Consider the following 250,543-nt stretch of genomic DNA (forward strand, 5'->3'; position numbering starts at 1 on the left):
TTAAGAACTACTTGGTGCAACGGAAACATACCTTTTAATTAACATTTAATATTTCACAGAAAACTTTTAAAAGTTCTTGTTATTATAGAAAAAGTAATAAAACATTGTAACACTGCTTTATAAACAACTCTTTTCACTCAATTTATTTTCCCTATTTACAATTACTTAATTCCACTTAGTTTCAAGAAACTTATTTTCACTTCTGCACGGAAAGTGGCTGAATTGTTGCTGTCGAAGAGCTAGACTGATAACTGCTTAGTATTTTGAAGCTTGGGGTTCACAATATCACAGAATGTCAGGGCTGGAAGACAGCTTGGAGATCATAGTATTCTTTTTTCTTTTTCCAGATGTCCAGAGAATCTGGGTGCTTTAATACCAGAAAATTAGGCACAGCAAAAACCAAGCAAGTAAACACATAAATAAATCAGCCTAGTCAAGAGTTAGCCAAAGACTGTCAAAACATACTCCTTAAGAAAATAGCCTCTGTGCTTCCTGTTTTGGAAGTTATTTGCTAATGGAAACAGTTGTGTCAACTGTTAGTCTTGAAGCAACCATGGCTGTAAGGGGTAATTTACAAGAAAGTGTATGTTCAAAGAGCAGGCACACCAAGGGTTCATGGGTTATCTCAGGACGGTTATGAGCAGGTCTGGAACCCAAGGTCAGCACCATGCTGGTTCCTAATCTTGTATTAGATTCTTACTGCTGCTGTAACAAATTACCACAAATGTACCAGCTTAAAACAAAGAGATATATTCTCCTACACTTCTGGAGGTCAGAAGTCTGAACTAGGACTCACTGGGCTGTGTTCTTCTCGAGCTTCTAGGGGAGAATCCATTCATTTGTAGACGGGAATCTCCAGTCCACAGATTAGGCGACTTCATTCATCAATTCAATCAAGCATCATTTAATATCTATCTACTTGGGTCACTGGCCTAGACCTCAGGAGTATAGAGATGAATGGGACTCCCAGAGCTGCAGGAACTCACTCGGTCAAGACGGAGTCAGACACGTGAACACCAAAACGCTCTAATGTGACAACGTTATAACGGACAGCAACACAAAGGGGGCAGAGCTAGAGCCGGGACAGAGGCCCCACCTAAGTCAGGTTAAGGTCTAGAGAGTAGCTGAGAGGAGAAAGCCAATGGCAAGACGGACTTACGGGCTGTAGCTTCACGAAGCTTCACGCCCCCTTACACTCTCCTCTTCCTCCAGCTTCCCATGTACTCAGCCAAGCAGAGCAATTGTGAGCAGAGCCTCAAGTCTCAGGGCCCTAAGACAAAATTCAAAACAGGAGTCCTTCTTCAACATCTTATATGGATTACAAGCTTTGTGTCTCTAGAGTGGGATATATACAAGGTCTGTTTCCTAATAACAAAGATGTAATTATGCTAACAGAAGCGTTAAATACAGTTTTGGAGAAAGCCATTCATGTTCCAAGAGCAGATACTGCGAGAGTGGTTTCCCTCCTTAGATCAGAAACCCAGAAATGCTGTACCACACGGAACATTCTCACCAGTGTGCCCAGAGCAGCAACCCAGGCTACAAAATCTCAGCCTTGGGTCTGGATCCAGACAGGAATCCAAGGTTTCTACCATCTGACAAAGACTATCTCTTTGACCAAACTCTGGTCAGGCTCCTCTGAGCCTCCTTCCTTGACTAGACCTCTTGCCCTATAAACACTGCACATTCTTGGCAAAAAAGATATCATCCACCTCCCCACATCTGAACAAACACTACCGTAGCTCCTAACCGCTCTAGGTTGCATCCCTCAGGGGACCCCAGCCCGCTTTAAAGTGCTTGCCTAAGAAAACTCAATTTACTTTTTGTGCCAGCCAAAACCTGATGGTAGGCAAATCAGCCCCTGAATCCCACCTAGGGCAGTTATTTTTAAAATCTTACAATTATAAATCCTTTGTCTCCCCCTTTGAGGTGTAAATCTCTTACCACCCAGAACTGTCTTGTCTCTTTGAAGTGCCAACATTCAAGGAGTAACTCTCCCCAACCTGTGGGCACGTTGCTCTAACACGCACCACTGCGGACAGTCATAAAAGATAGAACTTTGTTTCTCCTCCAGATAAGCGTCTGTTAACAAACCCAGGTCAGTTTGACCAACCCCCTCCGCTTTTTGTAAATTTCCACTTCCCTGCCTCTGCTCACGTGCCTGCCGCCCCAATCCCTCCTTCCCCTTTTAAAATACCCAGTTACCTCTGCACAAGACAAAGCTGAGTTTCGTTCATGCCGGACTCTCTCCCCTATCGCAATAGTTGCTTAATAAAGTCTATCCTTAACACTTGAACTGGTGTCCAGCTTTGTTTACCTTTGACACAAGGAAACAAATGAAGAGGGAAAAAACCTAGGTTTTCCTAATTAAGTATGTTTTATTATCATCACTAAAGTATATGGGGCCAACATAGATGGTTATCAGTATCAACTTTACTTTTGGGGAATGGGAGAAATGCCCATTGTTTACGAGCATTCTGGGTATACAGTTGCTGCCACCTACCCCCGTTTGTCACTTCAGCATCAATTTCCACCAAACCCAGGCTTGCCACTTTCAACCTGGCAACTGAAAATTCCAGTTCAAACAACTTGCTAGTTTTCTTTTCCACCCCGTTTGCTTTTAGAGTTCCTTCTGCTTGGTCTACTGGCTCCAAATGACCTGAGCCCCATTTACTTCTTACAGCATACATCAGAAGCGATTTGAAAAGGAACCTATGGTAGTGGCTGCCCTGAGAGAGTCTAGCTCCAGATTACCCAGAGTCAGACACCAGCTCTGGCGCTTGCTGGTTTTAAAACCCTGGACAATTTACTTTAATCAGTTCGTGTCTCCATTTCCTCATCTGTGAAGTGGTTATAGTCATATTATGTCCTTTATAGGCTTGTTAGGAGACTTCAATTAGAAAATTGCCGCAAAGTGCTTAGAACAAAGCTATCTTTGTTACTTTCTCCAGGAAAACTTCACTTGTTGACAGAACTAACCCCCCTCTTCCCCAATCCTCCAGTTTGTCCTTTCCTCTGCACTCCCTAACATTTCGTCCTTCACCACCACCAAGATGACCCAATGGGATTCGGAGTTAGACTGCCTGGGTTCAAATCCAGATCTTGCCACTCCAATTCACAAGTTGTCTTGCGCCGGCCACATCATCTTCCCTTGCCTCAGTTTCCTCAACCAAAAAACGGCGAGCCAAGCACGTAGTAAGAAGTCTGTGAACCTCCCTCTCGTTATCCTTGAATTGGGGCGGGGAGGGTGTCCAGCTCGCGCCCTCCCGTGCGGCAGGGACTGTGTGGACTCCAACTCCGCTCCGGTTTTCTAAGCGCTTGTTGAATGAAGGAATCTGGGAACCTAGTACCGGGCACCCTACTGCTATCCGAAGCGAAAACACATGCATTTTTGGCAGAGAACGTGAACGCTAAATTTGGAAACTTCTGGGGAGCCACGTTCCCTCAGTCGCACACAGCGAGGAGCGTCCAGGGATTCGAGACGGCTGAGCGGGAGGGGACCCCGCGACGCCCGCCCTCCGACCGCCGTCTTCCAGCTCAGGTAAGTTCAGAACGAGAACCTGCCCGGGAACAGGCCGATTCCGCCCCGTGACTCACGTCACGCCCCACGAAGGCCGTCCGGCCCAAAACGCATGCGCGAAGAGCGGCGCACCCACGCAGGCGGCCCGGGCCTACTGCGCCGGCGCGAGCAGCGGCGCACCCTTCAAGGCGGCCGGAGCCCACTGCGCCGGCGCGCGGAGCGGTGCATTTTGGGACATGTAGTTTCCCCGCGGCATTGTGGGAGTCGTGGTTCGTGTGCCGGCGGCGAGCTGGATCTTCCACGGCCTGGAGTTGTAAGTGGATGGCGTCTGTGTCTGCCGAATCCTGACCCGAGGCCCGGCATCTCTTTGGAGGCGCTCTGGAGTTCGGCGGCCCGCCCCGCTTTTGCACTTTCTCTGCAGGACGCTCTCCAGAAGGCCCCCGGGGACCGCGGGGTTGACAGCGGTCACGTCCCCCCTCCCCGCAGAGCGTCCTGCTTGGCTGGGTTGTCCAGGCGCCGCGAAATCTGCGGATACGGCGCCGGGGGCGGCGTGTTGAGGCTGGCACGCAGGCCGAGGGGGGTATCCAGAGGTGGTTCCCGCCAGAGAGATTTGGGGGCGAGCGAATGCCCTGGAATGTTCTGTAGAATGGGGTGGGGGGGAAGCAGTGGTCGCCCTTGGTCCTCATCCTCGGGTCTGAGCGGGGCAGGCGTTGCTCCCAGGTATGGCGGCTGTAGCGGACCCTGGCCCGGCCCTCCGGCTACGGAGGAGCCGAGGCTCAGCCCGTCGCCCGGGAAACCCGGCCGACCCGGGCGTGGGGCTCAGAGGTCGACCAAGTGATACCCAAGGTTCATCTGGAACCCTCTCCTCCCCGCACCTACCTCTACTTCAGATGACTGGGTGAAGGGTTGGGGTGGAAATGGTAGAGACGGGGAATGAGAACAGCTTCGGACAGTTCAAACTAAGGACACAGCGTAATGAGTGGCTGGAATGAGCCACCCAGAGACAGACCGACCCTTGGGTGTGTTAGGTGTGCCAAGAAGAAAAGTGTGGACTACACATTGTCCATATTGCTGTAATTGGCCTAATCAAAATAAGCCACTGGCTCTTCTGTTTTTTAGGAGCAATCTGGCAAAGGAGAAATCAGGATATTTTTGCAGTGAAGGAAAGAGAACTATTTCTTCCTAAGCCATTGTTATTTTGGGGTTTTAAGCTAAGACGGTGGATAGTTCCAGGGGAAGCTTAAAACTTCCTGCACTTCACAGATTTTATGCCTCTCAAAATTGTCCCGGTCTTGTTGGCTTTTGCAGTTCAGCTCTCAGATGCCAGCTGCCTCCTGGTTCGAATATTGCATCAGGTGTACATATGGCAGCAGAGCAAATAGGCTGATGATATTTTTAGCTTTGTCAGTTGTTCTCATTTGCTGAAGTCCTGCAGGGTGCTACAAAAATGGCTCAGTTGGAGCCTGTAATTTAAGGGAGATGGAGAAAAGTTATCATTTGGAGGCAGTGGGTACGGATGAGTTTGATTGATTTGCTCTCTCATCTCCCACCCTCAATGCACTCCTTCCACTGCTTTGCAGATGGACTTTAAATATGTTTCTTTCCTAAAGAGATTGAATTTTATCACTCTAGATGATGTTGAGGCAGCTGCCAGTATATTTTAGTCAGATTTTGTGATATCAGAGAGTGGTGACTTCGGCATTTCAGTGTTGCAGCGTTGTTCTTTGGATTCTGGTTTTTAAAATGATAACACTTTGGTTTAGAGAGGCTAATAGCTTGCCCCAGGTCACATGCCTTGCCATTGGTGCCACCAAGAATAGAGTCCAGATCTCCAGTTATACTGGTTGCCCAGTGGTGGTTCTTTATACCATACCCTGCTGTCTCACTTTGCCCTGGATGCCACTTGCCTATGTTCTGCAGCTTGATATGTCCATTAGTACAAAGAGGTATTTATCGTAACAGTTATGGTTGATAATTTGTTCAGTGCTTTTCATGTGCTGAACATGGTGCATAGTGTTTATGATCCAATCTTTGAAGAAGAATTTACAGACAAGGGAGCTGAGGCTTAGAGAGGCCCAGTGACTCGTCCAAGGTCACACCGCTAGTAAACATAGTACATGTTTACCTGAGGGCCAGACCACTGGGCGTTCTTTTTATTTCCCCCATAACCTTTTTGGACCTATTCGTGGTCCTTGACCTTGGGAATTAATATTACCTACTTCAATTCACTGAGTGTGTAATTTGGGCTCAGAAAATGTGTGGGGAACGGCCAAACCTGTCTACTTATATCTGCAGACAACTCATTAAAAGCAGGAGTTGTAAAGATAAAATTTGCACAACCTTAAACATTTTAATTTACAACATGGCTGATTCCTGAGATTATTAGAGATTATTCAAAGTGAAAATTCCAGCAACGGGTTATAACCTGGTAGAAACATATTTTTCCAGTGCAGGGTAGAACCTGCTGCTACTGAAAGACAAATAGGCCATTTATACGTGAAGGTCATGAGCACCTTCAGTCATGGTCATCACATTTAAACAGATTTAGGGTGTAGATTCCTGTTGTTAGCTTATCTGACTTTGAAAAAGTCACGGGGAAAACTTGGCTGTCTTGTGCCCACTGCCAGCTTGTTTTCAAGATACTATGACCTTGAGTAAATGAGGTCTGAACTTTTTCTATTTAGATGTTTTTGTAAGTGAAAGTTTTAAACACCATCTTCCCTGAAGTTTATCTCATTAGCCCCGTTCTAAAGGCCTGTGAAATTTTCTGCTTTCTTGATTCTAATTGTAAGTAGATTTAAAGAGAGGCATCCCCATGATTTTTGACTGCAAAGCTCTCTGCATTAGGATAAGACCCTGGAGCCGCACTGGATGAGTTCGAATCCCAGTCCCCACTGTGACTCTGGACGGGTCACAGAAACTTTGTCTCCTCATCTCCAAAGTGTAGACAGTAAACTGCACCTCATGGGGCTGGTGTGAAGATTCGCTGAGTTAACACACGTAGTGCACTTCAGCACAGCCGGGCGCGATAAAGCGAAGCCGTGACTATTACGCTGAAAGTCGTCGAACTGCAAAAGAAGTCAGGGCCCCAGAGCCCATCTAGTTGACAGCCCCATCTTCATTTGCAGATGGGACGGAGGCCCCCCGAGGGAAGTCACTTACCAGGCTGTGTAGGCTCTTCATCCAGAGCTCAAGTCTTCTGACTCTTGGGGTATGTGTCGTATTCTAAAAATAGTGACGTAGGAGGCCTCAGAGCAAATCCTGTGCTCCAGCCATGTCCCTGCCTGGTCACCTCCTGCCTCACCTTCCCCTAGGTCTCCCTCACGTTTTAGAGGGAATTCTAGATTTGAATGGCTTTCTCAGGATATTTTATTCCCCTATCACTTATTCCCTTCCCTCCAGATATTTTAAAAAAAAACCAAGATTACCTGAATTAACACTCAGAGGACCCGAGAAAGAAAATGACACTCATCCAGGGACCCGCTCTCGTTCAAGGCAGGGGGTGGGTGGGGCAACAGATTCTGGACCTGGGCTCTTACGTCTACAGTTGAATGGAGTGGGAACATACGTCCCCTCAGGAGCAGTGCCGCCACCTCTGCTTGGCTGCGCTCCCTTCCCCACTGAAGAGCAGCCAAGGAGACCTTTCTGTTGAGCAAGAGCCAAGGCTGTCTCGACCCTCACCCAGGCCGTCTGCTTTCCACCAGGCTCTGGTCACCTTGCCGGGGACGCTTACCCTCCTCTCCGCAGAGCTTGCGGTCTTTGTTCATGGGCCTTCTCTCCATCAAAGAGAAGTCTTCCTAAGGTGGTCTGCTCTAGAAAACCCACACTGACCTGTTTCTTCTCTTCCCCGCCAGGACAGTGAGACCTGCCGCTCCGGTCCCCTCTCCTCCTTGTCTGAGTGGCGTGGCCGTGCTGAGCAGGAGGGAACTCCCAGTTGGCCCAGCATGAACTGGAAGGTAAGAATACCGTTAAACATTTATGGCGGCTTGGGGTTTTTCTTTCTCCTGATCGTAAAAATTCAGAATAATAGTTCTGTAGGGACGGGTTGATTAAGAAGAAAGAAAAGAAGAAAAAAAAGTAGATTAAAGCAGGAATCATAACAATACGTAATATTTTAAATGAAAACAGATAAATGTACATTTATTCGCCAGACTTTTGGAGGAAGGCTAAGCCTTTTCTTTGAGAGGACATCGGCTGCCCTCAGATCTGCCTCACTTTTCTTGCAAAAACCATGCCTTTGAAGTTTCACCTGTAATTTCACACTTTGGTTTCTTTGAAGTGGATGAGTAAGATCTGATGGAGCAAATCTGCATACACAATCTTCCCCGATTTTTGTGCTCTTCTTCCCTAATCTTTTACGTCTGTGCGCCAACAGCATCCTTTTTTTCCAGTTCAAATTGAGTCTTTCAAAGCATGCAACTTCGATTTCATGGAAACAGCCTTTTCTTTACAGAGTCATGGTTCATGAGTCTCGTGTTTAAATGAATTATCTATTATACCCTCAAGTGCTACTTAAGTAAACTGGCTGCAGGATAAACACAACTGACCCCTGTAAAACCTTAGATGGAGTTGGTGGGAGCAGAAATTCAAGGGCAAGCAAAGAGTTTCCTGTTAGCCGCCAGCATTCAGAGGGCTGTGGGCGGTAGTCAGCAGGTCTTAGAGAGGGAAGGGGAGTGTCATGTTACCTCCGGGAAGGAGGTGGAGTCGGGTAGGTTGGAGGTTGGCTAAGAGAGCAGTCACGAAAATAGATGCTTTGAAAAGTATCAAATCAAAATCATGTATCGTCTCACTATCCAGAGATGGCTACTATTGACAGTTTCGGTGTATTTTCTTCCCGTGCTTGTTCCACATATATGTGTAATGTGTGTATTTTCAAACTTAGGATCTCACTGTATGTATTTTTTCAATGATCATAAGCATTTCCTTGTTCAGAATAGCCACTGGCTTTCATCGCAAGAGGTGGAAAGGTCTGGAAGCAGGATCAGGGAGGTGGGAGAGTGCAGACCCCCCCTCCTTCCCCAGCTCCATGGGGCTTGGGGGGCCCTGCGGGAGGGCTCTGGAGACCGTTCTTCAGGAAGAGCCTGGTTGAGATTCAGTAGGCAGAGCGAGCGTTCTGTGCAGGGCGTGGAGATGCGGCAGCGTTCGTTTCGCCTGTGTTGGGGTTCCAGAGCTGCCAGTAGAAAGGCTGGGAAGGAAAGACAAGGCAGTCAGAGGGTGTGGGGTAGGGGAAGCAGAGAGCAGTGTGGGATGAGATGTAGGGAAGGCTTTTTAGCCTCCGCAGAGCCTGACGACAGGCGGTAGCTGGTACCAGAGGCCACGTCAGCCAGCGAGGGTCGGACCGTGTGCCTGGAGGTGCGAGGCCGCGGCGTGTAGCGCGAGCAACTTGAGGATAGTTAAAATATGGATTGTGACCCCATGCCCAGAGTTTCTGATCGCGTAGGCCTGGGGTTGGCGAGGTCCCAGGCGATTCTGATGTGTACCGGTGAGGCACTAGGCAGAGAAAGTTTTCTTTTTCGTTGTGGGGTGACGTCGACCCACTTGACCACCCAGCCCAATCCTGCTTGTGACAAAAGGAGTCCTTTCCTGTGTCAGGAACAAAATCTGCCCGTACCTTCCCGACTTCGGGCAGACACACAGCTCCAGGGCTACCAGGGAGCAGCCTCATGTTTAAAGGGGGGCGCCCTTCCGCGTAGTGTCAGAAAGGAATGGCCTCTCCTGCCCTGATTGCGGTGACCCCCCCGGAGGTTGAGGGATTGTGGAGCCCCCGGTGAAGCCTGTGCTTCCCTTTCTAGCTTGGTCGGCCTGTGGCCATCAGCAGCCGTCAGCCCTACCTGTGTATTAGTACCTTAGCAACAGAGTGTGTTTAAAAAGTCAGTCATTCTCATGACACAGGCATTGGGATTTTGTTTAAAAAATTGTTAATAGATCTAATCCACCCAACTATATTTTACTCATTTACTTCCTTGAAGATTTGTAGGTTTGGGGAGTTAACGTGAGGGGTTTGTTTGAAGGAAATCAGAGGAGGAGATTTAACACGACCGAAGATTTAGCAAAACTCTCCAAGAGCGTTGCAGGAACAGAGGCCCTGAAACCTTTTGCTTTAGCCCTTGTGGTGTCCTTGACCTCCGCTGCCACCGCCCTGCCCCTTCTCAGTCCGGAAACTTCTGCCTCTTGTTACCTTCTCTCCACAGCCTTTAAAAAGAAAGTAAATACTGCAACCACTTACCTGGGTCCATTTGTTGATGTGTTTCCATTTCAGGGGGTTTCTAACTTCTGGCTGCAGTGATGTACATTTCTATAACCGCCACAGCCAAGTTTTGGGTTTAGGTCACGGGAACCATGGGCTGTGATGGGGGCTCGGTTATAACAGGACTCCAGAGGCTCATCCACAGAGATTGAGAGAATTGGAAGAGGGTAACTTTTGCCAGAGTAAGCCAGGGTTCTGTTAGCCTGGAAAGTCCTAGTGGACGTAAAAAGAAGTTTATGTCTCCAAACTGGTGATCTTTGCCTCCAGGGAGGTACAATTTAGCAATCTTTTCTTTCTTAGCTGGCTTATAAACATAGAGCCAGTCCTCATGCCTAAAATGTGAACCTTCAAGAAAGTAGATGAGTTAGAGGGTTCCTGGGGGGAGGTCGGGGAGATTAGCCATAGGTCTGAGGCAGGAAGGACCTGGACACCAAATCAGTATTCTAAGCTGCTTCTACTTGTCAGGATAAAAGGTTTCACTTTTGTAACATTTTTAGTCTTTTATACTGTTGCCAGAGTGAGCGTTCTGAAGTGCATATGTTGTGCTTATTCTTTACCTTAAAATGATTTTGTGGTTGAAAACCATTATCTAGTTACTCAGAGTGTTCTTGGGGCATAATTTGTTGATTTCATTAATTCCACTACATTACAATCAAGAATCAGTGGAAAGACAACTGGCGTAGAGGTTGGAATGTTCTGTTCCAACTCTGGCCTCCTCATGAATTAGCTGTGTAACGTGGATGGGCCTCTCAACTGCCCTGAGCTTTACTTTCCTCGTTCGTGTAACAAGGTGTGGACCAAATCATCTTTAAAATCCTTTCTAGCCCTCCACGTCTGCAAGCATACTGTCCTCAGCTAAAGGTTTCACCGACTAGTTTCAGATGAGCTTTAGTTAAACCATTGGAGGGAGAGACTAGTGTACTGTCCATCGCAGAGTCTCATGATACTGGTGCTGTGTACAATAAGTGCTGTTTGGCGTTAAACCTGATGGTTTCATTGGACTAAATCCTACCTAGTCCTCTAGAATAATGATCTCTCAACGAAGGCATACCTTTTCACTTTATTTGGGAAGGAATTTTTAATCACACAGAAAGCTCATAATTATCGCTCAGGTCATACTAATCATGTTTACAAAACTAGTGTAGCAGTTGCCTGGAGATACTTGTGATATACAGACTTTCATAGTAAAGCCTGCTGGTGCAGAAAGTGAGTAATTCCAATCCCTAGTTATTCCCCAGACTTCCTTCTAGCCAATGGGTTAAAACTTCCCTCCGACAGGAGATTATAGGAACAATCAACAAGTAGCTAAGTTTTAATGTTTTAAGTTTTATCGTATTTTATTTATATATTTATTTTATTTTCAAACACCAGTGCCAATGAGTAGCGGGAACCGAGAGAAAATCATAGCATCCCACGAGGGCGGAGAATTCGGAAGGAAGTTTTGGTCCAAGCTCCCTTTGCAGGTGAAGAGGCAGAAGCTCAGGAAAGTCAGGTGACTGACCCAGGTCACACGGTCTGTCAGTGGGTCAGTCAGTGGCAGAGCTGGGCTGGGACCAACCCCCTGGCTCCGGCTCCCCGCACTGGACCGAGCTGCTGCCTCAGACGCAGGGGGCCAGGTGATCGGCAGGGGGCAGTGCAAGGTCAGGTGGTGAGGGAGCAGAGTCGTGACATGTGCAGGCCGCTGGCGGTCCTCTCTGTGAAGCCAGCAACGAGGGAGTGATGAGGGGCGCCTAAAACTAGACTGTCAGTGACATGGGGACAGGGACCTGGTCTGTCCTACATCAGTGAAGCTCTAGCATCTAGTGTAGTGCCTGGTGCATAATAGGTGCGCTGGAAATGTGTGTTGAATGAAGGAACCTGAAAGAAACCTTCCTTATCAATGATAGATCATCTAGGATAGTTTCTTTCCTCTTTAAGGTTCTTGAACACGTGCCCCTGCTGCTGTATATCTTGGCAGCGAAAACGTTAATTCTCTGCCTGGCATTTGCCGGAGCCAAAGTATACCAAAGGAAAAAACTGGAAGCAAAACAGCAAAAACTGGAAGCTGAAAAGAAGAAGCAGTCAGAGAGGAAGGATAACTAACGGGAAATCAAAGGTACTGGGACTTTGCAAATGCAGACTGCACGGTGGGTTAGGGCGGGCCTGTCCTTGGGTGCGAGCGCTCAGAGGATTCCGGATCCCTCGGTCTGAAGGCTGTGGGTGAGCGTGGAGCCCCACCTGTCGCAGCACAGCTGTGCGTAAGGTGTGTGGGGTGCCGGTCCTGACCCTCGGGCCCCGTCTGCTCGTGAGCCGCAGGGCACGTGCGGTTAGTCCACGCCTCTGCTCGCCGCCTGCACTGGCTCCCCCGCGTTGGGAGCCGTGGTGCTTAACAGGATTTGGGTCAGAGGACTCTTGAGAATTTCGTGACGGTTGTGGACCTTCTCCCTGCAGAAGCTCACAAACTAGAAGCACCTAGATCGTACATAAAATTGCAGACAGGGCTGGGGAGGAAGCGGGGTCCCGGGGGTGAGCCCTGCCTGCACCGCAGATTAAGGAGCTCCGCTAACCTCAGGATAATGCCTCCTAGGTGTGGCACATAAATCCCTTCCCGGTGTATCTCAGCCCAGGCCCATTTGACAACCGCGTCACTGGCACACAGTGTTCCTCACTGCCGAAGCCCGGTGCCTGTCCCAGAGCACGGGGGCTGCCCGGGATGCGTTTGTTGAGTTAAGGCGCCAGGAGGTTTTCAGACACCCCCGTACAGGTCGGGCTTAGGACGGTCAGCGGTTCCCTTAATGCTGTTCTGGTCATCCAGTTTCATCGCTTCTCGGGTTGAGTTCTGTGCTTTCCTCTAACAATTAGAGGATTCAAATATGGTAGCAGGGAATTCTGGGTCAGTGGTTTCCAGACTTGGCTAATGACCAGGATTTGCCTGGGGTGCTTGTTAAAGTGCAGATTCCCAGGGTCCAGCCTCAGAGAGATTCCGCGCTGCCTGTGGTTGGGCCTGGCATCTGTTCTTTTGAAAACGTTTTAGGTGCTTCTTACGCTGTCTTCTCAACGACAGGTCACTGTAGGCACCCCTGGCTTGGTGACCTCCAAAACCTCCGTCCACTCTGAGACAGGCTCCTGTAGACGTGAATCCCCTTACGATACTCGTAGCCTTGTCGGGGCTAAAAAGCATACTTAGGAGTGATAATCGTAATAACGTATTGAATGACGGTTCTGGGCTAGCGTGTTGCTGAGCGTTTCACATGCAGCGACGTGACTGCACTCCTGACGGCCCCGTGGGGCCCGTTCAGGTTGAGAAACGGCCCCCACCACACGTGGTGAAGAGCAGAACCAGCACTGAAGCCAGGTCCAAAGTTCAACCCCCGTGTGTCCCTTCCGGCTGCGCTGTGTCCTGGCCCTGAATGCCGAACTCAGGGAGGGACCTGCGGGAAAAGCTCTGGAGGAGACCTCCTCTCGCTGGTCCTTAGTGAGCTGTATGCGGTGCCAGGCAAAAGAAGTTATTGTTATGAAATCTTGCCCTTTTTTTTTTGAAAAAAAGAGATGTTTTATTGACTGAAGTTCATGAGTAGGCACTAGAGTGGGGAAAGAGAGCACCTGAGAATTGAAAAAGGCGAGGGAAGGCGGTTTCCAGTGAAATGCTGATTGGCTTTCTAATCCAGAGAGCCGTCATTTTGTGTGTTCACCGCAAAGATGAGGTGTGAGGTCATCAACGCGTCTTCCTTCCCACAGACTTCAGTAGAGGCCCCTCAGTGAGGTAGGGATGGATGGCTTGTCCAGCTTGAGCCTAGAACTGACCAGGGGAGTCTGTTTCCCCGTCCTAGGCTGGCAGCCTATCAAAGCTTGGCCTGGAGCCGTGTTTTTAAAAAAAAGGGATTTCTAGATGAAAGGAAGTTGTGATGCTAAAAATTCATTCCTTAATAGATAAGCTTCAGTGGTTTCTGTTTAAGTGTAAATGGCTGAACATAAAGGTTAATGCTGAGCAAGTAAAGCACTCTTACTCTGTGAGACATTTCATACTTCTCCCTTTGGTCTTCCTTTCTAGATTTTGTAATTTAAATGTCAGCTTGAGTGGACTCCGGCTGAGATGAAAGATTTAATTATTGAATGGTATGTCAGAAGATAAACTCCCAGCCTATAGTCTAACTTAAAATGATGTGAATTTTTCTGTGCTTTTAAAAGAACCAGTATTTTGTTTACTAAAATAAAATACCTTTGTAAAAAGGGTGTCTCTGGTCTTTGGGATAAGCCAAAGCATGTGTATGTCTCTCTCTGCTTCTCCCTCCCTCTCTCTCTCTCTCTCTCTCTCTCTCTCTCTCTCTCTCTCACACACACACACACACACACACTCACACACACCCCTCTGTGTAGTGAGAGGAGGGAATTTTGCATTTCCAGCATCTCCTAGCCGTGGGTACCAGATCACAGGTGCACCTCCACAGACGACCGGGCCGTTGCTGTCGCATCAGCCTGCTCTCCCTCACCCACCCCTCCAGCCCTCTAACCTGCTGCCCTCGTGCCTAAGCTCCCTTCCTCCTCTTTCTCTCCTCGGAGCACTGCGGCTCTTTCTTGTGTTTTCATTGTCGGGGGGGAGGGGCTGTTCGCTGCTCCGGGAGCATGTGTGCCTCTGCTGACCCGTGAGGTCCTTGCAGGGAGGAGTACAGGATGAGACCCTCCTGCCCCGGTGGGTACCAAGTCTAGGAGGAATTGCCTCTGTCTGTGAGGAGGGAAGAGGAGCCCAGGTGTGCTTTGTTCTCTCCGCACCAGTTTGCTCCTTCCGATTTGCCGATATGAGACGAAGGGCGGGACATGCCCAGGAGACTTTAAGATTTGAGAGGAGTGGGGTCCATAAGTCTTTTAACTCGGCCCCTAACCGATTGAGGTCTCTATCAAAAGGTTCCTGTTTTTTCACTTCTCTCAAGATACCACAGAGGATGGGGAATGAGGCAACAGTAACCAAAGCCACAAATATGGTGGGACGTTTGGTCTCCTTGCAGGCAGCCACGTGGAAAATCTGCGCGAGGGCATGTTAGTAGATACTCGCCCTACCTCACCCCCACCCCACGCCATCCTGGCCCAGCTTGGCAGAACTTGGAAGTTTAAGCATGAGGAATAAAGGGAATTGTAGTTTTCTTAAGTTTTACTGTGATTGCTGGCTGCTCCGAATCACAATTTAGAAAACAGAATTTACACAGGATCAAAGTTTTAAATACAGGAGACTTTGACTCTACAAGCTACAAATCCCAAAATAGAAGGGGATTTTCCCTCACGCTGGCACCTCAGCCTCCCTGCAGGATGCTGCTCTGGCCTTTGCCTGGGAGCCTCGCTGTGGCCTGGGTCTCATGCAGCAGGAACAGATGACCAGAGCAGAGGTGAGATGCCCTGGGATCTCTGCAGCCTGGCACCCTCGCTTCCCTGACCTGCTCAGGTAGGGTCCAGAACTGACCCTGGGCCATGGCCTAGCCTCCTGCCTTTGTCAGGGCAGACTCTGCAGCCTGGCGGGTGACCCACCCACCCTGCTCTAGGCTCCTGTGCTAGGGCCTCGGCCTCTGCTTCCTCACCTCTCAGCAGGATGAGGGCATCATGGGCTCCCAGCACACCTGGCATCACACCTACTACCTCTGGGCACCCTTTCCTCATATGTACTTACACCTATGTGCTTCATAAATCCAAGGGCAGGGGATGAAGAGTGGCCTTGACTTTTCACGGAGACTCTATGCCCACCTAGTAGATGTTCAGGCTTATTTTAAACACAGGTGTGTTTCTAGGCTTTGGGATTTAGAGCTCAGTTTTGGAATTGGTGGAACATCTGGCCGTCTTCTTGGAAAATTCGGTAGCAGATCATCTAAGGATAGGAATTAAACCACTGACCACGCCCACAGGGATTTAAGTTAACCTTTCTGATACTCTCTTCTTCCACTAGGGGGAGATAATCACTATAGTAAGTCCCCTACATACGAACGAGTTCTGTTCTGAGAGTGCGTTCGTAAGTTCAATTTTGTGTGTACACAAAACAACATCGGCTCCATAGTACTGTACTGTAATAGGTTTACAATACTTTTCGCTCAAATAATAAAAAACAAACACAAAAACATTTTAAATCGTACAGTACAGTACCTTGAAAAGTACAGCAGTACAGTGCAACATCTGGCATCCAGGGGCTGGCATCGAGTGCACAGGCAAGAAGAGTTACTGATTGATGAGGAGGGAGGGAAGTGGGAGATGGTAGAGCTGAAGGGTCGTCAGCAATAGGAGACGGAGGGCAGGCTGCGATGTCACTCACGCCTGACGTTGATGGCTCAGGTCCTGGTTCCTTGCTGGAACTAGATGCATGTTTGCATCTTTGAAAGTTTGAAACTTGAAGGTTTGTATGTAGGGGACTTACTGTAGTTGGAGTTATTGATACTGTTCCAACCCTGTGTACATGAAGTCAGTAGATTTGTAGCTTGACTTTAAATAAGTGGTTGGATGCATGAACACGTCGGTGGATGGAGTGATTGGTAAAGCCCACACCCAGCACCCCATATCTGACTGCACCTACCCAGCCTCTCTCTGGACCATAACTGAAAACGATTCCATAAGACCACCATCCCCGGGCAGCTGAAAGATGTTTCGAAGAATGTAAACTGGAATCTACGTCCTCCACGCACAAGAGAGCCCCAGGATCCCTCACACAGATCATATTTTATCTTATTAGACGGGTTCTTAACACGTTTTTGGTTTTCGAGCTTACAACATACTAGAATCAGATATGAAGAAAGGCTGTTGGCGGCAGAAATACCTCAGAGCAAGAGAGACGGTCTTTGAGCAGCAGACCAAGGCCTGAGAACTCGTCTGTACGATCGCCAAGCCCGCGCCAGGAACGCCACCCATTATGACTTGTTCGTGATGATGATTCTAGTCATTAAGGTGAAACTGTCTTTATATACTTTGCTTAACGAGGCAGAGACGTACATAATATATTTCAGGAACTGAATATTTCAAACAAAAGATCTGGGTTGTTTGAAAAAAGGTCACCTCTTGCCCGTCTGTCTCCAAATTCTCGTCTCAGGGAAGCACACCTGCCTGGATGCAGCCTTCCCAGCCTCCTGCAGGGGCCGGCCTGCGCATGCGCAGTACTGCGACTCTGCCGACTTGACCCCGGCTGTGCTGAGATGCCACAGGTCTCGTCCTTGTCGGAGGGAAGCCATGGGTGATGGAGAGTCTGGAGGGAAAAGAGGATTGAGGCTGGGTTCTTCTTTTTTCTTTTTTTTTTTTTTTTTTTTTTGCGGTAGGCGGGCCTCTCACCGTTGTGGTCTCTCGCGATGGGGAGCACAGGCTCCGGACGCGCAGGCGCAGCGGCCATGGCTCATGGGCCGCCCCTCCGCGCCGGGGCACGAACCCTTATCCCCTGCACCGGCAGGCATATTCTCAACCACTGTTCCACCAGGGAAGCCCAAGGCTGGGTTCTTAAATGTGAGCGCACACGAGAGGCTGTTTAAAGTGCAGATTCCTGCGCTGGGCTCCAGACCCACCCCCCCACCCCCCCCCACCCCCCCGGCATCAAAAGCCAGGCGGGAGAGACCAGGAATCTGTGAACAAATTTGAAAACCCCAAGGGGATGCCTGTGAGGTGGTCCTTGAATTTCCTTTGGAGATTTAAACAATGGGCGGAGGGAGATGAGCCAGAAGCCGGGCGGGCGGGGAGGGGACATCCGGAGTAGTAGGGTGAGGGGCAGGAGAGAGAACTAGCTGCGAATCCTTGTTTAGCCCTGAACTCTTCCTCCTGCTTTGCGTCTGTTACCCCCAACATTCATCGTCATCCCCGTCTCACAATAAGGAAGCCGAGGCACAGAGAGGTTCACCTCTCTAAGGTTCCCCAGCTGGCAAGAGGCAGAGACAGGATGTGGACCTCGTAGTTCAGCTCTGGGCCTATACTTTTCACTCCCGTGCAAGGACAGGGCAGGTGGGCAGGAGTTCTTGTTCGTCCAAGTCGTAGGTCATCAAGTCTTCAAGAGGACACGATGAGGACAGAGGCCAGGCTGTGGGAAGTGGGGACGGTATGAGGAAATAGAAACAGTGCCGTTTGCATCCTAATTTCAAGTGTGTGTGTGTGTGTGTGTGTGTGTGTGTGTGCGTGTGCGTGTGTGTGTTCTGCAAAGTCAGGAAACAAATTTTCGTCTGAGCAATATGTTAATTACAAATAACTGGTTAGTTTTCAAATAATTGGCTCAATATTTCCCTTGAGTTTCCAGATGTTTTGGACACTCTTTAATGTACTGATTTTACTTTTCAAAGATTCACAATTAGCCCCATTGAATTAAATTTGGAGGGACTTGACGGCGAGCTGATTATTTAAAAATTGTGAAAGAAGTTCTCCCAACTTTGCCGCCTGCTGTGCACCTCAAAGATGAGGACAGAGACATTGGCAGCCTTAGGGGAAGGCAGTGTTGAGGGAAAGGTTCCAGGAGTTAGCTTGAGCACGATCACAGGCTGAAGGAGAGGCGAGAGGAAAAGGGAAGGGAACCTGGCTGGGCTGGAGGTGGGTGGCATCTGGGGGCCGGGCACTGAAGGCCCCGGTAAATGCAGGACGAGGGGATACCCAGGGAAGCTGTGCTGGGTAAAGGCCTCGGTTTCCCCTTTAGCTTGAGGCAAGAACTTCTGCTCTGAGCTTAGCGGGGTGGCTGGGTGCAGTGGGCAGAGCCCAAGGACCTGGGCTCGGCAGTCCCCTCTCCCCTCTCCCTCCAGGTCAGGGGCCTGAGTCGTGGACTGCAGCTCCCTTCAGAGACTGCAGGGCCCTGGCTGTCACCAAGTCTGCTGTCGGGAGGGTGGCTTTTGCCCCCATGAGCCCTGCTGGGTGACACCTTTGTAACTGCCTGCGGTCGGGCCTGGAAAACCACACATGGGTTTCTAACCAGGAGCTGGACTCCTTGGTGGGAAAAGTTAGGCTTCCCCACCCTAACCTGAAAACCCTAACCCATCGTCCTGCTCAACACCCTTCGGTATCTTTCCTCTCCTTCTAGAATAGCCCAAACTCCTTCTCATACAACACGTTTTCTTTTTCCATCCTGTCCCTTACACACTTGCATTCCTCCTTTCATTCCACTCACACTGCTGCCTGCTCGCCACACGCACACTTGCACGCACGCGTGCGCACTCACATACCCCGTGCCCTGGGAAGTGGGTAGGCTGGGCACACTTGACCTTCTTCCTGGGCTGGCCGTCCCCTTCCCCCTCTACCTACTGTGATGAAGTCCCTGCTCTTCCTCTGGCCTCGGCTCCAGTTTCACCTCTTCCTGCCCCTGACTCCCCAACCAGGCCCTGGACTCTGAGCCCTCACTCCCCACACCTCCAGAATCTCACTGACCGAGAGGTACTCCACACCACCAACCTGACTGCCTCCAGGGCCCAAGCTTACTTTCTTTGGGCCCCTGTCTGGGCCACATGTTACAGGCACATAGAAGTTGCTCGAATATTTGGTGAGTGGATGAGTGGTAACACCCAAAGGAAGGGGAGCAGGGATTTTCAGCTGGCCACATCACCACCCAGAATAAAGACTACTTTTCCCAGCTTCCCTTGCAACTAAAGTCTGACCAGTGAGATTTAAGTGGAAGATTTAAGTGCGAGACTTCCTGGAAAGCCCCTTAAAAGAAAAGGGATGAGCCCTTCTTCTTCCTTTTCTCCTTCTCTGCTACCTGGAATGCTAATGCAATGGCTTTTTCAGCAGCCACTTTGGGCCATGAGGTGACTTTGAGGATGGATCCAAGTCTAGGAGAGTAGAGGAAAAAGATAAGACTCTGAGATCTCTATGATCGTGGATCCATCATATTAGCCCTGAACTGCCACCTTAGCATTTCTTGTTTTGGTGGGGGATGGGAGGGTACCTTCTATTTTGTGTAAATCTCTGTGATTAGGTCTGCACTACTCATAGCCTGACCTAATCCTAACTGACCCATAGAGCCAGCTAGAGAGGGGTGTGAGGACTTCCTGATAGGAAGATGTGGACTCTACTCCTGACCCTCCTGTCACTACAGGTGGACATCCTTCCAGGTGAGTCAGTTACCACCCGGCTTTGTCTTCGTTTGTAAAATGAGCTTAACGATCACTGCCCTGCCTATGTACAGGTGGTTGTCTAAACTGAATGAGGTCAAGTATATAAAACTGTTCTGTACATGTAAAACGATCACAAATGGAAGGAGTGTGTACCACCTGCGGGGATGGGGGGTGGCAACTCGGTCCCCTGATTGGCCAGGTGCAGCTCAGTCAACTCAGTTGAGCCTGGACCTTTCTTGAGTGATCAAGGCCAGAGCCAGTGGGTGTTCAGCTCCATTTGCCTATTTCCCTCTGGGCTCTTTCCAGGGCAGCACAGTTTCCAACGGTCCACCTCCTCAGGGGGAGCCTGGCCCACAGGCAGGGAGTAGGCACGTGCTTGTTGGTCCTGATGAGGACCTAAGCGGATGAGATGTTCCCTCAGCCAACCTCTCCGAAGGAGTCAGCGCCACCGACATCACGAAGGGTCTTCCAGAGCATGTGTCCACACCCGCGGGCTGCTGGGCCTTGTCACCCACTGCTTATTTCATACAAGTACTGCTCCCCAAAAGGTTCCAGGCCGTACTCACCATCCTCACTGTCCACACCACCAGAAGAGACCTCTTATCCTTAATTCCCTAACCTATCGCAGATGGTCTTAAAAGAAATGCCAGAGAAAAAAATTTCCTTTGATCAAAAGACACATCTTAAGATGTGTCTACTCTGATTACAGCCCAGTGATAAAAAGCAGCAAGAATTTGCCACAAAGAGTGAAAAGGAAATGAGGTCAGCTACAGTAGATCAAACTGTGGACACGCTTGCTGGAAGCCCAGGCTGCACTGCAATAAACAGGAGCTCCAGTTTATTGAGCGCTGAGTCGGAGCTGGTCATGATGTAGTGGCTTGGTGTGTGCTAAGCATTTAAAGCCCTCAACTCTAGTTTACGAATGAGTTCATTGAGCCTCAGGGAAGTAACTTGTCCAAAGTCTCGTAGCTATCAAGCTGGAAACTTCCGATTCTAACGAGATCCATCCGATTCCCAAAACCCCGTGCACTTTCCATTATTTTCTCCTGGAAGTTTCCATGCTTGGCATAAAACAGCATTTCTTAATTACGAGTACAATATTATGTAACTCAATTGCACATTACCCGTGGCCCTTTGATCTCTAGTTATACCGATGTTCTCTTTTCCCCTACTTGCTTTCTAATGATTGAACAAGGCCTCGAAGGAATACAATCCTAAACTCGTTTTATTAGATCGTCTCGGTTTTCTGAGACGATCTAATAAAATAGCTCCTGTTGGTCTATCTTGTTCATCTGATAACCCAAAAACCTCCCATTTTTTTTCTCATTGCAAAATAGTGTGTCTTTATAAAGTACCTGCCTCTAGCTCAGTATTGTGCTGAAGTATATTTTGTTGTGTCCACTTGGAGGCAGCCACTTCAGCTGCTTGTCTGATGTCAGAGGTGAGCCTTACCCCGTGTTTCAATAACCAAGCCAAGCATGGCGGCTGGGCACACGGGCTTAGGATCTGACTGGCCTGAGTGTCTCAGTCTCCTCAACTGTAAAATGGGAAAGTGATAGAACCTACCTGAGGGGTTGTTTTGAGGGTGAACTGAGCTGCTTGTTAGTAGGGAGGCTGTGTGAAGGACAGCTCTACCTGGGAACTCTGGATTTGAACCTCAGCTCTTCCGCACTGGAGCAAGTTATGTATCTCTCTGTGCCTCAGTTTACCCTTCTGAGAAATGGAGAAAATGGTAGTTCCTACATCCCAGACTGTTGTGAGGATTAAGTGAGTTAAGCGTGTATAGCTGTTAGCGCTTGTCACTATGGAACTCTGGACAGGTGTGAGATAAATGCTACGTAGGGGCAAAACACACATCTCCAACCCAGGCTACCGACACTGAAGTCACCAAGGAGGTCTGAGTCCTATCACTTGCTCTCAAGGAACATAAATTCTAAAACATACATGAAACAGGTAGTGAAAAAAAAAACCACACAAAAGTACCACACAGTGGACTTCCCTGGCGGTCCAGTGGTTAAGACTCCCCGCTTTCATGGCAGGGGGTGCGGGTTCGATCCCTGGTTGGGGAACTAAGGTCCCGGATGCATGACACGAAGCATGGCCAAAAAATAAAAAAAAAATTTTAATAAAATAAATAAAAGGTTTAAAAATAAAAGTACCACACAGTGAGAGCCATTTCATCGGGGTAACTGCCAGTGGGAAATGCAGTATTTCAGCTGGCAGAAGAAAACCTTCTTTAGAACCTGTGCTCAGCTGAATAATGGTCCTTAAATGTATCCAGGTCTGAGTCCCTAGATGGAAAAAGAATCTTTGCATGTGTGATTAAATTAAGGATTTTGAGATGGTGAGATGATTCTGGGCTATCTGGATGGGACCTAAACGCAGTCACATGTGTCCTTCTAAGAGGGATGCAGAGGGAGATTTGACACAGAAGAGGAGAAAGGAATGTGGCCACAGAAGCAGAAATTGGAGTGATGTGGCCATAAGCCAGGGAAGTCGGGCAGCCACCCAGAAGCCACAGGAGGCCAGGAATGGATTCTCCCTTAGAGCCTGTGGAGGGAGCGTGGACCTGCTGACACCTTGATTTTGGCTCAGCGGAACTGATTTCAGACTTCAGGCCTCCGGGACTGGGAGAGGATACGTTTTTGTTGGTTTAATGCACCACACCAAGTGTGTGGTAGTCGTCACAGCAGCCACAAGAAACTCATACCGCACGGTCGGCTGTGAAGTGGGAGGTGCATCTGAGAGTGTCTGGTTCCCAGTGGCTGGAGGTGGTAAGTGTGATTCATCCGCAGATAAAATGCATAATAACGATGCTGCAGAAGTCCACCGCTTAGTTGCTGAAAAGCACCGAACATCTGTTTTCTGACAAAGTGTTTCTAAATAATCCAGGGAGTTTCAGGAAGGAATTAGGGCAGAAGACAAGCAAAGGATCTTATTTTTCTGTGCTTGGCTAGCGGGAACCTGGCCTCACCATCTGATACACAGGCAAGTCTGTTGGGAGTTGGTAGCGATTTTCAGACGTTGTTTTTGACATACCCCAGAATAATTCCTTCTATTATAAAATTACTGCCTGAACATACATAAACAAGAGTGAATTGGGGGATATGTTTAATAGGAGGCAGGGCTTTTTTTTTTTTTTTTTTAATAAAAGTGAAAAATACCACCACAAATCCTACAGCCACCATTAGCAGCAGCCCCAGACTTTAGGATGCTGTTGTACCAGCCACAGGTGGCTCAGGAACCAGGGCCCCGAAATGCAACCGCATGACAGGCTAATGACCTCCCGTTGGGATTCCTGGAGTTGGAATGGGAGACGGATTGGATAAGTGGGTTCGGTAGACCCTCCTGTTTACATCATCTGTTCACCCACCAAGTCCAACTTGAACCAATCCCTGTCATAGCTTTCCAGGTTCCTTATGGGGACCACCAACTTGCCTGCAGGATCTGGATGGGGTTTCACTTCCTTGGATGTCTCTTGCTTACCCTCTGCGTCCTTGCTTTCAAGCAACGGAAGGGAAAGAGCCTGTTCAGCCATCATCTGGACCACATCTGTTGATGGCAAGCCGGCTTCCTGTGGATTATTTTGGTGGACCAGTCAATGTCAATTTTTTGTGAGCACACCCTTGGTTCTCTTTTTTCTCCTCACACAACCTTTAGCTCTGTTCATCTCTGCTCACTTCCAAGCTCCTTTGGGCTCAGTTAACTCTCATCCTCTCACTGACATGATAGCCCCCAGAGTGGCCCTAACCAGATGAAAGTCAAGATCACTAATTTACCAACAAGATTTAATGAAACCTTCAGCAAACCATAAGCACTTTGCCAGGGCCCTTAGGAAGCAGTCCTCACAGCATCCCTGTGAGGTCCTTGTTGGAGTATCTTTGGCTGCAATGGTCCAGAATCAAACCCAACAGAATTGGTAAAGACCACGCCCACAGCACAGCCCTGCTGTTTGTTAGAGGAATCGCACTTCAGGAAATTTACCAAGATAGTAGTTTTCCCATCTTCGTACTTTGTTTGTTAGTGTTCTCCATTTGCTTGGGTTTATCCTTTCAATCCCTTGGCTAATTAAATCACTGAAGAGTATATACTGGTAAGAACAGACACCATCCACGGACTGCAAACAAAACTCCTTTCTGTTATTGATGATAAACCACTTCAGAGAAGACCAGGCTGAGTCTAGAGGGTTCAGATAGCTGTAAGGGGAAGGCAGAGAGAGTAGTTCATGGCCATAGGACTTGGCCACCTCGGGACAACACGTGACGTTCGTTAAGTTCATGACCGATGGGACGTGGGCCTGGGCCTCGGATTCCTTGTCTTCCTCTGGCTCCGTCTCATCCTGCCGCCTTGTCTCTTTGACCACAATCGTGCACTTCCCGTAGGTCTTCTTTGCCACGTCACAGAACTCCGAGAAGAGGCTGTCTTCTTGTTTGATGCATAACTCATCCCTTAGGAAAATCCGATATTTCCAAGGCATCCATCCTTGACTGCCACCGGCATGCGTGATACACCAAGTTGGACGTGGCATGAAATAGCCATCACTAAAATCTTCCCCTGTTACCAGACTCTCAGGGATATCAGTCTCCCCAAAATATACACTCGTAAACCCATCACACTGCAGTGTTCTCAGCGTTTTCAAATACTGGAGACATTGCTTCCTCTTCATGTTATTGAATAGATTTCTGATAATAATATTTCTTAAAAGAGGTTTTGCAAAGTGAGGCATGGTCGCCCTTCAAGTGTTTTTCAAAGCTTGAGCGTCTCCATCTGCAGAGATCTGGCACGAGTAGGATGGTGACCTCATAAAGAGCTTTGTTACAGCTGAGCTGGTCCCATGGATACACTTTAGCATCATGAAACACACACTCAGGGCAATTCCTTTCTGGCTTATATGACGTGGGAATGGGAATGGCAAGCCATCCAAGATGTTACTTTGACATTGTATCTGTAGTAGGTCTGGAGAGAGATTGGTAATTGTATTAGTTTGCTAAGGCTGCCGTAACAAAACAGCAGGAATTTATTTTTTTCACAGTTCTGGAGGCTAGAAGCCCAAGATCAAGGTGTCAGCAGGTCTGGTTTCACCTGAGACCTTTCTCCTTGGCTTGCAGATGGCCACATCCCCCCCTATGTCCTTATTTGGCCTCTCCTCTGTGTGCCCACGTGTCTCTGTCCTAATCACTCCTTATAAGGACACCAGTCCTGTGGGATTAAGGCCCACCCATGTGACCTCATTTTACCTTAATCACCTCTTTAGAGACCCCCTCTCCAAATATAGTCACATTTTGAGGTCCTGGGGGGTCAGGGCTTCAACATGTGATTTGGGGGAGACACAATTCAGCCCCTAAAGCCACCTTTTAACAGTGATGAGCCGAGTTCCTGACTCATTTCCATTTAGGTCATGCGGATGGAGTGTAATCCATTTGTTCATTCATCCATTCTGAGCACCTACTATACACCAGGCACTGTGCCAGGCCCCAGGGGTACAGGCATGATGTGTCCGGTGAGGCCTGGACACATATATGGTTTATGTCTGAGTGCACATGGACCCTGTGCCTGCTGCCTATCCACTTTCACAATCGAGAGGGGTCTTTCCAGATGGCAGAAAGGGTGCGGCAAACGGCGAAAGAAAGTCAGCCTGTATACCTGTCTTTCACTGGGGCTGCCAGTTCTTGAGCTAATTCAATACCCCATCTACAAAGGACTTTAATTTTATATACTCAAGGCAAAATGACAGTTTACTTCCAACTCTAGCAGCCTCTTTAATGTCCTTTGTATTTTCTTGTCTCCTTAAAGATCTTTCATAAATGTGAATAATGGGTTCCATCAAATGAAGATGTGGACAAACTGGTTTATTGGGTCCTTTTCTCTACTGTTGAATGGATGAATATTTTCTTCCCACAAAGTTTTCTTGGGACTCAAGTTTAGGCAATGCCAGACAGTAAGACTAACCTAGCATAGTAAAGTTAACATGAAGCCTGTGCTCTCCAAGCAACTTTCTCAGAGGCTAGAATCAGTGGGTTTGGGTTGATAATTGTGGCCATTTTCTCTTGGAATTTTTCTTCTGGTGGCAGGAACCATTTTCAGACCAAATTTGATATGGATGCTACATACGTAGAAGTGTGGCTGCTTGGTTGAAGTGGTAATGGTGGTCCTAGAGCCCCCCCCTAGCCCCCCCCCCCCGTTCAGACACTCCTTTCTGCCTCCTGTCCCACAGGACCCTGTGGCCTGGAGCGATGTGAAAACATGATATAATACAATGAAGTCAATTCCAAGACAATTCTTTGCTTCTCTCTCATCCAATCTTCAGTTATGTATGGATATGAGAAACATGCTCAGATGTGTACAAGAAAATGTATAATGTCACCTTTGTGTAAACATATGTGTGTGTATAAATGGTAAGGAATAAGCATACTTGCTTGCATTTTCAAATATAAGCAACAGAAGAATAAACCTAACGCTAATTAAAAATGCTTACCTATGGGGGAGGGATAGAACAGGAGGCAGGAAAAAACGTGAGAAATCTTTTCTGAATGTATCTTGCTTTATCATTTTGACTGGAAAATTTAAACATTTCACATTTTTTTAAAAAAAACAAGAGTTAAGAAAAAGAAAACTAAAACACAACGATCTCTAAATTATGCAAGAAAACTGAAACTAATGAACCTCACTGCTTATCATGTCAGAAACCAAAACAAACCAACAAACTCAGTAGCAATGTATACTCCTACCCTCCAGATTATGGTCTCTCAATATTATTTCCTACGGAAGGAATCAGGGGTCCTTTGATTGTAGGTGTGGGGAAGGAAATGTGCAAGATGAGCTTGGGACATCTTGTCCAGCCTGACAGAAAGGAAGCCAACAAAGACCACAAGCATCCACCCTCACTGGCCCAGGGAGAGGCCAAAGCCTGCATCCGGGCAGGACCAAGAAGTAGCCTGCCAGGCAGCAGAGTGGGGTCTGGACTCAGGCAAGGCATTGCACCGTGGGCGGCCAGAGAAACCCACTCCTTCCCCTGATGCTATGCCTTGTGGCTTTCCCCTTCTTGACTTCATGTTCTGTTGGGAGATACTAAGGGCTTGGGAGAAAGAACCAAGCCTCACCCGGGTCACGTCCCACTTTGGAGAATTTGCATGGTGGCAGAGGACCCTCAGGAGGCACATCTGTCTCCTTGATGACTTATAAGGCAACACCTTTTAAGTACCTCCCAGGACTCAAGATAGAACCTTGCTCTCCCAGAAGCCTCACACCCCACACCCCTTCCCAGCCAGAACCTTCTCCCTTGGCCCTAAGAGTCACCACTATCTGCTTTTCTAGAAAGCACTTCTGTACTTCTTTCTTCTCCACTGCCTGGGTAACGGATATTCTGAGGTAGAATGCTGTCACATGTTTAATTCATTGAAATTAATTTTGTATAATTGGGAGATCAAGTGTGTTCGGTTCGAAGACGGAAAGTAACAGAAATCTTAACTCAGTGTGTAAGTATTAGTGTGGTTCTGGTGGCACACCTGCCACAAATTGTGCTTGTCACCAAAAAGGGGGAACATTTGGAAACTGGTTTCACCAACCGTAACCTGCCCCCACCAAATCCCATAAACTAAAAGAGTTGCCACACATACACACAGATGTGTGTTTACACGTGCTACTTTGAGTCTTATTCCACAAACTTGGTTGTGCAGGAAACATTATTCTGCTTATTTTATTTTTGAATTGAATTGAATTTTTTTAATATACAGCAGGTTCTTATTAGTTATCTATTTTATACATATTAGTGTATACATGTCAATCCCAATCTCCCAATTCATCCCACTACCACCCCCTGCCACTTTCCCCCCTCGGTGTCCGTACGTGTGTGCTCTACATCTGTGTCTCTATTTCTGCCCTGCAAACTGGTTCATCTGTAGCATTTTTTTCTAGGTTCCACATATATGCGTTAATATACGATATCTGGTTTTTCTTTCTGACTTTCTTCACTCTGTAAGACGGTCTCCTATTGATATAAATCAGTCACACTGGACCCGGGCGTTGTAGAGGCTCCTTACCCCGCCCGCGAGGCCAGAGCGTTGGCGGGATGCTGAGGCCGCCCCTCCCCGCTGCTCACTGTGGGCACATGCGAATGTGCCCGCATCCAGCCCCGTGGTCCCGGCACCTATAGGCGCTGCAGTCCTGCTGGGGCCAACGGCCTCAAGGCTGGGATCCAGCCCACTGAAGCGCGTGCCCAAGGCCGCTGCCCCAGGAGACCCAGCCGACTCCAGGAGGACCAAGAGTGAATAGGCTGAGGACCCCCCAGTTCCCCCAACCCAAGAGGCTCTGTCTGGCCCCAGGCTTGGGTACAGCTCTGCCCCCATTCTCCCCTCTAGGCAGCCCTGTCCTCCCCTACCTTCTGCAGGACAAGTAGCACAATCTCAGCTGCAGGGGGAGAGGACCTGCCCTCAGGCTTTCGGCCTGGCGTCCTGAATCTCCTCCAGGGCAATGGAGCACAGAGCCCGGCAGCCCCTACAAAGGGCAGGGCCGGAAGGAAAAACTGGTGGGAAGAAACCCCAATTCACTGCTCAGCTCAGCAGATGATCCACCACTGAGTGTGTGCGTGTGCGTGTGCGTGTGTGTGTGTGTGTGTGCGCGCACGTGCGTATCGGACTTTTCATCGTCCCACAACCCGCTGCTGGAGTGTCACCCCCAATGAGACATGTCTGTCAAGTGAGGTCACGAAGCCCCTGCTCTGTCGGTGACTGGGGGTGATGATATTGTTCTAGAGCACTTAGTGTCGGAAACAGCCCTGGTGCCTCAACATGAAGCATCTTGGTTCACCCTCATGGCGACCCGTGGAGCTGGAATGATTATCACCCCACTTAGGAGAGAAGTCGCTTGGGAAGAGAGGACAAAAGTGCCCCCTCTCCTCTCTTTGCCAACCAGGAGAAGGACCCCCAGTCACCTCTTTTCCACATGCACACACAAAAATTTTTTAAATCCTTCTCATGTACTTCCTAGAGCTAAGGAGAGTTGACCAGAACCAAGGGGAGGCTTCTCACATGCCTTGACCCTCCTTACAGCTGCTTTTCGTCACACGTAGGATGAGAGAATTGGACCAGGCAAGGGAGGAGTTTCATTCACCCCAAAATGTGCTCTTTCTCTTTCCTGTGGAACAAAAAAGATGCATGTGAGTATGGATGTAAGAGTGTGTGTGTGTGTCGAGTGTGTATACGTGTGTGGAAGTATGTGTGTATGTGAGGTGTATATGTGGGGTAGATTTACACATGTGAGTGTGTATGTGTGTGTGCACATTCGTGAGTGTATGTATGTATGTGTGGGATGCTGTGCGTGTGTGTCGTGTGCAGATGTGCGTGTGAAAGTGTGAGTGTGTGTGGACGGTGTCGTGTGTGTGAATTGTGAACACCTGGACCTGTGGGAGGACATGCAGCTCTGGACGCACTTCCTGTGTTCTCAGCAGCGGAGCAGCAGTGCTCAGAGAGGCCGCCTTCCTCAGGCCCCGCCCAGCGTGACAGCACCCCCACTGGGCACTCCTCCCACGGCCCGTGGGGCACATCATGCCCAGCTCCCCGCCGCTGGGAAGGAGCTGGAACCGTCAGGGTAATCACCAAATTCTCTTCAACCTTCCTCAGCTCTCTTCTTGCCTCGTTTAACGGAGGCAAGACTCCCACCCCCAGCTTCTCCTCCCACCTGCACCTGGAAGGCAAGAACCAGCCCTCGGGGCTTCAGATGCTTCCCGATACTGCTTGGAACAGCACTGAGGAACCGTCAGAGGAGCTTTGCTTATGCCTGGGCCCCGAGCTCAGAGGTTCTGATGGCATTGGTCTGGGGCGAGGCCCAGGCACCATCATGCTTTTTACAGACTTCTGTGTGATTCTAAGGTGAGGCCAAGCTGAAACCCCCTTTTGAGAGCAAGGCCTGATCAGAGCCTGGTGGGGACCCCAGAGTTAGTTTTGAAGGGAACAGAACAATTTTTTTTCCTCTCATAAAATTTATAGACTTCTTTTTAATGTAGAAAGGTTTGAGTTTTAGGTGAATGAGAAGGATAGAATGTAGGGAATGGGACTGGCCTTTCCTCACCCCTGTGGAGACCCGAGGAACCTCCATGAAACAAGGAGTCTTAGTCCCTTTGTGCTGCTGTAACAAGTTACCACAGATGGGGCTTAACAATAACAAGACATTTATCTCTCACAGCTCTGGGGGCTGGGAAGTCCAAGAGCAAGGTGCCTATAGACCCAGTAGATACAGTGTCTGGAGAGGGCCCACTCCCTGGGCCCTTAGACAGTCATTTACTCAGGGTTTCCTCACATGAAGAGGGCAGAAATTGGAGGAGGCAAGCTCTCAGGTCACTTCTCCTAAGGGCACTAACCCCATCATGGGGGCCCCACCCTTTTGATCCCATTACCTCCCGAAGGCCTCACCTCCTAATACATCACATTGGAGGTTAGGATTTCAACATATGAACTTTGCGGGGGACACAAACATTCAGTCCTTAGCACGTGGTTTGAGAACCTGGGATCTAGTTCAATTCTGTAGTAGCCATTGGTACTCTTCCTGGATTGTTTGGCTCTGGCCTTCCAGACACAGGGTGGGATGGCACTTCCCCACGCCCTTGTGGTTGGGAGGACCATGGACTACTTTAGCCCATGAGTGGTAGGCAGGTGTGATGTGCGTCTCTTCCAGGCTGGAGCATTTAACCATCCAGGTGAGACTCTCTGGAGCTCTTCCCTTTCACACTAAGACCAGAGATGTTTCAGACAGTGGCTGCTCCAGAAACCTGGCTCTCAGAGCAAGGACAGTAATGACCCAGAGCAGAGCCCCAGCCAACCCACCGTGTGCAGGGGGCATGAGAGAGAAATGAACCTAGCCCAAGCCAGTAGCCTTCTCATTCCTCACCTTGGATGAAAATAAAGGTATATTTTGGACAAATAATGCACAGAAATATCACATGGACCTAGCTTTGAACTTCTTGCCCGCTGTTTGACAATATACAGGTTTCTTAGCCTCCTTGCACATCAGTTCCCAGATAGCACACACCTCGTGGTGTTTATAAAGGGATCACCCAGCTAGTGTACATCAAGGCACCCAGTGTTTGGTAGTGTTCATTAAATGTTAGTTTTCTTCTCTTCCTACGGCACCTTTAATGGACACATGGTTGCCTCCTTGCTTCCATTTTCCCGACCACCCCCCCCCACCCCGCTCCCCAACAGTGCCCTGAGTTCGGTTCCAGTGTTCACCTGTCTCCCATGAAGCTCAGGTTCTTTTGGAGGAAGCCATGTCAACTCCTGCTCCAAACTTAAGACAATCCGCACATCCTACTCCCCCAGCCACTGCATGTTTCAGGGAGTGCTCATGACATCAGCAGCCCCCAGTAAATCTCGGGGATCTTGCCAGGACTTCTGGGCCCTCAGGACCTGAGAGGGGCCCAACCTTACTTCTCTCATCTCTCTTTCCCCAGAAGGAGATCTGTCCTCTGTCCTTCGTGCAAAGAGCCTTGCTGACACTTGTTCAGACACATCTGACCCCAGCAGGGGACCTGATGTCCCCTGGGCTCCAGCTGGGACCCCCCCCCACTTGTTTGTTTTCTGCTAATTAAACTTCCTAATATAACTTGTGCTAAGTGGGTTTACAAGGCAGGGGGTGTGGGGTAAAGGGCCCTGCCTGGCCTAGAGAGGCTCCCCACTGCACTTCCTGCTGATAAAGAGACACATGCATGAAAGTGCTTGTCTGGGATTGGTGGCAGCTTAGGACAGAAGGCATGAGGCAATCAGGCTTTCAAACAACCCAGGAGGAATACGACTCGGGGGCAGACAGCTCAGCATCTCCCCAGCAAATAATAATTACAATAATAATACTCTCCAAATAACTTCAGGATTTGTGCACACATGAGAGCAACACAGAAATCCATGCCATGGAAATGATGTGGCTTAATTTGACATTTACGACTTTTATTGGAGGCTCATCAACTGGTTGGTTTCACTTCATTAAATTTTCCATTGTGTCGAATTATATTGCTAATGCTGATGGTGGATGACATAAATTTCTTTTTCTGCTCTGACCTGAGGTTTATTGATCAATTTTGCAGTTCTGTTGTAACACACTGTCCCGAATCTCCCAGACTTTATACATGCTTCTGTTACCAAAAGTGCATGGCCTGTGTCTTTCTTCCTATAAGGACGCTAATCCCATGGTAGGGGCCCCACCCTCATGACTTCATCTCAACCTAATCATCTCCTGGAGGCCCTATTTCCTAATACCATCACATTGGGGATTAGGGCTGCAACATATGAATTTGGGGGTGGGAGCACAAACTTTCAGTCCATAGCACACCACCAATGGCCTAACTCCCCCACTGGCTGTCCACTAGCCTGTGCTGGCCTCTGTCCCGGGCAGTTGTTTTCTGCAGCCTTCCCATCGTGATTTAGTGCACAAAAGACTATGTGGTACCCTGCCCGTGCGTGGGCTCCCTATACCCCAATTCTCTGTATGCACCCATTCATCAGCCTTGGCTCTGCTGGGCCAGGGAAATTGTTAACTGCTGCCCAGAAACTGTGGCCCAGGCAACCCTGTGCACGTCTCCACCACCCAGTGGCTGCAGCCGTACCTTCTCCAATGAGGTCTGCACCTCAGCCTTAGGGAGGGACCCCCTTCCAAGTTTGTCCTTCCCTGGGCACTCTCCCTCAGACCTTGGATATGCTTTAGAGTTCTCTTTACATCTTCATAGTTTCTTCCCTATTGTCATTTAATAATTCTTTACATGAAACTTCCTCTGTTCAAATGACTGTGTGGTTTATCTCTAGCTTCGTTGGCAGGTGTTAGCATAAAGGCAGCATAGGACCTGGGGATGCAGAGAATGGGTAACAGGCACACGCGATAATACATGTAGAACATTTAGCACCTGGTACACACCCAGTCTTTTTATTTTAGCTGTTATTATTTTTAAATGAGTATTGCTATTTTGGGGGGCACATCTGTAGGAGACTGGGCAAGGGGAGAAGGCTTTCTGGAGGAGAGGATATCTGAGCTGGCTTGAAGACAGACTAGTGAGTCAGGCCTCTGGGTGGAAAGGGAGCCATGAGGGCCAAAACCAGGAACTGGCCCACCTCCCATGGTTGTTATAAGGACTGAAATGAGAGAGGAAGATAAGTGTACTTTGTAAACATAGAGAGAGATTATAAACAGTAATAATCCAACTCCTTTCGCTTGCTGGAAGCAGACCTTAAGGACAACCGGTCCTCTGTGCAAATTCCATGCTCATTATATTTTGTCTGAGGACTGGACATTTCCACCAGGAGAAAGTGCCTAGAGAAAATTGTTAGTACCTACTGTCCCAAATGGAATAGCACCCATTGTAAATAACTAAGTTGACACACTTGCAGCATTCACTCCTTCAGCAAATACTTATTGTGTGTTTGCAAGGAGTGAGTGATGTCCAAATTAATAAGATGTTGTCCTTATTCTTAAAATCATATTCTCATGCGTCAGTGGGGGACACAAACTGCAGATCAGTATTTGTAGTCTTATGTGATAAGTGCTCTAATAGATGGACCAAGTTTTCAGGTGCCCCCATCAAGCAGTCACCCCACCCTCCCTCTTCCCCATACCCACTCTACTGGGATTTGGTTAAATTTGGTACCAGCTTCCCCATGACTTTTGTTACTTCTTGATAGTTTAGCTAAAACTAAACTGGAACTAAAGCGTTCCTGTCCCCAGCATCCCATGTCCGCCTGCTGCTTCAACTCTACCTGCCACAGACTTGAGACATCACCCAGTCCCTTCATGGTCTCCCAGACCACTCACTTCAAGCGTTTGTTTCATGAGTTTCCTAACGTTGTAGATCAGAGCTGGTGGGACTGGTGGTGGGCGAGTCATTGGAGACATTTCTCAGTGTGTTCTGCCATCAAGCTAGATCCCTTAATCGCCCCTCTGTCTTTTCCTCCCTCCACCTCTCTCGAGAAGCAAATTCTTCTCCTGGTCTCCTGTAGAACAGTTTCACCCATATTCAGGAGCCTCTGGGGTCTCACATCCTACCAAATACTTGGTAAACAAATACAGTTCTCATCCTTGGAGAAATTCTGTTAAATAAAATTTTCTCTTTGACCCATCCAAGTGTTTACCAGGTGCTATGGCAGCCCTGGAGGAGCAAACAAGTCTGCTTTAGGGGTCAAGAAAGTTCCACAGAGGGTGATATCTGAGCAACGGTTCTTTTTATTGGCATCTTCTTCCTAGACTTAGTGCCCTCAGGTCACATAAGGGAACACATGACCCAGCCTCAGCCAGTCAGAGCTCTCCACTCCCTGGGTCCACCCTCAGCGATTGGTCCAAGGGGTGGGCACCTGCTATACCTGATCCAATGCAATGCTCTCCTCTGACATCTGAAACGTGAGCAGAGGCACAGAGAGACAGCATGGGAGCCGAGCCATCTTCTGGGGGGACCCTAGAGAGGAGGTTCTCCAGCTGAGTGAGGAGCTTGAGCAAACTGACCTCTCTCCTTCCTGAGGCCTGGATAAGCTGCTGCCCTTTATATTCTGTGAGCTAGCTCAGTTGCCTTCTCCCAGATCCTCTCCCCGCCGCCCCCATTTTTTTTCATGAGTTAGCTAGAGTTGGTTTCAATTTTGCCTGGAGAAGAAAGTCTAACTTTAATTGAAGGGTGAGTGGACATTCTTCTGCTCTGGTGGAAGTCTAGACAATCAGGATCAGTTCTGAGAATCAGAGCCACCTGCCACTCTACGAAAAGCTGGGTAAATACTAACAAATGTTTACCCTCTGAATTCTTTTTTAAAATCCTCTTTTAAAATCTTGTGGTAATTATATCACACCGGACAAATTATAATGCAGCAGAGCTGATTAGACTTTTATTTAGAAGAGCTGTATTCTGATCACCCAGGAAAGCTGTGGTGAACTTGATTTGATTTGGTACAAACCCTGGTACCATCAGCCACAAATCCCAGAGGAAGCCATTCTCGGAGACAGTGAACCAAATCCATTCTACATTGATTTTCATTTTAATTTTTTAAATTTTGGGCTGGGTTGGGTCTTTGTTGCTGCACACGGGCTTTCTCTAGTTGCGGCGAGCGGGAGCTACTCTTCGTCGCGGTGCATGGGCTTCTCGTTGCGGAGCATGGGCTCTAGCCATGCAGTCTTCAGTAGTTGTGGCACGCAGGCTCAATAGTTGTGGCTCGCGGGCTCTAGAGCACAGGCTCAGTAGTTGTGGCGCACAGGCTTAGTTGCTCCGCGGCATGTGGGATCTTCCAGGACCAGGGATCGAACCTGTGTCCCTGCATTGGCAGGTGGATTCTTAACGACTGCACCACCAGGGAATTCCTTCTACGTTGATTTTAAATAATTCCCATTTCAGAGGAAGGCCTTCATCTGACCTGATCTGCTACTCTTGGAGAAAACTTCCTATAGGACAAAGTAAGAAAAAGTGTCTGAATCTGGGACTCAGTTTGCTCTGTTCCTGTCTCCACCAGGGTTGGTGAAACATGCAAATCTCTTCTGCAGTCACTGACTTGAACACACACTGTGGTTCTGGAACCTCTCCCTCCTAGTCCAGCTACATAGGTTTTGCCCAGACAGTGATTAATTGCTGTGAGCCTAAACATGTTAGATTTAAGCGATTTTGCACAAAATAGTCTTAATACCTGAAGTTCTTTCCCACCAGTCTAGCTTATAGTGGAGCCTACACGGATCTAATTTCCACCCAAGAACACATCTCCCTGGCAAACTCTCAGCCCAGCTCCCCAAAAAGTGGGTAAAGTTGGATCAAGCAGGGAAAATGTCCTTGGATCCCATGTAACTAACTGTGTCTGGGTGTCAGTGGGAAGGCAGTGGCTTTTGCTCCTTAGGAAATACCTTTGGAGCCAGTCCTGACCTCATATCTAACATGGCAAGCCCTCTAAGGAGTTTCCACAACAAGAGTCAGGGGTTAGGGATTAAATGGAACAAAATCTCACTGAATGCTCTTTGAGAGGTCAAGTTATGAGAAATCTTACAAGTGACTATTGAGCTGACATAAGCATACCAAATCTGTGTTTTTCCTATAAACACAAAATCCTATAAATATGAAAATCTTTGTGAAAGAAATGATCCCACCTTACCACATCTCATTGCTTTTTTATCAAATTCCACTCCAAGGTCCACTTCCTTCAGGAAATTATTTCTCCAGTGGTATCATTGAGGATATTTTTGGTTGAGGGGGACAGAAAGCCTACCTCCGAAGGACTTAATAAAGGGAATTTATTGGCCCATAAACTAAAACATTCCAGTGGGAAATTAAGGCTTTGGCCACAGTCTGATCAGGACTCTAGCCTCTGTAATTTTCTCAGTTCTCCTCTTTATGTTGGCTTTTGCCCTCGAATTGGCTTTTCTCACGGTGAAAAAATGGCTCCAGCAATTCCAGACTCAGATCTGTGTTTAACAGCATGCAGCACAAGAGAGGGCATCTGTGTTCCAGAATTCTCCATGGAAGTCCTTCCTGTCACTCTAAGGCTTACTTAGGTCATGGGTCCAGCTTGGCCCCAGTCAGTGAAGCTGGAGATAGGATGCACTGATTAGATTGACCTAGGTCTCTTATTTCAGCCTTGCACTGGGAGTAGTTTCAGCTTTCTTAGAGCCATATGGCTTCCCAAATGCAAATTAGGGGGTGTTGGATTAAGGAAGAGAAAAATGCATAATGAGGAGGCAACCAACAAGAGAGTATGTATTTTATCTTCAAATTCACTTAAGTTCTGACGTTTTGCTCCCATTTTAGTGCATTCTGCATTCTATTCACTGTGGATTACATTTTTATCTATCTTTGTGTCTACTGTTTTATCCTGCCCTGTAAGCATCTCAAATATATGAATGAAGCCCAGCCCTAACTGTGTAAACAAACCAACACTTTTGCTGGAGAGCCTGTGAGATGATGATGTGGAAATATGAAAAAAAGAAAAATAGTTGGAAGTCTATTTCATCCTCTCAAAAAAAAAAAAAAGCTTGGCATTTAATTCTAACCTTTATTAAATCATTGGGGCTGGTTGCTGACCACTGTCTGAAGACAGGGAAATACATTTTATTTGTAGTCCAGGGGACCCTTCCAAAAGCGAAACTAGATAAACTTCACAGAAGTTGGTATAAAATATATTTTTCTCTTTGCCTACTGAAAGCCACTTGTAGAAATTCAGCTAATCACAATCTCTCTAAATTAATCAATCTGGTAGGCAAGATCCTATTTCTTTCTTTTTTTCTTTTTTACACACACACAAACACACACCACATCCCCCCCCCCTTTTTTTTTGGCTGCGTTGGGTCTTCATTGCTGCACACAGGCTTTCTCTAGTTGGGGCAAGCCGGCGCTACTCTTAGTTGTGATGCGCAGGCTTCTCATTGCAGTGTCTTCTCTTGTTGCGGAGCACGGGCTCTAGGTGTACGGGCTTCAGTAGTTGTGGCACGTGGGCTCAGTAGTTGTGGCTCACGGGCTCTAGAGCGCAGGCTCAGTAGTTGTGGCGCACGGTCTTAGTCGCTCCGCGGCATGTGGGATCTTCCCAGACCAGGGCTCGAACCCATGTCCCCTGAATTGGCAGGCGGATTCTTAACCACTGCACCACCAGGGAAGCACAAGATCTTATTTCTTTTTGAAGCAGAGACAGAATATAAGTAACAGATATTTGGAAAACATTTGAATGAATCATTTGATGTCTAAGGTAACAAAAACTAGAAGTGACTGTTTTGTCTACATATACAACTTGAATTACATGGACTTGATTCAGAGCACAGGCCATCAACTGTTATGCAGATGGGTTCCCTGTAGAATAAGATAATACAGCCATTACTTATAGCTATTACCAGTAGACTAGTCATTTCCTGACCCATAGTAGTATCACCACCACCACCGTCAGCATCAACCGCCACCACCAACATCAACATCAAGCACCACCACCAACATCAACATCAACCACCACCACCACCATCAGCATCAACCACCACCACCATCAACATCAACCAACACCACCACCATCAGCATCAACCAACACCACCACCATCAACATCAACCAACACCAACACCACCATCAACATCAACCACCACCACCACCATCAGCATCAACCACCACCACCACCATCAACATCAACCACCACTACCAACATCAACATCAACCACCACCACCAGCATCAGCATCAACCACCACCACCATCAACATCAACCACCACCAACAACATCAACATCAACCAACACCACCACCATCAACATCAACCACCACCATCAACATCAACCACCACCACCACCATCAGCACCAACCACCACCACCACCATCAACATCAACCACCACCACCACCATCAACATCAACCACCACTACCAACATCAACATCAACCACCACCACCACCAATACTACCATCGCCACCATCAACATCAATCACCACCACAACCACCACCACCATCAACCATTATCACCACCACCACAACAGGATTTATATTTACATATTTATTTTACTTTCCAAAATACATTCGTTTGCATGATCTCATTAGCTCTTATCTACTTTGTAAGATTGGCGGAAAACTGGCATCACTATCCTCACTTTCCCTGTAAGGAAACTAAGGTCCAGAGGGGTGAAGTGATGAGTGCGAGGACAACAAAGTGGTCAATAGTCAAACTCGGACTAGAGTCTGGTTCTTCTGACTCCAAAACCAATGCTCTTTTTCAATGGTCCCCACCCTCTCAATGAAAATGAAGAACTTCTGAAAATGAAGATGTTGATATTGACAACTTTGGTTCGATATTCCAGTCAGAGTTTTTAGAATGAATGGTCCTCTGGGACCATATATCCCAACGCTCACATGTGCCAGATGAGCCACTAGCCACTCAAAGTTCATGTGACCCTCTAGAAGTTGAATTTTCATCCAAGGGATTTGACTCCAAATTCAGCCTTCTTTCCATGACAAGAGGCCACCTTCACATATACACCAAGAGTTTCCCAGATTACTCCAAGAACACTGCATGTCCCACGCCCTTTCCTGGAGCACAAGCTTTTCCAGTGAAGGTTGAGTTGGGCTGGAAGCCACTAGCCCTGCTCATCTCAAAGCACCAGAGAGCCTGAGAAGGAAACAGGATGCTGGCTTTTGGCCACACCCCCATCCACCAGTGGATGGTCTTCCAGCCCCACTCAAGGGCTTGACTCCTCTCTCAAGGTTCCAGTTAAATCCAAAGCTGCTCCCCAAAGCAAGAAGTTTGGGCCTTTTCTACAGAGGCCTGCTTGCCTAGCCTTTCAAGGAATTCCTTGGATTTCGGTGTGGGGCTCCTGCTTCCACACATTATCCCCAGGCTGGCCTGGTTGGGCTGCAGGACAGCTCTGTTGCTAACGGGCAGTGAAGAGCATTTGGCCGCCTTGCTCTGGAGCCCTTTCTTCTTAAGTTCAGAGGTCAAATTTGAGTAATAAATATCTTCCAAGGATTTATCGTTCTTTCTGAGGATGTTGCTGGCCAGTCGGAAGAGGAAAATCACTCCGTAGATGCCAATGATGGTGAGGATATGCCAGGCGGCACTGGTCCCCTCTGGAAGCTTCAGGGCCCTGGTGGAGCTGGTGCTGTTCCTTCCCTCCAAGTGGTCCCTCAGCAGATGCCCCAGGACAGGGCTGGCCTGGGTCTGGTTGGGGGCTCCCTGATCCCCTGAGAAACAGAGAGGTCCAGATGAGACCCAGCATTCTGGGCTAAAGTTTGCCTGGCCAAGCCAAGAGCAGTGTCTTTATATCAGTGGGAAAATGGGACTGCTGAAAGAGGCTTTCTCTGTTCAATGGGCAGAAGCCTAACAACAAGCGTGTCAATACATTCCTTTTAGACAAGAGAAAATCACACAAACGTTTAATAACATGTATACATGGGGGAGACCCAGGAATACTGAGTAACTCCCATGTCAATATATTTTTAACAGTCAAGAGAGTTCAAAACACCAAATTCTTGAATAGGAAATGCAACATCATAAAGATGTCAATTGTCCCTAAGATCATCTATAAAACTAACATAATTGCAATTAAAAGATCAGTAGGATTTCTTTGTGAAATAGACAAACTCTGCATACTGAAAAAGTTTTCCTAATTAGGAAAACTCTGAAAGAGTGATGAGTGGAAATTAGTTTAGCCAGAAATTTAAACCTAGCCAGCCAGAAAAATGTTTACTATTTTTTGAATGAATGAGTGCTTTATTTGCCCACAGCCCAGATGGGGCTTACTGGGCTTTGCAAAGGGCGTGAGGGGCTCTTCAGCACCAAGTACAGCTTTCCCTTGAAAGTCTCCCTATAAAACTACAATAGCTAAAACAGTGTGACATAATACATAGACAGGAAGACCAATGGAACAGAGTAACAACATCAGTAGAGTTGGAATTGGAATTTGGTAGATAATAAAGGGGTATTTCTGATCAGGAAGGAAAAGATGGATTATTCAGTAAGTAGCATTAAAACAAGATAGCAGTGAGTTCACATCTCTCACCTCATGCCCCAAAACAGTCCAGATAAATCAAAGATTTTAACATTAAAAAAAGAAATAATTTAAAATACTAGAAAATAGCATGGTAGATTTTTTTTTCCCCCTTATCATCTCAGTGTGGGATATCCCTTTCTAAGCAAAACACAAAAATTCAGAGGTGGAAAAAAAAGAAGAAAGAAAGAAAATGCTAAATTCAACTACATAGAAAATTTTAAAGTGATTGCATACTATAAAACCAGAAGACAAATGACAAACCAGAGAAAAATGGCAATTTATTCCACTAAACTTCTTAATAAGCTTCAGTTCTATAAGAAAAAGTCCAAAACCCCAGTAGAAAATATGCAAAGGATATGGGCACTTAGGTCGGAAAAAGAAATGGACCTTGAACATAAGAAAAGCTTCTCAGTATCCCTCATAATAGGAGAAATGCAAATTAAAACTGCAGCAAGATAACATTTTGTTATCTATCAGGTTTGCAAACTCATGATGTCTCAGAATACACTGGATATGTCTGCAGGGTTGTCAGGACCTTGCTTAATTGCTGGTGAGAATGTAAATTTATACAACCAATATGGAAGGCAGATTGACAAGGTCTATTGACATTACAAATGCATTTACCTTTGACATAGCAATTCTACCTGTAGGAATTTATCCTAAAACTATGCTGGAACATGTCCAAAGCAATGCATGTTCAAGAGTAGTCATTGCAGCATTGCTTGTGACGACTAATGCTTAAGAACAGCCTGAATACCATCAACTGGGAGATGGTTTAATCCATTTTGGAACATCCATACAGTGGAATACTATGCAGCCATAAAAAGTAACAAAGAATTTTCTTGGTACGAAATCTTAACAAATAAAAAAGTGTATAGTGATATAGCTGATACGATCCTATGTATAAAGGAGGGTTTGTTATTTGCTTGAAGCTTATATATGTGTAAAATATCTCTGGGAGAATATACAGAAATTGGTACCTGAGGTTGCCCATGGGGAAGAGAACCGGGGGCAGGGGACGTACTTTTCACAGATGCCCTTTTGTACATTTTGTACCATGTGCATTTATTTTCAAAAAGAAATTAATTTAAAAGTGGAAGAGTACAAGTGGGCACTTTCCTGGTCTCCTTGGTGAAGTGCCCCTGGGTAAAGACACCGTGTGCCCTTCCAAGACCAGAAGATTAAGATCTTAATTGCTGTTTAACTCAAAACTGTTTTCTCTACTAGGAGAGCCAGTGAAAATGAAATGATAAAAGTCAGAGAAGTAGTACTGTGAGACATTTTCCAGCTGTTTTATAGGTTCAAATTCTCATCTCTTGCTCTATGTAAACACGGATGTATCCAGACATGTCATAGGATAAATCCCATCACCTGCTGGGTAGACCAAAGGTGCTCCGCAAGTGCTTTCTATTTGACAGTCCCTTGTTATTTATTCATTCTGCTAATGCAAAGCTCAGAGAGACCAGTAGTTTTATTATAGTTAATTGTCGAAGGAATGAATAATCTATTACTTTGAGATTAAGGGAGAAACCATTTAAAAATAACTGTACCAACCACACGTGACACAGCCCAGATTGACAGATTTCATTATATAAAATTTGTCACTCATAAGAAACAGTGCAGTGACCAGGAATTTTTTACCGCTGTTGATAGAATGGTTCGAGAACTTAAATAAGGAAAGGGGAAAATGTTCCCATAATTATTGAGAAACAAATCAACCCAACAAGAACATCACGAACTTTCATTAGGGCAAGAGAACTTGTTTAAACCTGGAACGCATGTATAAACTTAGAGACCTTTCTGTGGACTGTTATAGAATGATGTGATATGTTCAAATACATATAAAATATACCCAACTAAGAACTACAGAACATTAAATTATTTGAAAGCCAGTCCATTTACCACATGAAAGAAACTCAGTATTTTAACTATTGCAGTACATTGTTCTTTCCCTTTCTTTTTAAATGTATAAGTTAGATGGTATCTTCTATATCCTGTAGAAGAGACAAAGCTTTTCATCTGTGCTGTTTTGCACTTATAAATTAATAATGTGACCTATATAAGAAATTCTAGAACCGCTCATCCTTGTGTCAGAGCAGAATACTCACGTTCCACCTCATGGACTTTCCTTGACTTTTCAAGAGGCAAGTATAAGCAGCTGCCATTGAAAGAGAATAACTTCTTTTTGCAAATGATCACAGTCCTACTGAAGTCAGGCTGCACTGAGGTTCAAGAGCAGATAGCAACGAGACACCCAAAGAATCTTAGGGCAGCACCAAATAGAAACTTAGCAGAGAGAAATTGGACTCATTTCCTCTCCTTCAGTTAATCAGAGCATCGAAGTCGATCTGTCATCTGTTGGCTCAGAATAGAAAACACATCCTGGCTTTGGCTTGCCGAGAAGATCCAAAGCACAAGAGTTGTTAAAAACATGATGGTACCTAAGGAAGATGTGGCACATATATACAATGGAATATTACTCAGCCATAAAAAGAAATGAAACTGAGTTATTTGTAATGAGGTGGATAGACCTGGAATCTGTCATACAGAGTGAAGTAAGTCAGAAGGATAAAAACAAATACCGTATGCTAACACATATATATGGAATCTAAAAAAAAAAAAAAAATGTCATGAAGAGATTAGTGGTAGGATGGGAATAAAACACAGACCTACTAGAGCATGGACTTGAGGATATGGGGAGGGGGAAGGGTAAGCTGTGACGATGTGAGAGAGTGGCAGAGACATATATACACACTACCAAATGTAAATTAGATAGCTAGTGGGAAGCTGCAGCATAGCACAGGGAGTTCACCTCTGTACTTAGTGACCACCTAGAGGGGTGGGATAGGGAGGGTGGGAGGGAGGGTGACAAAAGAGGGAAGAGTTATGGGAACATATGTATATGTATAACTGATTCACTTTGTTGTAAAAGAGAAACTAACACACTATTGTAAAACAGTTATACTCAAATAAAGATGTTTAAAAAAAAAAAAAATCTAAAAATAGGAAAAAAAAAAAAAAAAAAACATGATGGTACCAAGGAGCCTCCAGCTCTTGCAGGCCCCATCCAGGACAGTGGTGGCAGGAAGCTCTCCAAGGCTGGCTTACAGCCTGGAGGGGTCCTGAAATTCCCTGTTCTGCACCTGTTGCAGGTGTGGCTGATTGTCAGGTGTGGCAGAGACCCGTTGTCATAGGGCCAGGAAACTCCATGGCCAAGAGTCACCAGCTTCCTCTAGGACTGTCCCGGATGAGGAAACCCAGACAGGAAGGAGCCTGGGCAGGAGGACACAGGTGAGGGAGTTGGGTCCCCCTCAGGGATAAGTGGGCGATGGGCTCATGGGTCAGGCTGTGAGGAACAGGGCTTCTCTTTCCCGCACCTCTGAATCACAGGCCACATTGGAATCAAAGCAGATTTTACTAGACCGGGTGAGGAGAAGAGTCCGGGAGAAAAGGGAATGTGGGGAGAAAATGTCAGAAGACTTGGGCCGGTTCTGTGATGCAGCCGTTGTTCTCTGAATCCTCACTCATGTGGCCCTGACCTGCCTAACTCATGAAGCTCGCAGGCTTTTCAGATGTAATTTGATCAAATTTCCATCAATGAGGGACTAGATAAGTAAATTTTAAAATAGGCCATATGATTCAGGAATTCCACTCCTAGATATATACCCAGGAGAAATGCAATCGAATATCCAGACAAAGACTCGTATATGAATGTTCATAGCAACATGATTCATAATAGCAAAAAAGTGGAAACTATCCAAATGTCCATCAACTGACGAACAGATAAGTAAAATGTGGTCTATCCATATAATGGAATATTATTGGGGGATAAAAAGAAATAAAGTACTGATACATGCTACAACATAGATGAACCTTGGAAGCATTATGCTAAGTGAAAGAAGCCAGTTACAAATGACAACATGGTGTGTGATTCCATTTATATGAAAGGTCAAGAACAGACAAGTCTATAAAGGCAGAAAGTAGATTAGTGGTTGCCTAAGGTTGGGGTGGGGGTCTGAGGGGTGATAACTAAGGGATACAGGGCTTATTTGGGGAATGATTAAAGTATTCTGCAGTTGATTTGATGATATTTGTGAACATACTAAAACCCATTGAATCATAGACTTGTAGCGGGTGAAGTCTTTGGAAGAAATCTGATTATTCAAATTTATTACCGTCAAGAATTATGCAATGATGCTGTAGTTTTCTTAACAAATAGAAAACAGACTGTGTACAACAGTGAACTCTATAGCACTAGCATCCACGAGGTAAAAATGAATGTCTCATTCATGGGATGTGGATTGTATTTCAATAATATAATAGAGGTACACAATGGAATACTACACAGCTATGAAACAACGAGGAAGCTATCTGTGTACTGACGTGCAAAGATCTCCAAGATGTTTTGTTAAATGGAAACAGCAAAGAAGAGAGTATGTTACCATCTATGTAAGAAAGTAGGGGAAAAAAATCACCCAGATCTGATTTTGCTCGTATAGGCATTGAAGAGCCCCTTAAAGGATGCCCGAGAAAGTAAGTTCAAGAGGAACGTGGGGAGGCGAGAACTGGGTAGATGGAGGGCAGGTGTGGGAGGGAGAATGCTCACTGTGTATTCTTTATGAATAGAAAGAAGATTAACAGTGTTAATAACACCCATTCATTAAATGTAAATCTTTGTCGAAGCTCTATCCGGGCTCCTGCTGTCTCTTGCTGTGGGATGGCTGGACCCTGGTACCTCTGGCTCTGCCACAGAGACAGGGACTCCCAACACCCACCGTGAGAGGTGAGAAGGGGCAGATTGGAGATCCTTCATTGCTAAAGGGCAAATGGGAACTTCCCTGGTGGCGCAGTGGTGAAGAATCCACCTGCCAATGCAGGGGACACGGGTTCGAACCCTGGTCCGGGAAGATGCCACATGCCGCGGAGCAACTAAACCCGTGCGCCACAACTACTGAGCCTGCGCGTCGGGAGCCCGTGCTCCGCAACGAGAGAGGCCGCGACAGTGAGAGGCCCGCGCACCGCAACGAAGACCCAGCGCAGCCAATAAATGAAAAAAAATTTTTAAAGGGGGGCAAATGGCAATGAGGAGGGCTGGGGGTCAGAGCTCTAGTTGCCAGTTTGTCCTTGTTGTGTAACCCTGGGCAAGTCCCCGCCCCTCCTGCAGTTTCCTCCCCTGCACGGGGGAGGAGCAAGCAGCAGGGTCAATGTCCTCCGGTGCCAGGGAGACAGGGCGGAAGCCTGGGGTGTAGCGAAGAGCTGCTCCTTGTGAGGGTGTCTGAACAGGAAGGCTGCCCGCGCTGGCCGCCTCGGGAGAGGGAGAAGGCTCCTGAGCAGCCGGCGCCCAAGAGGTGCGGCTTTGGAGCGTATGTCATCTGTGAAGTCAGAAGTTTGGGGCATTCAGTTCCACAGGATGTCAGAGCGGGACTTTGGGAGGGATAAGCTCCAGAAAAGTAGGGGAGCTGTAAGGAAAGGTGGCCTTTGGTCTCATCCATACCACCAAGGGAGCACTGATATTAGGAAATAGCTCTGTGCCAGGCGTTTTCCTCCTGGATTCCGCCTCTTGGAATCCCTGCAAGGCGGGAGCATCATTACCAGTTAAAGAGGGGAACGCTCTTTCAGGCTCAGAGAAGAGACTTACCCAGTGTCATACAGCTTGTAGGTGCCAAAGGCCTTCTCCTTCCACACCGCGAACGTCACCTTCAAGCTGGACCCAGAGTCCCATGAATTCTCCGGACTGCTTGTCCTACAGGTTGACTTGTAGACTGTCATTGCTGAGACATACCCATGACCTTGAAAACCCTCCCTGTTGGCCGAAATTAAACAGTTATGTTAAAAGTCAAGGTAATAGGTACCTTCCAGTTGAGGGTGACTAGATGGGGCAGGAGGGGGGCTCTAGGGTGCTGGTCATGTCCCGTTTCAGGGGTTTGTTCAACTTGGGGCACGTCCTAGAATTGTGTTCACTTTTCTGCATGTATGTTCTACTTTATTGCAAACCTCACCTTGCTGTTTAACATGGAAAGCCCTGAGAGGCGATGGGAAAATAGAGTTGAAGGCTTATCTAGAAAAACACAAATGCTGTTTTTAAAAAGGGTTCTATATTCTGTCATGGCTGTGGCTGCATGATACCATCTAAGGAAAAGTGCCCTGTGCCTGGGGTGGGGATTGTCAAGATCATGGTCACAGGGGCTGGGAAGCTGCCTGCCTTCTTATGCAGTGTGGGTGAGGCCAGCTATTTGTCATTCCCGAATGCTTACATAACAGCGAAATGCACCACCACGTGGGCCAAGAATTTCCTTCCCACTTATGTATGTCTCGTCTGGCCTTCTGGTTCAGTCTAGACAAATACCAACCCCAAGGCAGTCAAGGAAAGCCACTCTCCCAGCAAATAGTTGACTGAGCTGGGACAAATATCCTCCTTCCTCTGGGAGGAGGGACCCCAATACCCTCCGGCTCTTTTGACTTTAGAACCTGAACTCTCCCAGGGGGCCATGGCTTGTTTTGTTACCGAAGAGCCAGTCAGCTTAGAGAATGGCTAAATTGGGAACCAAGGTGGCAGTGATATGGATTTGACATTCCAAAACAGAAAAAAAAAGAAAAGAAAGAAGTGCTTTTGCAATTCATGGGGCCAGAAATGGTATTTTTAAAATGTCAATAAACAATTGCCTATATCCACACTTGACCTTCTGTCTAAGAAGTATTTTCTGGGTGTGGGAGGAAGACTCCACCAACCAAGTCTGACACCCTGCGCTGTGAAAGGACATTAAAGCTGATGTCCAAGAGTCGTACGGCCAAGAACACAGATTCCAGGTGTTTCTGCCTTTGCAGGGGGTACGACCTCCCAGAGGACTTTTAAAAGATGTTTTGCATATTTTAAAAAGTCTCTAACTTATATGTCACTCCTGCCCTTCATTTCACCTTCATGTCGTCTTCTAGCACTTAGGGACATTACTCTTCTCTGCTGTCTCCAGGGAGTTACAGAGGAAAGCTCAGAGCCTTTGGAATTGGAGGACCCAGGTCCTAGTTGGGGTTTTCTCACTTATTAATTGAGGGACTGTGGTCAAGTCACTTCCCCGACCTGAACTTCTGCTGTAAACAAAGGATAATAAATTATGATGACATGAAGGACTCCAAGGGGCAAATACAGTCACACCTCATTTCTTCTCCCAATTAATTACTTGAGCCCTTGGTTGTCTGATTCATAGGAAATCTTATATTTATTTCCCTCTTAAGGCCTCCCAGGTTGACCAGGACTCCCAGGACCTTTGTCCAGAGTAGGGAAGGAGGGCAGCCTGGCCTCCTCAGCCAAGCCCAGAGGACTAGAGTCTGAATCATCCTCTGCTGCTGTTGCCTCCAGCTGCCACATGGGGCCGCTGTTGAACACTGACCTTGGCACAGTCCGTCAGATGAAGATGACCAAGTCCTCAAAGACTGAAAAAATGAACCCACAAGAGAAGGCATTAGCTCTAAACACCTGCCTGTTGCTAGTTCACACCACAGAACTGACAAATAAGACTGTTCTGCTCCCTCTCTGGTTCCCTTGCTTCAGCCCTCGGGAGGTCAGACACCACAATAACAAGGCGGGAACAGAAGCAGAAGAGCAGTGCTGGGAGGAAGAAGGCTGCCCCCACTGTCCGCCTGCAGTTCTCCTGCCCCTGCAGCCTGAGCTGGAGACGGGGGAGCTTCAACCTGACATCGAGCTCAGAATTTTCATTATGACATGAGACTGCATGATCTTAATTACCTAATTAAGATTCCCCAACCTGACTATAGGGCAGGGGAGGTCAAACCCCACACTGTGTAGAGCCCACAGAGCAGAATTAAAGAAGTGGGAGCGCAAAGGTGTGTTACTACTATGTCCCATGAGTCTAGTCTGGAATGATGGATCCCATGCTCTGGGATGCAGAGGCAAACTTAAACAAGAGTTAGAAGAATGGGAGATTTTATGGGTTCAAGCAAGCAAGAGAGGGGGCGGGATAGAGCTGGCTTACGGGGCTAATGCAGGGAGGAAGGTCCATTTCTATCTTCCTTCTCAGCCTCTCTCCATGTATTGTGGAATGTGGTGCTCAGACTTACACCCAAATAGTTTCACCACCAAATGGGAAAGGGGGTACTTTTCTCTCCCTGTTTAACCAGGGGATATCCCAGGGAATGGCTCTGATTGGCCAGACTGAGTCAGGCATCTACTGTGGGCAGTCAGAATTGGGATGGGGTCCAGTAATTAAAGGAGTCTGTAGCACATGCTCAGAAAAAGACAAAAGTCATCTGTCCTAGATCACACAGACTACACTGTAGAGCACGGGTTGAAGAGGGACAGGACTGGAGGCAGAGAAACCAGTCAGGCAGCTGTGGGCTTAATCCAGGCAAGAGGGTAGCGGGAGTAATGCTGGAGAGAAGTCATGGATTCAAGAGACATTCAAAAGAACAGAGCTTGATTAGCTCATGCAGTAGGTTGAATGATGTCTGCTATGAACTGAATTGTGTCTGCTCAAAATTCATTTGTTGAAGCCCTTAACCCCCAGTGTGATAGTTTTTGGAGGTGGGGCTTTGGGAGGTAATTTGGTCTAGATGAGGTCATGAGGGTGGGGCCCTCATGATGGGATGAGTGCCCTTATAAGAAAAGACACCAGAGAGCTTGCTTCCTCCTTTTCTCTCCACCATGTGAGGACACATCAGGAAGGCAGACACCTGCAAGCCAGGAAGAGAGCTCTTACCAGACACTGAATCTGCTGGCACCTTGATCTTAGACTTACCAGTCCCCAACTTCGACAAATACGTTTCTGTTGTTTAAACCACCCAGACTATGGTATTTTGTTATGGCAGCCCAAACAGACTAAGACAGTGTTCCCTCAAAAGATAGGTTCACCTGGAATTTCAGAATGTGACCTTATTTGGAATAAGGGCCTTTGTGGATGAAATTTAGGTAAGGATCTCAATCATCCTGGATTAAAGTAGATTGCAAATCCAATGGTGAGTATCCTGATAAGAGACAGGAAAGGAGAAGACACACAAAGACACAGGGAAGAAGGCTGTGTGAGGGCAGAGCAGAGATTGGAGTGGTGCTGCCACAAGCCAAGGAAGGCTTGTAGCCACTAGAAGCTGGAAGCAAGGAGAAAGAATTCCTCTCTTGAGCCTCCAAAGCGTGTGTGGCCCTGCTGATACCTTGATTTTGGATTTCTGGCCCCCAGAATTGTGAGAGATTAATTTCTGCCACAAAGTAAGTGGCAATTTATTGACACGGTGCTTGGACACTAATATAGTTGGATAAAAATATAAGTACTTATATCTGTCATTATCATGATTATCATATAGGGAGTCATTGTTTATAAAATTGGACTAGTTTTGTTCCATTCATTCAAACATACATTCAAAAAATATTTATTAAGGACCTACTATATGCCAGTCAGACACTGTACTAGGTAAATGCTGGAGGTACAATGATGACAAGACAGATTCCTGGCCCTCAAGGAGTTTATATCTAGTGGGAAGAGAGAAAAAAACAAATAAGCAAAGAATAAACTAATAAAAACTAGACTTCAAGCCATAAAGGAAAGAAATAAGATGCTGAAATAGGGAACTAAGAGGCAGAGGAGGAGAAACTTCTTTAGAAAAAATCATCAGAAAAGGTGGTCAGGATAGGCAGGACAATTAGTAGTATTCTAATTTTATTTTCATCCATATTGGATAATTAATAGATATTGTTCAAGAAACAGGATTAACCACATCATAAAAAGTATGTTTAAAAATAACCAGTGGAGGTCTTCCCTGGTGGCGCAGTGGTTGAAAGTCTGCCTGCCGATGCAGGGGACATGGGTTCGTACCCCGGTCCGGGAAGATTCCACATGCCGCGGAGCGGCTGGGCCCATGAGCCATGGCTGCTGAGCCTGCACGTCCAGAGCCTGTGCTCCGCAACAGGAGAGGCCACAACAGTGAGAGGCCCGCATACCACACACACGCACACACACAAAAATAACCAGTGGAACAGATGGCCAACAGGCACATGAAAAGATGCTCAACAGCATTAGTAATTAAAGAAATGCAAATCGAGGCCACAATGAGATATAACTTCACCAGAAAAAAAAAAGGAAATGATCATGTGTTGGTGAGAATATGGAGAAATTGGAACCCTTAAACACTGCTAGTAAGAATGTAAAATGCTGCATCCACATCCACTGTAGAAAAGAGTGTGTTGGTTCCTCAAAAAGTTAATCATAAAATTACCATGCTATCCACCAACTCCACTCCTGTGTATATAACAAACACTCATACATGAATGTGTACAGCAGCACTACTCAAATAACCAAAAGGTGAAAACAACTCATATGTCCGCCAATGGATGAATGGATAAACAAAATGTGGTCTCTATAGACAATGTAATATTATTAAGCCTTAAAGAGGAATAAAGCACTGATAGACTATATTACAAAGCTACAGTAATCAAGACAGTATCGTACTGGCACAAAAACAGACATGGATTAATGGGACAGGATAGAAAGCCCAGAGATAAACCCACACACATATGGTCACCTTATCTTTGATAAAGGCGGCAAGAGTATACAATGGAGAAAAGACAGCCTCTTCAATAACTGGTGCTGGGAAAACTGGACAGCGACATGTAAAATAATGAAATTAGAACACTTTGTAACACCATACACAAAAATAAACTCAAAATGAATTAAAGACCTAAATGTAAGGCCAGACACTATAAAACTCTTAGAGGAAAACATAAGCAGAACACCCTATAACAAAAATCACAGCAAGATCCTTTTTGACCCACCTCCTAGAGAAAAGGAAATAAAAACAAAAATAAACAAATGGGACCTAATGAAACTTAAAAGCTTTTGCACAGCAAAGGAAACCATAAAGAAAATGAAAAGACAACCCTCAGAATGGGAGAAAATATTTGCAAGCGAAGCAACTGACAAATGACTAATCTCCAAAGTATACAAACAGCTCATGCAGCTCGATATCAAAAATATCAAAAAAACAAACAAAGAGGGGTGGGATAGGGAGGGTGGGAGGGAGATGCAAGAGGGAGGACATATGAGGATATATGTATATATATAGCGATTCACTTTGTTATAAAGCAGAAACTAACACAACTTTGTAAAGCAATTATACTCCAATAAAGATGTTAAAGAAAAACACCAATCCAAAAATGGGCAGAAGAACTAAAAAGACATTTCTCCAAAGAAGATATACAGATGGCCAACAAACACATGAAAAGATGCTCAGCATCACTAATCATTAGAGAAATGCAAATCAAAACTACAATGAGGTTATCACCTCACACCAGTCAGAATGGCCATCATCAAAAAATCTACAAACAAGAAATGCCGGAGAGGGTGTGGAGAAAAAGGAACCCATTTGCACTGTTTGTGGGAATGTAAATTGATACAGCCACTATGGAGAACAGTATGGAGGTTCCTTAAAAAAACTAAAAATAGAACTACCATACGACCCAGCAATCCCACTACTGGGCATATACCCTGACAAAACCGTAATTCGAAAAGAGTCATGTACCACAATGTTCATTGCAGCACTATTTACAATAGCCAGGACATGGAAGCAACCTAAGTGTCGGTCGACAGATGAATGGATAAAGAAGGTGTGGCACATATACACAATGGAATATTACTCAGCCATAGAAAGAAATGAAGCTCAGTTATTTGTAGTGAGGTGGATGGACCTAGAGTCTGTCATACAGAGTGAAGTAAGTCAGAAAGAGAAAGACAAATACTGTATGCTAACACATATATATGGAATCTAAAAAAAAATGGTTCTGATGAACCTAGGGGCAGGACAGGAATAAAGACACACAGGTAGAGAATGGACTTGAGGACACGGGGAGGGGGAAGGGTAAGCTGGGACGAAGTGAGAGAGTAACATTGACATATATACACTACCAAATGTAAAGTAGATAGCTAGTGAGAAGCAGCCGCTTAGCACAGGGAGATCACCTGGGTCCTTTACAACCACCTAGAGGGGTGGGATGGAAACGGTGGGAGGGAGACGCAAGAGGGAGGAGATATGGGGATATACGTATGCATGTTGCTGATTCACTTTGTTATACAGCAGAAACTAACACAACATTGTAAAACAATTATACTCCAATAAAGACGTTAAAAATAAAAGTACTGGTACATGCTATGACACGGAAAAAATTCGAAAACATTATGTTAAGGGAAATAAGTCAGACATATAAAAGGTCACATATTGTATGATTCCATGTCCAGAAAAGGTAAATTCATTAAGAGAGAAAGCAGATTAGTGGTTGCTAGGGGCTAGGAGAAGGAAGAATGGGTAATAATGTTTAACGGGTATGAAATTTTCTTTGGGATGATGAAAATGCCTTGAAACTAGATAGAGGTGATGGTTGCACAATATTGTGAATGTACTAGATGCCACTGAATTGTACACTTTAAAAGGTTAATTTTATGTTATGTGAATTTCACATTAATTTTAAAAAGCCAGCTGGAAGAAGCAGATTATAAAGATTTCAAATTGTCAGAAGGTGCACACATGCAAAGCAAAGAAAATATAACAAATAAGAAAAATGAAAAATAAAAAAGCACTGAAAACAAAAAAGTGGGCTTCCCTGGTGGCACAGTGGTTAAGAATCCACCTGCCAATGCAGGGGACATGGGTTCGAGCCCTGGTCCGGGAAGAGCCTGCATGCCATGGAGCAACTAAGCCCATGTGCCACAGCTACTGAGGCTGTGCTCTAGAGCCTGCAAGCCAGAACTACTGAGCCTGCATGCCACGGAGCAACTAAGCCCATGTGCCACAGCTACTGAGGCTGTGCTCTAGAGCCTGCAAGCCAGAACTACTGAGCCTACATGCCACAACTACTGAAGCCCGCATGCCTAGAGCCTGTGCTCTGCAACAAGAGAAGCCACTGTGATGAGAAGCCCACACAACACAACAAAGAGTAGCCCCTGCTCGCTGCAACTAGAGAAAGCCCGCATGCAGCAACGAAGACCCAGTGCAGCAAAAAATAAATAAATAAAATTTATAAAAAAGAAAAAACAAAAAGCATGATGTAAAACCAAATAATAAACCAAGACTAAATAAATTTGTCCTATCTATATATTGCAGATGAAAAAAATCAACACAAACAATAGCCAATTATACTTTGCATTCAGGAAATGCAAAGGGGCTTTGTTTTTATTTTCAGCAAACTCTTAATTAGCACTTACTATGTGCCAGGCATGTTCTAAGTCAGCTTACAATTATCAATTAATCTAAATCACTTAATTATATCAAAAGAAAAAGAATGAGCACAGACACACAAATACAAACATAAAGAAAGCAGAAATATCCATGTTAATATCATGTACATTGAACTCAATACATAAAGTATTAAATAAAGTAAAAAGGAGGCACTTAATAATCTACTCTGATCATCTAACATCATGAGTATCTATGCACCAGATAATACAGCATCAAAATTCATAAAGCAAACCTTACTGAAAATAAAAGATGCCAGAAAAAATATAGAAGCAGGCAACTTAAATTTACCTCTTGGTCCATAATAGAAAAAATAAACAAGATATTTTAAGTAAAATTATAGAAATCAAAATACATAATTGATATATTTAATAAGGCAGAAATAATTTGATATATATATATATATAAAACTCTATGTCCTGAAAATACAGAATACAGTTGTTTTTCCAAGAACCATTAAATTTTCACATACACAAAAATCATATATTTGGCTGTAAAAGACACTTAAGGACATTTTTTTAAAGTAGAAATATTCTCTACTAACAAGTATTAAGAACAGAAATTAATTCTAAAAATTGAAAAATATAAGTCTTGCTACTGGAAATTAAGGCTCAGAAAATTCTTAGCTAAAATGAAAAGCAAGACTAAAAGTAAAATGATATCTAGAAAATTAATTAAAAACAGTGCATATCTGAATCTATACAGTATGGCTAACAATAGTAAAGAAGAAAAAATAAAAATAAATTTACCAAAAAATGGGGAAAGTCCAGTCTTTTCAACAAATGGCAGTGGAATGATCAGATATTCATATTTTAAAAGTGAACTAAGACCCTTACCTTACACTATACACAACATTAACTCAGGATGGATCATTTAGCTTAACCTTAATGTAAGAGCTAAAACTATAAAACTTCTAGACAAATACATAGAAGAAAATCATTGTGATGTTGAATTAAGCAGATTTCTTAGATATAACTTTAAAAGCACTATTCATGAAAGAAAAAAACTGATAAAATGGACTTCATCAAAATGCAAAACTTTTGGTCTTCAAAAAACACTATTAAGAAAATGAAAAGACAACAGACTGGTAGGCGATATTTGCAAGTCAAGTGTCTGATAAAGGACTTGCATCCAGAATATATGAAAAAGTCTTACAATTTAATAATAAGAGGACAAACAACTCAATAAAAAGTCAGAAAGAGATTTGAACAGACATTTTACCAAAGAAGTTACACAAATGGATGATAAACACATGACAAGATGCTCAACGCCATTAGTCGTTAGGGAAATGAAAATCAAAACCACAATGATGTATCACTATACACCCACTAAAATGGCTATAATTTAAAAAGTGGACCATCCTGAATGTTGGCAAGGATGTGGAGAAACAGAAACCCTCATACATTGCTGGTGAGAATGATAATGGTACAACTACTCTGGAAAACAGTTTGACAGTTTCTTAAAAAACTAAATATATACCTACTACATGACTTTGCAGTTTCACTCCTAGGTATCTACACAAGGCAAACAAAGATATATGTCCACACAAAGACTAAATATTCATAAATATTTATACATAAACATAATATACATAAATATTCATATCAGTACCTTTTCATAATAGCTCTAAATTGGAAATAGTCCAAACGTCCATCGTCAGGTGAATGGAAAACCAAAATGTGGTATATCCTTATGAAGGAACACTGTTCAGCAATAAACATGCATGAACCTCAAAAGTATTATCCTGAGTGAAAGAAACAAGACCCATAGGACCACACATTGTAATGTTCCATCTATATGAAATTTCTAGAAAAGGCAAAATTACAGAGACAGAAAGCAGATCAGTGGTTACCTGGGGCCAGCGGTGGGAATAGGAATTGATTCAAACAGGAACAAGGGAATTTTTAGGCTGATGGAAATGTTCTGAAACTGGATTGTGGTTCACAATTGTATAAATTTACTAAACATCATCAAACTGTACCCTTACATGGGTAGATTTTATGGTATGTAAATTATATCTCAATAAGGCTGCTTTAAAATTGTAAATTAAACACCTAATTCCAGATGTTAGAAAAAGGAAAACAAAATAATCCTAAAGAAATCAGGGGTGGGGAGTGGTTTATTAAAAAGGATAAGAGCAGAATTTAGAAGCCCGAAAATCGATAATGCTAATAATACATCTAAGACCTGCTTCCAAAAGAAAAAAAGAAAGAAAGAAAGAGAGAGAGAGAGAGAGAGAGAGAGAAAGAAAGAAAAATAGGGAGAGAGGGAGGAGGGAGGGAAGGGAGGAAGGAAATGGATAAACCATTAGCTACCCTAATAAAGAAATAAATGACAAAGAACAAATATACAAAATAAGAATTGTGACTGGAATAGCAATAGATATAGAGAAAATCAAAGAAATGATTCCTCAATTCAGCTGCTCAATTCTGTGCAAATAAATTTGAAAAATTTGACCAAACTAATGATTTTCTAGGAAAATACAGATGACCAAAACTGATCCCAAAAGAGATTTTAAAAATCAGAAAATATCTGTTACCATAGAAGATGCTGAAAAACTTGTGAAAGAGTCATCCACCCAGAGAAGAATCTGGTTCTGCTGATTTCACAGGTGAATCCTACTAAACCTTTACTGATAAAGAAGGCTGCTTTTAATCAGCTCTAGGGCATGGAGAAAAGAAAAATCTCCCGAATTTTTCTGATGAAGCCACTACATCGGTGATAACCTAGCCCTATAAAACCACCATGATAAAAGGTAACCACAGACCACCTTCACTTCTGGATAAAGATGTAAGTATTCTAAATACAATATTAGTCAATAGACCCCAATAGTACACTAAAAGAATAATACACCACAAACAATTGCACACATGCCAATTATGAAAGAATTGTTTAATATTAGGAATCCATTAACGTGATTTACCACAAGAATAATCAAATAAAATGTGTTCATCTTTATAGATGATAGGTATTTGTTCAATTTCAATTCCATCCTGATTTTAAAAATCTTGATAAATAAGCAGATAGATATTTCTCTAATATGCTAAATTAAATATATCTGAAGTCAGAAACTGGACTTATGCTTAATGGTGAGACACTAGAAGGACATCAATACAGTCAGGAATAAGACATAATCACCCCACACCTGTCAGAATGTCTGTTAACAAAAAGACAACAGATAATTGTTGGCAAAGGCGTGGAGAAAAGGAAACCCTTGTACACTGCTGATGGGAAGGAAATTGGTGCAGCCACTGTGGAAAACAGTATGGAGGTTCCTCAAAAACTTAAAAATAGAACTACCATACAATCCAGCAATTCCACTCCTGGATATTTATCCAGAGAAAACAAAAACATTAATTTGAAAAGATATATGCACTTCTGTGTTCATTGTAGCATTGTTTACAATAGCCAAGATATGGAAGCAACCTAAGTGCCCACTAATAGATGAATGGATAAAGAAGATGTGATACACACACACACACACACACACACACACACACACACACAAACACAGAGGAATATTACTGTACCATAAAAAAGGATGGAATCTTTCTATTTGTGACAACATGGATGGACCTAGAGGATATTATGCTAAGTAAAATAAGTCAGAGAAAGTAAAATACTGTATGATTTATGTAGAAAATAAATCAAATATTAAATCAAATATTAATATTAAAATATTAATGTATGATATATGTGGAATCTAAAAAACAAAACAAATGAACAAACATAACAAAACAGAATCAGAGTCATAGATACAGAGAATAAACAAGTGGTTGCCAGAGGGGAGGAAGGTGAGGGGATGAGAGAAATAGGTGAGGGAGATTAAGAGGTCCAAATTTACTGTTAAAAAATAAATGAATCATGGGTATGAAATACACAGTGTGGAGAATACAGTCAATAATAATATCTTTGTATGTTGATAGATTGTAACTAGACTTATCCTGGCTATCATTTTGAAATATATAGAGATATTGAATCACAATGTTGTAGACGAAGAACTAACATAGTTATAGGCCAATTATACTTCAACAGCAAACAGACTCATAGAAAAGGAGATCAGATTTGTGATTACCAGAGGTGGGGGCCAGGCAAATTGGATGAAGGCAGTCAAAAGGTACAAAATTCCAGTTATAAGATAAGTACTAGGAAGGTAATGTACAACATGATAAATGTAATTAACACTGATACATGTTACATATAAAAGTTAAGAGAGTAAATCCTAAGAGTTCTCATCAGGAGGAAAAAATATTTTTTTATTTTATTTTGTATCTATATAAGATGATGGATGTTCCATAACCTGTGGTAATCATTTCATGATGTAAGTAAGGCAAATCATTAATTATTCTGTACACCTTAAACTTGTGTGATGCTGTATGTCAATTATAGCTAAATAAAACTGGAAGGAAAATAAAGAAAGAAAAGACACAATCACCCATTATCACCACTGTCATTTAATATTATACTGGAGGAATTATTCGATTCAATTAGACAAGAGGTACTAAAACTGGAAAAGAGAAGGCAAAAATTATCATTGACTGTATGATTAGAAAAATAAAGAGAATAAACTGCAAAGCTATTAGCAAACTATTAGTAGGATAATTCAGTAAGCTGAGTGGGTACAACATAAATACTAAAGAAAATCAATATCCAAGAATCTATATTAACAGCAATAACTTTGTAAATATAATTGAAGACAAGATTCTACTTACAATTGGAACCAAAAAAGATAAGATACCTATGAGTACAATAAATGCATAAGATTCAAACAGAGAAAATCTTTAAAAAGAGGGACAAAAAGGAAGATTTGACTAAATGCAAATATTTCATATTCTTAGAAAGACTCACTTGTGTAAAGATGATAATTCTTTCCAAATTCATCTATAGATTTAGTACAATCCCAACAAAAGATCAACAGAGGTTTTTGGGTTTTTGTTGTTCTCGTTTTGTTTTGTTTTCCAAACTACACTGAATGCCAAGTTTTCAGAGCCCTTACTCCATTTGTTAATGATCTTATTCTTGTCTTTTCCTTTCCAATGATATATTTCGTGTTTTCAGGCCCATATTTCTTTCAGTTTCAACGAACAGAATTCCAACTTTTAGGCTTGAAAAATCACAGCAAAATCAAAAGGAGAAAATGGTCCTTCTTTCCTTGCAGCTGCAGAGAGCAGCAGACAGCATCCTTCATCATAAACACCCATCCTTGCAGGTATTATTCCAACAAACGAATAGGCAAATCCCCAGGATTTTCAAGGTTGCCTCTGAGAAAAGTAAACTTGACTTCCCCCAAAACTATCATTCAGACTGGTCGTTTTACTTAATTATGTTGACTCTGACAGAGATATAAATTGATAACTGTTTCCTCAAAGGAAATATCTTTGTTAACTTTCTTTGTTTGGCTTCCCTCCTCTTTTACCAGAAGCATGAGGTAAATAAATTTGATAAATTTCTTATTTAGACAAAGACTTTGAGAGCCTCCATTCAAATTCACACAGACAATTTGAGTCTAAAATTTATATGTAAAATTGAACATGCAAGAATAGCCAAGCAAATTATAGGAAAAAAAAGTAATGAAATAACCCTGCAAGATGGTAAAACATATTGTAAAGCTATAGAAATTAAAAGGGCTTGATTCCAGCATATAAAAAGGCAGACAGACCAGTAGAACAGAATAAATTCCAGAAATAGATTCAAAACCATTCAGGAAAATAGTATAAAATAAAGAGAATGTTTCAAATCAGTGTAGAAAAGATTGGTTATCTAATAAATGCATAGGACAACTGGGTAAACATCTGGGAAAGAGTAAAATTGGATCTCTACTTTGCTATACCAAAATAAATTCCAGATGGAGCTAAATTATAATTTTTAAAAATAAAGCTATAAAAGAACTAGTACAAACATGGGAGAGTTATTTTTATAATCTCAGATTGTGGCAGTCTTTCCAAGCATGACCCAAAAGTCAGAAGTCACAAAAGACAAGACTGATAAATCCAACTACATAAGAATAAAAAATGCCTTCGTTGGGGCTTCCCTGGTGGCGCAGTGGTTAAGACTCTGCCTGCCAATGCAGCGGACATGGGTTCGAGCCCTGGACCGGGAAGGTCCCACATTCCAAGGAGCAACTAAGGCCGTGTACCACAACTACTGAGCCTGCGCTCTAGAGCCCGCGTGCCACAAGTACTGAGCCCACGTGCCTAGAGCCCATGTTCCGCAACAAAGAGAAGCCACCACAATGAGAGAAGCCCGTGCACCACAACGAAGAGTAGACCCTGCTCGCCGCAACTAGAGAAAGAGCGTGCACAGCAACAAAGAACCAATGCAGCCAATAAATAAATAAATTTATTTTTAAAAAGCCTTCATGGCAAAAGCAAAATACTATCAATCGAGACAAGAGATAAAGAAATGATAAACTCGGGGGAAACATTAGCAACACATATGGTAAAGTGTCAAATTTGTTACTATTTAAAAGTTTTTAAACATTAAATAAAACAGCTCAGCTATTCAACAGAAACATGGTCAAAGCACATGGACAGCTAGTCACAGAAAAAGAAGTCCAAGAAAAAAGATTTAAAAAAAGAAAAAGAAGTAACAGTGCTTTTAAACAGAAAAAGTATACTCATTCTCACCCACAACAATATAGATGCAAATCAGAATTATAAAGAGATCTCATTTACTACTGGTAGACAAGTAAAGATCATTTGCAAAGTGGGTCTATCCATCCACAGTGCGTTCGCCACGGTATACAAAACAATCTGAACAGTGTCTGACACACAGTGACAGCTCATGGAAGTCAGTTATTATTATTATTATTGAGGATAATTGAGATTATTAAAATTTTATAGCACAAATGCACCTTCTGACCACTCAGTCATCTTCTGGGAATTTGGGGGACTTAGGTGTGATGTGAGCATATTTCCAGGACATATGTACAGGTCTGGTCATTGCAAGCAAGAGATTGGAAACCATCTAAATGTCCATCAGAAGAGGACTGGTAAGGACAGTATGGAAATCCACGCGATGGGATCCTAGTCAAGCATTAAAAGGAATGAGGCAGATGTCTGTGTACTGAAGAGGAACAGTCTTCAAAATCTTGATAAGTAGGAAAAAAATAAGCATGATGTAGATTGGTGTGTTGTCCACCATTTGTATATAAAAGCTGTATGTTCTTGTATATGCAAAGAATATTTCTAAAAAGAGACCTAAGAATCCTTTTATTGTCCTCTGGGCAGTTTCCTTTTAAATGACTTGTTCGTTTGTTTGTTTTTCACTATGTGTCTGTTACCTATTGAGAAGGCAAATCTATTTTTTTAAGAGTGAGGAGTTTGCAATGAACACATCAACTCTTTACATGGAATCAGCTGTTTCTCTGCTAGTATGTTTGAAAGTCTTGCTTCCAAACATTTTAAATCCAATCCCCCTAGACGTCCATCTCTGTCCCTGATTTGCATCTTCTTGTAGAAATATTCCCTTGTGTAAGAGAAGTAGCCTGCCTCACAAGAGAGAATCACAAGACGTGTGAAAACTATGTATGTGCAGCTTGCCCTGACTTTATTGCAAAAGCCCTTTGAAATTCAGTAATCCATTCTCCCTCTGATTCTGGGCCCCCGGTAATTATTGATTCAGTAGTTCAGTGTAGGCTGTCCTGATGTTACCACCACTGAACGTTCTCTCTCCGGGATTCTTGCGGGGCAGGGCTCCGAGGTACCCACAGATGCTCTGCCACCCTGTGGCGAGAGGCTGCTATAACCAGCAGGCCATCCCCAGGGAGCTGCCCCAGACGGATTCCCTGGGTGACCAGCTCAAGAGTTTTCAATAGAGGGCGCTGATGAGACAGCCACGCGGGAGCTGCTCGTGTTTTCTAGAACAATGGTTAGATACGTGGATTTCACACATAATGCACACAAAAGCATTAAAAAAATTGTAAAGTACATAACTCAATAGTCATGGATTTTTTTTTAAAAAAATCCAATTCTGGTATTCCATGCTTAACAGACAAAACTTGGAAGAACCGGACCTGCCTCCGTTTGACCCCAGAGGGTGCCTACCTGCCTCTCACCTGTGGCTCCAGAATGTGCATCCCCGGAGCCCTATGGTGCCAACGTTACCAAGTATGGCCAAGTCATCAAAAAATTCAGGATCGTTCTAGAACAGGGGTCAGCCTCCTTTTTTCCCGTAAAGGGCTAAATAGTCAATATTTTTGGATTTGTGCTTCAATATGATCTCTGTCACAAGAACACAACTCTGCCTCTGTAGCAGGAATGCAGCCTTACACAATAAGTAAATAAGTGTGTGGTGGTGTTACAATAAAACTTTATTTACAAAAACAGGGGCATTCCCTGACAGTCCAGCGGTTAGGACTCAGCACTTTCACTGCCGTGGCCCGGCTTCAATCCCTGGTTGAGGAACTAAGATCCAGCAAGCCCTGCGGCGTGGCCAAACAAACAAACCCCAAACCAAAACCAAACCAAACCAAAAAACAATAGGTAATTGGCCAGGTTTGGTCTGTGGGCCATAGTTGGCCAAACCCTAGTCTAGAACGTTCCTCCTGTCTCCCAAACCCAATGATTCTGTACCTTACTGGTGAGGTGAGTTTTGTGGTCTGCTGTCCGACGGAGCTGAGCGCTGTCCAGCAGTGGGACATGCACAGGGTCAATGGCTGTGGTTTGCTCCGTTAGTACATCCGCTTTGAGTCTTTCCCAAGTTCAGTGTGTCCTGACATCCTGTGACCTTTATGAGCTGGGGGGAGTGACACCCTGAATGCCTCAGTGCTCTATAAGCCCCCAAAGTCTTTGATCCAAGAAATCAGCTGGAAAAATGCAGCCATCAAATGTTCTCCTCCTCCTCTGGCTGCATCAAAAAAACAAAATTTCCACACCTGTTTCAATTTCTCCCAAAGGTCCTGTGAACACGTGGGCACAGGGAAAATGCACCTTCTCCCTCGTGTCCTCCTGGACACTGCGTGGGCCTCCCTCCCTCCCTTTGACTTGACTATGTGGTGATGTTTTTCTTTCTCTCTTTCTCTTCCTCCTTTGATGCAGCATTAGCCCGCATGTGCGTGCCCTCCGCTGCTCCCTGAATTCACACAGCCCTGACCAGGAGGGGTTCAGTCTTGCCAGCTCTTGAGGACTTGCTTAATAGCTGAAACTTTGGAGTTTCTCTTTTCTTTTCTTTTTGCCACAAATATCAGAAAGGCCACCCTTTAAAAGTAAAACAGGCAAGAAGCTTTGACCTAGCATGTGTCCAGCATGGAAGCTTGGAAGGCAGCTTCTGACATCCAAGGAGTAGCCCCCGTGGGTTAGTTTACATTTTAGCCCCCAATAAACAATCTTCCCGCCAGTTCCCTGCTTCGGGCAGCCTGTGGGAGGATTTGCAGGGCAATCGGCTTCAAAGAAGAGACAGGGTGACAAGACCCTCAACCTTTTTCCTGCCTTTCTGTTTGCTGGCTGCTGTCTGCCGATAGGACCTCCTAGTTTTCTCTGCCTGTTTTCCCATTCTCGCCTTTTCAGTTCTTTAACACCTGCTTAAGCAATTCTTCCTATTAATTTCTCCGCCAGAACAGTGAGGTTTCTCTTTTCCTGACTGGACCCTGACTGATCAGCCACAAAATAAGTGATAAAGCCCGTGGTTGAAGGATGAGAATATGCAGTGAAAACATCACTTGAGAAAAATCACAACTGGGTTTACAGTAGCAACTGGGGTGGTGTCCTAAATCTGATGGCTGATGGCCTTATAAGAAGAGGAGAAGACACACACACAGAGCAGAAGACCAAGTGAGACAGAGACAGCGGTTGGAGTGACATGACCACAGGCCAAGGAGCCACCAGAAGCTGCAAGAGGTGGGAAGTGTCCTCCCCCAGAGCCCCAGAGGGAGCAAGGCCCTGCTGACACCCAGACTTTGGACTCTGGCCTCTAGAACCATGAGAGGATGTCTTTCTGTTGTTTCAAGCCACCAGTTTTGTGGCCATCGTTTATGGCAGCCACAGGAAATTAATATGATCGCCCACTGAATTCGCACAGAAAAGCTACGTTTAAAAAGCAGTTAGGAAACCTGGGTTCTTTTCTATGGCTCTCCCGGGTTTTCTGCAAAGAAGCCACATTCTCCATTCCTCATTCTACCTTAAGGCCACTCATTGCCAGGTTAGCCCAGAGCCCCATCCTTGTCCTGGAGGAAGAATTCTCGCCCCCGGGGCTGAGTCCAGCCCGAATCTTCCCTCCTTACACTCCCTCCCACTGCACTGGGTCATTGTAGTCTGAGAGGAGCCTGCTTCTGGGGACTGTCTGGTGTGCGAGCGACAACACCCAGTGGGGGGGGGGGGGCTTCCCTGGTGGCGCAGTGGTTAAGAATCCGCCTGCCAGTGCAGGGGACACGGGTTCGAGCCCCGGTCCGGGAAGATCCCACATGCCGCGGAGCAGCTAAGCCCGTGCGCCACAACTACTGAGCCTGCGCTCTAGAGCCCGCGAGCCACAACTACTGAGCCCACGTGCCACAACTACTGAAGCCCACGCGCCTAGAGCCCGTGCTCCGAAACAAGAAAAGCCACCACGGTGAGAAGCCCACGCAACCGTAAGGAAGAGTGGCCCCCGCTCGCCGCAACTAGAGAAAGCCTGCACGCAGCAACGAAGACCCAACGCAACCAAAAATAAATAAACGAAATAAATAAATTTTTTTTAAAAAAAAACACCCGTGGGGGTGCCCTAGACAAGCAACCACTTTCCCCATTCCTCCTCCCTGTGACAATATCTGAACGCCGTCACTTAGATAACCATCACCCCAAATTCGCTGAACCTCTTCCGTGAGAGCATGAGTGGTGACAGGCCTGGGATGGAAAGGGGCTGAGGTCTAGGTGAGAGATGGCTTCCCAATGGCTGGAAAGGATGATGAAGAGATTCCTAGAAAGGGGGTGGGCAGGTTCCAGCACAGAGGAAGGGAGAAGGGGGTCCTAGCAACTTCCTGAGAGCTCTGAGCCCCCAGGGCCCCTGCTCGGAGGAGGTGCCTCCCAAGGCCCCTCCAGAGGGCTGCTTTCCTCTCTCCCTCCTGTTTCATAATAATGACCATGGTGGGCTCTGTTCTGCTGAACCTGATGAGCGAGTAGAAGTTTTGCTTCCAGAGAATGTCTGAAGCCCACCCGGAGAACCTCGCCGGCCCCAAGCAGGCACCCACCACCTGGCTTCAGGTGCTCAGGGCTCCATGGGCACTGGAAATTCTCAACCTGACCACCAGGGGGCAGCCACACCCAGGGCGCCTTCCTCTGCCCATGGAGACTGGCAGGCAGAACCCCGCATTTCTGGAAATATCTAAGACACCCGGTTTTATTGACCTTAAGTAGACACACCGAGGAAACTGAGGGGCCAATTGCTCTAAGTCCCTGACTCCGTTTTGTATTTGTATTTCGATTTGTTTGTGTATCCAATGAATCAGTTAAAGAATTTACCACCCCTTCTCAATCCATCCTTAGCTTTCTGTACATTGCTTTTGTCCTCAAGCTCTCATAGCCTTTGGCTGTCTCCCTTAATCTGATTTAGTATTTACTTCTCTTTTTTTTTTTTAGTATTTATGTGCCCATAGAGAAGCCATCTACTGATGTGGATTTAAGATCTGGCATCCTCTGGAGATAGTCACACGCATAAACACATAAGTCACACACTGGCTTGTCTGGAGATTCAGAGATTGTGGAATCCATAACAGTTTTCTCTGCCTGTCAGCTTATTTCGAATTCTTGTTATGGCTACTATCGAATTACCATAGTATCCTGAGGGGAAACTGAAGTTCAGAGCCAGGGCAAAGGCAATATTTCAAGCCAGATTATCAGAATTTGCAATTGGCTTCTTTTTGGCTCAGTTTGCCTTTTGTTTTAAATGGCGCAGCTCGCATGCCGGACTACCTTCTGTCTCTCTAAGCAGACCTCTAGGTATACAGTGCAGACGGTATTAGGATCATTGTTTTTTCGGGCAAGGCTTTACGGGGCCCCTGCTGCAGCAAGAGGAGCAAGAACAAACAATAGGTTCCGTTGCTTGCTTGCGGCTGAGGTGAGGCGAGCTTGTTCCATATATGGGGTGAGAATAAGGGTGTGTCCACGGGATCGGGCGGAGTGGTGGCTTAGGTGCTTTGGCCACCCCTGAGATGGTGTTGCAGGCAGGAGGCTCGCACAGTGCCCTGGACGCCCTGCTTGTGGGCTCTTCAAAATTGACAGTTGAGTTTTTTGGTCTCTTTGTATCTTTTGTCCAGAGTTTGCCCTAACGGTGCATGCATGCAGTTATACTTAGCTCATAGGGTTTCTTTGTATTTTGTTGCCTGAGGAGAGGTGTGTCCAGGTGCACGTGCTGCATGCAACACTGCAGCAAAGGGTCCCAGGTCCCAGCCTGTCTCATTCCCCCCTGAGAGACCCTACACCCTTATTCTTAAGGGGTAAGGGGCAGAAGGTCTCTTCTTCTGAAAGTTCGTCCTGCTGGATGGGGGCCACAGACCCTAGCCTATCCTAGAGGTATAGAAGCCCCTCACTGACTGTTCCAAGGACCTGTAGGGACTTGGGCCACTCTCTGGAATCAGCTAAATTCCTGGAGCCGTCATGAGCCTGACTTCAAACTGTTGGAGCCTAAAACACACAAACTAAACCAAAAGGTTAAAGAAACAAGGGCTCAAAAGGAGAACAACAATAGCCGTTAAAGGGCCTAGAAAGGGAGGGAAACAGGAGGATCCTTTTGGAGAGTAAATTGTCTGATGTTACTAAATGATATCCCGTAAAGAATGATCAAGGCGAGTTAGTGTGCATAAAAGAATAAAATCAGAGCCCCGTCATTCCTTCCCCACCTCACAGACCCCCAGGAACCCCTGGCTTGTCAGCGAGGGCAGAAGTTAGGGAAGCACACCTCCTGCTGGCTTCCTCCTTCAGGCAAGCGATGACCTTGGGTGTGTCCTTGGACCTCGCTGAGCCTCAGTTTCCTCAGCAGTTAAGTGACAGCCATGGTCTAGTTAAACCTCAGGGAGCTTGCTCTCCAAGGCCAACTGTCTGGTGGGTTGCACGTGGGGCATATCTAATCTGGAGCCATTCGCCTAGCCAGGCTGCGTGCCTCCAGGAGAGGCGAGGCGCCGTGCCAATTCTTCGTATTGGCTAGTGTACCCCAGTCCACGGTCAGCCCTCAGTCTTGTAGACAAGCCTGGTTTGTCCGCTCACAGAGTGGATCCACCTCTCCAGGGCGGACTCCACGACTGGTTCCAAGAACCTGCAGAGCAAAATTGGAGCTGTAATGCCCTCTTCTATACTGACAGAGGGTGAGGGGCGTGGCATCTGAATGGGAGGTGCCAGGTCAAGACAGCCCGATGCAGCATCCTGTGAGAGGGCTGGGGTCTGAGGGTCCACTGGCCAGGCCCACACCTCGGGGGTTGTCGCCACTGATTTCACCTGCCTCTGCCACCGTGGCGGGCAGTCCTTCAGTTGCAGGCTCCCCTCCCCGACTCTGGTTTCTATCAAGTGTGGCCTGGGGCTGGCCCGGAACTATTCTTTCTCCGTAAAGCAGAGGTTGTAAATCAGTGGTCTTTGAGCAGAATTCAGCTCAAGGTCGTAGCTTGTTTGGCCCACACATTTAAAACAATAAAATTGAATTAGTTGCCCACATCCAAAAATCAGGAGATTTCAAATAAACATCCAGACTTCCCCGGTGGTCCAGTGGTTAAGACTTTGCCATCCAATGCAGGAGGCATGGGTTCGAACCCTGGTTGGGGAACTAAGATCCCACATGCCGTGGGGGTGCGGCCAAACACTTAAAAAAAATAAAAAATAAAAAAAATAAATATTCAGATTTCCAACTTCTGGTAAAATCTCTCGTAAAAGTCTGCCCAAGCTGCTGGCTGGCTGAGGACATCTGGGATTCAGCAGCAGTGGCAGCCTCCCACCCCCTTAGCAGGAGGCTTGGGTGATAGGGGAGGGGGCGCTCGGCAGTCTGCCTGCAGCTCCACCTGGGGCTTTGCTCCCTTGCTTTCTCCTTGTAGGATCGGGGGTGCCTACGGCAGAGTTTATCCACGGGCAATCATACCCCCTTATTTCGGAGGCCCCCAAGAACCCACATCCACTTTCCAAGAGGATCACCGTGATATTAACAAAACCCACACTACACATCATGATAAAAGACTCTAATTTTTTAAAAAGATCTTTTTAATACCTCCAAAGGCATGTTGTCCTATTCAATGAACACATAAAATATTGCACACAAAGCACTGAGATCCTAGTTTGAAAGGGCTTAGAACAGTGCCTGGCTCCGAGCAAGCGTTCGACGAATGCTCACCCCAAATATTAACTATGGTAACAAGCGTTGGAACATGTGTGGCTTATAAGCGGTTTGAGGGGTGTGGGGGAGTGAGCTGAATGCCTGGGGCTTCAAGGACGGGGAGGACTAAAGCTCATGAGATCTCCCTCTGCCTTAAAAGGGGCAAGAACCGCAGGGGGGGACGTGAAGTGGTGATAAAGAACTAGTCTGTGTGCCTGGAATACCCAAGTCTGCCTGCCGCTGTGAGTCACGCCGTGGGCCACGTGCGCTCTGGGTCCTAGGGCCAACTGTGTCGTCACGGCAGGGAAGTCACACGCGGCCAGGAGATGCCTGCAGTCCTAGGTGGGCTTCCAGGGGCCCAAGAACCCCCGAGATTGTGGGTAAAATGTGTCTGTGTGCCATCTGGGGGGATCACAGCTTTCATTAGATTTTCAAAGGACTCTGACGCAAACAGCCACTGGTCTCGAGGACTGTAGTAACTCTGCCAGGCTTCTGAAGCCCCAGAGATGATGTCCCATGGGGAGCCCTGCCCCCAAGCCCACCAAGGAATCACTGTCTATTACATGAAGCAAGGACTGGGCCCCATTCGTCTATTGGAGGATGGCCAGCGATGCTTACGGGTTGCTTCTAATTTATATTATGTGCAGGTTTCTAACAAGTATGTTTCATTTAAGTATTCCACCCTCTTAAGGGATGCCTAGGCAGGCGAGCGTTCAGGATGGTGCAGGGGACCGAGGGCAGCCGGGGAAGAAGGCTGAGACCCAGGTCACACGTCCTCTGAGTCCCTCAGGCCAGGCCATGCTCACGAGGCCCCTTCCACTGCCGTGAGCAAGTCCCTGGTACCGTCTGCCTCCACCCTTGAATCCCTTTCCCAGTTCTCAGTTGGGAGGGAAGTTTCCAGGGGAATCTCGGAAGAAGGGCCAGGAGGAAAGCGCTGTCCCTGGAGGGGTGGTCAGGGCAGAGACACTGCGTGAGCTTCCCACGGGGGCTGGAACAAACTAGCCCAGCCTGAGTGGCTTTGAGCAAGAGAAACCCCTTGCCTTCCCATTCTGGAGGCCAGAAGTCTGAAATCACAGGGTCTTGGGGCCCTGCTTCCTCTGAAAGCTGTCCGGGAGAATCCTGCCTTTCTTCTCCCAGCCTCCAGGGGTGGCCCTCCGTCCTTGCTGGTCCTTGGCTTGCGGCTGCATCACTCCTATCTCTGCCCAAATTTCCCTCTTCTTATAAGGATGTCGGTCACATTGGCTTAGGGCCCACCCCAATGACCTTACCTTCCTTGATCACATCTGAAAAGACCTTATTTCCAGATAAGGTCGCATTCACAGGTTAGGACTTGAAGGGCTAAGAGGATCTTTGGGGGTGGGGGAGCGGTCACAATTCAACCACGATGGGCACGTTACCTCAAAAGGCCCTGCCACCTCAGTCCCGTGTGTTGCCCCTGGCCCACACCCACGCCTTCCCCTGAGCTCTTGAGATAGTGGATGCAGCCCTCCCTCCTGCCATGCAAACTGAGTACCTTGCCCTTGGTACACCTTCTGAAGCAGGATTTTTTTTCCTTCTGCATCTCAACTGCGCTATGTGAGTAGGTAGTGTGTGTGTGTGTGTCTGTGTGTGTTTCTCTGTGTGTTTCTGTGTGCATGTGTGTGTCTGTGGGTATGAGCGTGTGTTTGGGGCGTGTGTGTGTGAAGGGTGGCCATGTGGGGGTGGAGAGGAGGCAGGAGAGGAAGGGGACGATAGAGCCACCATGGTGAGGGTACGGGTGAAAAGGGCAGAGTAAGTCTTGTCCCGTAGCAAGTGGGGAAGTGTGCTTGCAACAGATATGGAAACATTATGCCTTTGGTCTCAGTCCCATAAGGAAGGCGTATTCGTTAGGATATTGATTCTGTTAGTTTAACAAAAACCAAAATCACACTGGCCCAAGGAAGATGGGAGTTACTTTCCCTTTCCTCTAAAGTCTGAGCTGGTGATTGACCAGACCCTGCCCCATGCCATCGGCCCAGGGACCCAGACTCTAATTGCTCTGCCATCTGTGAATGCACTGTCCTTTTCCAGAGTCAAAGCTGCCTCACCACCTGATCCATGTCCCAGCCCCGGGGAAGGGGGAGAGGGGAACGGAGGACACATCCTTTCCTTTTCAAGGCTCACTGGGAAATCGCCCTCATCATTCCCGCTTCTACTGGCCATAACTTCAGACACAGGACCTTGCTAGCTGCAAGGAAGTCAGGGAAAGACAGCTCTTATTCTCAGAGGCCATGATCTCAGGGATTTTGCTGACATTAACAAGGCGGGCACACATACTGGGGAACGGCTCACAGCCTATTGTAGAAGGAAAGTGATTTTAGAAATGTAGTGTTACCAATCCACCTTTCACCCCTCATGATAGAAAAAAAAAAAAAAAAACACCGAACCATACTCATGCAGTAAAGGATATAAGGAACACGTAATTGGAAACATCAGCTCATCGGGGAGGCTTTGTCCAATTCGGACCAGTCTCGGGGTCAGGACGACAGCTTCATCTCAGGGAGGTAGGCATTGGGTCGTTCTACAGACAGCTGGTTTTCAATGACATAACACGCCCTGCAGCTCTCCAGAATCCGGGCCTGGAAGTACGCCTTATCCTGCTCTTGCCAGGCGTCAGACTCGATGTACACATTGTACGGGTCATGGGAGTGCTCCAGTTTCTTGGAGCGGATGTAACTGAGCATGATGCCCAGGGTGAAGAAGCCGAAAAAGCCAAGCACCATGAGGATGTACAGCGCCGCCAGCTTGCCGTCGTCATGGCTCAGGGACCTGCGGGCCGGGTGGGATGTGTTGCTGCCCGGTTGAACTGTCCCCTGCCACAGCTCGGTCAGCAAGGGTGTCACAGCCGTGGCGTTAGACAGGATCATCCTGAGAGTCAAGGTTTTACTGTGGGAGAGTGAACTTCCCGGGAAAACTTTCTAGAAGAAAAGTGCAACCTGAAGTCAAAAAATATGTATTGGCCCAGACCCGCCCCCCCCCCCCACCAACACACACACCCCACACGGTTTTAAAAGATCTCAGTTAAGAGGGGTGCCCTACCAGAGTAGGACGGAGGCGTACTCCGTCATGGTGTGTGCCAGCTGGGATCTGCGTAATGCCCTCTCTTGACTGATCAAACGATAAACGGATGCGTTTTTATTTCTATTCACCACTCCCAGCACCGACCTCCACAGGTGATCACCAGAACGCATTCCCTTAATACACACACGGTGCCGTACGTGTGCCTTTTAATTTATGTGCTATGGGCCCAACTGTGCTCTCCACCAAGTCATAGGTTCAAGCCCTAACCCCTAACGCAGTTGAACCTGGAGGTAGGGTCTTCCAGAGGTAATTAAGGTAGATGACGTCATAAAGGTAAGGTCCAAATCTGATAGCACCTTATGGTGGCCTTATAAGAAGAGAAAGTCAGACCTTGGTCTGGGTTCCTGGCTGGCATTGGGACTTTCAAAGCTTCTCAGGTGACCCTACTTTGCAGTCGAGATCGAGAACCACTGAGCTATGATGTGGGCCCTTAGGAAATCAACCAATCAGTCTTTTGTGCTGCACAGTACCCGGAAGAATTATACAAGAAGAGAAATAATCACTTCATAGCATAACTTTCCCATCGTGTTTGTTTTTCGGATTTTCTTTTCCGGTCTTGCATGTCCCTGAGAAAATCTGAACAGGAGTTGTGGAAAGAAATTCTCATCACCATGACCTCAGCTGTCCCTGTCCTAGCTCACGTTGGCACCTCCAATTATAAGCCTGTCGTAACTTCATGCTGGACCAGGAAAAGCCAAGTTACTCAACTGCCTTTCAAATAACAGCTCTGCATTTGTAACGAAAAATCTTTCGCTGACTTTACACTTGATTTATTGTATCGCTTTTGCTAAACGCCTTCCGTGCCCCCAAGGCCTGCATGCCGGGTCACGTGGTGTTTTTGCGTACTGAGTCACAAAATGAGTTTGGTAACGTCCTCTAATAATCGGCATGGTGTAAACGACACAGAGCCCGATCCGCACAACAGCTGTGGGTTTATGTCCCATTCTCCAAGTTCACATCCATGATAAATGCCAAAGCACTGCCTAGTGGCCACTGTTAGGACCGTTGGACTCAAATGGACTTGGAGACCAGCTGATCCAACTGTCTTAACTTCACAGAAAACTGGTTTCCACAGAGGTGAGCTGACTTGCCCAAGGTCACGTCTCCGATCAAAAATACATCTAAACTTTAATCTTTTAGCCATGGACTGATATTTTATTAGCATAGAAAAAGGAGTTCTCAGGACCCTGCAGAGACAAGGCAGATCTGTATTTAAGCTCAAAGGAACCAAGGAGCCGGCTGCTTGTATCAGGTGAAACTGAGTCTACCTAATCGGGAACTGGCTTCTGACCTACATATGCCATCAGAAGACCCCTCTGCCCCACCGGCGAGAACCACGGCTTTTTGTAGCTCGCACAGGGAATAGGGGGCTGGAGGAGGAAGATGCAGCAGGAAGCAGGGAGGTCCAGCTCCAAACACAACCAGTGTGATGTTCAGCCCGTGCTAAACTTTCTCAAACGGGCCTTATTGGGCCCCGGAAGAAGGAAGTGGGCTGGGGAATCTAGAAGTTTCTGCTTCTGCCCGGGTTTGAGACTCTTCAGGAGGCATAAACACTGCCCCCAATGAGGGTTAGTGCAATTTTTTTCTGTCAAAGCTGAGTTCCAGAGCTGCTGGTCGACTGAGAATCACTCAGGATTCGGGGCTGTGGGCAGCCGAGCTGAGCCGCAAATGGACAGCAAGCGGGCCCCCAGCGCCCCGGGGTCCTGCAGATGCTCCAGCTGCACCCAGGGGAGGGGGCGAGGTAGGTGATGTCGCGCTGTTCCTGGCACACACCGTCCCTTCTGCCTTTCTCCCAGGAGTTCCAGATCCGTCTCACATCAGCACCGATAACAGGCTTTTAGAACAGATTTCCTAGTACCGCACCTCTCATTCTTTCTTACGCATTTACTGAAAGGGCAAGGCTTTCATGGCTGACTCCAAGCTCTCTACTGAGAGGGACAGATTCTGGGGGCAAGTCAGGGCAAGAGGAACACCAGGGATCTGAGTACCAGCCCTGGCTCAGCCCCAGCTACTCCCCGACGGACGGTACCGTAGCTTGCTTATCTAGGTGGGCTGGGGAGGACACTCCTGCCATTCTCGTCAGCATTTCCTCGAAAGAGCATCCAGTTTTGAAATCATCAGTTTTTGTTTCAGGAAGCAGAATTAGGGTAGAAACGATTATGGATACGCTTAATTTGGGGGCAATGTGATCTTACTGAGTCAAGAATTCTGTGAGCCAATTTTCCTTGGAAATAACTGTCAACTGTCCTCATCTTTATCGAAACACGATGTCCAAATTCTGGAGCTATATTTACCTCCTCGCAACAAAGAAGCCACGAGGGGCCCAGACTCTTGCGGGCAGTCAGCTGGCGTCGTCTTGGGCTTCTCACCTTCCTCTCTCCTGGGAGAGGAATCACTAAGGTGGCCAAGGGCTCACAAAGTCCGGATGAAACCTATACAGAGGCACCACATTTGACTGTCCTCAAAGATCAGAAAGGGGCTTTCTGCCACCTCCCTGCTGGATGTGCGGTGTGTGGTTCTTGAGTCTGGTCACAGGACCGAGAGCGCCCCAGACCTCTCTGTGGGTGTCAGAGAGGAGCTCTGGGGTGTGAAGGGTGGACACGTGAACCAGGGAGCTGATGAGAGGGACCCGGTCAAACTCAACATGGGACAAAGGATGAGCATTTGGGCACGGAGAATGGATGGCAGCAGGATTCCCAGACTCTGGGAAGGGAGCTGAAGTCACATCGAAGGAAGAATCTCACCCTCAGCAAATTAAATGAATTTGGGGAGCCCCAGTTTCCTCATCTGAAAACTGGGGATGATGGGAGGACTGGGGAGGCACGAAACAAGCCCACGACTTTCCAATCTCTTGCTTTGGCTGCTCTCTCTGCGAGAGAGTCATGACCACCATGTCTGCCTGCCAAAGTTCTACTGGTTCTCCAACAGCGCACTCCTATGCCAACCTCTGAAGCCCCTTCCAGATGTCCCGTCCCCTGCTTTGAGCCCTCCTAGTGTCGCTATGTACCGCTCAGATTCTAAGTTGTGTTTTCATCCTTGGTAGGCTTGTCTATGCATTTCCAGGAGCTCAGGAGGGTCAGAGACTCTATCGTTCACCTTGTCCTCACTCCAGCCCCCAGAATGAGTCCACATGGGTTTGCTGAATTAAATGGGCATGCAATGTATTAAATTTAATACAACTACAATGTGAATGGAGAGCAAATAATCAACAAAGTAGAATACACTCTGGAAAGAGCTTGGTGTAACCAAATGAAAACCTCCTTCAATGTAGCCTGTTTTGATATAATAAAATTTAAATTATTTTAATGTATATTTATTTTATTCGCATTATTTATTTTGTATATTAAAATTTATATATGTATATGTATATATGTCTGCAACCCACCTTATTCCTAAAAAGGTTTAAAGCCATCAATAATACAGCATCATTTTCACCCATCCTCCCCAATTCCCGTAACTCTTATCTTGCTCTCCTTTTTATCCATAGTACTCGATCACCTGCACCTAGTGTAGTTTTTCTTATTTATTCTGTTCATTGCCTATTGTTTGTATTCCCTAGCAAAATGTAAGCTTTTGAGGGCAGGGATCTTTGCCTGTGTTGTTCCCATGTATCCCGAAGACTAGAACAGTGTCTGGCACATGGCAGGAGTAAATATTCACAGATGCAGGCATGCATGCATGGATGCATGAGTGAGTAAATGTCCCACTCAACTACTGGAAAGCCCGAACCACACAGAAACTGTCTCACCAGCTCTGCCTTCAGAGACTCAAGATGACAGGAGTGAACCCCTCTGATGTCTTCACGGGGTACTTTATGTTCAAAACCATCCACTTTTGAATAACCTGTCGAAAGCAAGATATACCTGAATATTCTGGAAACTGAGAATGCCTTCCTCAGACCCATCCAGCAGCATGAAACACAGCAGAGCAAGCAGAAGCGTTTTGCCCCCTGGTTAGAAACCCATAGATCAGAGTCCACAGTGCCTTCTGGCAATTCACTCATCACATGAATTAAAGCGACGGTGTGATCACAGCAAAGTTCCCCACCATGGTGACCATAAGTGACAACTGTGGTTATTGACAAGGCCCTTCCTCAATGGAGCTGGAAGCCCCTTCTTCACCTAAAAGTGGACTCAAACAGTTCACATAGAGCAGTCTGGAAAAATCGAGGGTCGGGGGTGGGGCAGGCGGCGGGGATGGGGCAGGGTGGAGTAACATGTGATATACCCAGCACATAACACGTGACTGCTACTGGGTCAACTTTCTTCTAAAAGCTCCACATTTTCCCCAGTTACTACAATCAAGATCAGACACCAGTCACGTTCTGTGTGTCCCATGCCTTTTCCCTGGGGAGATGCCAAGGCCCAAGAAACTTTTCTGGTCCAAAAAAAAGCCACAAAAGATTCCCTTTGAGGCCGGGTGTGTTTGCAAATATTGCCCCATCTGGAGGTCTTTGAAACCAGGCGGGGGGGCTGGGATCAAGGGCGGTTTTAGTTTTCTTTGGATGCTTTTAAGTATTTTCCCAATTTTCTCCAGGAACGACTGTAATTTAATAACAATGGGAAAATGCTGTCGTTGTTTGGTGGTGAGATGATTTTCTAGGCATGCGCTCTAGAAGTGTAGAAGGCAGAGGGAAAAGGAGGCGTGAGGCCGAGCCACCTATTCTGTCTCCCACTAAGGGGGTCGCGGCGTCTCCTGCGTGGGGACGCCCGCTGTGGCCCGGGGGCTGAGACTGGGTGCCTGGAGCCCGCTCAGGGTCGCCGGCCTGGGGCGTCGCGCGCCGGGCGAGGAGCCGGGAGGCAGGAGCCCTTGACTTACCAGGTCTGGGGCGCGGAGAGAGCCGGGAGCGCAGCGGGGTCCAGGGCAGCCAAGCGCAGGGCACCGACAGCCGCGCCCCAGGAGGCGCGCTCCGCGTGCAAGTGCCCGGCGGGGCGGGCGGGGCCTCCGGAGCCAGAGGGCGCCCCGCCCCGTCCCCGCGCGTCCCCGCGCGTCCCCGCAGAGCCCGCGGCCCCCGGGCCACCCCAGGCCATCCCGGGGGCCCCCTGATCCTCCGCACCCTGCGTCTCCAGCAAGCGCTGTGTCACGCGGCGTAAGCGCAGAGCCGGCAGAGAGTCTGTATAAGAACAGCCAGCCAGCCAGCCAGCCAGCCAGATATACCTTCCTGAGGAGTTCAGGACCGGCAGGCAAGAAGCCGCACTGGCCAAAAGAAGTCCGTCCCGGAGAACCCCACTGTCGGCCAAGCACTCGCCAAATACTCCTTCATACATCTCCAAACAAGAACTTCAAATAAGCTCAAAACCCCCGCAGACTCCTTTTAGCTGCGTCCTGAATCCCAGCAGTGGCCATGCATCTACCCGGCAAGCATTTATTGAGCACCTACTGACAGGTGTCCCGTCCTGAGCTGGGGGTGCAGCTGTGGACCAGACAGACAGGGGTCCCAGTGCGCAGGTGTCGGTGGTTGGAGCCAGCCATGCGTTGGCACCCCAGCTCCGAAGTTCCTGGGGCAAGTGGGAACAGCCTTTCAGGCCGCCAGGAGCGAACTGAGCCTTGGTCCCAGGAACCTCCAGGCAAATTTCACAGCAGCTGCCTACCAGCTTGGGGCGGGGTGGGGGGGGCGGGTAGGGGGGTGGCGAGCGTGAGACGGGCAATTCCCAAACGACAGCCCTGTGAAAGCGCTGGGGAATAAGGTCCAGGCTTGCGGTCTGCAGGCAGGGAACAGAGAAATTAGATTCCTGACCTAGAGATAGAAGACATTTTCTCGGACACCCCTAGGCTTCCTGGGCCAGTCACTTACGCTTGAGCCTCCGCCTGGGGCTTCTCTTGGGGAGGAGGCCACCGAAGGCTCTGGGAAGGGGTCCACTGGATGTGGCACTTTAGGACGCAACCCAGCTAGCACAGGCAGAGCTGGCGCTCCGCTGCACCACGGGTGCTAGTCTAAACCCACACAGCCACTCTGGAAAGTTCTAAAATGCCCATAGCCTTGATGTGTACTTATACTGTGTGAAATCTATTCTATGGAGGGGATCTGAACTGTAGAAAAGCTTTATGCATAGAAAAGTTCTTTGCAGCTTTACTTAAAATAACTAGAATCTAAATGTCTCAAAATAGAAAAGTGGTTACATTATGTTACGTATGATAGAATATTATTCTACATACTGGAATGTTTTATGTGGTCATTAAGATAATGTTTACAAAAAGTTTGTAATGTTAAGTGAAAAATACAAAGCCCTAAATTGTACATACAAGATGCCATGCATTATTTCAAAAGACTGTAAGAAAACACATCGTGATGTTAATACTGTGTGCTAGTGATGGGCTTACATGGTATTTATTTTCTTATTTATACATTGTATGTTTTCCTTTCCTTTTTGTTTTTGCAATAACTATATCCTCTAATATTTAGGAAAAAATACATAAACTTTATCTGAAAATTCTCTGGATTCTACCCCCTCAAGGTCATGCTGTACGTATTTAGTATCTTTTTGCTCACCTTTCCACAAAAGGACTCCACCAGGAAGGAAAAAATGGATCATTGAAGCAAAAATGTTTGTCCTGTAGAATTTATGTGTTACCCTTTCGGTGATAATCCATGGGCCAGGTAAACATACATGGACAGAGTGCTCCAGACCAACTGCAGAGACCTCCCCCCCCCCCGTCAGGAGATGGGGCGATCGATGTCTGCCCACCTGTCACCCAGTTACTGTGCAGACTGTGTGTTTGGAAGTGTCTTCAAAAAGGTAAAGTAGGGACTTCCCTGGTGGTGCAGTGGTTAAGAATCTGCCTGACAATGCAGGGGACACAGGTTCGAGCCCTGGTCCGGGAAGATCCCACGTGCCGCGGAGCAACTAAGCCCGTGCGCCACAATCACTGAGCCTGCGCTCTAGAGCCCACGAGCCACAACTACTGAGCCTGCGTGCCACAGCTACTGAAGCCCACGCACCTAGAGCCTGTGCTCCGCAACAAGAGAAGCCCCCGCTCCCCGCAACTAGAGAAAGCCCACGCACAGCAACGAAGACCCAACGCAGCCAAAAACAAAAAAAAGAGTAAAGTATTCTGTGAGTGGTGATTTTTTTTTTTGAGGCAAGCGGGATCTTAGTTCCCCCACCGGGGATCAAACCCATGCCCCCTGCAGTGGAAGCAAGCACAGAGTCCTAATGAGTGGCGATATTCTTATTTCTCTCCCTGGTTCTCTCCATCCCAGGTGGGATGAATTATTTTATTGTAGTGATACTGTTGTTGTCATTCCCTATTCGTAATGATAAAACACAATTACGGATAAGAGAGTGTATTTTGTTGCCTTTGGCAAACTTGAAATGGCTTCCTTTCTCTTTTTCTTCCTTCTCCTTTTACTCTTTCATTCTCGCCTCTTCCGTCTTGGTCCCCTCACTGGGCACTGTCCCTTGGGAGAGGGGTTGGCAAATGTGGGCTCTGCTCTTCTTGGTGAGTTGATCGTCATCTTCCATGAGCTCCCACCTCAACGCAGGTGACATCCAAAGCCAGAGCTCCAGCCGCTTCTTGTTCTTTCTTAGGAAGATCTCAAATCTCAACTCGCAGCTTGGAGTTCCTGCTTATGTTCCTAACCCTTTCCACACGCTGCCAGAGAAGTAGAGTCCCTGTCACCAGAGAGGGCTGTCTTCATCGTAACCCACCCAGCATGCACATACGGAGCCCAGGATCACGCAGAGAGCTCTTTGCCTTTTTCTCTGGCTGCTGTTCCATTGGCATCCAGATACCCCTGTGTTAGCCTGGGGGACATTCCTTTCCCTTAGGACCCCTTCCTTCTTTTTTTTTTTTTTTTTTTTGACCCTTACTGCACAGCTTCTGGTATCCTCGAGGGCAGCTCTCACCTGTCAGTGAGAAACACCTGGAAAGCCGGCAACTTTTCTTGAGCAGCCACAGAGCATAACCTGGGTGCCGTAGTACGTGAAAATTGCAACACGTCCTCCTCACGAGAAAGACAAGGAGGAGGAAGGTCACTGAAGTCCCCATCCTGCCCCCCGGTGACGGGTGAGGAGGTACAGAATGATGGAAGAGAGCCCGGCCCTGCTGCCTCGGGTGTGGTCCGCCCAGGGCCGCCCCAGCTCCATCACCGTCCCACGCAGATGCCTGGACGTGTTTGCGTCTTCTCTGCTGGCCAGTCAATGCTCGCATCTTTTCTGTCCCCCTTCCTTAGGCAACAGCTCCCACCTGATTCACTTGGTCACAGGAGGCCAGCTTCGGTTTCCTCCCAGGACTCCTCTTTAGGTGGGAGTCCTGCACGCAAGCTGCATCCTTCCCAAACGCGGCATTCTCCTGGCATTCTCCTAAAACCCTCTCGAGGGCCGATCCTGTTCCAACAAGAAACCACTCTCAGCCTACTTGGGGCCCTACAGGCCATTCCAGCTCCCTGACCTCATTTGCCAGTGCTCTGCTCCCCTGAGCCCCCGGACCAGCAAACGAGGCGCCTCCATCCTCTGTGCACTGGCCCATCTTTTCCCCCTGCTCCAGGCCCTTGTTCATGGGGTCGGCCCTCTGCTTCCAGCTTAACAAACCAGAGGTTGACGGTCGTCCCCCAGCTGGAGCTCAGGACTTTGTCAAATCCCAGATCTCCAGCAAAGGTCTAAGACTAGGGAATGCTAGTCTTAGACTAGCTGCACCGCACGGCATGTGGGATCTTAGTTCCCTGACCAGAGATCAAACCCGTGGCCCCTGCAGTGGAAGTGCAGAGTCTTAACGACTGGATCGCCAGAGAAGTCCCTGTTGGCTTTAATTTTGAATTGGTTTTTAGATTTTAAAAATTGAGAGCTCTGGGCTTCCCTGGTGGCGCAGTGGTTGAGAGTCCGCCTGCCGATGCAGGGGACACGGGTTCGTGCCCCGGTCCGGGAAGATCCCACGTGCCGCGGAGCGGCTGGGCCCGTGAGCCATGGCCGCTGAGCCTGCGCGTCTGGAGCCTGTGCTTCGCAACGGGAGAGGCCACAACAGTGAGAGGCCCGCATATCACACACACACACACAAAAAAAAAAAAAAAAAAAAAAAAAAAAAAAAATTGAGAGCTCTTATACTAAATACCTAGACTTTGGCTTCTCTCACAAAACCCAGTGGATTTAGAAACTTACGCCCGTATTTGTCAGGACAAGTGGCAGGAGCTGAGGGCACCAGCCCCTGTCCAGAAAAATGCAAACTCCACCTTCTCCCTGACAAGGACACTCAGCAGGCCCCGCTTACGGAATGCCCTGCCTGGTTCTGCGGGTACTGAGTTTGTCACTTTTATTCTAGGCCCTTCCCTTCCAGGAAAAAGTTCCTGCAATGCCCTTTCTGTGGCTGTTCCTTCACTTTGCACACCTGGGAACTCACTTCCTCATTGACTTGCTTTGGCCTTGCTCAGATATCGTGTTGCACGTGCTTTTTGGCTGTTTCAGATGTGTATGTTCTGTTTGTCCTTTTAGAGCAATGGTTCTGGATTTTTCAGGATTCCTTGGGGAAATCTGTGAAAAGCTATGGCTCTCCCCAACCCTTACCCCAGATGCACACGTGTGCAGAATTTTGGCTACAATTCCGCAGACTTATGGACCCCTGATGTGCTAGATGATTCTTGGCTGCTGTGTTAGGAACTGCTGGTTTAGGACAAGGACCGTCTTTCCCATAAAACCAATTCAACTCTATGGCATCAGTTCTATGGGGCTCTACAGTGCACGGTGCCACTGAGTATTGCCTGGTGGGTGGATGGCAAGATTGTCCATTAAAATAGTCATTTAAGCTGCCTCTGCCCAGGTCTTGGGGGCACTTGCACTAATTTTTGTCACCCTCGAGTCATTCGAAGAAGACGACGCAGCTGGCTACAGACCCATGGATTCAGGCATCCCAGCTGCCCTTGCATTTGACAAATAACCACAGCCTTCACCTTGTTACGAAAAGAGCACAAATCCAATTAAGAAAGATTTTCCAAAAGAAATCACAGTGTTGATTTCTGCCCTGCTCCCCGCCTCCCTCCACCCCTTTATGTCCTGGAATAATGCTGTGCTGATAGGAACATGGATAAATTAATTACAGCCTGGAATGTTATTTTTGGCTAAGAAAGAACACTAAATCTACACAGAGTGTTTGACATTTGAATACAAGCATAGTCCTTATGTTTAAAAAATATTCCTCAATCCGTCCAGTTTACACTGACATATATCTAATCCTTTTAAATGCTGTGGATTTAAAAATCACAAAGGTAACAATATGCTGGCTGTTCTACTCGGCCAAAGAACAAGGAGACGCAGGAGTGAGATTAGCATCTCTTCAGTTCTTTGCATGTCTGAGATTATTTCAGTGTACCTCCAATTCCTGATAACACAGAAGCACTCTTGTGGCCAAAGTGCCTGAAATGGAAATGCATTGGCAAGCCTGAATTTAAAACCAGTGCAGGCAGCCTTTCTGGGAATGTGTGTGAAGGTCACTTTTTTTTTTTAGAAACGGACTGTCCACAGCCATTGTCATGGTTTCTGTGTTATTTCAACCAGGACCTCAGCCTGGAAGTCTGGATTCATGTGGGTTTCTGCAGTTCCTCCACAAGGATTGAAGGAAAAAGTGAAGAAATCAGGGATGATTTCCGGCATGACTCAAAAGAGAATGAGAGGAAAAATATTCAAAGGAAATCTTGAGAAAAGCAAATTCCAAAATATTGGGTTGGCCAAAGAGTTCATTTTTAAGTGCAAAATTTGTAAACAGTGAAAAGATTTTGATAACAGTTTTTGTTTATTAATTTTTTAAATTGTCGTTTATTTTATTTAAAAAATTTTTTGAAGTAAAGTTGATTTATAATATCGTGTTAGTTTCAGGTGTACAGCACACTGATTCAGTTATATTTATATATTCTTTTTCAGATTCTTTTCCCTTACAGGTTATTACAAAATACTGAGTATAGTCCCCCGTGCTAGATAGTAGGTCCTTGTTGGTTGATAACAATCTTGATTTTTCAAACTGAATCCTTATTCTAAGTAGTGTTCTAGTTTAAACTCAGATCCCTTTCCTTACAATTTTTCCCAATAAATAAATCTTTTCCGTGGATGACTAGTCAGTTCAATTCAGTATTTGTTGAGTTCCTCTATGGGTAGGTTGTAGAGCACCCAATCAAATGTATGTTCAAATTCACCCATCTGGGGCTTCCCTGGTGGCGCAGTGGTTGAGAGTCCGCCTGCCGATGCAGGGGACACGGGTTCGCGCCCCGGTCCGGGAGGATCCCACATGCCGCGGAGCGGCTGGGCCCGTGAGCCGTGGCCGCTGAGCCTGCGCGTCCGGAGCCTGTGCTCTGCAACGGGAGAGGCCACAATAGCGAGAGGCTCGCGTACAGAAAAAAAAAAAAAAAAAAAAAAAAAAAAAAAAATTCACCCATCTTGCAGATTCAAGCTAAAATACCCTTTCTCTTGCTAACCTCCCCCATGTCCCCACCAACACACACAAAGACTTTCTGGCAGAAATGATCTTCTCTGTCTGCTGGGGACCGCTGTGCAGGTTCCAACAGCACCAGGGGGTCACCTATGACTACGCCCTCCACCCCCAACAGTGATCTCAGGACTTCTTTTCATTTCTGAAGCCCCTGCCAAAGGCCAGTCTGTATCGACTTTTACCAGGAATCTGACAAGAGTTTCTGGGCTGATGTCATGGCCCAGTCCAACCCTCTTCATCCATCCTTGCGCGGTCCACTCCACCACTCTTCATTTTCTGCCTCACGTGTCAGTAATCAATGACCATGTTGGCTGTCCTCCAGCAGTAAGCTCTACCAAGGGACAGGCTCTACCAAGGGACTTGCCTTTCAGTCATCTACTATGATCAGCAAGGAGCTTGGCACGTGCAAAGAGATTCCTAGATATTTCTTGAGTGGAAAACAAGTTGCTCATCTATGCGTGATTTGGGGGATGCCCCTTTCTGGACCAGTCATGGACCGGACCATACCACCTGGTGGTGTCTGAGCACGACAGCGCCTCAGTGAACATTTGCTGAATTGAACTGAATTGAATTGAATTTTGGAGCATGGAAATTTGTACTAGAAAGGTAAATGGGAGGAATAAGTGGGAATGACACTATTTAATTAAAATCCAGTGCCGTGACAGCAGATCAGACATTTTCTCCTCTGATACTATTCTTGAAATTACAAAATGCTCAAGGTATAAAAAGCGCTGAAAAATTGGTCAAGGGAATTGTCTTTAATGAATGCCACGATCGTTCAGTGTTCTATTTCTCTTGGCTGCAAGAATGAGTAAAAAGTAAAATCGGGTTGGGCTCTGGGGGAACAGGCTCTGCAGGTAACCAGCTATTCCCTAAACCTGAACTAAAACACTTGAACTCTCTGTTTCTTGTTTTGCTCATTTGTCACTTGGGGTGATAGGAATACCTGCTCTATCTGACTCATTGTATTGGCATCATGAAGTAAAATAGTTTCTTTAAATCCCTGTGAGACAAGGCAGTAAATGGAAAATAAGAAAGATAGCGAAGAGTGTTTTGAACAAGCCAGCCCAATGAGTTCTTGCTTTGATCCATCTTTTAGCCTGAACACAAAGCCATGACAGATAAGGTATAAAAATAGAAAGCTAAAAAGAGATATCTGGCTCGACAGAGGCAGAAGAAAACTCCTGGAAGCCTCTGACCCAGGGGGCTCTTTGTCTAAAATCAGCAGGGAGTTTGGCTCCTATGGGATAAACCCAAGACACAAACACCCAAGATGGCAGACAGGAACTAAGTACATTGCTTGAGTCAAGAACTGGGGTGGGAGCCCTATGGCTTTCCATTGCCTGGAGACCAATATTTTAGAAGAATGAGAGTCTAGGAATGTGAGGCTGGAGACCCAAATCCCAGCCAAAAACTGAGCCTAGTCACATGCTGGCCTCATGATGGCATGGATGTCCCCACAACCACGATGGGACAGAAACCCCAAACTGCCTTTATAAAATCTGGTCCAGGATGAAGTCACAGAGTCCAGGTGAAAGCGATCACAAAATGATCATCAGGGAAAAGCTCATTGGGTGGGGTGGAGGCAGGTGAGCGGAAAAATGAAAAGAATAAAAACGAAAACCCACTCAAAATGAGCCTAAAAATCAAAACTCTAAAACATGTGACGAAATATAATATGAAGGACAGTCACAAATCCTTGACTCATTTTATGAAGCTAGAACACTCATACCAAACCAGATAAAAAAGGACAAAAAAGGAAAATCACAAGCCAATATCACTTCTGAAAATAGATGCAGAAATGCTAGATACAGTATTAGCAAACTGAATCCAGCAATTCTAAAATAAGCACTATATCACAATAGACATAGGTTTATCCGGGAATGCCAGGTTGGCTTAACACAGGATAATATGAGAAAAACAGTGGGTGTAATTAACATGTTAGTAGTATTAATATTAATATTATGATGCGATGGTTAATTTTATGTGTCAAGTTGACTGGGCCACATGGTGTACAGATAACTGTTCAAACACTATTCTGGGTGTTTCTGTGAGGTTGTTTTGGGATGAGATTAACATTTAAATCTTTAGACTGAATAAAACAGATTGCCCTTCCCCAAGGTGGGTGGGCTTTACCCAATCAGTTGAAGACCTGAACAGAAGAAAAGACTGACTCTCCCGTAAGTAAGAGTAAGTGAGGATACTTCTGCCTGACAGCCTTTGAACTAGGGTGTCAGCTCTTCCCAGTTCTACTGCTATTGGCTCTTCCATGGCAGCATCTGTCAGAAGGGAGCACAGCATCCATTCCCAGGGCCTGAGATCCACACCTACCAAAAGTGGTCTAAGCAGAGGAGAAATTGGTTCCCTTGACTCCTAGAAAACATCCTCCTGCCACTTCAGAGGAAAAGTCCTCTCCCAGCACGGTTTATGTGTCTCAGAACCAGCAGAATCACTTCCTGGTGATTTAAGACTAGGCACTCAAAAAAGGTCTGAAGACTTCAATTCAGAACTTTCCAGTTGCTCTTGGGGCATTATAAAGTGAAATCATACCAAGGTTCCAGGTTACCAAACTATGCAGCGACATGGAGGTAGGAGCGTTAGTGCAGCGACACGGAGGTAGGAGCGTTAGTGCAGCGACACGGAGGTAGGAGCGTTAGTGCAGCGACATGGAGATAGGAGCGTTAGTGCAGCTGCAGAGCAATGATCCGTGCCTCCTCTGTGCAGAATTGCCAGCAGGGAGGGAACATTTGAGTACATAAACAAAGAGAGCACAGACCCATGTAATATGTGAACTTTTTCATCTGCACAAAAACATCTAGAATATTCTTTAAAAGAAAAAAATGCTGCCCTGTGTGCACCGCGGCGGCACGGGCACCCTCCCTTTCCGGGAGTGAGGCGCTGTGAGGAAAGCAGAAGCGAGCGGACTCCACGGGCAGCGAGGCGCTGCCCCAGCCCAGCCTCCGTCGCCTTCGGCGCTGCCGTCGTGTGGGCCTGGGTTCCTCAGCACACCCCGCTCCAGCAGCCCCAGAGCCTGTCCCCAGTCCTTCGGAAGCCCCGGCGACAGCCCGGGCCCTCGGCGGGGAGGATGACGGAGCTGCAGTCTGCACTGCTACTGCAAAGGCAGATGGCAGAAAGCAACAAAAATCCAGTGGAAGGCTTCTCAGCAGGTTGAATACGTGACAATGATCTCTACTGATGGAAAGTCATTATTGGTCCTCCAGATACACTTTATGAAGGCGGGGTTTTTCAGGCTCATCTCACTTTCCCAAAAGATTATCCCCTTAGGCCTCCTAAAATGAAATTCATTTCAGAAATCTGGCACCCAAATGTTGATAAAAATGGCGATGCACGCATTTCTATTCTTCACGGGCCAGGGGAAGATAAATATGGCTATGAAAAGCCAGAGGAACACTGGCTGCCTATTCACACCGTGAAAACCGTCATGATCAGTGTCATTTTTATGTTGCCAGATCCTAATGGAGATTCACCTGCTAATGTTGATGCTGCAAAAGAATGGAGGGAAGACAGAAATGGAGAATCCAAAAGGAAGGTTGCCCGCTGTGTAAGAAAAAGCAAGAGACTGCTTTTGAGTGACATTTATTCAACAGCGGTAACATCACTCATGTCAGGGTCTCCGACTGAGAAACATGGCCCTGTATTTCCTGCACTCAACCCACCTATTGCTGGACTTCTGTTGTAACAATTCGGCAAACACTGGCTGGAACTGGGCTGCAATAAAACATGTCAGTATCAATGCTGACAAGAGCCTTACAGATGATTACGCATTTTGAATTCTAAAGAACTGTTTTAACCTTCAGGAAGAATTGTAAAGACCTGTACATAGCACAACATGATCCGGAAAATATATATACTGTTCATGTACATCCACAAACACACCTTGTGCCCAATAATGCTTTCTTGTAGTAAAATAAGAATCATGTAAATTCTAAAAAGCTTTTAGCAGGTTTTCTTTCCCTATTCATTGTTTCCTATCAGTTTTAAAAGACTCCTTAAAGCATGTCAGATAAAAACCAATTAGGATTAAAAGTTTCTATTTAATTTCCTTTAAACTCTTGAGGCTTCATTTAACTCTTTTCACTTACTAAACGTTGTATCTTCTTTGTTTTGACACACTTCCCTTTGCTTTTATCTCTTCTGTCTACCAGGAAGTTTTCAAATCATTTAGTGCAAATACTGAAACACTCAATAAGCAACTACTTGATTTTTAATGATGACTTCAGAGGAATGGTTGTCACTAGGTGCTTTGTCCCTATTGTATTACACTTGCATCTATCCCTTGGATTGGATATTTCAATAGCGTGTTTTCGTTGTTGAGAGCTCTTGAATTCAGTCATTATCCCCAAGAACTAAAAAGAGTTGGTTCTGAATTCAATTCAGATTTTAAATTATTGAAATGTACCCCAAACAGTGAAAAATTCTGATTTGGTTTTATTTTTGCCCTCAGTTACCTAATGTGAATATTGGATGAATAAATCATGCACAGCTACAGGCTTTCTACTTAACTTCTGGGTTTGCTATTTAAAATGCTGTTTACCCACATACCCTCTTCCTCAGCCCTTCATATCTCTTTGCCTCTATTCTCTATACTGCAGATTTTTCTCACCTATTGTACAAAGAAATTGCGATGTATATTTTCATGTGATTTGATTTTGGAATTCTGTCACCTTATGTAGTGAGTTCTTCCAAAATACAATTTTTTTCCAATTAAAAAAAAAGAAAAAAAATGCTGATTATTTTTTGCCCTGTAGAAAGTTACAATTGTTTTTACCAAGAGTCTACATGGGGCTTGATTTATGCTCCATGCATTGGCTGGAACATGGATTAGAGACTTGATAGAAAAATAAATCCTGTTTCTTATTTTTTAAAAAAGTTATGCATCCATAATAAATACATAGTCAATAAACCTTCTTATATCTGAGAACCAAAAAACCAATATATGTCTACTTAACTCATTGGTTGAAGAAGTAAACATAGTGGAAACAATAAGATATTAAATGACATAGAGTGCTATATATGAAAACCTCTGGGTTCATAAAGTGGTTCTTAGAGGTAAATTTATAGCATTAAATACATTTTTTAAAAGAAAAACAATATGAATAAATGAAACTTAACTCAAAAAGCAAAAGATGACGGACTTCCCTGGTGGTCCAGTGGTTAAGACTCCATGCTCCCAACTCCAGCGGGGCATGGGTTTGATCCCTGGTCAGGGAACTAACCTGGGGCAAAGGCTTGATCCCTGGTCAGCATCCCACATGCTGCACAGCGTGGCAAAAAACGAAAACAAGCAAACAAAAAACTGAGATAAACTAAAGAAAGTAGAATAAATTAAAATTTAAGCCAAGAACAGAAATTAACAAAAAAGAGAACAAAGAAAAATAGAAAGGATCAACTAAATGAAAAGCCACTCGAGAAACATAATTTGAATATTTAGATGAAATATTTCTCCAGAAAAAAAGAAATTCCCAAAGTTAATTCATAAATAAATACAATTTCAGCAGAAAGCTAGAATCTATAAAAAGATATCAATTCCGTGAATAGATTTAGTAGTAGATTAGACATAGCTAAAGAAAGAGTTCATGAATTAGAAGAAATAGGTTAAAAATATCTAGAGTGAAGCACAAGGAAAAAAAAATAATGGAAAGTACAAAAAAGGAGTATAAGAAATATAGGGGAAAGGACTAACACAAGTGCAGCTGGAGTCCTAGAAGTAGAGAAGAAAGTAAATGGAGCAGAAGAAATATTTGGAGGGGTAGAGATTGAGAATTTCCCAAAACTGATTTCAAAAAATCAAGCCACGGATTAAAAAAATATTAAAAACATCAGGCAGAATTACTTCAAAGAAAGTCACCTGTAGGCACATCATAATACAAATGCAGCAAACAAAAGACAAAGAGAACATCTTAAAATGAGATGGGGGGAAAAAAAGATACATAACTTAAAGAATCACCAATAAAATATATGTCTTATTTCTCAAAAGGAATGATAGAATCTCCCCCTCCAAAAAAAAAAAAAAAAAATGACATTTTCAAAGTGCTGAAAGAAAATAACTGCCAACCTAGAATTCTATACCCGCTGAAAATATCCTTTAAAATTGAAAGCAAAATAAAGATTTTAATAATTCAAGGAGCATGTTGTAATCTCTGGTGTTGTCACTAAAATAATAAGGAAAGAATGCATAGATAATAAATTAATTATGGGGAAATATTAAATAAAAACTTCAGTAATCCAAAAAAGGAAAGAAAAGGAACATAGACAAGTGAAACTAACAGAAAATAATTATTTAGATGGTAGATTTAAACCCAAATTCATCAGTAATTATATTATATATAAAAGACAGAATACTTCAATTAAAAGACAAGGATTAGCAGTAAGGATAAAAACATAAAGCCTGCTATATGTGCTTTATAAGAGACACCTTTTAAATATAAGGGTACAGAAATGCTAAAAGCAAAAGAACAGAAAACAATGTGCCATGCAAACACTAAACAAAATAAAGTTGGCATAAGTATGCTAATAACTGACAAAATAGACTAAAGCATATTAGAGATAAGGAGAAGCATTTTATAATAACAAGACTCAATTCATCAGAGATATAAAAATTCTATATTTGTATGTACTAAATATATCATCAGTTTATAAAGCAAAAATTGTAGAAAAAAAAGAAGGAAAAGACAAATCTATGAACAGGGTGGGATTTTAACACACTTTTTTTTTTTTTTTTTTTTGCTGTACGCGGGCCTCTCACTGCTGTGGCCTCTCCCGTTGCGGAGCACAGGCTCCGGACGCGCAGGCTCAGCGGCCATGGCTCACGGGCCTATCCGCTCCGCGGCATGTGGGATCTTCCCGGACTGGGGCACGAACCCGTGTCCCCTGAATTGGCAGGCGGACTCGCAACCACTGCGCCACCAGGGAAGCCCTTAACACACTTTTATCAGGAACTGATTAAACAAACAAACCAACTGTGGTGCCTCCATACAATGAAATATTATTCAGCAATAAAAAGAATGACTATCAAACCATGAAAAGACATGAAGGAAAGGTAAATGCATATTGCCAAGTAAAGGAAGTCTGTATGAAAAGGGTACATATAGCATGATTCCACTTATATGACACTCTGAAAAATGTAAAACGGTAGACACAGTAAAGTGATCAGTGGTTTCCAGGGTTCAGGAGGAAGTGGGGAAGGATGAATAACACAGGGGATTTTTAGGGCAGTAAAATTGTTGTAATGTAAGTTTTTAGGGCAGTAAAATTACAGTAATCGTGGGTACAAGATACTATGCATCTGTCAAAATCTATAGAACAAAGAGTGAAATTTGATGACTGCAAAGTTTTTAAAAAATCATTTAAGAAGTTGGGGGAACTCAGGAAGGAATGCAGACTGTGACAAGAGAAGTTAACTAGTTAACTTTCTTTTTTTATAATTTTATTTTTGGCTGCATTGGGTCTTCGTAGCTGCACGCAGGCTTTCTCTAGTTGTGGCGAGCGGGGGCTACTCTTCGTTGCGGTGTGTGGGCTTCTCATTGCAGTGGCTTCTCTTGTTGCAGAGCACGGGCTCTAGGCGCGCAGGCTTCAGTAGTTGCGGCGTGCGGGCTTCAGTAGTTGTGGCACGCAGGCTTCAGTAGTTGTGGCTCGTGGGCTCTAGAGCGCAGGCTCAGTGGCCATGGCTCACGGGCCCAGCCACTCTGCGGCATGTGGGATATTCCAGGACCAGGGCTCAAACCTGTGTCCCCTGCATTGGCTTGCGGATTCTTAACCACTGCGCCACCAGGGAAGCCCTAACTTGTTAACTATTGCAGTTCTCAAGTTAACTATTACAAACATGAAACAACCTCAGTGAAGGGGATGGGTAGGTGGGGTGGGGAGAGGTGTTGACCTAAGTGTCTTTGGAAATGAGTGAGATCTCTAAGACTAAAGGCAAAAGGAACTGCATATGAGCTCTGTACACTAGTGGATAAAGCTGTTTCCCATGGGGAACTGGTTAACAATTCTGATACAGCTATAAATGTATACTAGACTGGAGCAATCACATCAACGTATGGCTGATGGTGGAGCCAGGTTTCTCAGTATTCGAATGGGAGTTTATGGATAAACAAGGGTAGGATCCATGTAGTAATGGATTTGAGATATCAATACGAACTCATGCTTTGCTTAATATAGATACAGATGGTTACATATACAAGGGCTTATAGTTACACTATATACACATCACTTAGTACACATATATTTTTTGCTCTGTCATCGGAGAAGTCTAACAAGAAATGACACCCCAGTATCAACAAGCATGGCGTAATACCCAAATTTTGGTTTCTAACACCGTTCTCCAATAAGATGAACCAGGGCTCCTTGGAGAAATGGCTGATTCGAAGACTAGGCAGGACATACACAAGATGAGCCTGGATAACTTGGTAGTCCCTGAAAGTGAGGAAGAGCTCAATGCAAAACAAAATAAAACATCGACCGGTATGTCAAAGGACAAAGGACCACAGTAGCCCATTGTAAGAGTTCCAGGGGTCAAAGGATTATAACCCAGAAAATAAAGTAAATGTCCACAAGTCCATACTGATGTCAATAAGTGATTGAATAAATCAGTAAATGAGGAAGAAGAGACAAATCTCCCATACAGAAGAATTCCAAGGAATTTATGTAGATACTCTGCCTCCAAGGAGAGGGAGTAAAACTCCTCACTCTGTAAGTGAGGGCTGTGCATAATGACCTCCTTCCAAACTGTACATCATAGAAAGGGAGAGAAAAGGAGTCACTTTACAGGGGATAAACCGGACAAACGCTACCTCCAGCAGGTGACTAAGGCCACCATCAACAGTCGTCAATAATGTTGGCAGTACATATGCTTGCTATGGTGTCATGAAAACAGCACCTCACCTGTGTGGTCTGGCTCCCACCAACCTAAACCCCAGTCTTGTCATGAGAAAAACACCAGGCAAATCCCAATATTGGGGCACCGTACAAAATACCTGACCAGACCTCATAGAAACTCTCAAGGGCATCGAAAGAGGCAAAGTCTGAGAAGCTGCTACAGCCACCAGGAGCATAAAGAGGCCTGACAACTAATGTCATGTGGGAGCCTGGAACAGAAAAAAAGAGCATTAGGTAAAGATTAAGAAAATCGAAATGAATTATGAACTTTTGATAATAAGGTATCGATATTGGCTACATTAGTATGTACCATACTAACGTAAGAGGTTAGTGATAGGGGAAACTGGATGAGGTATATAGGAACTCTCTGTACTATCTTCCCAATTTTTCTGACAGTCTACAATGGTTCTAAAAGTAAAGTCTATTAAAGGGAAAATTTTAAGTGAACAGACTACCTCTATGCAAAAAACATAGATGAATCTCTCGAATATGAAGTTGAGCCAAAGAAGTCAGACACAAGTCTACAAACTCTGATTCCTTCCATACAGAGTTCTTAAACTGGCAACTATGGCGTGAGAAGTTAGGAAAATGTTTTCTCTGGGGAAGTGGAGCAGGTGATGGCCACGTGATGTCATGTGAGGGCTTCTGGGGTATAATTAATATGCAATATCTTAATCCAGTTTGTGGTCACATGGATATGTTTACTTTATTGAAATGGATTGAGCTGATGCTCATTATTTGTCTACTTTTCTGTACACCTCAATAAACCTCAGTGATGGGGTTTCCCTGGTGGCACAGTGGTTGAGAGTCTGCCTGCCGATGTGGGGGAACGCGGGGTTCGTGCCCCGGTCCGGGAAGATCCCACGTGCCGCGGAGTGGCTGGGCCCGTGAGCCATGGCCGCTGAGCCTGCGCGTCCGGAGCCTCTGCTCCTCAAGGGGAGAGGCCACAACGGTGAGAGGCCCGCGTACCGCAAAAAAATAAAATAAAATAAAATAAACCTCAGTGATGGAAAGAAAACAAGGATGCATGAAGAATGAATCAGAATACGTTTCCACATGGGTAAACATAAAAAACAATGTTGAATTTTTGGGCTTCCCTGGTGGCGCAGTGGTTGAGAGTCCGCCTGCCGATGCAGGGGACACGGGTTCGTGCCCCGGTCCGGGAAGATCCCACGTGCCGTGGAGCGGCTGGGCCCGTGAGCCATGGCCGCTGAGCCTGCGCGTCCGGAGCCTGTGCTCCGCAACGGGAGAGGCCACAACAGTGAGAGGCCCACATACAGCAAAAAAAAAAAAAAAAAAAACACAATGTTGAATTTTTAAAGTAATTTGCCAAATAATGCCTAAAATATACCAATTTAAAAAACAAACCATCAGTAAAACAAACTATATCTTACTTACAGGCTTATAAAATTTCGTCTAAGTACAAAAACACACATGAGATTATAAATAGTAAACTCATGATAGCAGTTGCCTCCGCAGAGGGAAGACGGAAATAAAATGAAGGAGTGGGGTGTGGAGGGTCTTTATAATGTTTTATAAATATGAAATATCTGGAATACATGTTGTAAGATGTAAAGTTGTGATATAGTTGGGTTCAGCTATGTGGGTAATCATGATTTTAACCTCTGTTCTTTTCCCTAGTACACTTGCATATATTTGTACATATATATACAGAGAGAGAGAGAAAGGTGTATAAGAACATGCAAGCAATACCATATAGAACAATAACAACCTAGGAGAATTAATAAGTATTTTGTGATCAATACTTGGCCTCAGTGTTTCTGAGGATGAATGGATGCGTAAATCTTTTGCAATATGGAAACTTTTGGCTTTTTTTTATGAAGAGCCTAACTCAAAGATTAATTACCTTTACGTTTCACCACCGCCTTGTTAATAACATATCTTTCATGAAATGTAATCTCAAATTTTCCTAGAAGATAAATTACATCTGCTGACAAGGCTCTTTAGAACCACTGGGAACAGTCAGATATTGGAGGTCGATGAGAAAGCAACCCAGCTGCTTGTTCATGCACTCTGCAGACTGACCATGTGAGATATGATGGGGTCTGAACTCGGCTGGTAGCAGAGGAGTGGGGGAGGGGAGAACAACAAACAAATAGAGAGAAACGTTTTGAGGCTGAGCTCTCAGAAGTCGCTGAATGGCTCTGAATAATGTGGCAGAGCCCAGGACTCCAACGGATGAGAAGAGGAATCTAAGACGTCAGCTAGGGTTGATAGCAAAGTTTGAGTGGCTGCATGGAGGTTGGTGTCATGAACTGAGATGGTGAAGATGAGGGAGAAATTTAGGAAGTTTGTCTTTTGAACATGGGAAATTTGGGATGCCTTTCAAAGTCTGAGTCTAGAAGTGGGTGCTTGTATATTGAATTTGAAGCTCGGTGAGCAATCAGGCAGGAGATATACACTTGGTCGACATCAGCATACTGACAGTACTTCATGCCAGGGGACTTGATGAGACCCCCATGGAGAAAGCGTGGCTAGGGAAGAGAGGTCTGAGGTTCAAGTCTGGAGACATTCCAGGGATTCGAGTTTCACAGAGGAGTGTGGAACCAAATAAGGAAGACAGAGGCTATTCCAGAGCTCTCTGCAGCAAGGCAGTTGGCCACCATCGCTTGCATTTTGGCAGAGACTCCAAGGCAGGCAGAAGAGCGGGAAGACCTCATAGTGGAAGAAAGGGACGGCTTCAGTGTCCCTGATTCGAGGCTGTGGGCCTGAGGGAGCTGGAGGTGGGGTAATTAGAGCGGGGCATCCTACCTGAATGCTTAGGGTGCATATTTGGCTTTCTCTGTTGGCCTTAAGTTGGAAGCGGGGACAAAAACTGGAAAGCTGTCAGTTATTAAGTCCGGGCCATTGGGGTCAGTTGTTGCAGAAGTTATTGATGAACTTCCTGTATTGTTACTGGAGATGGAAGTCTAGCTGCCTACACGTTGGACTGACAGCAGGCTGGCTTCCTGGGCTGGTTACTGTAGTCAAGGGGTTGGTTTCCTGGACAGGTTGCTGCAGATTGTGGGTCAGAGTTCTCTTTTTGTATATGATCTGACTATTGTCCATTTGCATATTCAGTCTCTCCGGAGAGTAAAGCAGAAGAGGAGACTAAGAGGGAACAGCAAGAGGTAGGAGGAAGAGCAAGGAAAAACACCATCCTGGAGTAGAGCGGGTAGCCGGGAAGGCGGAAGTGCGGGGGCTTCCGGTCGGCGTGAGCAGCGTGCGGTGTCTGAGTTCCTGGGTTTTCTCAGCTTTCCAGGTAAAATATGGCTAAAAGTTTACGGAGTAAGTGGAAAAGGAAGATGCGTGCTGAAAAGAGAAAAAAGAATGCCCCAACGGAGCTCAGCAGACTTCAAAGTATTCTTAAAGTAGATGGTGATGTTTTAGTGAAAGACGTTCAAGAGATAGCAACTGTGGTGGTACCCAAACATTGTCATGAGAAAACGCAATGTATGGTGAAAGATGAAACAGATGACATGAAAATGGAGACTGATATTAAGAGAAACAAAAAGACTCTCCTAGACCAGCATGGGCAGTACCCTGTATGGATGAATCAGAGGCAAAGAAAAAGGCTGAAAGCAAAGCAAGAGATAAAGAAAGGAAAAAGCAAAGCAAAAGCCATCAAGGCAGCAAAGGGTTTGGCCTGGTAGACCCTTAACAATTTGAAAAATGCCGCATGGGACAGGTCTTTGATTAGAATGTATACATTGATTTCAGCTTCCACCAAATGGAAACTTTGTTTCCATTTTTTAACTTGGCCCTTTTCTTCAATTCAAGCCCAACGTAACTCCTCAAATTTGTCTTGGTAACTTGAATAAAATATTTTCTTTGATGAATGAAAGCTACACTGATATTTTAATTGAATGCTATCCAATATGCAGGGATTATCAGACATCAGAATTCTCTCGAGTATTAATGTGGTTGTAATCATTCAGTCTTAGGAAAGATGAAACAATATTATACTGACACATTTGAGCTAACTCAGATTTAACATAAATTATATGTCATGTGAAAATATGTCAGTGGATCGTATAAGCAGTACTTGTTTGGAGTTTTGATTTTGTATAATTCAGAATAAAAGATACTCTGTCTAGAAAAAAAGAAAAAGAAAAACACCATCCTGGGAGCCAGGAAAATAAAGTGTCTCCAGAAGGAGGGAGCGGATAACTAGCAAGGGTCGCCGAAATGTCTGATAAGAGGAAAATGCAAAAGGAGATCGAGGTTTTCCAGATGAAAAAGAGATGCAACCATCATTCTTGCTGAATTCTCACACAGAAGAAACCTTTTCCTGTGGCAATGGTTGGAAACAGGAACAGGATGAATCAGGAAGAGAAGATACCAGTCAGTCCCTGCAGGTGGCAGCTTACATCACTGCGGAGGACTGAGCAGCAAACACCGTCCCCTGCTGGGAAGAAATACTGGCTGATTAGCTCACACCTGAGATTCCCGTGAACCTCAGCCCACTCCCAGGACTTAAGCCCCACACTAAAGGCTCTGTTGTTCCATTTTAGGGAATTCTGCTGCCAAGTAGATTGGGAAACTGGTCATTCTCCTTCACAGACTGTTAGAAACAAGGCAAAGAAAACTGAAGACAGCAGTCCCGGGTTTAATCTCCAGCATTCCCTCCCAGGAATCTGCCACAAGAATGTTAAACACGGGCTTCCCTGGTGGCGCAGTGGTTGAGAATCCGCCTGCCGATGCAGGGGACGCGGGTTCGTGCCCCGGTCCGGGAAGATCCCACGTGCCGCGGAGCAGCTGGACCCGTGAGCCATGGCCGCTGAGCCTGCGCGTCCGGAGCCTGTGCTCCGCAACGGGAGAGGCCACAACAGTGAGAGGCCCGCGTACCGCAAAAAAAAAAAAAAAAAAAAAAAGAATGTTAAACACGAGAAGAAATTGTTCAATGATGCTTTTCACTATCATGAATTCGGTTTTCCTATACCTACGTAATGTAACCATGTTACAATAACACGTACAATTGAGAACACATAAAATTGTGGGCTGCAGCGTATGTGACCTTCCTCTGATTGGCTGGTGGTGAGGTAACAGGCTGGCGTTCAGCCTTCTGTTTCCAACCGATCTGGGGTCCTCATGGGCGAGGGCCTTGGTTCCAATGGGTGAACTTAGAGGCATATTGCCATGTATATCCCCCAGGAGGAACCAGGACCCTGCCCCATCCCTGCACTATGGTTTCTTGACTGCCTTTCCTTTGTTCCTGCATGGCCTCATTCCTCTAATTAATGACTGTTTGAATCTGCCCTTTGGAACTCAGGGAAGGTCTAAGAAGAGGCTGAAACCATTTTCCTACACACAAGAAATGGGGGACACAGAAAGGCTTTTGTACTCGGGAGGGTCCCACAGGGTCCTGCTGGGTTTCATCCTGTCTGGATTATAAGGATCTTGACTCATCTCTAGCTCCATCGTTTTGCCCTGTATTGGGCACCTAGCAGGTACTCAAAAGCTGTTCAGAGATGAATGAATGAATGAATGAATTCAGGTGCAGAAACTAGCCTGAGGGTGGTTTGCCCATTTGACAAAGTCACCCAGCTTGTTAGTTTCTCATCTCTTTGAACCAACCAGGAATAAAGACCAAAACTCAGATTGGCTTTTTCATTTCAGGGCATGTCCTGTCCTTCATACAGGTGTAGACTTCCCATGGAGTTTCTGTTGTTGGTCACTCCTAATAATCCCTAGTGGCTACCTGGGTGGAGCTCACATTGTGCCACAATGAGGAAAACCCATGCCCCGCCCCACCCCATCCCCTGTACTCACTCACCTGACCCCACCCGATGACCTGGTCCCTCCGTCAATCAACAAGAGGACATTGAGGCCACACTGTCGATTATTCTCATCCGAGACAAGTGAAGTGCAAAGAGTTGTTAAGGGCACTGGCCTGAGACTGGAACTCAGCCAAGGCTGGTCAGATGACCACACGATCAGAGGTCACAATACTCCTTATTAAGCCAGGCAGTTTGCCTTAAGAAAGGTGGCTCTAGAATTTCTGAGTTTTCCATACAATCTCCCCATGGCTACTGTCAGGCATGGGTGAGGTTCTCATCTTCCAAAGTCTCCTCCTTTAGAAAACCACCTGCTTTACTTTAAGGGAAGTACATCCTTACAAAAAGTGAGCTCTTTGGGGTTCCAGAATTTCAACATATGCCACCAAACTCTTTCCTTCGCTCTGAAATTTTGGAGTAGCTCTTCAGCTTGTGAATTTGTAACACTCCAAAGCAGGAAATGCACACATTCAAACACATGTAAATACCAAGAGTTATTTCCTTATAGGCCCCTCCCATATTCCAGTTACACAGTTGCAACAAGATAGAGAAATTTTCGTCTGAGCAGCTGGTGTCAGAAGTCCAGCCTTTATCAGGGGAGCCCACGTGTGGCAGACCCTGAGCCCTGGACCTTGTGTTGACTGGCACAGGGCCTTCAGAGGAAGAGGAAGCCACTCTAGGTAGTTTGGACCTAGGTGAGCATTTGTGGGTGGGTGGGATTCAGGAGGATACAGGGTGAGGAAGAGGGGGAGGGAGAGGGGGATGGCAGAGTGTTCTGCAAGATGAGAACCACTTCTCTCAAATCAAAATGAATGGCCAGTTAAGTACAGGAAAAGATGCTCAACATCACTAGTCATCAGGGAAATGCAAACACACCCCACGATGGGACGCCACCTCTGCCACCAGGATGACCAGCATGAAAAAATCAGATAACAATAAACAATAAGTTTTGGCAAGGATGTGGAGAAATCAGAACCTTCATACACTCCCGGTGGGTGTATAAAAGGGTTCGACTGCTTTGGAAAACAGAAAGGCAGTTTCTCAAATGCTTAAACGTGGAGTTACCATATGACCCAGCCATTCTACTCTTGCTGTCTCCCCAAGGGAAACAAAACTTCATTTGTCCACATAGAAACTGGACATAAATGTCTGTAGCAGCATTATTCATAAAAGCCAAAGAATGGAAACAGCCCAAATGTCCATCAACTGATGAATGGATACACAGAATGCTGTATATCTATACAATGAAATATTATTCAACCATAAAAAGCAATGGAGTACTGATACATGTTACAATGTGGACGAACCTAATAAATGCTATGCTAAGTGAAAGAAGCCAGTCACAAAAGATCACCTATTGCATGATTCTGTCTGTATGAAGTTCCTGAATCAGGAAATCTATAGAAACAGGAAGTGGATTGCTGGTGGCTTAGGGCTGGGCTGGGGGCGGGGGCAGGGGAAGGACGAGAAGATAAGGGAGGTGATAAGAAAGGGTCTGGGGTTTCTTTCTGAGCTGATGAAAATGTTCTAAAATGGACTGTGGTGATGGTTGCCCACACCTGTGAATATATCAAAAACCATTGACTTGTGCACATTAAAGGGATGAATTGTACGTCTGTGAATTATATCTCAATAAAGACGTTTAAAACAAACAAACAAAATCAAAGACCTTCTTTCTGTCCTTTTGAGTTCTTGTGGCAGCTGGTGACGGAGGCACACTTTGTGACCTGGGAGGTATGGCTCCCAATAGAGGCCGAGGCAGGTGGGGAGCAGCAGGTACCATCCAGGGCTCAGGGCTTCCTAAGCTACGGAGTTGGGGGTTGAACTCACCCAGGTCTTAGAGACCCGAGCAGGACCAGTTGACATCAGGGTGCAAACGTGTCCTCTAATCCACACTGCAATCCCTGGGAGCTGGGAATGTGCTGGTTTCTCTGTACTCACTTTGTCAATGTATCCTGAGTACCACTGCGTATCATCTTGTAGATTTCTCCTTCTCCCACCTCGTCTGAGAAAAAGTGAAATAAAGTGCATGCAAAGACTCCCACTGGTTACTCCAGCTCCAAAGAGGCCAGACTACACCCCTGAAAACACCTTGGCTTGGGGTGTCTCCTAGTCACTCCCACCCAAGACACCTAGCTTCCACCTCGAAGTTGGTAAAAATTCCCGTGTGTTGAGCTTCGTGAGACAAGGCAGAAGCTTCTGGGAAGAAAACAGAAACAAAAACAAAAATTTTTTAACGGCAGTACATATATATATATATATATATATATATATTTTTTTTTTTTTTTTTTTTTTTTTTTTTTTTTTTTTGATACGCGGGCCTCTCACTGTTGTGGCCTCTCCCATTGCGGAGCACAGGCTCCGAACGCGCAGGCTCAGCGGCCATGGCTCACGGAACCAGCCGCTTCGCGGCATGTGGGATCTTCCCGGACCGGGGCACGAACCCGTGTCCCCTGCATCGGCAGGCGGACTCTCAACCACTGCGCCACCAGGGAAGCCCAGCAACCAAGTTTTACAACTATTAATTCTACCCATCAAATGGTGACGCAGAAGGTTGTACTTCTCATGAGTTTTAATGTATTAAGAGTACGTTATTTACCTAGGACCGAAGGACTTGTGCCTTACTTTATAAGAAACAAAGATAGCCACATCAGTTGAATTCCATATATGTGATGTTACATATTCAATGTATTAAAAATTGAAATAAACATCATAATCAAACTAAGGCTCCAAACTCATGCTCTTCACGTGGAAGACAGTACAAGAGCAGACACAATAGAGACCGCCTTGTAACAAGAAAAAAGGGGAAGGTGTTTGGGTCCCCTGTTGAGTTTTGAGCCACTGTGTCTGATCTGATCTGCCAATCTTTGGGCTTCTGCGTATATGTGAACAAATAAACCCTTATCTATTTAAAATAAATACAGAAATATTTTCTTCTTTAAAAAAAAAAAAAAAAAAAGAATTTTGTGGCCGCAGTGGTTCCATATTGCAGGTCCAGGTTAAAAACTCAGGAATGTACCTTCTGTCCCAGCTCCTTCAGGTGGGCCCTGCAGATCCCAAGGAGACAACCTTTCAGAAAACTGCTAGGTGTCTGGGCTAATCATATATCTGAAATGTTTTCTCATCCCTCAGTGATTTCTTGCTTTAGCTTAACTCCGCCGGTTGGCTAGATCTGGCAGATCACAATGTGAACCCAGCCGGGGGCGTGGAGATAAGAACCAGCCTCTCTTGGATGCATCTGGGGAAAGCCAGGCCCGCGTTTCCATGTTGGTACGCAGAGTCTGCACCCAGAAAACACCCCGGTGAAATATTCACGGGCGTCACCCGCCTTAGGGTCTAGCCTCCCACACAGACACGGCCCGCTCAATAGTGCCTGAGGGAGCTACATCCATACAGAGTTCAAGAAAAAGGGATCGAGCTGCACGGTAAGCAATTCATTCAACAAATAGCTGTTGAGAGACGATTTTATTCCAAGCCTCTGCCAGGTGCTGAGAAACCAGAGACAAAGCAATCAAAAGAGCTGGCGAACTGGCTGGGGGTTGCGAGGGAGGCCAACCGCTGGGGTCGAGATCCGTGGGGTGAGAGGTGTGCTGGGAACTCAGTGGGTTTGCAGGGCAGGGATATGTAGTTCCCCGACCGGGGATCGAACCCGTGCCCTCTGCAGTGGCAGCTCGGAGTCTTTACCGCTGGACCTCCAGGTAAGTCCCAGGGGCTCACAGCTCCATTTGAAGGGACAGGCAAGCGGCAGGCAAGTCATCCCAAAGGACAGGATGCCTGAGAAGTTCCCTGAGAACAACTAGAAGCTGGAAAGGCAGAGAAAGGCATCGCAGGTGAAGACAGAGGTGGACGTATGGCGCGCACGTCCAGAGGAGCGCAGTTGCCCACGGCGTCTGCTGTCTCTGTGGGAGGCGAGAGAGAATTCCCAGTGGAAATGGATGCACCTTGGGGGACTGAGTTTGGACTTTAGGATGAAGATGAAGGAGGTATGAGGATCAGACATACGTGTTAGAAAGCTCACTCAAGCTGTTTGTTGGGTGGAGAATGGATGGGCGAGGCTTTGCCTATAATAAAGTGAGAAGGGGTGAGGGTCCGAGGGGGTGGGAACACAGGGGCCACATCCTAAAGATAGAACAGAGAGGGGCCGGGACTTGCAAACGTGACTGAAGTCGGGGATAAGGAGACGAGGCCGCCTTCCGTGGCCCTAGCTTGAGTCACTGGGTGGACAGAGCTGAGATCTGGAAACGCGGATGGGAAATCAATGAGCCCTGCCGGGTAGGCAATCCTGGAGCTCCTGAGAGGGGGCTGGGTGGAAAAGCGTGCAGGGAACAAGGGCCTGGTCCACATTAGCACGTCAAGACTTCTTTCTGAAAGAAGGAAAGCACATCTCTGATGGTGCGAGACATACACACACAGCAGCAGCTCAGCCTCGAATATCTTTCTTGGGGGCATTAAATGATGGGGCAAGGGTAGCGTATTCCAGGCTCTCCCCTGCCCATGAGAGGACCTGAGTCGGTGATGAGAGGAGACTGGGAGTAGGTCCTATTCCGTTTAATACAATGCTTGGCCTTAAAACTCCTCTGCATCGCAAACCATGTAGGAGGTGAGAGGGCCACCGATGACCAGCAGCTTTGCATCTGAAACAATTTAGAGACACTTACTCCGGCTTTCAGACCAGGGACTGCACGATGACAGCTCCATCTAGAATCACAGGCCATCTTTCTTCGGAGGCCTACAAAAGCCTAACTCATCGCCTCAGGTCTAGGTTAGCTAATCGGCTTAACTCACGATTTGGTGTTTTCTGGAAGGACATCTATGAGGTAACTCTCTCTTGAAAGGCTTCAGAATAATCAAACATTAGGACAGAATGTGTTTTTTAAAACACAGGAAATATGCAAAGAGTGGATAAGCAGTCACTGGACACCTTTATAAAACTATCCATAGAAGTGAATATATATGATAAAAAATGCAATACAGCCAGAAGTCCTTCTTCACCCTTTTTTTATTGATATACGAGTATATTCACCCAAGTGTTCTCACACAGAGAGAATTAGGTCATATTCCTTACTGTAGCACTGGTCTGAAGTATTTATGCTTCACTCATGCTACTGATATAAAGTCAGCTAAGAGAAGATATAAACTGGAATTTAAATTATGTAGAAGTAAAAAATCACCCCCAAACTTAGTGACTTAAAAGCACCACCATTGTATTCTCTCACCCTGGGCTGTGGATTGGTGTGAGCTGGCAGCTCTTCTGCTCCATGAGGTTGGCTAGCAGTACAGTCTCTGAGGGCTCGATTTTGCTAAAACATTCCAAGATTTCTCTGCCATCTTGGTGCTCCCCCTTGTGGCCTTTGTCTCCACGGAGGGGGTCTTACCCTCTAGGGTCTCTCCGTGCGGCCTCTCTCCACAAGAGGCAGTTGGACTTCTTACACAGCAGCTGGCTGCCAAGCCCTCTGAGGATCAGAGCAGGCACAGTGTCACTTTCAGCATGTTCTATTGGTTTAGTCAAGCCTTAGAGGCCATGCAGACTCGGTGTGGGAGCAGGCGTCACCAGGGCACTGATGCTGGCAGGTGTGGCTCCTTGGGGGCCATCTTTGCACACTGGCTGCCACGGCTCACGGTGCCAGAGGGACGGGCAGCGAAGTGGTTAGAACCACAGCTCTGGAGTCAGACTAACACAGCTTGAAATTTTGACTCACCACTTCCTGACAATAGATGTGACCACATGGTGTAAGACATAAAATGAGACTCGAGATCATGTGGTCTTGACATCTGGTGAAATTGGAGGCCCTCTTGTGGCCCAACAGCAAGTTTCCCTCCCCACTCTGTTCCTGTGGATAAGGTCCACCAGCTAAACACCCAGCCCCCGCCCCCCACCCCTTATCAAACAGATCGGGCTCAGTTCCTGCTTACGCCTGAGTAGTGGGTTTCTGTTCCCTCCCGGCTGGTAGAATTACTCGGACAAGCCGGTCACATCCTCCCGTGGGAACCAGGGGCCACCCCACCCTCTTGTCACTGCAGAGCCTGCCTTCCACCGTCCTGCTTGTTCACTCTGTTCTGAGTGTAGCCCCCATGTGCCGCCGCATGGTATAGGCAGCATCCCCCTCTCCCGGGCTGTGAGTGTGTGTGACTCATAAACTGCTTTTTATCACATCTGTCCTGTGTCGAGTGTGGCGTGTTCATCCATCCCCATAACCCTGGGGTAGGAATCCCTCCTTCATGAAGAGGGTGAAGGGGAGGTGATTAAAACAGATGACAGAGGCAAAGGCTTGGTGTGCAAGAAAGGGGTCACGAGCCAAGGAACACAGGTGGCTCCTGGAAGCTAAAAAAGGCGAGGATTCTCCCCTAGAGCCTCCGGAACGAATGCAGCCCCGAGGACACCTTGATTTTAGAAATCTGATTTCTAGAACTGTAAGAGAATAAATGTATGTGGTTTCAAGGCCCTTCATTTGTGGTCATTTGCTACCAGCGGCCATAGGAAATGAATGCATCTTGTTTATCGTCTTCATGGCCTCTGTCACTATCTGAAGTTATTTAATTTATTTATTTGCATGTTGATGGTCTAGTTCCTCTTACTAAGCTCTGTGAGAGTGGGCTCTGTGTTGGTCTCCATCACCTCATCTCCAGATCTGCCAGCAAGGCCTGGCACATCTGGATGCTGAATAAATACTTACTGAGCGAGCCTTGAGTGAACTAGGGCAACGGTGCAGTGCTCTACGTGCGGCATTATCTGGGCCTCTACTCTTCCACTTGTTCCGATAATCATGGGGCGCCTGACTTTTAAAATCATAGTAACCTTACTTTGCACATTTTATAACAATGCTTTGTACTAAGAGTATTGTATCCTTGAAAAAAAAACAAAAACAAAAACCCACCCAAATTCAAAGCTGTATTTTGTTGCACAATTACTTAGGAAAGAGCTTAGTGTAACTATTAAAATATATTTATAAACGCCGCATTCAAGGGGAGAGGAGAGATCAGCGTTTGAGTCCACATGGCCTGCAGCATGCAGTAAAGGGAGGGCCCGAGGAGAGATCAGGTTCACTGGGGGGCTGACCGCTCACAGGGCCACACAGGCTGCCCCGGACGAGCTGGCCTTGGACAGGCCATGCGGCGCTGCGAGTCTGGCCCCGTGAATATACCACACCTCCCTTCTGGTTACACCTTACACCTCTGTATTAGTTTTCTATCACTGCTCAACGAATTACCACCAACTTGGAAGCCTCCAAGAACTTCATCTATCATTTCACAGCTTCGACGGGTCGGGAATCCAGGTGTGTGACGGCTGCGTGCTCTGTTCAGGGTCTTTCCCCAGGTGAGACCCCCTTGGGGTCAAGGTGTCAGCCAGGGCTGCAATCTCACCTGAGGCTTGGAGTCCTCTTCCAAGCTCACGCAGTTGTTAGCAGAAGTCATTTCCTTGCAGCTGTAGAACTGACATCCCCTTTTCTAGCTGGCTGTTGGCCAGGGACTGCTCTCAGCTTCTAGAAGCTGCCCCCAGGTGCCTGGCACACGGCCCTCCTCTCAGAGCTTGCCTCTTCCCGGCTAGCAAGAGAGCCCTGCTACTGCCCTGCTCTCCTTTCAGGACTCGCCTGATTAGGTCAGGCCCACCCGGGAGCATCTTCCTTTGGATTAACTCAAAGTCAACTGAGTCGGGCTTCCCTGGTGGCTCAGTGGTTGAGAGTCTGCCTGCCATTGCAGGGGACGCAGGTTCGTGCCCTGGTCCGGGAAGATCCCACGTGCCGCGGAGCGGCTGGGCCCGTGAGCCACAACTACTGAGCCTGTGCGTCCGGAGCCTGTGCTCCACAACAGGAGAGGCCACAACAGTGAGAGGCCCACGTACTGCGCGCGCGCGTGCGCGCGCGCGCACACACACACACACACACACACACACACACACACACACACACACGTCAGCTGAGTCGGGTACTGCGTTCTAACTGCGAAGTCCCTTTTCCCATATAAGGTGATATCATCATGGGGGTGATAGCCCGTCACCGTCACAGGGCCTGGCCACACCCAAGGGAGGGGCTTGTTCCCCAGGGGTGGCGGTGGGAATCTTGGGGGTCCACCTCGCCAGTCCACCAACCACAACCCCTGGACCCCAATTCACAGCTGCATTCTCACCAATCGCATCCTTTCTACCCCCAGGGAGCACGGCCTCAGCGGGACTTCTGCTAAGCTCTGGGGACAATGGAACTGTCTCATCAGAGCAGGGATGGCCTCCTGCTGAGCGCCCTTGCCTGCCCAGGTCACCTCTCTGCCTCACCTCCCATCCTCCTGGTCAGCCTCCACCTCAGACCTTCCGCCCCCCACTCGCGGCTGCATCTCCCTCCCCCGTGCTCCCCAGTGTGTACAGCTCAGTAAGGGCAGCAGGGGGCGCTGCCGGCCTGGGCTGGCGGGCGGTCCCAGCAGGCACGAGCTCAGCCGCATCCCAAGCCCATGCGCCTCTTCCTGGATGCCCGGCTCTCCTTCCCAGGAGGAGGCGGGCCGTGCCTAGGCCTGAGGTCTCCTCCCTCCCAGCCTGCGTCTCTGCAGGGGAGTTAGCCCTGCCGCAGCGGGGTGACAGTGCAAGGCCAGGGGGCTTCCATGGCCAGGTCCCTGCTGGCGGATGAGCACGCCTCCGCCTCTGCCCGTGGTCTGGCGGCGGCGGCGAGGATGCAGAGTGTAGCGGGTGGTCCCTGATGGAAGAGGGGCCTGCGCTGCCTCCTCCTGTCCCTTTTTTGTGTCTGGAGGCCCCCTCCCAGCCACACTGCAGTGTTTGCATCGTAGGTTCTTCTCATTGGGGCCGTCTCAGGCACTCTTTCTGATCTCTTCCCCCTCAGCACAGCTCCACTGGCTGAGCTCCAGGTCACAGTTTTCTGGGTCCTTCACGACAGGCCGAGCGGCTTGTCTTTTTGGCGGTAGAACAGGGTCCCCGGGCCCTGGCCGCCAGCTTCCACAGGCCTGCAGGTAAGGCCCTGAGATCTGCGGGCCAGCAACGAGCCGCTGCAGGCAGGCCTTGCCAGGAGCCATGACCATCCTGTATTCTACCCCACCTTCCCCTCCCCTTTTCCTCCGCCAGGTCTCCATCAGCTTCTGCAGTTGGAAGAGGCTGGGAGTGGGGCTCAGACTCACTCGGGCTGGGCTCGGAACAAAGCACGTCCCTCAAGGTGACCTTGCCACGTGGCCTGAGTCTAGGGCCCTAGGGATCAGGGGGGCAGCCCGTCACCATATATGACCTTGTATAGCTCCTGTTCTTGGCCGCCCAAACCCTTACTTTGGAGGCCTTGAGATCTTGGCCGCAATCACCCAAGACCGGGCATTAGGACTGGGAATGTCCCCTTAAGCCCTTAAAGACATCTGTAGGTCAGTACCTTCTTGCGACCACCATCCTTGGAGCATGCCAATAGTGCATCCCAGTCAAGGTCCAAACACCTTGCTTCCTGGGGAGGAAACTTCATTTCCAGAAAGTACTCTGAATTTTTGGTAATTCGTGTTTTCCATCGCTGGCTCGGGGGCTCACCTGCTGCCTAGCTCACGTGGCATAACCAGGCAGGGCCAGTATGATTCATCTCCTGCCCTGGGTGTCCGGCAACATCGGTCTAGGGTGTCATTTTCTTCTGGATACGAAATCCAGTAGTTTCTGGTATTTGGGGCCCAAGGCAAAGGCCTGAGAATCACCATCCGCACTCCTTTCAGTCTTGTCCCGGGGACTTCATGGTAATGAGTATCTTTGGCAAACTTGAATACAGGGTGTGGGGGGTATGTGTTTAGCATGTTGGTGTAACTAGCCAGTGCTGAGCCAGGGAGAGAGTGTAGACAGGGAGGTTGGAGAAGAAGAACAAAGGCCTGGAGGAAGAGGGCCTCAAAGCCCGGTAAGGATTTTAAATTCTAATTCGGGGAGCGGGGGGATGTATTAGCTTCCTACTCCTGCTATAACCAATTACCACACACACTGTATGTAGCTTAACATAGATAGCATTTACTCTCCTTAAGTTCTGGGGGCCGAGATCAAAAATCAGTTGCACTGGGCTGAAATCAAGGTGTGGGCAGAGCCATGTGCCCCCGGAGGCTCTGGGGGAGAATCCTTTCTCTTGCCTATTCCAGCTTCAAGAGCTGCATTTCTTGCATCTCTTCGATCATGGTCCGTTCCTCCATCTTCAGAGCCAACAGTGTAGCATCTTCAGATCTCTTTTCTGTCATCAGATCTGTCTCTGCTTCTCTCTTGTAAGGACTCTTGTGATTACACATGGGGCCACCAGGATGATCTCCCCATATCGAAATCTTTATCTTAATCACACCTGCAAAGTTCCTGTAAGGTCACATCCACAGGTCCCAGGGATTAGAACCTGGATATCTTTGGGGTCCACCGTCCAGCCCATCACACAGAACGTCATGATGTGGGGGTGAGGGGGCAGTGAGCAAGGGCACGGTGGGCTCTGATGAACTGTAACAAGGGTCCCTCTGGTTCTGTGGACAAGTGACCAGAAGGGGCGGGGGGCAGAGCAGGTGACCACACAGGAAGCTCTGCAGCGCCCCAGGGCAGAGACCTCGGAGGGCCAGGTGACCTGAAGGAGGGAGATTCTGGATGTAGTTTGAAGACAGAGGGGAGAACACTTGCTAATGGGCTGGAGAGGAGAGTGAGACAAAGGGTTTCTCGGCTGAGCTGAGTGAACGGTGTTGCCACTGATGGGGGCGAGGAACATAGGAGGAGAGACAGGCCTAAGGGTCCTGGGTGGAAATTAAGATACAAAAGAAATTCTGGACTCGGGCACATTTTGTCTAAACGAAAAGCAACATAAAAACAAACAAAAAACCAAACATCCCGAGCACAGGATAAAATGAAATTTCCTGGGGAACTCGCCTCCTGAGATTGGCCAGCAGTTCAGTGGAGGTCAACGTAGGGGGCTCTTTCTGTGAACACAGGGAGCCTGGCGCTCTGCCTCCTGAGCCTCCCACCATGGAGGGCCCGGTCCTTGACTGATGGGGGCTGCCTCTGGTCCTTGCTCAGGCCTGTAAGACCCAGGCCAAGAAGAGGATCCTTGGTGGGAGATGCCATTGACTCGAGCCATATGCCAAGTCTGGCTTCACACTTGGTCCTGAAACCCTCACAAAGATAAGTCCATCTCTTCCGAGGTCAGCTCTCTCCTTTTATAGCCCTGCCTTCTGTTTCTCCCACCCCAGCCCGAACCTCCCAGCTCTGAGCACAGATTCTTCACTCTGTCTCTTTTCTTAGACATTGGAAGCTTGACTACCCACCAGGAAGACCTTGATCTTTCAGAGAGGGGAGCCCCAGACACCAGGGTCCAAGGAGATCTTGCTGACCTCATCTGGAGGCGAATGAAGCCCAGTCTTAGAAGTACACTATCCTGGTTCAACACTTTGGAAGGGGAAACTCTTCCCATTGTTTTCCTGATGAGCCTACAGGGGTAAAAAGAGGAAAAAAAGAAAAGAAAAACATCGGTGCAGAGGATAACTTCTCAATAGGTGATGCCGGCAGACTCGGTCAGAGATATTGAGTAACTTCAGGGAGGAGAGTGACACCTGTTTTGGTGAAGCCACAAGCACTGCGAGGGTTACATCCATCAGGAATCTGGAACAGAGCAGCTCTCAACAAAACACGAAGACAAATCATTGATGAAATTCAGCAGAGAAAACTTGAAGTAACTGATTCCAAGTGGAAGCAGCTCGGGGGGCTGAACATTGCACAGTTAGGTTTAGGGAAACGGTAGATTGGCAGCCAGATACCGAATGAAAACAGGTCACATCTTGCTGTGGTTTTTTAAGCCCCCTTTTCCTCTCTGTCTGTCTCCTGGATCTCGCAGGACTGTGTGGAATCTGCTCCATACCTACTTATTAGTACCTCTGCTCACCAAAGATCTGCCACAAATACCAAAAACTAAAGCTGGGAATAATTTTACCTTATAAAAAGCATGAATTCAAGTTAACTCAGTTAAAAGAAGTTACCTGGCAACTTGTCCTATAATAAAACCACATAAGAATATTAGCTTTGGAAGGCGTGAACATGCAGATCTGATATAAGCCACTATTTATGATGGTTGTTGAGGCTCTTCTATAGCTTCTGTGAGTCATTTTGGCAGCATTCATGGTGCTTAAATTTTTATTTCTATAAGAAAAGGAATGATGCACATTTTGTATAATTTGCAGGAAAAATGTTTTAGAAGCTTTAGAAATAAAACTGACCCTGTAGAAACATAGTGCGGTTTTGTTTGTTTCTTTTTCTAATAATTCATTCATTTCAAATGTGTCATTGCAGATGTATTTTTCCTGGTACAGGATGTCACTGCTGCCCGAGGTCTGATGAAGAGTGTGGCTTGCCATTAAAGAGGTGATAAAATGAATTTCATTTACCACTGATTACGTGTGGATGTATATATTCTTATTTATTTATTTATTTTTGGCTACGTTGGGTCTTCGTTGCTGCGCGCGGGCTTTCTCTAGTTGTGGCGAGCGGGGGCTCCTCTTTGTTGAGACGCGCGGGCTTCTCATGGCGGTGGCTTCTCTTGTTGCGGAGCACGGGCTCTAGGCACGCGGGCTTCAGTAGTTGTGGCACCTGGGCTCAGTAGTTGTGGCTCGCGGGCTCTAGAGCACAGGCTCAGTCGTTGTGGCGCACGGGCTTAGTTGCTCCGCGGCATGTGGGATCTTCCCAGACCAGGGATTGAACCCGTGTCCCCTGCACTGGCAGGCGGATTCTTAACCACTGCGCCCCCAGCAAAATCCCATGGATGAATATATTCTTGAAGTAGTAATTGGTTGGTTCTGAACATATGAAAAATTAGTTTAATAATCCTATATTAAACTGTAGGGAGAGAAATATGACCCAAGTTACTTTTTAAAGGTAACAGATTGTCATGGACATATCAAGGTCTTCTAGAACAGCTTGATCAGAAGGCTCACACTCTAACTTGGGAAGCTGCTTTGCCTTGCTGTATAATACTGTGTTCTAAGAATGTTATGAAAGCATTATACACTTGAAAAATGTTTTTACAAGGATAGAGTGAGAATTAAGACCTTCCTCCAACTTTTGTCCATTGTCTAAGATTTAAATTTTTTTCCTTTGTCCTGATTTTAGAAATAAATCAACTTTATGGAGGCATACTTTAAATAAAACAAAATGCACACATTTTAAGTATGCAGGTTGATCAGTTTTGGACAAATGTATAAACCTGTTTTACTACTACGGTGTTGTTGTTACTGCTGTTATTTCTGTGTTGCTCCATCAAGATACAGAACATTTCCATCATTCTGAAAAAGGCCATGATGCTCCTTTCCAGTCACTCATCCTCTAGCCAATCAATCTGTTCTGAAAAGAAAAATTTTAAAGCAGAGTTTTTTTCTTTTCTCATCTATTGCGTTACTCCAACACAATTATGTCTCCTTTTCTTTTTCTTTCATTCTTTTTGCTCTAGCAGCCTGGCATTTTGTTGAATTAAAGCACCGAGCTGATTATTGGCTCTACTGACGAAGGAGAGAGAAACATGCCTTATTATTTTTCTATTTTTTCTCAGTGACCTTTTCACTCTTCATCCTCTGAAATCTGCATCCACCCATCCATCCCCCACCCACCCACCTATCCATCCATCCATCCATCCATCCATCCGTCCATCCATCCGTCTGTCCATCCATCCATACATCCATTCCATTCATCTACCAATTCACCCACCCACCTGTCCATCCATCCAACTTTTGTTGAATGTCTGCTCTGAGCCAAAGGCCACCGGGAATCCCATCTCCACTTGATTTATGTTCTAACAGGGAAGACAGACAATTTAACAATTATGCTAAAAAGGCAATACATACTACAACAGGGAAGTATGGGGCACAGTGGGTGACGCGGCAGGAGTAGCTGGGAGGGATCCTCAGGGGAAGAGACATTAATGGTGGAGACGTAGGACAAATATCAATGAGCCGGCTAATTATTTCAGGAATAGTTATTGAGCACTGCAGGCTGGGCACAGTGGTAGCTGCTAGTGATTCAGACAGAGGGGAGTAGGGCAGACAGGGGACGTTTCTCATGGTATACACATCATTGCGGAGTTAGCCCAGGCGGGGCTGGGGCGCTGAGATAATGTTTTAGGGAACATGCTCAGTGGAGCACAGGGAAGAGAGAACAGAGTGAGTTAGAAACACTGCAAATTCCACATGACCAGAGCATGAATGTCAGCCAGAGGGGTGTTCTTGATAGCCTTGAAAGATACAGCCGTGAGCAGGGGCTACTACAGCGAGCTCTGCGCGGCTTGGCTGGCAGTCTCTGTGTAGAATGGTCATCAGATCCCTAATCAGAATCTTGAAAGAAGGAGAAACAGTGCACGTGGGCACCGCATCTCAGTCACTTCCAAATAATCTTCTCTGGCTTTCATAAACGTAGTCATGATTAAAATGACCTTTCACGAACAGCGGGAGGGCGTGCTGAAGAAAGTGAGGTATGTGAGAATAAAATCCATCTACCTGACTGCCATGTAACTTTTGGTGAGTCACGAGAGTGCGAACTTCAGATGTGAATTAAAGATTGCCAAGCGTGGCGGCATACTTGAAAAAAATTTCCCTACATGTCCTACTTTAGAATCAGAAGACACGAGAATTGGAGAAGAAAAAAATGTATTTCTTATTATATTCTACCTTCTTCTCAGATAATTTTAAGGTAAATTATTTATGTAATTTCCATCTGAATTGTTGACCTTTAGATGAACTTTCCTTGATAGGCATTTAATGCAAATATTCCACAGGATTCTTTAAATGCTGTAAAAGAGGACATACCCCAACTGCCGATTCACTTTTGGTCATTACATGTCTGTATAGTATATTTAATCCTTTGCAATGAATAGTTGAGAAAATCTATTTAGTTGGTAGTGAGTTCTGTACAATTTCACCTAAAATGAAAGCTCTCCAAAAACCCAAATCTCCTGCGGGCACTAATTCTCACAAGATTCTGGACGTGAAAAATCCTAAATGCTTGCTGACTGCAAGTCAATGTTTATAGCCCGAGTATTAATAGCTGCACGAAATGTTATACTTCTCTCATCATTTACCTCCCTTTGCTTGGATTTAGCATACATTGAGGGGCTGATTTTCTATTCTTGGATGGATGGCTCCAAGCTACTTATCAGCAGGTGAGAGATATAGTCTATGAAAATCTCTTTAAGGAACCCATCCAATCAATGGCAAAGGATGCGTCCCACGTGATTCTGCCTGTTTTGCGTCTGTCGTTTTGCATTCTCCTCTCGCTAGCAGGGCTAGAGAGATGCTCGAGTCCTGGTCACGTGCGTGATTTGGGGCCCTTCGTAATCATCTGCCAGGTAACCAGACTGTGCGCATTACTGGCTTTGGAATCTCAGGTGAGGCTGTAGCTGCCACAGAACCACTCATGAGACATCGTCCATCAGGAGAGAGGCTGTTTGTTGACTTGTGATTTCTACTCTGGGGTCTGACGGCTTCCCAAGCAGTGGGGCCAGCCACCTGTGTTTCTCCGGTTGTGTAAGGGGAACTGTTGGCAATCTGCCTTAACTGACAACACAATTCGACTTTATTCCAGGGTTATTAATGTTATGTTTTGTTTTGCCACATCCTGTGGCTTGTGGGATCTCAGTTTCCCCACCAGGGATCGAACCTGGGCCCCGGCAGTGAAAGCGCAGAATCCTAACCACTAGAGGCCGCCAGGGAACTCCCTCCAGGGTTATTTATGAAACAGGATCCTGGACCAGCACACTTCCCAATTCAGTTCTGCTCTGCAGGGGCTCCTAGTTATTCAACATGATGACAAGTAACAGCCCTTCCCCCCACCCCCGTGGTTAATTAGTGAATCTCCTCAACAAGCAGATTCAACCAATCTGGTGGAAACGTGGATTTTCCAACATGTCTAAACCTCAAACGTGTATTTATTTAAAATCTGCAGATGCTGTTGGGGAATGACAGAATGCTGCTTGTACCAGGAAAACAGAGGAGCAAGTGAATTTTCATGGAAAAATGCCTGATGCTCATCTCGATGCAGATTAACACCATTTGCTCTGGTTCGGCAAATAAACATGGGGTTGTTGAGGCCTTTGAGGGCCGGCCAAGAGCTCACCACCATTTGTAATAAGAGTTCCAGGTGAGATTCAAAGAGGAGGCTTACAGACAGATTTTCTGAACACCACTGGCCTTTGTAACTTAGTATCTTCCATGGGCATCTTTTCTAACAGGAAAGAAAACTCCTTAAATTAACAATCAGAAAGACTGTCGTTTAGGGGATCTGCTGGCGAAAAGGGTTTTCATCAGAGTATCCTCGCCCTGGACAAAGGAAATACTCAGACTTCTGATCTCAGTTTTCTCCATTTTCCCCTTTCCTAGGTGATGCAGCCTTAGTGTGGCTGATCCTCTGTGGATCACAGCAAGGATCTGGGAGTTTCCAAACTCAACCTGATGAAGGGATGTGTCCTTCGGAGACTGCAGAATTCAAAGGGCGCACAGGTTGACAATTAGAAATAAAATGACACCTTCTGAGACTGCAGAATTCAAAGGGTGCACGGGTTGACAATTAGAAATAAAATGACAGACAGGTAACTTTTCCGTAAAGAGCATATTGTGTCGATTTATTATAGATTGCAGTTAAAAAAAATATCTGAGGTTAGCCTCTCCAGTTTAAAAGCACTTAACTAGGGACACTTGAACAGCTATGCAATGGTCTCTCCCTCATCTGTCCCGACCCCCCACCAAGTACTGTAAACAGGGTTTTGAGAACATTCAGTCACTGTCTTGATATGAACAGCCACATACCTTTGCTTCTTAAAGAAAACCATCTTCCACATTTCCAAAGCATGCATTGTTACTTGGCATTAGGTATTTCAAAAGGACAAACCTTGTTATGGTATTGTAAGGCCAAAATAGAATACCTATTGACCAGACACACACATGACAACTAGAAAAAAATTACAAACATGTAAGCTAGTATGACAATTCCGTCAGGAACGAATGGGGAAAGGCACTGCATCCTTCTCATACCACCACACATCTACTGTCCACTTCACATGCTTTGAATTCAGGTCCTGTCAAATAGTTGAAAGGCGTTTTCTATAACATACAATTCACAGGGAGGTTAATACATCTTACACCAGTCTTCCACGGCCGTATTTCTCACCCAAGGGCACACAGGTATGAATATATGCAATCAGCTTTATTTACAAGTTTATCTTGATGTTTCAGTGGGGTTAAAAAAAAAAAATCAATGATCTCAACTGGTAGTTCCCCCCAAAAAGGGTTTTGGCTATGACTCATGTATATAAACCACCACGTAAAAGAAATAAATGAAACTCATTTATTGTCTGACCTGAAACATCTAAACTAAAAATTTCTCACCCACTAAAAGCTGGCAGTGAAACTGCTATTTTCTGAGTTTTAGAAGCGAAACGCTACGTAGGGATTTCAGATCGACTTCTTTTGCAAAAGCACAAGTTCTAGGTCGCATCAGATAGGATGCAGAGTGGGTGTGTTACCGGTAGAATCCCCGTGTGTGCCGTTGGCAAAGACAGTCATTGAATCTGGAAAGGTGACAGATTTTGCAAATGCTTTCCTATCTTCCCCAAAGATGTAAAACAACAATGGCATACCTCTATATACGACCAAAGGTTAGTTCTGGAAATCAGTAATACACATGCACAAACATTAGAACGTGAGGGGGGAAAATGAGACGCTACACTTTCCACATTGCATTGCTGTCCTCACACCCTTTCTGCACCAGACACCTTACGGCTTCACGTGGTGCCTTTTCCTACTGGGAGAGACAGTCTACCTTGTAGGCTGCTTAGAAACAGAAGGCTCTCCCTGGATCAATCTACCCCTGGCAAAAACAGAACCTACCAGAAAAGAACAAGTACAAAACACTAGCGTGATTGGTTTTCTCGAGATGTTCCCAGAGGTCCTCGTGCGATCACCCCAAACTCAAGTGATTGGCTCGGGACATTCCCAGGAGCCATGAACACCGACTGATGCACAGCGTTAGAACCAGAAGACAAAAAGCCTCGATTCTCTTCTGGGCAACATGGACTTTCTGCCGCAGCGATCACAGGCTGCCACCTCCAGGGTGGTGACCGGCCACTTCCACAGTAAAAGATTCCTTCTTCGTCCGGGCGCCGGTTCAGCTGAAGTGGACGGGCGAGTACGCCGGCCTCCTGGTCTGGATAATTTTGGGTTTGGGTCTCTTCGTCCTTCCCACCTCCTCTTCCTCCTTGTCCTCCTGGTCGCTCTCACACACGTGGACGACCACGCTCGGCGTGGTGTCGGTTGCCGCGTGCAATTCATACTTTTCCCCTAGGGAAAGAGAATAACCGCAGGGCAACTCAGGCAAGGACCCGAGGGTCAAACGGCAAGAGCCAACGGATGTGCACAGAAGCTCGGCCAGGCTTCCGTGGGCACCCGACGGGGACCGAGGGCCACAGGCAAGCCACACGCTGGACTGGTGCTTCTTTGGGGGCTCATAGTCTATATCTCACCCCCGTACATGACTCGGCTTTCAACCGGACACTCTGAGTCCAGGCATGTGGAAGGGATGGAAGGGGTGTGTTTTTTTAATTACACTTATAGCATGTTCACCAGGCCCGCTAAGCTGTCCAGAGGGCTTCCCCGGTGCGGTGCGGGGAGCAGCCGTTCAGGAGGAGACGGGGCATGAATAAAGGCGTTAGGGGAGGACCTCTTGAGCCCACGATAGGGACAGGAGGCACGGGCGGGCCCTGCACCACCCTGCACAGGTGTGCTGGTTGAAACAGGTGCTCAGAAAACATTCTTGACCGCACCATATCCTCCTTCACGCAACTCTCAACCCCTAGAACCAGGAGTGTCCTGCTGTTCTACGTCAGCCTGAATTTTATCAGCTTCCGTCCAGACGCTTTTACTCATAACAAAGGTGTTGCCTCTTCTCTACCCCACACGTGAGTCCGGAATGCCATTGTAACTGCACCGGAAAGGGGCAGAGAGCCTCGGCATTCTCGGGGTAGGCGGGAATGAAGGTGGAGGGCCAAAGAGATCACTCAAAATGTTGGTCACGACCCCCTCTACAAACCCCTATCCACCTGCTGAGGAGTCACAATCCAGAAAGCATGGGGACAGGATCATATTTGCAAAACCTCTGCAATCTTTCCACTGTTGAAAGAGAGACTATTCAAGGTCATAAGCCCTAAGTAAACTAAGGACAAATTGATCTTCTTATGGCTACTTTCCAGAAGGGTCTCTCAAACAAGCCGTCTGTAAAGAAGTGGTGGGTTCTAGAGTGTGAAGAATGTTCCACTAGCAGCGCTTCCTGCCTCTGGAGCAGTTGGACACCTCTCCCCAGGTGGACGCCGCCTTCCTCCCTTCTCTAGCATCCCAGGAGGTTTCAACCCTCTGCTTCCTAATACACCTTGGCCTGGAGCTGCCAGGAGGAGCGCTGGCCACTTCCATCTTGACCTTCACGCCACGATGAGCAGTGAGTAATGTGATTCTTGCTTTCTACCACAGGGGGAACTTCCGTCACAGCGATGTTTACAGACATGTAATCTTTTCCACGTGAAACTGCTGATGGTCCAAGAAAATAAAACCGTCCCCTCAGAGGAACATCAGATTTCTGGTCAAGGAGAAAGCTGAGGGCCTCAGCGTTGATTGCATTTGCTCCACGAGTAGGGCAGAAGGGGGGCTCAAACCTCTTTACCCCAAGACCCCCGTTTGCACCTACCAGCTCACCCAAACCCTATCAGGTAGGACAGGAACCTCCAACATTTTACTGTTTCCAGAAAACATGTTTTGAGCACTGCCGATAAGCTAGGCACTATATGAAGTGCTTTTCACACGATGAGCTCATTTACTACTCCACCCGGTGATAACCCATTTTCTGGATGAGAAGCCTGAGGCCAGAGTACCTTTCTTCCTAAATGCTCACACCTTTGTCCCTTCTGAGGACCGGAACCTCTTCTTTCCCTGACAAGCTCAGTAGGAGAGCACCCCTCCCTATTGGGCTTTGAGAAAGACTGGGGCTCTTTCTCCACTATGATCTATGGGTCTCTGTTCCCTCACACATTCAAAAAGTCTGGGGAGAAGCGGATCAATGGATGAAATTACCTTGACTAAAAATGAAATGTCTAAAAGCGGGGAAAGTCTGTTTTCCCTTTCCAAAATCCAATCACTCAACCCTACTTGGAGCAACAGGATGTGAGGCCGGGTCTTGAGTCCCTCACACCGGCTGTGCTCAGTGGGTGAGGGGATGGATTCACGTGATGCGGCCCAGAGGGGTCAGGGTACTCAGTCCCCTGGACCAGCTTGCACGCTTTCCTAAGGGATGAAGTCAGAGGCAGGCGTGCACGCTCCCACCCCGGGGCACGGGTTACTCGGATTCCGAAGAAAGCAAATGGAGACAATTCGCAACACACACCGGCACTGATCACGTGAGAAGTGCAAAGAGCAGCGGGGGCGTGGCCACTCCCGCTGCAGACGAGGCTCTGTGCCTCGACCACCATCTCTCCACCCGACGGCACTGCTTACCTGGCCCCAGCTTGGAGATAGCGTATAAAAGGTCATAATTTATGACGGGAGTGGCGTCTTCCACTTGTTTCCAACCGACCGGCGGCGAGGCAGGAGGAGAGATCAGAAACTGCTTGTCTGGGTTTGGTGGAGCCAGGTGGGAACTTCCTATGTGTAAAGTCTGAGGAGAGAGATAAATGCAGGTGGGTGTTCCTCGGGGGAAGAACTGAAGCAGCAATAGCACTTAATGGCAGCCTACGGAAGACAGGTGTGAAGGACAAACCCACGTCCAGACAGCTGAACCGGTGCAGCCCAAGGATGAATCGCAATACGGTTCCTAAGGGCCCCTCGCAGGACAGGGACTCACAGGCACCGGGACTGCAAGTACGTATGCTTGCACTAGACTGATAGAAAATATACAGAGAGGGCTTCCCTGGTGGCGCAGTGGTTGAGAGTCCGCCTGCCGATGCGGGGGACGCGGGTTCGTGCCCCGGTCCGGGAGGATCCCACGTGCCGCGGAGCGGCTGGGCCCGTGAGCCATGGCCGCTGAGCCTGCGCGTCCGGAGCCTGTGCTCCGCAACGGGAGAGGCCACAACAGTGAGAGGCCCGCGTACCACAAAAAAAAAAAAAAAAAAAAAAAGAAGAAAATGTACAGAGATAATTTTAGTATACACGGGAAAAGTAAAGCACTGTCCCTGAGGTCAAGAGGGATCTCAGCATCAATTGCTTCCAGGTCCTCGTATTACGGTGGCATCACAGCATATCACAGAAGCTCCAAAGGCTAAGCGACATCTCTCAGATGACCCAGGACTCCTTTCCACCATGCTCTCAGGCTTCCCTCCCTCTGGGGCTCTGAATCAGACGCCAAAAGTGAGGAAGGAAAAATACATCTACCTTCCAGGATACATATTTAAAACAATAATGATAAAGAACAATGACCAAGATCCTAGTTTGGGCTTAAAAATTATACCAGTGATTAGAGAGAGGGCTGTTTGGAGAGATCTTACATCAAAATCTTACCAGTTTGGATTTTCCTAGTTCTTTAGTATCTCCCCCCCCAAAAAAAAAATTCACAATGAATATGCAGTTACTTTAATAAACCAGAAAAAGTCGTGGAGAGACCAAGTAATTACTTATATGGAACCCCACCAAACGTAGAAGGGAGTTTGCTCCTAAAGACCCAAGGTTGAAGCCTGCGCCTCGCACTTACCACCAGGGGGCAGGGCATCCCGGCTCTCATTTACCCTGGAAGGGCAAGTTCGCCTTCGCGCAAGGTCGGGAAGCCCCTCTACAGGCTCTGCTCCCGTACTGGCAAGGGGAACTCAGGGGCCCAGTGGGGGTCTCTTTCACCAGCGAGCAGCATCCGAAGAGCCCCTGCCCTTCCCCCTGCCAAGCTGTTAGACTCCGGTAACATCATCAAATGGAACTTTGTGAGCTGCCTAGAAAGCAGTTGCTGGGGTAGGCAGGAAGGTGATGCAGGAGAAACAGCAAACCCACCGCACAGCTCCCGGGAGTCCCCTGGGGCAGGGACCCCCGCTTACCAGGAGTATTTCTTAGCATTTACCACCTGCCTGGTGAACCCATATTTTTCCTTGCAGGCCAGGTCTGGCAGCCCCGTGCTGATGTGCAGGACCAGCTTGCAGATACCAGCTCTCCAGGAGTGGGCGGGCTGCGGGGACCCAGCGCAGAGCCGAACTGCTCTGGTCCGGGGAGCGGGGGGGGGGGGGGGGGGGGGGGGGCGTCAAGGGTAGCCACGCTCACGACCCTGCGGTCCTCCACCTTCCTGAGTCAGGAAAGGCTCTCTTTCTCCCCTCATCACTCAACCCAAGAGGGTCATTCATCTCTGAGGGCACTTTCAAATACACCCTGATGTCTTCTTAAAATAGGTGACATGAAAAATTTCGAGTATGAATTTTGCCCTTCTCAAGATGATTTCTTGGAGTTTTAGATCAACCTATACGTAATGGATGTCTAAGCTACTTTTAAGGGTGGGAGGGAGGAGGGAGAAGGATGGGTGTCAATGAACTCGATTCACCTGAGCAAAATATAATTTCATTTCCTTTCCAAGAAATTCAGTCTTATGTAGCTGGAGTCTGGCATCTGCTGCAGATAATGGGTTGCTGAAGTTTATTCTGACTCGTTTGAAGCTCTTAAAATACTGAAAGGTGATATCTTTGTCATATGTCCTAAAGAGGGATTCAAATTTGGCCTGAAAAATAAAAATAAAAGGAGTTGAAATTTACCTGCATATGACCTTTGACCGGATGACTTCATTACATTTCTTATGGAGGAACCAAATTATTAATCATGTCAAGAACTTCCAACTTTTTTCTTAGAGAAGACAAGAGAACCTACCTTTCTCCTCTGGGGAGATTCTGCCCTTTTAATTTAATATACGTGATTTTATACAAAAGTAAGAATGTACGATTTACTAAATTCATTTAATCAGCTGAACAATTACCAAAATACTTCAACACTTCTTACAGTCACGGAAACATTCTTTTTAAAGTAGAAGGAACGTTTTCATTTGGTCATTTGTCACTCTTGTGGCCTGCCAGACCCTGTTGTCGGGTGACCTTCCCCAATCTAGTGAACTCCAATCCTACCACTTAGCTCAGGGCATTGCTTTGTCCATCAAATATTGCTTTTGGACTTAAAAGCACCGGAGCTAATTTCAAAAAAAAAAATTATTATTGAATTGGTAACCAAGGAAGTTAATGAAAAGGCTTGCATTTCTTAATGTAAAGGAAGCAGTTTTTAAAAAAATTCCCATTATAATTTTCCCATTCAATGTGTTACTTTTTAACTCTCTAAAATCGTACTGGTTTCAAAAATTAACATTCTGCCAATGAACCCACTTCTGCACGCTGGCTTTAATATATGTACAGATCTAGCTCTAGTGTTAAAAGAACTAGTGAACACTATGAAACAGCATGAGCTCTTAGAATTGAAATGCCCAAGTTCAAGGACTCAAAGCCTAGATTCAGGAGAGCGTTCACCAGCTACTGGGAAAAGCTCTAGGGACCAACCCCGGGCCGGGTCCTGAGTGCGGGTGCCCTTGGGGGGGGACCTGGGAGGCCACTGCAACCTTTCTGACCAATGAGGGAGGTGATGGACAGCCTTGAAACTTCCAGGAAGCTTATGCAGGGACTTTTTGTCACCGAGCTTCCCGAATCTTTTTTCAGACTAAACTGTGAGGGTGGTGAGACGCAGATGGGGGTGGGAGGGCAGATGGCGAGAGCCCAGATGGGGCAGCGCGCCCTCCACCCAGGTGACTGGTGAGAAGAGGAGGCCCTGGAACCCACAAGTACCCTGGAGACCTATGCAGAGCACGGTGCTTCTGCGGAGGGGAGAGAGGATTCCCAACAAGAAGGGAGAACATCTTCGAGGATATTCAGGGCTAGAAGGTGGGGGAGGGGATGGGCCTTCCTGCAGGTCGGTGCCTGGTCCACAGGGCAGGGCTGTGGGCAGGTCCTGCATTCCCTTTTGGCTGGTGTCTCCACCAGGCAGGCGGCTCAGGAGGAGTAGAAACAGCTCACAACCGTCCTCTCTTCGAATTCCCCGGCTTCTCTTTAGTTGATGGAAATGTCTGTGACTTTCCCACGAGGGGTGTTGCAGAGGCAAAGAATGAGAAAGAATGCACAGCAGATGTTTAAGCTGCGATTTCATCTGGCTGTGCGTGACTTGTTCTCCACCCCTCCCAAGCGCGGGCAAGTCTGGGGCGTAAGGGTGTCTGCGCAGATCTGGAATTTCACACAACCTCATCCATAGGCACTGTGACCAACTGCTTAGTTTTAAAGTTATCACTCATAATTTAAGAGAGATGACTTTGCTGAATATTTTTAGAATACAAGTCAGGGCTTAGGACCAGCACCCAAGAGAACCCACGCTATCTTGTTAATTTCATATTGCTATTATGCTATTAGTATTCTCTTATAAAATAATCTTATTTGTTCTAATAACCAATACCTAGTGATTATAGTTATTGGATGGCATCTCTACTTAATTAAGTAAATCAGTGATTTTACTCATATAAGGCTAACATTAAATACGTAGACTTTGTCGTACTTTTACACGTAGAACATGCTCTAATATCTAGTTCAAAAACTACAGTCCCGGCTTGCAAGCATTGTACACAGTTATGGAGTTAAATCTGATTTAAAAGAAAGAAAGAAAGAAAGAAACCTTCCGATGTCTCAGTAGGGCTTTGGGTATAAAGGTATTACATGATCAGCGCCCCCCAAACAGAACATACAGAATTCATTCATACATAATATTGTTAGAGATCAATTAGATAGCTTCGTAGCTACTGATGAAAATCTTACATTTTAATCAAATGAAGAAGAAAAGCATAGTAATTAAAATTACTAATTATATTAATAACCATCAATGAGAGCTGCTTCCCAGGAGGTATACTCAACCCACACTTAAGTTATGTGTCCAGTTTTATTATTTATTTGCTATGGCTGCATTTTCTCCAGCTAGAGAAATCCGGAAACTTGAAGACAGGCCCTTGTAATTACTGCACACATTCAAATATCTTTCCAATATTGATTTCCTGAGATAAAAATCAAAGTATCCTGAACTCTCAATGTCAAAGTGAAACATTCTGTTCCCTGTCAGAAAAGTCCTCCCTCCAAAAGTTTACTTATTGATACAACCCACACAGAATGAAAAAAACACCACGCCAAACCCTCCCTTACTAACTGGTCAAGGGGTGCAGCCGTTTTTAAATATTGAGAGCTTTAAAACTTCCTTCACAGTGAATTCCTCAGGCAACACCTTTGGATTTTCAAGGCTCAAAGCATTCCGGATGTATTTCAAAACCCCCAAACCCACAAGGTGGGTTCCACCAAGTATTTCAGCTAATAGTCCCAATTAACATAATAGTTTGAAAACTCTCCGAAATCACATTATATCAGAAGCCTTACCCTGGTTTCACTTTCGTTGAAGATCTCACCGTTTGCCACACAGGCAATCAGGGAGCTAAAACTGTAGTTAACGTTTCTAAAGTGCATCTTGCTTTCTCACGGTGAAAGCTGCAGCAATTCCCGCGCGGTCAAGCCCCAAGTAAGGTTCTTTTACCAGATGCTGTAGGTTCTTTCTTGAGCCCTCACTTATAAAGCACCGAGGTCCGGCCCCCACCGGGAAAAAAAAAGCACCGCTTCCAGAGCATCCTGTTTGGACATCATATTCCTGAGTCAAGTCCTGCTTGCTCGCAGGCAGGCAGAGACAGAGTGTAAGTTTCTACTGGAAAGAGGTGACGTCAACACCTTAGTCATTTTCCCTATGCTAATGAACTTTGCTTGGGGAGGATGGAAAAAACTGCCGAGGTTTGCTTTGCAGCTGCTTTATCTACCCCTCCTGCAGCATAGTTTCCACTGGTAGTAATTCCATTCAGCCACTCAGTCACCAGGCTCCTCGGCTGAATGGGACGACCCTTCTTAAGATGGAAAATGTTACAGAAGAACAGGAGGAAGGTCTACCAGCAGTAAACAGTAATTAGCCTCCAGGGAACTCTCAAGGCTTGGAGAAACCTGGAAACCGAAGTCTTGGCAAGTTGTTTGATCCCTGTAATTTCCTGAACGCTTAAATCAAAGTTTCATATGCTGGGGTATTAGAGAAAACATTTTGAAATCAGTCTTGGTCAATGAACTCTGCTTTTAAGGAAAAAGTGGACTTCATTTTGAAATGCGGCCTTTTTTTTTTTTCTGATGAAACTTTATTGGAGGAATGTCCTAATTCCCACTTGTATTTCACAGTGAGAATGTGAGAAGAGATCCTAGGATTTTCATTGGAAAACTTTATTATTGTAATTTGAGAACCGGGGATATGCAGCACTTTGATCATTTTCTAACAGCTGCTAAATTTGGGAAAAGATACAAAAATATTTTAGAGGATCTAGCCTCTGAAGCTGAGAAAAGAAACATTCAGAGGTTGTCAGCTTAGAGACTCATAGACTGAAGGGTTTTGTTTTTGCTTTAATTAGGAAAGGAAGAAGAAATAGAAAGAATGTACACTACAATTGAAAAGTTAGTTCAGTTGGCCTTTTTTCAGGTAAGATGTCTGGTTTCGGAGAAGCACACTGGATGTCAGGATGCCAGTTCTTTGAAAAGGCTGCAACTCTTTTTTTCCAACTTTCTATTTTATTACTTTTTAAATTGAAGTATAGTTGATTTACAATGTTGCGTTAGTTTCAGGTGTACAGCAAAGTGATTCAGTTATACCTATCTATATCGATTCTTTTTCAGATTCTTTTCCCTTATAGGTTATTACAAGATATTGACTATAGTTAGTTCCCTGTGCTGAACAGTAGGTCCTTGTTGGTTATCTCTCTTATATATAGTCGTATGTATTTGTTAATCCCATTAAAAGGCTGCAAGTCTTTGAACTTCCAAGTACTTTGCTAGTTTAGGTCCCTATGGCAGTGTGAGTCCTAGGTCCTTCCTACTCATTTTCACCTAAATGCAGCCTCATTATTTATAAAAACATTCTCTAGTCTAGAGGCAGACACCTCTTAAGCTTCCAAAAGTTAAGTGGAATCCTGCTATTCACATTTAAAAATTAACTTCAAAGAATCATTAAAGTCAGCCAATAACAAAAAGAATATATGCAATGGGAAAGAACAAACCAGAGCATTTATCCCCCCATAAAAGGAAATGCGAAGTCTTCTTGGATGAGTGAGCACTGCTTAATCTCCATGCATGGTGCCCTGCTGCCAGCTGTAGGGTTATGCAAGAGACCAGTTATGGTGTTTGCTTTGCCAAATCACCCGTAACTGCCAACCCAAGAGATCTAAGTGCATATGTTCTAGAAGAGTTTCCGACGCTGTGAAATAGTATGGCATGGATCGAACGCCAAGGGGAAATGGTCCATTGGGTGGTGCTTGGTTCCGGGAACTGTGCCCTGGGATTGGTTGCGTTTCGGTGCAGAGCCTGCAGCGTACCCTGGAGGCACATGCAGGCTTTGGTGGTGGCCTGGGGGTGGCAGTGGGTGTATGGGAGGCCAAGGGGAAAGGCACGGGAGGTAGAAGGCACAGAAGTGCATTCCACTCCTCCGTAGCGGCTGTCCCTCCTTTTCTCTTTCTCCTGGAGTCCACCTTGGCAAATAAGGGTTAAAAGGAGATCAGAGGAGGAAGAGGAGGTTAATTTCACCATCTCCTCCTCCCTTTCCTCCTCCTCCTATTAAAACTCATGACATGAAGGTCCAACTCAGTCATGTGGGCAAATCTGGAACATTTCTGTTCATCTGAGACAACAGCACTGGACTCACCCAAATTTACAATTGTGGTTTCATTAATACGGATGGGATTTAAAAAAAAAAGGAATAGTGAGGTATTTGAAGATGGTTCAACTGTCTTTGCTCCTAGAAATAAATGATAAATGATACATCTTTCATTAGGCTGTCCAGAAAGCCTCCCCAAACATGCAATTCTGTACGTGCCTTTGAATTGATGGTAGGCTCCATCTGAATCATGTTTAGGGAACTTGAGTGCTTCCATTTCTAGATCAGAGAAAGGGGCTCAAAGTGGTGGCCAACTGTAGGGAGGCTGGATTGGAGGCTGGCAAAAACCACTGGGTCACAAAGTATACCTGAGAGAGATAGCACCTAGGGTCCAATACCACAGTCTTCCCACGGCGTGAGAGGTACAGAGCACGGACCCTTCACGGTGCTCCAAAGCGCCGGCTGGCCAAGGGGACAGACACCTGTCCCTGAACCCAGAGGGCCTTCCCTTTATCGGCTCGCCTGACAGTTCTTGCTAGGAATGTCCACTCTTCGACTGCACGCCTATTAGACATGAACTTGCACTTCTAAACGTCCTATGGTATTTGTCTCTCCCTTGTGGTTTGAAAGGCAAGTACCTTTTTGATTCTTGTTTGCAAGTTGGATGTAAGTGATCTGAAGAAAGCAGGGCCCACAGCAACGTCTCATTAGAACTCTTGAAAAGCATACTAAAAATTGCACTTAAAATAGTAAAACAGAAACCAGAAGTTAGAGAAGAAATGAAATGCTCTAGTTCGCTGAAAGCTTTAGAAGTTTTGCATTTCTTCCATTCGCGCCATTAAAAATCTGAAATGGGGCTTCCCTGGTGGCGCGGTGGTTGAGAGTCCGCCTGCCGAGGCAGGGGACGCGGGTTCGTGCCCCGATCCGGGAAGATCCCACATGCCACGGAGCGGCTGGGCCCGTGAGCCATGGCCGCTGAGCCTGCGTGTCCGGAGCCTGTGCTCCGCAACGGGAGAGGCCACAGCAGTGAGAGGCCCGCGTACCCACCCCCCCAAAAAAAAATCTTAAATGAATCTCTTCAACCTGCATTTGCTTTCTCTGGCTCCAAGCAGTGAGAGCATATTTTCATTAAGAAGTTTCTATTTTCAATGAGGAACAATTGAGGTTTATGTCGAAATCCATCATTCTCATTACAACACTCTTAAAGCATAGGGAGGATGACCTCAGCACGCCCATTATAAACCCCAAGGAGTTTACAACTACGCCAAGAATGTGCCGCCAGTGAAGCCTTCTACACAATGACCCCAGAGACAAGCCGAGTTCTGACTCTGCTGTGCAAATCAAAGCTGAACGAAGAAGAAGAAGAAATCTGCAAAAGATCTCCTGGGAGGGAAAATGGCAATCTGATTGAGATCAAAGGTATCAGAGAGTTTATCTTGAATGCCAATTAAACTTGTGTTTGAATGGAGCTTTTAGCTTCTGAGATAATGGGATAGCTTTACTGTTATTTAATATTCGTAACCCTCCCTTTTATAATGCGGAGCTCTGTTCCCCTAACCTAAGTCACTGCACACAGGAAAAACACAGGGGCCTCTCTGAGTCATCTTTATCACTTCCCAGTCTAAACGGTGTTATTAACTGAGGGGACAGTTCTTGTCCTCACTTGGAAAGCCGGTTAATATCAACTTCCCAGTTGCAGTGAAGGTTGAACAATCTGACATAGGCGGAGTGTGCAGGACACTGCTTGAAACACAGTCCGTGGTTGAGGCATGTTAGTTGTGTTTCTAGTTGCCGTTTCATCGGTAAGGATACTGAGGTTCAGAGGGTCTCACTGTGTTGAGGAGAGTCAGGAATCACCCTGATCCTTTGATTGCAGCTTCCACGGAACTATGCTTTGCCTCGCAGCAGTGCCCTTTGGTACTTCCCCATCTCCATTCTCTCAGTCCCTCTGGCATCCTGGATGGCTTCCTCTCCTACGTGCCCCACTGGTCAATGGAGGGGTCTCTAGGTTCTCTGTAGCATCCTCCACCTCTGGCACTCTGGCACACCATTTCAGGCAGCCACAGTACCTTTCTAAGTGGCCTCGCTGTGGCCAATTTCTTACTGCTCCAAAATAGTGCGTAATTCCCACAACATAAAACTTCCCGAGGGCTTCCCTGGTGGCGCAGTGGTTGAGAGTCCGCCTGCCGATGCAGGGGACGCGGGTTCGTGCCCCGGTCCGGGAGGATCCCACATGCCGCGGAGCGGCTGGGCCCGTGAGCCATGGCCACTGAGCCTGCGCGTCCGGAGCCTGTGCTTCGCAACGGGAGAGGCCACAGCAGTGAGAGGCCCGCGTATCACAAAAAAAAAAAAAACTTCCCGAAGCTGAGCTTGATCACATTCCTCTCCTACTGTAAAGATTTCAGTGACTTCCCGTTGCTCTGTAGGTTAAAGGGGAAGATTATCTCTTGGTATTAATCCATTTGTCAATCCGTGCATCTATCTACCGATTTGTTCTCTCACCCAAGCACAGTTCCAGGTGTTGGGGGTTCAGAGATGAAGACAGACAAAACCCTCTGCCCTCATGGAGCTTACACTCTAGATGGGAAAAAAGAAAAAGAAAAGCAATGAGATAAATGGGTAAAATATATAGTATGTTTCGATAGTGGTAAGTGCTGGGAATAAGGCAGAGAGGAGGGATAGGAAAAGCTGGGAAAAGGAGAAAGAGAGAAAGACAGACAGAGAGAGAAAGAAAGAAAAAGGAAGGAAGGAAGGAAAGGAGGAAGGAAGATTAGCCAGGCAAGGCGTCCCTGAGAAGATGACAGGTGGGTACATCAAGACCTGAAGGAAGTGGCGGAGCAAATGTGAGATGCCCGGAACGGCATTTCAGGCCCGGAAACAGAAGCCACAAAGGCCCCTGGCATGTTCCAGGCCCAGCAGGAGGCTCAGGATGGCTGTAGAGGAAGGACGTGGAGAAAGTGTTTGGGAGCAGAGCCACGTGAGACCTTTAGCCATTGGAAGGTCTCTGGCTTGCATGCTGATATCAGAGGGTTTTGAGCAGAGGAGAGGCATGAACTAACTTCCATGCAACAGAACCACTCCAGTGTCTGGGTTCAGAAAAGAGGGAAGGGACAGGCTGGGGGCAAGGCACCCCTGAGGCACGAGACCTCCTCTGACTACGGAGCCCATGACTCCTCTAGGCAGCCCTCAGCTCTGCCTGCTTTCCTCAGTTCAGTCAGCCAGCTCCTCCCTAGTCTCTTCTCTGCCTGCCGAACTTCTATTCATCCTTCAAAGCCCATCACCAAACATCTGTTCTCCAGGAGGCACCCCTCCGGACTTTATGTTCTCTCCCTCCTTTAACCCCTGTGACCTCCCCCCACCCCACCCCCACCCCCCAGCTCTCAGTGCAGTCTGCCTGGCATCCTAGTTATATTCTTACCTGGCAATCTCCCTACTACAGTGAGAGCTGCTTGAGGGCACCACGGCCCATCCCGCCACTCCCTGGAGATGCGGATAAATGCTTGTGAAGTTCAGGGACTACGCCAGGGAGGGTCCATCTGAGACGGGCAAAGAGCCAGCATCCCCCAGCCATCAAAGGGCCAAGGCCATCTGTGTTCCTAACTGGAGGGTTTCCAGTGCCTTTGGTTTGAACAAAGACCTCCTTTTCATTGCAGGGGGTGGTAAAGGTACAAGTTTGCTCAGCGGGTGCTGGTCACATTCCGGGGTGTACTTCCTCTGTCCTTGCTGCACGGTGGCTCGCAGGGTGTCCAGGCACGGGACTGCACCACCAGCTCCAGACTCTGAGGCCTCACCCCCCCCACCCCCGGACACTCCCAGAGGCCTTGTGACTCTCCTTAGGGGTCTACGGCCGGGGTCTCGACAGCCCTTTGTCATTTGGGCAGAACGTGTTCAATTTAATATATGTTCACTTGTCTTTTTTAAATGCCTATATTTTAGGGTGTGTTTTATAAGGTGCACAGTAGGGAGTAGAATTTGTATAGAAGTTACAAATAAAATGCTTTTATTGGCAGGTGTACCAAAAATCTTTCATCCATGAGGCTCATGATCAAAAATGTTTGAAGGAAAAAAAAAAAATGTTTGAAGGCCTATTGTCTCAGCAGTAGGTTGATTAAATTCCCAATTTTCTGCTTTTTTGTGACGATCACGTGTAAGAAAGAGAACAGGAAAATATTCTTTCTGATTTCTAAAGGCGTTTCCATTTTTGTTCTCTCTGAAGGGTAATGAGGGAATGGGCTGGAGAGCAGGGCAGAGCCAGATGTGGGCTCAGGAATTTACTGCTCATAGAATTGCTTTATTACTGGTAAGATCTGCTCGGCCACAGGGAGGGGCCTTGCACGAAAGAAAATGTAAAACAAAGCTGATAACCTTTTTTTGTGGGACTTGGAAAGTTCAAACCAGAACTCCTTAGACAAGAGAGTGCCCTTGTCTCCCAGTACAGAGGGTGATGCCTATGAATTCTAAATCTGAGCTGAGAAAACCATCTTTAATGAAAATCACCTTTATGTTTAATAACTATTAATCTTCTGAATCTGTAGGATAACACAGAAGAAATGGTATTAATACTAAACTTCAGCCTGGGTCATTTTTGATACTTTGGAAAAAAAATTGGAAAAGCCTGAAATATCATTTGATACTTGACACAGATTAGTACAAGATAGTATACAAATAATTTCTATTTCTAAGGTAACACGGAACTTCCTATTAATTAATTTTTTTTTTAAGTGGCTTATTGACACCAGTGCCACAAATGATGGAGGCAGTGGTGAAAATGCTAAACGCATGTTTTAGCAGAATGGCAATCATGCTCTGTTAAAGCTTATGGTGGAAATGAAGGAAAATGCAATCACCCTCAAAAAAAAAAAGAAAGAAAGAAACGACATAAATTAAAATAAAACAACCAACTGATTGGGGAAAGGTAGGGAGGAAAGTATGTTCAAATCGATACCTTAAAAGAGAGGTCACAGTTCATCCAAGATTTCATCTTGTTTGTTAAATTCCGTGTGCGCTTGAAATCCCATTAACTCTTTTTTCCTTATTACCTCAATCTTTCCCTAGTACGTGAAAGTTACCCCCCAGCCCCTCACTTCTTGGAAACGCACTATTTGCAATGCTTAAGATGGAGAAATAGCCATAGGCAAATCAAAACTATGCTTAATGACTTGAAGACCAGCAGCTCCGGATTAAGGGAGGTAACATTTATTTAAAGCCAGCTGGGGCCAAAGCCTTCCTCATAATCCTTCCTCAACTGTTCTCTTTACTCTATTCCTTTCCAGACCCACTTTGCTTTAATGATTGATTTTCACTTCTGCTTTGAAGCTGTTCTGAAGCCAGGGCACGATCCTGCAGTGACAAAAACGTGGACAAGAACACTGGTGCAGGGGCTTGGCTTCCCTGGTGGCGCAGTGGTTAAGAATCCGCCTGCCAATGCAGGGGACACGGGTTCGAGCCCTGATCCGGGAAGATCCCACATGCCACGGAGCAACTGAGCCCGCGAGCCACAGCTACTGAAGCCCGCCTGCCACAGCTGCTGAAGCCACCACGCCTAGAGCCCGTGCTCCGCAACAAGAGAAGCCCGTGCAGTGAGAAGCCTGCTCACAGCAACATAGAGTAGACCCCGCCTGCTGCAACTAGAGAAAGCCCGCATGCAGCAACGAAGACCCAATGCAATCAAAAATAAATAAGTAAAATAAATAAATTTATTTTAAAAAGAAAAAAAAACACAGTAATGCTAAAGAAACAGAATGTTGGGGGAGACTATGGTCTAATAAAACTCAACTTTAAAAAAAAAAAAAAAAAGAACCCTCGCACAGGGGTGGGCTGGTGACAGGCTGCTCTTGTGTTTATCAGTCACCAGGACCTGGTTATCTTCCATTCCAGCTCCAAACAGCTTTCACAACCCCAGACTGATTCATTCCCACCCAGTAAATCCCTTTACATTCAAAGGATGAGTTCGACACTGTTGTGTGAACGCTGACGGAAAAGCCCTGTTCCCTCTCATTCTATGTTCCATACTCATCTCAGAAGAACGGACACAACTAAAACCCTGTGTAGCATGTGTGCTGCCTTGAGGCAGGCCCGGATCCTGTTCTGGTTCTGGTAGGTTCTCCCAGGGAACGTGGCACAGCGCTGGGGGCACGCAGACACCCCCTCAATACCAGGCGAGTGACGGGCCAAACCAGAGTCGAAGGTCAAAATGAGGAAAGGGAAAAGAATGAGGCAAGCCGAACTCTGTAAATCTTTAGCACCAGGTATGAAACCCAGTTTTCAATAACTTTGGCTACGAAGAGTTTGTATCCACACTCAGTTTTCAATCTCAGGATCTCAGCTCAGAAATCGCTGTTTTGCCAAGTTTGGGAGAAGAGAAAAGTATTACGTGTTCTTACCTACTGTTTCCATTACCACCCCCAGGCCCCATTTCCGTGTCTGTTGTTGGGAAGTTACTGACATCACCACTGCCTACGCTGTCTTTTCACACTGATATTGCCTTCTTTGAGGGTTATTTAAAAGTCTGATAAGTTGCCCGAGGAACTATCTCCTGTCACCTCCATGCAGGTAACACAGTGATTCAAAACGTACTTAGCAAACAAGAAACTATAAACACAGGACAAACAAGGCACCACCACAACTTGGATATCATGCTTTTCACCATGAAAAGCAAGAACTATCATGCCAGCTTTGTTCATTAGGAAAATTGGGCTGTTTATGGCAAGTGACTTAAAATTTGCACACCCATCTTTGCACCAGAGCATCTGAGAAGTGAGAGCTGCCTCCTTTCCATCAAGTCTAGAATGGCCAGGTTAGTTTACCGGTTGGGAACTGGCAGCCCCCCTCCCCCCGAATAAAAATATTAGTTGTCAATATTTAAAAATTCGGAGGTTTCACATAGAAATAGAATTTCTGGTTTCTTTGGGATTAAAAAAAAAAAAAAGGAAGATATGACAATAACGGGCCCAGGGGCCGGCTTGGCAATGGCTGAACCCTTGGCTAAGCCCCTGCTTTTCGAATACCAATGGCCCCGGCGCTCTGGACCCCCAAAATCATCTGAGTTTTTGGCCTCTGGCTTAATTTAGTAAGTCATCAAAAATAGATTAGTCACCTGCTTTGAGCCAGATACCGAGAGGTAGGATATGCACAAAGCAGCTTACCCATCCATATCCCCGTGGCTCAAAATGTTCTGTGTCAAATAATCTACTCCAAATAATACATCGAGAGAGTGTGTCCCTCGCTCCTTACGCAGCAATTCTTTATTTTTTTTCTGGCTCAACACATTTCTACGGGTGACTACCCCGGCATTTGCAGGATGTTCTCTCTACTCCTGAACTTATACTCTCATGCAAGTGAATGGTGGGGACGTTATGATAGGGCTGACCTAGATTCCGCTCAAACGTTTACAAACCACAGTTGGTTTCTTTAGCAATTGTTAGGGCGACATGACTGGGCCGTACCAGGGAGGCACACAGCACGACTGAGAATCAGATCGTACGGATTTCTATAGAACCGGCTTACGATGAGTGAAGACAGAAGGGTTGTGTCACGACCAATATTCAGTGACACGGTTGGGAAGATGATCTAAAAGTAGACTGAGATCCAGGTATTCTCAGGGTGTGGCTTTTAAGACAGTTTTTCGGGCTTCCCTGGTGGCACAGTGGTTGAGAGTCCGCCTGCCGATGCAGGGGACACGGGTTCGTGCCCCGGTCCGGGAAGATCCCACGTGCCGCGGAGCGGCTGGGCCCGTGAGCCATGGCCGCTGAGCCTGCGCGTCCGGAGCCTGTGCTCCGCAACGGGAGAGGCCACAGCAGTGAGAGGCCCGCGTACCGAAAAAAAAAAAAACATAGTTTTTCAAAAGATCATTTTGAGAAGACAGCATTTTATTTTATTTATTTTTTTGGTGTGTGGTATGCGGGCCTCTCACTGTTGTGGCCCCTCCCGTTGCGGGGCACAGGCCCCGGACGCGCAGGCTCAGCGGCCACGGCTCACGGGCCCAGCAGCTCCGCGGCACGTGGGATCCTCCCGGACCGGGGCACGAACCCGTGTCCCCTGCATCGGCAGGCGGAATCTCAACCACTGCGCCACCAGGGAAGCCCGAGAAGACGGCATTTTAAACTGCTCTTGTAAGATTCTAGGATACAGTTTGATCAATCTTCTTATGTTGAACTAACTCTCAGGAAGACGGAGGCTGACTTCAGCCTTGAGTCTGAGCTGCCCTGGCGCTTCCATGCCGAGGGAGGTCGTGGTGGCATTACTGGCCCCGTGGAGGAGAAATTACGCGGCACATAACAGTGATCAACTGCCAGGGTCTGCTGAGCGCCGCTTCTGCTCTTATAAACCCCCCAACCAACCAAAAACCCAAGAGCTATCCTCTGAGACAGAGCTTCCTGTGCAGGCGGTTTATTAGGGGGTTCTTCTGGGATCAGCACCCAGCGAAGGAGAGGGAGGCGGAGGCGAGGGGAGAAAAGGGGGGCCGAGCAGAGGGAGAGCCAGGCTACCACGTGGTCCCACTGGCAGCCTCGCTGGTCCTGCGGGGTGTTCTGAAGACAGGATGACCCTCACTGGAGCAGAAGGGGTGGGCCTCGATACCCTACATTGGTCAGCTCTGGGATGGGGGCGGTGCCTTGAGAAGGAGGGGACTTAGGGGGGTGGCACTCAGCTGAAGTCATCCCCAAAGCGGGCCAAGTGACAGGGCAGCTGGGGGACAAATCCATTATTCTTGAAGGGACCTGAGTGTGTCACTGTGTCCCTCAACCAACCAACCAATGAAACAGACCCAAAGTCAACGAACCAGCAAGACCCAAATTCAAAGCTCTGCACCCTAAGCTAATCATCTGAACTTTCTCACAAATATGACAGACTTTAAACTGGACACCATGAAAATACGACTGATTCCACTCCAAATCATTAGCTCATCTCCCCAGGTGAGGAACTTCTAAAGGAATATATATGGTAGTGAACTGTAGTACACTCGATAGTTTAAACTTTCAGCGTAAACCGGGTCAATGAAAACCTTGAATATTGACTCAACCGTTTCCCTCCTAGGAGTTTATTCTAAGGAAATCCTCAGGGGCTGTGGGCAAAGAGTTAGATGCAACTACATTCCCTGCAACGTTCTTTATGCAAATAACACATTAGAATAAGCTAACCGTCCTATCAGTGACCAGCTAATAAATATGCCGAATCAATAAACTATAATCCCACTCACACCTCACAGGAAGGAAGTGAAAACTGCTTAACAACATAAAAAGATGTTCACAACTTGCTGTTAAGAAAAAAAAAAAAAAGCGGGTTTCAAAGCAGTGTTTACTGTTGTGACTCCATTTTGGTGAAAAGAAAACACATGCATGTTAGTATTAAAGAAGATTGCAGTGTTTCCCTTCTTCGCTTCTTTGGACTTACTAGAATTTCTACAACGCACATTTATTACTTTTGCAATAACAAGACGGCTTTTCTCTTTCCCCTCCCGCTACTATATGTGCTATATCAATGGTCAAGGAAACCATGGTTAACAGATACACTAAGTAAGGTGGAAGGTTAGAGAGGAAATCTACTCCTTTGTTTGCACAGCAGTCTGGTGTCATGAATTTTAATTCGTTATGCACCATTCCCAAACCTGGTATTTTTTTTTTTAACATCTTTATTTGAGTATAACTGCTTTACAATAGTGTGTTAGTTTCTCCTTTACAACAAAGTGAATCAGTTATACATATACATGTTTTGGTATCTCTTCCCTCTTGCATCTCCCTCCCTCCCACCCTCCCTATCCCACCCCTCTAGGTGGTCACAAAGCACTGAGCTGCTCTCCCTGTGCTATGTGGCTGCTTCCCACTAGCTATCTAATTTACGTTTGGTAGTGTGTATATGTCCCTGCCACTCTCTCACTTCGTCACAGCCCACCCTTCCCCCTCCCCATATCCTCAAGTCCATGCTCTAGTAGGTCTGTGTTTTATTCCCGTCCTACCACTAATCTCTTCATGACATTTTTTTTTCTTAGAGTCCATATATATCTGTTACCATATGGTATTTGTTTTTGTCCTTCTGACTTACTTCACTCTGTATGACAGACTCCAGGTCTATCCACGTCATTACAAATAACTCAGTTTCATTTCTTTTTATGGCTGAGTAATATTCCATTGTATATATGTGCCACATCTTCTTTATCCATTCATCTGTTGATGGACACTTAGGTTGCTTCCATGTCCTGGCTATTGTAAATAGAGCTGCAATAAACATTTTGGTACATGACTCTTTCTGAATTATGGTTTTCTCAGGGTATATGCCCAGTAGTGGGACTGCTGGGTCGTATGGTAGTTCTATTTGTAGTTTTTTAAGGAACCTCCACACTGTTCTCCGTAGTGGCTGTATCCATTTACATTCCCACCAGCAGTGCAAGGGTGTTCCCTTTTCTCCACACCCTCTCCAGCATTTATTGCCAAACCTGGTATTTTTAACTCATTAATATTTTGGAGTGCCAACTGTTGGAAGAATCCCATGTCTTACTTAAATACCTTTAAAGACAGGGATTTCACCAGAAAATATTTATTTTGCTTTTCTTTGATAAGCTCTCCTGCCAGCCATCTTTATCTGGTGAAAAGCCCAACTCATCAGCTGTATGGGCTCAACCAGTCTCCACGGAGTCGAGGTCATGCACTGGCCAGCGCAGGGTCCTGTGATTCTGTCCGGCTCCTCCGTGTGGGTCGCTAGGCTGAGCACTGCCTTAGTGTGAGCAGACCTCACGTGGCACATTCTGCAGGCTCCAGAGTGTGGCCACCAGAGAATATCTGATCGTGGGGGGAAAATCTCCCATCTGGGTCTTTCAAATGTTCCCAAGGGTGATGCTTTCTCAGAGCAAAACGATCAAGTTCTTTCCTCTCACTGTCATGTCACCACATCTACTGCTTCCTCATCTGTGTTTTTTTTTTCTCTGTTCTTCTGTCTCAGAATCACATTCAGGTCTTTTTTTTTTTCCCCTCTCCCTGGGACAGTCCTGCCCTCCGCGTCTCCCTTGTAACAAGACTGGAATGTACCTACTGAACTTTTTACCATGACTGCGCTAATGACGACGGCTATTTAATGTATAAGACCTCCCAGAGAATTTGTATTTAATCAGCAGCTTCTGGAGATCAAAGTCTCAGCCTCAATGGAAGGCATCACTAAGGGGAAAGTTCCACGAAGCAAGTCAGTTATAGGGAAGAATTCCTTGGACAGGTGGGCTCTTCTGGGGCCGGGTGTTGCCTACCTGAATATGCGATGCACGCTTTTCGAGCCTCTACATTGAGCAGATTCTTGTCTGGGCTGTTTGGCGTTAAGAACAGACTTCCACGCCTAAAGAAAATCACTCATTTGTTTCTTGTTCAACCACCATTTAACAAGGATCTACTCCTTGTCGCGCCTTCTCGAACTCCACCGCTGGGTCAAATTACACCTATTACATATTCTCATAACACTGGGAACCTCTAGTTCTTAGTGTTTATCATATTTTAACTGGTTTCCTCCACTAAACTAAGGGCAGACCAAGTCATGGACCCTGGAACACTTAGGACCCTCCGTAAATATTTGTTGAATAAAGCGTGCAGCTAAGTACCTGACCCTTCACTGCAGACACAGAGAAGAGCAGGGCATGACTCTTCCTTCAAGCACGCAGTCAAATCAATCGTGAAATTCTTACGAAGCCATTACCAGGTGTCCAGTACTCTACGAGGGGGTTCAAAAGCCTGAGCCACAGTGCCTGGCCTTACAGGGGCTTAAGATTGAAGCTTGGGAGATAAGACTGCTACTCCAGTGACGTGATAACATGCATGAGTGCCATCTGTGTCGCAGGCAGTAAGAGCTCAGGATACTGGAGGTGGAGGGTGGTAATCAGTGATGATCCTATCTCAATACCCCATTAATCCAATTACAGAAAGTCCTGGGGATTAAGTCCTTGAGAATGGGGTTAGATTTTAAATAGGTGGGGAAAGGATACATCCCTGTATTTTCTCATTACTACTTGAATAAAAGGTATTAGGAAAGTTAACATTTCCTTCATCCACTACCGTGAAGGATCGAATAAGGAGCTGCTTTTATTAAAAGACATATACAGTTTGTTCACTGTCAACAAATTTCTTTGAGTGCCTGCATCTTGGCACGGCACTGGTTAAGTGTTGGTATTTGTTCATCTCATGTCCTGGGTTTCTTGGGAAATCCTACTTTTGCTACTTCGATTTATTCCTAAAATACAAACGATTCGTGCAATACATGTGGCTACATTTTTAATATTTTGGTAAAAATATCAAAATAAATGGAACGTATTAGACAAAAGTCTTCTGTCAGTTCACATAGCCAAACTGGGGCTTGGGGAATAATGTATCCATCAGTGTGCGAGCAGAGGAGGACGCAGGGAGCTACTGTCAAGGCAGTTCTGGCAGATGGCATTTTCTGAAGACAGCTGACACAAACCTCCTATCCCACATGCTCTTGTAGAACCTTGCCATTCCCCCATCAAGGGGAGGGGTGTGTCTCCTCCACCCTTGAATGTGGGAGGGCATTTGTGAGTGTCTCAACAGACACTGTATGGTGGAAAGGACACCATATGACTTCCGAGGCCAGGTCATAAAAAGCCATGCACTTCTGCCTTGTTCTCTTGGAGCCTGGTCACCATGTTTACGGGAAGCCCAGGCAGCCCGTGGAGAGGCCCACGTGGAGAGGAACTGAGGCCCCTGGCCCAAAGCCCTGGCTGAGCTCCCAACCGACTTGCCAGCCATGTGAGTGTGACATCTTGAGTGTGGGTTCCCTGGCGTCCAGCTAAGCAAACCCAGCAGACGCCACATGGAGGAGGGAAGACACATCTCTGCACGAATTGCAGATTCATGACCAAAATACAGGATTGGTGCCGCTTTAAGCCTTTAAGTTCTGGGTGGTTTGTTTCCCAGCAATAGTAACTGGAACAACATTTCAGAGATGGCAGAAGTGACAAGGCCTTTGTAACCGATTAGACTTGGAAAGCAAGGAAGGAGAGACCAAAATGACTGACTGCTTTCCCACCCAGAGTAGGATCCTTAACGGGCAGAGTGGGAGTTAGAGGAAGGGTAGGTGAGGGGTTGAGGTTAGGATGGTGACTTTGGCTTCTTGCCATTTATATAAATGGCGTCCATCGGCGAGAGGTACATAACATCGTGGGGAGGAGTGTAGACTCTGGAGCCAGCCTGTCTGGGTTGGAGCCCTGGCATTGCTGTTTCTTAGCTGTGTGACCTTGGGCAAGGTTCTTAACTCCCACGTGCTTCAGTTTCTTTGTCGGTAAAAGGAGGATCACAATAACAGAACCTATCTCATAGGGTGGTTGTGACATTAATGGCCTATTATCTAACGAGGGCTCGGCACAGAGGAAGTTCTGGGAGTGTCTGCCGTTGTGATCCGCAGAAATGTGGGCTGAAGAATGGCCTCTCAGACATCCACGTCCTAATCCCTGGAACTCTGAACACGTGACCTCACATGGCAGAGGGGACTTTGCAGGCACAGGGTCCTTAAGGACGCTGAGATGGGAGACGATCCTGGATCGTCGGGGGGGAAGGTCCTTATAAGAAGGAGGCAGGAGGGTCATCAGGGTTGGACCCAGACATGACGTTGGAAGCAGGGATCATGGTGATATGGGGTTGTGAACCAACGCTGTAGCCTCTAGAACCTAGAAAAAGTCAAGGACACAGATTCTTGATTTTAGCCCACTGAGACTGGTTTTGGAGTTCTGACCTCCAGCACTGTAAGATAAGAAACCTGTGTGGTTTCAGGCACTAAATCTGTGGTACTTTGCTCCAGCAGCAGTAGGAAACGAATCCAGATTTTAACCTTGAGGAAGGTGGCTTTATAGAACATGGAGTAGACAGAATGAAAAGAAGATGGGTTTTAGAATCAATAAATCATCTCTTTATTCCTCGTCTCCTGACTTAGCATTGGTGGGACATTTTCTCCTTCATCTCAGCTTGTGGAGTAGCCGAAGCCCCGGCTCTGGTATGAGTACCGACTCCAGCCCTTGCTTGCTGGGGACCATCCATCAATGGGTGCCAGCCAGCGAGACCACGGTGGTTATACATGGCCAGAATCTGGCCTGATTGCCTTGACATCCCTTCTGAATGGTTGGTGCCCACAAGCTACTAGTTGCTATGAATTTCAAATATTACCTCTAGACTTAAAACTCCGAGTTTCTTCTTCTGTAAATTAGGCTCGATCTAAGTCAAAGGTGGTGGAATTAGCGTAGGTAAGTAGTTCTCACAATGTGATTTCCAGAGCAGCAGCATCTCATTACCTGGGAATGTGTTAGAAGTGCAAAATTTTGCCTCACCTACTGTAGCTGGTAGAATTCGAAAATGGCCCATTCCCCCACTTCCCCGGGGGACATGGCGGGCAGGACCATGGCCATGACAGATTTTACCCATGATTAGGTTGTTACACAGCACAATGTTTTGTTTTGTTTTTTAACTTTTTTTTTTTTTGGAGGGGCCGGGCGGGAGGTGCTGCAAACGTGCGGGATCTTTGTTCCCTGACCAGGGATCGAACCCATGCCCCCTGCATTGGGAGCAAGGAGTCTTAAGCACTGGACCGCCAGGGAAGTCCCACACAGCACGGTTTGTGAAAGGTAGATTAGCTAGGCTGAGCCCTTAATAGCTACCAGGCTCCTTCTGAAGGCAGAGATCTGATGTGTGGGAGGAGAGACCCCTTGTTGCTGGCTTGAAGGAGGAGGGGGCCACGTGGCAAGGATGTGAGTGGCCTCTCGGAGAGAGGATAGTCCCGGAAGGAAACAGGCATCTGTTCCCAGAAGCAGATTCTTCCCCAGACTTCCAGAAAGGAAGGCAGCCCAGCCTATGGCTCGATTCTAGCCTTGTGACCCAGAGCAGAGAAGGCAACCATGCCACACCCTGACTTCTGACTACAGACCTGTCAGCTATTAGCTAATAAGCGGGTGTGGTGTTAAGCCACTCAATTTATGGCATTTCATTATGCAGCTAAGAATTTATTTACTGAATCAGAAGCTCTGTGTTTTAACAAGCCCTCCAGGTGCCTGCGAGGCACGCTCAAGTTGGAGCACCTCTGGTGTCCATGAGGGGCCCACACAGCCGGGCCTGGCGCCATTAGGTGGGGTGGGCAGCAGCTGCGGTTGTCTTATCATATATTCTAAGGATCTTTCTGCTCCTTTGTTGCATTTGAAAAAGTTTTAAAAAGCACGAACGCACAAAATCTTCCAGGTGTGCCCTTTTCAGGTGTAAGATAGGACTGATCCCTGGACATTCTGCAAACACCCGACAAGGGGTCCATGCAGACTTCCCTTTTCCCCTTCAACCTAAGAGTCCAGGGCAGCTGGAGCTAATAGCCATAAAGCAGCACAGAAGGAAAGTGCTAAGGGAAGTGGGCCAGGGAAGACAGAACCACATCCCATCATCTGGGAAGCTGCCAACAGGGGCAGGTAGACCAGAGTCTCTGAAACTATCAAAGCAGGACCGACCTCCTTGGGTGGTTATGAGGCTGTAAAGCCATGCCCGGAACTCAGCACGGGGCCTGGCACAGGGGTGGGGAGTCAGGGGAACTGGTCCTGCCTTTGTCCTCTTTATCATCTTCCTCCATTTCATCCTTCTGCATCCTTCTCACTTCTCGCAGCTTTTTTTATTTTTATTTTTTATTTTTTGGACTCTTTTTTCTGATTAGTGTTAGCATGGTTTATTTTATCCACCCATTTAATTTTTAATCTATATGTACCTTTATATTTAAAGTGGGTTTTCTTATAGACAATATATGGTTGGCCTTGTTTCTTGATCCACTGTCACAATCTCTGTCTTCTAATTGGTGCATTTGACTATGGACGTTCAAAGTGCTTACGGATTTAGCTGGATTCGTATCTGACATATTTGTTATGATTTCTCACTCCTTTTAAAATCCTTGCTCGTTTCTTACCCTGCATCATTCTTTCCATCTCTCTGGTTGGTTCCTGAGTCCTCCCCCTCCCCCCACCCCCTCTACTCCTGTGAGGACTCCTACACGGTGGGCTCTCCTGAGGGTCCTGGGGCAGGGTAACATGTGCGGATGGCCCAGGACGCTTTTGCGTGAGCTTAGGGCAGCCTGTTTCTCTGAAGGCATGGCTGGGAGCTCCGCCCAATTCTCTGCAGGATGGTCCACAGACAGGACCTGGAGCGCAGGAAGGAGGGCGTGTCTTGGGAAGGATGCTGGAAAGGGAGCTCAGAAAACGCACTGCCACGCCCTCTTCTCCGAGACGTTCCCAACTTGGGTGTTAGAAATGGCCTGTCCTTCTCTCCGTCAGCCCTTCTATGGCCTCCATTTGCTTGCAGGAGAAAACCGGGCATCTTGACCACGAGTGGCTCTTGCTGCCTCTTGGTGCAGGTCCCGCCCTCGACACAGTCCAGCTCCGGCCACTGTCCTGGCTCATCGATGCTGCCCAGGCCGGTCTTTAGGTCTCAGAACCTTTATCCGGGCTGCTGTCTGCCTGGGGCATCTCCCACGTCTGCTCTGGGCTGAGTCCTACTTGAATAACAATATAAACATCACTCCTCAGAGAAGCTGCCCCTGGCCCCCCCAGACACGGGGAAGCCCTCGATTAAGTACTCCTTTTCCTTCCTGGCACATATGACAACGGTAATCGGTCTGGGGTCTGGGGCTGGAAAATGACATTCCTGCTGCTGGCCACACCGCCACATCTTGCCCGGGTCCCGGCTCAGCGACTCTCTGTTGACTGAATGACCGAATGAATTAATGACCACGCGCTCTCTGTCAACTCCAAAATACTGATCTAAAAAGAGGAATTTAGAAAAAAAAAAAAAAAGAAAAGAAAAGAAAAAGATATCTGGTAGCGCTTTCTTTTTAAAAATGTATTTATTTTTGGCTCGTGGGGTCTTCCCGCTGCGCGCGGGCTGTGCGCGGACTCCCTCCAATCGCAGCGAGCGGGGGCCACTCTCCCCCGCGGTGGCCCCTCTTGCGGCGGAGCACGGGTTCCAGGCGCGCGGGCCCCGGCGGCTGCGGCACACGGGCTCAGCGGTTGTGGCTCGCGGGCTCCAGAGCGCAGGCCCAGCAGGTGTGGCGCACGGGCCCCGCCGCTCCGCGGCACGTGGGCTCCTCCCGGACCGGGGCTCGAACCCGTGTCCCCTGCACCGGCAGGCGGACTCCCAACCGCTGCGCCACCAGGGAAGCCCCTGGTAGCTTTGAAGACTTGTAAATGAGTGAGTGAGGGAAAATCTGATTTGGGGATTCCTTTCCTTAGTCATTCAATAAGCATCTCTCTCAGCATCTTCCCTGTCCAAGGAGCCAAGCTGGTCTCCGAGAGAGAGCAGGTGAAGGAACACCGCCTTGCTCTCGGGAAGAACCCACTTTAGGTCAGAGTGAAAGGCCGGTACTCGGAACTACCCTTTAAGTCTTAGCAGACAGCAGCATGAGTGATGCGTGTGGAAGAACGGGAGCCCAGGGTACCACTGGGTGCAGGTCGGGAAGCCTTGTAAGGCTGTGCTACACGAACTCCAGGATCCATCCCTGAAGGCCGGTGGGCAGTTCGATAGATGGAGGCATTTGGTATGTGGACGAAGCTTCTTCTCCGGCGCTGTCAGCCGTGTGAGAACCACTAGGACCACCTTTCCGGTGCTCTGTGCCTGCAGTTGGGGGTGGGCTTACTGGCCGTCTGGGTCAGCAGCCCCGGCGACTTCGCAGTGGGATGTGAGCTAAACCGGGAGACGAGAGCAAAGCAGAGTCACAAGAGCAGCTCTCCTGTACCCCCGGCTTTGTTTCCATGTCAGGTCACTTCAAGTTTGCTTCTGGCTCTGGCCGGGAGACGACAGCATCACACAATGGGCTGCGTGGGCTGGCCAGCACGTGCCACTCTCCCTTCCAAAACCCGGCCGGAGGACAATCCGAACCCCGGCTTGACATTTTCCAACAAAAGTTTGTACCAGTGACGTACGGTGGATCCCCACCCAAAACCGATCTGAGCCGTGACTAAGGTCACTTTGGAAATGAGGAAGTGCATCTTGGGCTCCTTGCGGTTTCTGATGGAAGCTGCTGCACTGTGGGACACGGGTGAAAGAACATTGAGAAAAGAGATGAGTTCGCTCAGCCTGCCCCTGTGAAGAACGGGGGAGAGGAATGGATACGGGAAGATGCTTTATGTCCTAAGGGTCTGCAAGCCTATGGCTTGTCTCAGTGTTTCTCAACGCTTACACTCGCGACGCTTTAGACAAAACAGATGCTCCTGTGGGGTCCTGTCCTTTGCATTCTAGACTGTTTCAGTGACCCCCTCCCAGATGCCAGCAGCTCTCCCCGAGTCGCTGCTGCAACCCCGGCGTCGTCACCCACGGATCTGCAAACGTCGCTGAGAGGAGGATTTTAGAATTCTGGTATCTAAAATCAAGCCGGTTTGTCCTAACGTCCTAAGAACAGCCCCGGCGCGCCACACACATTCACTTAATGTCTTGTTCAACAGGAAGGAATGACCTCTTTTAATATAGAGCTCCTTTGAAACGTGTCATTTCAACTGGGTCCAAAGGAGATATTGTGCAAGCCTCAACTGCTCAGTTGAACACATGGAAAAATGTTGGGAGATTGCAGTGCATCTTGAATACGATGAAATCCCTCAGAGATGTGACATGCTCTTGGATCATTAGCAGGATGGTAAAAGAAAGTGATTTACAGAAATAAAATGGGTAACGAACATTTTGGTGACTCAGAAAATGCCTAGAAATCACATCAGGCAAAAGTTCACTCTTTCCATTAAAACAACCCCCAAACTCCGCCTAAGAACAACCTCCCGCTCCAAACATTTGCCAGCAGGCTGAGAACTTACTAAATTTTGGCTCTAAGAGGAAATGACATAAAAATACTGACTCGATTACTTGTTCACGGTTTCTTCCTTTCCGTTAGGTTTTGTTTTGTTTTAAATGTAAAAAACGTTTTCTTTGTTTCACACTAGGCAGGCTTTCACTTAAAATCATTTACTGGGATAATTGAGCATTAAATTATTTGAAAGATCCCAATAATGCTGCTATTATATTGTCAACAGGCGTGGAACTACTGTTTATTTTAGAAGCAGATACAAAGAAGGTGCTACACATGTGAACATGAAAGAAAAATCGCCCTAGCTTAAAACTGTCTTTGTAGCGTGAAGATAAACACAGGGCTCTCAAATACTTTATTGTAACTCTCCAGCTCAGAAAGTAGAAGTCAGAGGGCATAAGCGACACCCACCGCACCAGGAACTGAAGAATAGGAGGAAGCGTGTTCAAAATAGCGATGGGTTTTTCCCTGAGATGTGTATTTTATAAGAAACGTTCAATTCCATTTTAGATATGGAAACAATGTGTCTTTCCCACTAAAAGGGGAAACAGGAAGGGTATAAGTAGCTTGTCCCATTACTATGTCCTATCTGGAAAATTTAAGAGGTGGAGAAATGATTAGTCATAAGTGCATGACTTGTTAAAAATGACTTTCTGGATAACAGGGACATACCTGCATGAATGAACATTTCCCACAACCTCTGTATTGGGATCCTTGCTTTTGAAAGTGAGCAAGACAGCGGATTTTGGTGGCGGTGTTTTGTTTGGAACCCAAAGGGTCATGGAAAGATTTCCACCAGGCTGCAGCCACGCCACCCCCAGAACCAAGGGGCAGCGGTGTCAGGGAAGGACTAGGGTCCCCAGCACCCGGGCATCTCAGGACCCGAGCCCAGGCATGGGGACTCTCCCAGCACACCCGAGAGATCGGGCCATTTCCAGTGGAGCCAAGAGAAGAGCTTTCATGGGTGACCTATTATCTCCACAGTTCTCTCCTCAGCTGCTCCCTGCCGTGTAGGCAAATACCCTCTAGGAGACAGAAAATTTGGAAACGATGGTCCCAGCGGAAAAAGTAAAAACCTGTCATGAAGGGGCCAGGAGAATGAGAGAAACTAAGTACCTCTCCCACTGCTACGGATTGAATTGTGTCCCCGCCAAGTTCATATGTTGCAGCCCAAACCAGGAGAATGAGAGAAACTAAGTACCTCTCCCACTGCTACGGATTGAATTGTGTCCCCGCCAAGTTCATATGTTGCAGCCCAAACTCCCAATGTGATGGTACTAGGAAGTGGGGCCTTCAGGAGGTGATTAGGTTTAGATGAGGTCATAGGGGAGAGATTCCACGATGGGACTAGGGTCCTCACAAGAAGAGGGAGAGAGACCAGAGTTCACTCTCTCTTTGCCACATGAGGACACAGCATCTTGAAGCCTCACCAGCAAGGTGCAGAGGGTTCTCACCAGAGCCCGTGTCGTGCGTGCACCTGATCCTAGACTTTCCAGAATCCAGAACTGTGAGAAATACACGTCTATTGTTCAAGCCACCCAGACGATGGAGTTTCGTTTCGGCAGCCCGAACTAAGGAGGCTCACTCTCACTTAGCTTTGGAACAGGACTCTGAACCAAAGTCTATGGATTCTAAGCTCATGTTCTTAAGAACTGCACTTTATCACTTGGTGAGAAACACTGAATTAAGACATTCAATGTGCTATAATTACAGGGTGCCGTTTGCTTTCAAAGCTACATATGAAATTTGTTTTGCATGGTTAGATATGTGCTGGAAGATTCAGATTTCTGAAACGAACGTACAACAGTCGAATCAGTTTGCTTAACAACATGGCATCTCTCTGATTTCTGCAAAAGCTCTTTAATGACCTCTTAAACTGGGAAGGTGGAGTTTTCAAATTTAAACTTGGGAAAGTGCAGGTTTCAAAAGGGTAAAAGTGATCAAAAAGGTTAAGTCAGTACCTGCTCAGGATTTAAATTCTCTGCAATACTGAAATGTGTGAAATATGAGCATAGAACTTTTTTAAAAAAATTAAAGTATAGTTGCTATACAATATTATATAAGTAACAGATGTATATATAGTGATTCACAGTTTTAAAGGTTATACTCCATTTATAGTTATTATAAAATATTGGTTGCATTCCCTGTGTTTTACAATATACCCTTATAGCTTATTTTATACTAACAGTTTGTACCTTTTAATCCCCTACCCCTACCTTGCCCCTCCCCCGTTCCCTCTCCCCACTGGTAACCACTCGTTTGTTCTCTATATCAGCCAGTTGAGCTTAGTACTTTTTAAATGGCTTTATGGAGATATAATTTAAATATCATTACGGTATTTTTTTTAACTTATTTATCTGTTTTGTAAAAATTTTTGGCTGTGCTGGGTCTTCGTGGCTGCGCGCGGGCTTTTCTCTAGTTGCGGCGAGCGGGGGCTACTCTTCATTGTGGTTCGCGGGCCGCTCATTGCGGTGGCTTCTCTTGTTGCAGAGCACGGGCTCTCGGCAGGCACGCGGGCTCAGTAGTTGCGGCGCACGGGCTTAGTTGCTCCATGGCATGTGGGATCTTCCCGGACCAGGGCTCGAACCCGTGTCCCCTGCATTGGCAGGCGGATTCTTAACCACTGCGCCACCAGGGAAGCCCCCCATTACGGTAATTTTTTTTTTTTTTTTTTTTTTTACGGTAATTTTTATATCCTTGTCTTTATATTGCGATAAAACTGATATTTTGCTTAACATCATGAGAAATAATGTTTTAACTGAAAATCTTTATTCATGATCATTTATAAGGCTGTTATGAATGTCTACATCTCTCAGTAACTCTACTCATGTCTAGTGCAAAATGGGCTGGCAGAAGAATGTTAAATTCTGTTTTGGTGCCACCTAAAGAAAACTTCCTTCCAAGTTTATACTGTAAATTCAAGCGAAAGGCTATCACGGTACAAAGCAATTACAAAGAAAGGCATGCTTCTCCTCTCTGCGCTTATTCTGTAGGCTTGTTTCTTATTTTGTGTAGGTTCCGTGATTTCGCGGACTTGCGCTGCCAACAAACTGCCTTGTGGTCAACAACGAGGAGAGGGACGGTAAGATTTCGTTTGCTGGATGCCGGGATATGGCCAAATCGTCCTGTCTGAGGCTCCCCGTCATTTGCCTTCTGTGTTCATGCTCTCTCCTGTCTCCCTCCTACATGATGAAACGAAGCCGTGTGTCTTCGGCCAATGACCAAGGCGCCGTGTCCACGCCTGCTCCGTTTGGGTCCTGGCGTCTTCTGACTCAGGCTGTCAGTGGCTCTCAAAGGTACCGGGGGAAAGTCGAGTCAGATGGCCAGCAGCCAGGGTTATGGGCAGCCTGCGTTCAAAGAGGCGAAATCTGCCCGAAAGCGCTTTCTAGGACAGTCTATAACTCTGTATAATGATTATTTTTATTTCTTCATAGCAGTGGTCACTTTTGCACCTGGTGGTTTAGGTGAGTTTGAAGATGCAGCTACTCCACGATGTGCTGTGGTTGCTCGAAATCAGTATTAGTGGTGGGCGCCTAAGACCCCCAAAGGACCAATTGTGGAGGTAAACGTGGAAAATTAATACTCTCTCCTGGCCAAGGTGGCGTTGGTGCCCCTCCAGTCCAGGTTAAACCCTCACTGCACAATACCGCCTTGCTTCCAATATACCTAAAAGCGAAAAGATGAGGGTTAACTCTACTAGTGGGATCTAGAGCAGCAGCCCCTAAAGGGGCTGCACAGGGTGGAGAAAATGACAGGGCATGGGCGGTCAGTAGCCTTGATGGCTGACGTGCTTCTGAAATTCATCCGTTCGTTGAATATCTACCATAGGCCAGGCATGGCCTAGGCCAGGTGTTGGGGCCCAGATATGACTCTACCGTGGTTCCTTGAGGAGCCGGGAGGCCCACAGGGCAGACCTGGCCACCCAGTCTGACCCCAGGAGCTACGGAACACAGAATCCAGGTGTATTTCTGAGGGCCTGCCCCCAGATGCCCTGCAGGTACAGAAGTGCCCCTGAGTGGCGAGGTCGGCAAGTGAGAACGGGAGAAGCACGGCCAAGACCCCCAAGTGGCAGGGGTCCACACTGTTACCTTTAGAGTATCCTGGGTGTCTTCCCCAATCCATCTTGTCCCACAGTGAAAGCCTCTCCAGTGGCCAGAAATACCGCTTAGAGAAGGACGTTGCTGTTGCGATTCTTACTTCCGCAGTAAAATTCCAGATCTGCCGTCTCTCTGCTAAGACGGTGACAGAACCATTCTTGAAAAGAAATGGAAGGACTGCAAAATAGTCCAAGCCTAAGAAATACTTCTGCAATTTCAAAGTGTTTTCTATGACCTTAGTTACAGGCTGAACTGCGTCCCCTCCCACATTCCTATGTTGAAGCCCTAAACCCCCTAGAACCTCAGAACGTGACTGTATTTGGAGAAGGGGACTTCAAAGAGGTGAGGAAGGTTAAATAAGGCTGTTAGGATGGGCTCTCATCCTATAAGACTGTGTCCTTATAAGAAGAGAAAATGTGCACACACAGAGGGACACCAGGGTGCACAAGACAAAGGAAGGACCACGTGAGAACGAAGTGAGAAAGCGGCCACCAGTAAGCCAAGGAGAGAGGCCTCGGAAGAAATCGACCCTGCGGACACCTGGATCTTGGACTTCCAGCCTCCAGAGCTGTAAGAAAATGAATTTCTGTTGGACAAGCCACGTGGTTTGTGGTATTTGGTTGCAGCAGCTATAGCTTAGCAAACTAATACGACCTCCAGCTTAAGAGTATATAACCATATAAACGATGCCCATATTGAACGACCACTCTTACTAAAAATCCTCGTATAAGGTCTCTGCAGAAGCACGAATTCCTATCTACGGTTTGCCTGAATGTTTTCAAGGAAAAGTGTCTGGAAGAAAACGGTTAGACAGAGATGTCAGCACTGGAACGCGCACCCAGCTACCCCCAGACACAATTAGCGGTGCGCGCAGAGCTTTGCCATGTATCTGATGGAATTCACATTCTGCCACCATCCAGTACCAAGCTGTAAGTCAGTCAGTCATGTATGCAAAACCACAGAACTCTCTGATGTTGATAAAAGCAAGACAGGCAACTCTATGACAATGATTATACTCGCCTTTGCAAACGCCACAGTTTTGGCAATCATTTGGAATGGAGCTTTTTTTTTTTTTTTTTTTTTACTAAACAAAGACCCAAGGAAAATAGCAGAAAGGCGTTCAAAGGCACCCATTACACCAAGGAAGCCATCCATGAGGATGCATGCCTGCCAAGAATGCATCCTGCATCCTGAACACTGTTTCTTTTCAAACGGGCTGTGTGAAAGGTTGCTTGCTGGCTACTTCTAACTGGAAAAGTCACAGAAATTTACCCTTGCAGTAAATATCTATAACTGTTTCTTCCTTGGAAAAAATAATGACAAGCCCTGAATCATATTTCCTAGGATCTTAAAAGAATGATGTTGATTTGCTGGTTTATTTGAAAATTCCATGGTAATAAAATAAAATAACCAATTAAAGATTTAACCTATTTCCATCGGAGCAGTCAAGGGAAAAGGAGGCTGCAGAAAGCAGCTCTGACACTTCGGCTTAACGATTTTTCGGCGAGTCCAAAACCCACCTTCTGACAATGGGTGGTTCCGAAATACAGCAATTGCTGGAAGTGCCTACCTAGGCTGGGATCCTCCCTGAAGACCATTCTTTCCTCTTTCTTTCATTAAATCAGCCTTAAGGAATTCTTAAACCTCGCAAATCTTCACTTGTAGAACTTCTAGCATTTCTCCATTGGCCACTGAAGTTGAAATCCTTTCTTGTCCTCCTGAACTTGATGAGTCCAGCACATTGGAGGCTGCGGACAAGTGGGCGGTGATAAAAATCTTAGAATGAAGAATAAGAGTAGGGCTCGTGGGTGCCATGAGAAGACTTAGATGACCAGCAGTTCTAGAAATTTTCTTCATACTAAGAAACAGTCCAGTCAGTGGAGAAGAGGAAGGAATTATCAGATCTTTCCAAGGCAGGGTCCAGGGCAGACAACTGTGCGTGTGCTCAGAGCACGGAGTACACGCAGTAAGAGACACCAGGTGAAGAGGCCAGTGCGGGAGTCCTGCCAGGTGCCTATGAGGGTCCCTCCACCCTGGGGTGCTTCCCAGTCCTGCTGGGGAGAGGTATGAACGTCACGTAAAGAGACTCGAGATTGTGGACATACAGAGCTCTGCAGGTATTAGCATCAGGTGGTGACACCCTTTAGGGTTGGGGTTTTTGCTAACTCTGCAGATATGGTTTGTTTATGCAGCGCTGGCCTGGACGGTCTAGGTACTCACAGGGCAGCCCTGAGCCAGGAGTCCTGGCCTCACCTGTGAACTTGTGAGAAACGGAGAACATCGGGCCCCACCTGAGATCTACTGAAGCAGAGTCTGCATTTTCACACGATTCCCAGGTGATGCCCACACATGCTATCAGTCTGTTCGGGTGCTAAGACAGACTCAGACTGGGCAGCTTATAAACAACAGACGTTTATTTCTGTCGGTTCTGGGGGCCGGGAAGTCCAAGATCAGGGTGCCAGCGGGTCTGGTGTCTGGTGAGGGCCCAATTCTTGGTTCACAGAGGGCTAGCTTCTCATGGTGTCTTCACATGGCAGAAGGGGCAGGGAGGTCTCTGGGGTCTCTTTTACAAGGTCACTAATCCCATTCGTGAGGGCTCTGCTGTCTGACCTAATCACCTCCCAAAGGCCCCACCTCCTAATATCATCACATTGGGAGTCAGGATTTTAATGTGCAAATTTCAGGGGAGACCAGCATTCACCTGTGGCATACAGTGAGGTCCAGGCTGGAAGGGGAGGAAGAACATGCCGATTGTTACCATCTGACTGCTCAGTGATACCATGTGACAAGGACATGAAACCATCCTGGGTTAACTTGGGGACAGCTGATTCTCTACACCTTGCCAGACGGCCACACATGGCAAACAAGGCAAACCTGGTTGGCAGGATTCTTCCAGAGGGATGTTTACCAGTTTGCCAAGGGCATGTGTACCTATCAAGCCTAACAAACAGGGAAGAGGTGACTTGATTACTTGATTATCTTTAACTGACTTCTATTGCCAATAAAACAACAAACTTATTTCCCTCCATGTTTAGTTTTAGTGGTTGATTATATTTTCAACATTTCCCTCTAGCAATGTAGCTTTAGGAAACTTATATGATCCAAACTTTCAATCCACTCCATTTCCCCAAGGTTCTCTTTTCTCTTTAACAGGATGAGAGAAGGCCAGATCACACTGCCTCCCCTTCAGAGCAGCCTTCTAAAACACAGCACAACACAGGGAGAAGCAACTCTCTTGCAGACTGTAAATGACATTGCTTTATAAGCAGCAACACCAGGAGTATGGAAAAAGGTATTAGAAACAAAAGCAGAGATGCCACCCCTTTGCAGCAGCACCTCTGTCAAGACCAGCTGCTTTTCCGACTTGACCTAGCAGCCTCAATGGGCTTTCGGGTGAATGTCCGTATCCCCCATGGAGTGGAAATGAATTCGAGTTGACAGCAGGGGTGCAGAAGTACTGAAAGGGCTGTGCTTTCACTCCATGGTACTTTTCAATTTTATCTCAAAACTTATGATTGAAAAAAAAAAGACTCCAGGTGCCCGGAGCATGCCACATGATTTGCAGTACATAAAATCATGGAAAGTCACACCACTTCCTGATAGCACACAGCTCATGTTGGCCACCGAAACCCTTCTTCTGACTAATTCATTCCATGCTGTAGTTTTCCAAGGCTGACTCATAACCATATCCTACTTTTCTCATTTCCTGAAATGATTCTGATGAAGGTTATTCCATATAAAAAGTGGAATGATATATAAAATCCAGAAACCTAGGTACAATTTTAAAATCTTAACTCTTAAGTCCCAAATGAACTTTTGTCATAAATTCATCAGATGGACCCATGTTTCTGGGTTTCGCAAGGACATCACACACTCCAGTAGATGAGGCTATAACACAGTACTGGCTGGGCTCACGATCAAAATTACTGAATTCAATTCAGAATCAGATCTACTTTTAATGAAACAAATAGGCTATAAAGCAAAAATATTTTCAGACCTAAAAGGAGTCTGGGGCTTCCCTGGTGGCGCAGTGGATGAGAATCCGCCTGCCGATGCAGGGGATGCGGGTTCGTGCCCCGGTCCGGGAGGATCTCACGTGCCGCGGAGCGGCTGGGCCCGTGAGCCGTGGCCGCTGCGCCTGCGCGTCTGGAGCCTGTGCCCCGCAACGGAAGAGGCCACAGCAGCGAGAGGCCCGCGTACCGCGAAAACAAACAAACAAACAAACAAACAAAGGAGTCTGAAGTCAGGATGAAGTACTACGAGGATTCAAAAGGGATCAGAAGCAGTATAGACCCTTCTGTTTCATAAGATGGGATCATCATCATGCTTTGTTTAAAAGAACATTTCACTATTTAATCCCCCATTTTTTTTTACATTATTACCAAAAGGAGCATGGAGCACTTTATTTTATTTTTTATTCTCTTAACATGGAGTACCTTAAATTGCCTTGATTTGCCCGTGTTTCAAGGAAGATAAATGCTTTAAAATTACTTTTGTTCTCTAAAAAAATAAAATTCCTTAGAAACAATGCACATTTCAACTCTTTAGTCAGAGTTTCTGGGAAAAGAGTAAACAAGCCAACTCTTTACTAATTATTTCTCATACTCATCTTCTATCTTTGAGACTTAGAATTATTTTTATTTTTCTAGTTAAAAGTATGTGTTTCAGGGCTTCCCTGGTGGCGCAGTGGTTGAGAATCCGCCTGCCGATGCAGGGGACGCGGGTTCATGCCCCGGTCCGGGAAGATCCCACGTGCCACGGAGCGGCTGAGCCCGTGAGCCGTGGCCGCTGCGCCTGCGCGTCCGGAGCCTGTGCTCCGCAATGGGAGAGGCCACGGCAGTGAGAGGCCCGCATATCACAAAAAAAACCCAAACAAACAAACAAACAAAAAAGTGTTTCAATATAATAAAAATGTGAAAGCATTTTGAATCATGCAATCATTCTTTTATCAGAATCACTCAGCATTTCTAATACCCACTAAGGAACATTTTTGGAAAATCTTTCAAAATGAGTTATGCATTGGGTGCCGAAAACCCTAATGAAATGATGATTCCGGGGGCCAGGGTCAAGAATGGCAACTAAAACAATCAGGAGAGAAGCAGACCGGGCATTTTATAAGCTGGATCAGATTGACCACAGTTCAACTCAGAGGTGGGCTGATCTGACACGCAAAAGGGGAGACAACCAGACGTTATGCATCTCTCGATGGACCCCAATCCCAGGACATCTCACGTAAACAAAAACAAAACTAACAAAACACTGATTTGACCACTTTCCCGGACCTATGAGTTTACAATAAATAGAGGGATAAAGGAATGTGCTAACAGGGTGCAATTGCCAGAAAAATGTCTAAAGAGGGACTTTCTACCAGACAAATGACCCAGTCTTCAAATACAAATGACTATGGATGGGGAACCCAGATATTAACGGACAGAAGAGATATATCAACCCAAGTGCAATCGGTGCATCTTATTTGAACTCTGATCCAAACATGCTAAGTACAAAAATAGATTCATGAGTCAGTTTGGGAAATTGGAACACAGAATCGATACCTGATAATTAAGAAAGTACTTTTATCTCTTTTTTTTTGAAGAAAAGATGCATACCTTTGAAATGATATGATGTCTGGGGGGTATGGTTAAAATCGCCCCATATGGTGTGAGGATGGGAAGGGGAAATTCCATGTGGTGATCAGTGCCGAAACTGGGTGATGAGTTGAGTCCATGCGTTTCATTAGACTATGCACTCTACTTTTGGAGGTGTTTGAAAACCTCCGTAAATCAAGTTACTTTTAAAAAGTAGTGAAGAATTGATACGGGATTGAAGATAAGGTCAGCACTACCTGTACTAATGTTAAACAGACATGGTACGAGATGGCTTTCCTAATAAAATGTATAATTCACAAAAGCTGAAAGTACGTAATTTTTCAGTTTTAGCAATTTTTCAAGAGAGCGAGGTCTCTGATGAAAGATTTCGTATCCTGACACAAAGTATACAACAGAACGCTCTTGGACGTGGCTTACTGTTTTGCAAGTATTGCCATACAGACAACAGGGAAAATATTTAGAACAATTTTCAAGATGCCGGAAAATAGTTACAAAGAGACATCTCAGACCACCTTTCAGATGAGGACCCAGTAGTATCGAAGTTTTTGTTTCTGACTGTGTTAACAGACCCGGGTCAGGTCAGTCACATGACTAAGGTCTAAGGACCATGCTGAGAAGGGTGCACGCTTGATGAAGCACTGGATGCTTTATGGGACTTTAAAGCTGTGAGGACCACACCGGAGCCACGGGTAAGGGTAACGTCCACTCGACCGGATACACCACGGGGACACCTCATGCCCGCATGGCTCACTGCAGCCACCCACTGCAGAGGCACTAACTCATAACTCCCACGACAATCCAGTGAGGTGCGGAGGCGGCAAATGTCTGTTTCTATCTCCCCTATGAAAAGACTGATGCGGGTCACATGATCGCCCAAGCCAGAGAAAGACTCAGGAGGAGGGCCGGAAATAAAACCCAACCCAACACGTGGAAAGCCCAGCGTGTAGTGTTAGCCGTCACAGTCTACTTTGCTCCAAGCCTGGCGAAGACGCTGAACGGAGTGACATATTAAGATGCATATTAGCACACATCAGGTGGCGGGTTTTTAAATTCCCAGATAATTTTTTAAAAGAAGAAACATTACAACAGCTTTCACGTTGAACCCACTTAGAAGATGAGAAAGGTGGTGTCCATTTTTCACCGGAGAAGATGACGTTAATAGCCTTGGCAGCCGACGATGGTAACGATGAAGAGGAGGGGAGGCAGCAGCTCTCATATTGGCACCTACCAGGTTCGGGGGCGGCTGCTCGGCATCTGTTCTCTCTCTTCCTCCTCGAATTTCTCTGTGAGAGAGGCGCTATTGCTTTTTCACAGATGAGGAGCTGTCTGCGAATTAGGCTAACCGAATGAGGCTACACGTCATGCCGAATTCTCTTGGATGTTTGACTTAGAATCTGAAGCAAAGTGACAATGAAACTGTACCCGGCCGAACACAAATTCTTCAAATGGTGAAGGACGGGTCCAGCATACCTGTCGGCCAACTGAGCTGACAAGATCAAGCCGGCAAGGAGATGCTTGTGGTCCCATGAACCTAATGGAAACCAGCGGAACAAGCGTCATTCTCTTAATGCTGCTGACAGTTCACGAGACATTTGGCCACTCCAGGGAAGATGCTATGCCACGCGGGCATCCTGCACTGACAGGTGAACAAAGGAACACGCTGGAGAAAGACCCAGATCAAAAGGTTTGCAAGGCCAGCGACCTTCTGTAAGAAAGCAGGCCTCAGGCTCAGGCCCTGTTCTTTACCTTATATACCGCACCACCTCCACTTACAGCAAAACACGGTGACTGAGGCTCAGGTTGATTGATGAGCTGGAATCATCTAGGAAAGGCATTATCAAGAATTACCAAGAAAGGAAATTCTCAAGGAAAATCCTTTCAGCCCTATTTGAGATTAAGGCAGGGTTGGACTGTCCGTTTTGGACACTGATCCCCAAATAGTTAAACATTAAACTTCTGATGATCAGAACATTATATCCTTTTTCTACAGAAAACCTGGCTCTCTAAGGATTTTGAAGAGCAGGGGTTTTACGCTAGTTTCCCAAGGAGCTATGGCATCTTAGGACGCTGGCCCAGGAGTCAGTTTTGGTCTTTAGCCCCGGCTTTGGCAAAAACAAGTTGTGCTGTGCTGGGCTGAACATTTCACCTCCCTGGATCTGTCTCATCTGTTGCGAAATCAATGGTAAAGGAGCTCCAAAATCACCTCTAACATAATTCAGCTTATATAATGGAACAAACTGTGGGAAAGCAAGGCAGAGATATTAACACTCATGTATTAATATCTATGGTAATGGAGCACTATAAAACCATTTCACCTGAATACTAAAAATAGGCTTCTGAGTAATCATAATAATTTTTTTAAAAAAACCCATAAATTACTGTCATCCTAGCTGCATGAAATTTCTATTAGAATCACTGGAAATTGTGAGAATGCAAAGATGGATAAATGTAGCCTACTTATTCCAGGAATCGTTGGAAAATTCATACAAGGTCAGGATAAGGGGGGGGGGGAGAAAGAAAACTTGCCTGAAAAATTAAGTAGTGTCAGGAAGTTTAATATAATCTATGTTTGACTCACAGCACAGGATGCTTTCTGTAAGAACTCTTATCTAACCCTGTTTGTTCTGGATAGTGGCTGCTATGCTTCTGAATGATGAGTTCAGACAAGTTCAAGTTAATAAGCTCCATGAAGAATCCTATTATGTAGGCGTTTCTATAACTTTCATAGGCAAGGGAGGAGATAAAGAACTTGTTTGTAAGGTGAACAAACGTCCTGCTGGCAATGGTCTAATCAGCCTAATGCTTTAGAGGCCGTGCTCTCAAATATCCCCTTGTTCCATGGATTAAGCCAGTCAAAATATCCAGAACCGGTTCCCATAGAAGGTACTGACGATCTTCTGAGAATGTACCTCCCATTTTCCAGTTTATTATGCAGGCTCTGAATAATAATATTTTTAAGTTACATTCAACCTACACTTTGCAGTTTACAAGTCTTTTCACATGTACTAACTCATTTGAGTTTCCGGAAATTCTCTGGAGGATATAGGGAAGGCATTCTTATCCTTACCTTTGCAGAAATGAGGCTCGGTGAGCTCAGATCACTTGCCCAAGGTCAAGTAGCTCCTCCTGGGAACATCTACATGCATGTTCATGCCCTCTGACTGTTTATTACCCAGAATGGCTGTACCCAGATACACCTTCTTGTAAATCCTTAAGACAGGACCACAAAGGCATAGTTGAGGTATACACACATGCCCTCAGATTTCTGTGGTGAGTCAGTAAACATGACTTAAAGGGAACATTGATTTGTGAGCTCATTCACGTCTTAGGCTCTGAACTGAGATAGGGTTAACCGACCAGTACAAACTTTTTTCCCCCCAATTTATCTTTTAATCCAAGAAGCAAGGTTCTAGGCATTCTTGAGCACCCTAGCACAAAACCCAAATCTGCCTAAACTATTAACAGAGGTGCGTGATTTATGACTCTGACAAGCATGCTTTAGTCTGAAGGTGTGGGCTGATCAAATGCACATGCTGGCACAGATGCAAGCAACCCATGAAGGGGCTAGGAAGGAAGCACCCACACTGGAAGGGGCTGGAAGTTTCTGCGAGAAGCCTAGTTTTAGAACTCCTCTGTGGAGAAATGCAAATCAAAACTACAATGAGGTATAACCTCACACTGGTCAGAATGGCTATCATCAAAAAGTTTACAAGTAATAAATGCTGGACAGGGTGTGGAGAAAAAGGAACCCTCTTACGCTGCTGGTGGGAATGTAAATTGGTGCAGCCACTATGGAGAACAGTATGGAGGTTCCTTAAAAAAACTAAAAATAGTGTTACCATATGATCCAGTCATCCCACTCCTGGGCATATATCTGGAGAAAACTCTAATTCGAAGAGATAAATGCACCCCAACGTTCATAGCAGCACTATTTACAATAGCCAGGATGTGGAAACAACCTAAACGTCCATCAACAGAGGAATGGATAAAGAAGATGTGGTACACATATACAATGGAATATTACTCGGCCATAAAAAAGAATGAAATAATGCCGTTTGCGGTAACAAAGATGGACCTAGAGATTATCATACTAAGTGAGCTCAGTCAGACAAAGACAAATATCATATGATATCACTTATACATGGAATCTTAAAAAGTGATACAAATGAACTTATTTACAAAACAGAAATTGACTCACAGACACAGAAAACAAACTTATGGTTACCAAAGGGGAAAGGGAGGGGAGGGATAAATTAGGAGTTTGTGATTAAAATATACACACTACTATATATAAAATAGATAACGAACAAGGACCTACTACTGTACAGCACAGGAACTCTACTCAGTACGCTGTAATAACTGAAATGGGAAAAGAATTTGAAAAAGAATGGATACATGTATATGTATAACTGAATCACTTTGCTGTACACCTGAAACTAACACAATATTGTTAATCAACTCTACTCCAGTGTAAAATAACAATTTTTTAAAAAAGATAACCAACAAGGACCTACTGTATAGCACAGGGAACTATACTCAGTATCTTGTAATAACCTATAATGGAAAAGGATCTAAAAAAGAACATATATATGTATATATATGTATATGTGTGTGTGTATATATATATATATATATGAATCGCTTTGCTGTATACTGGAAACTACACAATACTGTAAATCAAGTATATTTCTTTTAAAAACTCCTCTGTGAATAAAAATCTTTTAAAAACTCCTCTGTGAATTGCTCCATATAAGAATATCAACCTAGACTTCTGTAAGAACTTAACAAGCAGGATCTTCCTTTACTATTTTTCCATCTTTTACACTAAGAAGAGACAGGTAATAGCACAAGAATAAAAACTGATGAAAAAAAGAACAGCCGCAGACAATGAAGGTCCATATTGATATTCATCTCAAGGTTGTTGGTTTTTTGTGGGGCAGCCATTTACTGGAAAATATCTTTCCAAAAGGAGGGTTGTTATACAATTTTAAATAATGAAAATAGGGTTTTATAATGGAAACTATTTTGCAATTCTTTAGTAATTTTAATACTTAATACGATAATTTGAAAGGTACCAGAAGAAAATATGGTTGAAGTGACAACAAAAACAGAGTGTCAAAAATTGTAAACATTGACATAATTTCACAAAGACATCAGGAGAACGATACATCTGTTTAAGGAGCACAGTGAGAGCCTGGGGGAAGCTACATGGAGAATTAATGGCGAAATAAAGAAACAAAAAAAGAGTAGTATCCAGCAAAGACTCTCTGAGAATACTTCAAAACTAATGCTGTGCTGAAATCATGATGGGTGTAAACACAAGCTAAAAGTTCCCAATCTACGCCACTTTCTATGCACCAAAAACCTTTTTGTTAAGTGGTTACTTTAAAACTTTTATTTTTAGTACCAAAAAATTCCCCAAAGTATATTTGTAAGCCGTGGTTGGACGATTTTTCATGTTGAAAATAGTGATCTAGGGAGTGCCCTGGCGGTCCGGTGGTTAAGACTCTGTGCTTCCACTGCGGGTGGTGGTGTGGCGGCGGGGGTTCGATCCCTGGTAGGGGAACTAAGATCCCGCATGCCACCGGGCCAAAAACAAAAATCAACAACAACAACAAAAACTTAAAAAAAAAAAAAGGAAAAGAAAATAGTGACCTGCCTGCATATCCTATTTACTTTAAATACCATTCTGATGCTCTCTGTGTAAACAAAAATAATTTGAATAGTTTTCTTTTCCTCCAAGAGTTAAAAATATTGTTGTTAGTTCTACTTGGCTTGTTTGAATAGTTGACAGCAGAACTGCAAGAACGAGCTCTCTCTGGAACATGTTTGCCTCTTTCTGGATTAGATTACATAAAAGTTAGTTACCTGAGTCATCTGTTTATGAAAAGAAGCCGAAAAGGGATTCATACGCGGTGTCAACAGCAATAAAACCTGAATTTTAACTCAGAACTGTCCTGTCAGTATTGTCCCATGTCAGGGCACCACAGTGATCCTGCTGTTGAAATAGCTGATGCACCCTGGGCTGGCTCCTGGCCCACAGAACTTTCCACAGGCGCATAGGATTCGGGATTTGGCTCCTCCCAAGGCTCAAGATCCTATCTTTTCCAATTCAGGGAACTACCCAGAAAATCCCACGTCGCGCGTGACGCCAGTGCACTAGTGCTGCACTCCATTACGTTCTCTTAAATGTGACTGCATTAGCTAAAGCGGGCCACTCCCAAATCGGCCTCATATTTTCTGTGATGTCAGGCAGAACAAGAACTTCAAGAAAACCTGACCGAGTGCTCTGTGAATTCCATTATGAGGGCACATAAAATAATCATCTTGCTCTATTTCCCTCAGGGGTCATCTGCAAAGGTCACATTTTGGCTGTAAATCAATCAGTAAAGACTTCCTGGAGCCCTGACTGCATCTGCAGCCATCAGTTTGGGAACATATTCTCCTGCTCCTGAAAAATCAAATTACTCTATATTCCATAACGATCCCCGAATATTCTGAATATTTGGTCGTCACTGGTTGAGTACCTACCACACGCCAGGCACTCCCAGGAAAGCGTATTTTCGGGGGTGGGGGGTGGGGGCAGACACACGGGCGGCACAGGAAGAAAGGCACGTGGCAACGTCCTGGGCAGGCCCCGCAAGGGACGGAGGAATTACAGCAGCGGGAGAACAGGAGGGAGGGGAGCCGGCATCCTCCAGCTGCCTTCTTATACCTGAGATGTCTAGGACAGCAAGGTCAATATGCTTAACACTGCTGAACTGTACTTAAAACAAAACAAAAACAAAACCAAAAACAACCAAAGATACGAGAACTGAATCTAATCCACAAGGAAACATCCGCAAAACCCAGACTGATGGCCATTCTATGAAATGACACGTCTGGTACCTTTCCAAGGTGTCCGGGTCCTGAGAGTTCAGGAAAGACGGAGGAGCTGTTCTAAACGTTAGGAGACACATGGGGTCCGACAGCCACTCGCCACTCATGAGCCTCAAAGGGATCCTTTTACTCCAAAGGGTGCCACTGGGACAAATGGAGAACTTTGAATGAAGTCTCAGGATTACACGGCCGTAATGTATCAGTGCTTATGTCCTGACCCCGAGAGTTGTATTGTGATGAGTCGGCAGCGTGTCCTTGTTTTAGGGGATGTGCTCCTGTATTCGGGGGGTGGGGGGGTGGGCATGCTTGGCAACTACTTTCAAATGGCTCAGAAAATAAGCTACTTGTATTGAACGTGCGACTCTTCTATGCCAAGCTCCACAAGAAGAGAACCGTTAAGTGAGGCAAGTGCAGAAGTTCAGCACGGTGCCGTCACAGGGTGGTGTCAGGGCTCCGGGCCGCCCGGGATGGAACCCCAGCTTCACTTTGCGCACCGTGTACTCGCCACTTGCGGCAAGTTATCTCATCTCTACGGGCTTTGGTTTCTCACCCGTAAAAAGGGCTAAGAACGCCCGGGTATTAGGTCATCCAGTTGTCGAGGGGATCCAACAGGAAACACGTAACGTGCTCACACTGCTGGTCCTATTAAAAGAAGCCCATGTGTTAATTAGATATCCTCACCCCAAATCATCAAAGACGCCGTGGATGGCGCACCCACGGCAACCTTGTGCCACCAGCATGCCTGGCTATCCTCGTTACTCTTCAGCTCCACCTTTCCTGGGCACATCAGGAGCGCCGTCTTCCTTCAACAAACCTTTTATCTTAACTTCTACTCACCTCGGCGTCAGGCTGGGTGTCATCACCACCGTCGCCATCATGTATTGGTTAGGTGTCCACCGTTTTCGGGGAAAAAGAATGTTGGAAGACGGGCCCTTGCCTTTGCAGAACTAACATCCGAAGCAGAAAGCCAATTCGTTTGACATTAGCTGTGACAAACCCAAGAACTCACTGTACACTCTAGCGTAAAACGTATCTTGGAGCCAGTATTGGCACCATATTTCTGAGTTGAAATTCATGATTTATTGCTGTTGACACTGGAAAGTGGCTCAGCCTTTCTGGAAAACAAGTCGGCAGTATGCAACCGTGTTTATAAGGTCCATAATGTTGGACGCTATGATTCCATTTGGGAGAATTAATTCCTATATCAAAAAAAAAAAGGAAAATAGTCTAAAGATGTTTAAGTCAGTGCTGTTTATGATAGAAAAATATCTGGGGAAATGCAGCAAAACGGGAAGCTTGTTATCTGCAAGAACTAACAGCTAGCATTCACTGAGCGCTGGGTGCAGAGAGCTGGTTTATTAGGGCCACGGCCCGGGAAGCGTGAAAAGGCAGGGACCTTCCAGGACCGCAAGGAACTCAGAGTGGCTGAGCACACGTGGTGTGGTGGGAAGGATGGTAGCGTGGGAAATAAGAAATGAAGTCAGGGAGGCAAGCAGGGTCCAGATCAGACCTTAGAAGGCTGTAGGTACTGTACTATGAGAACCGTGCGCCCACTGGAAGGAACGAGATGGGGTTTGTGACTTCGGAAGCCCGCTCTGGGCACCTTGTAGAGCTTGACTTGAACGCAGAACAGAGGGGAGAGGGGAGAACAGTGTGGGGGTTGGAGCAGTGACCAGGCGGGAGGTGAGGAGGGCTGGGACCCAGGCAGTGGCACCGGGGATGCACACCTGAGAAGAGGGCCAGTGAACCAAAGCAGAATAGCGACCTCCCTGGTGGTCCAGCGGTTAAGACTCCGAACTCCCAATGCAGGGGGCCCGGGTTCGATCCCTGGTCAGGGAGCTAGGTCCTGCACGCTGCAACTAAGACCCTGTGAAGCCTAAATAAGTAACTATTTCAAAATAAAAAAGCAGAATTAAACACCCAGTTAAGGATCAAAACTATGTACCGTGTGTGTCTGTTCACTGGAAAAGATTTAAACATAAGTTTTAAAGGAATGCAAACTGAATATGATGTTCATTGATTTTCTTTTCTCTAGAAAGCTTACGAAAACCTTGCAGTGATACATACACATGTTTATAATTTTTTTAAGTCCAAGCTTTGACCCCTACTGTCATTTAGGGTAATGCTACCCGAGTGTGGTCTGTGGACAGCAGCCGGTCTGCAATAAGGTCAGAACAGAAACTGGGAGTGTTTAGAAACTTTCAAAGCAGTTTACCAGAAAAATTGCATGTCTGTTGCATCTAATAATAAAACGTTGAGGCTTGTGTTTTGTATGTCTCCCTGTTCTACTTCATTCTTCTAGTAATTCATTATATTGTATTTATCAGTTGGCAAGAGACTGGAAATTGAAGCAAAGCAGGTCACCCTCGCAGACAGCTTGAGAAATGCTGATTGAAACACACTGCACAGCTGGGGGCTTTCAGAGGCTGGCCCGGTCCACACAGGGCTGTCTGCTCCAGTTGGCCGCTAGCAGTGCCTCTTAGCCCCCGCCCCCAACTCTGGGCTGGGGTACCATTTACATGGCGGTTGGGATGGTGAGGACTCAGGTCTGGGGAAGAGGTCCATACTGACCTTGGAAGTGGATCTGGGTCATTTGGGGGAGGGAACTGCGGGGTCCTGTAGCCTGAATGTGGCGTTAATGGAGGGGGGCAGGGTCTGAGTGATATGTCTCCTTGGGGTCATGCGGGTGTGGACACAGGAGGGGTACTGTGGGGAAGCACTGGGTCCTGGGCCGGTGCCCATTGCCAGGGTCTACTGAGCTCTTGATTACAAGACAAGCACCGCCAGGTTCCCTCCCCACCCCACCCCCAAAAGTACACAGTTCCTTTGTCCTCTAGCTTCTCGGTTACAAGGAACCAAACTCTCCTTGCCTCTTCTTCCCTGATCCTTTTCCTTTCTCCCTTCCCAATGCGCACACACATGTGCACAAGGCACACACGGATACATGTGCACAAGGCACACACGGACACCTGCACACGCGCGCGTCCCGGTTGCGCACGCGCATGAGCACACGCACGCAAGTCTGGACCAATCACTGCTCCCTGGGTGGAGCAGGATGGGGTCAGAGCGCCTCCGACCCGGAGGGGACGCACAGGGCCAGTGAGCCTCATCCTCACCTGGAGAGGGGGCCGAGGAGAGGTCTGAATCACGCCAACCCCCCCCCTCTCCGCACTTCAGCGTTCTTTGACCTGAAGGCTTTAAACTACAAATCTGATAGATGGTATCACTTTGCCTTCCACCCCACGCCGCCCCCAAACCCCATTACGATTCTGCGTGTTTCTACAGTTTGAGGCAGTGTAGCCACAAACCAAATGCTTTCAAGTAAAAGGAAACCCTGAATACTTAAAAGATTGAGAACACAAGCTCTTAGAGTATCCCTCTCTTAGATAAAGGTAGCCAGCCATTCAGACTAATCTCAAATCAACTCTGAAACTGAAAACCTCAGCCCAGTTACTGACAAGGAAAATGTTTAGGGAAATCTTTGTGAGGTTTAAACCTACAACAAAGACATCTCTAGCAAGTACAGCCTTCATTGGAATTTCCTACTTCTTGCTGTTGCTGGTGTAATGAAATAGTAACATAACAGGAAGGGGGGGCGGGGAGGAAGCATGTCTCTCTCTTGCCATTTATATTCCAGAGTTCTGTCTGCTTCGTGGACAGAAGATAATCAGGGTGAAATAGATACTGTCCAATGTCTCTTGTGCATTTGGGTGGTTCTCAGGATCAGGACCAAATTCCACATGATGGATAATTGCCTAAAAACGTCTTAGCCCTGAGAACGGGGGAGGTGTTGGCAGATCTGTGTGGCAATGCACTTAAAGCAGCGTCCACGGGGACGTGAGCCTTCCACTCGGGATCTGAGCTCCAGCGTTGAAAGCACACCACGGTCCTATTAACGGAAGTTTGATATGCACACTGAAAGCTGACTCCTACTTCAGCACTTCCGCTGGCTGCTGACGCTTAGCTAACGCCTCATCGCCCTCTACCCCCAAAGTCAGAATTCCGTCTTGAAAGGTAGACACTTTTCTGTGCTCCCATCAGGCAGGAGAAAGGGCGAATAAAGGCACTCTATATCTGATGCAATTCCTCCCTCACCAAATCCATCCAAAGACCTTTTTAACATAATCAGATTGGCTGTTAAGAGCTTGACCTTGAGTAGGGGATGTTTGAACTTATCGATTAACTTTGAGAATTCTGTTTTCCGTCTTCACAATGATGTGAAGTTGCAACCGAGTCTAAAATGTGCATGTGCTGGTGGGGAATGGCAGCGATGCCAGGGATCGAAGGTGTGTTGGTGCCACCTTAGTTCCTTGACGTCTACAGTACATGGGGCTCCTCAGATGGGTCTCCTTACATCAATGGGAGGAACCCCATGTTGACTGCTTACGGGTGAGAGGCTCTAGGACCTGCGTTTCCAGGGGCACATGGGAAAATGCCTTCCAAGTCCCAGACGGCAGATTCACAAGAGAATTTTTTGAAATAAAACGTATTTGGGGGGACTTCCCCAGTGATCCAGTGTTAAAACTCTGCACTCCCAATGCAGGGGGCCTGGGTTCGATCCCGCGTGCCGCAACTGAGACCAGGCACAGGCAAATAAACAAATAAATAACTTCCTTTTTGAAGCTGGGAGAATTGCTGTATAGGAATTGCCATAAATCCTGAAAGACTGGAACTCAAAAAAGAGCCCATTTCCCTTCAGTCATTTTAAAATAATTCAATACAAATAACTAAAAAACGAATGCTACCTTTATTTTTGTGGTGATTCTTTGCACATTAGCATATCTTAGACTAGAAACCCAACCTGACTATGATCTGGTGGGAAAGGACTTCCAGAGCTGCAGACAGAAGGCAGGTGCCTCTCCTTCCCTCCACCCTGAGAAGCAGAGCACTTCCTGCTGTGTGCGCCCTCCGGGCACTGCTTGGGCTGGGGGGTGATGTTCCAAGGCAGAACTTCTAGGATGGAACAAGTGAGAGGGTGCAAGTGGAGGGATAGCTGGAGAGAAAAGGAGAGAAAAGGAAGGGAAAGCAACTAACAATTTAAGCACATTCTACGTGCCGGCAACTGTGCGTAGGTGCTCATATATATTATCTTTTAAAATTTCTCATCTTGATACTGTGTTATTTCCATTTACAGAGCAGGAAGCAATCTCAAAGAGGTTAAGGCCTTGTCTGAGTTCATCAGTTAATTCCTTTCTGGAGCCAAAGATCACTGGGCTCAGGGCAAGTTATCTCAGGGAGGGGAGAGGCCTTGGAGGAGGCCTGAGGCAGCAGGGGGGAAGGGGGGGGTGTTCCCATTGTTTCTCCTGGAAGCCTGTGGCATTGGGCAACCACAGGCTGAAGCTGAGGTACAGGGGACAGGGAAGGGGAGGGCCTGTGACTACAGCTGCCAGGCCCTGCATGAGAACCCCAGGCCCTCCTACGAACTGAGTCTTCAGTAAGTATGCTGCCTGCAGAGATTATAAAGAAAACGCATCAATCTAGAAGATCCCAGACAATGAAATAGGCCTTCTCCTTTCTAAAAATGAAGAGTTAAAAAAAAAAAAAAAAAATTGGTATAGGTAAAATATGCTCTGGAGAAAATAAAAAAGAACAAATCAAGTAAATGAATAATAACTGAAAAAAGAAAGAGGAAAGAAGAAAGAAAAAAAGAAGAAAGGAGGAAAGAAAGAGGTGGGGGAGAGAGGGAAGGAAATTGAGCAAGTTTTTTGCCTCAAGAGTTCTCCAGAAAATGAGCTGATTTGCTTCTGCATTGAACTTCCATTAATTTAAGTACCAGTGGTGTAAGAGGCCTCTGGTGAATGTGGAAAAAAAATCCCAAGAACAGGATGTAAATGACAACTTCTTAGGCAAGAAGGTAACGGAAGAGCCAAATCTGGCTACATGTTGGATCTGTTTCTTTTTACTTTAACCTTTGCTTTCCGTTGCTTTTGTTCACTAAAAGGATACTGTCTGTACACTAATAGGATCCTGCCTATACACAATGGCCTGCCTGGGGGAACCCTGCCCCCCTGCCTGAATGTTACACCAAAGTGTCTTTGTTGGGGGTGGGGGGGGGGAAACATCCTGACCCTGTCCACATGTGGATGGCTGCAAGAAAGAAGAAATTAACACATCCCCAGGGGACATTCACAAATCTTTTGGCCTTTTTACTTTACTTCCTTATCTCCTCCCCCTCTCTGTGCTATAAAAGAAACTGGCACCCAAACCCCAAGAAGATGTTTTTTGGAGGCATTAGTCGGCCATCTTCTCGGTCTGCCGGCTGGCTTTCCGAATACACTCGTACTCCCTGCCTCAACACCTCCGTCTCCCATTTACCGGCCTGTCGTGCGGCGAGCAGAGAGAGTTTGGGCTTGGTGCCAATAAGAGTTTAGGCTATAGAGCAGCCCGGCTGGAGTCTTCAATTAGCGCTCCACCACTGAAATATAGAAAGCATGTGGTCCAAGTGCTTTGTGCTTCATGGCTCAAAAGCCTTTGGGAAGTCACGTTCCATATTGCCTATATCATCTATAACACATTTTCTGTATTATCTATAGCACATCTTTCTGATGATGCATCTCTGTCCTTTGATGATGGCGGATCTGGCTTCTTTTCTTTCTTTCTGTTTTATGTTTTTGAAAACTTGAAACCAAAATTTTGGTACATGAAGTACATTGTCAACCTAGTAACACTATTATAAGCCCCAAAGAGCATGTGACCGTCACCCCCATCTAATTTTCTCAGGTACTTAGTGAACTTGCTCCAAACACAATCTGAAAAGAAGACCTGCAAATTACTTTCAGTACAGCACAAGAAAACGCTCGTTTTTGGAGATATACATGATTTTGTACAAAAATATATATATTTTCAAAAACCCTTTCCCCAATCACAGACTCAAGCACGTTGCAAACTTCAACAAAGACCCACAAAAACTAATCATGGTTTTGAAGAGTTCTCAGAGGGAAGCTGCTTTCTAAATGACTGGAACATGTTTAAATATGCCGAAACATAGTTTGATTTTCTGACAAAATTCTCCTGAAAAAAAAAAAAAAAAAAAAAAAAGAATCACCACTTAAAAATTAAGCTAACATCTGCCTCTTAAAAATAAGTATTATGCCAAAACACATATGTGCTTTTTTTTGTTGTTTTTTTTTGCAGTACGCGGGCCTCTCACTGCTGTGGCCTCTCCCGTTGCGGAGCACAGGCTCCCGACGCGCAGGCCCAGCGGCCATGGCTCACGGGCCCAGCCGCTCCGCGGCACGTGGGATCTTCCCGGACCGGGGCACGAACCCGTGTCCCCTGCATCGGCAGGCGGACTCCCAACCACTGCGCCACCAGGGAAGCCCCACAAATGCGCTTTTAATTAATGAAATCACATTTCCCTAGTTGTGCCAATCAATTCATTTTAAATTAAAACTATACAGAGGATACAGATACAATCTTAAAATGACTTTACAATTAATTATTAAGACACTTTAACTTGGTAAATTACAACAGACTGCTTTTACTTGCATGCCTATCAAAGACCATTCCTAATTTAATGATCACTAACATAATTGGTGACCAGGAAAAGGCAGAGAACGGTCACCATACAGCAAGAAGAGCCCTATTTATCATGAAGGAAACATGGTACCCAGCAGCGCCAAGGACAGTAGGCTGGAAAATCTTCATAATGAACTTGCAGTTTATCTGAAGGGCACATACGCCATCTGTGGGACCAGAACACGAGCAGTTAACTCCCCTACGACCGAGAGATTTCATAAGAGGCTAAGGTAAAAAAGCCTAGGATTAAAAACTCTCCCGAGATATCCCCTTTCATCCCGACTAGGCTAGAATGTCAAAGGTCTGGATTTATCCACAGCTCTTTGGGGTCCAGAACCCGCTGCTTCTCGGTGGCAGGGAGATGGCACAAGAGAACAGAACACGGGGGCCTGGGTGCAGTTCTGACCTCTCCTGCCCTCTTTTGGGCTCAGTTTCATGGATTATAAAGTAAGGGGAAATCCTGTGGGTCTCTGGTGATGATGCAAGGCGGACCCCTGCTCCACAACGGGGGGCAGATGCACTTCACTCTAATGGGTTGGGTTCCACGGAAGAGTTCATTTAAAAAAGGTATTTCATTAACAACAATACCACCCCAAACTGAGACCACTTCAGAACCGCTGAGCTGGTCCTCTAAACAGCTTCAACATTCTAAAGTCCATGAAAGTGGGTGAATTTGGCTTACCTGGCCTGCACCCCTAGATCCAAGCTGGAAATTCTGTGAGCGAGCAGAAATGACTGGTTTTATGACAGTGATGCAAGGATGATGTTTGCACACGGACTTGATGTAAATGGAAAGACTGTAGCAGAGACCCTCAAATTCGGGGACCAAGAGTTACCAGCTTCCTCTTGGTCTCAGTTCTTCCCGGGACTCCCTTTGGCATGGTGCTGGTGATCCAGGCAGAGGGGAAGGACACAGAGAGCGCTGAGTCACCGACTTGGATGAAGTCAAGATTATTGAGCTCATTTCTCGTATTAACATCACTGATGAAAATATTTCGCCTCGGCGGAGTCCTCTCATCTGAGTCCTGTTACCATGCTTGCCGCCAAATTTCAATCTCCCTCCTGCTCACAGCCCCTAAATAGTGGACGTTACAAAACCTGGCCAACCGGTCCCACTGCAGATACATCTTGTGTATGTCAGATGGGTCTTCAGGGCTTCTGGGTGAAACGGCCATTCACCATCTGTTGCTTCAGCAGACGTTTCATCCCTTTTCACACCCTCCAGTCTTCAGTCTAAGTGGATGACCTCAACTTCTACTTTATAAGATTATCAAGGCCACGAACCTTGAGTCAACATCTCCCCTCTGTACTATAACATTGTTCCGTATCTTAACTTGGCTCCTTGACTATCTTGTCAATAAGAAGCATCCCTCCTCCTTCCCAAAGATAAAGCCTTCATTTGCTCCCTCAATTCTGTTCCCTCCTGCCTCCCCCAAGGCCTGAATCCATCTTGTAATTACTCCTACTTGTAAGTTTTGTTGTTGCTGTTACAATATACATTATACAATATACAAGCTTCTGTAATTAGTAGAAAAAAATGCCAGAATTACCCGTGTCATAAAAACACAAAGACGGAAATTACGAGACATAGATGAACAATTTAGGAGACCCAACATTCAACTCATAGGATTCCAGAAAGAAGAGAAATAAATGAAACGGAAGAGATGAGGAATGCTTAAAAAAAAAAAATTCCTCAGGTCTCACTCAAGGAGATGAGTCTTCAGATGGAAAGAACTCACCAAATGAAGACTACCTCAAACAAAGACCTACACACGGAAACAGGAGTAGAGCATCTCAGAATATCAAAGACGAAGAGAGATGTTTGAAAAGAAAAAAGAAAGCAGTTACCTACAAAGGTGTGCAAGTCAGAGTGACGTCAGCCAAACTAGACCCTAGGAGACACGGAACTTTCCCGAAAAGTTCTGGAGAAAACAGTGTTCACTAAAGAATTCTACACGCAGAGAAACTAGCACTCAGGTGCAATGTTTTAAAAGAGATACACATATTTCAAGATATTTTCAGGATATCAGACAACTTACTCTTTGTTGTCTCTTTAGGGGAGGGGAGAAGTTAGTGTGACTGAAGTCCAGCAAAATGAAGGCATAAACCACACAAGAGAAAGCAGGGAAGGAGTGAAGAAAACTCCCCGGGGGTGGCAGGTAAACCTCAGATCTTGAGAGGAGTCAGTCCAGAAGGCGAAACGAGAAAAACAGAATGTCTGTCATCATTGTGCAGGTGTAAATGCAAGACTCTTGCAAACTCAAGACTGTGACAAAGCACCGTGACACTTAAAAACGAACAAACATAACAGAAACTCTAAGAAAAACAAAAGTCTATCAGGAAAGTCAGGTTCAAATATGAAGTAAAGCATAGCATGACATGATTTTAAATTGGCAGCTTTTTGAGTGTATAAATGGAGTTTGCATTTGCCTTTGACACTAAATACATTCTCTTCAAGTGCCTCCTCCGGGTCATGAAGTTGGACCTGCTTAGAAGGAAATGTAACCCTAACCAACTGCTTGGCCCAGCACTGAAGAATATTTTTATAGCTCTAATAGCATAAAGCCTACTTACTGATGTACAGGTTTTAGAATCCAGTTATGAATAAAACACGGGCAAATGTTAACCACCTAAAAGTGAAAGTATGACTGCTAGGAGGTGGAAATAGACAGGCAGAGAGAATTGAGAAGAAATGATGCGAAAAGGAAGGTGGAAACTCGTGATTCCAGAATTTGAGGGCATCTGCTAAAACTGGCCAATTTCTATCCAAAGAGTTTTCCAACAGCAGCATGGATCACTTGTTGCCCAAATCGGTGTGTGTGGGGGGGGGCTCTGCAGAGATGCGGCCAGTGTGAGCCACTCTCTGTCGCATGTACCTGGCCCGTCGTTGCTGCCACGCCTGGGTGGCTCCAAATGGCCTAGGGCCACCTCAGCACGGATGGCGATACTCCACAGGAAAGCAAACGCGAGCTCTGCACCTCGTCCCTGCCTGGGACCACCCACTCAACTTACTAGTGACATACTTCCCTTCTTCCCTCCTTTGCCCTCCTCTCCCTCCCTCCCCTTCTCCTCTCTGATCATGGAGCTTCTTCTGTCTGCCAAACATTGTGGCCGAGATGGTCTTGCTCTCAAGGTGAGTTCATCTTAAGTAAGGTCACACCTAGAGCCTGAAGACGCTATGCCTGGAGGTGACAGAGACGAAGATGTAAAGTAGAAGTGTTTTCTAAAAGGCATTTAACATAGAAAGAGCAGTGGTAGGACTTCCTAGGCATAATTCCACTAACCAAGGACATGCATAAAAAACTCACCAGCTGAAACCCAGAAGAGTAGATGAAACGGCAGCCACTTTGTGAACCTCAAACACACACCAGCTCAGGGCTTCCCTGGTGGCGCAGTGGTTGGCAGTCTGCCTGCCGATGCAGGGGACACGGGTTTGAGCCCTGGTCCGGGAAGATCCCACATGCCGTGAAGCAACCAAGCCTGTGTGCCACAACTGCTGAGCCCACGTGCCACAACTACTGAGCCTGCAAGCCGCAGCTACTGAAGCCCACTCTCCTAGAGCCCGTGCTCTGCAACAAGAGAAGCCACTACAATGAGAAGCCCACGCACCGCAATGAAGACCCAACGCAGCCAAAACGAAATAGGTTAATAAATAAATTTTAACAAAAACAAAAACACACCAGCTCATTAAGCCCCGGGACAACTCTGAGGTATATTTTACTGATGAGGAAACAAACTCAAAGGACTTGAGGAGGCCCCAACCAGGCCTGTACAGCACCAGAGCTGGGGTTCTTTCCACCACGCTGTCTGGGATGGTTGAGTCTCGCTTACTGCGAGTGAGTGAGAGAGTGCATGAGCGAGTGGACCAGGGCCCTCCAGATGTTTCCAAAATGCTGCAGCCCCTCGGGGACGACTAGAGAAGAAAAAAAGACAACGTGTGGGGAAGCTTGAGGAAGATTTTGATTTGCATCCAACAACTCAGCAATGTAGATGGTCTCTGGGAACCACTCAAAGACAAAACTCCGTGACTCTATCAATGTACGCTGGCACCCAGTTTCGTCCTTCCGTCGCCCACCCCAGGATCTCTCTGCACCGTCGTTGTCACAGCAGGACGATGACCAAGTCCACGAGCTCCACAGTCTCACACCTGCGCCCCCAGCCTCAGCCGAGCCCTCTCCCTGACCTGTTCTTTCCAGCAGTGAGAACTGCGGCCTCTCCAAGGGCAGGGCTCTGGCCGCCTTCCAGACAAATCTGTGACGAGGAGACAAGAGCCCCTGGGCCACCATCCAACTCAGAACAAGCGAGCAGCGAGCAGCGGGTGGGCAGCTGTTAGGGGTTCGGCCTTTGTACTTTAAATCACTCCCTGATTGTCTTGTGTGCTCTTAAACTCAGGCTTCCTTTTGACGGAAGAATGATGAATTTTATTAAAAATAAAACCCAGACGAGCCAGCAAGGATCGTCTTTAGAAGAAACGAATTACAGCGGGTTGAGAATCATGCACACGCACTGGAGAAATCTGCACATTTTGGTAAATGCGTGTGAATGTTTTAAAGTTTAAACTGGGCAGATTTGCAGCGGGTCTAATTGCTGCTCGGCAGGAAATCTACTGCAGTCAGATGAATTTTATCCTACACGTGAGGGAGCAGGTGGGAGAAGACGCAAAGATACTTAATGAATTATGCTTTCCCCTTTGGGTCAATTCTATGACTTGGTTTTTCAATGACTTGCTAACTCATTCATTCATTCACCAGACACTTGTTAATAATACACGACAGGGCAGGCAACTGTGCTAGGCACTGCTAATACTAGACAGTTTCTTTGTTTCTTCATTTGAGAAGGTCAGAGGTTAATTGGGAGGAGAAAGGCTACTTGGGAGGAATAGGCAGAGCCCAGAGGTTTTTCGGGGCTGTGAGACTACTTTGTAGGATACTATCATGGTGGATACATGTCCTCGTCCATTTGTCCAAACTTACAGAACGTACAACACCAAGAGTGAACCCTTAAGTCAGACAGAGAAAGACAAATATCCCACGATATCTCTTTTATGTGAAATCTAAAAAAAGGATACAAATGAACTTATTCACAAAATAGAAATGGACTCACAGACTTAGAAAACAAACTCATGGTTATTACCAAAGGGAAATGGTGCAGAGGAAGGATAAATTAGGAGACTGGGGTTAACCTAAACACACGACTACATATAAAATAGATAATCAACAAGGACCTGTTGTACAGAACAGGGAACCCTACCCGACACTCTGCAATAACCTATATGGGAAATAGAATCTGAAAAGGAATAGATATATGGATAACTGAAGCACTTTGCCGCACACCCGAAACTAACACAGCACTGTAGATCAACTATACTCCAATATGCAATAAAAATTAAAGAAAAAAGAGTGAACCCTAATGTGAACTGTGGACTCTGGGTGATTACGACGTGTCAATGTCGGTTCATCGGGTATAAGACATGCACCATTCTGGTGTGGGATGCTGATAACGGGGGAGCTTATGCACGTGTGGAGATGGGGTACGTGGGAAACCCCTCTACCTTCCGCTCAGTTTTGCTGTGAACGTAAAACTGTCCTAAAACAGAAAGTCTGTATGTTTGTTTTCTTAAAATTAAAGGCTGTCAGAAGGACTGGAAAGGGTCTGCTCGATGCGGAAGGGGGGTGAGGCGTCCCAGGCGAGAGTCAACGTTAGTTTCCATCACACAGCACGCTGTGTTCTGGGGACCCCTAGTGGTTCTGCACCCCCGCCTTGATGAGATGTGTTAGGGAACTGCAAGAACAGGGTGAGGTAGGAGGCTGATGCAGTAACTAAGGCAAGAGGTATTGTGAGAACTCAGGCAGTTACAGAGAGGATGGGAAAGTAGAACACAGATGGAAAGCATGTTCAGATGTGAAAGCTACAAAACTTTCGGCTGATTAAATGAGGATGAGAGAGAAGGTGGCAGCATTTTCCCTGTGTCTGGCACAAACAACTGAGTGGATGGGAGGGAACAAAAGAGGGACGGCAAGTTCAGGAGTAAAGACAACGGCCAGGGCTTCCCTGGTGGCGCAGTGGTTGAGAATCCGCCTGCCGATGCAGGAGACACGGGTTCGTGCCCTGGTCCGGGAAGATCCCACATGCCGCGGAGCAACTAAGCCCGTGAGCCATGGCCACTGAGCCTGTGCGTCCGGAGCCTGTGCTCCGCAACGGGAGAGGCCACAACAGTGAGAGGCCCGCATACCGCAAAAAAAAAAAAAAAAAAAAAAAAAAAAAAAAAAAAAAATAAAGACAACGGCCAGGGTCCGGGCACACAGAGCTTGAAACGCCTGCCAGCGGCCGAGCGGAGGGTGCCCTAGGAAGGTGGATAGCTGGGTCCACAGCCCTGCAGAGGGGTCTGTCCGGATGTGTCAGTCAGCACAAGACCGGGAGTGGTAAATAGGAGGAGGAGGCTGAGGCAGCTACGGTTAGACTCCTGAGGACAAACCAACATGGAGGTGATGATTCAAAAAGGCAGAAGGGCAAGACGTGTGTGGTGGAGATTTAACTATCGGGAAATGTAACAGAAAAGGCTGGGTGTCTGACTTCTCTTGATGCCACGGTGACTTGCATTCCCGCGTGCCGACAGCAGACTGGAGCTGACAAGTTGCCCTCTGTAGACGGGGCATGTGCTCCTTGGTTCCCAAAATACGTGCTCATGGTTGGCTTCCCCCATTTGTATGCAAGCCTGTCACCTGTAGACAGCTGAATTTGCAATTTCTAAAAGACAACTGTAAACGCATTTCTCTGCTTTTGACTTCCTACTCTTATTACTTGAATGGGCAATGTTTTCACAATCGAATGGGCGTTAAAAGTGAGGCTTTTCGGTAGGGTTGTTTAGAGAGAGGCAACTCTCAAATGTTAGAGTAGGAGGAAGCCTCAGCAGCTATTCAGTCAGCCGTTCATTCTGCGGATGGAGAATTTAAGATCCAGAGAGGCAGGGGCAGAGGCTAGCTCAGAGTCAGCAGTAAGTTCACACCATGGTAAGGATGCAATTCAGGTCATATGGCTCCTAGACCTTGGAATCTTTAGTTATTAACATATACTGACTATCTTAACTGAACAGAAAAGTTTGCATATGTATCTGAATGGGAATAAAGAAACAGAGACACCACACACACACACACACACACTCAAAGACGTGTGCAGTGGAAACAGATGATTTTACATTGTCCTTGCCCCTGTATCTCTCTGATTACTTACCTCATGATCGCCCGACACACCAATATGCATAATTTAGGTAAGCCAATGAGGACACCATACTGGAATCCATGTGAAATGAGTACCAAGGGTGGGTACAATTTGGAAAATTTCTACCTATTTGACCTGGAAATAAGTTAGAATATTCGATTGAGAAACTCCAGGAAGGGGGAGGGATGGAAGAAAAACAGCAGGATTATCTTGCAGGAGGAAATTAAGAAATGTATTACATCATAGGTTAGTAGGTCTCCTGCTCCGAGTAGCAATTAGCCAGACCCCCTGGAAATCTGAGACAGACCAAACTACACACTCTTATCACCTCTCCACTGAGGCAAATAAGTAATTAGCTAGCCAGTGCCCCGGCCGAAGCCTATTGGACAATCATTTTTAAATGGGCCACTTCAAGTACTAGGGATGTAATGTACAACATGTGAACATAATTAACACGGCCGTATGTTATCTATGAAAGTTATTAAGACAGTAAATCCTAGGAGTTCTCATCACAAGGAAAAAATCTTTTTTCTTTGATTTTGTATCTATGGGAGATGACGGTCACGAAACTTACTGTGGTGATCATTTCACGATGTATCTAAGTCAGATCATTATGCTGTACACCGGAAACTTAGACAGCACCGTATGTCAATTATATCTCAACAAAACTGGGGGAAACAGTGGTTTGGTTTTTTTTTTTTCTTTTTTAGAATAAAAGTTTTTAATAAAATTAAATGGGCCATATAACTGAAGCCACTGACAAGTGAAGTTCATTGTCTACAACAACTGAACCGGTTGTGTAACAGCAGGATTCCCAGGCAGAAGGTAGATTGGACAGACTAGCTCTATTCCAGGGCCGAGCCCTGGCACCTGCTCTGGTCTTGGTGGGTCCGATCTGTGCCCTGGGGAGGTGGGCTTGCGCAGAGACGGAGGAGGCTTTCTAGACAGTCCCACAAGCAAACGCTTCCAAAGCGTCGGGGTAGAAACTCCTGAACTTAGTAGGTTTTCTGAGAGGTCCATCCTGGCCAGAGCGACTTTACAGGAGCCTGAGGCACACTTCACCAGGAGTGCAGACAGCGTCTTGGCCACCAGCCCCTGCTGGCCATGCTGTCGAGCCACGTTCACACTGATGCCCTGGGAGGAGCAGAACTGGGTCTCCAGTCCCAACTCTGACACTTGACTAGTCGTGTGACCGCCAGACAAGGTCACTGAGCCTTTGGGCCCTGGGTTCCTCACCCCAAGAACAACAAAAACAATAAGCAAACAAACAAATAAAAAAAACAAGCAGATGAGAAAAAAAAAAAAAAGATTTGTATTTAGTGATTCTCAAATGTGGCTCCTTTAGAGACTTTTAGGCTGGCTATTTAGGAACCACTTGGGGAGCTCGTTAGAAAGGCAATGCTAAAGACAGAGGCGACCCGAGGCCTGAAGTAGTTCTGGGGCACCTGTATTTTAGATAAGCTCTCTAGGTGATTCTGATAAACAGCCCAATTTGGGAGCCACTGGGTTAAATGATTACTAAGTTCCTCCCAGCTCTTACACCATATGATTCAATGCATGTATTTAATAAATGCTCACGACCAGTTCAATAACCGTGACCCCAAACCTAACACAGTGTGCTTGCATCACTCAGACATCACTTATGCTTGCTGATGAATGACTCTTTGCTTTACAGAAAACAGAATAAAACGAAATTAGTCAGGGGTCCTAAAATAGACCCGTCTCTCATTTCCCTTGAATACATTTTCTAAAACTGAAACAGAATCAGCAACCAACGTCCCTGAGCTCAGAGCAGGGAGGTGCAGGGTTGGAAGGTCCAGTGCCGTGAACTCTGACTGCACTTGGGCCACTGGTTTTCAGCGATGGCCCCGAGCAGAATTTTTCTTTCTTTCTTTCTTCTTTAAAAATTGCCTTTCTACTCTGTAAAGTAGAAATAACGACCTCTAATCTGTCTCCCAGGGCGCTTGGGAAGAAATCCGTATGGAATTTGCTATCAATCTCACTCTTTCCAACCAACACCAGGGAACACAGGGGAGAATGTCATATTGCATTACTTTCAGACTCAAAGCGTCTGCACTGCAATGACGTCGACAGCTCAAAATAAGAGAACCCGACCAAGAATTCCCAAGGAGAATTCGCTTTGCTTTCCCAGGCAAGGCGGGTCCAGCTTTAGAACAACGAGAGGCAGCTTATCTCTCCCCAAGTGTGCTGGAAAGGGAGGTCGGTCTGCATGGCCGGGTCAGCAGTTGCAACTTCCTTTGGCCAAACGTGCTGGCCTTCACCCCCAACGGCAAGCGGGGTCAGCGGGGGTGGAAAGAATGACAGTGTGTCCTTGCATCTTCTTGAGGCTCCAGCTGATATGGAAACCGGCTGGCGCAGGCGGCAGTGGAAAGTATGAATCCATTCTTGCCTGGGGTTGAATGACTGAAGAATAATCAGATCGAGGCTCGTGTTCAAATATCAGTGCAGCTCACTTGACAGGCTATTATCCAGGCACGTCCTTTGGGGCTGCAGGAATTAGGGGCTGTGACTCAAGGCAGCTGGAGGGACAGCATTTGCAAGAGCAGGAGGGGGATGGGCTCCTGACAACCGAGGTGGGGGGGCGGGGGGGACGGGGCGGGGGGCGGGGCCGCCTGTGCTCCTCGTCCCCCAAGTGCCCGGCAGGGCTCTGGAAACTTCTCCAAGGCCGCTCGCGTTGGTGGGAGCCTCATCGTGATCCTAAGAGGTGTGCGCTATTCGCCCTGCTCTATGGATGATGGAATCCAAGCCCCACAGATTAAAGGACTTGACTGATGTTGGACAGGGCAGGGACCCCAAGCCCGGGCCCTCTGGGTCTGAAGCCTGAGACCTGGGAGCTTCTCACGACTCTGCTTGTGTCCCATTCACGTGGGTATAAAAGATCATTGTAAGTCAAGGCAAAGCAGAGAAAAAGGCCAGCGACACAGGGGATGCTTGGGAACAGGACAGGTAAGGAGGATAGGGCGGGGTTTTAGGCCAAAACTTCAAATATGGCCTTCCTTTTTAAAATTTTATTTTATTTTAATTTTTGTTGGAGTTGCTTTACAATGTTGTGTTAGCTCCTACTGAACAGCAAAGTGAATCAGCTACACGTATACAGATATCCCCTCTTGTTTGGATTTCCTTCTCCTTTAGGTCACACCACAGAGCACTGAGGAGAGTTCCCCGGGCTGTACAGGAGGTCCTCATTAGCTATCTATTCTATACATAGTAGTGTATATATGTCAATCCCAATCTCCCAATTCCCCCCCCACCTCCCCAAATATGGCCTTTATACAAGCACAAGAAGAACCACAAAAAACAAAAGCGCTGAGCAGTGAGTCTGCAGTTCTCGGCCCTTCGAGGGCCCGGCCCAGACTTGCCGCAGACTTCTCTTTGTCTCCTGTGGGAAATAGCAACCGGACATGCATCCAAGCTGGAGAGTTTAGGTAACCAACGTGTCTGAGCCTCCCTCATCATTTTGTCCGAGTGTCTTAGAATTCAAAGATACCGTTTCTAACATCCCAGTCAAATCAAGACGCTGTTTCTAGGGTCCTGCCTGCCTCCGCTCAGATAGCTCGGAACTGGGCAGGGCAAGGAAGGAGAGGTGTGAGGGCTTCTGAAACACAGAATAGAACGAACATGAATACCTCCAAGAGTCAAAAAATGAATTGATATCGCCCCTTCAAGAATCTTGTCAATCTGAGAAAGTCTTACTCATACCCCCCTCTTTCCTCTTACATGAAAAGTTCCCTTGAACAGAAGAAGAAAAATAAGAGGAAGAAGGCGGGGGGCGGAGGAGGAAGACGAAATTCAGGAAAGTCCCTCCCCTGCAAGCCCCCAACGCTCCTGGCACCACTTGCTAAATTCTGATCTTGGAAGCCAAGAGCCCCAAAGAAAAAGAGCGGTTATTCCCAGATGGCAATCCCATTACCTGTGACAAAACTCACTGAAAATGAAAAGTCCCTATTGCTGACAGGACCTAAAAAATGTAAACCCAATCAGGATACCTTGCATGACAGTTCCAATAGAGTATTTAAAAAAAAAAAACGTTAGGAAGTTGGGGAAGTGGCCTGCATGCCAGCTGAGCGTGCATTCTGGGTGGCTCCCGGGGGGGGGTGTCTTGCTTCATTCCTGCAAAGCAGGTGCCTCTCCACTGAGCCCCAGAATTAGGGACCAGACTGTCTGTGACCTGCCAGCCCTGAATTTGTTATCAAAATGCCAAGAGGCCTGCTCTCCTTCAAGCCAGAGGAGTCGTTACTCTTGCAGGTAATTTCTCAACGAATTCGCCCAGGCCCGGTGGAGTCTGGGTGGAAAGTTTCTCCCTGTGACCACTTTGGACCAGAGGGGCGGTCTGTTCACGGGCAAAGGCACTCTGCCTTCTCGGCCTCTGACCAAAGTTTCCCGTGAGCCCCAGAATTTCAGTTGTGATTTCCCACCCGTTCATTAGCAGGCACTGTTCTGGGTGCTGGGCTCTAGGGGTCAACGGGACGGAAGCCTCCGGGAGGTTTACAGTCCAGCACAGACAGGAAATAAGCCATTATGTCCCCAGATGTGGCGGTGGAGGGATGGGGAGCCACAAGGGCTCTGAAGATGTGAGGACAGACGGGGGGGGTTGCGGGACAGTGCGCTAGTTTAGCCGGGGGCTCAAGGACGATCTCGGTGGAGGTGACGCCTGGGCAGAGGCCTAGGAGACAGGAAGTATACCATGTGTGCAGATTGGGAAGAGCATTCCAGGATTCCAGGCCTCTGGGGCAGGGGCCACACTTGGCGCATTGGAGAAATAACACGCCAGTGTGGTGGGTGCATGACCGAAGCAGAGACCAGGAGGAGAGGCAGACAGGGGCCAGTTCACGGACAACTTTATAGGCCCAGGAAAGCATTCTGGAGTTTGCACTAAATGTGCTGGGATGCAGCTGTAGAATGCTGAGCAAGGGTATGACCGGATTTGAGTTCTGTTTTAAAAACACCACTGGCTGCTACGTGGAGAGCCAGAGTTCCAGCGGGGGCAAGGGTGGAGGCGAGGTCTAGGAGGCCATTGCGCTAATCCAGGCAATCCATAATGGGGGAGAGGGAGGTGGAGTTGAAAAGTAAGTGAACTCGGAACATCTTCTGATGAGACACCCAAAGACCTTGCACCTGGGCTGGATGTGAGGCGTGGGGAAAGCAGCTGAGGATCAAAGACAGAGCACCTATTGCTTGTTGTAGGAATAACAGTGCTAATCAATTCCTGTGGATACTTTTTTTTCTCCAGCTTTATTGAGGTCTGATTGGCAATAAAAATGGTATAGATTTAAGGTGTACAACGTGATGGACTGACACACACATACAGTGTGAAATGATTACTACGATTAAGCTAATTAACACATCCATCACTTCACACAGTTACCCCCTTTTTGTGTGTGCATGGTGAGATCTACTTTCTTAGCACATTTTCAAGTATACAGTACAGGAGTATCAACTACGGCCACTGTGCTGTACACGAGGTCCCAGAACTTCTACATCTTGTATTACCATAAGTTATAAGACCAACTTATAACTTATAAGACATTGACCAACATCTCCCCATTTCCCCCACATCCCCCAAGCCCTGATAACCACCATTCTACACTCTGTTTCAGCTGGAGAGCTAAGATTACGCTAATAGTGTTATGGGCTGAATTGTGACGCAGCCTCCAAAATTCGTATGTTGAAACCCTAACTCCCAGGACCTCAGAGTATGACTATATTGGGAGATAGGGCCTTTAAAGAGGTGATTACGGTAAAAGGAGGCCTTTGGGGTGGGCCCTAATCCAATCTGACCGGTGTCCTTACAAGAAGAGGAAATTGGGACACAGACAGGCACAGGGCAAAGGCACAGCAGGAAGCAGCCGTCCACAAGGCCAAGGAGAAAAGCCTCAGGAGAAACCACGCCTGCCGACACCTTGATCTTGGACTTACAGTCTCCAGAACCGTGAGAAAATAAATGTATGTTGTTTAAGCTGCCCAGTCTCTGGTACTCGGATATGGCAGCCCTGGCAAATTAATACCAAGAGCCTCTACGTTGTTTTGAATTATCTGTAGGTTGATAAACGTAACCACACTTTATAGAGATCCCGTGACCAGATCAGCCACTGCAGAGACCTGAAGGCTGACCATTAAAGAACCAAACCACACACGCGCGCGTGCCCGCCGTCAGGCAGCAATTTGGTGAGCTTCGCCCTTGCCCGAATTCTAGATGCAGGAAAGTCACACCTATTTCAAGAAATCTCTATTCATATCCCATCCCGGCCCTCAGAGGACATGAAGAACCAGAGGGAAATCAGAAACTCAGTTAGCCCGAAATATCCAAAATGTCTCTCTCGTTCAGGATGAACGCACCAAACAACCTCCCAGCAAAATAATGATGAAAAACAAGCCTTCCAACATCAAAAGTATTTCTCTTTCCTAGTGTTTCTACCAAATCTAAGAAAACAGACATTATCATGGTGGAAAAAAAAAAATTGGACTCGGTAAAAATAAATCTCCATAATTATAGTGTGCTCTTGTGAAAAACTCCTCAAATACATCCTTCTTGCAAAAGGCTTTCTTTCACCGACCTCCTCTTCTTTCATCGCTGACTGCAGTGGAAAATTACATTCCCCTACGAAATACAATCCTGTTGATATTAACACCTACTAAGATTTTCATCAAATTGCTAGGTGAGCTGGCATAATTTGGGGCAGCCAGGGGGAAAATTACAAAGGATGCAGAGGACATCACTCCAAAGGAGGTAAATACTGAGAAGATCCTAAGTTGTTTTTAACTTTGGATCATGTGCTTACAAATTTTAAAAAATGCTCACGGGCCAGACTTCTTCAAACCACCGCAGAAGCAGGTAAGTGCTTGCCTGGGGATAGTCTCTTTGAAAAGAAACCTCTATGTTTTCTAAGTCTGACTTTCACCAGAGGATTCAGAAGAGCATCCTGAATGCAAATGACAAAAATTAAATGCACACTAAGCACTGCTCCCTCCAGCCTCATGTAAATGTGTGACATTAGGTACCAAAGGCGAGGATTATCTGTTATCTGAGGGTCATGCTTTGATATGCATTTAGCGGATACCAGTTCCGCAAGCTGAAGGCACAATGGTTTAAAGTTTTATATAGTTGTTTGAAAGAAAGGCAGCTGTGAGGACAGATGGGAAGGGATAGGGGGGCAGCGAGGTGCTTTAGCTAGAGATTCAAGGAAGCTCTCTGAGGAACTGACATCTGAGTAAGGCTATCTATACCGATATCTATAAATATGCAAATTAGCTTCGCTTCTATACTTATATAGGCACTTAGATACATACAGGTACAGGCAGACCTCGTTGTATTGCACTTCGAAGATACCGCGTTTTTTTCATGAATCGAAGGTTTGCGGCAACATATTTATTATGATTACATTTGTTACGGTATCTGTGATTGGTGACCTCTGATGTAACTAACAGCTTTGACTCCCTGAAGGCTCAGATGATGATTAGCATTTTTTAGCAATAAAGTATTTTTTAATTAAGGTGTGTACGTTGTTTTTTTAGACACAACGCTATGGCACACTTAATGGACTACAGTGTAGTGTGAACATTACTTTTATGTGCTCTGGGAAACCAAAAAATTCGTGTGACTTGCTTTATTGCAGTCATTTGCTTTATGGCGGGCTCTGGAACTGGATCCACACTGTGCCTGAGGTCTGCCTGTAGATACAGATCTCTCCTCTGGGTTCTGCTTCTCTGGAGAGCGCTGACTAGTATGGAAGTCCAGCAAACACTTTTCAATACTTACCCATTTTCCCTTCGTTCCCTACTTTCTGCTCACACTGACTTCTTGGGTGAATGCCCCACACTCTTTCTGCTGAGGCCTCCGCACCAGCCACCCCCCTGCCTGGACCTGCACCCCTCAGACCTCAGCTGAAATGTCACCTCCTCAGAGAAACTACTGGGCCCCCATGAAATCCCTCCTGTTACTGCTTCTCACAGATCCCCATTTGCTTTACTCGTAGCAGTAATCATAATCTACTTTAAAAAATTATCTGTCTCTGCCATGAAAATGTACATTCCCTGATGGCAAAGGCATGGCTCGGTTTTCCCCTGGGTCTCAGGACATTGCCAGAAGAGTTCAGTAAATATTGGTTGGACGGGCTTCCCTGGTGGCGCAGTGGTTGGGAGTCCGCCTGCCGATGCAGGGGACACGGGTTCGTGCCCCGGTCCGGGAAGATCCCACATGCCGCGGAGCGGCTGGGCCCGTGAGCCATGGCTGCAGAGCCTGCGCGTCCGGAGCCTGTGCTCCGCAACGGGAGAAGCCACAACAGTGAGAAGCCCGCATACCACAAAAAAAAAAAAAAAAAAGTGGTGCTCTCCCAGCCCCTTGCACCCTGCTAGGCTTTCAGAGCCCATCGTCTGTACCAAATCTTCCTTTCCAGATAGATGAAAAAAAACGATGAGGAGCCAAAAAAACCTGAGAAGACAAACCCAGTTCACCCAAATATCTGAACTTTCCTTCTGGAGAGAAGGTCTGATTGGGGGAAGCGGGGAACGCCCAGCCTCGCAGCGCACTTGGGGGTCAAGAGGAGCTAGGAACGCCCCTGCCGGGCTGGGGCCTACTCCCCAAATAGCCCTGCCTTCGTTATTTCAGGGTGACAGCACCCAAGCACATGGCCACACCCAGCTGGCACTGTCCCTGACTGACTGGCTAAAAACAGATTTGATAAAACCCAAGGATCAGTATTTAGGCTGCTGCTCTGAATACAACATCCGTCAGGTGATTAAAAGTTCAGGGGGGGAGGGGGGGGGAGTCCCATTTTCCCAGCACCAGGATTAGTTGGCAAGTCAACTCAATGGGACAGTTTGTTCCCACACACACCCATCAAACCCCAGACCTCCTTTTCTATCCGAGCCACCTTTCTGGGCCCATCGAGGGGCCTGTCATTGTTCTACACTGGGACCCACAGCCTACAGGAGCACAACCACCTATCAAGGACCACGTTGACTTGTGTGGCCGACAAAAGCTACAGGACCCGGTCGTCTGCTCCTTGTGATTTCTGATTCCAAGAAGAAACGTTTCTTGGCTCAGGCCGTCTTGTCCCTGGACCAGATTTTCCTATGATTTCTACTCACTTAGTGATTTATAGGAGACGTCAAACTAGAATCAAAGAATGGCCTGACTTAATTTGGCGAGCCAGGAGGACCTGGGAAGCGGACACGGTGCTGATCATTTGCAGCACATCTGGGAGCATGAAGACAGGGCCGGGCCCTGGGCTCTAAGCGGTCACGGGGGCTTCGATACACCGAGGGCCCACGAGCCCAGTCACGCGCTAGCGTCACACGGGATCCTGAACACTCGTTGATTGGCCTTCTCCCCAAAATGAGCTAAATCTTCCCTCACCTAGGTTCCAATAAAACTTAACCTGAGCGGATATAGACTGGGACTTCATAGGATGACCTCAATCCTGCTCTAGCTGTGGAGAAGTTCACCGTGAGATGGTCTTATACGAGAAACCTGATCGCAGAGGGAGGCATAAGAGTGAAGTGCCAATGTCTGTAGGTCCAAAATGCTCAGATCTTGGCAATTTCATGTGTTTCGATCTAATACTAATTAGCCCTCCCACCCAACAGCCAGGTGCTTACAGGGTGCCTATCAGTGTTGCACAAGGCACAGCCTACTTTCACCACATGCAAAAAAGCTCAGCCTTGCTGGGCCGATCCCTGGATGTATCATCACAAATTGTAAAATAATTAAACTGTTATGAATTAGATTTGGCTTGTGACATGGGCTGAGGCCACAAGCTCACCCCACCCCGAATCACAAGCTTACTTTTAGGGAAGTTACGAAGGGATGCTAAGTTAGCAAGTATTTCTGCTGTCTCGTCTCTTGGATTTACTAAGTATATGAAGCTTTCTCATGCATGAACCCACTCGGTTTCTCGCTTAGGCAGGGGAGGGGAGCGAGAGGTGGCCTGAATGGGAATAACTGTGGGTTTTACAGACAACAGACACAGAGCCTCCCAGAGATTGGGGAACTGGGCCTCGGTGAGTTATATGATGGGCTAAGGGGCCCTCTGGTTGCAGAGCCAACTGGTGCACGGAGAAAAGGTATGCATGGTTTTCAGAACAGGAAATAGGTTCAGGAAATACACATATGGGGAAATGTCTGGAAAGTTCCAGAAGAAAACTGCTGTAGGCATGGGAAGTTCTGGGCCAGCTTCTGTTTCCCTGAGTCTTCCCACTGAATACATGTGAGTTGTCTACAGTCATTCCTTTGGACGGACACTTGTGGAAGTTTCCTGCTCTTCAGGCCCCAGGTTGGGGTGCAGGGTGAACTAGGCACAGCCCCGCCCTCAAGGAATGGGTGTACAGATTAGAGGACTGGCTTGTGCCCTGGGCGACCACTGCCCCAGACAGACATATGTGTCTATAATATATGCAGGGAGAAAACTGCCAGTTTACACTTGGTTTATTTTATTTTTAATTAGTTAACTAATTTATTTTATTTTTGGCTGCATCGGGTCTTCGTTGCTGCGCGCGGGCTTTCTCTACTTGCGGCGAGTGGGGGCTACTCTTTGTTGCGGTGCGCGGGCTTCTCATTGCGGTGGCTTCTCTTGTTGTGGAGCATGGGCTCTAGGTGCACGGGCTTCGGTAGTTGTGGCACGTGGGCTCGGTAGTTGTGGCGCACGGGCTTAGTTGCTCTGCGGCATGTGGGATCTTCCCGGACCAGGGCTCGAACCCGTGTCCCCTGCACTGGCAGGCGGATTCTTCACCACCGAGCCACGAGGGAAGCCCCTACACTTGGTTTGCATTGTGAGGCTGGATGGAGAGCTGGGGGATGAACAAGGTCTACATTCTCAATCCCTTTTTCAGCATTAGGGGCACGTGATTCTTTTCAGAGTTGTTGCAGGACAGAAAAGGGACAAAGGTGTTATATATCGATTGATGAACTCAGAGGAATTTCTGTCCTGACCCTTCAGCTGGACAGTGGAGCTGCCTAAAATAAACAGGCCAGCAGCTGAATAGGTAAAGGATATGAACTGTCCAGGGGAAATAAGCTAGAGGAAACAGAACCAGTCAACACGCATGTGGGAAGGCAGAACAATTTTGCAGTCAGAGACACAGAAAAAAAAAAAAAAACGAGAATGTTCCATAGAGGAGGAGCGGAGAGGTGCCCCCTTTAGGGGGGCCTGGAGCCCCCTGAAGCCAGCTGGTTGCACTTGACAAGCAATGGGCAGGGCAGGCGGTGAGGCAAAGCCCAGGGGCTGGGATGGTAATACCGGATAGGCTGCCAGGCCCCTGGGGCAGATCAGGGTTTGGAGTCAGGGCCTCGGGTGTGGCATCTGAACCCCGGGCAGGCTACAGGCCACCAACTCTCCAGGCCTCCGCGTCTTCATGCAACAAGTGTGGACCTCCCAGGGGTGCTGGCTTCAAACAAAGCGAGGGACCAGAGTGGAGAGGCAGCGGGGTGGCGGCGGTTAGTGGTTAAGAACACGGACTCTGGGATAAGGCAGCCTGGGTTCAAATCCTGCTCCCACAACTCAGCTGTGCAACGGTGAGCAGGTCCCGTTGCCTCAGTTACTCCAGCCGTCAAATGGGAACAACAGCAGCATCTCCCTCCCAGGGTTCGTGTGAGGATTGAATCCGTCCACGTTCCTAGGCACATACAACAGCGCCTGGCACAGAACAAACACCATACAAGCGTCTACTTCACTCATGCACATGAGCCGCGTGCCATGGGGACCGGCACACAGTAGGTGCTGAGGGAAAGTCACCACAGCCACTTCCCTCCTCTGGGTGTGCTGGGAGACAGGGAGAGTGGATCATCAGAGAGGGAGGAAAAATCACCCAGTTTGAAAGAAAGTTCTCCAGGGCTTTCCCCTGCCCGTGAGAAAAGAAAACGGAGCAACATCCGCAAGAAGGAATAGAATCCTAGGAATGCTGTGCTCTGATCAAGCCGAGTTTGACCTTTTCGCTAATTACACAACCCATGTGTTCATCACAAATTCCAGCATCCGGGGGCCAGGCCTCTGCAGGTGGGTGCTGTCATCGGAGCCACCGTGGCAGCCCAGGCTGAGAAAGAGAAACACAGGGGCTGGGATCAGGCTCCCGGGAGGCGGGCCCTGTCCACCTGAGGAGCTGACTTCTTCACTGGCAAACAGGTTCAGACACGCGTGCGCCTCCGCTGGCCGTTTCCCTGGCACGGCTGCCAACACCGACTTGCTACACTGACGAGCCTCGAGCCAGCATCCAGACAGCTCCAGCGGGGTCACTGGGGCCGGACCAGCTGCCCCAAGGGGCCTGGGACCCTGCTGTCAGGTACACCAGCTGCTACTCTGCCGGGCCAGGACATTCGTGTGATGCAGCCAGGAAAAGGGATTCTCTGGGGCCGTGGGTATAGCCATCCGCACACACCCAGGCAGGGCTCCCCAAATCCGCCTGCATCGAGAGCTCCCGCGGAGGGGCAGGGGAGGCCGAGCCCGGAGGTCACCTGCCCTCAGGGCGGGGACAGCCATCACCTCCCCCGTGTGAAGAAGGATGACCCTCTGTGCAGGGCGTCCTGGCGAGCAGGGCCCTCTCCTCTTCACCTGTGGACTCACGTACTCTGCACCGGAGCCCCGGGCGGGAGGGCGTGATTATGAGCACCCAACTTCCAGGCAGGCAAGCTGAGGCCCAGAGGGGGTGGTGAGTCGCCCAGCCACGTGGAAGGAGCAGCAGAGCTGGGCTGGACCCTGGGCGGTCCAGCCCTCTTCGCCGCTAAGCGCTGACCAAGGCCCTTCCGACGCAAAGGGAGGGTCTTCCCATTGGCCGGAAAACGTGAAGAGTTCCTTCCAGGGTGGCTCACTCCTGCTTCCCTTGAACCAGTAGCTGGAAAGGACAGCTAAGGAGGACACCAGCGGTGACCCTGAGTGACTGACCAGGGACCCCCGAGGAAAAGAAAGGGCTGGCGGAGGCAGGAAGATTCTAAATGCCTCGAGAGCAAGGCCGTGGGTGCTTCGTTACTGAGAGGCCCTCCTTCTCCGCTGCGGCCCCCGTCTGAGGGCCTTGTCAAAGGCTCTCCTTTCTTTATCCTCCTCTCTGACTCCCTAACTTGCTGGACATGAATTCTCTTAAGGTTTAGATTAGTCACAGGGGCAAGGAGTACCACCCCCGCTGTCTTGCTGGAAGTGTGGATGCTTGCAATCTTTGAAGAAAAAGACTAGAAAATACATTTGAACTGAAAGGGCACAGAACTAATATTCCCGAGGCTGCTGGAATACGGTGCCTAATGATGCTTTAATCCCACCAGCAGAGAGGCCAGACGTAGAACCTGAACCAACAGCCGTGGGGCTTGGCCTCCCAGGCCCGCTGCACCTGCCCTTCTTGCGAGCGAGACTTTGCCCTGCAGAGCAAGAAGACGCAGCTGAAAACTCTACATCTGAACCAGCCCGGGGGTCAACCCGGAGACGGTGGAGAAGTCAGTGGGGTGAGACACGTGTACTGAAGGTGTATAGGTCCGTACACACCTGGGCTTTGGTTGTCATTTAAAGAAGGAACGTGGGAAGAGCTCGAGACAAGAACAAAGAGCCTGGCTTCTTGCTTCAGTTCAATCATGAGCTTGCTGTGTGATCTGGGGCCAATCTCAACCTCTCTGGGCACAGTGAGCAGCCACTGTGTAGGTCCTTTCTATGCTCACGTCCTGTCCTTTATTGATATGATGGAGGAACTGGTGCTGCCTGATTCTGGAGCTAATAGTCACATGTGGCTATTTCAATTAAATTAAACTTACACAAAATTAAAAACTCAGTTCCTCAGTAGCACTGGCCGCACTTTAAGTGCTCAATAGCTGGTCATGATTTAAATTAATTAAAATGAAATAAAATTTAAAATTCCGCTTCACAACGGAATACTACTCAGCCGTAAAAAAAAGAATGAGGGCTTCCCTGGTGGCGCAGTGGTTGAGAGTCCGCCTGCCGATGCAGGGGACACGGGTTCGTGCCCCGGCCCGGGAAGATCCCACATGCCGCGGAGCGGCTGGGCCCCGTGAGCCATGGCCGCTGAGCCTGCGCGTCCGGAGCCTGTGCTCCACAGCGAGAGAGGCCACAACAGAGAGGCCCGCGTATCGCAAACAAAAAAACCAAAAAAAGAATGAAATTTTGCCATTTGCAACAACATGGATGGACCTGGAGGGCATGATGCTAAGTGAAATAAGTCAGACGGAGAAATACTGTATGATATCGCTTATATGTGGAACCTAAGAGTGACAACAAATGAGTGAATATAACAAAAAGGAAACATCGCAGATATAGAGAACAAATTAATGCTTACCAGTGGGGAGAGGGAAAAGGGGCAAAAGCAAGAAAGTGTAGGTGATTAAGAGGTACAAACTATTATGTATAAAATAAATAAGCTACACGGATATATTGTACAACACAGGGAATACAGCCAATATTTTATAACTAACTGGAGTATAACCTTTAAAAATTGTGAATCACTACATTGTACACCTGTAACGTATAATACTGTACATCAACTATACTTCAATTAAAAAATTGTTTTCGTGTTCTTGAAGTCACTTCTTTTTCTTTGTGTTTTTATACTCCAGAGCTCTTTCATTTTTTTTACACCTATCATGCCATGAATTCACAGGGAACGGGTTCCAGCAGCTCAGACTCCTTTCCATTGGTTTCTGTTATACGAAGTATGTTTCTCCGGATGGAACAGGCTGGCGCTTCAGTTGAACCCAAGTACCTTTCTCTTTGGCTTCCTTCTTTTTCTGATCATTTTCCTTCCCGAGTTTCAGGAAGCTATCTTGGCTCTTAGAGTGCTTAACATGCTCAATGTGGACATTAATTGTCTTGGCAAGGATCATGCCCTTAACTTGTTTGTTTACGACAATGCCAACAGCATGCCAGGTCACACTGTAGACTCTTCCAGTCTTGCCATGGGAACACTGGGGGAACATTCCACTTTGAACAGTGCCCATTCCCTCGATGTCTACAATATCACCTTTCTTGTAGATTCGCATGTATGTGGCCAAAGGAACAGCTCCATGTTTTCTAGGAGGTCTAGAGAACCTAAAGCAGGTGCATCTCCTCTTTCCCTTTTTGTTGGTCATTTTGATGAATTACTGGAAGATGAGGGTTCTGGCTGAAAGGCTGAAGTCACTACTTTAAAAGGAGAATTGAGTGCTAGGTAAGAGCCTACAAAAAAGCAATGAGACTATCACTGTTTGCAGATGACATGATACTATACATAGAGAATCCTAAGGATGCTACCAGAAAACTACTAGAGCTAATCAATGAATTTGGTCAAGTAGCAGGATTCAAAATTAATGAACAGAAATCTCTGGCATTCTTATACACTAATGATGAAAAATCTGAGAGCAAAATTAAGAAAACACTCCCATTTACCATTGCAACAAAAAGAATAAAATATCTAGGAATAAACCTACCTAAGGAAACAAAAGACCTGTATGCAGAAAATTATAAGACACTGATGAAAGCAATTAAAGATGATACAAATAGATGGAGAAATATACCATGTTCTTGGATTGGAAGAATCAACATTGTGAAAATGACCCTACTACCCAAAGCAATCTACAGATTCAATGAAATCCCTATAAAACTACCACTGGCATTTTTACAGAACTAGAACAAAAAAATTCACAATTTCAATGGAAACACAAAAGACCCCGAATAGCCAAAGCAATCTTGAGAACGAAAAATGGAGCTGGAGGAATCAGGCTCCCTGACTTCAGACTATACTACAAAGCTACAGTAATCAACACAGTATGGTACTGGCACAAAAACAGAAATCTAGATAAATGGAACAGGATAGAAAGCCCAGAGATAAACCCACACACATATGGTCACCTTATCTTTGATAAAGGAGGCAAGAATATACAATGAAGAAAAGATAGCCTCTTCAATAAGTGGTGCTGGGAAAACTGGACAGGTACATGTAAAAGAATGAAATAAGAACACTCCCTAACATCATTCACAAAAATAAGCTCAAAATGGGTTAAAGACCTACATGTAAGGCCAGACACTTTCAAACTCTTAGAGGAAAACATAGGCAGAACACTCTATGACATAAATCACAGCAAGATCCTTTTTGACCCACCTCCTAGAGAAATGGAAATAAAAACAAAAATAAACAAATGGGACCCAATGAAACTTAAAAGCTTTTGCACAGCAAAGGATACCATAAACAAGACCAAAAGACAACCCTGAGAATGGGAGAAAATAGTTGCAAATGAAGCAACTGACAAAGGATTAATCTCCAAAATTTACAAGCAGCTCATGCAGCTCACTATCAAAAAAACAAACAACCCAATCCAAAAATGGGCAGAAGACCTAAATAGACATTTCTCCAAAGAAGATATACAGATTGCCAACAAACACATGAAAGAATGCTCAACCTCATTAATCATTAGAGAAATGCAAATCAAAAGTACAATGAGATATCATCTCACACCGGTCAGAATGGCCATCATCAAAAAATCTAGAAACAATAAATGCTGGAGAGGGTGTGGAGAAAAGGGAACACTCTTGCACTGTTGGTGGGAATGTAAACTGATACAGCCACTATGGAGAACAGTATGGAGGTTCCTTAAAATACTACAAATAGAACTATCATATGACCCAGCAATCCCACTACCGGGCATATACCCTGAGAAAACCATAATTCAAAAAGAGCCATATACCAAAATGTTCATTGCAGCTCTATTCACAATAGCCAGGACATGGAAGCAACCTAAGTGTCCATCAACAGATGAATGGATAAAGAAGCTGTGGCATATATATACAATGGAATATTACTCAGCCATAAAAAGAAATGAAGCTGAGTTATTTGTAGTGAGGTGGATGGACCTAGAGTCTGTCATACAGAGTCAGAAAGAGAAAAACAAATATCGTATGCTAACACATATATATGGACTCTAAGAAAAAAAAATGTCATGAAGAGACTAGGGTTAGGATGGGAATAAAACACAGACCTACTAGAGCACGGACTTGAGGATATGGGGAGGGGGAAGGGTAAGCTGTGACAAAGAGAGAGAGTGGCATGGACATATATACACTACCAAACGTAAAATAGATAGCTAGTGGGAAGCAGCCGCATAGCACAGGGAGGTCAGCTCTGTGCTTTGTGACCACCTAGAGGGTGGGATAGGGAGGGTGGGAGGGAGGGAGACGCAAGAGGGAAGAGATATGGGAACATATGTATATGTATAACTGATTCACTTTATTGTAAAGCAGAAACTAACACACCATTGTAAAGCAATTATACTCCAATAAAGATGTTAAAAACAAAACAAAACAAACAAACAAAGACAAAAAAGCAATGAGAGAGCTGGATGTGTCTGTTGTGTATAACCAGGTCTAGGACAGGAAAGTATTTGTCAAAGATACCTTGAGTTAAAATGCCACACTGCCACGGCAAGGTTAAGGTTAATGGTAGAACACTAGCTCATTTCCCTTAAAAGCTGGGTATAAGACAAGGATGCCATATGCCAACACTATGATGTACTGTCGAAGTGCCATGTGGATTAGAGAATAAAACAGGTATTGTAAAGAAGATGGCAAAATCTTCACTATTTGCAGACGATATGATTTAATACCTGCATTTTGCAGAAGAATGAACTGTAACATGTCTTCCCTGGTGGCGCAGTGGTTGAGAATATGCCTGCCGGTGCAAGGGACAGGGGTTCGAGCCCTGGTCTGGGAAGATCCCACATGCTGCGGAGCAACTAGGCACGTGAGCCACAATTACTGAGCCTGCGCTCTGCAACAAGAGAGGCCGCGATAGCGAGAGGCTCGCGCACTGCGATGAAGAGTGGCCCCCACTTGCTGCAACTGAAGAAAGCAAGCCCTGGCACAGAAAAGAAGACCCAACACAGCCAAAAATAAATAAATAAATAAATAAATAAATAAATAAATAAATAAAAAGAAACAGTAAGAGGGTTTAGTATGGCAGATGGTTACAAAGTTAATATGCAGGAAACAATTTCCTTTATATGAAAGTAAAGGTATGTATAATGGAAAAGAGAGCTCATATTTTAATACATTTCTTAAGCTTACATAAAAATATTTATGCTGAAATATCTAAAACAAACTAAAATATATGGGCGATCTATGTGAAGAATATATATATATATGTATATGGAAAGCGTCAAACCTGTACAGATGGCATAAAAAATGGCTTAAATAAGTAGAACAACCTTATAAGGACATATAACATTTAAAGATGTCAATTCCCCTGAAGTAACTATAAACCCGAAGCATTCTCACTCAAAATACCAACAGGTTTCGTCGTTGCATTTTGTTTTCCTTCTCTGTGGGGGGTAGAGGGTACTTAGAAATGACAGAATCATTCTTAAAGTTTGTGAAGGAGACAAGGAAAGGAAACAGGCCAGGAAAATAAATTCTGAAAGAGAGAATGGGGGAGAGTCAGCCTCACTGTAAATAATATGAAACTGGCTCAGAAATGGACAAAGAGATGAAGAGAGGAGCCCTGATTCAAGAACACCTTGACCATTTAGGTGGTATGTGTCAAATCTGCAGGATCCGGAACCTGCAAGTAACATGCAAAAGAGCAAATCAGAAACTGAATTTACTCCTTACACCAAAACATCCAGGGAATTAAAGGCAAACATCACAAATAAAAATGTAAAAGTACTAGAAGAAAACATATGCCTACACATCTTGGCCCAGGAAAGGACTCTCTAGGTATAAGAGCCCAGAACACAGGAAGCAAAAGTTCTACATCAGAACTACAAATAAAAAGGATAAAAATGTCTGTGGGGTAAAAACACCATATAGTCAAATGGCAAACTGGGGGAAATGTCCGTAATATATGTGATTAAGTAACAATTTCCTTAATATACAACAAAACTCTGAAAAATTCACAAATACAGATGAAAACTTACCACAAAAATAGCAAAAGATATAAACAATCAATTTACAGGAAAACAACAAATGACCAATATGAATAAAGGATGGTCAACCTTAAGCAAATTAAAACAAAGAGATACTATTTTTCACTTATCAAAGATCGTGGCAATGATCCCAAATGATTTATAATCCCCTGTATTGGCAAGAATGTGGGGGAAATGCAGTGCAGGTGGTAATATAAATTGGTATAAACATTCAGGATAGCAAATTCACAGCATCTATCAAAATGCAAAACAGCCATAACCTTGACTCAGATATTTCACTTGTAGAAATGTATCTTGCAAGCATCTTTACACAAGGAAACACAGAGTGGGCCCTCTGGATCCTCAGGTTCCACACCTGCAGATTCAACTAACAATGGAGCAAAAACATCTGGAAGAAAAAAATTCCAGGAAGTTCTGAAAAGCAAAACTTGAATTTGCTGTTCTCCAGCAACTATTTACATAGCATTTACAGCTATTTAAAGAGCATTTACATTGCACAGGTTATATGCAAATATTATGTCATTTACTATAAGGGACTTGGGCATCTGAAGATTTGGGTATCCACAGGTCATGGAACTGATCCCCCATGGATACCTGGGGAGGCGTGTATAAGGATGCTGCTCGCGACATTGTTTACAATAGGAAAAAAACCCCAACAACCTAGAAACAAACTAAATGTCTATCAGTAGGAATTGCTGGTTAAATTATGTTACATTCTTATAATGAAATGCCAGGCAGTCATCAAAAGAACAGACTCCATTGAGTCTGTTGGAAGATGTCCACAATATTTTAAGAAGGCAAGTAGCAAAAGAGTATATGTAATATGATATTTATAAATATATACACATGGCATATACAGAATATGCGTGAAAGAGTACATATAAAACTTAGAGGTTATTTCTAAGAAACAGGTTGAGAGAAAAGGATGAGGAATTTTTAGTTAACACTTTAACAATCAAATATAAATTTTATAATGAATTACTCTTCAAAGCACACAGCAATCTAGACAAATGTAATAACCTATAGTTGGTACTCAGCAAATAATACTCATTATGAGTTGTGATCTTCAGAAAGTTTTCCCCAGTGACATAATATACCCTTACCCCAGCACAGTGCAGACGTAATACAATGGTGGGTAACTTCTTGCTAAAGTCAGCATGTCGTGGCTGTACTCTCTGGCTAGAAGGCTGGATGAGGGCTGAGTTAGCTTGGACCAGAAGCACAGAGAAATGGCTCCAAGAACTGAGCCCAGATCACACCATGCTAAATCCCCTTGATCCAATCTTCAGTCCCCACTGGTGCCACCCTATGATGTAACCATCTGGAATGTCTGACCTGGGGACAGACTGTGAGTGCCATGCTGCTTTGGGGATAAGACTCGAGTTTTTAAAGATTGGTTCATTTAATTAAAAGCACAGCAGGCCGCTGAGTACTAAGCAGACAGCATGCATTTCATTCAGGAAGGTCACCTCTCCTGGTACAACATAGTGGAAAACAGGGCAGAATTCAGAGATAAGAAGATCACAGGTTGATTTTGCCCTCTTAGGACGAGATTTGACAAAGAATGACCAGCCTCCTTCTATCAAGGGTGCTAGAGGCTGGCTGGTAGATGGGATTTAGCAGATGACAATGAATTTCTGAAAAGATCTGTGTATTCCCTAAAAGCCAATCTAAGAACAAGAGAGAATGGAAAAAAGGAAAGCAAAGAGAGAGAGAGAATAGGGAGGCAGGGAGGGGAAAACCTCACCAGCAAACACGACATTTATTTCTCAATTACAGATTTTTTTAAAAAAATTGTGCTTGGGAAGCCTAGGATTTCTGACCATAAATAATGATTTTATGCTTCAGAGAAGCTTTATGTAAAAACCATTATCTTATTGAGATTTACTTTAATTTTTTAAAATTTATTTATTTTATTTATTTATTCTTGGCTGCGTTGGGTCTTCGTTGCTGTGCACGGGCTTTCTCTAGTTGTAGCGAGCAGGGGCTACTCTTCGTTGTGGCGCGCAGGCTTCTCATTGCGGTGGCTTCTCTTGTTGCAGAGCACGGGCTCTAGGCACGCGGGCTCAGTAGCTGTGGCTCGCGGGCTCTAGAGTGCAGGCTCAGTAGTTGTGGCGCATGGGCTTAGCTGCTCCGCGGCATGTGGGATCCTCCCGGACCAGGGCTCAAACCCGTGGCCCCTGCATTGGCAGGCGGTTCTTAACCACTGCGCCACAGGGAAGCCCGAGATTTATTTTTTAAAGGGTTTAGGTTTTTAATTTGTTTTCAACTTTGTAGCAATGCTCATTCATGTTAAAACATGATTTTCTAAGCATTACAGGTAATAACAAGCCATGCTAGTCTTCTGGTATAAGACAGCTCTAAATGCATTCTAAACGTTCAGCAACATCTCAGCCTGTTAATTTCATACACACGTGTGTGCACACACGCGTGCACACACATACACACACACACACACAATCGCTGCCATGATTTTAAAGCTGCAGAGCCTTCTGGCCTGAGATAATTTATGCAACTTCTGGAAGTGCCTAAAACTACTCCTGGGAAAAGAAGTCTTAATATTTAATGACTTTAAAAGAGCAAGACTTTTATTTTTATGTTAGTGTTTTACTTCCACTGCTGCACAAATATTTAAGTGCCTACTATGTGTCAGGCAATGTCCTGGGCACAGGATTATAGCAGTAAGCACTACAGATACCGTAGGCCTTGCATTTTAATAATCATTTAAATAAAATTGCTAATAGTTACAAAACACTTACGACAAGCCTGGTATTATTCTTAGCCCTTTATTTATATGTTCCCTTTTCATCTTCACAACCCCATGAGGTAGGTACTTTTATTACCCCATTTTACAAAGAGATTGAAACACAGAGAAGTTAAGTTACTTGCCCAAGGTCACACAGCTAGTTGCTGGCAGAGCTGGGATCTGAATTCAGACTGACTTGGTTCAGGGGTCCACCCTCCTAACTACTGCATCTTATTGCCTTTTTAACATGCACAACTCCAGAGAAAGGTAGGTATTTGTCCACAAACAAGGTGGGCACTCACAGGTAATATGTGCATTTTCTCTTATACATTTTCACTCTCAGCTAAGCCATAAAAATAAGATAAGTAGCAAGCAAGAAGAAAACCTCCAAGTAGGTGATCTTGCCAATGTAGCCCCTGTGCAGAGAAAACAAAGGAGGAAAACAAAGGAAACGAAAAGGAAATGAACAAACAAAAATTAAATGGCTACTCAATATAAAATCTCTAGTCATATAGTCAATGACATTAAAACGAAGTCCTTGATAAAGACTAAATAAATCATTTCAGGGCATCTCCTGCCTTCAGCTTCTATCACAAACACTGTCCTGCTGTATTTAATCGTCACAGGCATCCTAGTAAGGTGAAGGACCACCCAGCCCTTGTTTTACGATATAAGATAAAGAATGTGCTCAGAATCTCAGCCATGGCCCAGCTGCTACTGCTTCGTTCCAGGCCATGAATTGAAGCACAAGTCTCCATGCTGTCCTCTGCACAACTACCTCCCAATAAATGCAGGAAGTCCTCGCCTCAGCATACAACCTCTCTATCCCCATCCACCTCACCTGTGCCACCGTCTCAGGCAGGCTCATGGTGCTGAGGACCAGGTCATTATCCTGAACATGTTGTAAATAACTGAAATACTCCGATTGTGGGGGTTACAAAGTATCTGAAGATCCATTAATGGTATTTCCCAAATATAGGTCAAGGAGATAACTGAAAAACAGAGCACATTAGGGTCAAAGTGCGCCCTAAAAATTTATGAATCCCTTCGAAGAAATATACAAATTCAGAACTGCTTTTAAAAATGAAATCCACTCTGGAAATGTTGTGTCAGGGTCAAACAGGTGGTTGAGTTTGAAAGATATATCTTGGACTGGGCTGTTCCGGAAAGAGAGATATAGATACAAACCAACCCTGATGTTGCCAAACGTTTGCAAGGATCTCCAGACCAGCTCATGAACTGTTTGTAACCCAGTGAGTTTTGCTGATGAGTGGTCTGTTTTTAGTAGTTTCTAGACTGCTGACCCAGACCTGAGGGTTCTCCATCACCATCCCAGATCTGCAGCTTAGGCGCAAAAAGTGGCTATGAGAGCAGAGCTGAGATCTACCCGAATTCCCCCAAATCCTGACTCCAGCCCAGAAGAATACTGTCACTACATGGCTTGGGCAGTAGGTAATTCATCCGAGGACAGGGGTCCACCACACGGGGCTGACAACCTATGTAGCAGCACAAGCTTTGCCTTTTAAAAGTAATCTCCATAGCAACCTAATAGCTGAAGACAGCTCAGAAAATTCCCCTTATCTCTGCAATGAAGTGTTTCTTTCATCTGAGTGAGCTCTCTCTTTCTGTTTCTTCCTTTCTCTCTTTCTTTCCCACACCTCTCGGCTTGTGGGATCTTAGTTCCCCGACCAGGGACTGAACCCAGCCCCCACCCCGCCCCGGGCAGCGGAAGCACTGACTCCTAACCACTGGCCTGCCAGGGAAATTCCCTCTTTATATTTCTTTATGTTGATCATTTGAGTGATAGTCCGAATAAGTCACAAAAAAAATCAGAGCACGGGGCAGAGAAGGTCACAAATGTGTACTAGGCGCAGTGAAAGAGGGTCACTCTTGGAGGCGAGCACAGCGTCCCTGTTTCCTGTTCCCACCAAAGGGGGTCCCATTGCATAGCAGCAGGGAGAGTCCCCTCCCTCGGCTTTCTGCTGGGAGAATGGCAGAGAGGGGGTGTCTCTCCAGTTTAAAGTTCCAGCTACACGCTTATCACTATAATAGCTTCTTGTGCAGCACAAGGAGTGACTCCTCCCTCCGAAAACGCACGCTCTGCCACTGATGCCTGAAATAAAGTCGAAGGCAACCACCAGACTCCATCGCAGAACTTATGTGAGGTGACCTCCCCCTGGTGGCAGGCGCTGGTGTTTGAACAGCCCCGGAATAGCTCTCGCACAGCCTCCTCTGCCCTTCCACCAGGAAGGACCGCAGGTACCCTGCTCTTCAGCAGCCCCCTAACGGTGGCACAGGAAACAGTTCTGCCTGTTTCGGCTGACGGGGCTCTAGTTGTCCTGATTGTCTCATGCTCCGGATTCTTTGCATGGGGTGGGAGGTGTGCCAGGTGAGGACATCATTTCACAGGAAATTAGATGAGCAGGGTAGCCAGCGGGCCGGGAGAAAGTTCTAGTTCTGCCAATATCTGGGGAGCTCCCCTGAGGAAATGTGACCACCGCTCTGAGATTCCTCCTTGGAGAAGCTGAAGGCTTGAGCCTGAGGTCCTCTCTGCCACGGTTCTGTAGCTGCGCCCAGAGTCTGACGCCCAGCTGCCATGGGATTCTATGTGCTGATGAGCTTTGCAAAGGGAGCAGAAGCCTTCCACATCTATAAAATGGGCAAATATAGTATTTATCTTAGGAGGCTGTTAAGAAGGATGAAATGAAATGATGTACATAGAATATTTGGCAAACAGTATGCGCTAAGTAAACAGGGTGCTTCTCATGAATTGTTTTTCTTAATTAATTTATTTATGGCTGCGTTGGGTCTTCGTTGCTGCGCGCGGGCTCTCTAGTTGCGGCGAGCGGGGGCTACCCTTCGTTGCGATGTGCGGGCTTCTCACTGCGGTGGCTTCTCTTGCTGCGGAGCACGGGCTCTAGGTGCGCGGACTTCAGTAGTTGTGGCTCGCGGGCTCTAGAGCGCAGGCTCAGTAGTTGTGGCGCACGGGCTTAGTTGCCCCACGGCATGTGGGATCTTCCCGGACCAGGGTTGGAAACTGTATCCCCTGCACTGGCAGGCGGATTCTTAACCACTGCGCCACCAGGGGAGTCCTTGAATCGTTTAATGACTAACTACATATATAATTGATGACCTAACCTTAAGAGTGAAGGAGGGGGACCACTAGTAACCTTCCCGGGACAACACGCGTGAACCAGATGGAAAACTGGGGCATACTGTCACCATATCAATAAGAAATAGCTGTCGGGCGACTGGGAAAAGTTCCCAATAATGGAAAAACTTAAAAAAAAAAGTTCCACTCAATTGTTCTGGCTTTTTGAGGTCATATATTTGGCAAACCCTCAAATGGCAACTGGACAGAATCGGCGCTGGCGTCAGTTAGATCGTCTCTGACACAGGTTCCTCTCGGATCGGTGAAATTTCCAAGACCAGTTGCAGACACAAGTGTAAGCGACTGGAATTTACCTCCTCTGTCCCACAGACCAGCAGACAGGCCTCCCGCGGACCAGTGCAGGATAAGGCACGAGAGAGGGGGGATGGAGGAAACCAGAATGTCACCCCCCAAATATGCCTCTCTGACATAAAAGGTATTTGGAGCTGAATGCAATTATGAAGCACATGTGCAAGAAAGCTCTCTCTTGTCCCTCTTTTCTGCTTATAGGTGGGATATAAATGCCCCTGTTAATGGAGATGACTCCAGACTCTTTACAGAGGAATCTGCAAACGCACCCATCAGTTTCCTCCCATGTATTTACTTCCCCACAGTGTGCTGCCATGGGGAAGCCTGAAACTGCTTTCCTGCCTCCCGCCACTTCTCTATCAATTTATTCTTTGCTGAAGAGGCTACATAAGCCAAGTTCTAAGCCTCCGCGTCAGGATGAGGGTTCTCCCACCTGACATGTACTGCACGCATCCATGACTTCTGTTTTTCTCCTGTGATCCATCTTTTTGTTAAAGAGCCACCGCTGAAAACCTAGAATGGACAGAGGCAAAGTTCTGTCTCCCCTGCAGGTAGGAGGCTGGGAGGCTGGATGGAAGAGAACTAGAGTCACACTAGGAAAGATTCTCTTCTTGAGTCAATTCCTCCTGGGAAAGGTCCGGAGGGGAGCAAGCGCTCCACTGATAGAAGAGCTGGAAGAGACCTCGCTGAGATGATCCACTTCACAGATGAAGCAGCTGAGGTCTGGGTGAATATCTCGCCCAAGGACGCGTGGTCTGTTAACGGATCTGTTACGCTCTTTGGTTACATTTACATAACACACACAGTTTAAAAAGGGTGTGTCCTCCCTGCTGGCCTGTGAGCCTCACGAAGGGAGAGACCGAGTCTGTCATTCCCCAAGGGCTGCGGCCCCCTCACACTGACCTCACCGTGACTGTGGGGTAGGGGTTATTGTCCTCCTCCTGCAAGGGGGGGGGGACCAAGCCTGGGGAGGTTGACTGACTCACCTGGGGTCCCACAGCTGGCCTTGCAACCAGCACAGTGCTCAGAACACAGGAGGCCCTCAAATACTTGTTGAACGAATGAATGAATGAATGAGTGAAGTGATGGAGCTAGGATTCAACTCTGGGTCTGCCTGACTCCAGCGCCCAGGCACTGCCTTCCGCTTGAATACGAGAATATCATCAGGGCTGCCACTGACGTACAAAAAGCACTCAAATAGATCTGTTAAATATAAATAAGTAGCTTAGAGAATAATAGCGTTATAACTCATATGAACCTCAGTTTCCTGTGGACAAAAGCACTTTCTTCATAGAGATATCCTAGGGTTTGACTAAGATGTGAAAGATATGAAAAATTCATGTGCACTACTGCCTACGGAATGACTGCAGCACAGCTTTTGTAGTTGGCTAAAACCAGGTTTGAATCATAGGGCCAGCACTTACTGGCTATGTGATCTGGGACAGGTTACTTGGCCTCCTCTGGCCTCAGTTTCCATGTCCACAGAATGGGAATAATAGTACCTATTTCATAGAGTTCTTATAAAAAGATGAAATGATAAATATTACACATAAAGCACTTCACATTAATGAACAGAAACTATTTTATTATCTGTAAAGCAGAAAAGTTAACAAAAATTATAAAGGTAATAAAGTAAAACAAGCTATTGTTATGTCGCATGAAAAAAATCCAAAATGAGCTTTCTGAATCAAATAACATTTTTGTCTTTTAATTCTGAATTCAGGCCAACCTCAAACACCTCTTCCTATGGTGTTAATTATGATTACACGTGGGAACTTCACATTGCACCTGCTGAAATTAGTAATGAAAGGAAAAGTACTGAACCTTCTCAACATAAAAAAGCTTTAGTTTCCTGAGCTCTTGGTTCAGAAGTATAGTGGTGGACAGCTTTTGCTATGAACCTAGCTATAAACCTATCAATGAGGTATTTTATGTTAAGTAGTAGAGTCTAAAACTGCATTCTTTATAGAGCTGAAGCTAAAAAAATCAGATAAGAAAATACCTTCATAAACATTTCTGAATGTTTCGTAAACATTAACTGCTCCAAGAAGTCAAAAAAGTTTACAAGGAAGAAAATGTACTAATAAATAGTAACGGTCGGTGGTCGGCAGCCTGTAAGATGGGCTCAGCGATCTCCACTTACCAGGACTCACGCCCTGGTGTAAGCCCACCACCCCCCCTGAGTGGGAGCTGCACTTACTGACTCACTTCTAATGAAGAGAATCCAGTAAACGTGGTGGGATATCACTCTGAGATTATTAGGTCACAAGAAGACTGTGAACTGCATTCCATCTTGCATGTCCTTTCTCCCTTGCTCTGATGGAAGCCAGCGGCCAGGCTGTAAGCTGCTATGAATTGAGGGGGGCCTCTAGCCAACGGCCACTGAGGAACTGGTGCTCTCAGTCCAACGACCCACCAGAAATGCAATCCTGCCAAAGACCACGTGGGTGAATCTAGGAGCAGACGCTCCTTCAGTTGAGCCGTCAGATGAGACTGCAGCTGGTACTTTATTGCAGACGCTGAGGCGGAAGCACCAAGATAAGCCATCCCTGGATTCCTGACCCACAGAAACTGTGAGATAATCAATGTTTATCGTTTCGAACTATTAAGTCTTGAGTTCGTTTGTTACACAGCAGGAGATAATACACAACTTACTTACATTATGTGTTTACTATGTCCTAGTCCCTGGAACAAGCGTTTTATGTACATCATAAGGCGTTAGTACTACGGGCACCTCCACTTTACAGGGAGGGGAGTGAAGGCACGGTAGGGCAAATAGCTTCCCCAGGGCCCCACTGCTGTCAGCGGTAAAGGTATGCTTCAGATTCATACCCTTAACTACCATGCTGCATTGCCTCCGCACGGACACACTTCAAAGGGGAATGTGAGCATAGTAAACCCAATGAAATCTTTAGAGGTGAAAAATAGCAACAAAAACACTCTACACCAACTAAATCAAATAAAGGATTTCTAGAGTGACTGAAATCTACATAACATGAAGCCAACCCTGTCCTCCATGTCAAAGTCTGAAGTAAGGGCGTTAATATTGTTTCCTGATGTTCAAGTTTGAAAATGTTTCCGTTCTGCCCAAGAAGGGTAGAAGAGCTATTTTTACTTCCTACGGCCCACGGTATAGCCCATCACTGCTCACAGAACAGAGTCACTTACTGTCTCATTAACTGTCAGCGTCCCCACGTTTGGACAGTGATTCATATTTACGAAGGAGAAGATTCTGTCACAACTGAATTGTACTTCAAATGGCCGGCACTCCCCCTCAGCCCTTGAAATGGGTCCTAACAATCGTGCATAGAAAACGCACAGGGAGGAGGAGTCCCTTCCCCCCGCTCCTGCCCCCAACACACACACTGATGGCCGCACAGCTGCCGTCACTGTAACAGGAGTGATGCAATCACAGAACAGGGCAAACAGGCCCCTTGGTGGCATGCATGCTGAAGAGCAGACCGTGTCATCGACGACATTTTTAGAAAGGAAAGAAGGAAAGAATAGAGCCTGAAATATAAACACTGGAATCAAACTGCCTCTGCTTTAGCGATTCTATCACAAAGCCTATTTTTTTTTTTTTCTTTTTCTTTTTTGGGCTCCCTTATGTAATTGTCTTGGGAGCTGCTGGCAATAACGTTGAAAGCTATTGCTATTGAAGAAATGCTCTGAGCAACGGATGGTGCTGAAAAGAGGACCAAACCCTTGTTAGGGAGGGAAGTGGAGAGGAGAGATCAAAAGAACCTCACGGACGTTAAAAACCTATATATACATACGTAGATAGGTAGATAGATAGATTTATTTAAGAGTCAGAAATTCTACAATCAGGGAAATAGTGGATAACTTCTAAAGTAAACTTTGCACATATATAATATACAGGTTTTTTGTTTTTTTTAAACTTACAACATTCTGAACTTTCCCAAATAAATGAAACTATACCATATTGGGTTTAATATCTCTCCACACTTGAGGAGGTTTGAGGGGAAATTTTATGCTTGATTTAAGTCTCAGAAACCACGCGCCTGTGACGCTAGGATGAAAAGTGAAAATGGCCTAGGAAGGCAGGGATGTTACACGGTAATAGAACCCCCAACTGTTACTATCCTGCTGGAATGTCACATTTTACAACACACTGAGATGGGAACAAGCAGATACACGGCCAAGCATATACAACCATACAGGCGGAAACTATGCATCTCAGCTGTGCCACCCTGGAGCTTCCAACATGTCAATCATCAAGTTACTACCGCGTGATATCTTGTCTACCGAGATACAAGCTTTGGGAGGACGAGTCCAGGATCTGACGTCTGGTGGAGAGCAAGCGGCGGCACGAGAGGATGTGCACAGAGGCCACGAGGCAACCCCACGTTCAGGTAGGCGTTCTTGTCTCAGGTGTCACCCGCCCAAAGGCTGGGCTCTCAGGCTGACGGCTGGTCATTCTGCTTTCCAGCCACAAGGTCTAACGGCGCTTAGGAGAAGGGAGGCTCCCGACTAGGGGCCTGACTCCCATTTTGGACTAGAGGAAATCAAGGCACGGGTCTGGCTGAAAGCGGAACCAATGATCAATTATTCAATAATCTTTTCATGATGCAACAGTGACTCTGGCCAGGCTAGACCCCTTCTGGCGAGACAATGGTCCGCAACCTTGGCTCCCGATCAGAATCGCCTTGAGAGGCTTTCCAGGTGGTTCCCAGCCCCCGAGACTGGAAGTGGTCTGCAGAGGCCTGGGCAGGAGAGTTTCTCAGGGGTCTTCACGGATACAAATAAGTTATGGACACCACTCAACACCTTTCATGCCTTATCAGAATATTTCATGTTTTGAAAAGAAGGTCACGCCAGTATCATAAATCTTATGTGGACATTTGTTTTAAGAAAGGTGAGTCACTAGCAGAGCTAGTCACAGGCAGAGCTGTCAATCAAATATACATTCGTGTCTCAGACAACAGAAAAATGGCATTCGTTTCCAGTACTCCATGAAATTATATCTACTGCCTGGAAACTAACAATATTATTTGAGAACTCGAAATTTCTGGTTAGCTTGGTGACAACTGAAGGAACCTTTATTCTAGGGAACCAACGAACCACTGCCAGCAATCCAAAGCACATGTAATTACCGGTTCAAAGCACTGCTTTGCTTTCTCAGTAAAAAGAAAAAAAGGTTCACAAAAAGTACAGTAATGGAATATGCTAAGCAAATATCTGTACAACAAAAAATAATCTGACTTTAATAAAAGTTTTCATTCGTTTGTAATGGTGTGAATCTCTCTAATAATATTGCTTGAAATTAATGACGATACAGTTTCAGTTATTTTTCGGATAAACATTTAATGAACATGTTAATTATAAATTATTTATAATAATTTGATGACCCAGCTAACAAAAACAAATTTTACATATCAGATCCAACTGTTATAGTTAGAAAACGGGCTTCCAATATAAATTCCCAAATGAACTGGCAGATCAGGTCAATTTCTTTCTTTACTTTAAAATTAAGGTTAGAGACCGATACGAACACACATAAAGAACACTGACATAGCCTTTTTCCTTCACACCATCTGCCACCATCTGGATGTTTGTGTTTCCCCCAAATTCATATATGGATGTCCTCACCCCCAGAGGTGATGGTATTAGCTGTTGGGAGGGGATTAGTGATCATGAGGATGAAGCCCTCATGATGGGATTAGTGCCCTTATAAAAGAGACCCCACAGAGCTCTCTCATCCCTTCCACCATGGGAGGACACCTCGAGAAGTCTGCAACCCAGAAGGGAGCCCTCACCCAGCCACGCTGGCCACCAGAAGTGTGAGAAATAAATTTCTATTGTCTATAGGCCACCCAATCTGTGGCATTTTGTTACAGTAGCCCTAACAGGTTAAGACACCGTCACTCACCCAGATGATCCTCCAACAGACCGGTTAAAGAGAGGCTATGGCCACACCACCAGCACAGGGACTTTTGTTGGCAATGCAGTCAATGGTCCGCCGACTCAAGGGTCAGATACCACTGACCTGAAGTAGAATCGTGTTTTCATTACACCACCCAAAGGTGACACTCCGGCTTTAATAAGAATGGCCTTCGAAATAATAAGGCCGTCAGACTGAAATCTCAGAAGCCACATCTTCCCACCTGGAGGAATGGTTTTAGCTAAATGAGAAATTCATCTTTCTGCTGGAAGGCTTACCAACGGTCTCTGCAGGTCCCCCTGCCCGCATTGAGGCTCCTGACCCCCGAATGGAGAGGACGGGCACTGTCTCCCACGTCTCCACCCTAGTCCAGACACCTTCACGGCTCCCCTGACAACCAAAGTCAAAGCCTCCTAAGGGACCTCTTTGCTTCCTCTCCGGCCCACCCAACCTCCTTCCCTAAAAGATATTCTCCACCTAGCTTTGCAATTAGAACAGGATCCGAATCCCTCCCAGGGCCTCCAGGCTCCCGTGGAACAGTCCCCCGGCTGCGTCAACCTCGGTCACCACCAATGCCCTCACTGGGCCCTCTGCACACAGTCGTTCATCCCTGCACTGAAACTTCTGTATTCGCTATTCTCTCTGCCTGGACGCCGGCCACACAAAATCTACATGAGGGGCTTCCCTGGTGGCGCAGTGGTTGAGAATCCGCCTGCCGATGCAGGGGACACGGGTTCGTGCCCCGGTCCGGGAAGATCCCACATGCCGCGGAGTGGCTGGGCCGGTGAGCCATGGCCGCTGAGTCTGCGCGTCTGGAGCCTGTGCTCCGCAATGGGAGAGGCCGCGACAGAGAGAGGCCCACGTACCGCAAAAAAAAAAAAAAAAAAAAAAAAAAAAAAATCTACATGAGGAGCTTCTGCCTGCCAGCCAAGTCCAAGCTGTGCAGAGTGGCCTTCTGGGGCCACTCAGTCTAAAGCGGCCGCATGCTGACCCTGTCCGTACGTCCTCTTTACCTGCACTGATCCCAGAGCCGTTCTCTGCTCTCGCCACCCTTCTCTGGGCCCTGGAAGGCTGACCCACCTACGGACTGCATTGGTTGGACTCCCTGGCCTCCTGGCTGCCAGCTTGGCTCTGCCAACGAGATCAGAAAGCTGGAGCAAGCTGGGGTATTTCTTACCTGCAACGCGCGGCTTCAGCATCTCAATTCCATCCCTCCACGTCTGCAGCTCCTGCCAAGAGGCTCCTCTCCTAGGGTTCCAGCAATATGACTTCCTCCCAGCACTCCCTCTGACTCGCTCAGTCCTGCCCCAATTAACCAGTTCTTGGTTACCATAGGGTCCCTGTTAGTCCCTGACTGATACTACCCAGTCCCTCTCCTCTCCTTGATCACTCCCGATCACATCATCCTGGGTATGTTCTGCATTGCGCTGATCTGAAATCACCTTGTTCACTTACTTTTTTTGACTGTCTATCTCTTCCTCAACCGCTAGTACATAAGCAGGAAGCTCATGGTGTTCACCACTCTATCCACTGGACCTAAAACAGTACCTGGAACATAGTAAGCATTTGATAAACAGCAAAAGAATAAATGAATGAATGAATGAACGCTAGCCCATTGTCTCTGCTCAAAACAGCACCTTGTGAGTAAGCCTCTTCCTGATCATTTGATGTAAAACAGCAATCCTCCCCTCCCCCCCATCTTCCAAGGCCAACTTTTTCCTTTAGCACCAATACCTCTTGACAAATTTGATATGTATTTGTTTACCGTCTGTTTCCCCCAACAAAAATGCCAGCCCCGAAAGCAGGAATGCTATTTTATTCACTGCTGTGCCCTCAGAGCCTAGAACAGTGCCCGGCTCACAGCAGAATCTCAACACATATTTGTTAAAATGAAGAGCTACCAAAGGGGGCAACATTTCAGACAAAGCAATTTCAGGATGGTCCCCAACACTGGGAAGACCGTAAAACTATGAGTTGCTAGGCAAACAAGCAGCATCTTACATGACCTGATCTTGTTCCTTTAGCAGGAGAGCCTAGGACCCTTAAGAAAGAGACCTGATATGCTGTTAGACCTTAGCCTCAAGAAGAGAAAAGGCTGGAGAGTAAAATGAGTGAGACCCTGTATTTGTGCCAATAGTTCCTTTAGAAAGCACGCATGGAACCTTATCTAAGCACACGGCCACTGTAAATCCTGAGAGTAGATGAGCCTATACATTATAAGTAAATGGGTGTTAAGCACACCATTCTCTGTTCCACCGTGGTGTTCCTCTTGGCAGCCGCCTTGACTACAGTTCATTGACAGTATGCAGACTCAGAACCAAGCACTGAAAGCAGCACTTTCTTTGACAGCTGCTCTCCTGATGGGGCATCTCTCTCAAAGACAGGCTTTATTCTGCAACACCTACGTTGTCCAAATTTTATTCTGCACACTAATTGCAGATTCCAAATAAATTCCTCCTCCCCACCACCCTTGGTTACTCATACCTGCCCCCTCACCCTCCAACGTGTCTAACCCCTGGGGATGTGGAGGAAAAAAAAAAAAAATCCAACTCTCCCTGTACTGAGTATCTCCTGTCGCCCCTTCAGGGAGCACGATTCCAGACTAAATATCCTAAAGGCCTAGAAAATGGGCCCCTTCCCCCCAACACCATTCCACCAAAACTGGCCAAGCGCAGGATAATGAGCAACCGCGGATGCTCACCCAAACATTGGCTCTCCTTCCAGGCGTGCAGATTGAGAATGCCGAGACGCCGTCCTGTTTGTAACAGGGAGTCACGTCGCCACTCAACGTCTGTTTCCTCCTCCCCATGAATGAGGCGACCCCCTCCTCAAAGGAGTAAGTGCCCAGCACGGTCCAAGCCCCAAGGTGACGATACGAGCTCCCCGGCCGCTCGGGGAGCTAATTCATCCTGCGATTGTCTCCTACTACGTCGCCCCCCTCCCCACCCGAGTTAACACCCGGGGGCGGGAGCGTCGCTAGGAGAAGGTTACCAGCCCAGGTGAAAGGCTAGCCCCTGGGCGCGCAGCGCGCGGCCCGGCAGGTGCTCGGGACCTGGGACCTCGGGGAGCGCGCCCCCACCCCAGCCGGGACAGAGGGGACCGCGGCAGGGTGGCCGGGGACGTCGCCGCGTCCCCGGGGGTGGCCTCCCGCCCCGCCGGCGGCCCGGCTGCAGAGGCTGCCCCGGGCCGGCCGGACCTCGGCGCTGCCTCCTCCCGGCAACAAGTGTCCGCCCTCCGCCCGACGGCCGCCCCGCCCGGCCCTCACCCGGCACAGGCCGTCCACGAACACGCGCGGGTCCAGGTGGCAGGCGATGGTGGCGCTGGGCAGGTCCTGCAGGTCCACCTCCTCCATCTCGCAGTCGATGAAGCTCCAGTCGCCGCCGCCCTCGTCTGCCTCGGCAGCCCCCGAGAACGGCGCGAAGGGCCGCAGCGTCACCCCGGGCTGCGCTCGCGCCTCGGCCGCCGCCCCGAGCCGGGGTCCGGCCAAGCCGTCCTCCATCCCCGCGGCCGTGCGCCCCCGCCGGCTGTGCCGGGCTCGCGCGGGATCCTCGCGCTCTCCCGTCCGCCGACTGGGCGGTTAACCTCCTCGGGCTGGCGTCGCAGCGGGCTGCGGTCACCACGGCTCCCGGAGACGCGACCTCGGAGTACCGGCCCCGCCCGCCGCCGTTCCGCTCCGCGCCCGGCCAGCCCGGCAACGAGGGCGGAGCTCCGGCGGATTTAGACGTGGGCCCTTTAAGGCCGGCCCACGTGGGTCATTTTCCCCCGCCGTCCGGAAGAGAAAGCGAATAGAGGATCGGGATTCTTCTCACGTGATCCTCATTCTGCCGCCCTCAGCCTGAAGCCTCAGAGCGGCCATGTTGGTTAGGGGCAAAGGTCTCTTTAGCCAGTTCCGCTTTTCTGACGTCCGATGCCAGCTGAAGGCGCCAGGCAGTGTCTTGGGCGCAGGGTTAATAGCTGGAGAATCAGCGCTTCTGTGGTTCCCATGGGTGACGTTTTTGAGGCACATAGGCCAACTTTGGGGGATTTAAACGAGATATAGTCCTGGCTATGGCCTTCGGCAAGTGGTTAGATTCTTACCGCATATTGTCACATATAGCCGCAATAGAGAATTGAACGACACCGTGGTTAACAGTAGCTTACTTTTTTTATTTTTTAAAATTAATTTTTATTGGAGTATAGTTGCTTTACAATGTTGTGTTCGTTTCTGCTGTACAGCAAAGTGAATCAGTTATACATATACGTACATCTACTCTTTTTCAGATTCTTTTCCCATGTAGGTCATTACGGAGTATTGAGTCAAGTTCCCTGTGCTATACAGTAGGTTCTCATTAGTTATCTATTTTATATATAGTAGTGTATATATGTCAGTCCCAATCTCCCAATTCATCCCACCCTGCTGCGACAATACCTTACTTTTAGATTTTAGCTTATTAGTCATTATATCATTGTTCAAATTTTATATAATCAGAAATACTTTTTTGAGCTACTATGTACTGTGTACAATATGAGCTAACGAAAGAAGTAAAAACCTTGGTCCTTTCCTTTGGGGAGTTTATAGATAGGAAACGGAGGTCCTCAAATAAGTGTCTCTCTCTCTCCCTCTCCCCCTCCCACCTTTCCTACAAAACAGAATCCCTTCACTGTGAAGGGCAATGTAGTTCAGTGAAAATCTGCGTCTAAGTTTCAGCTTTGCTGTTAATTACTTGGACAAGTAAAGCTGAATCTCAGTTTCCTCATCTGAAAAATTAGGTCATATATGGTAAGAATACAGTAAGGGCCCAATAAACGACAGCACTGTTTATGTGTAGGTGTCTTTGGAAGATGTGAAATTAGACCTGTATTTTCTCCTAAAGTAGGGCCTCTAGTTAGGAACTGTAGTGATTATAATAAAAAGTTTATCCAACTAGCAGCTGAGATTTACTCAGAACCTGCCGTGTGCTGTGGTTGCTATTGTGACAATCTCAGTGCAGTTCATGCACTTCAGGAGTTTAAATCCCAGGCGAGTAGTGGTATGCACGCAGAGATGACTCATGAAAGGGAATGTGCTACAAGGATCTTGAGAAATTGGAGCCATCACATATTGCTAGTGAGAATGTAAAACTGTGCAGCCACTTCAGAAGAACCGGTCGGCCATTCCTCAGAAAGTTACACATAGCGAGTTGTCGCATGACCCGGCAATTCCTCTCCTGGGTATCTACCCAAGAGAAATGAAAGCATACGTCCACACAAAGGTCTATGTAGCAAGGTTCATAGCCCCATTATTCACAGTAGCCAAAAAAGTAGAAATAACCCCAAAGTGCATCAACTGATGAATGGGTAAACCAGATATAGATCCATACAATGGAGTATTATTTAACTGTAAAAAGGAATGAGGTACTGATACACGTTACAACATGCACGAACGCCGAAAATGATGGTAAGTGAAAGAAGCCAGTCACAAAAGGCCACCTATTGTATGTTTCCGTGAGTATGAAATGTCCAGAGTAGGCAAATTCATAGAGACAGGAAGCAGGTAGTGGTTGCCAGGGACTGGGAGAGTAAAGAAGGGGGAGTGAGAAATGGAATATTTCCTGCCGTATCAGTAAACAAAGGATGGCACAGTCATCAGCGATTGCAGCTCTCCAACGTGAGCTGGTAAACCCTGAGGAAACTCAGCAAGGCAAGAAGACCTCCCTACGGTGAGTCCTGAGGAAACTCAAGGTGTGAAAACAGAGGATACCGGCCCCAGATAGGATGAGGTGCACGTCCAAGGAAAGATTTCAGCGAGCCCGGACTCTTGCATCTTCCCATACTTAGAAAAGCACTAAGTTCCTTAACTTGGATTGTGGTGATGTGTGTACAACTCCACGAATATACTCCCCGTCACTGAGTTGCACTTTGAAGGCGGAATTTTATGGCATGTGAACCGTATCTCAGTAAAGCTGGTGTTTACGGAAAAGAGAATGTAACAAAGGCCATCAAGAGTTAGACGAAGTGTGGCAAAGCATCACCGGATATAAAACTCCCTGAAAGCTCAGCCAGACATTCTGAAAAAGCTAACAGAGGGGATGAGGCACCACTGTTGAAAAGTAACACCCAGCCAAGCCATGGCCGGGTTGCTCTGTGTTCTCATCAGCCTTAGGACAGCAAGCTCTTTCAATCCCGGCTTTCTCCAGACCACGGACGCAAGCGGACTGGCCCTGGTGGACAAAAAGCACAAAGGAAAGAAACTGAGCTGAGAGAGGAAAGAGCGAGTTCCACTTCAGGCAAGTGACAAAGACAAAGTTACCTGTAATTGACTTTGGAATGCTGAGTTATCACTAAGACACAGAATGTTCACACATTCCTTCAGTGACTTCGGAGTCCCACTTTTCTCTCTCTCCTCTCCCTCCGCAGGCAGCAAAATAAAGAGGGTACTATTGTGCAGCTCTTTGTATGTCTGCAGTAATAACATCAATCTTATTTGGGTGGCTCTTAAACAGTTAATGGGGGGTACACCTGAACTAGCTCACCTCGTTCTCACAAACAGTTAATGTTACTCCAGATTGGAACTGAGGCTCCAAGACATTCTTAGAATGGAGGCTCCCCATAAGCAAACACACAGCAAACGGCGAAGCAGGACACCAGCTTGCTTTCTCTCTTGCCAGCAACTGCGTCTGCCCTTCGGGACTCTAGGAAACAGAAAAGGGGAAGGAACCGAAGCAAAATGGTGGAGGAGGGAACATACAGCAGAGACAAAGAAGGGGAAAGGGCCGGGTAAGGGGATTGAGAGCAGAAAGTAAGAGGTGCAGGCAGTTCCAAGTGACGATGCCAGGAAGTGCGGCCAGGCAGGGCTCACTCTCAAAGTATCAGAGCAAAATGATGGAAGCTCTTGTCTACTGCAAAAATAATGCACAACCTAAAAGTTGAGAATTGTGTTTTATTCGGTGGCCATACTGAGGACTTAAGCCAAGGATTTGCCCTGAGGGACGGTTCCAAAGAGGTCAGGGAGGATCCAGGATATAAAGGAGTCTTTGCAAACAAGACCGGGAAGTTGGAACATCAAAGGATTACTCTTAAATCAAGAAAACCAGACATGTCAAGTTAAAGAATTGATCACTTTTCTCTGTACGGTAAGATGCAAGAATCTGGGCTCAGTGCAATCATGTCTTTGATCTGCACCTCAGCTACCTGGGGCCAGTATCCTGTGCTTTCTCATCCGGAGTCTCCTCAGGGGGCTCTGTTGGGCGTGGCTGCAGCCTGATGGCTTGACGGTGGACATCCTGTTTCTATTATGCGTTGCCTCAGGGCTCACCTTCCGGGAGGCTGTAATGTGATGGCTTGGTGGCAGCACCATTCTTTGTTTACTGATATGGCGGGCAACATTCTTCCACTGGCACTCTCAATAAATAGGATCAGCATCATGCCTTCCATATCTGGGTGCCCAAGGTTCTTGCCCTACCGCAGAAGACATCTTTAGTAATAAAATGTCAGATTCTCCTTTCTATCTGGATAATAAAATTTTATAGTAACTTCTGTCTTTAAGAAAGGCAGACGCTGTGTCTTATGCCTTCACCCACTGACTCTAGCAATTAACATCAGCAATCAGTGGTCTCTCCGGGGGAGGAAAAAAACAGAAAATATGAGCTGTCAACAGCACAGGCAGGGACGAAGCAAAACATGCTACTTAAATATGAGTGTAGACATTTCTATTTGTTCTTTCAGGTGTTTTCTTTGGGGCCACACCTCTTTGCCTGCGGGAATCTTAGTTCCCCAACCAGGGATCCAACCTGCGCCCCCTGCAATGGGAGCTCGGAGTCTTAACCACTGGTCTGCCCGGGAATTCCCAAGTGCGGACGTCTTTAAGGATGAAATCAATTAAACTTGAGAGGGTAATCTTTTAAGAGCTATTTCACTGATACACTGACACAAAATTCCTGCAGCATCCTTTGGGAATTCTTAGCTGTCCCGCTTCTTCTAACTGTGTCAGTGGAATCTAAGATTTGTCCTTGCTTCCTGCCTTGGCCTCTAACCAGCTAGCCTTTCCTCCTCATTGGCTTGAAGGAGCAGATTTGATCCACATCTTTAGATACCCAGAAAAGAAGGGGAACCCAACATGGGTAAAGAGCTGCTTTCAGTGATTCTTTTTTTTTTTTTGAAATGGGGGAAGGGATGCACATTTCAGTGTATCCTACTACCACCTACCGTGCACCTTCCTCGCCTCACACTTCCTTCGTGTCAGCCATCACAATTACAGAATGCAGAAGGCGAAGAGGTGTTGAGAAAGCCACATTTGGTTATTTCTGTTCTCAGCACCTGTCTCTTGCATCTAACGCAGCCCAGTTATGCAAACATGCCTGTGCGGAAGTTAAACCAGTCTATTCATTTGCCAGGTGGGAAAGTTTCGCGTAGGACACTTTCAATCTCTTCCTATTTTGTTCTGGAAATGGAAGGGGGCTGTGTGCAGGAGGCACCCGCTGAATGCTTATTAAATGAACCAAAGGCATTTCTGCACATTCCGGGAAATTATAGACATTTAAAAACTTAAGATAGAAGGCAAATAGCTGCCTTTGAGTGTTTGCTTTTACGAAGAAGAAACTTCCAAAGACTGCTCAGAGCAGTCAACCCTTTAAATAACCCAACTGAAAATGTCCATTTTATTACCTCCTGTCAAAAGAAGGAAAATATGTCCCATGTTGTTGCTGTTTTTGTTTGTTTTAGAGAAAGGAATGTTTTTCCCTACTCAAGGTTCATTCTTAAAATCCCCTCTTAAACATCCCTGTAATTTTTTAAAATTATTGGTTATATACCTTGGGTTGTACAATATATCCTTGTAGCTTATTTTATACAGAAGAGTTTGTACCTCTCAATCCCCTAAAAATCCCTGTTATTTTTAATGGTCTTCTGGAGCTTCTTAAATCAGAAAGCCAGAATTATAAACTAGGTTTGGGGGGAAATATTGGAATTTGGTTACTTTGCCTTTCCAAGTTTAGAAAGAAAATTCACTGACTTTTTACATTACTCTACGTTCTTTCAAAATTGCTGACACATGTGTGGCTTTTACTTGAGTTAGGATTCTTCTGGTTGCAAGTAACCAAAACCCCTGGAGCTGGTTTAAATTAAAGATGTCGGGCATCTCATGGTAGCCAAAGGCAGGAATGCAGCCAGGCCTTGGGAAGGTCCTAGAAACCAGACCTCAGTGGCTGTCCAGAAGCCAGGCTGTCATTCGGAGCATCCTGAGGCCATTGGGGACGGGGGATGGGTGCATATGCAAACGGGTGTCCATTTCTGAAAGTTCGTAGCCCTTGCATTTTCAGTGAGCGCTTACGGTTCAAAATGTCTCCCTTTGTTTTGACATAAAATGATCACTCCTGTAGTAGTATCATGCAATCTCCTGTATAGCTCCAGAAGCCAGGTAGATCTGGTCTAAATTCCAGTTCTGTCCTTTATTTATTATCTCTGTGGCCTTGGGGAACACTTGACCTGTCAGAGTCTCCAAATGCTCTCGTATAGATAGGTGATGGAAATATAGCTTCCTTTCCGAAGTGTCGCCGGGGTTAGAAACCTTGTCCAGCGGCTTCCTGGCACAGAGGAGGGGCTCAGAACGGAAGGATTGGAATTCTACTTGTGACCTTCCACTTGGACCCCCTTCTCCTCTATGTTAAAGTCTTTTAACATAGGAATAACAGGTAAATGGATCTTCCCCTCTGGCCGGCTTCTAGGGAATGAAACCAGGGCAGGGGCTGGGTCTAGGGACCAGTTAGTTATTGTGATTGTTATGAGTTCTTCTTTAGACGTTGAGATGGGCGGAACATTAATGATTTGTCCTACTTCACACCCAGTCTATTGACAGTCTGTCCTTGGAAGCCACCTGTGTGTGCTGGGCGAGCCTGTCCTGAGATCTGGCTGATGTCATCATTATTCGTTTTAGGGGTCAGGGTCATTGGTGCCCCTCTGAGTTCCCTTCCTCAGGGATGGTTTTAACCACTGAGATGGGGTCCTTCTTTGACTTTACCCTATAGTGTAGGAGCCACATGTTATTTGCCTGTGACACCTAACAGTGCCTGGTGTTTTGCCTAATGCGACTTGGTGCTGGAGAACTCACCAGGAGCAGGGCTGAAGTGACGACACCAAGCCAGCCGCATTCAAGCCCAAACCCACCCTGACTCTGATTCTGGGGACTCCCATTCTCATTGGAATACTAGGGATATGGTGGTACACACAACAGACAAAAACCCCCTGCCCTCATGAAATGTGATTGGGTGATTGCTGGGGGTGGACGGGTGGGGGGGCAGTAGAGAAGATAAATAAAGACAGTGTGTAGTTGCTGGATACAAATAAATATGACATGGAGATGTACATTGATAAGTACGGAGGAGTAAAAAATAAAGCAGGGAAGAGTGATTGGAAATGGTGTGTGGGGTGGGAGAGGGATGTCAGCTCGGTCAGCCAGGGAGGACCATGAAGTAAAGACCTGAGGAAGGGAGAGGGTAACATGCCCACTTCTAGGAAAGAGCATTCCAGGCAGAGAAGCAAGTGCAAAGGCCCTGAGGCAGCAGCTGCTTAGCCTGTTGAAGGGATCATTTGAAGGCCAGCATGGCTGGGGTGAATGATCAGGGCACGAGTAACGTTGAGGTCAGAGAGGTGGTAGGATCTGATCTTAAAGGGCTTTGTAGGGTGCAGCGAACACTTTAGCTTTCACCCCCATTGAGACGGAGAGCTAATGGAAGGTTTGAACAGAAAACAGCTAACACGCTCTGACTTTTTATGACTATCAGGAGGGCTCGCTCAGGAGCTGCGTGTCCAGTTCTCTGCGTGGGGACAAGGGTGGAAGCTGGGGACCAGTCAGCAGCCTACTGCAATAATCCAGGGGAGACGAGATGGGGATTTGGATCAGGATGGGAGACCTGAAGCGGTGAGAAAGTGGTAAGAGTCTCTCTATATTTTGAAGGTCAGCCAACAGGATTTCCTTAGTGTGTTCTTTTCCTATGGCTGCTGCAACAAAACACCACAAATTTAGTGGTTAAAACAACACCCCCAAATTATTTTGTTGTTCCGGAGGTCAGAAGTCTAAAATGGCTCAGCAGAGCTGTGCTCCTGTGTATCAGTCCAACCTCTGAATCCACCGTCACATCTCCTGCTCTGACCTTGACCCTTTTGTCTCTCCCTTATAAGGACCCTGTGATTACATTGTGGTGTCCACCTGGATGGTCTAGATCCTCTCCCAATTCTCCAGATTCTTACCTTAATCACATCGACAAAGTCCTGTTGCCTGAAAGGTAGCATGCTCACAGGTTCCGGGTTTTTGCATGTGGGAATCTTCTGGGGGGGGACACCATTATTATGTATGTCACAGTAAGAGAAAGATGGGGGGGTCAAGTTTAACTACAAGGCTTGTGATCTGTGCAGCTGCCAGGAAGAAGCTGCCTCTAACCTTGGAGAGGAGCACGTGGGGAGAGAGCATTTATCAAGAGCTCACAGAGGGGCAACTCAGCCTTGAGAGACCACTTAGACCTGAAAGGGGAGTTGTCAGGGAGGCCACTGGAGAGTGAATCTGGAGTTCAGGGGAGAAGGCTGGGATCACACATTGGGGGGTGCGGCTCTAGGTGGGGTTCAAAGGCATGAGGCTGTCGAGAGGGATTCCCTTGGAGTGAGGTGAGGGGCGTAAGCTTGGTCAGCAGGTGCCTGGGGAGGTGGGTCTGAGAGCCTGGGGACCACTTGCAGGTGGGGTGTCCCAGCAACCGAGCCAGAGAGGGCTTCACGGAGGAGAGAAAGGTCCTCTGTGTCCAATGCTGCTGAAAGGCTGGCTTTGAGGACCCCTTGGAAAGCGAGTTTTGGATTTCACAGTTTGGAAGTCATTACTGACCTCAGCAAGAGAAATTTTGGAGAAATAGTGGGAGGTAAATGCACCACCGGGATAAGAAGAATTGGCGACGATGGCTTTACGTGACTGAAGAAGTTGTGCTGTAGAGGGGCACAGAGAAATGGGACAGGAGCTAGAAGAAGTGTGAGGAAGGGAAGAGTTTTGCAGGTTTTTTTCTTTTTCTTTTTCTTTTTTTTTTTGGTGTTTACAGACGGGAGAAGAAACCCCAGGTTTGTACGCTGGTGAGGATGACCCAGTAGAGAGGGAAAGCCTGGTGACTGGGTGGGGTGGGGGGGGGTGGTTTCTGGAGCCATCCCTTTGCAGATAGGAGGGGAGGGCACCTGGTACATGAGTGGAGAGGCGGGCCCCAGATAGAAGACTGGCATCCATTCACTGTCATGGAAAGAAGGTAGCAGGTCCAGCACAGGTGCTGGTGGCTGAGTGGTGGGAGAGCGAGGCGGGGATAGTGACAGTTGCCTGTGGCTGCTTCGATCTCCTCAGTGAAACAGGAAGCAGCGCTGTCAGCTGAGGGTGAGGATGAGGGGCAGGGCATTGGGAGTTTACGCCATGTTAAGAAAACGTGAAGAAGTCCTCCAAGAATGCAGGAGAGTGAATGGTGAATGGACTAGGAAAATGTAGGATTACATATACACACAAATGGAGTATAGCATATGTAAATTACAATATGTAAATGCATGCATATAATTATAATATAATATATACATATATGTTAATAGGTATAAACAAATACAATATTTATATATGTATAATATAACACATAGTACAAAATAATTATCATCAATAGTATCTAATATATATGAATTTAATACAGTATATGAATATATGTTCATCCATCATATGTGCATATACAAATACATGCAGATAATGTATGTAATAGCACGTTAGTAAGCTGTGTATATTATATACAATTAAAACATTAATTTGTGAGTTATCTGTCTCCCCAGCTCTATTCAGAATACATGTGATGCATATTATAAAACATACACAGAAATAGAAAATTTTAAAGTGTAAGGAAAGAGAAATAAACACAAATTTAAATAGTTATTGTGAGTTTAGAAATTTTTTTTATTTTTAAATTTTTTTATTGGGGTATAGTTGTCTTACAATGTTGTGTTAGTTTCTACCGTACAGTGAAGTGAATCAGCCATGTGTATACATATATCCCCTCATTTTTGGATTTCCTTTCCACTTAGGTCACCCCAGAACAGTATGTAGAGTTCCTTGTGCTATACAGCAGGTTCTCTTTAGTTATCTGTTTTACACATAGTAGTGTTTATATGTCAATTCCAATTTCCCCATTCAACTGTGTTTTTATGTTCATCTCCTCTAGCTTGGAAGATCAATGAAGGCAAAGTCTTTATCAACAACCAAAAACATTCTGTTTTCTCAAAAATCTTCTGTTACTCTCAATTACTTTTAACAATGTCTTAGTGAGAGTGATGTGATTGAACTTGTTTCATCCTTTTGGAAAAATCATACTGGGTATTGTGTGCTCTGCTTATTCAGTCAGAATACTCATTTGTCAGTCCCATCTGCTAAATATGCAAAGGTGTATTATAAGTTATTATTATTATTGTTGAGGTGCAGTTAGTACATTTCCATGCTCCTTGATGTCAGAGAGTGGTTCCTGCAAATTAATTGGAAGTTATTTGTTTTTATATGTTTCACAAATGGGTTTTAAACCCCAGAGAATCCCTTGGAAACTTTTTAATGGGTTAGAAAATGGTGTTTCCAAGTTTTAAAATGTGAGCTATGAGAGCTTTTATGGATTCACACATCATTTGTTGACAATAAAATCACGTAATGATAGAAACCTTTCCAAACTTCTGTTTTCAAAATGTTCTCTCCCTAGCACACGTCCCTGACAGTGGTTACTGTCTCACTCATTGTTAGTTTTTGCCTTGACCTTCAAGGTGCAGGTTAAGTTTATTGATTTATTTATTTAAAACTCCCGCCAAGGCTCAGACTTCATAAATCGGCTGGTGGTTGCTCATACCTGGAGTGGAGAAGTGCCAGCCCACCCCCTTCTGGTCCACCTCTGCTTATTTCCTTAGCAATATCTTCACGCCATTGTGCAGTGGGCATCTATGTCCATTTTCATGAGGATTCGTTCAGTTAGAAACTAGATGAGATAATCTGCAAATTCTCTTAGTGGGAATTTGGGATCTTCAATAACAGCAAAATTCTGGAACAAGGAGGTGTGAGGAGTGGCATCAACTCATGCCACCTGGAGCCCCAGATGTCCCATCGGGGTGCGTGGTGCACCCCCGTGACACCTGCCCGTCCGGCCCCTGCAGTGAGAGCGAGCACCTGGGTCAACCACATAGCAGAGGGACAGACCGTAACTCCCTCCCTCCCTCCCTCCCTCCCTCCCTTCCTTCCTTCCTTCCTTCCTTCCCTTCTCTTTTCCTTCCTTCCTTCCTTCCCTTCCCTTCTCTTTTCCTTCCTTCCCTTCCCTTCTCTTTTCCTTCCTTCCCTTCCCTTCTCTTTTCCTTCCTTCCTTCCTTCCTTCCTTCCTTCCTTCCTTCCTTCCCTTCTCTTTTCCTTCCTTCCTTCCCTTCTCTTTTCCTTCCTTCCTTCCCTTCCCTTCTCTTTTCCTTCCTTCCTTCCTTCCTTCCTTCCCTTCTGTTTTCCTTCCTTCCTTCCTTCCTTCCCTTCTGTTTTCCTTCCTTCCTTCCTTCCCTTCTCTTTTCCTTCCTTCCTTCCTTCCCTTCCCTTCTCTTTTCCTTCCTTCCTTCCCTTCCCTTCCTTCCTTCCTTCCCTTCTCTTTTCCTTCCTTCCTTCCTTCCCTTCTGTTTTCCTTCCTTCCTTCCTTCCCTTCTCTTTTCCTTCCTTCCCTTCCCTTCTCTTTTCCTTCCTTCCTTCCTTCCCTTCCCTTCTCTTTTCCTTCCTTCCTTCCTTCCCTTCCCTTCTCTTTTCCTTCCTTCCTTCCTTCCTTCCCTTCCCTTCCTTCCTTTCTCTTTTCCTTCCTTCCTTCCCTTCTCTTTTCCTTCCTTCCTTCCTTCCTTCCTTCCTTCCTTCCTTCCTTCCTTCCCTTCCCTCGTTCCTTCCTTCCTTCCTTCCTTCCTTCCTTCCCTTCCTTCGTTCCTTCATTCCTTCCTTCCTTCCTTCCCTTCCTTCCTTCCTTCCCTTCCCTTCTCTTTTCCTTCCTTCCTTCCTTCCTTCCCTTCCCTTCTCTTTTCCTTCCTTCCTTCCTTCCCTTCCTTCCTTCCTTCCCTTCCCTTCTCTTTTCCTTCCTTCCTTCCCCTCCCTTCTCTTTTCCTTCCTTCCTTCCCTTCTCTTTTCCTCCCTCCCTCCCTCCCTCCCTTCCTTCCTTCCTTCCTTCCTTCCTTCCTTCCTCACTTCCTCCCCTCCTTCCTCTCTTTCTTTCTTGTTAGAAACCAATAAAACAGAAGTCCTAATATTTTTCTCGCACCCCAGTGAGTGCCTTGAACCCGTAGGGCAAATAAACAGAAATGGACAAGACTCACCAAGGGCAGCTCCCTCCACCTGGACTCTCTCTCTTTGACCCAGGTGACTTTTGACCCTGGGGCTTACTGGGCTTGACTGAGTTCTGCCCCCTTCACCCTCCCAGCTCATCACTGGGGTCAGAAACACAGGCTAGTATCCAAAGAACACTTCAAATTCAAAAGGCCAAAATAGAAGTCCTCACCTTTCTCAACGAACCTGCTTATCCTACTCTGCTCTCTTTTAATTTGTACCCTGCAGTCTGCCCGGTCAGCAGGGAAGAAACCAGGAATCCTGCAGACTGCTCCCTTTGTCGGACACACACACACACACACACACACACACACACACACACACACACACACACACACCAGGAATCCTGCAGACTGCTCCCTTTGTCAGACACACACACACACACACACACACACACACACAAACTGACCCGTCCGCCACTCCAGACCACCAATCACCAAGTCCTGTCCACTCTTCTGCTGAACCGTCATGCCGTATGATTAAAGTATTATGAAATGTAGTTAATAATAATGTATCAATATTGACTCATCAATAGTAACGAATGTGCCTCACCAGCACAAGATGTTAGCAAGAGGGGAAACTGTGCTGTTGGAGGGGCTGGGGTGATGAAGTGATGAAAGAGAACTGTCTGTACTTTCTGCTCAACTCTTCTGTAAACCTAAAACTCATCTGAAAAAATATTAATTAAAAAAATGCCTAATAATATGGCCACAAAACACCTGATTTAAAGCGAGAAAGCCAAGTAAACTTGACAGAACACAAGTTGCAAATTGTACCTCTCTGGGATAATATTGGAGAACATATGTCAAAGGAATGATTCGGGTTTGGAGGAGCTAATGGTGAGGGGGTTTCTCCCTCCTTAAACAGTGAGAGAACAAATTCCTCTATGGGGACCCCTCCTAGCGAGTTGCGGGGTAAGGGAGGGTCAGCAAGCTGTGGAAACACTGCCACCTAGTGCTAGAAGATAGACTTTCAAAACCTTGGATTATGGCTTTGCACCGGTCAGACTGTGATGTTATCGCCAACACAGGGAAAGGGCCCACGTCCCTTTATAAAAGCTGGGAGAGAGAAGAAATGAGAGAAGGGCAAAAGAAAAAGGAGGAGAAGGAGGGCTGGGGTGGCGCGTGGTCAGGTCCCTAGCATTTTCCATCAAACAGACTGACATTGGCAGAAAGATCAGATCTGGAGAACCCAGAAGGCTCCTACACAGGATAAGAGTGATTGCAAAGGCACTGCAGAATCTGTCTGCTTAAAAAAACATCTCTGCCACGTAATACTGCCCGTATGCTTCCATTGATGTTGATTCCCGCAGGCTGCAAAAGGCACGGCTACCCTTCCATTCAGTGGGTGTCCAGTGAGCAGCTATTCTGCGCCAGGCAATCCTGGGGGTGCCTGGGGGTGTGTTATACCAGAGACTTCCCACGTCGTCTGGAAATAGGCAGCCTTCTAGCCCTCCTTCCCGGGTACCAAGAGATGTTTCCCTTTGACGTGAAAAGGGGAGCAGGAATGGAGACTTTGGTGGGAGGTTCTGGAGCTGGAGGAGGCCTCCCCAGGGCTCCTGGCTGCGAGAAAGTGTAGAGGGACGCCAATTACCAGGTGCAGGAGAGACCCGCAGGGTAAGAAGCAGGGAGGCTGCAGAGGACAAGAGTTAGCCCACGCCCCGGCTTTGCTCCAGGCTGCGGTGACAGCAGTCAGCAGCCCCTGGTGAAACATTTTAGCTGGTAAATGGGTGGCCCATTCTAGGCCTCTTCTTGGCTTTAACGGAGGAAACTTCTTCTTATGAAGGGACTCCAGGCAGTGTTTCAGCCTCTGTTGCTCTTTCCCAGATTATCCCGTATATCAGTTTCCGAGGGCTGCTGAAATAAGATACCACATACCGGTAGGCTTACAAAGTCACAGATGTCCTTTCTCACAGTTCTGGACGCCAGAAATCAAGGTGTCAGCAGGGCCGTGCTCCTTCTGAAAGCTCTAAGGGCACATTCTTCCTGTCCTCTTCCAGCTTCTGGTGACTCCAGGCATTCCTTGGCTTGTGGCTGCATCCCTCCCATCTCCGTCTCCATCTTTACCTGGTCTTCTCTTCTGTGTGTCTCTGTCTCTAAATCTCGCTCTCCTACAATAACACCAGTCGTTGGATTAGGGGCCCCTAATCCAATACTCCCTCACCTTAACTTGATTCCGTCTGCAAAGACCCTGTTTCCAAATACGGTCACACTCACAGGGACTGAGAGTTAGGACCCCAACATGCATTTTTTTTGTTGGGGGAGGTCACCCACAACACCCTGCCTGAGTTGCTTTATAGAAGAATCCACCAGGAAAGACATCCTTTCCCTTTGCGCCAGAGCTGCATTTGGTTTGGTGTGTCTGTGACTTGGGGCTCCTTTTAGTTAAGGGGTATCTCTGCTTGGCTGTTTCTGCCCCAATAAAGGGCCAGCTGTTGGAAGTCTGCTTGTCTGCAGCCTGTTCTATAGCTTTCCTGATACATCATTGATAACCAGAATGGTTATTCCCCTCAGTCTGGGGAAAAAAGAGAAGGCTGGCTCACCCTATCTGACTCTAGAAGATTAGGACTCTACTCTTATGACCTCAGTTTACTGTAATTATCTCCTAAAAGACCTATCTTCAAACGCAGTCACCTTGCGGGTAGGGGCTTCAATATATGAATTTTGGGGTGGGACACAGTTCAGTCCAAAGCATAGACTAAGCTTGTTGAGGGCGGGACTTATTCATCACGGAGCTCCTGGTACAATCCATGGCAATAAATACTGACTGACGTACTTACTCACTGAATGAATGAATGAAGGAGTGAATGAAATGAGGAGGATGTCAGAAGGTGCTGGCTAGATTCCTCCTAACACCTCTATGAGGTGGTGTGGCTGTCGGGATAGGTCTCATTCATCTATTCCAACCTGCTTCCACTGGGTCTTCCTTTTCTGCAGAGGATGGAGAGGCTAAAACTGAATTTGCCAGTCTGCCTTGCAAACAAGGCTCCAGACATGATTCAGGAGCTGCAGATGAGCTGCAGCCAGGAGACACTTGAATTTGGAATGGGATTAAACGCACAGAGAGGCACAGTCAGGGGCACCTATTTATTTATCTCTTTACTTGCCCGTGCAGATCTAATAGGTGTGGAGGGACCCCTTCGGGTGGTCTGTCACTGCAGGCGGAGGCGTCCGGGCTGTGCAGCCTCCTGATTCCGGAGCTTGCTGCTGGACGTAGAAGAGGCAGCTCCCCTGGCGGGTTAGTTCTCTGAGTCACTCCTGGGAGCCTCATCCGCCACCTGCTTCTCCGGCCCTTCTGAAGGTTTTGTGAGCACATAAATCTGATATTAAATCTATTTGTGCTGAAAATAACTAGACTGGTTCCTACACCTGCAAAGGGATGCTGAAAGAGAGGGGAACACTCACAGCCCTTGCACAGGTGAGACCTGGAAAGATAAACAGCTATACGAGGCTTAGAGGTTGTAAGGGCCTCCGCTGGTGTCTGAACCCAGGTATGACCCCAAGGGAAGAAGAGGCAGGACAGCGTAGGGGAGCATGTTTACACAGCGCCGTGGTCCCTGAAGACACAGTAGACGGGAGGATAAGTCAGTGAAGGGAAGAGAACGGCATTGGGATGAGAAAACTTCAGAGGATAAGTGACCACAGGGCCTTTCAGGTTAGCAAGCCGACTTAGTAGGGATGGAATGTGAGGACTTGCAGCGTCACAGGCACCAGGGCTTGGAATGAAGCGTGTCTCTGGGCCAGGCAGAGGCCTTGGCTTTTCTGGTGACATTTGCTCTGGCTTTCAGTTGGAATACTGATGCAAAGTTTTTTGTGTTTCTGAGTTTCCCCAGGAGCCGGTGGAGGGGGGGGAGTGGTATGATCTTGCTGGAATACGGGGCCTGGCAGCCCAGCTTGGAAATTCCCAGAGGCCTGAAGTTGTGGGCTGAAGAACACCGACCCCTACCCAGACCTTGGAAGAATTCACGGCGCTCTACCTGCAGGTTCAAGGACATAGAGAATGGATTCTGAAGCAGAACATTCAAACCACCAGCACCAACTGGGAGCTGATGTAATAGGTCACAACACCCGAGGGCAGGTGTACTTGACTGTTCCCGTGAAGGGGGAAGCTCAGGAGTTTTGTCACCCTCTGATGGCCCTAGGCCAGAACCTCAGTTGTAGCTGCAACAGAACTCAAATGACCCTGAGTGTGAGAAGGGAGACGACCCCAGTTACGCTGCGTCAGTGATTGGTGAAGGTAATAACCTCCTACAACAGCCTATTGATTTCCTGGGGCCACCATGAGATTTCCAAGACTACGGTGGTCATAGCGTTAACGTTGGTGAAACTGGTGTTGTGATGCAAGTTTGGAAAACAATGAAGTAATCGCTCTTGACAAAGCACAATTTCTTCCCATCAGCAAATGAGTACCGAAGACAGGACTTATTGAATTGGATCCAGTGACCACATATGCCCGACTTACTGGAAATACATGCTAAACACTCCGACTCCTGGGCTTACCCAGACTTACTGAGTTGGAATTTCTGGGGATATGCATTTATAAGAATCTAAGATGATTTGAATCACACTAAAATCTGGAAGTCACCCAGTCTTAGGCATTCCGGTCCTCAGAATAATTACGATGACCAGATATTTTAATACCTGTCTCAAGCTGTTTTCCAAGGGATCTGAGGAATGATGGAACGGGCCCAGGCAGTGTTAACTAACTCTTTCCTCCAGGTTCTCCCATGGGTCAGCTGTGTAGGACAGGAAGCACATCCGTCCTCACAGCCACACACCTGTCCACGGGCAGCAGTACATCTTACGCTGTCAGAGATCTTAGGGGAAGTGCATATGCATGTACTTACACCCCACCTTAAGCCCATGGGGTTTAAGATGTTGGGTTTATCACAGTAGATTGTATAAACTTCATTTTTAAAAAGTATAAAATCTCTGACTTACTTTTCTTTCCTTTTTTTTTTTCCCTCCCAATACCTTCATTTTGGATTTCTAGCCCCAGAATTCTGAGAAAATAAATTTCTGTGGTTTTTTAACAGCCGTCACAGATACCTAATATTTATCATTTTAACCGTGGGTAAGTATACAGTCCACTGGCAGTAAGTGCTTGCATAATCATCACCATCGTCTACTCCTAAGTCTTCTCCCTCATCCCCAATGTAAACTCTGTATCCATTAAACAATATCTCTCTCTCTCCATCTTCCCCCGGCCCCTCATAACCTCTGTTGTCCTTCCTGTCCCTGTGAATTTGACTATTCTAGATGCCTCGTGTAAGAGGGATCGCACAACATTTGCAGCTGAAGCAACCAGGCACGATTCCTCCCTCCTCCACCTTCGGTTCTGGTCAGGCCCACACTGGGGAGAGCCATTTTCCTTATGAGTCCACCAGTTCAAACGCTAAGCATCCTGGAAGCCCCTCACAGACACACCCGGAAATAACATTTAATCTGGGCAGCCCATGGCGAGTCTACCCACACATAAGATAAACCATCACAAGGACTCAAATTCTCCATCACTTAAAAAGAAATTTTTTTACTGAAGTGTAGTTGATTTACAATGTTTCAGGTGTGCAGCAAAGTGATTCAGTTATATATACATACATATATATTCTTTTCCATGATCAGTTATTACAAGATACTAAATACAGTTCCCTGTGCTGTACAGTAGGTCTTTGTTGTTTATCTATTTTATACGCAGTAGTGTGTATCTGTTAATCACAAACCCTTGATTGTCACATCCAATCCATGGCTCTGTCCTGCCGATCCTTCCTTTGTCTGATTCCTTCCCACTGAGAGCACTCATTATTTAAGTCTGTGTAAGGTGGTTACCATAGGTAGCCTGGATGCTGGGGGTGACAATGCACTCTTGGGGGTCCACATTGTAAACTCACCACGTAACAGATGAGGGGGCTGTCTGTAGGTCCTCTACGGGGACAGGATCTCTTCCCTCTTGAGACCTGTGTAAACCTTGGGGCTTCAGAATTTAAGAGACAGCTGTGTAATATTTAAAACAGCCATAGAAAGAGACTGTGACCTGTATGGCGTCTAGGGGAAAAAAGGGAGGTGGTCAGGAGTTGGAAGGTGCAAGGGTCTCGGCACCCGGGGCTGTGCAGCCAATGCCATGTCATCAGATGTCCCTCACGACCCGTGATGAATGCCTGTCTGTGCTCTGGTCCATGTTCACCAAGCAACCTGCTGATTCCTCGTCAGCACCCCAAGTACCTGGATGGAAGAAACGCGGTGCCTTGAATGGTAGCCTGGAGCGTCCCAGGATGCTGCTACAGAAGTCCATTGCTGAGCTGATGATTCGGGATAAAAAGGCACTCGGAGGGCTGGAGAGCAGATGTGGGACTTGCAGCAGGGCGTGGTCCCTGCCCACGATGGGCAGAGCTCGTTGCTGGGACCCCAAAGCCATCAGCCACAGTATCACCCACATGGCGATTTTTCCCCGGATGCCTGACTCGAATCCCCACTTGCCCTGCGTTGGGTCCTGATTCCTCACAAAGTCCAAGGGCCTCCAAGCCTCAGCCTGAACTGGGATTGAACCCAAAGACCCACAGAGCTGAACTTGGTATTAAAGTCGCAGAATCCACGGTCTTTCTGTCTCTGTTGCAAGTCCTGGGAGTCAGAGGCAGTCACTAGAGCCACTGGCCTTGGGTCTTCCCCTGCCCTCACCCCTCACCCCCGTCTTCCCTCAGCTGCGGCTGCCGGCTCGCCTTGCCTGTGAGCGCAGTTTCCTGGGCAACCCCGAGGGGTCCTCAGACTTACCGACCGCCTGGTTGGTCCCCAGCCGGGAGGGAGCCCTGGGGTAGAGCCTGTGCTGCAGGAGATGGACGTGGCTGGCTGCACGAGGAAACACAAATGGTGCAATGACACCCCAACCATAGTCCGGAGAGCCCAGAGCCCTCAGGCCCATTCTGGGCGGGGATCTGCAGGGGCAGCGGGGAGTGGGGAGAGGCTGAGGGCCATGGTGAGTGCGGAGCTTCAGAAAAAACTCCAGCAATGGAAGATGAAGGCCTGGAAAGGCACGTGGATGGACCTGAGGTTGAGGGCTTTGGATTTCCTTCTGCGGGCGCACAGAGGAGCTGGGCAGGTCTCCGAGGGGGAGGCGCTGAGTGTGGCTCCCCCAGCTCGGCACCGTGGTCTCTGCTGTGGTTGCTTCTTCCCCATCTCATCTCCCAGCTGCCTCTTGAATTTGTTTTGTTGTGAGATGCATCTTAGACGTGAGAGAGCATAAAATATCTACGTCCGGATTCATGAGTAATCAAACAAATATCCATGTAGCTACCACCCAAGCTACCAGTAACGTAGAAGCTCCAGGGCACCCTCCTGTGTATACCCATCTCCTACCCCAGAGGTGAACTCTATTCACAAGGCAGAGACAAGGGCTGGGGACCGGACAGCATGGGGGAAGGTGGGGGCATGTGTAGCTGAAGGACATCCTAGGAAAAGGATGACTTCCTTTTAGGCTTCTTGCTGCTGGTCCCAGCATAAACCTGGCCAGGCACACACATACCTTCGGCCCATGGATGCTCACTTGTCCGGGGTGGCAGATGTGGAGGGTGTGTTCTGTGCCTGCCCCGCACGGGTCAGTGAAAAAGAAGAGCCACCAATGGTGACATGTGGATGATTTCAAGACTTCAGGGGAGACAGGAATAGGAAGCAGAGTGCCCTGTGTCAGGATGCTGTTGGCCGTAAATAACAGAAAGCCCAACTCAGACTGGCTTAGACAAGTGGCTTATTTACTGGCTCACCTAACTGCAAGTCAGACCTCCATGTCCCATAGTTCTCTTGGTTCTGTTCTTCTGTGAGATGGATGCCACGTTCTAGGTCTCACCTCCAGGCACAACAGCATTCCGAGAATCAGAAGGGCGTTTCCTCCTGTGGTTTTTCTCTAAGAGCACAGGAATTTCCCCAGAGGCACACCCCCTCCCCCAGCAAAATGGGTCTAATGGGTCCACCTCTGAGCTAATCTTTGGTGCTTGAGTTCCAGAATTCAACTTTAATGGGGGGATGGGACCACCATGACCAGCTCAGATGAATGAGACTCTGCCTTGGCCAGAAGGCCACCATAACCATAGCCTGACTCTTACCCCTGGGAATTTATCAAGATGTTGGTGAGCACGCTGGAATTCCCTTCAGATGCAAGATAGGGGGTTCAGGTCCATTTTAGGTTGCAAATGCTACTACACAAGAATTGTGCATACATTCATTTATTTATCCTCAAAGACCATTTCCATGTAGGATCTTTTTTTTTTTTTTCTTTTCTTTTTTTTTCTTTTTCCAGTACGCGGGCCTCTCACTGTTGTGGCCTCCCCCATTGCGGAGCACAGGCTCCGGACGCGCAGGCTCAGCGGCCATGGCTCACGGGCCCAGCCGCTCCGCGGCACGTGGGATCCTCCCGGACCGGGGCACGAACCCGTAAACCCTGCATCGGCAGGCGGACTCTCAACCACTGCGCCACCAGGGAAGCCCTCCATGTAGGATCTTATAAAATGTCCCACGCAAACAAAGCTGGTTGATAGGATAGATCAGCCTCTCATACCCTTTCCTCTGAAGAGCTCTTCCTGTGATAGTTTAATAATACTGAAAGGAAAGCATCAGGTTACCGTGATATCAATAATTAGATGGGGGTTTCCCTGGTGGCGCAGTGGTTGAGAATCCGCCTGCCGATGCAGGGGACGCGGGTTCGCGCCCCGGTCCGGGAAGATCCCACGTGCCGCGGAGCAACTAAGCCCGTGAGCCATGGCCTCTGAGCCTGCGCGTCCGGAGCCTGTGCTCTGCAACGGGAGAGGCCACAACAGTGAGAGGCCCGCATACCGCAAAAAAAAAAAAAAAAAAAAAAAAATTAATTGGTTGCCCTAGGTGCTGGAATCCAGAGATAATGCTCAAAGTACACGACCACTGAGAAATTCAGGGGTTTACAAATAGACTAGGAAAAGAGGAATCTCTTGAGGAATCCTAGAAGTCCTCTCCTCACTTGCTGGTCTCACCCAGCGTGAGGAACTGGTGTTATGTATTAATAAATATGAGTGTATTTTACTATTTTCTCCCTCTTGCCTTTTTCGTTTAATATGATTTTCTGGAAATCATTCCATAGCAGTATAAGAACTATTCCTCTTTCATTTCCACATTGTGTACCTGGGCCCCAGTTTATTCAACCAGCTTCTAACTTATTCAAAGACTTCCCTATTGATGGACATTCGGGTTGTTTCCAGCCTTTTGCTCTTAAAAGCAATGCTTCTGTGAATGGCTGTGTGCATGTGTCGCAGTTGCATTTTGTCAGTATACCTTTGGGAAAGATTCCTAGAAGTGGGATTGCTGGGCATATACCTGCATATATATATTTGTGTACATAAATTTGCTAGGTAATGCCAAATCCTCCTCGGTAGAGTCAGACCATTTGAATCACATGGTTTTATCTCTCCTCTCTCTCTCTCTCTCTCTCTCTCTCTCTCTCTCTCTCTCTCTCTCTCTCTCTCTCTCGTGCTGTTAAACCATGTTGAAGCTCTATGTTGAACTTATTGTCAAAGTGTCCCACTGAGTTAGAAAAACAAAACAACCCATCTCCTCCCTGCCCTGCCCCCTTTCCCCCCAATGTGTCTCCTTTACTTTCACACAGAACACGTCACTTCGGACACTTCTGGTCGCCAAGTGTGTGGGTTTTTTCTCCCACACCGAGCATTTCTGCGACGCCAGCTGTGTCCTACAGTTGAACTCAGTCCTGACGCTACTGGAGAGAGTGTCGGATCCCACAGATTAGGGGCTCAGTCCCACAAAACTCCCCTCCGCCCATTTCAGATGCCAATAGCGAGACCACGTTGTCACCTGCGCTACTGACCTATCGGCTATGAATCAGAGGTTCCCACGACCACCTCCTTGGGTTCAATTAATTTGTTAGAGCAGCTTGCAGAACTCAGGAAACCAGTTTACTTATGTTTACTGATTTATTATGAAAGGATATGATAAAGGACACAGATGCGCATCCAGAGGGAAGAGATGTGTAGGGCCGGGTGTCGGGGGAGGGGCACAGAGCTTCCACCCCTCTCCCGGCACCTCCACGCGCTCGCCAGCTTGGAAGCTCTCTGAACCCCTTACTGCTGGGATTTTATGGAGGCTTCATCGTGTGGGCGTGATTAACCATTAACTCCACTTTCAGCCCTTCTCCCTTCTGAGGAGAATGGGAGGCGGGGCTGAAAATTCCAAGCATCTCATTGGTTTGTTCTTTGTGGTGGCCAGCCCCCAACCAGGAGCTGTCCAGAAGCCCACCTATGGTTGCTTCCTTAGAACAAAAGACACTCCTATCACCCAGGAAATGACAAGGGTTTCAGGAGCTCTGAGCCAGGAGACCAGTATGTATATATACAGGTTTTTTTTTTTCCTATTATCTCACACCCACTTAAGAAAAAAATTACATTGACAGAACTAAGCTTTTAGTTCCCATTACAGGTTCTATTCAATGTGTCTGTGAATTGGAGTCTTTATTAAGCATGAAAACAAGCCAATTTGGCTACTTAGTGATTAGGCACTTACAAAGGTACCCTAATGCCCTATTTCCAGTATTGATGGCTGTCTATTTCAGCATCATTAATACTATCGCACTTTGAAATTATTTCAATGAAAAAAGTTCATGCTGTCTGCTGGGGGAAGGATTCTGGTGTTGGAGCATTCCCTGATGGCATTACATGTCCCTCAGGTCTTCTAGAAAAGGGAAACTCCCTCTTGCACTGGACGTTGAATCTCCTTCTGCATCAAGTCCACTTTTTGTTTACTCCCATGGGTCCAGCCAGGACCCTGGATCGTCTTTGCCTCACAACACCTCCAAAGAGAGCCGGCCGAGGTGCAGCCCATGGAAATGTGGGAAGGGTTTTGATTCCATTTATCTGGGCGCGGTGGAGGCATGCCAGCCTGTCTGATAACAGACAGGTGCGTCATAAATTCCATGGGCTGACCCCCTAATTTGAGGAATTTGGGTCCCATGATCTGGAGCTTTTGGTAGCAAGTCGAGGCTTCAAATTCCTTTGGAGATTGATCACCTGCCAAAAATCCCCGTACAAGTGAACGTGTCCCCAAAGGAGGGCTTGCACACCTCCGATACATGATCCACCTTCTTCATGAGCCGGTGGCCTCTAAAAAGGCTTGTGAAGGGATGGGGTGGCAACAGGAAAACAGGAACCTGGAGCTCTCAGAGCCTATGGGTACCAGGGAGGGATCAGGTGATCGAGTCATTCAAAAGCTTCCCTGTAGAAATAAACGTAGATCAGTTCTGGAACAAAACAAGATTCACTGAAACCAGACCACTCTTTGGCTTCAGGAGAGATTAAAGGGAAGGTTGAGCCTTTTCAATGAAATAGGGTGCACATCTGCTGTGTAAATTTCACAGGAAGGGAATAACAGCCCGTATGATGTTTTGAGAAAGATGCCACCGATTTATTACGAAGAAAGGTCATCAGAAAAATCCAGCCTTTGCAAATAAAGTTCAGAAAGGATAGACATTTGGAAATCTGAATTGCTAACCTCTTTTTTAAAAAGTTAATTAAATATTAGTTTTGAAGTGGCAACAATAGTTTTTAATATTATAAGGGTTTTTTGTTTGTTTTGCGGTATGCGGGCCTCTCACTGTTGTGACCTCTCTTGTTGCGGAGCGCAGGCTCCGGACGCGCAGGCGCAGCGGCCACGGCTCACGGGCCCAGCCGCTCCGCGGCACGTGGGATCTTCCCGGACTGAGGCGCGAACCCATGTCCCCTGCATCGGCAGGCGGACTCTCAACCACTGCGCCACCAGGGAAGCCCGTATTATCAGTTTTAAACGTAATAAATTGAATGCAGAGGAATCAATAGTCAAAGCCATACTAAGAAAGTATTCAGAGAAACGACGCATTCTCACCCTCACTCCCTCCCCTAGTAACTCTAGATTGTTATTTTTCCTGCCTTGAGACTACAGCCAGCCCTGGGAATGTGGGAAAGGAAAGAAGAGAAGGGCCTGATGAACAGACAATCCTTCGCAGTTCTGGCCAGGAGGCGGCACCTTTAATCTGGGCTCCTTTCCCCCGGAGGGGGCAGAGGGCTCCCCTTAATTAAGTGCAGAGCAGAGCCTCCAGGCAAAACAGAGGGAGGCCCTGGGATCGAGATGGAGCCAGACCCAGGCCAACTGTTGAAAACCACCTCATTGGTACACTTGCTTCAAGTCCACATTTGCTGAAAAAGTTCCTAAGGGAAGAAGTTCAGTTTGGGGAGGGTAGACACCTTTGGTCTAAAAAAAACCTTTAATGCATGGGGAGTAAATGAGCAACCACCGAAATCATCCCATTTCAGAGCTCACACTATCCAATGGTCTATCGCCAAAGCCAACAGTTTCTGATGGAACAGCCCCTATTAGCACAAAACAATTTTTTTGAGCCTGTACTCCCAATATCCTAATTTATGTAAATATATTAAATTTAACCACAAATTTGCATATTTATTTTATTCATAGATTTTCTCTGTTAGTTACAGAATGTTACATTATAAAACATACACAAAAAGCAGGCATTGAGAGCATTAAGGGAATTCCCTGGCGGTCCAGTGGTTAGGACTTGGGGCTTTCATTTTGGAAGGCTCAGGTTCAATCCCTGGTCGGGGAACGAAGATCCCTGCAAGCCGGAAGAGTGTTAATACCCCAAAAAAGTCTCAATATGTGCTTGTATTTACTTCCTTCGCCTCTAGGGTGTGGACCTCTCACCCCCTTTGGGACCCCTTGACCCCAGAGGTGGGGGGATGGTGAGACGGCGTCTTCATCTCTCTGTTCCAGACTCACAGGGAGGAGGGAGAAGCGGGGAGAGGGTTTACGTTGATTGACAGTCCATCATGAGTCAGCACGTTATCAACTCATTTTTATCCTGGATCCAGGGATTAGTGTCTCACTTATCAGATGTGGCTCCCAGGTGGGGGCTGTGTCATGCAGCCTCCACAGGCTGGACCAGGGTGTGCCCCCCCGCCCCCAATCCCCCTGTGCAGATCTACTCCAGGGAGTCAGGAAGCTGAAAGCAGGACCTAGAGTCCAGCACAGGGACATGCTAACTTATTTTATTTTGTTTATTTTTCTGCTTGGAAGTTCTTTTAAGCATTGTTTTATTTCTTTTGCTTGTGTGTGTGTGTGTGTGTGTGTGTGTGTGTGTGTGTGTGGTACGCGGTCCTCTCACTGTTGTGGCCTCTCCCGTTGCGGAGCACAGGCTCCGGACACACAGGCTCAGCAGCCATGGCTCACGGGCCCAGCCGCTCCGCGGCATGTGGGATCTTCCCGGACCGGGACACGAACCCGTGTCCCCTGCATCTGCAGGCAGATTCTCAACCACTGCGCCACCAGAGAAGCCCTTCTTTTGCTTTTTTAATGTAGCCACTTCAGAGAGCAGTATTCCTCCATCTCTGTCCCACCGGACCAAATGTCCCCCTCAGTTGAGAACTACTGGTGGAAAGTCAGCCCCACAATTGGGTTGCTCCTTTCCAGACACCCCTACCCGGCTACCCTTTGTTACGGAGCCAGTGCAACCATCCTACCCTTCGAGGTTGGAGCCTCCACTTTCCAGGCAGCAGTTGCATGAGATCTGAAAGAGTGGTGGCCAGTGCCCTCTCCTGGACCACAGCCACGCCCTCCTAACTCACCTCCTGCAAGTGCTTGCTGCAGATGCATACCAGTTCTTACCACCCCTCCGTGGACAACCCTTTGGCGAGCCTCAGTGCTCTTCAGATAGCCCAGACTTTCCGCCTGGCTCAGGGGGTTCTTCTGCACTTGGTCTTTGCCTGCATCTTAAGGACGATCCCCCTTTACAGCCCACCTCCCTGTGTCCTCCACGCTTTGCTCCATCCTCCCCGAGATGAGTTTTTCCCTGACATAGTTCTTGCCCTGGGATTTCCCCATGCTCTTTTCTCAGCTGAATGCTATCTCCCACCTTTTTTTCTTTCTTTTTTCTCTCCTTTCCTTTCCTTTCCTTTTGGCCAGCTGAACTTCTATTCTTTTTTCAGGTGTTCCTTAGACCTGACCAAGACTCACTCCACACCTATCCAGCCCCATGTCAGGGCAGGGCGCTGCTCCTATGTGTTCCTAGCAGGCGGCCCTCCGCTAACAGAACATTTGCTGTCCCCGTGTTGTAATTGCTTGGCTCATCGTTTGAGGCCTCCCGGGAGTGTGGCTCCGTTAGGGCAAAGGCTATGTGCCTTTGTCACCCCTGTATCCCCGTGCTCAACACAGTGACTGACGCACCAGCAGTTCTTAGGACATGCATGCGCTGGACGGTGGCTGGCAGCAGCTCCATGCCTCCCAAATATTAGGAAGGGTTAAGTTCATAGGATTAAGTTTACAGACTCTGGAGCCAGGCTGTCTAGGTGTATCGCTGGACTGTGCTGCTTTCCAACTGGGTGCCCTTGGGCAAAGTACTTACCCTCTCTATTCCACAGTGCCTTCATCTTTCATGTAGGGTGGTAATAATAGTATTTACCTTAAGAATTATTATAAGCACCATGTGAGTTAATATAAGTTATATGCTTAAAACAGTGTCTGGCAGAACATCAGCGCTAAATAGGAGGTTGCCGTTAGAGTTTCTGAACACTTACAATATAACTCATCCACGTTAAGGGGATAAGAGTTTTGATCCGAGGGAGACTGTAGGCGATTGGGAGGAAGATGGGGAGAGAGACAGGGTAGGCTTCGGAGTCCTCATGTCAGAAAAGGAGGAAACCGAAAGCCTGGAATTCTCAAGAATAACATTAGGACCTCAGAGAGGAGGGAGAAGAGGGGGGAAGGATTCCAGAAACTCACTCATTTTACAAGAATTTATGCTCTGTTAATTTTGGGTCCAGGAAAGAAGACTCACACTCTCTTCACTGGTTCCTCCCCTGATTGGCCCTCCCTCCCCCGGACTCACGTGAGGAGGCATCTCTGCATCCCTAATCACCGTTTATCACAATGTTTCCATGAGAAAAACGCCTCTCAAGTTCCTCCCTTCTGACTTGTCAACACATGCATTAGAAAAGAGGGGGCTGCAGGTTATATAAAAGCAGGGTAGTTTCTTGTTATCAAGCATTTGGCTGAAATAGAAAATTTAAATCTGCCTTGGGGGGTATTTCTAACTCTCCATGTTTATGCCATTGGATAGTTAACCAAAATCTGAAATCTTTTCTTTTTTTTTAAATTGAAATGTAGTTGACGTACAATATTACAGAACCCAAATTCTTCATCCACATTTTCGGTGTTGCATTCACAGGTCTGGAGCCATAGAGAAATCACCTGGTGTGGTGTCAAGTCTGGGTTTTGGTGTCTAGAGGGGAAATGACTTCAAACTTCTGAATATCAAGGTTATCGCCACTTGAGGAGCAGCCAAGAATAGGAACATTTTCTTGATTCTTGAGCCTGCGTCTGTCAGCTCACACCGACATTTACTGATTATTTGAGCTCAAGCAGTTGGGAATGCAATGGAAACAGCCAGATTATTTGGAAGCTGTTGAGTTAATGTGGTTGTTTAAACAATTACATCAGGCAGGCAGCTAGGCAGGCAGATAGGAAATATTTGCCTGACAACTGTGTAAGGCGCCTGGAACAAGGCAAGGGCGAAGGTGCCCTGTTGTAGAGGTTCCGAGAGGGTCACCTGGGCTGGCTGAGACACCTGGGTTGGACCACTGGCTCTGCTGCTTTCCAGAGTTATTTGATACCCTGAATCTCAATCTGCTTATCTTTAAAATGGGGATGATAATTTCAGGTACCTTGTAGAGCTCTGAAAGGATGGAGCGAGATAAGCCACCTGCAGAGTTGAGCGCGTTCATGCATTAGTTTGTTTTTTTTTTTTTTTTTTTTTTTCGGTATGCGGGCCTCTCACTGTTGTGGCCTCTCCCGTTGCGGAGCACAGGCTCCGGACGCACAGGCCTAGCGGCCATGGCTCACGGGCTTAGTTGCTCCGCGGCATGTGGGATCTTCCCGGACCGGGGCACGAACCCGTGTCTCCTGCATCGGCAGGCGGACTCTCAACCACTGCGCCACCAGGGAAGCCCTGCATTAGTTATTAATGCTACTGCCTCTGTTTTGTTCTCCAGCAGACGGAAGGATCCTATCAGGGGAGAGAACTGATTAGCAAAAGCCCCCTGATGGGGCTTCCCTGGTGGCGCAGTGGTTGAGAGTCCGCCTGCCGATGCAGGAGACACGGGTTCGTGCCCCGGTCCGGGAGGATCCCACATGCCGCGGAGCAACTAAGCCCGTGAGCCATGGCCGCTGAGCCTGCGCGTCCGGAGCCTGTGCTCCGCAACGGGAGAGGCCACAACAGTGAGAGGCCCGAGTACCGCAAAAAAAAAAAAAAAAAAAAGCCCCCTGATGAGCCATTTTGGTTGGAACAATAGCTCTCAGGGAACAGGCAGATTGGGTGAGGAATGAAACAGAGAGATGGCTAAATCGCTTTGCATAGTAGATTAACGGGGAGTTGGGAGTTAAGTGTAAGCCAGCTAAGGTGGAGAGGGAGAGTGGGACCCCTGTTACAGGTATAGCCAATGAGAATTCTTGGGGCCAGGAACGGACTAAGGGCCTTAAGAATCTGTACATCTACAGTTCAATTTTTTTGGCATTTTTTTCTTGTCGTGGTTCTGATGTAACCCACCCCCAATCCACTACACATCATTAGCCCTAAATCTTAAGTAGACACTCCCCACACCGTGGAGCCTTGTGTTCTAGATTGCCAGGACAATCTCGTCGTTTACACTTGTAGCCTCAGCATAATACTTTCACTTTCAAAAGTGTCCAAGTTTGGACTACCGATTATGTCCCAATTATGCCAACTAAATACCTCCTGTGAGGAGGTATGTTTGAAAAAGCAAGGCAAAGAGGCTGGGCTCACCTGGGCTGAGATGAGGAGGAGAGGGGGGAGAAGCAGGTAGAGATGGGATGGGGGTGAGGCAGACACAGGGACTCGGAGCCAGAGGGGACCCCGTGAGATGGGGCAGAGGCAAAGGGAGAGATGCTGAGTTGCTCTCCATGCTCAGATGGGGCTCCCAGCCACCTACCTCTGTGGGGAGAGCTGGAAGACAGGGGATATTCATGACACTAGCCTATGGGTTATTTTCGCAGCATTTTTAGGTAAATTAACATACACTGAAATACAAAAATTCTATCAGCCCTGGAAAATCTCCCGTGCCCTTTGTCGGCAGTTCCCTGCCCTTAGCCAACCACTATCTGTTTTCTGTCTGTCTGTTTTCGGCTTGGAAATAGTGTTGTATAAATGGAATCATGCAGCTTGTAGCCTTTTGAGTCTGGCTTCTTCCAGTTTTCATCGAGCATTTGAGATTCACCCATGTGGTTGCGTATTTCCGTAGCTTATGTCTTTCTATTACCAAGAAGTGTTTCATGGTATGTATGTGCTGGTTTCTTTATCCATTCCTCAGTTCAAGGACATTTAGGCTGTTTTCATTAACTGTATAATTTTTTGAAATCAGTACACCTGTGTAACTCATATCCCTCTTGAGGAGAAGCCACGAACTGGAACATTTTAAGACAGACGTATAGGTTTAATTTAAAATACCACTGCGAAACAAATTCTAGTTCAACGGTTCTTAACCATTTCTGAGCTATGTATCTCTTTGCTAGTCTGGAGAACTCTTCTCTGAATACTGTTTTTAATGTATAAAATAAAATGCAGGGCTTCCCTGGTGGCACAGTGGTTGAGAATCCGCCTGCTAATGCAGGGGACACGGGTTCGAGCCCTGGTCCGGGAAGATCCCACATGCCGCGGAGCAGCTGGGCCCGTGAGCCACAACTACTGAGCCTGCGCGTCGGGAGCCTGTGCTCCGCAACAAGAGAGGCCGCGACAGTGAGAGGCCCGCGCACTGTGATGAAGAGTGGCCCCCGCTCGCCGCAACTGGAGAAAGCCCTCACGCAGAAACGAAGACCCAACGCAGCCAAAAATAAATAAATTAATTAAAAAATAAATTAAAAAAAATAAAATGCGTAGGATTATCAAAGAAAGCCAATTACACTGAAATTCAGTTAGCAATTATTAAGAAGAAATGTGTGCTTAAGAAGAAATATAAGAAGCAATGAAGGAATATATGTATTTCTTTATGAACACATCGAATAAAATCCAGAGGCAGATCTAATAACTACTGAAATTTTGAAGTGGTGAGGAGCACATGGGACACTTTGAGATAAGTCACGTCTGGAATGAGATGTAAAAATATCTGTGATTTTAACTGGGGACAGAGTCACAGATACAATTATTGCTATTTCCCTCTCCTTCATAATTGAAGGAAATGCTAAATTTCAATTTGATTTTCATGAATATAAACAATAAGAATTTTCCCTAGGAACCTCCTGAATTGTATATTTGGGGACTTGGATCATGGCACCATGCTATAATCAGATCATCCAACTCATTTTGCTGCTACCACTTTATTTTTTTTTGTTTTTTGTGGTACGCGGGCCTCTCACTGTTGTGGCCTCTCCCGTTGCGGAGCACAGGCTCCGGACGCGCAGGCTCAGCGGCCACGGCTCACGGGCCCAGCCGCTCCGCGGCACGTGGGATCTTCCCGGATCGGGGCACGAACCCGTGTCCCCTGCATCGGCAGGCGGACTCCCAACCACTGCGCCACCAGGGAAGCCCTGCTACCACTTTAAAAAGGTGAGGAAGGTAACTCCTTTTTGCCAACTTCGACATCCACAGAGATAGAGCCCGGTCTTTCTCTCTGCTGACTCACAGCTGTTGATTAGTATATAACCTGCCTATTCCCAGCAGGTACATGATCCCCGGTCTTTCCTGTGACTTCAGAAACTGTTTAGCTTACTAACAGCCATCTAACAATTATGCCTTCAAATCCCATGACAGAAACTTGAACAAAGCCCCCAAAGTCCTCAGATAGGTGAAACATCTAACTTTATGTCGACCTAGGAGAACTGCCACCTGAATTTATAGCCGTGTACACACACTTAGAGTAAAAGCAGGGAAAAAAAGGCAAGAAAAGTTTAGCTGGGGTAGAAAAATACAACCCATAGTTTGTGAGCTCTGAGTTTCTATTGAAACATGAGCCAGTTTGATTCTGGGAAAATTCAACTTCCTGGTTTGAAGACGGGCTTACAAAAGAGCTTTCAAGTTTTACATGTATCAAATGCTTCTGCACTCACCCAACAGGATTTTTTTCAAATGCAATGAATATAAGTGCACCACAGACATACAGACCAGTAATGCCTAAAAAACCAATTAGACTTATAAGGGGAAATAAATATATATGAAAAAATCTCCAAATAAGTTTGCTTTGAAGTCTTTCTCTCACTCCTCCAAAAAAAATCTAGGAATTTTCCCCCTTGCTACCATGTGCCTAAATTACTTTTAGGCCTACCAAGTTCCTTATTTACTCCTTCACTATAAAAATTCACATGGGGGCTTCCCTGGTGGCGCAGTGGTTGAGAATCCGCCTGCTGATGCAGGGGACATGGGTTCGTGCCCCGGTCCGGGAAGATCCCACATGCCGCAGAGCGGCTGGGCCCGTGAGCCATGGCCGCTGAGCCTGCACGTCTGGGGCCTGTGCTCCACAACGGGAGAGGCCACGACAGTGAGAGGCCCGCGTACCGCAAAAAAAAAAAAAATTCACATGGTTCAAATATACCTTATAATATTCTTTAGACCAAAGTCCCACCTAGGTTAACTTCAAGGAACTGTCAAAGATTCTCCACCTGAAAAATAGCTTTCTCACTTGATCTTGGGTACCTGTAAAATTTTAATGGGTGCAAAGCTTCTATTTCTCAACTAGAAATAGGACTTAATGTGCAAATGTTCTTTGGAGTGGTAGGTTCATTGACCCCAGTTCCCTTGAAGGTATAGATGTTTGATCCTTAGAATGTCTTTCTAAACCTGGAAGAGCGTGAGACGTCCCTGCAGAATCCATGGAACAGACACCAGGGAGTCAAGTCTGACCGACTGGAAAAACCATTTCCGGAGACGAGACTTCGGGAGTCTTTCTTTCTGACCTACTCCCCTGTCATTCTGATGCACAGCTGACATTGGACACCACGGCCTCCGCGGACTGAAGGTCTAATGAAGATGCCTTACCTTTGAGTGTCTACAGTTTGCGGGTTCTGATCACACAGATGTCTTGTTTAAGCCCAAATAACCTTTCAAGAGCAAGACAGGGATCACTTCCCAAAAGTACAGGTTGGGAAGCCAAGGCCTGAAAATGTTAAGGGCTGCATCCAAAGACACCCAGATGCCCCGTGCAAGGAAAAGAGGGGGGAGGAAGGGCTGGGTCTGCCTTTGGATTGTTTTGAAATTTTGCTTAAAGGCAATCCTATACATTCATAAATGTCATGACTGGCATCTGTGAAATCAAGGACTTAAATAGGAAACGGAGTGTTTAAAAAAGCTGGCTTTCGTTTACAAATGTAGTTGGGAGCCTTCCAGAGGGGTGCCGCGCTGGACGTTCAGGGTGTGTTTCTTTTATTTTTCTTGGTGAGACGAGCTGCCGTCTAGGTGTCAGCAGAGGAAGGGCTGGTCACTTATCTTGATGGGGTTGCCCTGGGTTACTGAGGAAGGGTAGAGTTGGGCTGTTTCTGTTTTGAGGGTAAAGAAGAAGTTAGCTCACCCTAGGGGATGTAGAGTGGTGCCGGAACCGCGCCCTAACCTCAGGCTCTCGGGACCAGATTGGGCCCCGGGTGGGGGAAGGGAGTGAAACCCGCTTGGGGTGGAACCCAGTGGGGACTTGCTGAGAGCTGTGATGTGGGAACTCCCCTAGGGGGAACTTGGAGTCTAGGAATGGGGTTGTTGACCCGCGAAGCTTTAGCCCCTGGGGCTGTGTGGGGACTGCAGTCAGGCGTCCCTGCAGAGGGGAGAAGGGCCGCTGGCTGGAGCATCAGTGTTTGGTGAAGGTGGGAAACCAGAAGAGTATGTCACCCCTTTGGCATGAGGAAACTTCTGGAGTTCTTGGGCAAATCAGATGAGGGAGAGAGGCCCAAGAGGAAGATACCCGACTTCCTTTTAATGAGGCAAGTGAGTCCATGAAAAGAAAAAAGAGGTGGCTGCATTTCAATGTTGACTTTACAGACAGTTCACAAGTGAAGTTACTACTTCACATCCACCTGGGCAGGAACTACAGAGTAACATTGCTAGTTAAAACATATCTGATGGCTCACTGACTGACCGAGGAGGACATTTGCTCCCTAAGAAAAAGCACTGGCTGTGCAAACAATCTGAAAACATTCGGTGGACTTGGATGGCAAGTCACACACCACAATCAAGAGTCTCTTGTGGGCTTCCCTGGTGGCGCAGTGGTTGAGAGTCCGCCTGCCGATGCAGGGGACGCGGGTTCGTGCCCCGGTCCGGGAAGATCCCACATGCCGCGGAGCAGCTGGGCCCGTGAGCCGTGGCCGCTGAGCCTGCGCGTCCGGAGCCTGGAGTCCCTTGCATTCCAGGAGCTGTTCTAGGTGCCGATGAGACACCAGTAGATGAGAGGTAGGCTCCTTTCCCTCCTGGAGCTTCCTGTCTAGTGGGGAGACAGACGTCCAACAAATAGAACAGAGCTGAGTAAGAGAATGAGAGAGGGAGGGAAGGGAGGAAGCTGTTTTGCACAGGAAAATCAGCGAAGGTGACCTTGAGGAGGTGACTTCAGCAGGGACCTAAAGGAAGTCAGAGAGTGAGCTATGTACAGACGGGCGTAGAGAGTTTCAGGCAGGGGACCAGGTTTAGATTCGTGGGGGGCAGTGATGGGGCACAGTGAGGCAGGAGACAGAGGTCGTAGAAAGACTAGGAGATGACACCAGTTTACATAGACCTTCAGAGCCTCTAGAAGAGCTTCACATTTAGTTCTAAGTGTAAAGTGAAGCCATTGGAGGGATTTGAGGGGAGTGGTATTATCCAGTTGACATTTTTAAAGGGTGACTCAAATTGCCAAGTTGAGAACTCACCTGAGGGACAAGCCTGGAATCAGGGAGACGTGTTAGGAGGCTACTGTAGTGGTCCACGCTAGAGATGGAGGTGGCCTGAACTATCATGTGATGGAGGTGAACCCAATTCATTCTTTCACTGACACATAGACAACAAATTTCCATGGGGCTCCTACAACTAACAATCTCTGTTAACACCAAAACACTGACTATAAGAATTTACAAATAATAATTAATTTTTAATTATTTAAAATTAATTTGCAATGTTTGTAACATCTTTATTGGAGTATAATTGCCTTACAATGGTGTGTTAGTTTCTGCTTTATAACAGAGTGGATCAGTTATACATATACATATGTTCCCATATCTCTTCCCTCTTGCATCTCCCTCCCTCCCACCCTCCCTATCCCACCCCTCTAGGTGGTCACAAAGCACAGAGCTGACCTCCCTGTGCTATGCGGCTGCTTCCCACTAGCTATCTATTTTATGTTTGGTAGTGTATATATGTCCATGCCACTCTCTCACTTTGTCACAGCTTACCCTTCCCCCTCCCCGTATCCTCAAGTCCATTCTCTAGTAGGTCTGTTGTCTTTATTCTCGTCTTACCCCTAGGTTCTTCATGACCTTTTTTTTTTTCTTAGATTCCATATATATGTGTTAGCATACGGTATTTGTCTTACTCTTTCTGACTTACTTCACTCTGTATGACAGACTCTAGGTCCATCCACCTCACTACAAATAACTAAATTTCGTTTCTTTTTATGGCTGAGTAATAGTCCATTGTATATATGTGCCACATCTTCTTTATCCACTCATCCAATGATGGACACTTAGGTTGCTTCCATGTCGTGGCTATTGTAAATAGAGCTGCAATGAACATTGTGGTACATGACTCTTTTTGAATTATGGTTTTCTCAGGGTATATGCCCAGTAGTGGGATTGCTGGGTAATATGGTATTTCTATTTTGTAGTTTTTTAAGGAACCTCCATACTGTTCTCCATAGTGGCTGTACCAATTCACATTCCCACCAGCAGTGCAAAAGTGTTCCTTTTTCTCCACACCCTCTCCAGCATTTATTGTTTCTAGTTTTTTTGATGACGGACATTCTGACCGGTGTGAGATGATATCTCATTGTAGTTTTTTTTTTTTTTTTTTTTTTTTCGGTATGCGGGCCTCTCACTGTTGTGGCCTCTCCCGTTGCGGAGCACAGGCTCCGGACGCTCAGGCCTAGCGGCCATGGCTCACGGGCTTAGTTGCTCCGCGGCATGTGGGATCTTCCCAGACCAGGGCACGAACCCGTGTCTCCTGCATCGGCAGGCGGATTCTCAACCACTGCGCCACCAGGGAAGCCCTCATTGTAGTTTTGATTTGCATTTCTCTAATGATTAATGAGGTTGAGCATTCTTTCATGGGTTTGTTGGCAATCTGTATATTTTCTTTGGAGAAATGTCTATTAAGGTCTTCTGCCCATTTTTGGATTGGGTGTTAGTGTTTTTGATATTGAGCTGTATGAGCTGCTTGTAAATTTTGGAGATTCATCCTTTGTCAGTTGCTTCATTTGCAAATATTTTCTCCCATTCTGAGGGTTGTCTTTTGGTCTTGTTTATGGTTTCCTTTGCTGTGCAAAAGCTTTTATGTTTCCTTAGGTCCCATTTGTTTATTTTTGTTTTTATTTCCATTTCTCTAGGAGGTAGGTCAAAAAGGATCTTGCTGTGATTTATGTCATAGAGTGTTCTGCCTATGTTTTCATCTAAGAGTTTTATAGTGTCCAGGCTTACATTTAGGTCTTTAATCCATTTTGAGTTTATTTTTGTGCATGGTGTTAGGGAGTGTTCTAATTTCATACTTTTACATGTACCTGTCCAGTTTTCCCAGCACCACTTATTGAAGAGGCTGTCCTTTTTCCACTGTACATTCCTACATCCTTTATCAAAGATAAGGTGACCATATGTGTGTGGGTGTATCTCTAGGCTTTCTATCCTGTTCCATTTATCTATATCTCTGTTTTTGTGCCAGTACCATGCTGTCTTGATTACTGCAGCTTTGTAGTATAGTCTGAAGTCAGGGAGCCTGATTCCTCCAGCTCCGTTTTTTGTTCTCAAGATTGCTTTGGCTATTTGGGGTCTTTTGTGTTTCCATACAAATTGTGAAATTTTCTGTTCTAGTTCTGTGAAAAATGCCAGTGGTAGTTTGATAGGGATTGCATTGAATCTGTAGATTGCTTTGGGTAGTAGAGTCTTCACAATGTTGATTCTCCCAATCCAAGAACATTGTCTATCTCTCCATCTATTTGTATCATCTTTAATTTCTTTCATCAGTGTCTTATAATTTTCTGCATACAGGTCTTTTGTCTCCTTAGGTAGGTTTATTCCTAGATATTTTATTCTTTTTGTTGCAATGGTAAATGGGAGTGTTTTTTCAATGTCACTTTCAGATTTTTCATAATTAGTGTATAGGAATGCCAGAGATTTCTGTGCATTAATTTTGTATCTGGCTACTTTACCAAATTCATTGATTAGCTCTAGTAGTTTTCTGGCAGCATCCTTAGGATTCTCTATGTATAGTATCATTTTATCTGCAAACATCTTTAGGATTCTCTATGTATAGTATCATGTCATCTGCAAACATGTCATCTGCAAAAGAAGAAGCTTTACGTCTTCTTTTCTGATTTGGATTCCTTTTATTTCCTTTTCTTTTCTGATTGTTGTGGCTAAAACTTCCAAAACTTTGTTGAATAATAGTGGTGAGAGTGGGCAACCTTGTCTTGTTCCTGATTTTAGTGGAAATGGTTTCAGTTTTTCACCATTGAGAACAATGCTGGCTGTGGGTTTGTCATATATGGCCTTTATTATGTTGAGGAAAGTTCCCTCTGTGCCTATTTTCTGCAGGGTTTTTATCATAAATGGGTGTTGAATTTTGTCAAAAGCTTTCTCTGCATCTACTGAGATGATCATATGGTTTTTCTCCTTCAATTTGTTAATATGGTGTATCACATTGATTGATTTGCATATATTGAGAATCCTTGCATTCCTGGAATAAACCCCACTTGATCATGGTGTATGATCCTTTTAATGTGCTGTTGGATTCTGTTTGCTAGTATTTTGTTGAGGGTTTTTGCAACTATGTTCATTAGTGATATTGGCCTGTAGTTTTCTTTCTTTGAGACATCTTTGTCTGGTTTTGGTATCAGGGTGATGGTGGCCTCGTAGAATGAGTTTGGGAGTGTTCCTCTGCTATATTTTCGAAGAGTTTGAGAAGTGTAGGTGTTAGCTCTTCTCTAAATGTTTGATAGAATTCGCCTGTGAAGCCATCTGGTCCTGGGCTTTTGTTTGTTGGAAGATTTTTAATCACAGTTTCAATTTCACTGCTTGTGATTGGTCTGTTCATATTTTCTATTTCTTCCTGGTTCAGTCTCAGAAAGTTGTGCTTTTCTAAGAATTTGTCCATTTCTTCCAGGTTGTCCATTTTATTGGCATAGAGTTGCTTGTAGTCATCTCTCATGATCTTTGGTATTTCTGCAGTGTCAGTTGTTACTTCTCCTTTTTCATTTCTATTCTATTGATTTGAGTCTTCTCCCTTTTTTTCTTGATGCATCTGGCTAATGGTTTATCAATTTTGTTTATCTTCTCAAAGAACCAGCTTTTAGTTTTATTTATCTTTGCTATCATTTCTTTCATTTCTTTTTCATTTATTTCTGATCTGGTCTTTATGATTTCTTTCCTTCTGCTAACTTTGGGGGGTTTTTGTTTAATTTGCAAATATTAATTTTCAAATAATAATGGTTAAGTGGTGATGTTCATAAGGCTTTAGTCTGTGTCATGCATCCTTCTAAGTGCAATTGATTCTTGTTATTCACGGTAGTTCTATAAAGTTGCTGTGAACACTGAATTAGCAAATTCGGAACTGTTGATCCTGGAGAAATACAGGGTTAGGTCCCTGCAAGTCTTTGGTCACAGGTCTTTCATCAACTGATCAATATATAACCTTGTTTAATGTGTGTTTGTTTCTAAAACACATTACTGTGCCTGAGCAAATCTTATTTAACGCATATATTTTCTCCAGCACATCTGTAGCCTTCTTGCGAGTAAGAACACTAGACAGCACACTAGACAGCACGTCAGCACTGTGCTTGGGGGCCATTTTAAACAGTGAAGTCAGCAAAAAAGCGCAAAAACCTTGGCATTGAATAGACTGTGAAAAAGACACTTGTTTACAGCATGAGAGCTGAAATAAGAAGGCAGAGTGCAGCCTTATTCAACCTCAGATGGATGTGTATGGATGTGTATTAGATCATTGTAATTGTACACCTTAAACTTACACAATGTTATATGTCAATGATATCTCAATAAAGCAGGGAAAAGAAGTGGACCACACAATCTTATGTCATGACTGTCATGACATGGGAACCGACGCGTTGGGCGACTCTTTTTTTTTTGCTGCTCAGCACATGTCTGCAGCTGCCCACAAAACCCCCTGGAGTATTGATTTTGGGGTTACCAATATTTACAATGTAAATGGGGTTACAAATGCATATCAATAAAAAGATTTTAATCAAATCTTTGAATCTTCAAAGAATGAAGGTTGACTATGCTTTATACCCATTGACTCATAACATCCCTGCTAGTGGGAAGGAGGAGTCCAAGGCACAGAGAGGTAAAGTAACTTGTCCCAGTTACGCAGCAGCTCGTGAGAAAGAAGCCAGATTACACTCAGGTGCCCCGTGCTCCCCAAAACTCCACCTGCTCTTTTGACATGTTAAGAGCGCCAGGCACCACGGACACCTCCCCATCCCTTGTTCTTTCAAATTCTCCTGCCAAGTATATCTCTGGCATTGGCATCTTTCCAGAACATCTTTTTATTGTTTTTACGGCTGCAGTGCAGGGTTTGGGGAAGGCGCTGGGGCCTCTCATCACCGCTCACGGTGGGACAATTGTTAACAAGCTGAAGAACAGGACCTCAGATTCTGGGGCTACCAGTAGAGATAAATAAACAACAATAAAAGGAAAGCCAATTGAAAAGAGAACAAAATTCAGCAGCAGTATTTGGAAGGCTGGCAGCGGCCGGGGTAGGATATGGGCTGGAGCCGTCATGGTCGACCTATGTGATGGCTGTTACCCAAAGCCGGCCGTCTGCACAGAGACGGAGGCAGCCTCCCAAGATAGAGGTCAAGGTAAAAGTGGAGCCCAATCTCACTTATCTGCGGAATCCAAAAAAGCGAACTCCTAGAAACACAGAGTAGGCTGGTGGTTGTCAGGGGCTGGGGGTGAGGGAAATGGGGAGGTGTTGTTCAAAGGGTACTTTCAGTTATAAGATGAAAATGTTCTTCAGAGCTAATGTACAGCGTGATGATATATAACATATCATTATATATATATATAACATATAACATAGAATCATATGTTAATTATAATTAACAATACCGTATTGTTATACTTCAAAGTTGCTAAAAGAGTAGATCTTAAATGTTCCCACCACACCAAAAAACAGTAATTATATGAGAGAACAGCAGGGTTAAGTAACCTCACTGTGGTAATCATTTCACAGTATGGATGTGTATTAGATCATGGTAAGTGTACACCTTAAACTTACACAAGGTTATATGTCAATGATATCTCAGTAAATCAGGGAAAAGAAGTGGAGCACACAATCTTATGTCATGACTGTCAGGGATTATTATCATGACTGTTATTTTTTTTTGGCTGTGCTGGTAGCTTGAGAGATCTAAGTTCTCTGACCAGGGCTTGAACCAGTGCCACCGGCAGTGGAAGCACGGAGTCCTAACCACTGGACTGCCAGGGAAGTCCCATGACTGTTATTTTATTTTATTTTTTTTTGGCAGTACGCGGGCCTCTCACTGCTGTGGCCTCCTCCCGTTGAGGAGCACAGGCTCCGGACGCGCAGGCTCAGCGGCCATGGCTCATGGGCCCAGCCGCTCCGCGGCACGTGGGATCTTCCCGGACTGGGGCACGAACCCGCGTCCCCTGCATCGGCAGGCGGACTCTCAACCACTGCGCCACCAGGGAAGCCCCATGACTGTTATTTTTATACAAGGTCCAAGAGTGATCAAGCTGTCCTCATGAGAAATATTTCAGAAAAAAGCCATATTACAGAGTCAGTTTTTCACAACTCTTAATTTAATCCAGTTCAATTCCATGTTATTTCACTCTGTGGCATCCCCTGTTTCTACTGCAGGACAGTGACCACCTCCCAGGGTTGCTGAGAGTGTTAAATGATTTAAAAAATCATACCTATGTGTTATTTTTTATAAAGAGCTTTCTTTATAGTGGCAAAATGCAAAACATTCTATTTACAAGAGGGAGCTGCACAGAACAAGCTTTAAGGTCCTTTCAATATTTAATATTCTAAGAGAGTGTGAGATCTTTACTGAGCACTTGTTGTGGATATGACATGTGCTTGTCCAGAAGAACACACCTGCCTAGAAAGTGGCAGGTGAAAGTTTAAGTGCTCTCCCCAGGGACAGGGGATCTCTTTCCTTCCAGTGCCCTTTTGTCTCAGCGTTGGGATCTAATCATTGCCTTTCTTCTGTTTGACTCCATTGACAAGCAGTCTGCCCCCTGCCATTCCTGAGAAACCAACTTTAAATGAACAAGAACTTTGATCTTATTTCTGGCAACCACATCAGCAATAGACTTATGGAAGAATTTGAAACCGAATTTAGACTGCAGTAAAGAAAGTATAAAGAGGATAAATTACTGGGCCACATAAATTTCTAATCTATGCACTTATGCCTTATTTTCAAGGTGGGTTATTATAATATATAATAAATAGTTACATATAATTTGTTTATGTTAGGTTATTCTACCTGAAATATTTACATTTGGGGTTTTGCCTCAATAATATTGTGCTAATTAGTAAGTAAATATAATAAAATAAAGCCAAATATCTTTACTGTTTTTTCCCCAACGTGCATAGCCATCAGTCTGCCTTTAAGATTTTTGTTCCTTGTTGCCATGCATATAGGGCTCTTTGTTTTCTTTCTTTCTTCCTTTCTTTCTTTCCTCCCTCCCTCCCTCCTTCCCTCCCTCCCTCTCTCTGTCTTCCTTCTTTCCTTCCTTTTTGCTTTCTTTCAATCAATAAGTCATTTGCTTGGTTCATCTGAGATGAAGAAGTAAACCTCATCAATAACTGGAGCTTGACTTCCCTCTTTGTTTTTAATGTAAGCACTTTGTTCTCTTTCAGCCTTTCTATTTTGCTGTTTCTAACGTATGCTGGATTAAGACACCAGAAAATAGGTCAGATTGAATTTAGAATAAAGTCGTGGGCTCTGAATGAGAGTTCTGTTGCTCATCCTTGAGGAAAACACTCACGCTTTAAGAGGCAAATGCAGTTATATTGTTTTTGGCTCTGGGAGACCTTCTTTGCTCAATTCCTGACTCCGAGCTCTGTTCTGCTCTGATTAGCGACTTCCAAATACGTGAGATGTTAGATCATAGATTAGAGAGCTTGAGTGCTGAAGGAACCCCAAGATCATTTCATCCAAGGTGATGCCCATCAAATGAAAAGGATTTCCCAAGGCCACTGAACTCATAACTGACCCATCAAACTTAGGCATCCCCAGGGAGAATGTGCCAACAGGGCTGAGGCTCTCACCCAGGCAGACCCTCCTTTTCAGCCTTTATCTCCTTGCAGTCCAATCAGAT

At 46.4% G+C, this 250,543-nt stretch overlaps 5 protein-coding genes, 2 long non-coding RNA genes and 2 pseudogenes across 26 annotated transcripts; 5 read left to right on the forward strand and 4 right to left on the reverse strand.

The window, feature by feature from the left end:
* The first annotated feature begins 3,446 nt into the window (after positions 1 to 3,446).
* On the forward strand, positions 3,447 to 113,447 carry SMIM11 (small integral membrane protein 11). 15 transcript variants are annotated; one of them, XR_010840842.1, is made up of 8 exons: positions 3,794 to 3,833; positions 6,649 to 6,731; positions 7,375 to 7,476; positions 11,685 to 11,862; positions 108,109 to 108,956; positions 109,150 to 109,221; positions 111,943 to 112,980; positions 113,220 to 113,447. XR_010840842.1 is itself a non-coding variant. In XM_067035051.1 (5 exons), exons 3-4 carry the CDS (start codon positions 7,465 to 7,467, stop codon positions 11,847 to 11,849), a joined length of 177 nt encoding a protein of 58 aa, XP_066891152.1. In that variant the 5' UTR covers positions 3,781 to 3,833; positions 6,649 to 6,731; positions 7,375 to 7,464; the 3' UTR covers positions 11,850 to 11,862; positions 94,198 to 94,283. The 15 variants fall into 15 exon arrangements, 10 of the variants coding, with proteins under 10 accessions (XP_066891158.1, XP_066891150.1, XP_066891152.1 ...); XR_010840844.1 differs by lacking the exon at positions 108,109 to 108,956 and having other exon boundaries at positions 111,943 to 112,003; positions 112,786 to 112,980; positions 113,220 to 113,424; XR_010840843.1 differs by lacking the exon at positions 108,109 to 108,956 and having other exon boundaries at positions 113,220 to 113,424.
* On the reverse strand, positions 23,739 to 24,509 carry C5H21orf140 (chromosome 5 C21orf140 homolog). The gene has a single exon (XM_059064469.2). The coding sequence runs from the start codon at positions 24,507 to 24,509 to the stop codon at positions 23,739 to 23,741; it is 771 nt and encodes a 256-aa protein (XP_058920452.1).
* On the forward strand, positions 29,224 to 31,378 carry LOC136794334 (uncharacterized). Its single transcript, XR_010840941.1, has 2 exons — positions 29,224 to 29,649; positions 31,227 to 31,378. It is a non-coding gene; the product is annotated as an uncharacterized lncRNA (long non-coding RNA).
* On the reverse strand, positions 38,943 to 45,990 carry SMIM34 (small integral membrane protein 34). Its single transcript, XM_067033523.1, has 3 exons — positions 45,860 to 45,990; positions 44,957 to 44,964; positions 38,943 to 39,412 (listed from the first exon to the last, which is right to left on the reverse strand). The coding sequence occupies exons 1-3, from the start codon at positions 45,988 to 45,990 to the stop codon at positions 38,943 to 38,945; spliced, it is 609 nt and encodes a 202-aa protein (XP_066889624.1).
* KCNE1 (potassium voltage-gated channel subfamily E regulatory subunit 1) lies at positions 70,121 to 76,358 on the reverse strand. 5 transcript variants are annotated; one of them, XM_067035046.1, is made up of 3 exons: positions 76,190 to 76,358; positions 74,558 to 74,652; positions 70,121 to 70,646 (listed from the first exon to the last, which is right to left on the reverse strand). In XM_067035046.1, exon 3 carries the CDS (start codon positions 70,593 to 70,595, stop codon positions 70,206 to 70,208), a length of 390 nt encoding a protein of 129 aa, XP_066891147.1. In that variant the 5' UTR covers positions 70,596 to 70,646; positions 74,558 to 74,652; positions 76,190 to 76,358; the 3' UTR covers positions 70,121 to 70,205. The 5 variants fall into 5 exon arrangements, with proteins under 5 accessions (XP_066891147.1, XP_066891148.1, XP_058920461.1 ...); XM_067035047.1 differs by having other exon boundaries at positions 76,186 to 76,358; XM_059064478.2 differs by lacking the exon at positions 76,190 to 76,358 and adding an exon at positions 75,628 to 75,766.
* LOC131757197 (ubiquitin-conjugating enzyme E2 G1 pseudogene) lies at positions 85,249 to 86,171 on the forward strand (annotated as a pseudogene).
* Positions 94,386 to 94,769, forward strand: LOC131757192 (protein LLP homolog pseudogene; annotated as a pseudogene).
* On the reverse strand, positions 113,434 to 209,370 carry RCAN1 (regulator of calcineurin 1). 2 transcript variants are annotated; one of them, XM_059064470.2, is made up of 4 exons: positions 208,950 to 209,370; positions 119,389 to 119,562; positions 117,375 to 117,534; positions 113,434 to 115,175 (listed from the first exon to the last, which is right to left on the reverse strand). In XM_059064470.2, exons 1-4 carry the CDS (start codon positions 209,181 to 209,183, stop codon positions 115,003 to 115,005), a joined length of 741 nt encoding a protein of 246 aa, XP_058920453.1. In that variant the 5' UTR covers positions 209,184 to 209,370; the 3' UTR covers positions 113,434 to 115,002. The 2 variants fall into 2 exon arrangements, with proteins under 2 accessions (XP_058920453.1, XP_058920454.1); XM_059064471.2 differs by lacking the exon at positions 208,950 to 209,370 and adding an exon at positions 122,285 to 122,709.
* LOC136794280 (uncharacterized) lies at positions 122,660 to 130,301 on the forward strand. The gene is made up of 3 exons (XR_010840848.1): positions 122,660 to 122,908; positions 125,785 to 125,996; positions 129,851 to 130,301. It is a non-coding gene; the product is annotated as an uncharacterized lncRNA (long non-coding RNA).
* Positions 209,371 to 250,543: the final 41,173 nt, after the last annotated feature.

Source organism: Kogia breviceps, chromosome 5, assembly GCF_026419965.1.
Source record: "Kogia breviceps isolate mKogBre1 chromosome 5, mKogBre1 haplotype 1, whole genome shotgun sequence".
Lineage (NCBI taxonomy): Eukaryota > Metazoa > Chordata > Mammalia > Artiodactyla > Physeteridae > Kogia > Kogia breviceps.

Coding starts and splice junctions, on each gene's coding strand:
- C5H21orf140 (XM_059064469.2), bottom strand. CDS start 24,509: ATGCCTCACTTTGCAAAACCTCTTTTAAGAAATATTATTATCAGAAAT.
- SMIM34 (XM_067033523.1), bottom strand. CDS start 45,990: ATGACAGTCTACAAGTCAACCTGTAGGACAAGCAGTCCGGAGAATTCA.
- KCNE1 (XM_067035044.1), bottom strand. CDS start 74,723: ATGCTGCTGGATGGGTCTGAGGAAGGCATTCTCAGTTTCCAGAATATT. Junction 70,647..74,672: donor TCAGTTTCCAGAATATTCAG/GTATATCTTGCT, acceptor CTTTTCTTCTAG/AAAGTTTTCCCGGGAAGTTC.
- RCAN1 (XM_059064470.2), bottom strand. CDS start 209,183: ATGGAGGACGGCTTGGCCGGACCCCGGCTCGGGGCGGCGGCCGAGGCG. Junction 119,563..208,949: donor TCGTGGACGGCCTGTGCCGG/GTGAGGGCCGGG, acceptor TTTATTTTTCAG/GCCAAATTTGAATCCCTCTT. Junction 115,176..117,374: donor TATCTCCAAGCTGGGGCCAG/GTAAGCAGTGCC, acceptor CTCTTTCCCTAG/GGGAAAAGTATGAATTGCAC.